A 288,358-nucleotide genomic window follows, 5' to 3' on the forward strand; every position below is an offset into this window, starting at 1 on the left:
CCTGGTACCTGAAGAGGTCAGAAAAGGGCACCGGATCCCCGGGAGCTGAAGTTACAGACGGTTGTGAGCTGCCATGGGGGTGCAGGGAATGGAACTAGTCCTCCAAAACAGCAGCAAGTACTCTTAACTAATGAGCCATCTCTCCAGCACGGCTCCCTCCTCTCCAAGTCTTTAAATCCCTACCACCCAGCAAGACTGCTGGTGCATTGTAAGGCAACTTAGTATATATGGTTTTTGAATGGGTGAAATAATTCTATCTGTAATTTTCTGTTATCGGGTTAATTTTAATTTTTTTTTTTTTAATGAAACAAGGTCTCCAGTTTCCCTGGTTGCCCTTGAATTGTCTACGTAGCCAAGGATGACCTGAACTTCTGAATTCCCCTCCCCCATCTCCCTTGGGCACCTGAGTCTCCTGTCTCTACCCTTCCAGGTGCTGGAATTAAAGGCATGCTCCGCGGCAACCAACTTTTTGGGTGCTGGGGCTTGATCCCATGGTTTCACACATGCTACAAAAGCCACAGAACCAACTGGACAATAAGCCCATTCCTGGCCAGTTTGCTTCTTAGGAAAGAAATCCCTAATACACTGACTTGCAGGTCTTACTGTTTGGCACTGTTGCAGACTTGCAGGCTCCACCCTTTCTGCCTAGGTTTTCTCTTGGATGGGTAGGTCAGATGCTCCTGACCCCTTCCACCTTGGGACTAACTAAAGAGTTCCGTGAACTCTTTACAAGATTCCTGAGTCTGCGAATCAACGATGTGACTAAATACATATTATCACATTTTGTTGGTTGACTTTGTAAGGACCAAGGCCTTTTTGTGAGCTGCAGACGAGTGCTCGGCGCGTGAGCTACAGCTCCCTGGCCCTTGTCAGTAGAGTTTAATAAACGAAAGTTTCTATGAGTAATAGGTATTTCTTGACAGTAAAAGAACTTTTTTCTCATGAACTCTTTCTTTGCTTTCTAGAATTAACTTTTTAAAAATCCCCTTTAAAAAGGGAAGCAGGGGCTAGAGAGATGGTTCGGTGGTTAAGAGCACCCGAGTTAAATTCCCAGCACCCATAAGGCAGCTCACAATGTCTGTAACTCCAGTTTCAGGGCATCTGATACCCTCTTCTGGCTTTTATAGATAGTGCATGCATATATACATACACGGCAGGCAAAACACTCATTCATGTAAAATGGAAATAAATAAATGTTTTTTAAAGGTTTATAAAGGATGGATTTGTTTTTCATTTTAATTTTATATATTATTTATTTATCGTGTGTGGGGTAGAGCAGCAGTGGGTAGAGCCACAGCCCACATATGAGGTCAGGGGATCTGAGGCACAGGCTCTCACCTTCCACCAGGAGGGTGTGACGATAGAACCCAGGCCTTCAAGCTGAGCAGCAAGCTCCCTTCTTTGCCTGCTGAACGATCTCACAGAAGCTGGTTGTTTTCTAAGGTGTCACTTTGTCATCTTTCCTTGCAAGCATTTTGGGAAGCAATCATGGGTTTGGTTTTCCCGTCTTTTGTTTTTTGCTTTGCTTTTCTTGTTGTTGTATTCTTGTGCTTTGAGCTGAGATCAAGGACTGTCCTCTGTGAACGGGAAGGGTGGTTTTATTTTTAGTTTATCTCAGTACTTATTTATTTATTTAGATTTATTTATTTTGGGGAGGTGTGACTGTAGGAGGACAACCTTGAGTTGGTTCTCTCCTTCCTCATGTAGGTTCCTGGGCTTTAACCAGGGCCATCTCACTGGCCAGGTCCTCAGTACTTTCAAGCCTCTCCTTCTTCTGAGGTAGCGACAGTCACACGACGGTTCTTCTCAAAAGACAGACTCACGAAATAAGAAATCAAATAGTCTCACGGGAGGGGACTATGAAGAAAGGCAATAAAAAGCAGACATTGGATATGAGTTTGGTCTGACTCAGTTCTGCAGAGGTGTAAGGTGATAAAAGGGGATATATTATTGGATAATAACTCCATTGAGGGGCTGAGGCATCAGGAAGAAAATTAAACTACTGATGATCACTGAGCTGACTCAAGGCTGTGGAGACTCAGTGATAGGAAAAGGCATGACTCCTACCTCCTACCAGGGAAGATACACAGACCTCACAGAAAGCATGCTCATAGAAAGGGCAGTTTAGGAAGATTTTTTTAAAAAATAAAAATTTTACCCATTAAAGGTGAGAAATTAGAGCAGTCAGCATTTTAATGGATGGAGCTCATCTGACTCTGGAAGGTCATATGAGCTATTATTTACCCTAATCAAAGCCTATCTCACTTTGTATATACATCACTAAGTTTTTTATTTGCTGCTTTCCCTAAACTATTTTTAAGATTCTAGATTACACAGGGAGTGGTGGTGCACACTTGACATCCCAGCACTCTGGAGGCCAGCCTAGTCAACACGGCAAGTTCCAGGCCAGCCAGGGCTATACCTTAAGATACCCATCTCAACAAACAAAAAGCAAAACAAACATAGATTCCAGATTACCATTTGAGTACTGTGAATGTTTCCTTTTTTTCTTCTTCTCTTCCCTCTCTCTACCTCCTCCATTCTGAAACCAGTGATTAAATCTAGACCATGGAAGCAAGTACTCTATAGTGAAGCACATCCTTTACCTGGGTTGTGATTTTAAAGATACATTAATGGATCTATTTTGCTTTTTGAGGTATGCCTTCTGCGAATGCATGTTGCAATATCAAAAGATCCAGAGCTAAAGAGAATCCCAGCACAGTACACAGCCAGCTCACAGACATCTCAGGAGTATGCAGTCTTTCGGATCCTGGACCAACTAACACTAGACCCATAAAGTTCCTGTGGTATTTAGGGGAGTTTGTAATGAGAGCAGAATAGAAAGTCAACAGCTCCTGATATTCTTGCTGTTTTACCAGTGACCACGGATGCTAATGTGGGACATTTCCTACTAGCTATTCATTGATTAAAAAAAAAAGTCATATTTTCCAGAGGCTGGGCAGGAGATAAGATGTCAAGAAGTAATAAGGAGTGAAGTGAAGGAGCAGAATACAAAGGAATCGAAAAGAGAAAACATTACAGTGATGGTATTCTTTTCCTCTTGTGTATGCAGATGGACAGGAAAATTATAGCAGTCATTGCGGTCTCTATTTCACCAGAGACTTACGGCCTTGGGGAATCGGGAGATTGGGGGAGGGGTATGATGAAAATGCATTCTCATTGGGAGCTTTGGCCAAGGGCATTCGTCCTTTCTGTACCTTAGTTTCCTTAAAGGATGGAAAAGGTCATTTGCTTCTTTTCAGTTCCGGGGAAGATGAATGAGATAATGCTTCACAAGCACCCAATACTGGTCAGAAAAAAAAAAAAAAGGTGCTGCGAGAACGCCAAGTTGTACTGTTATTGAACTGTGTCTCCTGTTGGGATGAGTCATTCGCTGCAAAGCCACAGAAACAATTCCAAGTGTGATGAAGGATCAGGGGCAGTAAGAAGCAAGGATAGTGCTCTTGACTGGTGCCAAGGGAGGTCTCACTTGCAGAGAACTCTTCCTTTGTTTAAAAAACAAGGGGAAGGGGATGAATGTCAAGGCATTAAAAAAAATACTATGCAGCAATGTATATTCCTATGAACGGATTCTTGCAAGCCTACAGGCAATTTGAATTCAGGCTTTACCATTTTCTACCATAACCCCAGGCGCAATAATCTTTGTTCCTTTACATCCCTACCCCCACCCCTGTGAAATGGGGACTGTCATAGTTCTAATAGAAATGTTGGGATTTAAGTGTCCACCATGCCAAGGACTCCTAAAGTAAGTTGCTACTGTAATAAATGAGAGATTGAGAGACTAGAAATTCACGTCGATAATCAAGTGCTTATTTTTAAGAAAGGAAGAGGAAAAGGCAAGTTTTTCTAAATTATTATATGACTCAGAAGCCTAGGAAGAAAAGGGAAAAACTAAGCCCCAAACTCAAGTCTGAGTCAATCCCATTTCGAAGGTCAGCGTCCACTCGTGGACCCTTGGATATATGGCACGCCACACACCAGAAAAACCTTTCCTGCAAGCAGATTTCCATTTTAGACCCCGGCGCCTCTCTGAGAAGCCCCGGGTTAGAGCAGGAGCTGTTACAAAACAACTGCTCGGGTTCGGAGCCGAGCCCTCGGGGCGCCGGCGGGACCCGACCCCGGAACCTTGGCGCTGGCGGGCGGGCGAGCGGGCGGGGCGCGGGGGAGGGCTCTGGCGGGGGCGCGGCGCCGCTTCGCCCAGCCTCCGAGCGAGCGAGTGAGCGAGCTGGTGTGCGAGCGCTGCGCGGGCCGGCGGGCGGGCGGCCGCGGAGGATGCCGAGGGGCGGCGACGCGGGCCGGACTCAGCCGGGGCGGCGGGGAGGGCGCCGCCCGAGGGGGTAGGGCGGCCGCGGGGGCGCGCTCGGGCCGAGCCGCGCGCCCTGCGCTCCGTTCGCTGGCTCGCTCTCTCCCTCGCTCGCTCGCGCCCTCCTTCCGCGGCGGCGGCAGCACAAGGCGGCGGCGGCGGCGGCGGCCGGGCAGCAGACATGGCGGCCGACCTGAACCTGGAGTGGATCTGCTCGCTGCCGCGCTCCTGGACGTACGGGATCACCAGGGGCGGCCGGGTCTTCTTCATCAAGTGAGCGGGCGGGCGGGGGAGGTGGCGCGGGGCGGCTGCGGGGCGGCGGGAGCGAGCGGGCCCGGGGACCCCGTGGGTCGCCCCTCATGCCGCTCAGCGCCTGTCCCTTCTTTCCCCTGCAGCGAGGAGGCCAAGAGCACCACCTGGCTGCACCCGGTCACCGGCGAGGCCGTGGTCACCGGGCACCGGCGGCAGAGCACAGGTAGGGCGAGCCGGGTCTGCGGCTCGGGGCCACCTGGCGGGGGTTGGAGGTGCTCCGGGCTCCGCGCGAGTGAGTCCCGGGGCGCCTTTCTTCTCCGGCTTTTCATCAGCACTTGGAGACTGCGCCCTCTTCCTGCGCCCCGGTCCCCATCCCTGCCCCGACGCCCTCCGAGGGCGGCCGACGCCCCTCTCGCCCGGATCGCCCCCGTCTTAGCCCCCAGAACCCTTTAGGGAGTCCTCACCCGCTCCCCCTCGTTGTTCCCGGTACCCCAGCACCCTCGCGGCGAGATGGTCCTGCATCCTCGCCCCGCTCCCCAGAGAGCTGCCTTCTGCCAAGCGGCTTCCTCCTCCACCACCTCCTACTTCTCTAGGTGGGACTTGTGGGTAGGTAACTGATGGAGGAGTTAGGGGTGCTGCGGTCCGTCCCCGCCCCCCTACACCCCCCGTGACCCAAGCGCCGGTGCGTCTTCTCCTGCCACCCGGGGAGCAGCTGCCGGAGTCAGGACGCTGGAGCGGGCGCTGCAGGCAGTGATCCGGGCTCCAAAGTCCCCGGCAGCCGCAGCTAGGCTCCACGTACCACCAGCAGGCGGTGGGCGAGTCAGGGCGGTCCCGCGTGGGGGCATTCGGGCCCCAGTTCCGCGGGGAAACGCATCACGGGTTGCTTTGATAGCTTTCTTGAATGCCAAGCGTGAGTTGAGCTGGAGGAGGGCTCGTGGTGTTTTAGTGCTGGTCTGGCTTTCTTTTGTCATTCTTTGTTTACATTCGCCCAACTTGTTTGCCTGAAACGTAAGAGTGTCCCCGCGCTGGCCCGCCTCTACTCCAGGCTCTTGCAAAGGCTTGAGAACCGTTTGGGTCGAAGGTGAGGCCGGTTCCAGCCGCCCTGTTAGTACTTTTCTCTCCAACTCCGCTGTTCTGAGAATCTCCTGTTAAAGTTGCCAGAAGGGTGAACAAACCTGCCTTTTCTGTTAAACGCTGGAGTTCGGTGAAGTGACTAATAAAGGTCCAAATTTGCAAAGACGTGGAGGAGGAAAGGGAAGGCTGCTGTAGCAAGCGTGATGAGGTTACATTTTTAGGGCATTTCTGACTAATGAACCGTCATGTTTCCTAACTCCCTGTGCAGTCTTTAGCTTCAGCCTGTTTTATACACATATTGAGACTTAGATGGCCTCATTGCTTTTCTGGCTATGGACACGTTTATTTCATGGAAGACAATATGGGATTAAAGTAACTTAACCCAATCGTTTTGTGGCATTATTTCATGCTTATTTTGGTCATTTGTGACACCAGTGTCTTCGAATTACCCTCACAGATTGTATAACAGTCACGTGCCAAAAGTAGTTTGTGCGTTTATCTATATATTCTACATATTTGTTTGGGTTTGCTTTCCTTTGCTTGGTTTTGTACACATGTGCTCCTGGTTGGGGTTTTTGCCAATCAGTGATTGGTGTTTCATCTGGGTTTCGAAGACTTTGATTTTGGGGTCCTTTTTCAACCCTGATCATTAAAGGGAATATCATGTCAGGTCACCTCTAATATTGCTGGGACTTTCCTGATGGTTTTAAATTTGAATTGTGATATTCTTTCAAATACTGTCATGTTGATTATTGATTTGACCAGTCTAGATTTTGGGTAGACACCTCCTTAAATGAGCATAGGTAATCATGAAGCTAGCTAAGATGGGCTTAAGCGTATTTTACAACCCCACTGAAGTAATACTAATTGAAATGTGTGTTTTTTAGATTTACCCACTGGCTGGGAAGAAGCATATACTTTTGAAGGTGCAAGATACTATATAAAGTGAGTGAATTTTGATTTCTTCCCTTGGTAATTCAAATGTCGAGATGAACCTGAACTTGGATACTTGTGAGTCTAGACACAATGATTATCTTAAAGTTTGCTTTATTATACAGTGTTAATTGTATCTTTTATATGGTTATAAGATTTTGAGAGGGAGGGTGGTGGCCCTCTTCATTATCTCATTCGCCTGGGTATTCCTGGATTCTTGGATTGCAAATTAGATTGCTTTGGGCCACATTCCTTTGCTTGGTGTTTCTGAAGGTTTCTGTGGTAGAACCTTGTAGCTGCTTTCTGACGTTAGCAGTGTGGTACTTACAGGTTGTGCTTCTTGATTATCGAAGCACACACACTGTCATGCACTGAGAAGTATCTGGGTACTGTTATGATTCTTAACTTTTGAGATGAGTTCTGCCTGGGTGTATTTTGGCTTGAGCGGTTACTAAGTAGCAAAAACTGATGTAAAGCTGGGGCACTGACAAAGTAAACAGTAAACCCGGGACACACTGGAGAATCCTTTGTAATTCCTGTTTGGTTTATTTAAAAATGGCCAAGAGATTCTGTGTCTTACTAATACTTGTGTTTGGGTAAAAGGCTTTGAAGAGAGCTTGAGGCGAAAGATGCTGACTAAGCAGTGAGAACCAGTTCTCCATAGCTGGTCGCCATGCACAGTGAAGTCAGTAGTACTCCCAAGTGCAGTGCTGGAGGTTGGCGTTGCAGTGGGAAGATTGCCTTCTCCCAAGGGGAGTCGTGATTGAAGTTAAAAACTATTTGCTGAAAGAGCTTTGCTTCTGGTCGTGTATAAATATTTTTAGTTAATTTTAAAGAACGGAGTCTTGAAAGAGAATAAACGCAAGATCTGGTAATGATTTTAATAGTTTATTAATAGTAACAGATTCCTAGGTAAAGAAAGGTACAGTGGGCCCAGCCAGTTATTTTTACCAAGTGGTATTTTTTTAAGATCATGCCATTACTTTGGTGGTTTTTTAAGATTCTGTAGAAGGATGCTTTCTGGAAAATGTCAAGGTATATTTATAGGTGCAGCCTCTTTTGAGTACAGCATCAAGAAAAGCAGAAGTAAGGTAGAAGAACTGAGGATCTTCACAAGTGTGGGTCTTCTAGATTAGTTGCTTAGTTTTGACTAAGTTTTTTGTTTGAAGATCAAGCCATAGTTTGTTAGATGTCCTAAAAGGAAAAAAAAAATGAAGGCTTTAGTAAAAGGAGACCAACAAGTGTTTTCCTAGCAATTATTTTCATTTCTGAATAATTTTTTTTTTAGATATAGTACTGATGGTGTAAATAGAGGCAAGACATTTTGTTTGTTTGCTTTTGCTTTTTTTTCTTTGAGACAGAGTATAACTATGTTCCTCTGCTTAGACTGGAACTCATAGAGATCTTCCTGCCTCTGCCTCCCAAGTACCAGGACTAAAGGTATATGCCATTGTACGTATCTGGCATAAAAACAGCTTTTTAAGTTTTTTCATTTATTCAACACACTTTAGATTACTGTACATTAAGCCTAACTGATCTGAGAATAGACTTTAATGTCAGAAATATTTTAATTTCAGTGAATGAGTATGTTCTTGGATGCTTGGAATTTTTTTGTAGTTCAAAGTATTGCATAGGTTCAATGTATATATCTTAATTCAGAACTAAACTATTAGACTTTGTCTTATTTTACTAGCTAGCCATTTTTGATGGTGTTTTCTTTCATTTTGAATTAGAATTTTATCTGAGTACTATGCCAAAGTCACTTTCTTAGGAAAATCAGGGCAATATTAGAAAGCTATAAATAAAAGCCATCCTAAATCTGGTGGACTTTAGTCGTGTGATATTGAAAGATAGCCGGTAATTGTGTCTAAAAGTAGAATTGTTCCTATGCTAAGAGCAGTTCATTCAAAACTGGGCTCGTCTTAGAAATCCATCACACACTGAACTTCTTCCAAGATGTTGGCCGTTCACACAGATGCTGTGCTGAATGTCAGTGTATGGCTTCATGTCTAGCTGTTCCAGAAGACCCGATTCCTTTATTTTTAGCTATGTCCCTACGATCAGCTATAACTTCTTAGAAACTTTTGACATACTAGATCGTCCCATATTGGGGATGCTTTCTCCTGATCGTGAAGACCAGATCTCACGTTAATGGTGGAAATAGCCAGAAGCATTGTTTCTCTTTGTTCCTAGCGTAAGAATGCCACGGGGGCAGTTCTGGATCTGGGCAGCTGAGGATCTTCTAAGGAATAAAATGTTCAATGTTCATGGATATCTTTTCATCTGTTGTTTCTTGAAGAAAGGGAATTATCGATCAAAGGAAAGGAGGAGGGGATAGGAGAATGAGCTGGTATGAAAACTCCTAGGGGAGATGACCCTGGCCTCTGACTCCTAATCCTGTTGTGGGAGGTGCCCTTTGACAGTGGGGGCCTGCAGTACCTGAATGCTCAGGGGGATGTGTGGAACAGGAAAGCCTTCCTCTTCTGAGGACAGCGCTGGTACCTGCTCACCATCACAGGGTCCTGGAAAGAACTTTCTCTTTGGGCGATTCTGGTATTGACAGGTGGAGTGGGCAAGTTTTAGAAGCTGGAGCATGAGTTTGGCCTTAAAAAAAAATTGGAGGTCAGTCTTCTGAACTTTAAATTAGACGAGCTGGAGAAAACAACCTCTAAAGCCCACCCAGTGGATACATTTCTTTAGATTTCATTCTACTTAGGAAATAATGCAAACCGACAGTGCCAGGGAGGAGGTGATGGCAGAGACTGGGAAAGCTGAGCTGTGGCCTCCGTGCTTAAGCTCTGTGTGGATAACTAGAGATAGTGGAATGCCTGGGTGTGCCGACTTTCTATTGCTTGGTCTGTGCTCCCGTTTCCTCCTAAAATGCTTGTGTATACATCTTCCCTGCATAGCTTCAAGGAGACAGCTTCAAGGATAAATAGTTGTCATGTCAATGAAGGAGTGGAGCAGAGTAAAAGTTATATGCATTTAAGCAGGGTCACCAGTTTACTTTGTATGCTTTAAAAATGGGCTCTTTAGCAGAAGTTTACAGTTTGGATAAAAAAAAAGTTCCTAATATAGAGAGTATATTTATTTTATATTCACTTGTTCAAAAATGATAATTTATGAAAATTCCGCAAGATAAATATTCGTTATATGTTTTGACGTTTCCGATCTTCAGTGTGCTCTAAGCCAGCCTTCAAATTACGTATCTGTATTTCTTTTTCTCTTTTACACACACATATATAAATATAGAGTTTGAATATTTTCCATATTGCTTTTTAAACCTTAATTAATAAATGATGTGATTTATCTTCAGGGAAAAGGCTAAAAATTATTGTAAGTGAATTTGTAGCTTAAAGTAGAGCTTATCTATTCCATATCCTTGCCCCAAATCAAACTTGAGTCCATAAAGTACAGACAATAATCTTAATACTTGAATGTTATTAGGCGTCCTGCTTAGGCCTTTCAGAGATTGCTTAATGACTCCTTAATGACAGGCCACTGTAGCTTAAAATGAGGTGTGTCATTGACTGTTCCTTTGTGCTCCAAAGCTTTGTGGTAGTTAAGTTCAAGTGCAGAGCGAATCCTGACGCAGTGCTGGGTGATGGCAGAGACGCTGCTGGCTCCTTCCAGGTCACCAGGCAGGGAGGAGCAGGCACATGCATCCTTGCACTATTTACACACTAGGCAGTACATGCAGATTCTGCAGGTAGCTTCTCATACTGCTTTTTTCCTTAAATAGAAATTTTGAAATTATTTTAGATATGCAAATAGAACAATGTATGATTTGGGATAATGAGGTTTCATTTCCATAACCTCAATAGACTCTAAAAATGTGGTGAGAATTCCCAAATACCTGCAGATATTCTCATAATATCTGGTATGAGATAGTCATTTAAACTGGCAAGGAAAGGGAAGAAAATAGGAAGGCAGGGAATGCACAACGGTACATAGCCATCATAAGAACATTAGAATTTATCAACTGTATTTGATATTTACAGTTGTTTTGTAGCTATAGTTAGGCACTATAGCTGTTTAAACCAGATTATAACCAAAATTTTGAAAAAGTGTCTCAGACTGTAGCACAGGCTAGCCTAGAATTCGCACTGCAGCCCAGGTTGGCCTGAAACTCAAGGTGATGCTCCTGCCTCAGCTTCCTGTGTGCTGGGATTACAAGAGTGGTTATGACCGACTGTGTGTCAGCAGAATGGTGGGTGCTTCTGCACAGTCAGTAGGTAGCGCTGTGCTTCCCAGAAGAGTTTGGACTGTGATGTGGAGCCCTGTCTGTATGTGGAACCCCTATTCCCATCCGTTAGGTGAGTTCGTATACAGTGAACATATGCCTTGCATTAAAACGGGGAAATATGTAGGGGAAACTTTTTAAATTTTTTTTTACTTTTTAAAATATATTTTTACATAGGTATATAAATACATTACAGAGTGAATGTATATATCAGCAATCTCTTTTAACTTTTTTTTTTTTTTTTTTAAATATTTATTTATTTATTTATTATGTATACAATGTTATATCTGTGTGTATCCCTGCAGGCCAGAAGAGGGCACCAGATCTCATTACAGATGGTTGTGAGCCACCATGTGGTTGCTGGGAATTGAACTCAGGACCTTTGGAAGAGCAGGCAATGCTCTTAACCGCTGAGCCATCTCTCCAGCCCCCTTTTTTTTTTTTTTTTTTGAGACAGGGTTTCTCTGTGGCTTTGGAGCCTGTCCTGGAACTCGCTCTGTAGACCAGGCTGGTCTCGAACTCACAGAGATCCGCCTGCCTCTGCCTCCCAAGTGCTGGGATTAAAGGCGTGCGCCACCATCGCCCGGCCTCTTTTAACTTTTTATTAGATTTATTTTTTACTATATGTGTATGACTGTTTTGCTTCCTTTTAAGTATGTGTTCCCTGTGCTGGGCCCTCTGGACGAACGACTGAGCAGCCAACCTTCTTGTTACCTTTTTTGTTATTTCTGTTTCTTTTGTTTGTTTTTTAAACTGACTCCCGAAGAGGCTATAAAGACCTCTTTTGTGTAGGCCATGAAGCTTCATTTTTAGTCACTAGTATTCAGATCAAGGTCTGTGGGCCAAAATGTCAAGACAGCGTGCAGGAGAGACGGCTCAGTATTTAAGAGTGCTGGCTGCTCTTCCAGAGAACCGAATCAGTTCCTAGTAACCACATGGCAGCTCACAGCCATCTGTAACTGCAGTCCCAGGAGATCTGATGCCTTCTTCTAGCCTGTGGGTGCACAGACTCATGTGTAGGCAAGATGTCTATACGCAAAAGGAACAAGGCAGCTGTAGGAGGCGCTACCTTGTGATTCTAAGTTGGTCACTTGGAACAAAAGGTAGTATTTCATTACTAGTATTGCGGTTAGGTTCTAACGCAGCCCTCAAAGACCTTGATGAACCTACAAAACCTGTTGACTGCTATTAACAGGGCCTTATGTCTGGTGCCTCCTGTTTGTTCACTTCGGGGTGCCTCACCATTCCATCCTCTCTTCAGGGGCCTGAGCCCATAAAGGGGGGCGTGGGGACCACCCGCCATCTCTGGATCTCAGGCGCAATGGGAGAAACAGACATTGAAAACAAAAGAACAGATAATGTAATTTTAAAACGGCATCTTCATGAAGGCAAAGTACAGTTTGCTGTGAAGGATTCGGAAAGTTTGCTCTAAATAACTTAGCTTTTGTAGCTCTGCTACCAGCATTTCCAGGTGCAGTTGAGCTTCTTGGTGGATTACGTGATTACAGTGCCCTTCTTTTTAGCCTCAGGCCCTCTACTCAAGACCAGGCCTGCTCTTTAGTCTCTTGATAAAGCTTAAGGCCTGGAGGCCAGTCAGCTTCTGAGAAAGTGGCACCCTTAATGCTCATGTCCAGTCTATAAGGATTTCTCTTCGCTGTTGCTTCATTTTGCTTATTATTACTTTCAATTGTCATTGTTATTGCGTGTGTATGTGCGCATGTGGAGTCAGCTCTCGCATTACCTCTCTGTGGGTTACAGGTATTAGACTCAGGTTGTCAAGCTTGCATCTTCTGGCTGAGCCGTCTTGCCTGCTTGCCCGTGAGGTCTAGATGTTTGAAGTGGTCCCCCCTCCCCCCCCTTAAGTTGGTGTTTGCTTGGGGTAGTGGGAGGGCGACACAGAGCTAACTAGAAGTGCTGGGAAGACTGGAGACGGGTCTGATGTAAACAGCCTAGTCAGGACTTCTGCACCGTGTCTGTCTGACACGTGTAAGTTGGGGTCAGGGGTGAAAGGTGTGCAAGTGTCAGTTGGAGTTTGTCGGTTGACAGCCACAGTCATCAGTTGGTGTCAGGAGAATTCTCAGGAGGAAGAGGTGCATTCGCTGGGCTGCTCTGGAGCTGTTAGGAGGTAAAAAGGCCAGAGCTGGGTAGACGTGCGGATGAGCTAGCATTCGGATGTGGCGGTGATCTAAATGACTGGCCCCAACCTGCCTGATGGATGACATGCTCTCCAGCTGGAGGACAGCGGGCTGAGTTAGTGCTGTGGGGAGATGCATCTGCTCTCAGGGTTGGCCAGTCAGGACTTTATTTTCCTAGGCTTCCTATTTCAGTTGTCTGTCACTCATACAGCTTTATTTCATTAAGCCAAAGTTTCTAGGGAGGCTTTCATTTAAGCAGCCTGGATTAGACAGGGCAAACCTGGAATCAGGGGCGAGACTGGTTTGCTGCTCTAATCTCGACGTTGATTGCTTGAACCAAGTCTCTGACAGAGGGAGTGGGAAGGAAGGAGGCCATTGATCAAAGATATTAAAGGGAAGTTGACGGGCCTTCAGAATCTTGCTGAGCAAGGCGGTTGACAGAAGAAGAGGTCAGAAACAAGTGGCCGCAAGAATGACGGTACCCTTGGAACAAGGGAATATTACGTGGGTGTGGGGAGGGGAGCCCTGGGTGGATACACTAATGATGGTTTGGTTTTTGAGTTGTTGGGAGAGCACAGTAGTATTTTAAGTGGCTGAAATCTGGCCTTTACAAAGGCCTTTCCCCTTTCCATCAGTTACAATCAGACGCAAGCTTTCTCACCCAAACCCCAGGCCCCAGGGTTTCTCTGTGTAACCGCCCTGCTGTCCTGAAACTCTATTGGTAAACCGGCTGCCCTTGAACTTGTTATTCAACAAATAGTGGGGTTTATACTTGTAATTCTAGCACCGGAAGCAGAGGGTCACCGCAGGTTCGAAGTCAGCCTGATCCTTAAAACCAAAAGTGCTTCCCTAATAAACACAGAGTTGGGAGGTGGAAGAACAGGACCTGGGGCAACGCTTTATACCCTCAAAGCTTGCCACCAGTGACCATTCCTGCAGGCAGGTTCCACGTCCTAAAAGTTCCAGTCCATCTCGAAACAGCGCCACCTCCTGGGGACTAGAGCCTCAACTGCATGCCCACTAGGGACCTGTCTCATTGAAACGGCCATATAGCTATATTAAATTACCATATTAAATAGCATTAATGTGGGGCTGGAGAGATGTGCTCAGCAGTCCAGGAGCACATATTGCTCTTCTGGAAGATGTGTGTTCGATTCCCAGCACCCATGTCAGGCAGCTCACGACAGCGTCTTCTCGCCCCAGAAGATACTTGAACACACACGTTCATGCACACGCACTCAAGCACACACGTGTGCATGTGCTCATACTCAGGTATACATATACAGATAAAAAGGTTTCATCTTTTTTAAAAAATTAGTATCTTTTAAAAGTATGTTAGACTGATAAAACCACATGTTTAATACTGTTTTTCTTTGCTCCAGACAAGGGGTAGTTATCATGGAAAGTCATCTCTCTCGCTGCTGTTTGCAGTCCCTTATCTTATCCGTTCTCACAGGATGCCATTAATATTGGTTGATGGCACGAATGACTGCTCATAGCGCTATATTTAATTATACGCTATTCATAAAACTTGTCATTTAGGGTTTTGTGAAATTTTAATATTCTATCCTTATGCTTACCCGAGTTTGGTTTGTGTGAATCTGCTCAGGCTGTGGGAAGGGGACGGGAACCTGTTCAGAGAGCTGACGTATAACCTACTCCCCAGAAAGCTCAGGCTGTGGGAAGGGGACGGGACCTGTTCAGAGAGCTGACGTATAACCTACTGCCCAGAAAGCCAACACCAGACACCAGAACTTGCCCGTGGCCATCCCGTTTCTGTTAAAAGTGCTCACAGTTGAAGTTGGAGCAGAACCACTGCGGTTTCAGGAAGTCAAGGCGCTGGTGGGGTCTGTACTGGTTGAGGCGATGGAATTTGGAGAGCAGTGGGCCCAGGAGAAACCTGAAGGACACAGAAAACGGTCCTCATGGGCTGTGGATGATGGACATTTCCAGGTCTCCTAGGAATAGCCTCTGGACATTTGAGACTTATGCTCTAAAGTGGCCAGTACAAACAGAAGCACCCGATCAAATCCGTGTGGTCTTAGCACTTTGTATGCAGACTTGGTCTCCGATTCTCACCTGTGATGGGCAGTTAGAGGTGTGGAATGAACTGAGAACAGATGGCAGGGAAAGCTTTTCATCCCCCAGAGTCATTTGCATGGTTTACTGTGCCTTCTCCATTACCTGGTCGGGGTACTTGTTGAACGTGTCAGTGACCAAAGCCGGATAAAAGCTGCGAGTAAAGAGACTTCACATCAATTTCAGGAGTGACTCGGAGGACCTAGGGTCCTCTTCACCTGCCTTTCTTGGCTGCTGGAGGCTTCTCTCAACCAAACCAGAGAGTGTTTGCCTGTTTTCCTGAACTACAGCCTTTTGTTTTCAGCCCTAAAGGTTAAGCTCCCTTTTTAGTCACAAAAAGAAAAGAAATCCATAACCTGGCCTCTGGGAGCCTCATGTTCATTCCTGGGCTGCATACTCGACCACCAGTCTCCATGGCCTCTTTATTCTTTCCTGTGGGTTTGTACCCATGAGTGCAAGTGCTTGCAGAGGCCAGCAGAGGGCGCTGGATCCCTTGGAGCTGGAGTTACAGGGTGTTGCTGGGATCTGAACTCAGGTCCTCTCCAAGAGTGGTACATGGTCTTAACCTGTGAGCCACCTCTCCATCACTCCCATTGCCTCCTCTTAGCTGGAGCTGAGATTCTCATGTTGGCAAGCTTTCTAGAAGTGCTGTTAGGAAGGAAGGCCTAATTCACCGTGAGGAGTTGGAGCTCAGAAGACTAAACAAAGTGTCAGAGGTCGCCCTCTCTTTCCAGGAGAGAGGATGGGGTGGAGAAAGTGGTGCCTTCAGAAGAAAGAGTAGAAGCTGATCCTAGACCAACAAGAAGTCTCCCTGTGCGTTTGTGGTGGACCGGGGTTTCCCCACGGCTTTTGAAGATACTCACTACTTAAAATGTAATTCCAAGGAGTGTGAATTCTTGAAAAGTTCTACCAGCTCTCACTTGCTGTTGACACTGTGTGTGTGTCGTGTGTAAGCCCTTCTGAATGGCTAAAATCAACATTATTCTTTGAATAGTCATGGTCCAGAGAAAGAGGGGTGTGTGTGTAAGAATTAATCTCTGAGATAAAAATATGGCTTTATTCTTTATTCAGTGAATTAATCCCAACAGCTTTTTTTGAAGTCCATTTAAGATGTTATATAATATGAATTTTACTAATTAAATATTGAGAATAAAGCTATTGAACCTAAAATTTAAAATGTAGTAAGAACAACAGTAGCATAAGATCTTGAAAAGAAAGAATTCCTTGCTGGGAATATAAATATAAATAAATGATATAAAGTACCATGTTACATTTAGATCAAATATTTTTCTCTTAAATATTCCTTACACAGTGCAAGTATATTCTAATAATGGTTTTTATTGTAGAAATTCGAGGTATATATCATCTTTTGATTGTATAGTGAGGTGGTTACTATAAATATGCAAATTATATATCATCTTGCAGATACTTGTGAGGAAAAACTGCACATCTTCCTCCCAGCGAATCTCTAGTAGATAATGCAATATCAATTGCAGCCTTTTAGCATCTGGACTTTGACAGAACGGCATTGCTGTTCTTTAACCCATATCGTCCCTGTCCACTTTGGTCTTGTGTATTTGACCTTTCCCGTTTCTTCTCTTTTCAAGCTTCCACATGTAAATGGAATCATGCACCATTTTTTCAGTGTATGACTTATTCCACTTAGCATCCTTGTGGAGGTTCGGAGGAGCAGAAGCCCATGTGTTTAAATACTTGGTCCCCAGTTGGTGAAACTGTTTGGGAAGAATTAGGAGGAGTGTCCGGGGGAACAGGCTATGGGGTTTCAGAAGACTTCCTGGTGTCTTTCTCCGTTTTGTGGTTGTGTCTCAAGATGCGAGCTCTCAGCTACTACTCCAGCACCATGCCTACCTGCCTACTGCCTGCCTACTGCCTGCCTGCCTGCATACTGCCTGCTGCCATGCTCTCCACCGTGATGGTTGTGGACTTGAAATTTGTGAACCCCAAATAAACTCTTCTGTAATAAAAGTAGCTAAGACTGTCCTCCAGCTTCATCCATTTGTTGCAAATGCATTGGCATAATTTTCAGTGTCTGCTTGAACCTCATCTGTGGCTTGCCTGCTCCATATGTATCTCTCGACTTCTTCATTGGTTGAATTTCAGTGGTTAATGTTATATATGTATTTGGATTTTTATGTGAAGGCTATTTGACTTGACTTAGTAGAGGTTCTCAAAGTATTTTGGTTTGTAAGTATTCTGTGAGTTTTCTGTTTGTACTCTTATTATATGTATATTTGTTATAAATTATATACATGTGTTTCTGTTAGTCTGTGTTTTCACGTGCTAGTTAAGGCTTATTTTTCTTACCTTGCTGAGATGTGAAAGTGTGTATTCATATTCACTCTCATGAGCACCCGAGGTCCAGCATGAGCTGAGTCCTTTCCCAGCCACTTCCATTTGCTAAGAGGCCGTCTGAGCCAGTGGACATTGGCCATTGCAGGGGAGTGTGAAGAAACTTGCATTAATACAGTTGAGGATGATGCACTGCACATTTAGTGGCATATATATTTGGTTTTTACAGTGTGGGTTTCTGTTTAAGAAAACCTATGATTTGGGGAAAAGACATCAGTTTAGTTAGTAAATGCCCAGATCATTAAACTAAGAATTTTATTTTATTTTGCTCCTTCAGGAGCAAAGTAGCCCTTATTTGTGTCAGAAGCTAGAGGGCGGCTGCTAGCTTGGATGTTCCCTGTGAGTGAAGAGCTAGAGGCACTGCAGGGTAGCAGTGTAGAACTATGTAGCACATGACAGAAGCAGGAGCAAACTGAAAGTGGTGTAGATGTACCCCAAAGTGCTAGGCAAGGCACCTTTGAATGATGGTGTCGCTGACATTTGAAAAAGATAGTTGTTTTTTAAATGAATTAGTTTAACAGAATAAATTACGAGTAGAGGAGCTCAGTAGGAGAGGCAGAATAAAGGGAATAAAATCTCTTATCATTCATAAAGTAAATAAAAGTTGGGATTGCAGCTATATAGATCTTTGGGCACGATGCAGTTAGATGTATTAACACAAGCCCTGTGAAGATGCTGGGAATCGTGCGCTTCGGGCACGATGCTGGTGGCACAGCAGAGCCCGTGACCAGTGACGCCTTGAGTGGGCTGGGACTTGAAAGCTGCGGGTCAGGGGCCACGTGGGGTCACATTCCTTCTGAACCTCCTCCTCTCTCCCTCTTGTTGTATTCACAGGACAGCCCCCCAGAGTGGGAAGCAGGTCAGGCCTGGTCATTCCAGGCCCTGAACCTCAGATGCTTTCCCAGATGAATTGGGAGGACGGTCGGGTCGGCAGGATGTGTACTACCCTTAGTGTCTGCTTTCAGTAAACCACTTAGCTCTTGGGAGTCGGTGCTTCAAGCAAGTGGAAAGCCTTTGTGAATTCGTAATAGTGCTGCCCAGAAAACACTCAGAAATATCTGAAAGGATGATTGTAAAGGGGCAGAGAACCTGGATATGTGTAGGAGCCCTGGTCCATCTGGCCTCACACGCCACCTGCTGACCTGGGCTTTACAGCATCAGGCCAGCCCTCCCTCCAGCTGCTGTCATGAGTGATGTTGAGATTTGTTACAGCAGATCCACAAAGACGTTCTGAGCTTGATGGAGAAGTAAAATCCAACAGGGTTCTAGGTCCTTTCTTAGTAGAATGGTTTCTGTCTGGCTTATTTCTGTAGTGTCATGGAAGGAGATTGGCTTTAGGTATTTCTGTTACTGATTTTAGTGTTAATGGGGAAAAGCAATAAGCTAGCAGGGGAGAATATACAGCAAGAGTTAGGACTTTGCCCCGAGCTATTGCTGTATCACAAACCAGGGAAAAACTCAGTAGCTGGGCACAGAGGTATGCAGATCTCTCTTGAGTTTGAGACCTGCCTGGTCTGTCTTCATAGCCAAGTCCAGACCAATTAAGGCTACATAGACTATGTTTCAGGAGGAAAAAACAAACAAAACATGACTACAGTGTATAGAGCTGCATACATCCTTGGGTGTGCAGCACATCCTTCTAGTCTCTCCTGGGCCTGCTCCTCTCTGCGATGAGGTCTCAGGTGGAAGGTACTGTGGTGTAGGTGATTCTAGACAGCCGTCATTAACCTCTTATTTGCAGATTTGTTTTCTGTGGTTTTATTTACATCTGTGGTCTACTGTATCATGAAAATATCAAATACAAAGTACCAAAAATACAGTTCCTACATTTTGAATGGTTTGGTGTTTTGAGTAGTGTGGTGACATCTGTGCTACCCTGTCCAGGACGCGAATCCTCTTTGCATACTAAATTCATGCTTTGTATGTTACTTTCTTTCTAGTCAATTGACAGTGTCTTCATTTGTAAGATTGCCTGCTGTGGTGACTAACTGTATTCAAGTAACTCCCTTTCCGCAGACTCAAACTAAATTGTGTGTACCTCTTTCTTTATTTCATGTCTTCAGTAAGGCATTGTACAACCTCATCATCAGAAGGGTAACTGAAGTAAGCCAAGATATTTTGGGGGAGTGAGACCATATTTCACATAGCTTTAATAAATATATTTTGATAAATTATCATAGGTGTGCACGTGTCCACACATGCACACATGAAAACACACAGTATGCACAGGGTTTGGTGATCCCACTGGGAGGTCTTAGACTATATGTCTTCTATGGAGAATAGGTCCTGCTGTATCCTGGACTTTGGGGATGACTTAGCTCGTTTTCAGGTAGTCTCTGACCTTCTAGCAGGCCACGCCAGCCTCTCTATAGCATAATGAGAGGCATAGGGGCTGGAGACATGGCTAATCGGTCAAGAGCATTGATTGCTCTTCTGGATGACCCAGGTTCAGTCCCTAGCAACCACATGGTGACTCACAACTGTAACTCCAGCCGAGGGTATCCGACATGCTCTTCTGGCCTCCATGGTACCAGGCATTCATATGATGCACCAAAACATACAGACAAAACACCTAGACACATAATTTTTTTTTAATTAAAAATGAGAAAAGGCATTTAAGTAAATGAGCACATGCACAGGACTCTTGAAGCCTAGGTTTGGTACTGGGGTAATGTGACCCCTGACCTCTGGCACTTCTTATCGGCCAGTGAACGTCTCATTATTCAGCTCAGCTCCTGTCGGCCAGCTCAGATTCAGGGTGTGGGCTGAGGTAGATTGCATCTTTTGGTGAGAGCAGACTCAGCACAAAACTAGAGGTTCAAAGAGAAAAAAAATGGAATACTTCAAATCCCAAAGCATGTACCGAAAAATACTGCTGCCCTGCCCCCACCTCAAATACGGGATTAAACTGGATAACGGACTCATTGCTGATCATGTGCTCCTGAGATCCAGAGTGGGCCTCGGTGGTTCTTCTGGGCCTGGAGGAACTGCTTGAGTTTTAGGGTATTTGGAGACTGTGTTCTGGATGAGCTCAGAGCTCTGCCCACGCCTCTAGGGCAGTGTGGGGTCCAGGCCCTTGTCGTGTTTGCCCCGTTTTATTTCCTGTAAGCATGATTTCTCAATTTAGTTTTGTTCACTCTTCCTTGCTTATTTGTCTGGTGACGTGAGCTTTCCAAGCGTGGAGCTATCCCTTGGTCCTGGTCACCACTAAATTCTCAAACCTTAGAATTGTACTTTTCTCCCCGATGGGATTTGTATTATATATATACCTTGGGATTAACATGAAAACAGCTTGTTAAAATACCACATGTAAACCCCATGTCTTTCGTACCTGTAGAAACTTATTTGGGTATTTATTGCTTATAGAGGAGATGGGGAGCTCAGAGAAAATGGATAGTTGAATCCACAAAAGTTACCACAAATAAAAGTGGGCCGTCTGAAGAATGTGGAAGACAGATTTGTCCACAGACTTCAGACTTCAAAGGTGGGGTGGGAGTGAAAAGAAATCTGATGGATTGGAGTGGAAATTCTCCCGAGAAGCCACACAGGAGTGGGTGTAGTTAAGGAAGCCTACTGCAGGGTGAGGTGGAGGTGTGATGTGGTGTGGTCACTGAGTTGTGGTTCTTAGGCACCAGTTATGGGTGTGACAGGGTCCTGAAGAAGGGGGCAGGCAGGGGTAGCAGGAGAAGAGGTGCAGGGGTAGCAGGGCTTGGGGGTGGAAACATCATGAACTCTTTAAGACGGTACAGTAGTCCTCAGAACAGCATGGAGAGCTCAGATGCTGAGGCCATGTCCTCACAGGCTGAGGAGACGGCCATGGAGCAGTGTGTTATGAGTGAAGCTGCTCCCTGACTGCTTTCCTTAGGCCAGGCTGGAGACTGGGTCAGAGGAAGGACAAAGCTCTGTCGGGCTAATGTAGGATCAAGGGGTGGATGGGAAAACAGTAGAGATGATGATGGGCATTGATTGATTTATGGATTCTTAGAGAAAGGATCCCCTGAGGCTAGAGTCTCATTTGCTGAACGGTGGTATCATCCTAGCGATCCCCACTCTTGTCTGCTCCTAGTGGGTGTTTAGGGAGATACATGTGAACTTACGTACTAAATACATGCAGCCTTCTACACTGTTCCAGTGGATCGCAAAGTCTGCACATGATTCAGTCCCTTTTAAACAGTGTGATGTTTACCTGCAACACACACCCACCCCTTTCTGTATACTTGAAATTATCTTTAGATTGCCTAAGTACCTAATGGTATGGAATCATGCATTAATAGTCCCCCATATTGATTAAGGGATAGTGACAAGAGAAACTGTATGTGTTCAGTACAGACGTAGCTAACGTACGCCTCATGGTGTAGTGTATGAATAAGACTTGAGGAATACCACTCAAACAAGTGCTGGCGAGGCCAAGCATCCGTGCGGTGATGTGTGTGTGGTGGGGTGTGTGTGTCTCATCTCTTCCCTTGGATGGACTCGGCTTCTTGGTCACTGTGGCAACCACACAGCATCTTTTTAGGTGCCGTGTCTTTTCCCATGATGCTTTCTGCCCACCGTCGTTCAACCTGTGGGTGTGAAATGCAAACATAGAGGACTGACAGTCAATTCATTTAAGATCTTTCATGTTTTCTCTGTGGGTTTTTTTTTTGTAATAACTTTTTTTAAACTAGAAATGGCATTTTCTAAATGAACTATTTAAAGATGTCCAACATTAATAATATGTACAAATACTGAAGGATAGTTTAATTTATAGAATGCTAGTTATTAAGTAAATTAAATCTAAAATCTAAGGATTAAGATTTCATGTTTTATATTTCCTGTTCTTTTGTTAGTTCCTTGCATCCGTGTTAACAGTGGACATCTTCAGTGTAAATATTGAAGCTCTTGTCCTGCTCTCCTTTCGAAAGTTCACAGCATGTGCTGAGCCAGAGCAGACTTTGGTATCCTCCCACCTCGGGGTTGGTGCATGCAACAGTGCAGGAATGACAGCAGCGGAAGGCTACAAGTTCCCAGAACCCCCTGGGAATCACTGTAGAAAAGCTTTTGACCGGGACTGTACGTGAAGAATAATTAACAGCAATTACTTTCTTCCCTCCACTCTTTGGTCAGGCTCGTTCCCATGAAAGAAGTAAGACTGGTTAATAATCCTGTGTAATTAAACTGCTTGCGCAATACAAGTCAGGCTTTATTTTTTATTTTTTAATTTGGTGCTGCAGAATCGAATTCAGGGCCTTGCCATGTTCAGCCTTACTGGGATGTCAGGGCAGGAGCTTGAAGCAGAAACACTGGAGGAACAGATGCTGGTTACAGGCTTGCTCCCATGCTCATGAGCAAACTACCTTTGTTAAACAGCCCAGGCACGTGCTCTGGATGGTGCTGCCCACTGTGGGCTGGGCCCTCCTACATCAGTTAGCAGCCAAGCAAATGAGCCCACAGACGTGTCCACAGGCCAGTCTGCCCACCTCGCCCCAATGACCCCAGATCTGTGTCAGGTCGACAGCTGAAGCGACTGTGACAGAATGAAAGTGGTTTTGGTTTTTGTTGGGATTTTAATTTTTTTTATGCTTATGTGTGTTTTGCCTTCATGTTTATATGTTTACCACATGTGAACCTGGTGCCTGCAGAGGTCAGAAGAGCAGAAGAGGATGTTGAATCCCTGGAACTGGTTATAAGCCACCGTGTGGGTGCTGGCACTGAGCCTCTTCCTCGGCAAGAGCAGCAAGTGCTGCCAAGCCACCTCTCCAGCCACCCAGTTCTTATTGTCGATCTTTTTAGTCCTCCTGCCTTTCCATTGAGCGTCTTTCTTTTTATTTTTTTAGGCAGGGTCTCACTGTGTAGACCAGGCTGTCCCGGAGCTCACTGTGTAGACCTGGCTGTCCCGGAGCTCACTGTGTAGACCTGGCTGTCCCGGAGCTCACTGTGTAGACCTGGCTGTCCTGGAGCTCACTGTACAGACCGGGCTGTTTCAAACTCAAAGAGATCATCCTGCCTTTTCTTCATGAGTGCTGGGATTAAAGTGGGTGCTACCTCACACAACTCCATTGGATGTCTTTGTGCCATGGGGCTGGCACCTCTGGTTCAGAACTGGGTGTTCCTGCTTTTGGTTTCCATCAGCAGATGTTTATTGAGGAGTAGGAAAAGATACTGTTTCTAGAGGAAGGGACCTCTCTGCTACTCCCAGTCTGGTGCGGATGGCTGTAATGAGTGAGTGGTGAATTTTATCCATATATTTGTTCTATATTCATCGAAGTGCTTTCCCTTTTTAATTTACTGCTTCAGTGAATTGCATAAATTTATCAATATCCTTGATAATCTTGAACGTCATGTTGATAAGAGAAACTGAATTGGCTTATGTTGTACCCTTTTAAAAATTAATAAACTTGGGGCTGGAGAAAGTAGTTATTGTAGAGGACCTGAATTCAGCTCCCAGCACTCACATCAGGTGTCTCCCAACCGCCTGGAACTCCAGCTTTAGGGAGCGGACACCTCTCTGACCTCCTTGGTCACACACACAGACTTGCATACATACGCACAAATAACAAAAATAAAAATCAGCAAACTATATGTTAGGGTTGGGTTTGCAAAGTTGGAAAGCAGGCGTAAGGAGTTCTGCACATGTACTCATGCACATCTGCCCTGCTGTTGTTGCCGTGCACATCAGAATTGGTGCACACGCCGTGTCTTTCCTTATTTCTCTGAATTTAGTGTGTTGAGGTTGGCTCTAGCTTAATGGATTATGATGACTGTGTAAGGGTGGTCTCCTCCATGGTGACACACAAGATAGTTTCAGTGCCCTGAGATCCCTCCGCATTGCTTTGCCGGGTTTGTCTAGCAGCTTGCTGCTGGTGATAGTAACCGAGTCATATAATGCCCTTCTTCTGTGCCCTCATTTTCTTGTGTAGGTTGTTGTGACCTCAGAGCAGGAGTTGGGAGGTTTCTGCTCTGCTCCTGAAGAGCTGGAGACTGGAGTTGGTTACTTGATAGTTTGACTGTTGTGCTGACTTTGTTTCCTCTGTACAACTCTGTCATATTTAGAAAATTTTTTAAAATGTGTTTGGCACATTTTAGTACAGAATTGTGCCAAGTGTGGAATACTCCCCAGAGTATACTCGGTGTTGCATCAGCGGGAGAGGGTCTCTACCTCCAGTAACGCACTGACCTTGGATTTGTGCTTTGTTAGAGGCGCAAGCCTGCAGGTGTGTCTGGGATCTGACGCAGAACTGCCCTTAGCGCACCTGGCTGCTTATTTCTAAGACCTAGAGCATGGCTTTCCCCAATAATGTTTCCACTATGGCTTTGTCATGCATTTCCTTGATATGCGCTCTTAGGGTGAAATGCATTGTTGGTAGGCTGTCTCTCTTTCTGTAGAACATGAAAACTGTGCATGTATTTATTCAGATATGAACCCTCGTGTATGTCAGTGCTCCCTGTGGGAGATATGGTAACAGCCTTACATGGTAGCCATCACCCTTTCAGATGTCAGAGAAACAAAATCTTCCTTCAGAGAATTTTCAGCTACAAAGAGAAAGTTTTTTAAAAGTTCAAATAAACTTTCTTTTTTACTGAAATTGGAAAAGATGAGATGAAATGAATATACCATGACAAATAACCTGCCAAGTACCAGGGCTGCAGAGATGAGCTACACCAAGTCTACAGATCCCTGGAGCCTCGTAATGCCTAGTGGATTTTGAACTATTTGCTTCGTTTGATGCACTTTGGGAAAAATATGTTGCATGCTAAGACTTCAGTACTTGCTGTGTTGTCCAGGATACCATCAAACTACAATTCTGCCTCAGATGGGGTTGTAGCAATCAAATCATACCTGACCCCCACTTTACCCTGTCTCCATATGGATACAAACCCATTGTAGTTGGAGATTTTGAGAGCAGAAACTCAGAAACAACTTTACTTTAAGTTTTGGTCCCTTTGATTTGTGTGGCTGCTAGGTGTTTTCTATGCATGATCTCCTCTATTGTCCGCCACTGTGACCTAGTCACCACTAACTGGGCATTTATTGAGCTGTTAATACATAAGCGGTTGACTTTCCAAATGAGGAGGTAGAATTGAGACTCATGCTTAGGGTGGTTTAGAATCATCTAAAAGATCTCAGTTGTGCTTTGTGGAAAAACTTCCATCTGAGCTAAAAAAAAAAAAACAGATCTCAGCTACAGAATCAATAAGGCTTCGGCTTCCAGGAGGCCACCCTGTGGATACAGCCCAGAATACCCGGTGGGTGCCTGAAACCGTGACTTTGTGTTTGTCCTTTACATATGTAACTCAGATACAGTTTAATTTTATAAATCAGGTAAAAAATTAAAACAGCAGCAAAGAAGAAAGTAGAAGCACAAATACTGCAGTTAAAAAGGCCAGCATCTGTTTTGTTCCTGGGACCTTTATTAATTGTGGCTTTGGTGGCCGAGACAGCTGAGTAACCACTGGATGGGTCTGAGTGGGGAGTCACTCAAGTAACCTCAGATCCAAGTTGTTTGGGGGAATAAATTGTATCTGTAGTAAACATGCAGACTGTCTCTTGTCATTCTGTAAACACTGAAGTATAACTGCTATTTACATCAAATTTATATTATGGTGAGTATCAGTAGAGGAACATTTTGTCCCACTCGGTTCCGCAGCCGTTCAGTCCGAAAGAAACACACAGAGGCCTCCGTTAATTATACACTTGGCCTATTAGTCAGGACAGAAACCTTCCATCTACAGGTATCTAAGTAACCAAGTGTACAGAGGTGGTACATAGATTATATGCAGATACTGAATATAACATGAAGATAATTTTTGTTTGTATTCTGAGACAGGATCTTTCTCTATGTAGTTGTGTAGTAGACTAAACTGGCTTCAAAATCACAGATCTGCCTGCCTCTGCCTCCTGAGCGCTGGGGTTAAAGGCCTACACTCTTACGCCAGGTTTAATATACAGGACTGAGCACGTGCAGACGCGGGTACTCATGGGAGTAGGCTTGTAACCATTTGGTTGCAGATACTGAATATGGACATGCTGGATTAAAAGGATGGTTTGTGTTCTGGGCAGGTGAAGTTTGCTCATGCTACCTGGAACAGTATACAACATAACACTTAGGAATTGCAGCCTTCTACCCCTTGACCCCTTGTTATTTTTCTAGCTGACTTCTTGCTCAGCCTTGGCAGAACGTTTCCCGCCCTGCCTCCCCAGTGCTGGGATTGTGAGCACACACTAGGTCACATTTTTGCGGCAAACATTTAACTTTCTGAGCTTCTCTCCAGCCTCCTATCTTGAATTTTTTATTAAATGCTTAGTAAGTTGTTTGTAGGTAATGAAAACCATAGAAAGCAAAACTGGCTAAAGGGAACTACTGAGTTAACCTGCCCAAGACAGCGGTACAGATCTGAACAGTGCTCAACTATGGAACCGGTTTGTATTATCTGTGTCATACTTATTATAAAAAGTCTTTTTGCAAGCTCCTACTGTTGATCCCACTGATCGGGAATAAGACCACTACCACAGTTTAAAGCCAAATTTGAAGCAAGCTTTAATTAAATACTGGCCAGGTGGTTGGGCTCTGGCCAAGTCCATACCCAGGTTCCTGGGAAATGGCTCATAATCAAGTATGGTAAGGCTGAAGAAGGAAACCCCATAATTCATTGCATTTTCCAGCAGGTCCAATCAGGGGCACCATGCACCTACCTTCAACATGTGATCAAGCACATCCTGTGCAGATAGGTCAGACAAACTGTTTAGGGGAGTGAAAACGCATCTGTTCTCTCCCATAAACAACAGCCTCCAGCATTTGAGGAACCATCTGTCTTTGGGCAAGGGGCTTGCAGATCAGAGGCATTTTTGTTTCATGGATCTCTAAGACAAAGTGATTAAAACTTAAAGTGTCTTGCACTACCATGCCATCTGATACAATCATGATCATAAACCTTGATCAAATTTATAATGAAGTTTGAAAAAAATTAAGTCCATAAAATTAGTTTTCCAGTTGATGTGTTTCCTACAGTACAGAAAAGGGGGGGGCCATACTATTCTGACGGCATGGGAAGTTGACTGACTGCATTCAGCAAATTGTATGGATGTTCCTACCTCATTTCTTTTTCAAGTTCTGGGCTTCTCACTTTATGGTTTCCTGTTTTATAAAAGGAGAAAGTAGCCTCACAGATAGTCACTATAAAGTGCCGCTCCCCTGGGTGATCTTGCCCCACCTCCCTCCAACCTTACCCCAGCCTCCCTGCTTCCTGGACAGTTTGTTGCAGTAATCCAGTGACATAGGCTGACCCTCAGATATCCCAGCTCGCTTTTTGATTGATGGCCCACTGCAGCAAAGTGGGTTGAGTTTTATTTAACTTGTTCATCCTCTGTGTGTTTATGTTTTAGTCCCATGTAAATAGACAACATTTCTGTCGTTGTCTCTGAACTCTCCTTACGAGCTGTTAAACTCCTCTCCTGTGCGATTCCACTGGTGTCAGTACAGTTTGGAGCAGCGTTCAGAGAAATGACTGGGTCTGGCCGGCATCGGAGACGGGCGAGTGTTTTCTAGAGCGCCTTTGACGTTTGCTGTGTGCAGATGGAAGTTCTCAGCCTCTGTTGTAGGAAAGCCTTGTCGTGGTTCTGTAGGACGACAGATTAAACACAGCTGGGAATGAGGCCACTCTTCCAGTCTCACAGACGCTCGCCGCCCTCTGCTTCTTTTCCTGTTTGTTTTCCTGGGAGCAAACAGCTGGGCGTCCATGTTTCCCTTTTTTAAAATGTGACTCTCGAAAGAAGCAAACTGGGCTTTCAGACTTAGGAAAACTTTCTGTTTCTTATTGACTTTCTCAGTTGAAATGCTGATTTGTTATTGAAGTACTTGTCATTGTATTAAGGGACTGCTTGGAGGTTGCCCTCTGTCTTTCCCTTCATATGCTAGCTGTGTGTGTGCTTCTGCTTTCTTCATCCTACGGCCGCCCTAATCTGACCCTGCATGCCTGGCGTCATTACAGTTCCTACCTCTGCACAGTCTTCCTCACTAAAAACGCTTCACTGAGAAATCTGTGTGAGCCACTTAGCCCTCAATAGTATCACCTTCAGCGATAATCAGTTGGAGAAAACTCCTACCTGGCACTCTCTGCAGAGGACTGGCTGACATCCTTTCTGTTTCCTTTGTGATAAGCCAAGAGCACCGAGGTCTGATCCTTGTAATGATAGCCTGATGCCCTTAACATTTCAGTTACACCCGTGACCCCTAGATTGGTGTCAGTGTTGTTAGAACTCGCCATGTGATGTAAGTCTAGTGGTGCCTCCCCCACCTTTGTGACCCCCTTCTTTTCCCAGACACTGGTGACAGTTGCCTATGTGCCTTGATAATCATTTGGGGTCAGTACATGTGGATTTTAGACCTCCTACCCCACTGCTTGCTTTTTGGCAGAGTCTTATTGTGTACCCTGGACCATTCTGGCCTGGAACTCGTAAGCAGAGACTGCTCATTCGTCTCCCGGCTGCCCAGACCCGAATAATCACACAGAAACTATTAATTACATCACGGCTTGACCAATGGCTTAGGCATATTCCTACCTAGCTGTTGTATCTTAAATTGACCTGTTTCTATTAATCTGTGTATCGCCATGAGACGGTGCTTTACCAGGTAAGGTTCCAGCATCTGTCTCTCTCTCTCTCTCTCTCTCTCTCTCTGTTCAGATTTCCTGCCTAACTTTACTCTGCTAAGCCATTGGCCAAAACAGTTTTATTGATTAACCAATAAAAGCAACACATATGCAGAAGGACATCCCATATGAGGAACTCATTGTCCTTCTGCTTCAGCCTCCTGAGAGCTGTGAATGCAGGTATATGTCATCACCACTGGCTTGAATTTTAAACTTCAAGTGACACTTCAAACGGAGATTGACAAATTAAAATGAAACTTTGATCTGTTGATGCACAAAGCTTCTCATCTCTTTATTTCTTGAATATTATTTTTACTGTGTGTCTGCAAGTTTTGCTTATATGTATGTCTGTGTGTCACATGTGTTCCTGGTGTCCTCAGAGCTAGAGGAGGCCATAGGGTCCCTTGGAGCTGAAGTTAAGGACAGTTGTGGGCCACCATGTGGTGTCAGGATGCTCTTACCCTCTGAGCTGTCACTCCAGCCCCTGTCCTCCAAACTTTTACCACAGTCTTAGTATTGCTCTAGGAAGCAGCTTTTCTCGCTTAAGGCTTTTAGAAGGGTTAGCACTGAAGTACAGTCAGCAATAGTAATAATACTGTAACAGCTTGGATTATAGGGAAACAGTAGGGAGGTTCTTTTTATTTAAATAAGATTTACTGTAGGAATATTAGCTATTTATTGAAACGTCCTACACTTGGATTTTCAGTTTGCTTTTTAAGATCCGGGTAGGTTTTTAGAAGTTCTGCTCCCGTCTTCATTTGTTTTTATTTTTTAAGTTAGATTCTCTACGTACCTGGCTGCCCTCGCTGTGATAGTGCAGACCAGCAGAAGCGCTCACACTGAAGGCTAGGAGTGATCAGACCCAAGGAGAAGGAGAGTGGGTGAAGTCCCCGAGGAAGGCGGAGGAAAGTCTACATATCCTCAGGGGCCTTTGCAGTGTGCGGCCACCAAGGTTGAGAAGCACAGTTTGAACTCCAGGATGGAGCAGAAGATTTGGCTCAAAGCAAACATGAAGCTGCTGTTTCTCAAGTCTGCTGGCCGCGCTCCAGGACTAGCGGTGTAGAGACAGCCGGGTGGTGTGAGCTCTAAGTCATTTCTAGGGCGTGCGTGCTTTTAGAATTAACTCGGGTTGAGTATACGTAGACTCCAACTTCCAGAGAGAACTGAGAATGTTCTCTTCTCAGGGAAGAACTGTGATCCTATTTAACTCAGATGTCCTTAAAGAATGGTGCGGTTGTGAGATGAGCGGGTAGGCTTGTGTTCCAGCAGTAGACTGGGACCCCAGTGACACAGGGGTACCCTGGTGGAGGGGGGCTGTTAAATTATTAGGATTAAACATGGAGTTGTTGCATGGTCACACAAGTTAGTAAGTTTCCCTTAGTGCTAGAATTCTGTGGTGGTTTGAATGTGAGGAGCAGGTCTCTTCCACCTTTCCTTTATTCCCTCTGGGTAGTTTAACTATTCAACACCAAATTCTTTCATCAGTATTCATCATGTGTCTGCTGTGTTCCTCATCTGCTGTGTACGAATGTTGTGTGGTACAAGTTTAGAATGCTTTCTAGGAAGGTAATTGGACAAAATAGGTAAAAATAGATGTTTGTTTTCTCAAAACTTTTACATTACTTATTTTACGTGTGTGTTTATGCCTGGCGTGCGTCTTCTGAGGCATGTGTGTGCAGGTCAGGGGACAACTTGCAGGACTTGGTTCTCCACATTAATAAAACCCAGGTCATCAGGTTTGGTGGCAAGTGCCTTCACCTGCGAACTGTCTCTCTTTCCCCCATGAGCTGCAGCTCAGATGCCTGAGAGTGAAGCAGATAAGAAGCGTGTATTTTAGGGTGCCTGCAGCAACTCTGATAGAACGTATTATAGTAATATATCCGGATTCTGTTAGTGACAGGTCAAAGGGGTACAACAGGAGATGCTGTAAATGGAGACTGTGCTTTTGTTTCCGGTTCACTCAGACCTGAATAATCACACAAAAGCTCTATTAATTGCAACACTGTTGGACCAACGGCTCAGGCATATTCCTAGCTAGTTCTTAAATTAACCCATTTCTGTTATTTTATATTTTACAAGACTCGTGGTTTGTTACCTCACATCTTGCTTCTTTGGCCGCTACGTGGCATCTGCCTAACTCTACCTTCTTTCTCCTTGCATTCAGTTTAGTTTTCCCACCTAGCTATATTCTGCCCTGCAATAGGCCAAAGCAACTTCTTTATTAACCAATGGTAATACAACATATTCATAGCATACATAGGGGAATCCCACATTAAGATGCCAAACTTCAGGTAGAAATAATTGAAGATAAAGAATGATGCCCTTTTTATGTAAATAAGGGTTTTCTTAGGAACCAGACTTGGTTTCACCTAATTCCATGGGGTATTATTATTTTTATGTGCATCTTTGTCTGAAACCATTTATTTCAATGTACAGCAGAAATAACATTGAAATGAAATCTCTTCCCTGATGAAGCAAATAAACATAGGATGCGCCTGACTTCCTTCTGTCGCTGGAGTAAAGCCCTGGCCAGAGGCAGCTTAGCGCAGAAAGGGGTTTGACCACACATCCAGCTGTAGTCCATCACTGAGGGAAGTCAGGGCGGGAACCATGGAAGAGAGCTGCTTACTGGCTTGTTCCCCCTGCCGGCTCAGTTTGCTTCTCACAGCACCCAGGACCATGTGCCCAGGGTTGGTGACACCACAGGGGACTGGACCATCCCACATCAGTCATTAATCAAGAATGTCAGCAGGCCAGTCTGATGGAGGCATTTTCTCAGTTGAGGGTCCATCTTCCCAGCTGACTCAAATTAGTGTCAAGTTGACAAACAGCAACCCGCAAAGAATGCAAGCAGAGACTTCTCTTTATGTTAAGCTTCTAAGAAAAGCTTTAGGGTTTATTCAAATGTATTGGGTGTTTTTGTGTGTTAGGCATGGATATAGCGGTATCTGATGTTAGATTTTTTTTTCTTCTTTGTGGATTATATTTTTCTTTATCCTTAACAGACACACACGGACAAGTGAAATGATGGCATAAGGGAAGCATGGTACAAGAAGGTTAGCCCGAAGCTCAGCTTTAAAAAAGCAGTTCCAGGACAGGGCAGCAGGTCACAAAGATAACCTAATAGGTGTTAATTGATCCTGGACAAGTCATTTAATCTCCTGGCTTCTGCATTTCCTCCTACTGTCAGGCGGTCCCCAGCCTATCTAGTACAGAGAGCCCTGTTATCAGGGCCAGTGAGGTCATGAGGGTCAAGTGCAAGGTTGGAGGTATACCAGTGTGTGTTGGGGGGGACGGAATGGGGAGGGGGCAGGGGGGGACAACACGGACGGGATGGGGGGACAACTAGCTGCTTTTAGTTGTGCTTACAGTGAAGGTCTGAGCAATTGTGTCTCAAGGAGCATGTAAGCTTTTTTTTATATTTTATGATATAATAGATTTGAGAAATGTACTTGAAATTTAATCAAATGCATCCAAAGTGATGCTGATTATGTTTGTTTACAATATGCTTTTTAAGTATTGATCTACACTGTCCTGGTAACTAGGAGGTAAATGTTACTTTTAGTATTTCTACATAAAGAAAAATGAGGCAAAAATAGACAAGAGTAACTTTGTAAGGTTCGCCAGTCCAGGTGGTAGAGCTGGGATATTCCTTTAATGTCCTTTATTCCCAGTAAATTACATGGGCGTTACAGAATAGTAATAGTTTGGGTTTTTGTTGTTGTTGTTGTTGTTGTTTTACTATTTTGTTTTGTTTTAGTTGTGTAGTAATAGTAAAATATAAAACGAAAAAGTTTCAAGAGTAACCTAAGTTTAACATTTTTTTTCTAATCCACATAATACCTCATTGAAACACGCCACTGTTAGATAAATCCCATTATGATTCTTATTGCCTGTTCCTATGTTTTGTGTCTGTGTGACTAGGCAGCTTTGTTGTCCTTGCTTGCTTGGCTCTTTTTCACTGGAGTCTCTGTTTCTGTGCTGCGGCTCTTTCCTGGGTACTCCACTTTTACATCCTATGATGGTCCAAGCCTCGGTGACCCGTCACATCCCAAGTTGGTCCTCTTATTCCTCCAGAATGCGAGGCTGTGAGCTTGAAAGAAAGTTCCAGGCTGTGATTTCTGTGGTCTGCAGCTCACTGCTCATACGCCACCTACAGCTGTGGTAATGTGGAGGCCCTTACTTGTCCCTCCCACACCTGTTTGTTCACCTTCCTCCCTTCTCTGGCTTCTTTCCCCTGCCAAGAAGTGCTAGTCACTAAAGCAACATGGACTTTCCCCCTAACTTGACCTGAGATTTGTCACTCTCTGTGACTCCTGTGTATTAATGTGCAGTTGTCCTTATATTTTGACTTATTAAATTTATCAAGTAAGCCAGTGTTTTAACAACTTGTATGTTTTCTTTCTACCATGAAAAAACAACAACAGAAATAGTTGTTAAGCGTATATTAATTCAAAGAAAGAAGTACTCCCTGTAGACAACAGTCTGTGATGAACTGACTCACCCATACACCTTCCCAGCAAGCTCACCCTGTTGTTGAGAATTCTTTCTTTCACCCAGTCTGTACCTTGTATATAGATCACCCATGAAAGCAGTCTCTGCAGTAACCTTCTTGTTGCAACAGCAATTTGATCCTGGCTGTTCTGGGGTTAAGGAGAGTACAGCCAGACAGTGAAACAGGACATTTTTCAGAAGGGTGAACTCCATACAGCCTCATTACAGGATAGAGAAACGTGTCGTCAGATGTAGTAGCTTCTTTGGTTCCGGTGTTGGTTGTTGCATAAGCCTTGATTTTTTTTTTTTTTTTTTTTTTTAATGTTGACATCGTGCCCGCCTAAGACTCTACAGGTCCTCTGAGGTGTCTCTTTCTCTCTCCTTGCAAAGGTGTGGGCAGGTTCAGACCTTGATGCTGAGATAATTTTATGTTAGTGAGTCTGAGCTGTGCTAATAACTCTGGGGTTTGGACGTCTGTGTTTTCCCTGTTGATGTGCGGGTGTTGGCCTGTTTATCATCTCCTTTCCCTCCATGGATTCTGTTCTTAGCTGACCCTAAGCGGTTATTTGGGCTGCAGTGTGCACTGGGTGGTATGCCGTTTACTGCTGTGATTCTTCATGCAATGTTTTCAGAGGGGAATCTAGTCACTACACCAGCCACACAAATAAACCTGAGGTTACAGCAGTGACCATTCAGGGATCTGCTGTGACTCTTCATGCAATGTTTTCAGAGGGGAATCTAGTCACTACACCAGCCACACAAATAAACCTGAGGTTACAGCAGTGACCATTCAGGGATCTGCTGTGATTCTTCATGCAATGTTTTCAGAGGGGAATCTAGTCACTACACCAGCCACACAAATAAACCTGAGGTTACAGCAGTGACCGTTCAGGGATCTGCTGTGATTCTTCATGCAATGTTTTCAGAGGGGAATCTAGTCACTACACCAGCCACACAAATAAACCTGAGGTTACAGCAGTGACCATTCAGGGATCTGCTGTGACTCTTCATGCAATGTTTTCAGAGGGGAATCTAGTCACTACACCAGCCACACAAATAAACCTGAGGTTACAGCACTGACCATTCAGGGATCTGCTGTGTCGGGTCCTTGGGGCTGAGAAATGGTTTGGCAAAAAAACCTGTTGATGCAGACAGTACAGTGGGTTTGAAGAACTCCGAGGAAAGTTTGTCTCTGGGATGCTGAGACTGAGAACTTGGAGAAACTGAGCGGAAGTGTGGCATGGTCCTAGGGAGGATTGGGAAGGTAGTGTAAAAACGGCTGTTTATCCTGAGCAGCAGGGTTGCTGGGATTACAGCTTTTGTTTATTCTGCCAGAATAAATGAGAGAGGAGCCTGAGGAAGACCAGGAGATGGGGGTTGCCAGGGTCCTTCCTTCTTCAGATATAAAACAGTGTCCAATTTGGTCATCTTTGTTATTTCTGTTTAGAATTTGCATTGTGGGGTTTATCTATCTCTTGTCAGACCTACTCTTCACACACACACACACACACACACAGAGACACACAGAGAGAGAAAAGTACCCAATAGAAATACATATCTATGTGTACCAAAAAGAACAGCAACAACAAAACATAAGGAAATTGTTTGTGATAGCTGTATTAGTAACAACCAGAAACTGAAAACTAATAGCGGGTAAGTAAATGCACATTCACACAGTGAGGTACAGCACAGCAATAATAGACAGCCTACAACTGCGTGTAATAGTGTGGTTAAATACCATAAACCTGTTGATGAATATGGTCCCAGCCCTTTAACTATAGATGTATTTATAATAAAACTGTTGACTGGGTGTGGTAGTACATGCTTTTAATCAAAGCACTCCCAGCTCTCTGGAGGCAGAGGGATCTCTGTTAATTCCAAACCAGAACAACTTAGGGAGACTGTCTTGAATTAATTAAAAAGTAAAACATTTATGTCCCACGTGTTAGGATAGACCAAGCCTTTGAATATATCCTGAAATACAATGGCACAAATACAGCATACGTTTCTTGCTGCTCACACAGAACTGTCTAGGGCATATGTTCCACGCTGGGGTCAGAGCAGGGCTGCTGCTGCTCCATGCAGTCCTTAAGGAATTGGACCAGCATCGTCTCTGCTGTGCCCAGAGTAGCTCATGCTCACTCTAGCCACGTGCCCATACCAAACTGTGTGGGGGATGCAGGCAGAGGGATGGAAATACAATATTTTTGTGTGTCCTGGGGTGGGGAGATGTGGATAGTCTTTGCCATGCAGGTTATTTTTATTGTCTCCTATCTTTTTCTTTGTCTTACATACCACTATATGGAGGTTATTTGTTCACATCAATGGAGATAATTCTCATCACTGTCTTTAATGTCAGTAGATATTCCATTGAACAGATAGTATGAATCAAAATTGAATGATCATGTAGATGATTTTTTTTGATTATTGCTAATACTGACAATTCTATAGCAAAAATCCTTGATAAGAAAATCATTTTGGCTGAGCGAGAGTGGCATTCACCTTTAATCCCAGCACTCGGGGAGGCAGAAGGAGGTGGATCTCTGTGAGTTCGAGGCCAGCCTGTTCTGCAGAGTGAGTTCCAGGAGAGTCAGCGATAACACAGAGAAATCCTGTCTCAACTCCCCCCACCCCCCAAAAAAAGGAAAAAGAAAATCACTTTGGTGTGGTCACTTGTAAGAAATAAAACTCAGGGCCCAAAGAGTTCACTCATTTTAAGACTGTGATTTATGTTCCTATGATCTCCAGACTGGCTTCAGCGTTCACTTTTGTTTTTTCAAACATTTACACTTTTAAATTTGTGTGCGTGTGTGTGTGTGTGTGTGTGTGTGTGTGTATGATTGCATGAGTGCTCAGCCACAGACATGCATGGTGGTCCGAGGACAGCTTCAAGAGTCAGTTTTCACCTTCCACCTTGTAGGGCCTGCGATGCTTTTACCCAGTGAGATGGCTCAGCAGTATCCATTTTTTTGTTATTTTATTTACTTTTAAATGTTTTTTTAAAAATTAAATTGTTGTATATTGATGTTCTATGATACAGATGTTAAGCATAGTTATTATAGTGAAGCAAACTTAATCAGTCAGTACAAATAGTAACTTTTAAATAACCAGGGCAACGAAAATCAGTGAACAATCTCTGTGTTTAAATTTGTTTGTTTGGTTGGTTGGTTGGTTGCTTGGTTTTTGGAAACAATGTTTCTCTGTGTAGCCCTGGCTGACCTGGAATTTGCTCTGTGCTCTGTAGACTGAGCTGACCACGAACTCAGAGATCCCGCTGTCTGTACCTCTTTATTGCTAGGATTAAAGGTGTGTGCCACCACCACCTGGTTGTGTTTAAAGTTTTTAATACAATTATGTTGACTATAGCCCTTCTGTTAAGTGATATTAAATAAGTTAGCCTTATTTTTCGTATTTGGACTGTTATTTCATTATTGCCACAAAGCTTTTGTTTTGATGTCTTTCAGTCTCACACTCTCTTCTCTTTTGGTTCTGCTCTTGGTGTCGTATTTGGCTTTATCCTTAAATTGTGGAAAGGTCTGTATTCCCTAATAGTTGTCTGTAGGCAGAGGCTGCTTGTTCAGTTTTCAGCTGCCCGGACCTGAAATAAGCACACAGAAACTATATTGATTGTAATACTGCTTGACCAGTATCTTAGGCTTTTTATTAAGTAACTCTTGCATCTTAAATTAACCCATTTTTATTCATCTGTGTATTGCCATATAGTTGTGGCCTACTAGTAATGTTTTGTCCAGCATCTGTTTCCTTTGGCAGCTTCATGGCATCTCCCTGACTCCGCCTTCTTTCCCTCCTCTATCTCTGCTTAGAATTCCCACCTTGCTTGCTTCTGCACTGTCATAGGCTCAAAACAGCTTCTTTATTAACCAATGGTAACAAAACATATTCACAGCATACAGAGGGGAATCCCATATCAGAGGTCGATACTTTTGTTCATGTATTTTTTTCTAAACCTAGTTCATCTAGAGATAATCTGATTTTATTTTTTGTTGAATGTTACTTAGCTATACCAGTAGAATTGGTTGTTTTTATTATTTTTTTAATATTTATTTATTTATTTTTTATTTATTTATTTATTATATTATGTGTATAGCATTCCTTCCACGTGTACCTGCAAGCCAGAAGGGGGCGCCAGGTCTCATTATAGATGGCTGTAAGCCACCATGTGGTTGCTGGGAATTGAACTCAGGACCTCTGGAAGAGCAGTCAGTGCTCTTAACCTCTGAGCCATCTCTCCAGCCCGGTTGTTTTTATTTTTAAAGGACTGTGTAAACCCTAAATAAAAGCATTCAGAAATTTTTTTTAAAGGTTTATGAAATTTTGGAAGTATTTTTTTTCTTTTTTTTTAATATTTATTTATTTACTTATTTATTTATTATGTATACAATATTCTGTCTGTATGCCTGAAGGCCAGAAGAGGGCGCCAGACCTCTTTACAGATGGTTGTGAGCCACCATGTGGTTGCTGGGAATTGAACTCAGGACCTTTGGAAGATCAGGCAATGCTCTTAACCACTGAGCCATCTCTCCAGCCCCCAGAAATGTTTTTAAGGTGTCTTGCTAACTAGTGATTTGGATGGAGTAAAACAGAAAGTTGTACTTCTGAGACATTTGAAGGAGAAAACCCTGTGTCACCACAACAAAACCATGATCACTGTAAGATGCAGGTGTGCCTAACATTTGGTGCATCTTCTCCATCTCCTTGCTGGTCCTCTCTTGAAGTCTGTCACTTCATTTGCTTTAGGGCCACATCTGACTGCTGCCTTTCATGTGTCCCTTTGTGCCACCCCTCCCTGAGACTCATACACCACTGCTCTGGTGCTCGTTGGAGCTAGAACAGAGTTGATTTGGTGAAAACTAGAGACTTTTCTTTGTGAGTAATTCATAACTTATTAATTTATTTAATGTTTGTGACTATGAAGGTTACAATTGAAAATAACCAAAGTCCTTAAACTTGGCTAGGTACTCTATTAGCATGATTTTCTTCTTCAGTTTACACCACATACTTTGAGCAAGTCTGTATCTGTGCAGCAATTACAAGGTCTGTGAAAGAAGAAACCTTACATGCTTATTAGGTTTCAGTCAGCAGTCATGCTCAGGTTGTGTGAGTAAGCCAAAGAAAAACTTAGTTGTTGGGTGAATAACCCAGGGGCCCACCCGACACCCTCTAGCCTCTGCCAACCTCCCAGGCTCTCTGTCTGCATTTGTTCAGGCTCCGTTGGTTACAGAGACAAATGCAGCAGTAGCGTTTGCCTGGAAAGTGAGCACTAGAGTCAGGAGTGTGAGTTCCTGGTCAGCTTTGACTACCTGAGGTCCTGTCTCAAAATACAAAGACATCAGTTTCTATATTATGCATCATCCTAGTAGTCGAGAGACTATTAAAAGCATCAAGAAGTGATGACCCTCTTTGGTTGATGGTCCCTGGTCCTTTGATTGCCCCCGTTTCCTCCCACCTTTCCATTTTGCTACACTCCCCATAAAACAAAGCCTCGGTCAACTTCCCTATCCAAGAACACTAAGAATCGCTGGGCAGAGTGACACTACCCTCAGACAGCCCTCTTCCGTTGCCATTGGCCAGCTGATGAGTTTCTAAGTCATCAGCTGTGTAAGGCATTTAGGGCTGGTCACTGAAGCACATTTCACTACAGGCTGTGACCCTGCAGTAATCAGTACAGTACCGGTTAACTTGGGGGCTGAGACTTAACACTGCATGGCAAGCTTCTGTTGGTTGACTCTGCTCTAGGACAAACTGATTACTTTCAAAATATATTTTGCAACTCATAAAGCTGTGGGTTTTATGTAGAAGCAACCTGACTGGCTGTAGATGTCAGTTTTCAGTTAGAAAGAACTGTTGCCCACCTGCCGTCTTGCTGCTTTCACTTAGAAGCATTTTTCTTCATTGGGTTAATGGTTTTTGAGGTTTACTTTTCATTGGTATTGTATATTTGGGCTAACCTTTTATATGTAAATAGGCTGTTCTAATCTAATACTAAATAAAGCTTTGGATTTGTACAACCAAACTGAGTTATATTTTATTTGTGCCACAGATGAGACAAATCAACTCTGGCAAGTCCATTTTGGAAACCACAGCACACTATGCTGTGTTATTGTAGCGATATACAGACAAGCAGTTCTCTCGCAATTTGTTTTGGGTGAGAGAAATGAAGTTTGACACTAGTATCTTTGCTGTTACAGTTGGATCTTGAATGTCAACCCATAAACCCATATGGTAAAGGCTTGGTCCCTATGTTGTGGCTGTTTAGAGTGGGGCATGAGGACGATGCTACGCTTCTGTGCCCTTAAGAGTGGATCCTAGCCCCTTCCTGCATCTTTGCTTTCCAACCACCAGGGGGTGATCAAGCTTCCTCCACCGTGGCTTCCTTCCAGTCTGATAGGCAGCCTCGCCACAAGCCACCAAACCACAAACTAAGACAGCCACTTCAAATAAGGCTTCCTGTCTTTGAGGTTGTTGGCCAGAAGTGTTTGTCTCAGTGATGGAAAGTTAACCATCCCATTTGTTTCTCTTTATGAAATTCTTAAAAATCTAATCTTTTATTTCCCCTTCTCCTTTGTGTATACCCGCAACACAGGGACACTGCCACAATGTTTTATTATTAATTATAGCAAAAAGAAAAAGTCCTTCAAATTCAAAAATAGTGATATTTACATAAATACTAGTTCTTGAGGTTTCTATTAAGAATGTTTTATATTTGGGTTGGCAAAATGACTCAGTTGGGTGAAAGGCCTTGACACCAAGTGGTAAAGTACTTGCTTAGCATGTGTGAGACCCTAGGTTTGGTTCCCAGTTTTGGCAAAAAAAAAAAAAAAATCTAATTAAAATTATAAAAATGTACTGTTGATCTCAATTTTAAAAGTTTGGGAGAAAATATATCAGATAATCTTTGATTTTAAAGTATGTAAAGAATTCGTAGAAATGATCTTAAAACTCTCCAGGAGACTGAGAGAAATGATGTTTCGGGAGGAGATGGAAGTGGACGTGGAAAGGAAGCTACTGAAAATGGGAGGAAGCAAGAGGGAGAAGGTGGAGGTGAGCTGGGGGGAAGAAATAGCAAATTTCGTGTGTAAAGGCCTATCATGAATAATACTTTATAAAACTGATGGAATGAGAAATGATACCCAAAGTTTAGTTCATAAATAGAAAAAAAAAATGGGTTGAGATTGTCAAAATTAGTGGTCTTTTACATTGTAAAAGACTAAGAGGGCTGGAGAGATGGCTCAGCAGTTAAGAGCACTGGCTGCTTTTCCAGAGGACCTGAGTTCAATTCCCAGGACCCAAATAGCTCATAACAGGCTATAACTGTAGACCAAGGGATCTGGTGTCTTCTTCTGGTGTGCAGATGGACATGCAGACAGAACACCCATAAAATAAACAAATCTTTAAAAAAAAGACTAAGAGAAAAAAAGACAAGCAGTGGGGAAAATATATGCAGATCATATATGTGGCAAATTACATCCAAATAACACAATGCAATGTTTTAAAAAAACCACCAGGCAAAAGATTCTAACAGTCGCTTTTAGAAGATGCGTGGGTTGGACATGTGTAGATGAAACGGGAAGGTCGCTCAGGCCTTGGAGCATAGTTTGGTAGCAGAGCACTTTGCCTAAGTGCGCACTAGGCCCCATTCCCCCTGCAACACCACAAAGTAAGACGTTCTCTGTCTATAGTTAGTGCAGATTAAACCCACAATTAGGAAGCAAAGTGTGACTACTTAGGACAAAAAAAGCAATAGTGACTCAGTAAGTGCTAATGTGTCAGGCCCAGTCCCCAGGGCTGTGCATCAGGAGCCCAGCTGACCCTAGTAGATCCCGAGCACCATCACTACCCATTCTCTCAGGTGATGTCCTTTGCTGGCATTCAGAGGGTGGCTTGGGCCGAATGCTTTGGGGTTGGTTAGTGCTGGCCATGCTCTGCCTGTGCCTCCCAGGGGCTCTGTACCTGGGCTCTAGAGGGAACCTTCCAGCCAGGGTTGCTGCTCATTGCCTTTGCTACTCGCGGCACTTTGATGCCTGTTCTTGAACACCACTGTTTTAAGCCACTCCCTCTTCCCCCAGGATTTCTAGCCCCTCTCCATCAGAAGAAGTCTTCACAGAGACGTAGGCTCCTTCCTTGGAGCCAGACATCACTAATGACAGAAGTAGAATTAATCCTGGCACCAGCCAGTATTGTTCCCTCTCCAAATGGGTGCTTTTTCTTAGCAGTAGAATTGGAGAAATGCACTCTCCGTAGGAAGCTGCCTTCTTCCCTAACTCTTGACTCTGAGGGACAAGAGACAGACGACTATGGCCTGGGATGTAGCCTAAAGTGTGATGTCTGACCTACAGTGATCGACCCTGTCATTTAAACAGGCACCACGCACTGCATCCTGAGGCCCAGTCGGACCCCATTCCTGATACTGGGTGAAAGGCCAGGGCCTGGGCCTTCCTGTGCTCTCAGCCATCACAACTCAGATATTTAATTTTCAAGTGTTCGCAATGCGGATTCTTCACCTTCCAGTCCCATAAACAGAATCTACGGTTGCTATAGCAGTGGTTTTTCCACCTACATGGAATTTGAGTTCGAGGCAATTATTTTCTCACAGATATATTCAAGCTGTAAAATGAAGAATACACATAGGCATTGTCGCCCAGAAATAACTCCTCAGATGAAAAGCGATTTGCTTGTACTGCTTAAGATGAGCGAAAGCATGGAAACTCAGCTACAAAGTCCAGCTTGATCGGCAGGCAGAGTTCAGTTAGCACAGGCGTTGGAAAGTACAAGCCGAGAAGGCACAGCGGTCTTATAGCAATGAGAAGAGAAGCAGCGGGCTCTCAGTAGGTGGTTATTTAGTTAGCCGGTTGGTTTCTGTTGAGTATCATCTCATGACCCAAGGGAGGAGCCATGTCCTTATCCCTAGGTGATGTCGCCATGGCCCCTCCCACAGTCAGGTGGAGCCTGGACTCTGCCGTCCTCCCTCCTTCCCCCCATGTCACATTTCCCATCTGCAGTTGAGAATAGTCAGACCTGTGCTAAATAGTGCCTATATGCTTTTATACACTATAACTTGTAGGCGCACCCGTAATTCAAAGAGTAATAATTGGTAACTTCTCTATTTAAAAAATGCGTAATTTGACTTTGTTGTGGTAGGAGTGTTTGTTCCCGTCGTTAATGCCTATAACTTCAGCAAAGATCATCAGCTTATGGGTGATTAATGACAGACCTTTGTGAGCCAGCTGTGGAGATGCAGGCTTTGAAAATAAGCCAATCATTGCTTCTAGCAGCTCCGGCTGTGACGTGTCATGGTTGGGTTTTAGATTGTGGACTGTGCCGGGAAAGTGGGGGAGGGCCACCAGCAGACCGTGCTTGTGAGGGCTGTGACACGGGAAATCTGTGCTACGCTTTGTTCCGAGTCCATTGCTTTCTGGGTCAGTGCAGCAGAAATGGCTGAAATAAGGGACTGGACTCTGCTTGAGTTACGTACAGGTATATTCAGGAATTATTGAGCTTGGGCCCGCCTATTCATAGGCAAGAAAGAAACTCAATACCTGGCAGACAGATGGGGAGTGGGGCCATTTTCCCAAGTGGGTAGTTCAGGTAGTTCATTTTGTTCAGAATTTTTATGAATGAAGTTAGAAAATCAGTAGTGAAACAAAACAGTCGGGTGTTACACAAAGGTCGAACAATAACAGGTGCTCTGGGGCTTTTGTGGTTGATCTAGGTCTGTCTGGTTGTGAAACGGAAGGGCTGAGGTTTTCCTCTGCCTTCCCCCCTTGCTGTGTCTTTGGTTTGTCTCATCCGGTATCGGTTTCCACACCTCATTGGGTAAACGTCAATGTATTGCTTTCTTTAAAAGAAAAACAAATGTAGTTACTTATTTGTAGGGAGTGGCATTAGACTTTCTCTGTGTTAGTTTCACTCAACTCTAGAAGCCCGTGAATATATTGGTTCACTATTTTGGGAAGAAGAAGCTAAATACTTAGAATAAATAAGGGGGAAATCGTACGTTTGTAATATTTTAATTGCGGGCCCAGTTGCCTCTCAGAAATCTTACTACTCGCATATGATTATGTTACGTTTTAAAGTAAGATGTTTAATTCCTCTGCACTGAGAAATCTCTTTCTCAAGTTAGCTCTTAAAACTGTGAAGGTGATTATTTTATACAGCTACAGTTACTCCCAGATTCTTCTTCTTCTTCTTCTTCTTTTTTTTTTCATGCATTAGTGATGGAGTCCCCATGTGGCTGTATCATTTATGTAGGAGAAGAGTGCGGCACAGTGGCGTCTCAGATGCATATGGCTAACGGCTATAAAGGATGAAGGGCTACTTAAAGTTAAATGTTTGCTGGCATTCTTTCCTCTGGCCCCTGGAGGAGAGGTGGGGTTATTGTTTCGGTAGTCACAGGCAAGTTAATGTCAAGGCAGTTGAAATCTAGCCTCTAATTTGTAAGAACTCAGAAGATAGGCAACTCACTTTCATGAAAATTAAGTATAGAAAAAATGTGGAATGGATAGAAACAGTGAGTTCATATGGAACTATGGCATTGGTTTCTTAAGACTCACACCACAAACAGGCGAGGTCATATGCTTTGCGCTTCCATCACAGTGAACTGAACAGTGGATCGATCTTAGAAATTTGAAACCTGTCTGATGCATGTGCTCTTGTATCTTCTAAGGTGATGGCTCACGTTGACCTTAAAGTCACTTATTTTTCCTTAGAAAAACATCTCAGTGAGATTCAAGTCAGGCTCTCCCAAGACCGACCGAGTCAGACCCTCTACAGACGACTGCCAAGCTCAGTTGGGACTCCGTTCTGAAGTCTGTGTGCTTCACCTGGGTAGGAAGATAGTTGGAAGGACATGTTGGGCCAACATTTCCCACTTGTCGTGTAATTATGCAACAAAGATTAATTTAAATTCTTTCAGTATTGTATAAAACTAGATTCAGAAGACCACTTCCTTCTCTAGTAAAATATCTGTATTTGAGCAGACCTGCACGAGCGCCAAGAAACAGAGTGATCTAGAATATTTGACAGAACTAGACAGTAATGGTATAAGCCATAATTAGACTTGACTGACTAATCGAGATGGTATTACTTAATGTAGTAGAACAATGCTGCTACGTTGTCTGAAGACGCCTGAGACGTCTGACCCAGTGAGGCACAATAGCATCCTAACAAAGATAAATGCTTAACACCACTGCCTCCTAACACAAGGTGATGCTGAAAATATCATGTGCACTGCTTGTGCTGTATGATTTGCATATTGCGCGTGCGATAGTTGTATAGATGTGTGTGTGCACTCGCGCGCTCGAGAGAGTAGACACGTGCTTCTCTGTGATTGTGTAATGGGCGTGCCCTGGCATTCATGTGGAGGTCAGAGGACAACACTGGATTTCCATCCTTGCCTTCTCCGTTGTTTGGAATGGGGTTTCTCACAGCTGCTGTCTACGCCAGACTTCGTATCCCATGAGTTCCTGGGGATTTTCCTGGGCCCAGTTTCTGCAGTAGGAGCCGCTGAAATTGCAAATATGCTCTACTGTGACCAAGTTTACAGAGATTCTGGGGATTCGAACTCAGGTCCTCATATCTGCACAAGAAGTGCATCCCCAACTGAACCATCACCCCCGTGGTGTTTTGATATTTTAAAAGTGTATGTGTATGTATGCACGCACGCACACACACACATATATGGTAAAGTCTGCACACACACACACACAGACAGAGTGTATGCGCAGAAGCACATGTTTGGTGGACAGAGGCTAACTTTCAGGAGTGACTGGATCCTTCAGACAGAATGCAGAATGTCAGGCCTGGTCACAAACCCTTTACTCCCCGAGCTGTGTTACCAGCTGGAAGTGATGGAGCTTTACTGTAATCCCAAGGCAAGGAGAATTGCTGCAAACTCTAGGCCATCCTGGTGTGCACAACAAATCATTCAGCCAGGGCTTGATAAGAAGCTATTTCCTTTTTTTTTAAAGGGAGGGGTGGCTCAGAAGGGCAAAGTACTTGTTGCAAAAATGTGAGAACCAAAGTTTGCATGCCCAGTACCCATCCATGTAGATGTCGCCTGGTATGGGGGCCACCTGTAGCCCAGCACTCAGGAGACAGAAGTGGGAAATCTGCAGGGAAGGATGGCCATCTAGGCTTGCGGAATCAGCAAGCTTTGGCAGGGAGAGAGAGAGCAATTAAGGAAGACACCAATGTCAATCTCTGGTCTCCATATATGTGTGTACATAGTTCTGTATAAATAGGAAATAAAATGTATACCAGTAGCGAGAATCACAGTGTTTGTAAAGGCATGTGTAGATGTCTCGCTGTGGCTTTTTGCTGTTCTCGTCCATTGGTGCAATAATAGGAAGACGGCTTTGCTGCAGAAGCCAGTAGAAAGGCTGACCTGTGTCCCAGACTGGTCCTGACACGGGGTAGCCAGCCAATTATAATTACATTGTGGTTAAAAGCTGGTGGTGGCAGCACTGCCACACGCCTTTAATCCTAGCACTCAGAAGGTGGAGCCAGGCAGATCTCTCAGTTCAAGACCAGCCTGGTCTACAAGAGATAGTTCTAGGACAGGCTCCAAAGCTACAGAGAAACCCTGTCTCGAAAAAAATCAGCAAAACAAACAAACAAAAAGTCTGATCTAGGAATATGGTGATGGGAAGGAAAGTTGATAGATAGATACTGATTTGGGGGAGTCTCGTATACACAGTAGCAGAGATTTGGAGTTGGGAGTCCATCTGCCGGAAGCAAGTGTACTTTAGCAGAGAATTGACAGTTGTGACCATCCACTAGACAGACACAGAGAAAGTAAGCCACTTCCTGAGAGAACTGTAATGCACCCGTGGGTGGATTGTGGTATGAAGTCTGTGCACGTGTGTGTGTGTGGAGAGCATGCAGGTGAGACAGTGGCGGAGTGGGGCTGGGGGAGGGGGACACTTTTGGATGGCTTTCTTAGTATGTCCAAGGCAGTGGTAGACGATATCAATGAGTCCAGATCCTGAAGCAAGAAGGTCACATATTTAGTAGTGTGGCTCTCCTGCTTCCTCAGAACACTGTGTGACTGAAGGGGGCGGCCGCTCCCCCTCAGCATGGCCTCCGTGCTGCAGAATGGTAGAAGGTAGGGCTGTTTGAACAGGGAAAGATGCGGTAACAGGTTTACACAGCAGGAGCCAGAAGATCCTGTTGAGACTAGGTGTAGGAGAAACTGAGCACTGGTGGGGCTGGAGATGGCCCAGCGGTCAAGCGCAATTGCTGTCATTTCTGAGGACCCAGGTTCGGTTCCCAGCACCCAAGTCATGGCAGCTCACAACCACCTGGACTTTTCATGGCTGGGTTTCTGCTTGCATGTGGCACACATTTGCATCTACAGCCACACATACAAGATAAAATGAATTTTTTAAAAACAAAGTCACTGGTACCATGTGCTGACTCAGACAGACCAGATGTTCTGTCTGAGGTTTAACTTGCTGTGTGCCCTTGACAAGTAAACGCGACAGACCTCTTGAGTGTCAGTTTAGGTAGAGAGCTTTGCTTAAGCGTGTTAGTGTTTGGCGGGTTTTGTTTTTCTGCTGTGGAGATTGCTGCAGTCTTTGTGGCTGCAGTAACTGGTCAGCTGTGGATCCATAAATCAGAAGCCCAGCTACTCGTTGATATAAAATGATGTTGGGCAGAAGACTGTGCGTGGTGGTGAATGTCTTTGTCCAGCATTCTAGAAGCTGAAGCAAGACAGTTAACCAGTTGAAGACCAGCCTGGGCTACATTAATGAGGCCTTGTCTCAAGAGTAAATGAAAACTAGCTGGAGAGGTGGCTCTGTTGGTACAGTACCTGCCACACAGTGAAGCTTTGAGTCCAGACCCCTAGCTCAGGTAAAAAGCCAGGAGTTTGTCAGGCCAGCAACAGGGGGGAAGCAGAGAGAGCAGACTCTCTAGAGTACAGAGCCTCATCACTCACTGAGCTCCAGCTCAGTGAGATCCGTGTCCCAAATAAGCTGGAGAAGCGATAGAGGAAGGTGCTGGATGTGGGCCTCCTGCCTCCGTGTGCAAGTGCGCCTGTCTATGTGTCCATATGAACATGTACATAACCACACTTAGAGGGGCGCACACATACAAACAGATTAAATAAGGAATTACGTGTGTGTTGACAGGACGGCTGAGAATCTTATTTCCTCACGTCTTTCGGCTTCTAGAGTTTGTCCTCCTTGGTTCCAGGCTCTATCTCCTCCTCACTCACTCTACTCGTGAGGCTCCTTGGGATAATCTGTGATCTCACACCCTCCCCGGGGGCCTTGCACCATGAGGTGGCGTAGCCGCAAGTTCTGGGGTTGGGATTTGAAGTCTGAACATGGGTCAGTGAATAATTATTCTCGCACAAGTCTGGCAAAAGCTAAGATCTTGACAATTCCTGACACCTGTGTTCTAAGTTGACCTGAGGCTTGTTGTCATGTGATGCTTACTTTAAGCGTCATGGCTGCTTGAGATGGGCTCTTGTTCTGAGCTTCACGAGGTCTGATGCGCAGTTACCGCACTGATAACAATTATGTTAGCAGTCGGGGCTTGGTCTGAAGTCACTCTGCAAGCCAAGGCTCCGTCTGCTTCTCCCATCTTTCTTGGCAAACAAAACTTCTCATGGCTTCACGTTTCAGGTCTTTAGGTTATGGGCACTCAGCTGGTAAACTAAATATTCCAAAATCTGGAATACTTTTGTCCCTGGGAATGAAGAGACCTTCAGTCTATGCATAATTTTTAAGAAACCTTTAAATAGGAAGAAAAAGTGCAGGCTTACATCTTAGCAATGAAGCCAGTTTTTCAGCTTATGTGACACGAGTCATAGTCTGTCTTGTTTTGGGGTGCACATTTCTCTTACATTAATTCTTGCTCTTATTTATTTGTGTATATATGTGTGTGGAATCATGGCACAGATATGTGTAACACCCGATTCTGTGTTAGCCCCTCGGTACAGTTCACACGCCACTGTACCGTACGCGAGCCAGGCAAGGGCCTGGAGATTGAAAGAACACACAAGAGACCTGGGTCATTCGAAAGGAGATCAGCCAAATGCCATTTATTCAACCTTGGGGAAATCCTTATATACCTCGCTGCTGCACAAGGAGCAGGTGGGAAATTACCACACCAAAGATGGAGTCGACAATGCCCTACAGCTAATCACCAGGCAGGGCAGAGGGAGCCCAGGAACAAACAGAATGTTTTAGTTAGCTGACCGGAAACTGTCCTCAAGATGAACCCCAGGAACAGCGGTAGACCCGGGCCCTACAGATATGGATGTCAGAGTCCAGCCTTGGAGAATAGGCCCTGCCCTCCACCGTGTGACTCTGAGACTGAACTCAAGCCATCAGGCTTGGGCAGATCCCCTCACCTGAGGAGCTGTGTTGCAGGCCCCCATAGAAGTTTCTCTAGGCTGTTTTACAATGATTGCAAACATGAGGACGATAGCATCTGAATAGTTGGGATTGTAGTAGCCAGAAGTCGAGCCTGTGGAGCCTTTCAGAAGGCAGCCGACAGATCTGTACTGGCCAGTTACCCTGCCCCCCTCCCTGCTTTTAGATTTACCACTAAAGTCCTGAAATTGACTCTCAGGACTGAGCAGGCACAGACGCGTCCAATGGTGAGTTCTTTGTTTGGCCAGATGAGGGCACCGGCTCTTCACACTTCTGGTGCTTGGACTGTGAAGCAGATTTGGTTTCCCTTACTCAATCTGTCACTTTCTTTTCTTACTGCCAGCAAGACAATTTTGAAGTTATTATTGATTTGATTGTGCTTTATTCTTATGGATTGATTTTTTTTTATCAAGAAAAACCTGTAGTTTTTGTATACAGTTTTTTTCATGTGGAAATTTTAAAGTAATTGACACAATTTAGAGGAATCTGGTAACTTGAAAAAAATGTACATTTACTTGTAAATTTGCTTATTAATAATGGGTGTTTGAATTTACTTAAAGGAGAAATAGACCATAGCTAGCTAACTCGTAGTGATGGCTGTCTACAGCAGTGCATACTGCACTCACCCACAGCAGTGCACACTGCACTCACCCGCAGCAGCGCATACTGCACTCACCCACAGAAGCGCATACCGCACTCACCCACAGCAGCGCATACCGCACTCACCCACAGCAGCGCATACCGCACTCACCCACAGCAGCGCATACTGCACTCACCTACAGCTGTGCATACTGCACTCACCCACAGCAGCGCATACTGCACTCACCTACAGCAGTGCATACTGCACTCACCTGCAGCAGTGCATACTGCACTCACCCACAGCAGCGCATACTGCACTCACCCACAGCAGCGCATACTGCACTCACCCACAGAAGCGCATACTGCACTCACCCACAGCAGTGCACACTGCACTCACCCACAGCAGTGCACACTGCACTCACCCGCAGCAGCGCATACTGCACTCATCTACAGCAGTGCATACTGCACTCACCTACAGCAGTGCATACTGCACTCATCTTGTTACACGTGAGTTTAAAAATCTAAAGTTTGTCTTGAATTCATCCTTCGTACTTGCCTGCTGATGTTTGTTTTACTGTTGGCTTTTCAACTTTTAATAAGCTCTTGTTTTATTGTCGTTCAGAACTCTGCTTTCCAAAAGCGCTGGGAACTTGTTTGATTGTCTGTGATGGAAGGGCAAGAGCTTTGTATATGAGCCTTTTAAAAACAAACAGAGGCCAGCCCTGGTGGCTCACACCTGTGTGTCAGCAGTTAGGCTGATACAGGAGGATCTAAGCTTGATACTAGTGAGAACTTATCTCAAAACCAAAGCCCAGCCAGCAAGCAGAACCTTCAGCATTGTGTCTTGTTTTCTTCTTAAGACTGTTCACACTGACGTCAAATAGTTGGCGTCTCCATCCTGATGCTGTGGGCTCTTGTGTTGCATCTGAAGCCTTAAAGATACTAGTCTTGCGGTCCTCAGGATAGTTTCCAGTCTGATATTAGCTGAGTCTGTGAGTCTCTGCACTCCTCATTTGGCCTCTGGACCCCATTCAAGCCTTTGCTTTACTTACACTAGTTTGAACTTGAATTTGATTGTCATTTGAAGCTACAAGAGTCCCACTCCAAAGAAGTATGTGTATATGTGTGTGTGTGCATACATACGTACATAAATACATTTTAAAGTATTCAGTGATTTGGGAATTGTATGATCAGGCCACCTATATGTAAATACCTCTGCTTTGTTTAATGTCATGCTGCACAAATGTAAATGTAGTGTTGTTATCATTGATTAATCACTTTATTTGGCTCAGTTTCCTTATTAGAATATAGCCTCTTATTGTAAGCAGGTGGGGTATTTTTATAGTAAAGCACCCTTCACACTGATATCGCTCTTGAGACACTGGGCCCCATTTTATTAGTCACTTGTCTGTAGAGACTTGTAAGTGGGTTCTGCCAGCCGCTAGATCTTAGCAGCTAGAATCAGACCAGAAACCATAGCAGCATGAGCTCCTGAAAGGCCCCCAAATGGACAGTTTTCCTGGTTTTAAGAAGTAACTTTTATTAATTTTGTCTCTTGGAGGGTCGAATTCAGTGTAAAGTGATGGATAATTTAAAGTATAATTCAACAACTATTTCCCGGGAGGTAGCATTGAGAATAACGGAGCAGGTGGGAGGTCTGTGATGGAATGAGACGCCGCGGGACATCTTGCCGCACGTGCCGTCGTTGTGGCCTCGCTTGGTTGGTTTGGTCTCAGAGGTTCTTACCGTCTAGTCCACGTCTGCTCCTGCCAGGTACACAGTAAAGCTGGCTAAGTAGAGCAGGAAAGCCACGCTATCTCTGTGTGCACAACTGACTCTGGCCTGAAGCTAGTTACCAAATGTATATCCAGACAGTTCATATCTAATTAGTGCATTTGAGAAAAGGATGCCAGCTCAGGACCTCCTTTTCTGTGGACTGGTCATATATATAACATGTTTCTTGGAATTGTTTTAAATTTCTCAACTTCTATCCTTTGCTTTATTTCTTTTTAAAAATACTGTTTGTGAATTTGCACCCATCCACTGGAATTCTACATTCTAAATCAGTTTTTACCTTACCAGAGACTTCTTGGAGAGTTGAAGTCAAAATTAATTTCATCTACTAAATAGTACATATTTTCATCATTAACCTTCAATTTGTACAAAACCTTAAAATATATTGTATAATAATTCAATATAAAAATATATTTAGTATTTATTGCATTTCTATTGAAATCTTTCATGGTTAAAGCCAGGTTAAAGAACAGTATGTCATTGATGCCCTCTAGTGGTTGAAATAGACATTGCTAGTACGTAATTATGACTAACTCCTTTTAGCATCATAATTTCTTTTATCCCTAGATGCATTTATTAGTTTGCTGATGTGTCAAACGTAATTATTTAGCATGAGTTTTTATCAAGACTTTAAAGCTACCCTTTCTATTATAGTTATATTCTTCCTTTCGTGTATGTGGGGTCTCACAGCTGCAGTTCCAAGGGCTCAGCAAGTAGAGGTGCTCACACAGAACTGATGACAAATTAGGTTTCTGGACTCTGTAAGGTGGCAGGAAAGAAATGGCTCCTGAGAGCTGTCCTCTGGCTGTGCACACACGGCCGGTGATTCTCAGTGATTCTCAATTCTGGTCTACCATCCACTAGAGCACCGCTGGTTTCACCTAAGTTGTGATGTAGCGGGGGGGGGGGGGGAGCAGGGGTGCTAGCCCATGGGGGAGAACACATTCTCTGTAAGCATGAAGACCTGAGTTTGAATCCCAGCCTAGCATGTAAGCTTAGCCCTGGGACATGAAGAGAGGAAGGTCCTCAGAGCCTGCTGGCCAGTCAGCCTGGCTGGACCTGCAACTCCTGGCTCAGTGAGGGAACCTGTCTCCAATGAGGCAGACGGTGACAGAGGAGGCCATAGGAACATCCCCTTTAAATATCCCCTTTCCATCCTATTTTAATACGCTTTTTATAAACCTATTTTCAGATTGCTATGTTCGTTTTGAAAATAAATCCATACTACTTTAATGTTTTGAAAGTAGGGGCAGGTACAGACATCGAATTATTAAAATTGTGTCAATCTGCCTCTTTATAGTCACTTTCATGTCATTTTCAAACCAACATCAACAATGTTGGTTTTTTTTTTATGGTTTATTTAATTTTATTTTATGTGCAACTGGATCTTCAGACAGTTGTGAGCTGCCATGTGGGTGCTGGGAATTGAACCCGGGTCCTCTGGAAGAGCAGTCAGTACTCTTAACCACTGAGCCATCTCTCCAGCCCCATCAACAGTGTTCTTGACTCTGAAATTTTATTAGTGCTTTCAGAGGTGGTGAGCCTGTACTGGCTGCCGTGGGTGTACTTCTAGGTCTGAATTGTCAGGGTTAGTTAGTACTGAGATCATTTCCTATAGAGCACTTCATTCCTCTGTGGGTTTAACTTGTTTTTATTTTATCTTGTTATCATGTATTTATATTTATGGTTTATATGTAAGGTTATTATTATATGTATTTTTAGCAAGTAGGATCAATTTAAGGAAAAAAAAATCTTTTAACTGAGCAATGTGTTTTGGATTTTTCTCATATCAAAGCATCTGGTAATTTCCAGGTAATAACGTAAGCTTGGCAGATGCATGGTTTACTAGGAAAACCCTTCCTGGCTGAAGAGATTGACGAGGCACAAAAGAACCCAGCATGCCCAACGCCTGACTAAAGGAAAAGGAGAAGAGGTGGTCACGAGGCTCCTGCCTCTGTACAAATGAGAAAAGGGGAGGTTGGGTGGTCAGGTGACCACACACCGTAGTAACGGGGTGCAGACAGGAGTAACTCCAGCGTTGTGATCTCTGTGGCACTGAAAGATGGAAGTTTATACATCAGTCAGGCAGAGGATGTGTGCGATGATTGTGGGAAAGCTGGGTGGAGGCTGAGGAAGGCAGTGATCTGCTACTCTGCGCTCAGAAATGAGTCAGGAAAATAAATATGGGGACATTAATATAGTAATTCAGCTTAAGCCAGCAAATGGCCTGTTCTCCGCTCTTACTTAGACAAGTGGTAGGTCTGACATTTTATTGACATGAATAACTGCATTATGAAAAATGAGTAAAAGTTGGGAGAGCTGCCTGAAAAAGGCTAGCCAGAATTCTCCTTCCGTGAGTGGCTTCTGTGGTTGAATGTCCTTCTCTGTGCTTGGTCTCGTCCGAGAGGACTTGGCTGCTTGCATTGTCCTTTCCCAAGGCGTGAGCTCATTGCCTTATTGATAGTTGAGATCTGCTCACAACATGTCCGTTCCCCGCTTCCTCACTCCCCACGTCACCTCATATATTTTTTAAATTTATTATTCAGCAAAAAAGTTATTATTCAGATAAATCTCAATCTCATATCATTTTTTTCATAGACTTCATTAACTTTTCCTGTTGCTTTTGATGGCAGTCCAAACCATGGCCTTTCGTGTTTTCTCTCTGATTTTGAAATAATCTTAATAATCTTTGAAATACTCCTACTTATTACTAGAAGTTTTTTAGGAAATACTTAGCTCTTTACTGTTTACTGGGTAGAAATTTTATTTTCAGTTGTAAAAATAGGATTTGAAGTCACAAGAGCTTTTCCGCTCAAACTTTGCGAATAATTAAATCAGCTGTATGAAGTTTCCTCCCTTCCCCCTCCTCCCCTTTCTTCTCTTTTCTTCTGACTCCCACATAGCTTTTTTTATTAGCTGCTCGTTTATCAACGTTGCTGTAAAACACTGTGCCAGCCATTGCAGAAGAGAGACTGGGCTGTGCTCCTGCATCCGTAAGAGCCGAGGCAGCCGTGTGCCGTTCTGCATGCGTGGTGACCGTCTGCACATACACCTGCTGCAAAGTCAGAGTGCAGACATCAGTCCCATCAGCTCAGTGTGTCTAATTATTTCTGGCGTGTTGCAGAAGTGAAGATGACTCACAGCCAGAACTTTCCATGATGTCAGAATCACTACACGTCCCTATATGATCCCCTCTTTGTGTTTGCCTTGTGAGACCACCACTGAGTGTGTTTTATATGAGATCCTCCCCCCCCCCCCAAGAAATGTACCTAGATGGACAGGGGTGAGGTTAAGGAAGCAGCAGCTGCGGGAGCCATTGCCAAGGCTTCGACAGTGTTGGTGTGAGAACAGTGAGCGGTGAAGAGGGAGCCAGCAAGAGAAGCTAGACAGGAACATGAGGCGCGTCAGAGCGCGGAGGATGTGCTGGCTGTTTCCTAGGATACCAGGAGATGTGGGGCAAGAGTTGACATGGGTTTGGGTCAAACTCACCAATTTCTGCACAAGAAAGAACCAAAAGATTAGAAACCAGCCTATAAAATAGAAGAAAAAGAAACCCTCGTTTCAGCTGTTTAGCTGACAGCAGATTATTATCTAGAATATACCAAAATTTAAACACCAAAGGGAGAAATAACCCAGTGAGCAAGTTGGCAAACAAACCGAATAATTACATTAAAATAATGCTCAATATCTTAAGTCATGAAGGAATGCAAATCAAAACCACACATTCCTTCTCACCCTCGTCAGATGGCTATCATGAAGAAAGCAGATCTCAACAGCAAACAAAAACAAGTGTCGGGCTAGGATGTGGAGGGAGAGGAACTCTTACATACTGTTATTGGGAATGTAAATTAGCACAGTCATTATGTAAATGAGTGTTGATATTCCTTCAAAAGCTAGAAATAGAACTACCGTATGATTTAGCCATAGCACCCCCGGGAAGGAATCCAAGTCAGCAGACAGCGAAACTCCTGGGCATCCGTGCCTGTTCCTCTTCTATTGGAAATAGCCAAGGAATGGGGTCAGTGCCCATCCACAGAGCGGGAAGAGGAAACGGGCGTGTATAGCCAGAGCATAATTCAGATGCTGAGAAGAATGGAGTCGGGTCATTTGCAGGAAAATGGATGAGATGAGATTATCACATTAGTCTGCAGTGGGTAGTGCGTGTTTTCTTTCCTGTGAACCCTAAGGAGAAAGACAAGAAAAGGACTGGGGAGCAGTGATGATAGGAAGACAAGGTAATAGGTGAATGTGATCAAAATGGGTTATGTACACATGTGAAAATGTCACTGTAAGGTCCATCATTTTATCCAGTAAGTATGAATTCATTTGTAAAAAGTGGTATTTTATATCCGTGATTTTTAAATATCTTGGCCAACTTTCACTATCAGCATACGACTTACAAAAACTCCAATTTAACCATGTATTCTTATCTTTCACCCTGCACAAAAGTCAAGTTGGTCTTGACTTAGTAACTGAAGCTGATGGTCTCTGTAGAGAGGCCCAGGCCAGCCACAGGCACGTAGTGAGACCCTATGTGCAGTGAGAGCAAATACCAAGAAAACAAAGCTGAGAACGGCTAATGAGATGAATAGACAGTTCTCAAAAGAAAGAACACCAGTGGCCAGTAACTGTTTTTAGAAGTGGTTAAATATCCGTAGACATCAGGGACAATCTAAAACTACTCTGAGGTTGCACATCATCCAGTCAGAATGGCCATGGCATTGGCGCTGGTCAGGATGTGGGGGAGAGGAACCTTTATTCCCTGCATCCTAATACAGCCATTACAGGTGTCGGCATGGAGGGTTCTCCAACGTATTAGAATTATTCTACAGTATGAGCAGGCTGTACGTGTGCTGGACATGTGCCCAGAAGGCTGCCTCCCCTGTCGTAGAGATGCCTGCACATCCACGCAAATGGGTGGAGCCCGATAGACAGGCGTCGACACTTAACTGATAGTGAGTGAGAATGTGGAGCTTAGCAGAACGGAGCTTTATTCAGCTGTAGAGGAAAATGAAGTCTTAAAGTTGGCAGGGAAGTGCCTTTGCTTTGAATTTTATGGGAGCTTGTCATTTGTAAGGAAGTGCAGTTATTTCTGCCGATAACAGTGAAGTCAAAGATATGAAAATAATAAATTTCAGAAAGTGGTATTTCTGAGGAAAGAAAATGTTTAAGTTCCGTTTGGTTGGTAAAGTACAAAATAAATAGAAATTAAGTACTCAGAAACTCAGTGGAGTTAGTAATGGATATCAGAAGTGAGTAACATGATCTTCTGTGATGTGGGAAATGACTTATGCTGTGAATATGTTTTATTGCCATTGGTTAATAAAGAAGCTGCTTTCGGCCAGTGGCTTAACAGAATATAGCCAGGCTGGAAAAGATACAGAGAGAGAAGGCTGGTTCAGTGAGAAGCCATGTAGCTGCCACCAGAGCCTCCACAAAGTTGTCAAAGCTTTGCCGGTAGGCCACGACCTCGTGGTAATGCAGAGATTAATGGAGATGGGTTAGTTTAGGATATAAGAGCTAGTTAGAAATAAGCTTAAACTATTGGCCAAACAGTATTGCAAAGAAAATAGTTTCTGAGTGATTATTTCAGGTCTAAGTGACTGGGAACGACCGAACAGCCTCCTCCAACCCTGCTGGATCAGTCTGAAGCAGATTGGGGCTGGCACCGTGCTGTGTAACTGGTCCTCTAGATTGGGGACCAAATCTAGCCCATCTTTATAAGTAAAATCTTGTTGGATCATAGCCCTGCTCGTTTGATGTATTGTCTATGACTGTTCTCTCATCATAGTGAGAAAGCTGATGGTTCATAAGGCCCAAAATATTTGCTCTCCCTGTGGGATGAGCCTCTTGGCTTCTGTTTTAGATTTAAAAATACATAGCTTTTTTTTTTTAAGATTTGTTTTATGAGTATTTTACCTGTATGCATATACGTGTACCACATATGTGCCTGGTGTCCTTGGAGGTCAGAAAAGGGCATTGGGTCTCCTGCAACTGGAGTTGCAGATGCTTGCGAGCTGCCCGTGTGGGTGCTGGGAATCAAACCAGGCCCTCTGCAAGAATAGCAAGTGCTCTTAACCACCGAGACACCTCACTTCCAAGTTCCATGGTCTGTTTGGGGCCATGGATACCATGTATGAGTCAAGGGTAGAAGGTCATAAACTGGAAGCATAAGTGGTACTGTTCACGTCTTTGATTGCATTTTTAAGGAGAAAATCCTGATTAGAAAGTGCCAGAATATAGAGGTTTGTGAGAGTGCTCTTCATTAAACTGGACTTTGTGGGGTGTTTTGTTTATTTGTTTGTTAGTTTTGGTTTTTTGTTTGTTTGATTGTTTGTTTTCAAGACAGGGTTTCTCTATGTAACCGCTCTACTGTCCTGGAACTTGCTCTGCAGACCAGGCTGGCCTCAAACTCACATAGATCCACCTGCCTCTGCCTTCTGAGTGATGGGATTAGAGGTATGTGTCACCACACCTGGTAGACCTTGTTTTTTGCGGTAATTCATAACCATTGTTCAAGAAGCCAGCATTTGGAAAGTAAATATGAGCATTATGTAGAAGCAGTTTAAAGTTTTAGCCTTCATTTCCAAATTGGGGGTTAGCTCTGAATGTTATTACTCACTTGGAAATCTGCTCTCCTTTATGCAGTGTTTGCCTTGTTGTAACTGTGCAATCCAAGAATGAACCTCTCGGATGTGTTGTCCCTCCGCTCCACTCCAGAGTGATGCCTGGCTGTCCGATGTGCTGTAGACAGATGAACTGGGAAGTTTCTGGGAGGCACAGGGTTGTGAACAGGGCCACGAGGCTAAGCATCCGCACAGCTGCACTCTCAGCTGACGTCTCCTTGCAATGATTGGCTCGCTGCTCGCTGTCTTCCCTTTGGCTTTCTGTCAGGCTGACCTGGAACTCACAGTCCTGGTGCAGTGTCCTGAGAGCCGTAAATGTGCTTCTCCTTGTACAGTTATGTGACACAGGAGAAACCAAAGACAATAATTTATTCTGAACATAGTTTATTTATTTATTTTTTAAATATTTATTTATTTATTTATTATGTATACAATATTCTGTCTGTGTGTATGTCTGCAGGCCAGAAGAGGGCACCAGACCTCATTCCAGATGGTTGTGAGCCACCATGTGGTTGCCGGGAATTGAACTCAGGACCTTAGGAAGAGCAGGCAATGCTCTTAACCACTGAGCCATCTCTCCAGCCCCGAACATAGTTTATTTTAAGGTTGAGGAATATAAAGGGTATTTGCAGTGACTAGGCATGGCGATGCATTTCTGTAATCTTAGCGCTGGAGAATTGGAGGCAGGAGGATCAGAGTCTGAGGCCAGCCTAGGCTATATATCAGCCCTGTCTTAAACACAAAACAAAAATGTAAATGTTTTAGAGGAGAATTGATTTTATCTTAGCATTTTAATTTCAAAACATAAAAATAGATACCATATGTCGGGCATATACACTATCCTAGATACTTTTCAACCCTGAATTCACTTATTGTTTTTAACCCCATGAAATAAGGAATAGTGTTCTTCCCAACCAACCCTTCGAGAGTCTTTTGCAAGCTAGTCTAGAACTTGCGTGTGAAGCCTCTCCGAAGCCTCTCCTCCTATGCATCTTCAAACACATTGCTGACCTGGGTGCCTTTTCTTTCTTTCTCACCCCTTTCTTCCTGTGTCCTTCCTTTTGTGTTCACTGCCAACTGCGTCCTAACCTGATGACATCATTTGGCACAAACGTGGCACGGGATGTAGAGTGGAAGGAGACTTAATTACACATGACATGTCTGTCCTGCTGCCCATCTTGTCCCTGCAGATAGCTTGTGTCTCTCCTGTTCTCCGCGGTCGTTTGTCCTCCACAGTGGTGTCCACAGTTCAGCCTTGGTCTCTTCAGTGGCCACGTGGTTTACTTTCAAGCTGTTGTAGATCCTTCCCTTGACTTCTGCACGCTGCCTATCTTGGTTGCTGCTTACATGATTTTGCTTGATGACAGTCTGGTGTTTGTCTTGCCTACACTAACTGAGATGACTGAAATTGTATCCATCTAGTTTTAGATTAAAAGGGCATTAGTTTTTGTTCTTCCTATGACCTTTAGTGATACTTTATTGCATCTGGATTTCTTCAGTTTCGTTTCAGTAAAATTCATTCATGGAATCTTTTTAAATTTGTCATTTCCAAGGCCCTTCACATGCCATATGCTAGCCACTCACCCAAACATCTACACCTCCGTCCCTTCCGTGAGCTCGTGTGCACTGACATACATGTCTCATGCAGTCAGTTAGAAAAGAACTTTGCAAGCTTTGCAAACATCCTTAATCTCTCTCTCAGTTAGCAACCCTGTACCTCCTGTTGGTAGGCCCTGTACCCCCTGTTGGTAGGCCCAGTTGACATTTTGTCCTTCTAACAGTACCCCAGCTTTGCCTCTTCCTGTGTTTATCATACCTCCATCTGTGCCCCACCATCTCTCAGCTTTCACCACCCCTGCTGTTGACCTTTTCCGGTCCGTTCCCCACCTAGTGGCCGAGCAGCACATCTTCTCCTTAAAGTGTAAAAGTCCCGGCTGGATCGGGATCTTCCTGGTCTTAGCAGCCTTCCCATCACATCCCATCCCTTGCCTGGCCTAAGAATCTAGCAATGGTCGATTCCTGTATTTCAGACTTGGGCTTCTGACCACCGTCTCTCACCCCGCTGTACTTGGCTATGCACGCCTTCTTTCTTTAGAATGCCAAGCTTAGAGTCTAAATTTAGTCTGCCCAATCTGGACCTCACCCCTCATTTTTGTGCCATGAAGTCTGCTTAGCCGCTGCTCCTTGGGGCCTCCTCCCATCACCCCCTCGCAATCACCACAGCACATGGTACTCTCTGCCTCGCTCCTCTGTGGTGTTCTCTGGCCCCTCCCTGGGAGCGTGTGAGCTCCCCAAGGCAGGCACGAGAGTGTTTGCCACAGACACATTTGTAGGCTGAATGAGGAAAGGGAACAAATTCCTTTTAGAAGTAGATTTCTGTAATACTTAGGTAAAATCTCGTCATCCAGCGAACAGTATTCTCAGCAGAAGAGAACAAAAACACAACTTCTGCCTGGAGGGAGAGGTACTAAGTAGTTATTATAGTGTCTCTCAGCAGAAAGTAATAATAGCCCTGTCCCGACCCTGGCTTTTCTTTTCACTTACATAATGCAATATTTAAAAAATATTTTTTCTCTTATACCTTTATTCTGAAGCAAGATTGTCTTATATGTTTTTTTATTTTTCTAGTGAAGCATGAGGGCTTTTTTTCCTAGCATAAGTATTGTCTATAGCAACAGACAACTTAAATGCCAAAATAATGTATAATTAGGCCTATTCATTATCTTGCCACATGCTAAGTAGATGGTAAGGGTTTATTGCTACAGTAAAAGTCAATGGTACATTTAAGTTTATTTTATGAAAATGTATTTTAAAAATTACAATTATTTTTGTCAGTAGTAAATTTATCATGTAGAATTCATACCTGTGCCAAAGACCCCTGTAAGTTTCTGTGCCCCCCAAAAAAGATCTTATTGCTGCTCTTTCCCATATAACAGCCCACAGGGCCTATTTTCTTTTATATAAAATGTTTTAAAAATTTAGATTTTTTTCATTTTATTGTGTGTGTGTGTGTGTGTGTATGTTTTGCCTGCATATGTGTCTGTGTACCGTGTGCATGCTTGGTGGTATCTCAGATCAGAAGAAGGAATCAGATCCCCTGAAATTGAAGTTAGAGATGATTGTGAGCCACCGTGTGGGTGCTGGGAACTGAACCCAGGTCCTCTCTGCAAGAACAAGTGCTCTTGACCGCCGAGTCACCTTTTCGTCCCCCAAAGAAACATGTTTAGTTTATTATTTTGAAGTTCGTGTGTGTGTGTGTGTGTGTGTGCGCGCGCGCGCGCGCACGTGTGCACTGCCCACAGAGGGCAGGTGAGGGCTGTGATCCCTTGTAACTGGAGTTGTAGGCAGTTGTAAGCTCCCCCCTGGGAACCCTGGGGCACCAGTTTGGGTCCTGGCAGAGCAGTATACATTCTTCACCACTGAGCCGTCTCTAGCACCTCGATTTCCTGATCAGTAGTTGAAAAGATCTAAGTTTTGATGGTTATCAAAAATGAATATTTTAAAAAATCAGATTATTTTTCTTTTTTTCTACCTACTGCCTTCTGAAGCCCTGGGAAAGCAGTAAGGCACAAAGAGGAATCTTTGCCAGCAGTGTGCATGGTCTCAGTGCTTTGTGCCTGGTGAGCGCTGGGACTGCCGTTGGCTTGTCTCGGAATGAGGCGGTGACAGGGATGGCAGCGGCTGTTCCTAACTAGTGGTTTTGCCTCTCATTCTCAAGATCCTTTTTCTAGCTTGTGGTTTTGCTTCTCATTTTTAAGAATTACCACTGTCCCCTTCCCTAGTTGGTTAGAACTTCTTCAGACTTTTTTCATAAATACATTGTCATATATTTATGTGTGATCTTGAGGGCTCCCAAGTAGTGGCTCAGCAGTCAACTGAAATTACTTGAAATCTCATACATTTATACCCCACCCTCCTCTGAATGCTAAATGCCAGTGAAAGACATCAGTAAGCCTGCTAGCCGCAAAAACCATTGGAAGAAGTACACTTAAATGTCCAACCCCAGTGAAAACCACCAGTGAGCCTGCCTGCCACAGCAACCACCGGAAGTGCATTCGAGACTGGAGTTGTGTGGAGAGACTACTTCCTTCTGTCCTAAGGTCTGCTTACAGACGTCTCAGACTGTGTGCACAAGTTTGAAATGAAAATCGTTTTAGCCTTTTCTCATAGTCTTCCTGGAAATGGAGAACTTAAAGTCCCTGGTTCTGAGTACAGACCTGGGAGTTTGTCACTTTGCAGAACCAGTGTGGGAGATGGCACGTCTGAGCTGATGGTGGCGTGTGAATGATTCCCCACCAGGGCGTGTCCAAAGCTTTGGTCCCTGTCCTCAGAGCCCCTGGGAGGGATGGCAAGCGATAACCTCTTTAGCCTTTCTCTACCTTTCCAACCCAGTTCTGTCCGCATCTTGCCTTGTTTTTCTTATCTTTCCTTACTTATTAATAACTTCTGCTCTCCATAACCAAGGGGAAATTTTTAGTGAAGATGCCAGAGGAATTTGGTGAAGAAAGGATACCCCCCCCCCCCCGCGGATGTCCTAGTAACTGGAAAGCCATATGTAAATCAGAACAAAACTCCGTAGGTCTGTATAATAATGACATTACAAATGGGTTGTTGACCTAAATTAATAAGAACAAAAATGATAAAGCTTACGTTTATAATTCTGAGCCTGATACAGTTTTATTACATGCTAAAAGTCATTGAAGAAAAATTGATTTTGTACTTGATCAAAGTTTCAGACTTTTGCTTTGTGTAATTAGACCCTGGAGAGAGCACCACACAAGCCACTGACAGGAGTGTTGTCACAGCTCTGCCAAAGAACTGATCCCAGCTGTAAGAGTGCTCAGAAATCGTCAGACAACGTTTAAGTAGACAAAGATGTCAAACATATTCCACACAGAAAGAACTTACACACATAGCTAGTAAACACTTGAAACATGTTTACGGTCTTCAGACATCAGGGAATTGCAAAGGAACGGCCCCAAGCCCACGGTCCAGGCTGTCAGTGCTGTGGGTAACCTGGAACACTCACGCGGTTATATAGCCAGGGGAGCTCTTACATTGGCGGCAGAAACGTGCAGCAATGGAACCGCTTGGACAGAAGTTGGCGGTTTCTTTAAGAATTACTTAGAAACTTGATTGAGTGATGCCTCTCCCATCCATTTACTCAGGACTGGACTACATCTGCACAAAGATTTGTGCTAAGATGCTGATAGTGTCGTTAGTCCTCCAAGCCTCAGAGTGGACACGGACGCCATCTTCTGCCCCATGCCATAGAGGGGTAACAAAGAGGCAGCATCCATGCAACAGAATAGTACCCAGGAATCAAAAGGAAGTACTGGCTGGTAGTATACTATGAAGAAACATTAAGACCATTATATTAACTAAAAGGAGATATCCATATATGTACTGCATACCATACGATTCTGTTGGAGATTTCCCATGAAATCAAAGTGTAGGGACAGAGCACAGATCAGTGGGTGTCAGGACTGGGTGTGGAAGGAGGGGCGACTATATTGGAGCTCTGAGGAAATAGACTGTGTTGATGGATATGCTGTTAAACCTGATAGTGTAAGTAGATCGTATGGGATGAAAGTTACACCTCGTCAAACTAAACAGAGACTGAGTTTGTTGTGTGCATAGCTTCTTGTTTACCACAGGTCCTCCCTTCACTGTTACTGACTTTTCTCCCCTGCCTTTCTGTATCACCTGACCTGTTGAACCCCTTGTAACAGCTCTGTATGAGCTTTCCGCCTTTGAAGCCTTCTTTAGAACACACATTTGGAGTTTGAGCCTGGTCTAAGATCCAGTTCCTCTCACACTGTGTGGCCCTGGATAGCCTCTGCATCCATGAGGCATGTAGAATAGTGAGTGAGAAGGCCTGGTGTGTGGGGGTGACAGAAACCTTAAATAAAACTATATATTTGAATCATTCAATAAATGCTTATTGCCTTTTTAAAGGGGGCATTAACAACAGAGCAACAATCCAGTGGGGAAAATGTCCCGGGGTTTTAGAATGCAACAGCTATACTCAAAGTGTGACATGTACCACAGCTCCTCTGCCTTCTGCCTGTGTAGCCCTGTGTGGCGTCAGTGAGTCATCAAGGCTCCACGTTTTTAACAGAACTGTCATTGGCACATGAGGTTGTTTACAAGTGTGAATGTTCATCTTCATAAAGGTTGAACACCGTGTCTGGCTGATACAAACACTCAGTGGGTAAGTGCCTCTCATCATGAAGTCCTTGGCCAGAGCTTAGGAGGCCTCAGCCCTCCCTGAGATGATTTAAACCGTAACTATACCTTCTTACCAAGGAATCCTTTTTTCTTTTCCAGCCCCCACTCTTCTGTCCATTCTGTCCCCAGCAGTGTCCACTTCTGAAGGAAGCCCCTCCCTTGAGTTTCTCAGTCTCACTCCCAGTGGGTAGCTGTGTTGCACTGATCTTCCTTCTGAGGGGCTTTGTCTAGCTTTTACTTTTTTGTACCCTTGAATGACTGATTTGATTTTTTTTTAGCCCCACATAAGTGTCTCCTGCCTATTATTAGATATCAGGTGGTAGTCAAGGTTCTAAACTCACTCACTGAACTCAGTCTCTCTTAAATGCCTGTCTTTACCACCTGAATTCTGCCTGAGTAGGCTTACCACACCCAACCACCCCAGCCAAGACCTTTGCTATAATTCAGGTTAGTGGTTAATCACATGGTATAATCAAACTTATAGTCACATTAGGTATGTTTTCAAGGCCAAACAAAGATATATTTTAGATAGACAGGTCATCTTCAAACACTTTAGAGATCTACAGAATATGGCATTTAAGATGTTTTAATAAAAAAGGCTCTTCTTTTACAACAATGAGACATGTCTATTCCTGGCAGCACCAATCTACTTCAGAGAAGATATTGGGCATTGAAGAAACTTCACATGGAGTTTACTTTCTTTGCAGCAAAAGTAAGCCACTGGGCTAGAAAATGCCCCTACCTTGACTGGTGACACTCTGCTGTCCTAATTAGACAAGCAGGGCACAAAAGGAAGTGACTGCCAAACATTGTCCAGACAAGAAGGGACAGCCCTTCAGAATATCCTGCTTCACAGAAAAGTGTATCCAATATGCTAGGCGTATAGACCAAAGCTAGATGCCCCAGTGTTGTAGAGGACTTTGGGTCCAGGCAGCCAGCAGTTTCTGTCATTTCTCACATTTTTTTGGAAGTCACTTGCTTACACTTTTTCATTACTCAGTTAATGTTATTGCTTTCCTGGGTCTCTGAGGGAGTTGAAGACTAGATAGTTATAGTTACAGTTTTCCTTGTTCACCTGATGCGGAAAGCAAGTTATGATAGAAAGTAAATTAGGTCAAGACTTTGAACTCACCAAGATAAGGTAGATATGGAGTGTTTTTTCTGAATTTGTCAAATGCAAATGGACTAGACATTGTTGATGTAGTTATTGCCTGTATATGTTGTATATAGTCATTGTACTTTCTGTATATGGTTTTCTTATATTAGTTATAGCTTTTTATTTTAGACAAAAAGGGGAAATGTAGTGATATTTCAGTGTATTTTAATAAATAAAACTTGCCTGAAGTTCAGAGAGTAAAACAGACCTTACAGACCAGACAGTGGTGGCACACACCTTTAATCCCAGTAACCACACTAGTTTGCCAAAGAAACTGGGCAGTAGTGGTGCACGCCTTTAATCCCAGTCCTAGAGAGGAATATAAGACGAGAGGAGACAACTCTCACACACAGTCTCATCCTGAGATTCCTGGAGGCAGGTTCGCCATTATGGACTGAGATAGAGGCAAGAGACAGTGGCTGACTGTTTTTCCTCTCTGACCTTCAGGTTGAACCCCAGTTTCTGTCTCCGGGTTTTTATTAATCGTGCTACAACATGTTCCATGGTTGAGCACCCTATCCTTTTGACTGCATGTGCGATCAAAAGATAGATGTGCTGTTTTTCTCTTGGTTTTCCTTATGGCACCGCTTTGCTTGTAAACCACATTGTGCTCATCTGTGCCACAGCCACCAGTCTTTCTCCTTTCCACCCTCTCTGAAAGTCACCACCAGTGTTATACTTAAAAACATGAGTGAAGTGTCGTTCCTGGTTAAAACAGCAAGTGCTTCTGAGGTGCAGGCAGGGGTCATTTGCTTCCTTAAGGAAGCACAGGATTGCTGTAGATCCTGCCCTGGCCTCTTGCATTGCTCCTGTCCCACTCCTGCCCCACGCCCCAAAGAGCCAACACATGCATGCACAGTGCCCACATGTCCCTTTGTTTTCTCCCATCGATTTGCTTGGCTTTTTTTGTATCTGAATATCTTAATTTTCCGTCAGGCTTACTGCAGGGATCCATGAGATGTGGCCTGCCCCGTTAAACTCTTTTTTTCCCCCGCAGAACTTCCTTCCCAGCTTTGCCGTATTGGATCCCAGCTGTTTATTTCTCTCTCTCTCCATCTGTGAACTAGCACACTGCCAGTGCAGTGACTGTTAACCAGAGAAACTAGGCGGCTTAACTGGAGTCTGTGGTCAGCTGGGTAGGGTCTGTGCCCCTGAGGGCCTGAGGCCTAAAGGCGACAAGGCTCTGAGGTCATCCAGAGTTCACCGAAGCTTGTGGTGGCTGAAAGGCATGAGCTGTTTTGAAAAGCCATAGCTGGGATAAGAGTTTTTCTTTAGCAGGAAGCAACCATGGGTGAACTAGAGCTTCTTCAAGGTATTGTGAGGTTTTCATATTCGCATGATGGTGGTACACTTAGTTATCTGGCTGGTAGCCCTTCACTCAAGACAGAAAAGGCTCTAGGGAGGGTCTAACGGCTGTCAGTCAGATCAAACTGCTGTAGGTCTTATCTTATTGGAAGGAAAAATTAGCATTATTGGTGATTTAACAGTCCTTCACAGTGTTCAGACAGTGCTTAACTCTTGAGGATTCCCTGGGAAGATGGGCTTTTCTGTCCTCTCTAGAACCTCCAAATTTAAGAAGTTTCTCCACAGCGTATGGCCGCACACAGAAAGACGGTAAAAGACTTCCGAAATGAGTGCGAGAGCATGAGAGCATGTGTGTGTTTTCTAATGTTCCTCGGCTATCCCAGATGGCTCGGCTGTACTCCTTTGGTAAACAGAATAACAACAAATTGTAGTATGAGACTCCCTCGATAGAACACGCAGCTCCAACTGTGAGCCCCAACATACTGTGGAGGGAGTAATGTCTCAGTGAGAGCCATGCCTGGGAGGAGGGGAGGAAGGATGTGAGATCTGCGTCTTCTGTTCAGTTTGACTACGAGCCTAATGCTGCTCTAAAAATACAATGGATTGCAGGCAGAACTCATGACGACTGGATATAGGGGTGCAAGCCTGTCATCTAACCCATAGAAATGTACAGGAGGCTTGCCTGGGTGGTATAGAAAGACCCTGTCTCAAAAGAACAGCAAAAAGTTGAGGTGTTATTCCCACCCTTGGTTAAGTGTCAAATAAAATATATATATATATATTTAAGTCTTGAGAGAAAGTTATTGTCAGAGAAATAGATGATATCTATTCTTTAAGCATCCATTCTTATTAGGGAATGTTTGTTTCCGATTTTGCTGGTAGAAATGGTGAACTAGTCTTAAAGATAAATTATGCAACATAGAGATTAGTAAAACAATAACAAAAGCATGGCAGTATGTACCTGTAATCCCACTATCAAAAGACTGAGCAGGCAGTCACAATGTCACAGCCTACTGGGCTACGTGGTGTAACCGTATTTCAAACAAAAACAGAAAAAGACCTCTAATTACTGTGAACGGTTAAGTTAAATGTATAAGAGAGGGACAAGTCATGCTGAAGGGAGTTAGTGTGGAGATGTTTAAAGGGGGAAATGAAAGAGAACAGGCTGGACACATGTGGAATGAGTTGCCTCTTTTTCACTTATCCTCTTTTGTGTGTGTGTGTGTGTGTGTGTCTGTGTGTGTGTGCGTGTGCGTGTGTGGTGTGTGTATGTGTGTGTATGGTGTGCGTGTAATTCTTTTTGCCCAGCCTCGTTCACTGCATTGCTCGGCATGTAGGATACTTGCTGTCTGCTTCCAGGGTCCTCCTCAGGATAATGAGCTTGTTTCCTCTCCCATCTTTGTTCATGCAACCAGCGTCCTTGCATAGGTTCCTGGGCCTCTGTCCAGTCGCAGCCTCACTCCTGGCTGTGTCCTTCGCCTTTCTCTCCACATCTTTAGCATTCATCCAGGCGGTTCCAATCCTTATCCTCAGAAAAGCGCAAGTCATCTCCCTCAGCAGAAGGCATTCTGCTTTTCCTCCAGACTTTGTCAGTTGCGTGACTCTTGGTACCCGCTTTTACCCTTCGTTCTGTTTCCTTCCTGGGATTTTTCTTCAAAGATAGAATGTTGTGTAGCTACCTCAGATCTAAAGCTCCAAAGCTCTTTGCCAGTGATGATGCTGAAGAGAAGGTTTTGTTGGTGGTTTGCTTTGAAATTAGCAGTTTCCTTGGGAAAGGGCTGAAATTAAATGTGGTTCCCCCGACTTTTCTCTGTCTGAGGATTCAGCCTTGCAGAAGCTAGCAAGCCCTCTATCCAAGTTACATATTTAGTCCTTGATTGTAAAACATTATATTAGATTATGTATATGTGTCTATGTCCGTGTTGATACTGCATTTGAGGGTGGGTGCCCACAGAGACCTGTACAGGTGCTGGGAACCAAGCTTCCAAGACTGGCTCAGTCTCACAATCTTCCTGCCTCTGCCTTCTTAGTTCTGGAATTACAGGGTAGTATTTCATTTTTTGTGACCAAGAAAAAAAGCTCTCATTAGCATATATGCCCATTTAATGCTAGAATTAGCTTTGCTGCATCGGAGGGAGGTGTGCTGCCTTCATCTGTGCATGCTGCGTGAACAGACACTTCCTACAAACACTTCTTCCTTCTGCTTGTCTGCCCAGGAGAAGTGAGAAGTGGCTATGGAGGGTTGTGTGCTTGGGTTTTGTTGGACTGTGTGCCAGGTCTCTTCATGAGGATCGAAAGGCGATAAATCTCCATCACCCCAAAGTTCATGGCTGCTGCTACAGCTTACCCAGAAAACCAAGGCAAATTATTTATGTTCTGATATAAACGTTTATTAATTTATGTATAAATTCATGGTTTCTTGCCATTTTTGTAAAACTTGTTCTTTAAAATAAGCAATTTTACCTCAGGCAATGGCACACATCTTTAATCTCAGTCCTGAGGGGGCAGAACTCTTTGCATTCCAGGTTGTTGAGGAGACACACAGACACACACACACAAGATTCAAGATTCTGTTCTCTACACTTAGCAATATTTGGGTCATACCTGCTGTTGGGTAACATCATCTATAATGTATTACATAATCTGTAGGTTGGAAAAAATCAACTTTAATTTGAGGGTAGCAAACATTGGCGCAAATATATAGCAGCTTTTCAGTCCACTGCTGTTTACAGAGGAGAAATTAAACACTTTTATTGAGAAAACTAAAGAAGCAGCCAAGCTGCATGCGCGCAGGATTGACCACAAAGCAGGAGCAGCAGTGAGGCCAGGCAGCAGCACCCAGTTCACAGATGACGGTGCATGGGGATAGATAGGCAGGACGAGAGGCAGGGTTCTAGTCCATAGGTTCTAGTTTCCTTGTTTTATCGGTGCCTATATTTACATTTGGGGTTCACGTCTTAGATGTCTTAAAATCGCAGTTTATTCCGGCCTGTTGGCATATTTGTGTTGACAGTTGAGTATTGACACCTGGGGCTGGAGATGGGCCCAGCCAATAAGCATTTCTGCACTTGCAGAGGACCCAGTTCAGCACACAGCTGCCTGTCGTGTCCGCTCCAGGGTGGTCTAAGCCTTTCTTCTTTGCCACCAGGACTCACATGCACAACACCCACAGAGACACATATTTAAGAAGAGCATAACTCTTTAGCAAGTATTGAAACGTAAGGGTGTGTCTAATAAAAATATAGAAGTTGCTCTAATTTGTCCCATCAAGTTAAATGATGCACCAAACCTCAGAGTTACAGGCCAGCCAGCTAACATTTGGCAGCTATGCGCAGGGATTGCATCTGATATCTTTGAGTGTGCAGCTCTCTTGAGTTTGTTTGGAAGTAGGTCATGGCATGCTGAGATACCAAGTCATTTAAGTAAGATACCGAGCATGCTCACAGGAAGGAGCTGCTCGGGGAGATTGCGGTGTGCTTCAGCTTCTGGTGGAAAGAGCAGGAGGAAGAGCCGGGTGCCGTTGGTCTGCAGAAAGCAGAAGCCCGGGGCGGAGAGCAGAACACAGCTTCGTTAGCAGGACACTGGCTGGTGAGTGAGCACTTTTCCTCTGTCTGTCGCTGTAGGCTGTGCCTTGCCCACAGCCTAGGTTCTGTGTTCTGTGCTGTGCTGACCTAGCTAGTGTGTGGCTGGTGCCTTAGCTGAGGTCTAGAGGAAATTGTCTGCCTTTGTAGGCATGGCAGTGGCGATCTGAGGTGGAGCGCTCACCCACAGCTGTGACAGTTCTTCCCCGTGCTCAGTAGTGCTGGCAGAGCTGTGTGCCAGGAGACGAGGAGCGTTCTTGCATTTCACACATTTGTCTTTCACTGTTGGTGCTTTATACTGAAATCATGATTTTTGCTGCATTTCTCTACTGAATTGCTAAAGTAATAGGTAAGACCTGTTAGTGTTAAGATCAGTTATTTAATGGAAACAAGAGGGTTTACAGTTATGTGTATTAACTAGGTGGCTCAGACATAGAAGTTTACTTTGCAATACAGCTGGTTATTTAAAATCACTTAAAGTAAATGAAAACAGCAGCAGCACATTGTAGAATGTGCTGGACTCCCATATCCGTGCTTGAAATCAGTTCTGTTTTTGGCTTTGCGTCTACTATGGAAGTGTTTGGATTAGTATCTTGCTGTTTTTAGTTCTTTAAACTCACTATGGTACTTGCTACTTAAGTCGTTTCTAATTTTTTTTTAATCCAAAATGTTTGTTTTAGAACTTAAAAGAGGGATGTGTCATATGCTTCTACGGGTTTCACTCTTGAGACAGCAGAAGTCTTTATAATCTTGTTCGGCTGTTTTTTTTAATGAACACTGCTTTACCGTCTGGAATGGATACAGTTGATGACCAAGTCTTCAGGGTATTCTGAAGGCTAAAATTCCACCTCTGAGCTTGGGGTGAGTGCTGCAGCTTTGGGAGATTTTGAGAGAAAGCATAAATTACCATATGTCTCACCTTAGGGAAAACCGTGTTGTACATCCGAATACCAGGTCGGGAATTTGAGGCTGAGAAGAAGGCACTTTGAAGAGCCCTAGAGAGAATGTTGGGGAGAATGCCGAACGCTTAGTGCTGCCACGTGCCGAGCAGTTCCATGATGCTTTCCTAAAATACCTCTGTTTTGTGAACTGCCTCCACTGTGCCATTTTCCAGGATTGGCACATGGGAAGGAGGTGGGTGTACATTTCAGCTTGGAAGTTCGTAACGAGGGGGTTAGACGTTAGACATGGGAATGGATGGGCGCTCAGGAAATCTGTCCTGTTTCTCAGCGCTGACTCCCCCTCGTGACCTTGGGCATCACAAGTATCATTTGTCTGCACTTTATTTTTAGTGGAAGACTTGGCTGTGCAAATAGCAAGTTCTTTAAGGTATCTAAAGTATTGATTGCCCGGACTGTGTGCGGAACCACAACACATGGCTGCTGTGAAACTCTAACCAACTCCACTTTCATGTATTTTGGTGACTTTTTTCTCTAAGTATTTTTAAAAAATGTGTAAACCCTGTTGATTTGTATATGTAAACCTTTAGAGCGTTTAATCACCATAGAGCATTGTATTACTTAGCATTATTATAGAGCATTCTGGCTCTTCGGTAGAAGAGAGATTTACTTTTTTTTTTTTTAAGCACATAGGAACAATGGGAAAGATGCAAGAACGGGAATATAGAAGGAAATTTGCTGATTACAAAGACTGCTGGTTCTAAGGGGCAGCATAGCTCTGTACTCAGGGATGCTCACGGAAGCTCGTGAGACTCACCAGCCTGGAGGCCCCGGAGTGGTGCTGGGTGGTGATGGGCCCCGGGGTCAGGTCAGTTTGCAAAAAGAAAGCAATCAAGGCTTTTTATACAGAACATAGCCTTTCCCATCCTGCTCAGGAGCTTAGTTTCTCCTAGAATAACTTTCTTTCTAAGCCATTAAACAATTGGCAGGTGTTCTGATAATGCAAACAGGAACTCTACTCAGTCTGGAGGTGTGAGGCCGCCTGACAGGGGAAGAGTTCCGAGGTGAAACCTTAGCCGACAGGGCCAGTCACTCTCTCTAAAACTGCTTTCTTCAAAGATGTGCACTGCCCAACCAGGGTGTGTGCACAATCACATGCTGCTCTGGAAGCCAGTGTTTATAATTCTTGCAATCACATGCTGCTCTGGAAGCCAGTGTTTATAATTCATTGCTCTTGGCCCTCCTCGTCAGGTGTAGTGAGCATGCCTGGAAACCAGTGCTCAGGAGGCAGAGTCACTGCAGGCCAGACCTGGCTCTTGAGGAAGAAAAGATCAGTTCTCATAGATTATTCCTGTGAAAAACAAGTTTTTGGAGGATAGCATTTGTAGAAGAAAGTAAGTAGCCTTTGTGATCTGGTAGACCTGGCCCTGATCCATGTCCTGCCATCCCTAATTTCATGTGCATGTCTTTAGTTCACTGCTCTCCTTTTTTCGCCGACCATGAACAGAAATGTGAATAATTTTTTAGTATGTGAAAATCAAATTTTATATTATACATTGTTACTAGTAACAAAAGGGTTGATTAAATGTCTTGTTAATTACCTTTCCAAACAATTATGTAATTAAAAATATTATTCAAGAAAAACGTTCTTACAAAACCATACTAATTTATTTATTTGTGTATTTAATATATGTGAGTGCTCTATCTGCATATACACCTTTATACCAGAAGAGGGCATTAGGTCCCATTAAAGATGGCTATGAACACCTTGTGGTTGCTGAGAATTGAACTCAGGAACTCTGGAAGAGCAGTCCATGCTCTTCTTTTTATTTTAAAGTCAGTTCTCAACTTTTTATTTTAACTCAGATGTTTTTGTATTACTATAAAAAACATGTTAGCTAAGATTATATTTAAGTGAACCAAGCAGACCTATGCGTGGTTGGCATTTGCTACATGTGGATTTGTTTGGTTTTATGTTGTTTGGAGCAAAGTTAGAAGCCAGTTCTCTGCATGTGTTGGAAAAACACTCTACCACTGATGTATATTGAATTAAATTTTTTGCTTTGTTTTTAATCCAGGTCAACAAGTAACATCATTTAAAAGCTTATACTTTTTCTCTTTTTGTGAAGATTGTTGTCCTTTTAAAACAGCAAATGTGGTACACACCTGTTTGTTTGTTCCTGGCTGCTCAGCCCCGAAATAATCACACAGAAACTATATTATATTATTTCTAATACTGTTTGGCCAATAACTTAAGCGTATTTCTAGCTATCTCTTACACCTAAAATTAACCCATCTCCATTAATCTGTGTATCACCATGAGGCTGTGGCTTACCTGGTAAACATGGCTTCTCCTTGACTCCGCCTCCTTTCTTCCAGCATTCAGTTTAGTTTTCCCCACCTAGGTCTACTCTACCCTATCACAGGCCCAAAACAGCTTCTTTATTAACCAATGGTATTTACAGCATACAGAGGGGAATCACACATCACACACCTTTAATTCCAGCACTCAGAGAGGCAGGGGCAAGTAGATCTCTGAATTTGAGGCCAGCCTAGTCTACGACAAGTCCCAGGACAGCCAGAGATATATATACAAAGAAACCCTGTCTCGAAAAAACAAAAACAAAAAGAGAAAAAACAGCAACGAAAGTTTTAAGACTCAAACTGGGATTAAATTAGATACTCTTATGTAATTTAGTTCTTTGTAATGATTGGTACACAGTAAACTCAGGTCTGTGAATGAGGCTCCCAGTATAACTCTTAAGCAGCAAGGTTGTTCAGCTGTCAGGTTGGCAAAGAATATGTCAGATAGTTTCTTCATACCCATATCCTGTACTGTGTCTTCTCTCTGGTCTATTTCTTCCAACAACTGCTTTTTGGTAAAGTTAAGGTAGTTCAGCTGACTCATTATATTTTAATGAGCTCTCAGAGGTGTAAATGACTTAAGATTAGCTGTCTTAGTGTTCTATTGCTGTGACAAGACACCATGACCAATGCAAACCTTATACTAGAAACCATTTAATTGGGGCTGGCTTACAGTTTCAGAGGTTTAGTCATTATTGTCATGCCAGGAAGCATATTGGTATGCGAGCAGACATGGTGCTGGAAAAGGCTTCATCCTCAGGCAACATGAAGGGGGAGACACCTGGCTTGGCTTGAGCTTTTGAAACCTCAAAGCCCGTCCCCAGTGACACATTTCCTCCAGCAAGGCCTCATATATTAATCCCTCCCAATAGTATCACTTCCTGATGACTGTCTTCCAAGATGTGAGCCAATAAGGGCCATTCTCATTCAAACCACCACCGTAGGATCATCAGAAGTGTGTGGTTCCTGAAGCTAACCTACAACAGATGGCTCCTTGCCACACCGAAAATGCATATGCAGCTTAACCTCAGTCTGGCGTGGTGCTTGTCAGCTTCTTTGGATTGCAGCTCGTTAGTGGTTTTCATCTGGACTCTTTTTGCATTATAGCTCTTTCATCATTTCTTTTTTTAAGGTCATTTTGGTGTTCTGCATATTTATAGCTCTTTACTTTTCTCATATGAATCCCTTAGTAAGCGGAAATCTATGGTTGTATGGGGTTCAAGTGTGTTCCCCACTCATGTGCTAGGTAAAATGTAGTCCACAGTGGAGGGGTGTTGAGGGTGAAGCTTTTAAAGGGGAGATGTAATGAATGTTTGATTAGACCATCCCTTTGCTGTTTGGTCATGTGATCTCCTCTGCATGTGTTGTAATACAAGCGGTGGGGCTGCGTCCCCAGCACCCGGCCGCCCGCATGGCTAGCTTATGCCCCGAAATAATTACACGGAAACTGTATTCTTTTAAACACCGCTTGGCCCATTATATCTAGCCTTTTCTCTGCTAACTCTCGCACCTGGACTAGCCCATTTCTTATAATCTGTGTAGCCCACGAGCTGGCTTACCAGGAATGATCTTAACCTGCGTCTGCCTGGAGTGGGAGAATCATGGCGACTCCTTGACTCAGCTTCTTTCTCCCAGCATTCTATTCTGTTTACTCCACCCACCTATGTTTTAACCTATTAGGGCCAAGCAGTTTCTTTATTGCTTAACCAATGAAATCAACAGATAGAAAGATGACCCTCCTCCATCATGCATGTGCTCCCATGATTGTAGTCTCATCTGCCAGGAGGTCTTATCAGTGACCTAAGTGGTGGGGTGCTTTGGACTTTCCGCTTCTAAAACACTAAACCAAACAATTCTCTTTTCCTTATGTATTACCGACCTTTGGTGTTTGTCACAGAAATAGAATACAGAATGTTCTCTGCATGTGTGAGTTTGTGTCTGCATAATCCCTTTCCAGAGTCTCAGTTGTGTGTAAGCTGTCTCCTGAGGAGTTCTCACCCTGAAAAACAGGCAAGGACTAGGGCTGGCAAGACGGCCAGTGGGTACGGAGCCTGATGTACAAGTCTGGCCTCGAGTTTGATCCTTGCAGTCCACAGAGAGGTAGAAGGGGAGAAAGGACCCAGAAAGTGGCCCTCTAACTCCGCAGTGCTCATGGCCGCATTTGAGCACTATAATCAATAGTAATAAAATAGTAAGAGAAAAAAAAGAGTAAGGTCTACCCAAAAATGGAGGCAGCACTAGTGACAGTGACCATCTTTGGTTTTTGAGACTATCTCAAGTTACCCAGTCTGCGCAGCCCAAGGTGACCTCAAGCGCCAGCGCTTCTTGCCTCCAGTAATTCTGGGTCTATAGGCATTCAGAACCTCTTCTTGCCAGACCAAAGTCCGATTTTCCTGGCTCTCTTCTGTTAGTCTCCGAGGTTGGAGTGTTTGCAGTGACTTTCGTTTAACCAGCTCTTCCTTCCACATCTGCCGCGAGTTCTCATCAGAGTCTGTCTTTCAGGACGATGTGATGGCACCTGGGAAAATGACTCAGAGGTTAAGAGCCCTGGCTACTCTTGCAGAGGACCCATATTTGATTCCCAGTGCCCACATGGTGCTTAGCTCCAGAGACCTCCAGGGATGCATGTGGAACACAGATGACCTTGCAGTATGTGCCATAATCCTCAGTAGTTCTTCAGCTAAAGGTGTGCACACCTCCCCTCACTCCAGTTTTGACTGCTTAGCCTTTTTTCTTTCTCATAATTTTTCTCTTCTTTCTTGATACCCCGAGTTCTGCTAGCCTTTATTCCCATGTTAACTAGAATATCAAACTTTCAACCTCATCTGTGAAGTATCTTGGCTACTCCGCTGTTCCACTCACTCACTTCAGAGACTTTGTGTTTTGTTTTTTGAGAAACTGATAATTTGATTTAGTTGTGGGTTAGCTTGTGTCCTAGCATCCGTGTTAAATTTGAAATCTAACTATTTAAGTCCCTTGCTTTCAGCCTACATATGTTCTCCTCTGAGAAGGGGGTATACAAAAATTCGTAGATCCGTGGCCATTGCCTTCTGTCCTTAACTGCTCAGGGGTGAAGGTGGGCTGGTTGCCGTACCCCAGTATGTGAGCACTGAGGTTACTTTTATTTGGTCAATATTTCACTACCTGAGAATGGAGATGGATCAGGTTTCTTGTTAAGTTTGGTTTCTTAATGGCTTATTAGCCATGTTTAACCAAAAGTAACATTAGACATTGGGCGTGCAATGTAACAAACATATAATAAAACAGATACATGCCCTAGCAAAATCTTCTTTAAAATATTCTGAGATTTCTAATATTTTCCAGATAATATATTGAAAATTTTGGGGGGTGGGCTGGGCGGATGTTTCCATAGGAAAGGTGCTGGCCATGCAAGCATGAGGTCCTGAATTCAAATGACCGGCATTCAAAAGCTAGATATGGTGGCATCTGCCTGTAACCCCAGCAACTCCTGACCGCCCAGCCTATCTGAAAGGGGCCAGGGAATGTAGTGAGAAACCCTATCTTAGGGCAAAAAGATGGCAAGCTTTATGTGGTGCCTGCTCAGGCAGTGCCCACACATGGATATACCACACACCAAATGAAACAATAACTGGATTAATTTTACTCTACAAAGATATAAAGTCACATCTTGAACATTGGGTTTCTGGGCAGAATATCAGTGGAATTCCCCCTACGTGTCATCTGGGACAGAAGGGCTTCCAAGGGAGAAAGTCAAGGTTAGTTTAAGAAGTTTGATGGTGATCATCTGCTTGGAGTGGAGTCATCTTGGTGTCTGTCTGGCACAAATCGGTAGACTTTTCCTTGCTTACATAAACTGTGGTGGTTTTCCTTTGTCTCTTAAAGAGTAGATACATCTTCGATGAAACTCTTTTCCTTGAGAAAATTATTCCTTGAAAATTTTGGGGGGTGGGCTGGGTGGATGTTTTCCTTTTCCTTGAGAAAAATCTCTGAAATGTATAGATCAGAGAGAAAGGATTTGCCTACTAAAGACAATTTATAAATTTATCAGAAGCTTTTGTTTTTAGGACAAGTTGCTGTGGGGGAAAGGAGAGGAGAAAAGGGGAGGGAGAGAGCAGTTATCATTTAGCCAGCTATGCATCCAGAAAATGGATGATTGGATCTTAGAAAATACATCAAAGCCTTCCCATGTAAACACATGTAAATCTTATGATAAAGAACGGGAATGGAGTGCCCAACGTCAGAAAGGTGGGTGAGCTCCCCATCTGGAGACTTGAAGGAAGTCACGTTCACACACTGCATCCAAGATCTGGGTTCCTGAGCAGATAGCGTGGAGGTCAGGGTAGTGATCGAGCAGGTGGCAAACTTTTAGACTAGCCGCTGAAGAGACTGAATACAGAGTGAAGGGGCCGCTTACAGTGCTGTTGAGCCCACCAGCGCCTCCCGGTAGACACTTGATCACGCGGGGTGCTGCCTTTCATTGGATACAGTTGTGTTTCTTTGCTGTTTTCCTCCAGAATGTGTTTCTTCTGCAGTATCTGGCCTCTCCTGTCACTTTACGCTTGTTAAAAGATTTTTTTTTTTACTGTGAAATATAAAGCATTTATGAGTTAAAAATAATACAGATGCTATAACTGTGCATAGACACCTAGTCACTGTTGGGTGTTTAGTGTAGCGAGAAGGTATGGCCTTCAGCATGTTGGCAGCCGAGATTTTGCTCCTGTGGGAATGGTGTGACTTGTGTAAGAGTCCTTTGGGTAACAGTACTCACACCCTCATCCCTACCAGAAACTTCAAGTTACATTTTTTTTTAGACTTTAAAACATTTTTATATTTGAAACTGTGTTAGTGGCCTCCTAAGAGTATGTCATTAAGTAAGCTATACAGAGGGCCCACTCCCACTTCCTTTCAAAAATTTTAGCAGTTGCGGGCTGTTGCGATAAGTCAGCAAGTAAAGGCACTTGCCCCGGAGCCTGGTGACCACAGTCAGTCTCGCAGGAGAAAACCAACTCCAGCATACATGTGTGTGCACGCATGCACATTGATGTCTTAAAAATAAAATAAAAATATAATCATTATAGGAAATCTCAATGCTACATAGGGAATCCCTGTCTCAAAAAGCAATAATTAATTAGCTAATTAAAGATATCTCATTTTTCAACAAGTTTTAAGAATCTATTCAAAATTACAACTATTGGATAGGTAATAATTGCTGGCATGTATCATATGGCACATGAGCTTTGGCTAAATGAGTCTTCAGAGGTAAGATGATCATTTAACATGAATTCTTCAACCCACAAATAAAATTTAACAGAAGCGTTAGTATAATGTTGGTCTGGGTACAGATCTTGTGTGTGTTTATAGAGTGTTTTGTTTTGTGACAAACACAGGGTTTTTATGTGTAGTGTGTGAAGAGCAGGGTGTGAGCCAGGCACACAGTGCTCAGTGAATTTTAATTATGCTTGATACTGTTGCTGTTATCAAAAGGTGGGAATTTAAATCAGAGCATATGTGTTTAAGGGGTATGGTTAAAAACATGTGCATTGGGGACTAGAGGGATGGCTCAGCACTTAAGAGGACCAGAGTTCAGTTCCGTATGTGAGCACATGGTAGCTCTCAACTGTCAGTAACTGTATCTCATGGGATCTGTTGCCCTCTTTTGGTGTACAGATGTACATGCAGACAAAACACCCTTATGCATAAAATACATAAACACATCTTTTAAAGTACATATAGTGCATGAAAAAAAATTAGGAAGCTTTCCAGAGACCCTTAGTCAGCACGAAAGCACACTTAGCAGAGTCCAAGAAGGTAAAAGATTTCCAGGTGTCAAAAGCTGTGTAGATCCCCAAAGCACTGAAAATCAGAGACTATTAATTGACCTTTAAGAAGGCAGTTTCAGTAGGGTGGTTGACATGAGCTCTAGAAGAGTTTGGCTGGAGAAAGATGGAGGAGCGCATTGTCTGTTACTATAAGGAACTATCCCAAAATGGACTTTCTGCGCCTCAGGAGCCTGCTGTAGGGCCAGCAAGGTCAGCTGGCTTTAGGACCATGGGGCAGAAAGGAAAAAACTGGTTCTGCAAGCCGTCTCTGACCACCACCATCACCACAATCACCTTGAGATTTGAGACTTGAAAAGCAACTGGGCTCTCTGGGGTTTGGAGTGAGAACCAGAGAGGGGCAGGCTTAGCTGTAATACTGAGCCACAGCAGACACTGCCCCAAATGAATTACCTTTGCCCGAACCCCAGCTCTTACAGCCTGTCCAATCAGAAAGTACGAGATGGCAGTGGTTTGGGTTGGTTGGTTTTTATTTAGTTTGAGGGTTGTTTTTTTGTTTGGTTTGGGTTGGTTTTGGGGTTTTTTGTTGTTTTGTTTTGTTTTGCGAAACAGGGTTTGTCTGTATAACTGCCCTAGCTATCCCGGCACTCGCTTTGTAGACCAAACTGGCCTTGAACTCGCAGACACCCGCCTGCCTCTGCCACCACAACCAGGCTAGCAGTGTTTTTTTATTAAGATATATTTTTGTTAGTTTTATTTTTGTTTGAGGGTGTCCGTGTGGGTGTCAGCCGAGGCCAGAGGAGAGTGTGGGACCCTTTATTGAGAGCAGCCTGGTGTAGGAGAAGGGTCTAAACTCAGGTCTTCTAGAACAACAAGCACTCTCCACCAGAACATTTTTAAACAAAATGCCAACTATTGAGTTAGTAAGAACAGTAATGGGGAGTACGAGACACCCACATAGACACGCTTTATTCCCATTTAGGAAATGGTCTTTAATTCCATCAGCTCCAGCAGGAGCAAGAAATAACATACTCTTCACTACTTAGAATTCATGTTCTCAGCAATCGCATCCAAAAATGTCTACAGTAGAAATAGCTCCACAAGGTGTACTATTTTTATTTTTTCTGAAAATGGGTTTCCAAATTGTCTGATTGATTTTTTTTTTTCCCTCAGTCAGAAGGAGGGAATTTTGGTAATGAGTCTACTCATCCCCAAATAGTGATTGAACCCAGGGCTTTATACATGCTGGGCAAATGCTCTACCTCAGAATGCATCCTCTGACTGACTGCTTCAGACTGCATCTCCAGACTACACTGAGCTCCTGTCTCCTCCCTCATATTCCTCTCTCCGCCCAGCCATATCACTCCTGTCTTCACCTCCCTAGTGCTGGGATTAAAGGCACAGGATCCCAAGTTCTGGGATTAAGGGTGTGAGCCGCCAGGGCCTGACCACTAGTGGCTTCACTCTGCACTCTGATCTGTAGACAAGCTTTATTTGTTAAAACACAAACATCACTACACCAGCTCTAGGAGAATCTGGGGTTTCTGGCTTACCAGCTCTGGAGATGAACACACACACATTTTTAAAAGCAGTATTGGAACGTTTGGTTTTACTGGGAGAGAGACGTTATAAAGGTGCTTTTCTGTTTGCTGTGTGAAGCCAATGATGCTTTTTTTTCTCTGAAAAAGATTTACATAAAAACAAAGTCAAATTTTTAATTGCCATTTTATCATCTCCTTGGTTGATGCATCTACATTGGCTGTTTGAATGAAGTTGTCATTTCTTTAAAAAAAAGGGGGGGGGGCACATTAACTTCTGTTAGCCACACGGCCAGGTGGTATAACTGCACCGTCTTGAGATAACTAGTTTATAGTATGCATCATTGGCCTTGATATGGTCTGTGGGAAAGGGAACCAGGTGGTGGTTCCTGCTGACCTCTGGAGTGAACCTGCTGTATTTCCTTCTCCGGTTCTCCCTGTCTTCCTTTCTTCCCACACTGCCCTCCAACTTTCTTCAGCTGGAAAGGGTTCCAATTTTATTCTGAGAATGTGAACAGAAGAGAAGTGTGTACAGATGAGAAGTGTGTACAGATGGGGAAAAGTGTGTACAGATGAGGAGTGTGAACAGATAAGAAGGAGTGTGAACATATGGGAAGAAGTGTGTACAGATGAGAAGGAGTGTGAACAGATGAGAAGGAGTGTGTACAGATGGGAAGAAGTGTGTACAGATGGGAAGGAGTGTGAACAGATGGGAAGAAGTGTGTACAGATGGGAAGAAGTGTGTACAGATAAGGAGTGTGTACAGATGGGAAGAAGTGTGTACAGATAAGAAGGAGTGTGAACAGATGAGAAGGAGTGTGTACAGATGGGAAGAAGTGTGTACAGATGGGAAGGAGTGTGAACAGATGAGAAGGAGTGTGAACAGATGGGAAGAAGTGTGTACAGATGAGAAGGAGTGTGAACAGATGAGAAGGAGTGTGTACAGATGGGAAGAAGTGTGTACAGATAAGAAGGAGTGTGAACAGATGGGAAGGAGTGTGTACAGATGAGGAGTGTGTACAGGTGAGGAGTGTGTACAGATGAGAAGGAGTGTGAACAGATGAGAAGGAGTGTGAACAGATGAGAAGGAGTGTGAACAGATGGGAAGAAGTGTGTACAGATGGGAAGAAGTGTGTACAGATGAGAAGGAGTGTGAACAGATGGGAAGAAGTGTGAACAGATGAGAAGGAGTGTGAACAGATGGGAAGAAGTGTGTACAGATGAGAAGGAGTGTGAACAGATGAGGAGTGTGTACAGATGGGAAGAAGTGTGTACAGATAAGAAGGAGTGTGAACAGATGAGAAGGAGTGTGTACAGATGGGAAGAAGTGTGTACAGATAAGAAGGAGTGTGAACAGATGAGAAGGAGTGTGTACAGATGGGAAGAAGTGTGTACAGATAAGAAGGAGTGTGAACAGATGAGAAGGAGTGTGTACAGGTGAGGAGTGTGTACAGGTGAGGAGTGTGTACAGATGAGAAGGAGTGTGAACAGATGAGAAGGAGTGTGAACAGATGAGGAGTGTGAACAGATGAGGAGTGTGAACAGATGGGAAGAAGTGTGTACAGATGAGAAGGAGTGTGTACAGATGGGAAGAAGTGTGAACAGATGAGAAGGAGTGTGAACAGATGGGAAGGAGTGTGTACAGATGAGAAGGAGTGTGAACAGATGAGGAGTGTGAACAGATGAGAAGGAGTGTGAACAGATGGGAAGGAGTGTGTACAGATGAGGAGTGTGTACAGGTGAGGAGTGTGTACAGATGAGAAGGAGTGTGTACAGATGAGAAGGAGTGTGAACAGATGAGAAGGAGTGTGAACAGATGAGAAGGAGTGTGAACAGATGGGAAGAAGTGTGTACAGATGGGAAGAAGTGTGTACAGATGAGGAGTGTGTACAGATGGGAAGAAGTGTGAACTGATGAGAAGGAGTGTGAACAGATGGGAAGGAGTGTGTACAGATGAGAAGGAGTGTGAACAGATGAGAAGGAGTGTGTACAGATGGGAAGAAGTGTGTACAGATAAGAAGGAGTGTGAACAGATGAGGAGTGTGTACAGGTGAGGAGTGTGTACAGATGAGAAGGAGTGTGAACAGATGAGGAGTGTGAACAGATGAGAAGGAGTGTGTACAGATTAGAAGGAGTGTGAACAGATGAGAAGGAGTGTGAACAGATGAGAAGGAGTGTGTACAGATGAGGAGTGTGTACAGATAAGAAGAGGGTGTATACAGATGAGAAGGAGTGTGAACAGATGAGGAGTGTGTACAGGTGAGGAGTGTGAACATATGGGTGTGTACAGATGAGAAGAACTGTGTACGGATGAAGAGTGTTAAGAGATGACGAGTGTATTCAAATGAGAACAAAAGATTTCATTTCAATTCCAGAAATGAGGCCAGAAGTAAAAGCTAAGGTGGGTTCCTTGTGTCCTAAGCAAGTAGATAGCAAAGAAGTGCATTATTTTTGTTTTCTTTTTTGAGAGAAAATGCTCATGTCCTAATAAAACTTGGTTTGAGATACCAAAGAGATAGATGAGAGAGAGAGAGAGAGAGAGGATAGATAGATAGATAGATAGATAGATAGATAGATAGATAGATAGATAGATAGATAGATAGAACCATGCTCCTCCTCTTCCAGAGGACTCAGGTTTGATTCCACTCCAGGCTAATGCCCTCTTCTGGTCTCTCTCTGGGCACTATTTGCATGAGGCATTATATACACACATGCACACACATAAATAAAATAAAATCTTTTTTATAAAAAAAAAAAACAGCGTGCTATCAGACTCCCCTGTTTGCACCTTTGGGTCAGCAGTAGAGCTGAAAGTGGCCCTTCCATCCCAAGGCTCTGTCTCAGCCACGAGTCTCCATCGGTAATCTGTCCTGCGTGTGTCTTCATTCTTCATTTTGCACATACTGCCATTAGAAATTTTCTAAATTTTTAATGCAGTGAAAATGTAGTTAAAGATTCACCACTGTCCATTTTTTCCCCCTATTAAGTAGGGGGAAAGTGTAAAAGGTTCCAGAACTGATACAGACACAACCACACATTTCTCCTCTAGTTCAGAAGTTGAGATGTCTGCTGACAGTGAGGATGCTGACCAGTTCTAATGCATCTCTGCTGCCTTTTATTTGTTTTGAGGCAGAGCCTCAGTATGTAACTGGCTGGGCTGGAGCTCACTGTCCAGACCAGCCTGGTCGCCAAGTCACAGAGCTCTGCTGCCTTTGCCTCCAGATTGTGTTTGTGTGTGTGTGGGGGGGGGGGGGGGGGGAATTAAAGGTGTGGCCACCATGGTCGACCTTTTGTTCTGCTTTGTTTGCTGCCATTGGGTCATACCTCTCACTTTGACTTGTATGTGATTTTGTAAGTGAGTTAGTTCGGTGTCCAGGAGTGCACTCTCCCTGTGCAGAAAAGTTTATTCTACCCCTTGGGCCAGCAAGCACTTGGAAATAGTGCTTGGGTCTTGCATTAATGCATCACAACCTAAGCGAGCAGCGTGCACGGGAGCTCTCTGAGAAGTTGGTCAGGTACTATATAAACTAATTGAATTAGTTGTGACTTATGCAAAAAGCAGAACTTAGAAAAGACTAGAAGACATAGAGAATTTTGAAGTCTTACATCATATTCTTACTCAGCTGGCCAGACGGTCAGGGTGCTCATTAATGGCCTAAGCACTAGATAGCTTTCTCACATGCAAAGGGTCTGAATCCTGTTGGTAAGCAAGTATGTTTTAATAACCACCACTCCCTAAGGAGGAAGAGTCTAATGGTATAAAAGGCTTTTTCTTTATAATTGGTTTCTTCCTAAGCAGGTGTTTATGGACTAATTGGATTCCTAAATCACTCATCTCTTCCAATTACTTGTTCCAGGCATTTGCTGTTTTGTGAGATTTTTATCTCTAAAGGAACACTAGCTTGAAACACAAATCATCTTTGAATATTTCGTGGATAGTAAATGGAACCCCTCCCCCTTCTTTCTTGATTCCTCCTGGGAGCTGGGACCGTGGGCACGTGCCACAGAGTTGCGCATTCTAGTGTTTTCCTCATCAGAAGGGTTTGGAGTAAATGACCTAGGAGATGGAAATCACTGACCAACCAGTATGACATCTTCCACTTCCTGTTTCCCAGTAGTGTTGGGTACTGGAAGAAAAGACTTGAGGGTGTCTTTCTTTCATCATTACAAGGACCTGTATTTGAACATTAGTTATGAACAAATTGACTCTACATGAAGAATGGAGTTGGGTTTCAGATTGAAGTCGCCAAACATAAGTCTGATTTGCAGAGTAATGTTGAGGCTCCTGATAGGTCGAGTAAGTCAAGGGCAACGATGGCATTTTCAAGATTAAATTCCACTGGGAAGTGAAATAATACATAAGGACTGAAAAATTACAGTATTGTGACTGGCCCTTGGGTCATCTCCCAGACATGGCTGAGGTGTGCTGAGATATCTGTGTTGGTACAGTGATGGCTGGACCCTCGGTCACCCCACAGATGTACTAGAGGTGTGCTGGACCATACTTCTGTGTTGGTGCAAAGTTCTTAGGAGAAGCTCACTGAACTTTCTCTCTCTTTCTTTCTATTATTTACTATGTATGTGTGTCTTGACTGTATGTATGTCTTACCATGTGTGTTCCTGGTACCCGCAGTGGCCAGAGAGATTGGCTGTACTGAAACTGGAGTTACAGATGGTTGTGAGTCACCATGTGGGTGCTAGGAATCCAACCCTGATCCTCTGTTAGGACAGCGAGTGCCAACTCTAACCCTTCTCGTTGCTTTTTAAAAATGCTTTGTTTTTACTGTGTATGGAGGAGGTGTGCATGCCCCTTCTAGGGACTTCATTCTCCTTCTAACATGGGCTTCAGAAATTAAATTCATGTCATCAGGCTTACATGGCAATAACTTTTGCCTGCTCGGCCACCGCACTGGTCCCCTCTGTTTTTATGAGGCATGGCTTCTGCCCTGTACTTTAGAGAAACATGAAAAGAATATTGAGATTAGTTGTGATTTAGGATTCCATACTGATTTGAACTTAATTAGCTCCAACAGTGTAGTGGGATGTCAGTCTTTTCTCCACTTTCTTCCCGAAAATGTTCTCAACGCAGGTATTTGAGATGAGCTGTACAGAACTGAACAAGGCACATGAGAATTGCCTTATTGTTAATAATATTTTTTTTAAATATTTATTTATTTATTATGTATACAATATTGTCAGTATTCTGTTTGCATGTGTGCCTGCAGGCCAGAAGAGGGCACCAGATCTCCTTACGGATGGTTGTGAGCCACCATGTGGTTGCTGGGAATTGAACTCAGGACCTTTGGAAGAGCAGTCAGTGCTCTTAACCTCTGAGCCATCTCTCCAGCCCTGTTAATAATATTTTTAAGTAAATAGTTTGTTTGCTATTGGGAAGCTTTTGCAGGTGGGGAGTTCAGGGTATGTATGTATGGATGGATGGATGGATGGATGGATGTATGTATGGATGTATGTATGTATGGATGTATGGATGTATGTATGTAAGGATGGATGGATGTATGTATGTATGGATGTATGTATGGATGGATGGATGTATGGATGGATGTATGGATGTATGTATGGATGGATGGATGGATGTATGGATGTATGTATGGATGTATGTGTGGATGGATGTATGGATGGATGGATGGATGGATGTATGTATGGATGTATGTATGTATTTAGGGCTGGCGTGTGCTGCCAGCGCAGCTACCCCTAGCAGATTTCATCTTGCAATCGTCAGGTCAGTGGTCACATTGTTAGTGGTTTCCACACATCATCCCCCCCCCCCCCGCTGTTTCCTCTTCTGGGCTCTGCAAATCAGATTATGTTTAATGATTTGTTTATAGTCTGCTTTCTCTTATTAAACTGTCAGTTTGTCCTGTTGTGACCTTGAGAAGAGGGACCTTGTCTTATTCTCCCAAGGCCCCACCACGGTTTTCCTGTGGTGAACTGTGAACAGTGAATAAACGGGGGAAGGGCCCAAAGAAACCATACAGGCATGGTAACTTCATAAACCAAGTGCTTGGTTGGCTTGTCACTCTTAATGTCCCTGGTAATTCACAGACTCCGAACAGATCTCTGTTGCTTCGTTTTATCCTTTTCCTCAGTCAGGGAGCGCTATGTAGAGCCACCATCCATCCCTCTGTGTGATTCTGCTAACACTGTGCTATGTTTTCATTTTTTTAAGTTCTGCCTTGATATGGATTATATCTAAATCAGATATGCTAGGATAATAGGAAACCTTCTTTTTAGTACATTATTTTGCTCATCTGGGTAGTTGGTATTTTTTTTTATTGTTTGTTTCCTTAAAACAGGATAGGTTGTCATGATTTTAATCTGAAATGTGCTCCAGTGTTCATATTGAACCCAGCTTCCTAAATGGTGGCACTAGTTGGGGAAGCTGTGGAACTTTTAGGAGGTGAACTTTGAAGACTGTACTCAGCCCCTCGCTCCTGTGTAGCGTTCTCTCGGTTTTTTGGTCTGCTGTGACGTGATCAGCCACTAACACCCAGCCCTTGGTGAGGAAGTGGCCACTTAGGCATGCCTTCCCAGCCGTGATGGGTGCACATAACTGAAAACAAGTGGACCCTCCCTGACGTTGCCTCTGTCAGAGATTCTGCCTGAACAGGGCAAAAATAACTGGTAGAAAAATTTGGGGAGTAGAACTGCTGTAACTAAACCTGATAATGTGGGCATTAGGTTTTGAGAAATGACATGTGAGAGGAATGTGCAGGAGTTTGGAAATGTAGGCTAGAGCACCCTAGAATGATGTAAGCCGAGCTGAGGACCATTCTGGTAGGAGTTTGGAAAACTAGAACCTATTGAAACATACAATAAAGACTGTTCTCTGAGGTTTAGAAGGGATCAATGGCTATTGGAAGTTGGACTGGAAACGGTCATGTTACATTGCAGCAAAGAATCTGTTGGTAGTTTATGTGTGTCCTGAAACCTTGAATGAATATAAACTGAAAAATGATGAGCTAATTAGCTGAAAAAAGAACCTTTCAAGACAGTGTAGCATTCAGGCTATGACATGTTTTGTGCCAGCTGCTTTTAACCAGTTCACAGTGAGCACCAGGAGCTTAGACGCAGGGGAGAAATGCATGGGGAGCCATGCAGTTTGGCCAAAAGTAGCTCATTTCTAATCAAGGTTTTGTAGAGGATCAAAACTAAAAAAAAAAAAAAAAAAAAAAAAAAAAAAAACTGTGGGGGCTGGAGCGATGGCTCAGAGGTTAAGAGCATTGCCTGCTCTTCCAAAGGTCCTGAGTTCAATTCCCAGCAACCACATGGTGGCTCACAACCATCTGTTATGGGTCTGGTGCCCTCTTCTGGCCTGCAGGCATACATGCAGACAGACTAGTGTATACATAATAAACAAACAAACAAACAAACTGTGAGAGAGACAGGCAGACAGAACAGTACAAAGGGATTTGTTTGAGTGGCTTTTGCATAATAGAAGGCGAGGAAGCTCGATAATGGCTACTTGCACACTGGACAGTCCTGGTTGCTGGGTCCACATAGAAAGGCTGGGAAGCTGAACTCTGATGTCCACAGATAATGTCAGCGGTGCTCACGTACTTTCGTGGGAAGAATAGAGCTTGCACGTGTGCCCTGGCCTCCTCCTCTTCTCAGTTAGATCCATAGAATCCCCACCCACATTCATGGTGAATCTTTCTCCCACCACCCCTCACTTTCCCATGTCAGTCCTTAGGAAATGCCCTCCAAAATTTACCAAGGGCTGTGCATCGCCAGGCCTAGACATCTCTCAGTGGAATCATTTTGATAAATTAAGTTCAGCAGTCGGTCTCACTGTAGCTACAGCTGGCCTCTACCTCACACTCCTCTCATCTGGGCTTTCCTAGATGCTCGCATATGAACATTATGTTTGGCTTAGTGAGCAAAGCTGGCCTCTACCTCACACTCCTCTCATCTGGGCTTTCCTAGATGCTCGCATATGAACATTGTGTTTGGCTTAGTGAGCTGGGAAGGCTTTGTTACAGAACTGTCCTGCTAAGGAACTCTTCATCAGGTAATAGAGTCTTAATTCCTGTGGGAGATAATAAGCCTTCTGTATTATAGCTCTCATTCTCTTTACCTGTTGATAATGATTTCTGCTGTTTAAAGGGACTCTTCCTTTGCATTTTGGATTGTGAAGTTAGTTTTATTGACTTCTTTATTTTCTAAGACTGGGATTGTTTTCTTTCTTAGTGTAAAAAGTCTTAAGTTGATTATAATTGAAATTAGCAAAATCTTAACCTAAAAAAGAAGGGGAGGATTATGAGCCATATGTACAACCTTCCGGTTTTAGCAAACTGTTGGCCTGCTTTCTTATATTTCAGACTATATAATTAAGCAATTTTGTCCTCTGGTTTTAATTTTTGTTACAGCAGTTTCAGAGAAAGGGGGTGCTTTAGACTGTGTGTTAAATTCGGTTTTAAGATAGCCCCAGTTAACATATTTTAAAAGTATTATACCATTAACATTCTAACAAGGTATTTGCAGTACATTTGGTAAAGTAGTTTGCCCTTCTCATATAAGTTACCATCTTGTGAAAAAGGCATGGACTGTAGAAGAAATGTGGTCAGCCATTAAATGAGTCGGCTTTTGACTAGGTGGCTTGATAGGGTTTTTGTCACTCTCACAGAAAACCCATGGGATTAGATTGTTTTCCTTACCAGAAAGCTGAGGCTAGGTGACCTGTCTGGCACCAGACTCCAGGGTGGTTGCCTTTGACCACTAATTATGGTGGACCGCTTCCTGCAGGACGCACATCGCGGACAGAACCGCACATCCGCAGACAGAACTGTGGAGTCGCCTGCAGGCCCGCACATCCGCGGGCAGAACCGTGGAGCGGCACGGCGCATTCTCTCTGTCAGGTCTGCGAAGAAGAAAAGTGGTCGTCAGTGTTCGGTCTGAGCCAGGATACAGGGAATGAAGAAATGGGGTGTGCTGGAGTGCATGTATAAGTTGTCGGCTCTTTAAAGAGGACAGTATAGACCTAAAGCTGTACACACTCTCTGATATTCTTTCCGCATTTAGGAATTATCCTTTGTAGCTAAACACACAAAAATGCCGGAAGATACACAGTGACACTTTTTTTAATTACTTATAGCTAGAAATTGAACATGGGTGTCTGTTAGTGCCCAGGGTTAACTAAGTAGCAGGAAGCCATCTAATGAAAGTTAGGGACATGGGACCTTTGTGAGAACGGTCTGCTGCGGTAACCTCCTGTGTACACAACCTTTGGTCTCAAGGTGTATTTCAGCAGACTGTATTTTGATCATTAACAAAATGCCTGGGCAGTGGGGACACTCACAGTTCCAGGTTTTATCAGCAGCATGACTCAGCCTCAGTTTCTTCGGTAAAACTAAGGTAAGAACAGAAGCCACTTGGACTGTGAGGTTAGGCCCGCGTGGGTCGGTGAGGTGCTAGACATAGTAGTGAATCGTCTCTGCAGGGCGGAAGACAGGAACTTCAGTTCTCTTTCTGTCTTTCATGTGTTGAATTTTGAAATAGTATAATGGGGGGGGGGGGTACTTTAATCCCAGCACTCAGGAGGCAGAGGCAGGTGGATCTCTTGAGTTTGAGGCCAGCCTAGTCTACAGAGTGAGTTCCAGGGCTACAGAGAGAAACCCTGTCTCGAAAAAAAGAAAAAAAAATCAAAAGAAGTCCTTTTAGTGTGCTTACAAGCAGAAAATGCCCAATTATTTAGAGCGTTTATTTTAAGTTTCTCACTAAGCATTCCCTTTGAAAGCTATCTGTGATCGTATACCTTGGTATTTCACCCCATTTTCTATTCCACGTTTAAGGAAATTGAAGTCATATTTTATTTTTTGGCTAGAAGGCAAGCTTAATCATAACACATTCTTCCTGGAGAAGCTGCTTTAATTTGCGGCTGCAATGACAGGCTAGAGTGTGACGTCAGTGTGGTGTCAGACTTCAGAGTGGCAGGCCAGCCTGAAAGCCACAGTGCGTTTCCTTGGTGTTTGGTCCTCACAGGACTCACTGAGAGCCGCTCAGAGACAAAGGAGCTGAGTCTGTTCCCATCCCCGGTCCCGGTGTCTTGAAGGAGGTGAGTGACTGTCTGTTCACCGTGCTGTCAGTGACTGGTCTCTAATGATCACTCTTGCACCCGGTCCCACGCAGGTACCCAGCGCAGAGGGTCTGCATATCCTAATACTTCTAAACTGTTAGAGTCATGTGCATATGTTTATCTGGTTTGCACATGATTTGGCCATTTTAAGAAATCAGTGTCAGAAATGTCTTCCTCTTTGTCTGTCCTTAACTTCCAGCTACGTTAATATATCATAGACATGATTTACTTTAAAGCCAAGATTTTTTTTTTTAAACAAATCAGTTTACCTTGCACTCAGATGAGAAGTTGGGTATACCCACCTCAGAATTAGATGAATAATTCTTCAAATATTCTTTTGGAAAATATGGACAATACTGATGAATAATGTTTAAAAATTTCAGTATAGCTTAAATTAACACTTAGCTTAAATTTCCTTTGTTTCTCTAATCTGGGGCTGTTTCTGTGATTCAAAGTAGGAATCCTTACTAACCTAAACTTTAAGAACAAAATGCTAGCAGAAAATTTTATATTAGAGACAGTGTTTTTTTCCTACTGGAAGAAGTTTTAGGAACATAAGTTGTTGAGGCCAACAAATGTGACTTTAAGAATTTACTCTTACTTGAAATACCAATTCAAATTTCTTTGAATTACAATATAAATGTATTTCATTGGAAAGCATGATATAAGAAAGTTATATTGTCTGAGCCTCCTTTTATTTTTGAAGGCTCTCTTATTACAATTTCTTTGCTTTGCTTTATGGATACATTGTTTATGTTGTGCATATTGGAGCTTTTAAGTCTTCCTAGTGACTTTTATGGCATTAAGCTTTTTATGAAGGTTCAGCGGCAGTTTTGATTCCAACTTAAGAATAGAAGATTTATATGAGGAAAGGGCAATAATTGCTAATAAGTATTTTTGTCTCAATTTTATATAACAAATAGGAATGATTTATTATACGTGTTTTTATATGAATAATTATTTTTGGCATTATGTAGGATTTCAAATTTAAGGGCTAGGTTGCCACCTTATGACTTGCAAGGTAGTATATTTTACTTACAGTTTTGGAAGCATAGAAATGGGGCTTCATGTTTGTTTTATTGAACTTGACAGCATTGAGATTCACAGTTTTTCCCTGAAGTTGCTGAGTTTTCAGCTTCTACCTAGGACTTAGCCCAAAGCTAGAAAATTTAAGAAGCGCTGTGTATGGAAAAGTCATGGGTATTTCTAGTCCCTTTAAAAATTTATCATGAATTCACTTAAAATATTTGAACGTGTTTTTAAGTCTGTGTTTTAAACCAAAGCAGTGTGTTGCCATGGTATGGTGCCTCGGAACAGATGAGGCACACACAGCTCAGACAAAGACGGTTTTGAGGCATTATGACATCAGAGGTCACTGGCTGCCACCAAAGCTCAAGTGAGAAGGGTCTGCTGTAACGTCTTTTTGAATGAACAGGAAATTAAATCTGACAGAAGGATGGTAAGCATCGCTGCAGGGAGATGACTCGCTGTGGACCTACAAGATTCCCTGGCTCTAAAGTAGTAGAAGGCAGTTCCTTGGGAAGACGCTGCTGTGGTAACTCAAATGGCTGTCTCAGCCCTTTTCAGGCTCCCACTCTGTATTTCGTTCTCTTGTGGTAAGCAGAACAAAACATTGGGCATATTAGATGCTTGAGCACATGTCAGCATGAATAACTAAAGTTAGGAAGCAAGTTAAGTGAGAGAAAAGAATCTCTGTATTCGAGAGATCCCATCTTACTGCAGAGTTCCAAGCCTGACCCGCAGACCCAACCAGCTGATAACATTCCACAGCAGCTTGTAGGAGTCAGTGTCTCAGGTGCAGGCCCACACTTCTGCCCTCGTGGGTAGTTGTCCCCTCTCTACTCATCTCCGAGAGGAAGTGGGCCTCACTCAGCTCTTGCCCTGGGCACCCTGCAGCAATTGGTTGGTGACTAAACTGGACCTTAAGTGCTGGGTAAACTTTACTCTGCTGCCCACATTTTGTCTACAGCTCTGTTACTTTTTGTCGTTATGGGCTTGCTTGCTTTTGAGGCTGTGTTGCAGGACTCACTTGAATGGATGAAAAGCAATAGATGAAAGGAAGTTGAACTTGTTTCACATGGGCGTTATTTGACTTATGCTCATGAGAAAATTGTTTCAACACAGCTCATGTAGTTTTTTAAAAATAAATAAACACTGTGGAGTGAACAATAAGTGAATTAAGACGCCGGAGAGTTGGCTCAGTGGTTGAGAGCACCTGCTGCTCGTCCCCCGACGCAGGTTCAGTTCTCCACATCTACATGGTACCTCACAGCCATCTATAACTCCAGTTCCAAGGTGCGCAACTCCCCTTTCTGGCCTCCTCGGGAACTGCATGTACATGGTACACTTAAATACTTGCAGACAAAAAACCATGCACATGAAATTTAAAAATAAAAAATTTTAAAAGACTAGTAAATTAAATCATTAACATTTTTCTATTTGAATTGTATGGTTTACTTGGCTCTCAAGTTTGATTCTTAAGAATGCTTCCTTCCCACCAAAGCAGTCAGAGTGCTTTAAACTGTGTGGTTAGTGTGTAGGGTAGAGGTGTGTTCCATGTCTAGATTAAACTGTGTGGTTAGTGTGTTGGGTAGAGGTGGGTTCCATGTCTAGATTAAACTGTGTGGTTAGTGTGTAGGGTAGAGGTGTGTTCTGTGTCTAGAGTGACAGCCTAAGAACTAAGGCTTGAACTTGTTTTTTTTCTAGTTTGCTGTTTGCTTCCTTCCCAGTGGTACAATAAATGTCTATTTAATCGATATTACTAAGGACTATTACTAATTAGCATTCATTAGGGAGTGGTAGAGTTGTCTGAATTCGTGAAGTTATAGGTTATATAATTTTAAATGCCACATTCTTGTTTTTATTTTTTTTTATTTATTTATTATGTATACAATATTCTGTCTGTATGCCTGAAGGCCAGAAGAGGGTGCCAGACCTCTTTACGGATGGTTGTGAGCCACCATGTGGTTGCTGGGAATTGAACTCAGGACCTTTGGAAGAGCAGAGAGATGGCTCTTAACCACTGAGCCATCTCTCCAGCCCATACATTCTTGTTTTTAAATGACAAAGGGAATATTGTTGAATGTTTCTAAGTTGAGGTTCTAAGTTTTGTGACAATATTTTTTGTACAAATTTCTTTGCCATTTTTTGAATAGTCCTTTAAACCACTGTAATATACCCCGTAATCATTTTTATTGTGCTGTGTGGCTTTGTATGAGCTTTTCCACTCTAGGTCAACAGTAACTTCTAAGCATAGGCCGTATTCCTTGTCCAGTAAACTGTAGTTGTCTGTGTCATTTTTCATATTAAAGATGATGCAGGTAGCCATAATCTTTTAAATCAAGGAAACATCCGGTTGTATTTGTCTTTAGCAACCAATTCTTCTAGCACATTCTAGTTCAACCACGATTTGGTAAGGCGTACTCATTAATATGGCTTGATGCTACCAAACACTCTATCCTTCCAATTATATGTTGTTATTTTTCTTTGGTGCACATTTTACATGAAGAAGTAGTTCCATCGATGTAGATTAAAGATCTTTCTAAAATGTCTTAGGATCAGAAAAACATGTGTTTGTAACAGGCACAGAGAAATGTATTTGGTAATTTGCAATGGAAACTTAAGAAGTAGATAGACCGCCCTGAATGTGGCACTCCAGTGGCCTTACCTCAGGGATAGAGCTGCTCTGTGTACGCGCAGCCCCCGCCCCCCCCCCACTTCAGCACCAGCACCGCCCACCTTCCCAGGATGCACAGCTGCAGTGCACCAGTGCCTGAGGTGGTGCAGGCTGTCTTCTCTCAGGGGATGAGTTCTACCCATTACCAGAAACGCCATGGCTTCAGTTTTTTATACTTGGCAGACAATCACCCTGTTTTGTTTTTGTTTTTGTTTTTTGGTTTGTTTGTTTGTTTGTTTTTGTTTTTGTTTTTTCTGGTTTTTCAAGGCAGAGTTTCTCTCTGTAGCTTTGGAGCCTGTCCTGGAACTAGCTCTTGTAGACCACGCTGGCCTCGAACTCACAGAGATCCGCCTACCTCTGCCTCCTGAGTGCCGGGATTAAAGGGTACGTCACTATAACCCAGCCATCCTAAATTTTTATATATATCTTAAATTCATATTTCTATCTTGACCGTACAATGCTAGCTATTGTTTTCATTAAGACAAGCATCCTAGCCAGGTAGTAATAACACACAGCTTTAATCCCAGCACTGGGGAGGCAGAAGCAGACAGATCTCTGAGTTCAAGGACAGCCAGGGCTACCAAGAGAAACCCTGTCTGGGGTGGAAGGGTAAACATCCTAAGTCGCACTCATAACCACTTGTCTGTGGGTAAAGGGGTGGGTTGGAATTATTTTAGTCTTTTTTTTTTTTTTTGCCTTTAATTTACCAAGTGGTCCAAGATATAGCCCTGTTGTGACGCTCAGGTGAATGTGACAGGAACATTTTGTCTTTAACTAGCGTAGTGCTAATTGAATTATTCTTGAGTTACCTCAGAATTATTTAAAATCTATTGCAAGTGTTTCTTTTTATAGGTATATGTAATGTAAATGCTATTTTTATTTTTAAGAGCTTTTTCGGGGGGCAGTTTATACTCTCCCTGGGGTGTGTGCTCTCGGGTTCTGCACTGCTGTTCTAGTCCTTAAGGAGACTTTCAGCCTTCTGCTTGGCTCTTTGCAGCCGGCTCACATTTTCCCACCCAGCTTTAAGCCCCTTTCCTGGGTTAGGCTGAACCAGATTTTCAGTTCCTGTTGGTGTGATGCATGCCTTGGTGGCATTTGTACTCTGTGGTACCTGTGATAGGAGAATGTGACATAACATTTCTAAATCTGCTGAGGTGATAATTTTCATCGGAACAGCTGACTAAGAGAACAAAACGGCTACAAAGCTTGAGAGCATAGCAAGACGGGAAGGCATTGAGTTTAAATTAGATGGGAATTGGAGGTTTCGTGATAGCTTCAGATGGACGTGCTGCTGTGGTGAGGCTGGCTGCGGGGCCTGGAGGAACCCTAGCAAAGCGGTGTCCTAGTCTGCACGCCCTGTCCCCGGGGGAAGGGACGGACTTCTGAGCAGATTGTGCTGCTGCCTGCCCTGGGGGCCATCGCAGCAGACGGTGAGGGCAGGACCACAGGGCAGGGGCAGCTGTAGAAAGGATGTGGCCATCTGAGGGAAGGCAGCCGTGGCCGGTGGGTCAGCCTATGCAGTGTAACTCATGACCCCACTTCAGAGGGACTCTGAGGACTGTCAAGCGCAGGTCCCCAGTACAGCAAGACAGCAGTGCTGTCACCGTGAGAACTGCCACCAGTGATCGCTGTGCCCTGCTGGGAAAGACCCCAGTGAGGTTCTCACACACTTGGTTTCCCTCCTCTCTCCCAAGATGTCAGAGGTGATCTGTTTCCTAAATGCGGGGAGAAGGGTGGGAAATAAAGGGTTAAGCCCCAAGGAGATCTGCATGGCAGGTAAATGAATCCCTGGGGCTAAGCGCATGTCTGGAAGCTTAGAGCTGAATTAAAGGCCTTTGGAACTGCTGTGGGGAGAGGAAATGAGGATTTGCTTCGTGTGTTTCTAAACAGTTACATACTTCGCATTGCTAACTGTGTGGTTGCTTTCCCACATAACCCAGGCCCAAGAATTGGATTTTTCAAGAAAGTCAGGGTGTTTCTTTTCTGTTCTGTTCCTAAAATTTTGAGTTTAATTGTAGGCCCAGTCTCTTATGCCAGCTTATTTTTAGTCAGTAAATAAGTTGGTAAAACCGTGATTGTGGTGGACAGATTTCAAAATAATATTTCCCTCCTGTTTGTTAATGAAAATAAATAGCTTGCTATATAAAGCATTAGTGAATTTTCCACTTAATAATATAAACATTGTCTTGAGCCAGTGTTGAATTCATGAATTTAATAACTAACTAGCGACTACAGGCATGGTTTTAAAGCTAATCACGTTTCATTGTCAATGATGGTGGTATGAATTCTACTGATAAACATCTCTAACTTCAGAGCAAGCCAGAGAATATAACAACTGCCTTGTGGTGTCTTGTATAACAGCCTTGAGCTGTCAACTAAACTTGAACAGCATATGAGCTCTGGTGCTCTTTCTGCCGCATAGACGTGTTACAAAATGGGCTGCACGCACACGTCTGAGCTGCTGGCTGCAGGCTTCTGCCCTACCTGGGAGGAGCACAGCGACTTCCACGGTTCCCCCAGGCCTCTGCCTCCTGCTCTCACAGTTGCAGGTATGTGGTGACCTGTGGGCCAGGCTCCCGGAGCAACGCAATGCCGGCTTTGCTAGTGGTTGCCAAACGAGTTAGCAGGCTGCAGCTGCCAAGCCTCACCGTGCAGTCCTGTTTTGCTTTCAGTAAATCAAATCCTTTCTCCCTTGAGATGATTCATAGGTCATGTGGACTCACGTCTTAGCTTAACGAGACCAACAAGATCTTTGGGGCAGTTTTCTAAAACATATACTTTTTTTTCCTTAATGGTTGTATTTCCAGCTTTGTTGCCAGTTACATTAAAACACCACCACCCAAAAAGCTTACAGTCTCTCATTACAAAGATCACATTAGCTGTTATTGGCAGCGCAGTAGCAGTGGTTTCCCTCTCTGCTGCAGTCACGGAGGTTAGCCACATGCTGTAGTTTGGATGCTGGGCATCCCTCAGAGGCCCATTTAGGCTTGGTCCCTCGAGTCCCTATTGGGAGGCAGTGGGAGGTAGGACCTTTCACGAGGTCCTTAGGTCACTGAGAGCAGGCTTCCACAAAGGGACCCTGCTGGGCCTTGCAGCCCGGGGAGTAGAGCTTGCTCAGCGGGGTTCTCAGCATGAATGTCCTGTCTGGAAGGCTCTAAGTATTGGAAGCAGTCAGTTAATTAGTTGAATCACCAAAGTTTTCTCTTAATTAACAACCTGAGATAGTTTGTTATAATCACAGAATCAGACTAGCACACTATGAAATAAATTGTTTTTCTTAAGACAACAAAAGCAAATGATTCTACAGGGAACTTATAGTACTAAGAATAGCCATAGCCAGAAGATAGTTATCGGCCAAAATATTAAAGCATTTTTGAGACCATGAGGCACAGCCTCAAGAAATCTTATGTTGTGATTAAATCATCTTCCTGACCTTCCCAAAACTTCCCAAAGGATGGAACTGGCCAGTTTGCTTTCTTTTCCCTTAGAGAGCGTGCGGTAATTATAGTCTGCTAGCAGGAGTCTTCTCTGTACCCCACACGGAAAGCTGCTGTGTCCACGAAAGCCTTGCACTTCGCTTCTCTATCCGAGATACCACCGTGTAGTCTCATTGATTTGATTTCCTCCGTATGGGTTACAGATTAGCCATTAGGCTTGATTGGACTGTGTGGGCTTATGACAGTGCCGTTATTTCTGCTGCTGCTGCTGCTGCTGCTGCTGCTGCTGCTGCTGCTGCTGCTGCTGCTGCTGAGTTAGGCATGGACTTTGCTCTGTTTGCCTGACAGAACTCTAGAGAAGAAAGGCTGTGGCGCATTGCCTAACCCAAAAAGTAAATGCCAAGAAAAACTGCACTCTGGACTGTTACAGTCTGTGTACATGGTACAGGGACACTGTGGTCAGTTTGAGCCTAATAGGGTACCCACGTAAAAAGGACAAGGTAAACAATAAGGATGAAGTCCTGGGGATTGAACCTCGGGACCTCATGCAGGTTACCTATCACTCAGACACCCCTCCTGTAAAATTCTGTCTTTTAATTTGGGAAATAGTCCTTACCCATACATACTTGATTCAAAGAAGTCATTATGTACTAACTTGTGTAGTGTTTATATCTGCTCCTCTTGGTTGGTTTCTACACTCTAAAGAACTGTGCTGTGTGGCCCTCACTTTGCTGACAGGCTTTAGAACAAGGTTTTTCATTTGTCAGTGGTCTGAAGGGTGAGAGTGTTCCTTCAGTAATTCTGGCTCATATCATTTTAGAAACTAGAAATTTGCTGGGCAGTGGTGGTGTACGCCTTTATTTCCAGCACTTGGGAAATAGAGGGAGGCAGATCTCTGAGTTCAAGGCCAGCCTGGTCTTCAGAGTGAGTTCTAGGACAGCTAGAATAGTTACACAAAGAAACCATGTTTTGAAAAACTGAAAGAGAGAAAGAAAAGGAAAAGTATATGATTTTTTTATAGGAATGTCCATGTCATTCTGTTGTGTTTGGAGAAATGCAGGATAGTGAAGAAATGCTTCCCACTTAGTGGAGCTCACTATCAAAGGCTGTGCTGTGCAAGGCAGGCTTCCCTCCCTAGGCACAGGGGCCTTTCAGGGCTGCTTTGATGTGGACCACTCTCCTGCACATGATAAAATGTTTAGCATACTGTAGACTCCACCTACACCCAGTAGATTCCAGTGACAGTTTCCAACATGCAGAAGATGTCTTCTATTAAATAGACACACACACACACACACACGCACGCACGCACGCTGCCACCCACCATGACCACCCTCCCACCCTTCCACCCCCATCTTGTTCTACAAATAGAGATGTTCTAGAGGGAAAGAGGAGAGTAGGAAGCACCTGCCATCATCGTCTTTAAGTGCGGCTTTCCAACCTTGCTGCAGTGGTTTCAAGACGAGGGAACTCATTAGTTCCATGGCTATAAGTGTGGTTTTTTTTTTCCAAGTCTTAATTTTTTTTTTTAACGTAATGCTTTTGCTGGTTGGTTGGTAATTTCACATAATGCACCCTGATCACACCCCACTCCCAGTCTTCCCAGGCCTTTCCCTCTCCCACTTTATGACTCCCCCCCCCAACAAAAGGGGGGGAGTCCAATTTGTGTTGCCCATATACTCAATGGAACATGGTCAAACTCCCAGTGGCCAGCCCCTTAAAGAATACTGAGTCCCTCATCAGAAACTATCAACTGTGGAAAGCTATACTTCAGCGTCTTTGTCAAAATTTCAGAGTTTCTGTCTAGGCTGTTACTTTTGGGAGGCGTGGGTAGAGTGAGGTGGAGCAGGGGTTGCCACAGAAGTGTTCTGTGTCCTTCTTTAGCAATTGTGAGTCAAGACCTGAGTTTTATCCCCTTTTGCAAGACTTCTCTTAGAAACACAAATTTACATTTTTTAAAAAAACAGAAAAATATATCTTTTCTACTTTCTCTTTTCATTCATGGAGAGTACCAGATCTCTTGACAAGTTTAGTTTTGTTTTTGAGTGCTACCTCCAGCTCAAGACGAAAGCCTGGAGCATGCTAAGCATATATTCCACTCCTGAGCTTCAGCAGCAGCCCAGAATCTAAATGTATGGAGCCTGAGGAAAAGGCTGGGTGCTGAGAGCATTTGTTCTGTGTGCATGAGGACCCGAGTTCCCATAGCATAGCACACACAAATGCTGGGTGTGGCATAGCATGCCAATAACCCCATCTTTGAGAAAGACAGATTCCAAGAGATTGCAGGGCAGCCAGCCCAGCCTAAGAGCAGGCTTCTGGTTCAGAGAGACTGTCTACGTAGTAAAGTCGAAAGCAATAGAGCAGGACGCTACAAGTCCTACATGCATACACATGGCCATGCACAGCATCACACGTATGTGTGTACGCGTACATGTACACACACACACATTCAGGCTGTGACAAGCCCAGAGTTTGTGGAGAAAATGGGTTAAAAGCAATAGTGATACAGGAATAAGGGTGAAATCTCATAGAGCTGACAATCCAGTCTTCTAAGTTAGGAAAGGCAGAGGCTGCTATAACAGTTTTGCCTTTGAAAGGGAATACAGTTTGCTTGAGGAAGTGGGCATTGTTGGGCGGGCTTCAGCATATGAGTTACTGGCAGGTGTTAGAGTGATTGTCTAGAACGGAACATGAAGTTGTATCATTAGGTATGGTGTGTTTCATAAATACCCCATGAACTAGGAGCAACTGGTGGGTATTGTGTGCGTGCAGATGTTTGTCTTATCAGTTTTGGTGGCTGTGTCTTCTAGATGCAGTTTTCTGCATTCGTAGGGGTTTTCCACAGATTAAAAAAGAATAGTGTTTTTCCACAGATTTAGAAACAAAATGTGTAAGCAAACACAAGATTTGTGCTGTGCTCAGTTCATTCTCTAACGTATGAAGCTCCTTGGACGACATTGCCGGACACATTACAGTAGAACCAAGGATATTCTTGGTCTGATTTTGAGCCTTTGGAAGTAAAATCAACCAAAGCAAACCTGGTGAGCTGTGGGAAAGAATGGCAAATACAGTGTGAACATGTGGTTTGCAGAGAAGCAGGAGACACTTTTGGTAGAACTGAGGAGAGGAATCTTTGTCTCTCTGCCTCTGCAATCTGGATCGGTTACCCCTGCTTTGTACCAAAGACAATGTTCAAGAGCCATAGCTGGATACCAACTACCTCTCACAAGGCCAAGTGGGCACCCATTAAAGAATTCTGCATACTAACACAAAAGAGGGGGTAAGCGAGGGTGGCACTGATGCATGTGACCAGAATGTAATATATACATATGTGAAGCTGTTAAAGAATATGTTGATTTAAACATTCGCTTTATTCTTAGCTTTATGAGAGCATAGTGTACTGATGCCCCTGCGGTGTTTCCTCTCTGAAATGCGCCAAACTTGGGCCTGAATTAAAGGAGCCTGTCAGATGCTCATTCTTTGTGTTTGTGGCTCATCTGAGAAATAGAAGATACGATGGTAGCTACCCTGGTCAGCAGCACTTTGTTTATGAAGTATTGAGATCTCAGACGTGGTGGTGCTGTGTCTGTGCTCCGCACTCACTGCAGCACACCGCAGGAAGCCGAGGAGAGCTGCGTTTGCTCAGTGACTTCAGTGTCAGAGTTTTAATGTAGATGCTTTACTGTAAACTATTAGAGAAATGTTTATGATTATAGAAGTATCCCACATAATTCATTTTTTTCTTTTATTCTTTCAGCCACAATGAAAGGAAAGTGACCTGCAAGCATCCAGTCACAGGACAGCCATCCCAGGATAACTGTATCTTTGTTGTGAACGATCAGTAAGTAAAGAGTGTCATGGCATGCTGTCTTTGAAGTCGGGTTCCGTGGGATTGCTGTGAACCGTGTATGACACACGTATGGCCCAGCGCAGTTAACAGCTTTCTTTATCTGGACATATGCAGTCAGATATATCAGTGTAAGCTGTTTACTATCGCAGAGAAACTTTTCCTGAGGAATGTAATTTTAGAAGCTCTTTCTTGAGAACTTAAATTCTGGCTCTCAGTTCTGGAGCTCAGGATACCAGGTAAAGAAATCTGCAAACTTGGTCTATTGGACTGAGTGGAGCTGTTTTCTCACCTACAGTCTAGGGTTGTAGTAATTAACCATTTTCTATCAACTTTTTTTTTTTGGACACATCTCTCCCACCATTTTTTACATTATATGCCATAAAACTGTTCAGCTATTAGTTATTTATAACATTAGAATAGTTAACATTGTAATTTGTGTGTGTGCACGTGCAGATGCATGGAATTGAGTCTATAGCCTTGTGCATGCCAATCACGTGGCTCAAACCCTTGCATTGATTTTTTTTTTTTTAATTTTTCAATTTGATGACCAAGACTATCTGCACTAATGCTTATGAGCTGCAAGTAGAAGTGTTGGTTTAAAGTGGTAATAGCATGAAGTATAACTTGACGGTAACTCCTGTTGAAAAGCAGGCCGCCTTTATAACTTGGGGAGGCCTTGCTGTGGCGCTCTTCACAGGGACAGCAGGCTGCAGCATGGGTGTCTTTGCAGGACTGTTGCGGCCATGACATCTGAAGAAAAGAAGGAGCGACCTATAAGTATGATAAATGAAGCTTCCAATTACACCATGGCTTCAGACTATGCTGTGCATCCCATGAGCCCTGTGGGCAGAGTAAGTGAATCTGCTTAGTGTTAATTTTTTAGAAGTATCCGTTTGGCCGGGCGGTGGTGGCGCACGCCTTTAATCCCAGCACTCGGGAGGCAGAGGCAGGCGGATCTCTGTGAGTTCAAGGCCAGCCTGGTCTACAAGAGCTAGTTCCAGGACAGGAACCAAAAGCTACGGAGAAACCCTGTCTCAAAAAATAAAAAAAAAAAAAAAAAAAAGAAAAAGTATCCGTTTGTAGCTATTGCTACTACTCATTGTAGACTTAAAATTGGAATTAGAGAATGATAATTACATTTTTATTATTGCATGGTACTAATTATAATAGTAGTAATGGCATAAAGAATAGCTTCAAATATAGATTAACAAAATTTTAGAGGCCTGCATATCTTGTAGCTACTGAGTGGAGATATTCAGTAATTTTGTAAACATTGTGGATGTTTGTATAAGGAAATAGGCTTTCTGTTCAATCGACTAAACTTTTATATATTCTTTATTTTTGTAAGTATAAATTTACCATTTGTATTTCAGATTTAACTTTTTTTGAAATTCATCTTTCTGTATAGTAAGAAGTATTTCAAATTATTAAATTTTGAATCAACTAAACTTTTAAGGGCAAAATTAATGTCGTAACCTAGAAATTACATTTCTTTGTGTACCGTTCTTATACTTGAAATAAGCCTGCAAAAGTAGAGTTATAATTTTTCCTCCAAATATCAGAGAAATCTGGAAGAAGATGAAAATGATAAAAGTAGAGAAAATCTTAAAGCTCCAACCCTTAATACTATATGTTCTGCCCTGCTTTCTCCTGTTTAGACGTCACGTGCCTCCAAAAAGGTTCATAATTTTGGAAAAAGGTCCAATTCAATTAAAAGGAATCCTAACGCCCCTGTGGTGAGGCGCGGCTGGCTGTATAAGCAGGTACTTATCTCCTCTCGGATAGGGTTAAAGCATGACTGTCTGGGAAGCTGGTGACTAAGGATTTTTATAAATGAGGGATTCGTTTTTACTGTTTTGAAGCTGTGTTTCCTGTGGGTTTCAGACAGTGACTACCAGTAACTGAGATGACACCCAGCATGCAATCTGTTACACCTGCCTTTCACTCTCTCTTATCCCAGGCAGTCATACCAGTTACCTGACCTGGTCATTGGCACATCTCATAGATGTTTAAATGTCTCGTTAGAGTACCCCAAACATGTGGGTACCCCCATGGCCACTGAATCTAAAAGCACTTTAAACGAGGCTCGTGGCCCATGCCTGTAATCCCAGTATTCGGGAGGCACCGGCAAGGCAAACAAGTTCAAGGCCACATTGGGCTCAATTCCAAACTCAAGGAAAAGTTTTTTTAATTACATCAGTGGCTTAGTGATCTTGCAGATCCATTTCTTTCTAGTCAGTGATTGACTTCTGGTGGCCCTAATAACGTTTACTCATTCAAACACATAGTACATTTGCTGTGCAGTACTCCTGAGATGCTGCTTCCCCGAGAACCATCCTGAAGTCCATGCTCAAGCATCTCTGCATATCGAGATTGTAAGAGGGTGTAAGAGGGACTCCGTGTTCATCTTACCTGCTCCCTATAACCCGCAGATATTTAAGTAGCTGACACCGTTAGACCCACTGGCGGCCAATGGCCACTCAGTAAAACAGCTGCAGATGTTGCTTCTCATTCCCACGGTTGGACCTTATGGCACAGTGTTACTGGTATGAATGTTTAGCAATGGATATGTGTCCTTAAAATTTTTGTGGCTCTCCTGTCTGATCCGAAGAAAGATCCGAAGGACAAGCATGTTCCCGTTGGGCTTCTGGTTCCTCCTCCATTTTAAAGATAAACATTTTACATTTAGGATGTTTTTTCTACCCGTATTTTATATCTATCATTTTAAGATCACTGTTAGATTAGCAAGAAATATATTATTAAGAGTGTGATCTCACAGAGAAACCCTGTCTCGAAAAACCAAAAAAAAAAAAAAAAAAAGAGTGTGATCTCATTTGAAGCTGATAGTTTTATGAAGTAGATCACTTAGCTTTAGCTAAAGGGAACGCAGTCTCTTGCAGGATGAGCGAAACCTAACCACAGATGGAAGAATATTTACTCACTAAATTTATCTACTAAGGTTTTTCATTCTTGTTCATTTTAATCATCTTACTCTTGAAATAATTTCAATGCACATGTTTTTGCTTCTTGTTGGTGATTAACATGTTTATTAAACGTGGTTAGCAGAGTGAGTCTGTACACCATTTCATGCCTCCTATTCTCTCCTCACAAGCTCACGTGTTGAGAAGAGGGAGTTTCAGGTGGCGTCGGCCTGCTCTTTATATGACAGCACCACTCTTCAGAGAACAGTCAGCTTACAACCATCTTAATTAACATAATACAAGTCCCTGAAAATTTTCCTTAGTCAGAATATAAAAATTTTATTTATTTATGAAGGACCATGTGACTTTCACACCCATAAGCATTGTGATCAAATCAAGGGCAGCATGTCTGCATTCTCAAATATCCATCCTTTCTCTATGGTAGAAATATTCTTTCTGGCCTTTTGAAACATGCTAGAGTTACCTGGCAATGCAAGTAACAGATCAGAACTTTTTGATAGGTCTTTTAATTAGGTTGTGTTACATGCATATCAAAATGTATATCAGAAATATCTTCAATCTGTTGTTTAATGCAGGACAGTACCGGCATGAAGCTGTGGAAGAAACGCTGGTTTGTGCTTTCTGACCTTTGCCTGTTTTATTACAGAGGTGAGTTCATCAGCTGCTGAGTATCTTAGTCCATAACTGCAGTATGTACTAAGCAGTAGCTGTGTCCTAAAAGACAGGAATACTGTTCTGTTTACAGATGATGTCGAGAAAACCTTTCTTCACCAAGCCAAGGCTCAGAGTCCCTAGAGTATGGCAGAAGGCAGAGCAGGGCTGTAAGCAGAGTGGAAACAGGGTCTCAGTGTGGCCCTGGCTGGAGCTCACAGTGCAGACCAGCCTAGCCTTGATCACAGAGCTCCACCTGCCTCTTCCTCTTGAGTGCTGCCATTACTGGTGTGTGTCACCACACCTGGCTTGAAGGCTGCTGTGATTTTGGTCTGCTTCCTGTATTCTGATTTTGTTTTGTGCAAAGAGCTTAAGAATAGTCTGCCACCCTGTCTTTGAATATGGCACCTAGAGATAAAGTCCTTGGTTGGGTACTTGGTTTTGGAGCTGGCATATGACACTGTACTGGAGCTAGCCTGGAACCAGTGAAGTTGCTTCAGCCTCCTAGCTTCTGGGATTATAGACATGACCATCACTGCCAGCTAAGACTTTTATATATGTTAATTTTGTGAGCTCTAGCTGTGGATTTATAGACTGCCCATAGCTGTGATTTTATCCAAGTGAGTGTAATGTCAGGAATTATTATAATTGGTTGGAAAATGAAAAAATATGCATTATTGATATAAATGTGTGTGTACATTTATGCATCTATTTGGGTTGCTTGTTTTTGTTCTTTTGAGACAGTCAAGTCTAGCTTAGTCCAGGCTACCCTTGAACTTGAACTTCCTTCCTCAGCCAGAGTGCTGAAAAATCAATGATCATTTTCTTCCAACATGGAAAAGATTATATGAAAGACACAAAGCAGACTCTTAGTATTGGCACTGAAAACCTCAGGGGTTACTGGGGAAATGCACCCCTTCTTTCTCCTTGATGGATATGAAAGATTCCTTCTGGTTTTTCTCATTAGGAAATTATTAAAACAAGCTCTCATAGTGTATTTTTTTTCTCACAGTGTTACCTCAAATCCAGCTCCACCTCCCAAATAGCTGGGATGTGGGCAGGCTCGTGCTGTTAGGAATATTTCTAAGAGTCTCTCTGCCAATGCAGAATATTTCAATTAGACCAGATTAGACCGAATCTGGTGTTCCCTTTCTGAATGGCAGCCTAAATAGCCTATGGGAGTGGTCCTGACCCTCCCTAGGGAGGGGTCAGTGCTTGGCAGGCTTTCCAGAGGGAGGAGGCTTCCCAGCCCGGTTTTACATTCCAGACTCTTTGTATATGGGTAACAGAGAGCTGAGGTGATGCTTAGGACCAACATTTTAAGCCTTTTTGGATAAAGGGCCATTGGCTCAAGTCCGGCTATTTTCTGTGGGCATGGGGCGACATGGGGGAGGGAGGAGCTGGGAGTTGGTGAGCTCATGTTCAGCGAGAGTTTTGGCTGGAGTGGCATCCAGTTTACTGTCATCCTGGAGTCCTCAGGCAGCTGCTTTTTGAGGGTGATGAGAAGACAGGTGGCTATGAGAAAAAATATTGTTATTATTGGCCCTATAAATGGGGCTAGCCATGGGAAGTCATTAACTGTCAGAAGTGCTCTGGTTGTATAGGTGAGGCTCAGGTGTATCAGATAAAACCAGATTTTAGTTGGCAGGTGTCCTTGATCCAGGAGAGTTGGTACCAATGATGAAGTCCTAGGAACTGGTGCAGGTATTGGCATTGCCTGGAGAGTATTTTGTCTTGGCCCAGACAGCAGAAGTGACCAGAAAATGTGCTTGAAACTGGTTGGGGTTAAAATAGGCTCTGAAGACTGTTAGTTTTTTGCCAGACCTGATTTTTGATGCAAAAATAGAACTTTTTTTCAGGAACCTGTAGGTATCTGTCATAGCAAAAGACTATTACTTTTAGGATACTCATGAAACCTGTTAAATCCTGGACTTTGAAGCCTGCTAAAGAGGCACACTTGTCTGTATTTTAGCAGGAAGCTTAACAAAGTAATGACCTGCCAGTACGTTTAGTTATCAAATGCCATTAGACAGATCTGGGAGGGATAAAGGAGCAGATATGAGGTAGCTTTTTAGCTATGCAGGCAATTTCTCCTAGTCCTTGGAGAACACCAGTCTTAGAAGCAGTGCTTGCCATTAGCTGTTGAGTATAAGAGGGTCCAAAGATTTTTCATGTGGGGGGAAGATTTAGTCTCCCTGTCTTGGCGGGATGAGAAGATGGATTCCCTGAGTGAAACATCTAGGAAGTTGAAGAGGTGGAAGGCCGCTTTTTGCTGTGGGTAGCTTTGCCAAACCCAAAGGCAAAGCCTGGAGGCGGAAGGTCTTTTGAAACCATGCATCTTCTTGGAGCAGCTATTGGGTGCTGTGAAAGCTGGTATGTCTCTGTGTTAGAAGCTCTTTTGTTAAATGCCATACTCTCAGATCTGTGGAGGCATTTGAGAGTTTGCTGCTTCTGAATCTGGCTGGCAACTCCTCCTCCTCCTTCCCAGCATTCCCTTAGTCTAATTCAGCTCCTAATGATATTCTGCCTAGCTATAGGCCAGTCAGCTTTCTTATCTTTGTGAGTATAAAGTTTTACACCTAATTTACCTTTTATTATAACTAAGGAAAACAATAAGTCTAATTATTTAGTCTTTAACTCAAAAAAAAAAAAAACCCAGAAGGGTGTAATGTTATGTAGCAATAGTGACATCTGGCTACCTGAACAGTCATCAAAACAGTTCTTTTGTTATGTTGGGGCATCTGTCTTTTGCCTACAGGCGTAGTATATCTGGCAGGGAATTTTGAAGGATTGTCCTACCTTGTCTTGGCAAAGTTTGGCAGCTACTTTAAAAAAAAATCTTCTGGTTCAGTTTGAACAGTAACTGTCAACAATCAAGGCAAGAACAGTTTCTTTGCCCAAATAATTAGCTTTTGCCATGAAGAAAGCAAACTCCATACAGAGGTTCTTCATGCCCATCATCATTTTTTGAAGCAGATTGGTGCTGTCAGGAGCAGACATGTCTCACTGTCATGAAAAACTTTAGGTTATTAAATACTTTAAATGCCATATTTTGTAGGTCTTTGAAGTGTTTGCAGACCATATATATCTATCTAAATATATATGTTTAGCCTTGAAAACATACCTAATATGCCTACAAGCTTGATTATATTGATAACTATAGATTTGATTACTGTAGATGACTAACCTGTTTTTAAATTATGCATTACACTTTTAAATGAGTTGCATAAACACAATACCCCAAACAAGAATAGAAACATACATATAATGTAGCAAAAATGACTTTAAATTTGTATTAATTAACCAGAATTCATACTAATGTAAAACATTTTGAGATTAGCAGTTTTTTAGATTAAAGTAGATTCAATAATCTATCCTTTTTAGATTTATTATAGATTATAAATGTTCGGCCAATGGCTGAGGCTTGTGTTTAGCTAGCTCTTATAACTTAAATTAATCCATATTTTTTATCTACACTCTGCCACAAGGCAATACCTTTTTTTTAAAAAAACAAGACAAGTTCGAGATAAGATGAAGAGTAGAATATTTTCTCTTATTTTGCCAAATACAAATGGACTGAATATTGTAACTAATTCTTACTTGATAACTGTCTTTGGTGTGTGTGTATATATAATTTTACTATGTTAAGGTTAAAACCTTCCCTTTTTAAGTAGACAAAAAGAGGGAAATGCTGTGGAACAATCTCTGTACACTGTAAATAGGTGTTGCTCTTATTGTTAATAAAATGCTGATTGGCCTATAACTAGATAGGATTTGGGGGCAGAGAGAATGATGGGAAGAAGAAGGGTGGAGTTGGAGAGGTTGTAAGGCAGACGCGGAAGAAGCAACCTGGGAAGTTCACAGATGAGGTAAATGAGCCTTGAGACGGCACATAGGTTAGTAGAAATGGGTTGATTTAAGTTGTATAGAGCTTGCTGGAGACAAGCCTAAGCTATCAGCTCATTATTTATAATTAATAAAAAGTCTCTGTGTGGTTGTTTGGGAAGCATCTGGTGTGACAGAAAAGTGCACCTACACATGAGTTTATCAGCTAAATGCATGGTTTCATGAACTTGTCTGGTGGATCCATAACAGTGACAGTGTATCAGGTTTCTCAGACATCTCCAAACAGCAAGCTCTTTGTGGGAGATGAATGTTCAGTCATTTTCCTCAGTGTGGTTTATGTGCTTGCTTTATAGATCTGCTGCTCAATACACCAGCTTCACTATGTGTCTTAGCTACTAGTAAAGTCAAACCTGAAGCTCCATAGCTTTTAATTTATGCAAGTTCTATCTCATATTGGAAATACTTTTTCATGTCAACATATCTTTTAACAAATCTTTGTACATGTTTCCACCTCTGAGTGCCAGTCCAGGGAGGATGGGAAACAACATGAACTACTAGAGCTGGGGGGGGGGGGGTCAGGGGGGGGATGTGTGAGGATACAGGGTGAGTGGCGAGATTTCCCAAAGAACAAAATTTCTAATGAAACACTTAACTTGTGTTTAGATGAGAAGGAAGAGGGGATTCTGGGAAGCATCCTGCTGCCTAGTTTTCAGATAGCCATGCTTACCTCTGAGGACCACATCAATCGCAAGTATGCATTTAAGGTAAGGAAAGGAGCATGGTGTGTTACCCTGTGAAACTAGCAAACAGTTGCTGGGGCTGGAGAGATGGCTCGGCTGTTAAAGGCTAGACTCATAACAAAAAGAAAGAAAGAAGGAAGGAAATAAATAAATTAAAAATAGGGAAAATTAAAACAGATGCTGAGCCATAAACTATTGTAAAGGAAGATCTTCCTGGTAGTAAGGTTTCCATTTAAATTTTATTGGTGGTGGCTTACAATTATCTGTAACTCCATTCCCAAGGGACTCAACACCCTTTTCTGGCATAGACAGACATACAGGCAAAATGCTTATGCACATAAAATAAAAAAAATTTTAAAAAGCTTATTGGTTAGTGATGGTACAGCCATGCCAGTGAATACTGTTATTGTAGGAAATGCATGCTAACATAGTCCAGGCCGTGTTTTCAAATGTTTCTCTACAGAACAAGCATGACAGAGCAAACACGATGGAGGACTGTGGCTAGATAGCCTAGTGGTTATTCTAGAGCAAACACGATGGAGGACTGGCTAGATAGCCTAGTGGTTATTCTAGAGCAAACACGATGGAGGACTGTGGCTAGATAGCCTAGTGGTTATTCTAGAGCAAACACGATGGAGGACTGGCTAGATAGACTGGTGGTTATTCTAGAGCAAACACGATGGAGGACTGGCTAGATAGCCTAGTGGTTATTCTAGAGCAAACACGATGGAGGACTGGCTAGATAGACTGGTGGTTATTCTAGAGCAAACACGATGGAGGACTGGCTAGATAGCCTAGTGGCCATTGTTCTCTCAGTTACTGTTTGAATTTCGTCAGATGGACTATATGGGAAGAGCATTGGAGAAGGGTCTCTTCATGACATATTTACAGATTTGTATATGAGTCTCAAAGACGATCTCAAGTGCATAATGCTCATCGCCCAACTTTAGTGGCCAGCCACCTGTCCCCGTGGAAGCCATCACTCACCCACTCATCTTGTGCTACTGCTGCCGTGAAAGCACACCTTAATGCTGACTCAGTGGCGACCTTCTGTTTTACAAAAAACGCATTCTTTGCTTTAAGGTTATGGTTAAAATAAATTTCAGAGGTGACCCATCTTGGGTTTGAGGTTTGTTTTATTTTTCCCTGGTTATATATACTTTTAATAATCGTGACAAATTTTAATGTGGAAATTTTGTTTTGAGAGTAAAGGTGCAGGGGCTAGACAGATTGCTCAGAGGTTAAGAGCATTGGCAACTGTTTTAGAGGTCCTGATTTCAATTCCCAGCAACTGCATGGTGGCCAAAACCATCTATAGTATGATCTGGTGCCCTCTTTTGGCGTGCAGGCACACATGCAGACAGAACACTGTATACATAATAAATAAGAAAATAAATCTTTTTTTAAAAAAGGAATAAAGCTACAAATGACAAAATACACTATCAATGAAAATGCTTGTGCCTTTCCAAAATGCATATAATTTTAAACTTCATTTAAAAGAATACTTAAGACTGCCCTGCTATGTAATTTTTGCTAATTCATATATTTCATTATTATTATTAACTGTGAAGCTAAAAGCAGAGGAAAGCTTAAGCAGGGTGAGAAGGTGATGCTAGAGCAAGGCCCAAGTGCAAGGGAGTAGCCTCAAGTGTGAGTCAACTAGCACAGCAAGCTGGTGTATAGAGCATGGTGGCATGAGGAGCAATTGAATAAAATTGGGACCTGGAAGTGTACCTCAGTGGCAGAGCATCTCCTGTGCATAAGGCCCTAGTTCGGTTTCCAGCATCTCAAAAGCACCGAATACAGTGACTTCAAATAAGACCTTTGTAAGTACATGTCTAGAACTGCGGTGCTCACACTGACTTGGCCATAAGCTTAAAATTTTTTATCTGCTAGTAAATTAAGCAAATGTTTATTGAAATTTTTCTCTTTGAGGGAAATTTTATCTGTACTCTTAAATTCCTTAAAAAAACAAAACAGAAACAAAACTGCAGTATGAAAAGAAAAGGCAGGCTAGAGAGGTGTCTCAGCTGTTAAAGGCGGGATCACAGCCACAAAGAAAAGCATTCTGCAGGGCTAGAGAAAAGGCTCCGCAGTTGAACGCACACAGGACTTGGGTGTGGTTCCCAGCACCCACATGGCAGATCACAAGATCTGTTTCTTCAGTGCAGGGGATCCAATGCCCTCTTCTGGCCTCTGAGGATACTGCTTGCATGTAACATACAGACATGGACACAAGCAAAACAGTACCACATAAGAACTTAAAAAGTAATAGTAATAAAAATCAGTTAAAGAATGTTTTTTAAAAATCTACAAAGTTAAAGTAGCACAGAAGTGGCTACAAGTTCTGTGGGTCTGGTATAGTTTCTCTATAACTATTAGTTTAGTTTTGGTTTTCTTTTGCCTGTAACAATAGTAATTATTCTTTTAACTTCTCTTTTGTGGTGTTTCCCCTAAATTTTGAGCTACTGTATGACCGCATTTGTTGACTTTGAGTCTGCTCTTATCAACATGGTAAGTAGGAACTCCCCGGTTTCTGAACTAGTGCATGGTGGGGTGGCTGTGTGCATGGTCTGGCTTCTGTTGTCTCAGGGTGGGGACAGGATCTTCCCACCACCGGCCCAGTTTCCTCCACTGATCACAGATATGGGCAGTGTTACCAAAACCCACTCCCGAGAGTCCAGTGACTGCTGATCGTTTCGGCACCAGAGCACTTGAACTGTGTCTTGGGCTACTTCAGCAGTTACCTCTGACCTCACCGTGGAGATCTGTTAGTTAGGACATTGCAGTGACCGCTGCTTATTGGCTATATGTGTATTGTAAGTATTCTAAAGATGTTAAGCTGGTTTGCTCTAGGGGAGAAAGTAGATACAAGACGTTGGCGGGCAGGGTGTGATTCTAGATGTAGAGGCCTAGTTTACTACTTAGCAATCAGCTGCTTAACCGACCTTTATTCATTCGACCAAGTCTTCAGGTGTCTAATGAGAAGTGACCAGAGGGTTTCTAAGTGGAACTTGCGACTGGATTTCCATTCTGTCCTAGAACTCACCATGTGACCAGGCTGGCCTAAGAGTCACGCCTCAGCCTCTCAAATGCCATGCCTGGCTAGAAATATCCTTGAATGGGAAGATATTGGCTGCACCGAATTAAAATGGTTGGAGTTGAGTGAGTGGGACAGACCCCACAGGTGTATTTTGAACATACTTCCTAGAACGTGTGTTTTGTAGCTTTGAGGATAATTAATGTAGCTGCTGGGGTCAGTATGTGTGTTCTTTCTTAAGTAGTGTCTGTGTCTTATGTAGAAGACAAGTCTACTTTCTCTGAAATTCCGTCGTAACGATAGAGAGCCGCTTTTCCCTCTCTTTTTCAGAATTGCGTGTCATGATCGAGTGCTGGTGTCGTTTCCACTCAGGCAGCCCATCCGAACATGCGGACCTATTATTTCTGCACTGACACAGGGAAGGAGATGGAGCTGTGGATGAAGGCCATGTTAGATGCTGCCCTGGTGCAGACAGAGCCTGTGAAAAGGTACAGCTTTGCAGGGAAGCTGCAGTGGCCCCGCCCCCATGAGAGTCCTTCCCTGCCAATGCCATTGTCACCATGCATGGATTTCCCTTGGCCTCTTTCACGGCCTTTGTCAGTGAAGACCCCACCTGCACTTTTATTTCGCCTTTTCTTACCTCATTTTCATCTGTTAGTGTGCATGGGTTACTCTAGAATCCTAACATTCAACCTGAATGTTCTTTCTTCTTACAGAATTACCTTTAATTTCCGGTGAGTACATCTTCTTATTACCTTAAAGCTATACAGATTTGTGCGCTTCATGGGAGAATTTTTTTTAAGAGCCTAAATCATAGACGTTAATTTCATGCAGTTAATTTTATTGTGTTCTTATATTGTATTGTTATTTGGGAAATAAATAACAATAAAAAAATTCTGGTAAGTTTTATTTTTTTACTATTTTCTGGCTAATTCTGATTATTTTATTAATAACTCCAGAAAATAGTTCATAGAACATTTAAATTATTTCTAAATATGTCTACTACTTGATGAGTTGAGCCTTTCTTTCCTTTAAAACTGTAGTGCTCAGATTCCTTGCTAAAACTGATCCTAGACTTGTTGCTTGAAGATAATGGGTCATATTAATGTTCCCCATTATACTGAGAATTGGCACGCACATGTATGTGCACATGCATGCACTACAGTGTTCTTGTGGAGGCAAGAGGACAGCTTCAGGAGTCGCTGCTCTTCCTTTCGGTGCATGGGTCCCAGTGACCACACTTAGCATCCACCCACTGAGTTGTCGCTGGCCCATGACACACACTTATAATCCAGGCATTCATAGGCGTAAGAGTCTCAAGCTCAAAGCCAGCCTGGGCTGCATCACAAAACCCTGTTTCAAAAAGAAACAGACCTAATCAAAGAAAATTTGTGTCTCAAACTGCAAAAAATAGAGGTTGAATGGATAGGCTTTTCTTTCTTTTTCCCCCGGAGATAGGGTTTCTCTTTGTAGTCCTAGCTGTTCTGGAACTTGATCTGTGAATCAGACTGGCCTTGAACTCACAGATCTACCTGCCTCTGCCTGCCAATTGTTGGGGAATACGCTCCTTAAAACTTGCTATTATTTTAAGGTTTATAGTTTAATTAAACTTTCCAGTCAATGATACTTAAGTTCGCATCTTATATAAGAAAACTGCTAGTGTGTACATTTAAAGGGATGTGTATGTGTATGCGTCTGTCTGTCTATCTGTCTTTCTGCCTCCCACTTAGAGACCCATGATGCATACTACTTCAGTGTGCATTTTAGTAGTCTTTTGGCATGTTGTCTGAAAGACTGAATTGAAGCTTTATTAGATATTTGTACTTCTTTTTTCCACGTAGCTCCTCAAGTCCTGGAATTCTTCATGCAGACCAAGCTGACCTCAAACTCAAAAAGATAAAGATTCCCCTGCCTCAATCTCCCAAGTATCAGCATAAAAGGCTTCTGCCACCAAACCCGACTCTTATTTGTCCTATTGTTTTTAAAACCCAAACCTTCACCCAGGTACCCAAGCATGGAAATGAACAGGTTCTGGGTTTGCTGGTGGTGGTGGCTGTGCTAAGGGCAAACCCAGAGCCTGTGCCTTGTGTATGCTAGGCCAGTGCTGTACCAAAGCCACAGTCCTAGTCCTTGGCATACCAGCACTGGGGTGGCGGAGGCAGGATGGTTCAGGGCCAGGACCAGTGAGTGTTCTGTGTGGGTAAAAGTGTTTGTTTCCAACGCCTGATGGCCTGAGTTCAGTCTTGAACCCACGGGCAAAGGAAATGACTCTACAGTATTGTCCTCTGCCCTCCATATGCACACCGTGAATGTATGCCCCCCACACACAAATAATAAATAGTGGGTTCATGGTGGAACATGCCTTTAATCCTAGCACTTTCAAGGCAGAGATGGGCAGATCTCGATTTTGAGGCCAGCCTGGTCTACAGAGTGACTTCCAGGACAGCCAGGGCTGCACAGAGAAACCCTGTCTCAAAAACAAATAAACAAAAAAAAAAAACACTAATCATAATTATAATAAATAGAATGAGAAGTCACCTTATCCATGTACAACATGCACACCCACTTACCGTACTACATTGAGAGAAAGAAACAGAGAATCAATTTTAATCTTGTTTCTCTCTTACCTTGTACTTAGAAAGAAAATTGAAAATATGCAAATTTATCTCTAAGTAAAGCTTCTAGGAATTTTTTTAAAATATAGAAATTAGAGTATTTTATTTTCAAGTAGTTTCTATACTCCATGTTATACTTTTTGCAGTTTCAACTTACTTCCATTTTCTTTTGTTGAATTTACTAGTCTAACAACTGGAGCCAAGTGTGGTGCTGCACCCCTGTAATCCCAGCCCTACAGGGGAGCCAAGCGTGGTGGTACACCCCTGTAATCCCAGCACCTACGGGGGAGCCAAGCGTAGTGGTGCACCCCTGTAATCCCAGCACCTACAGGGGAGCCAAGTGTGGTGCTGCACCCCTGTAATCCCAGCCCTAGAGGGGAGCCAAGCGTGGTGGTGCACCCCTGTAATCCCAGCACCTACAGGGGAGCCAAGCGTGGTGGTGCACCCCTGTAATCCCAGCACCTACAGGGGAGCCAAGTGTGGTGCTGCACCCCTGTAATCCCAGCCCTAGAGGGGAGCCAAGCGTGGTGGTGCACCCCTGTAATCCCAGCCCTAGAGGGGTTTGTTTATTTAAGAAAAATATGCCCACTGAGCATCAGCAACTTGACTGATGATGGCTCCTAACCCTTGCTGTCTGGGTATGGGGTGTGACACCTGTGATGCCAGCAGCCATGGCACTTGAGGATCACTTTAAGTTTGAGGCCAACCTGGGCTACTCAGTAACTTCTCTTCAGAAAATAAAGCCGCACACAGGTCCTCTTGTGTACAAATAAGAGTTAGTCATACAGTTCTGCTGTTTGATGGCATCAGACTATGATTTCCTGTTGCAACAGCTTCCACAACCAGACTCAAGGTTGTCTCATGATGAGCTGGCCTTCGTGACTGAGAGCCATTTGTTATTTCAATTGACCAACTTCCGTTAATGGTGAGAAATATTATTTGCTGTGCTTCCAGATGTTGGCAGGCAGAGGCACATGGCGCTTGTCTCAGTAGCTTTTGCCTGACGATTTTTTTCTTGCATTCAAGGAGTTACCCCTGCATGATCATGCCACCACTCTGAGATTCTGTGTCAGCTTACGCTCTCTGAGTCTGTTAGTTCCTTTGCTTATTCTCATGAAGGTTAAGTTTTCCTGGGCTGAGCCCGAGGTGTAACATAACCTGTTCCATCTATTTACTCCCCTTTTCTCCTCTGCTTTCAGAGTGGACAAGATTACAACTGAAAGTGCATCAACTAAAGAAACCAATAACATCCCCAACCACAGAGTTCTCATTAAACCAGAGGTCCAAAACAATCAGAAAAATAAGGAAATCAGCAAAATTGAGGAAAAAAGGGCCTTAGAAGCTGAGAAATACGGATTTCAGAAGGATGGCCAAGAGAGACCATTAACAAAAATTAACAGTGTGAAGTTGAACTCTCTGCCCTCGGAATATGACAGTGGGCAAGCCTGCCCACCTCAGAACGTGCACTATAGACCCATCAATGTGAACAGTTCAGATGGCAAAGCAGTGAACGTCAGCTTGGCAGATGTCCGGGGTGGGAGTCACCCAAATGCAGGACCCCTGGCCACAGAAGCTGATCGAGTCCTTCAGAGAACGAACTCAATGCAGCAGCTGGAGCAGTGGATTAAAGTCCAGAAAGGACGGAGTCTTGAAGAAGAGCCCCGAGGGTGCGTACCTTAGCGTGATGCTTTGGTGGGGCAAGTTGGCTTCAGTTACAGGACTGGTTTGAAGTATGTTTTCGACTTCCCACTGTCATTACTGGGTCAAATGTGAGGACTTTCTCGCTCAAGACAAAGGACAGGCTGAAGTTGAGGGGAGAGATGAGGGAGGTAAAGAGGGCCTCTGCCCTTTCACCTTCACCCTATTTCTCCCCTCCTAGAATTCTGAACTGTGGTGAGCCAATGGGAATTTGTCTCCAGCCCTAATCTTTAGTCTTCTGTTAGCAGCTTCTACAGCCTCGGGGTCTGAAAGATCTCCTTAGACAAGAAACCTGGGACCCAGATGTGGTAGCATACACCTATAATTCCAGTGTTTAGGAATAGAGGCAGGGGGATCTAGAGTTCAAGGCCAGCCAGAGCTACACAATGAAACTGTGTCTCTAAACAAAACCAAGAGATCTCTCTGGGACCAAAGTTTTGGATCAGTGTGCTTCCTGTGCATTAGGTTCAATTCCCAGCACTACAAAAAAGGGAAGGGAAGAAATATCTCTAGTCACTCGATTGTAACCTAATTGTTTAGAGAAAGTTCCTGTGTGAAGTGAGAGGAGAGTCTGGCCCTGTGTCGTTTTTTTTTTTCTTTCTTTCTTTCTTTTTTTTTTTTTTTTTTTTTTTTGTTGTTGTTGGTTTTTTGAGATAGGGTCTCTAGCTGGCCTTTTAGACCAAGCTGACCTCGAACCCACAATCTGCTTCCTCCCAGAATGCTGCGATTAAAGTCATGTGCCATCACTGCCTGGCTGTAACTTTTTTCTCAAAACACAATTTATTAGAGAAAGTATGTTTTATTTTAAGTGGGTTTTCCACGTTACCTTACGTGCTTTATGTTGATGATATGGTTTGTGCTGTATATATGTACAGTGATTTTCATGGAGATCACTCTGTGATGTTATTGTGACTTCTGAGTCATAGAAAACAAAAAGCGTGAGTCAGATGGTATTCTGGTTTACCGCTGAAACCTGTGAGGTGTGGGAGGACTTTCTAGTTCTGCTCAGTCACAGTGACCGGCCTGCACTATGGGAAGCTGTCTTCAGGAGCATGGCTCTAAAGCCTGGGTAGACTAGGCTTGTTAGCTCTCCCAAGGCTGCAAACACACACCCCCTGTGAGGTGTTGCTCACCGTCTTCACCGTCCTCAGCACTCATTTTAGGGTTTTCACAGGAGAGAGTAGTGGATGATAGTGACTTCCAGTCTGTAAGTTATAAACGTCTACTCTGTAACATAATGGCTGAGTCATAACAATGGATTATATACTGAAAATTGACAGGACAGATTTCTTTGTTAATTTTTTGAGACAGAATGTTGCTATGTACACCTCTGGCCCGAACCTTATACGATACCCCCTGCTTCTGCTTCTCCATTGCTAAGATTCAAGGTTGCACCCTGCCCCTGCCCTCCAAGACAGTGTCAGAATAATTGCAAGTTAAATGCAGTCATGCACACACTCAGTTTGATTTAGCATTGCCATGGTATGTGTGTGTTTTATGTATGTTTGTAACTGTTGCCAATATTTTTTTCCAAAGAACTATGACTAAATGTTCAGATTTAACCAGTTACCAGGAACTTACACATTAAATTTAACCAGTTACCAGGGAACTTACACATTAAAGAAACAATGAGATAATTGTTTCACTTCCATATTGGCCACAATCATATGTAAGCAAATTAATGCACGGATGAGAAAATAGAATTTAATTATTGGATGAGATTACAAAGACAAATCAAGTCTCATAGAATGTCCGTAGGAAAACAAATAAATAAAAGTTGATTAGACAGAAAAACAGGAAGTAGTTCTGAGGGTCAGAGTGTTCCGAGGCACTCCAGATCACATTCAGGAAATAATTTAGACTGGAACTTTGCCAAGTCGCTTCCTCTCAACTTAAATCTCACTTCAAAGGAAAATCATTCCCTGAAATGAAATATTCCTTCCTTGAGTCTGAAAGTGTAGCGAGGGTAGCAGGTTCCTACAGTTTATATTTTCATCTGTGAAGTCTTGGTGTTAGCCAGCCCAGGAGGGCTGCCCCCTCTTTAGGTTCCCCTGAGTGCTTGTGGTGTGGCACTCTTTTCAGATGACTCAAGGTCACTTTGCATCTCATCTGTGTTCCTAAATACACCTCGTCCCCAAAAAACACAAACTTACTGGTGAAAGGAAATATCATAATTCATGAAAGAATGTTTCCCATTACGAAAGGCTTTCTTTAATTGCTAAGACCCTGGTAGGAAGCAGAGAAGGTTTAATGTTTAGTTGGATGGTGGGTCCCTGCGCTGTGCCCAGCCCCCTTCCTCCAGCTCCCACTCCCTTCCCCAAGCTGCCTCTGAACAGAGCTGCTGAGTGTCTTTGTTAGTAGCAGAGCTGGTCATTGTCCCCCAGGGCGGATCACAGGCAGCTGCTACTGAATGGGCTCACAGCACGGGCTTCTTAAGCTTTTACTTCAGAGTAAATCACTCTTTGCCTTATTTGAATTTCTTTGGAACAAAATCACTGAAGTAAATCGTACTTGTGAAAATCAGGCTCCTAATGCTGGATAGCGTGTGAGACAGAAAATGAATTTGCTTGTTAATAACTTGTTTTTCTGCTAAGAGTCCCCTAAAGTTTCAAAGATGTCAGAAGACCATTTTAAACTTAACCAAGGCGATGGGAAACACTGCAGTCAGTAAAGACAGCAGCTCACATGACAGTGACTGCTTCAGCAGAACTGTAATCTGTGCTGTTAGTGCATAGGTCCTCACGGTGTGTTTTAAACTGGCGACGCCTGTCCCTTCTGTGTTGGCATGCTGTGTTAAAGTTGCAGTTAATGCTTCTGTAGTGTGTCTTATATTTCTTACTTAACTGTGTGAAATTTCTGAAGCAACCTGGGGTGGGTAAGTTGCCTCAGGGTTCGTGTCTCAGCTGGAACTGACCTGAGGTAGGACTGCTTAAGTGGGATCTTGGATGGGATCAACTTCCTCTGGCTGTAGCACTTCAGAATATATGACTGTGGGGCTCCCAGCTTTTCTCCCCTAATTTCTGCCTTTCGTGCTATCAGAGAGAAGTGGGGGGATAGAAAGCTGTGTTGGGGAAGGGGCCAGGCGTGCCACATGGCAGAACCACAAATAACTAAACTCTGTTCTGGTCACCTGGACTGTTTTCAGCTCCCAGAGCTGCCTGGGTTTGGTCGAAATGCAGGGGTTGTGGGCAGGGGCATTGTCTTGAGTTTTGCAGCCTCTGAATGTTGTAACAGGCCAATTATTGGTTCCCAGCTACTCAGCCCCAAAATAACCACACAGAAACTGTATTAATTAAATCACTGCTTGGCTTTTTATTGGCTAGCTTTTACATCTTAATTTAACCCATTTCCATTATTTTATATTTTACCATGAGTCTCATGACCTACTGACAAGGTTCCAGCATGTCTGTCTCTGGAGGTAGCTCCATGGCTTCTCTCTGACTCTGCCTTCTTTCTCCCAGCATTCAGTTCAGTTTTCCCCACCTACCTCTATTCCCTGCGCAGGCCCAAGACAGTTTCTTTATTAATCAATGGTATTCACAGCATACAGAGGGGAATGAATCCCACATCAGTTGAAAATAGAGAAGAGGAACTAAAATGACGAAGGAAATATTATTCAGGAGAGGTAACTGAAGGGATCAGAGATGTTTTCAGTATTAGTGAAGAATATGACCTTTGGAGTTCCAGACATCTTCATGATCCAATCTCCTGTAGGCAAGAAAGCACTGTCAGTAAAGGGTCCATGTGGCTGCTGGGCAATGGGAACACATGAAGGGGCCTAGCCTTCTGCGGCTGTGTGCTTCCTAAGCTTCTGCCTTCTTCATCTTCAGTTTTGTTTTAATTTTCATCTGTGGGTGTTGGGTGGGGGGTGGGGTGCCCGAGAGGCCAGAAGGTCAGACGTGGATGTGGATGTCAGAAGAGCACCAATCACTCAGCTGCGGAGCTGTCTCTCCAGCCCCTGGTGCCTTTAGTTTCAGTTAATTCATTACGATAGATGAGTAGTTGGAATATTTTTCATGTATAACATGCATGCCTTTAGCAGATTTTTTAAAAGAAGAGATAACTTTTTCTCATTTAACTATAAATATTTGGAAATTGCTGGTATAATGAGTGCGAAAAAGAGATGGCTGTGTTTTCATTCACAAACTCTATAATGTCAGACATTAAAGGAATATGGATGTGATAACCTGGCTGGCCTGGAATTTACCATACAGACTGCACTGGCCTTTATCCCCCAAGTGTGCCCTTCCCTCCAGCTGCTCCTACTCTGCCTTTCCCTCGACTGCAGTATTGTTCACAGCCACACAGAGAAGATATTCTATCTACCTAATGAGAATTTCTCATTGAATAACAGTATATAATTTTACACACCAGTAGAAACTAAGTATGTAGTTTGCCTCATAACCCAGTATATACCCAATCCAATGCACTAGGTCACAGTAAAATCTGTTCAGGGACTGTGTGTTTTGTGTTTGTTGTTGAAACAAGATCTCATTGCAACCCAAATGCAACCCGAACTGCTTCAGACCTATTGTATCCCTCCAGAGTGCAGAAATACGCCACCACACATGCTGAGTAGTGTCTATGCATTGCTGCCAGTAATCAGTCTGTGTCAGAGAGCTCTGGAAGAACCGGAGAGATGGCTCAATGGTAAAAATTACTTGCTGCTTTTCCAGAAGACCTGGTTCAGTTCCCAGCACCCATATTGGGTAGATCACAACTGCCTATAACTCCAGGGTATCTGACACTTTTATGGCCTCCATAGGCTCAGCACACACATGGCATGCACACACACTAAATTTTTTTAAATAAGTCTTTAACTTCCAGTTTATCAGCCAAGGATTCAGATTATTAAAAGTAAAGTAGGGGCTGGAGAGGTGGCTCGGTAATTAAGAGCACGTGGTAGCTCACAGCCATCTGTAACCGTAGTTCCAAGGGATCCCATGCCCTCTCCTTTTTTCACCTTCCCCAGTCTCAAAAATGGTGCACATATATATGCATATATGTATAGCACACTCATACATATAAAATAAATACAAACACATAAAATATTCTTAAGAACATAGTTAAGTAGATTGCACCTCAGTTTTCACCCCCAGTTGACATGGTCGCAGCATCTCCAAGCGGCTAACACTGGGAGGAGGCAGCAAAAGTAGGCGTGGTGTGCTGGAAACAGCTGGATTGTGCTCTGTGGGAAAGTACAGCCCCGAGAATTTAGTCTTACATACTCTTTTCGTTTGGTTGTTTGAGGTGTGGGGGTTTTTTGTTTGTTTGTTTGCTTGCTTTTTTGTTTTATGAGGGGATTGTTGTTTGGTTTTTTGTTCGGTTGTTTTAAGGCAGGGTCTTACTATCTTTTTTTTTATTATTATTATATATACAATATTCTGTCTGTGTGTGTCTGCAGACCAGAAGCGGGCAGCAGACCTCGTTACAGGTGATTGTGAGCCACCATGTGGTTGCCGGGAATTGAACTCATGACCTTTGGAAGAGCAGGCAATGCTCTTAACCGCTGAGCTATTTCTCCAGCCCGGGTCTTACTATCTTAACTAGTTGTGCAGACAAAAGGGAAGACTTGAGGTTAGTTAGTTCTTGAATATTCCCTTTTTAAATTTTACTTATTTGGGGGACTGGAGAAATGGCTCAGCAGTTAAGAGCACTGACTGCTCTTCCAGAGGTCCTGAGTTCAATTTCCAGCAACCACATGGTGGCTCACAACCACCTATAATGAGATCTGGTGCCCTCTTCTGGCCTACAGGCAGAACACTGTATAAATAAATAATTAAATCTTTAAAAAAAACTACTTATTTATATGTTAGGAGGTGGGTTTTGTTTTGTTTTATTTTGGGAACAGTTTAGGGGTGGGCAGAGAGTGTTTGTTTTTGTTTTGTTTTTAAAGTCAGGGTCTCACTGTATGGACCAGAACTCACAAAGATTCTCCTACCTCTCTACCCATCAAACTGTGGGATTAAAAGCTTTGATAGTCTCATTACCATCTGAAGTGGGGTAAATACTTTTTCTGCATCAAGCCAAATCCATTTTGTGGGACTTATCTTCACACATGATTGCCATAGATTCTGTTTATGGATCTACATTACCAGATGGAATTTCATTTAAAAGCTTTAGCTTTTGAGCAATTTATACCTCATATAGCATTTGGCCAATTGGTCTTCCCTCCCTTTCTTTTCTTCTTTCTCTTTGTCAGGTACTGTGATTCAAACCCAGGACTTTGCACCCACCAAGCAAGTGCGCTGCCCCTAAACTCTGTTCTTTTACAAAAGGCAGCTCGTACTTACTTGCCAGGGCAACTGGAAGTAGTGTCGCTTAAAACTGCAGAAACCGCTCTCTCTGTCTACTGCGTCTTTTTCATGTTTGCAACTTTTTTTTTTAAATTTTAGAGTAATTTCTTATCAAACATTGCCAAGAAATATGCCAAGCCACCGAGCCCAGATTGTGGCCCGCTACCCTGAAGGTTACCGAACACTCCCAAGAAACAACAAGATCAGGCCTGAGAGCATTTGCAGTGTGGCACCTTCTGGCCATGAGAAGGCTGGGCCCGGAACAGAAGAGAAGCGGCGGTCCATGAGGGATGACACCATGTGGCAGCTGTATGAGTGGCAGCAGCGCCAGTTTTACCACAAGCAGAGCACCCTCCCTCGGCACAGCTGCCTGAGCAGCCCCAAGGCCATGGGGAAGCCTCCCGACCCGATGATGCACTCCATCCCCACGTCACCTTCCCATGGGTCTGTAGCTGCTTACCCGGGATTCTCCCCGCCGCGAACATATAGGTCAGAAGTGTCCTCACCCATCCAGAGAGGAGATGTCACGGTAGACCGCAGGCACCGGGCGCATCACCCTAAGGTAAAAGACTAATTTTATGTTAACTCTAGGCTTAAGGATGTTGTATTTTCTTTCTAATACACTGTTTGAAATTAAGTTTGAGGAAAGAGAATGGGAAGTTAACAAGGCTGTTTTTGTCTTGAAAAAATTAAAATTCTGTCAAAATCCCATGTGTAGAATCCCATCCTAAGCTTTACATGTTTCTCTAATGTTTTTATTTTGAAACAGGATCTCTGCATTGCCCAAGCTGGGTTCACACTCCAGATGCTCCTGCCTCAGCTTTTTTAATAACTTGAACTATGGGTTTGGGCTTCGAGACAGGGTTTCTCTGTTGCTTTGGACCCTGTCCTGGAACTCACTCTGTAGATCAGGCTAGCCTTGAACTCAAAGATCCACCTGCCTCTGCCTCTGCCTCTGGGATTAAAGGTGTGTACCACCACCACCTGGTTTAGCTACTCTTCTATTGCTATGGTAAACCTGATGCCCAAGGCAGCTTATTGAAGGAAGAGGGGCTCAGGCTTACAGTTTAATAACAGTCCATCAGCATCACAGAGAGGAAATGGCAGCAGAAGCAGCAGAGAACTCACATCTTAAACTCCTAGCAGCGGGAGGAAGCAGCGTGAGAATGGCTGGTGGTTTTCGAAACCTCAAAGCCCATCCCTGGGGACATACTTCCTCCAGGAAGACCAGACCTCCTAAACCAATCCAAACAGGGCCCAAGCATTCAAATCCCCATGGCTATGGGGGACACTTCATTCAAGCCACCACAGGACACCACACCCAGCAGAGTGTTCTGCCCCCAGACTACATTCCAGTTCACACTGGGGTTGGGGGAAGAATATGTATACTTGTAGGTGTGCGTAGCCACGTGTGGAAACCAAGTTCAATGTTGAACATCACTGTCCACCTTATTCTTTGGGACAGGGTCTCTCACTGGACCTGCATTGGCTAACTGCCTGGCCAGCCACTGCCTCCCAGCACTGAGATGAGAGATGTTTGTGGTCACACATAGTTGTTTTTATGTGGCTGGTAAGCATCAGAACTCGGCTCTTCTTTCTGGTAAATACAGCCAGCACTTTACCAACTGAGCCAGCTCTCCAGACCACACTTGTTCATTTTTATTGTCTTTTTGTATGCTTGACAACTGTACCTTCCCACTGGCATGCCTGCAAGCTCGCTCTGTCTTTATTAAGGGCAAGAGTATTGACTTCACCTCTAACCAAATACTTCACCTCTAACCAGATAGCTGTCTGGCATTGAGATCTCTTACAGACTCAAATTCATTATTAGTATCTAGCAGTATTTAGCAATATACTTAAAATCAAAATGTTTAGAGACTGAGAAATGGATGGTTAAGAGCACATACTGCTCTTGGAGAAGGCTCTTTGGTTAACTCCAGCTCCAGGTGATCTGATACCCTCTTGTGGCCTCTGTGGGTACCACATGCAGACACACACACACACACAAATTAAATCTTTTTTAAAAAAAAAACATTTATTTATTTATTTATTATGTATACAATATTCTGTTTGCATGTATGCCTGCAGGCCAAAAGAGGGCATCAGATCTCTTTACAGATGGTTGTGAACCACCATGTGGTTGCCAGGAATTGAACTCAGGACCTTTGGAAGAGCAGGCAGTGCTCTTAACCTCTGAGCCATCTCTCCAGCCCCCACAAATTAAATCTTAAAGAAAAACAAAGAAGCTGTTAAGGGCCCTGATTTGTATGCTGAGAATCAAGCACGGGTCCCTGTACTTTGTAGGAAAGTGCTTTGTCATTGGGCTGTATTCCAGCTTCGTAAATCCATGTGGAATCTAAATGTTCATTTGTGGGCTGAAGAGATGGCTCAGAGGTTAAGTGCTCCGGTTGCTCTTCCAGAGGTTCTGAGTCTGTTTCCAGCAAGCACATGGTGACTCACAACCATCTTTAATGAGATCTGGTGCCCTCTTCTGGCATGAAGTCATACATGCAGGCAGAACACTGCATACATAATAAACAAACAAATAAATAAATCTTTAATAAATTTAAAAAAAGGTTAGTTTGCCTGCCAAAGAGAATGCTCAGTTTGAACCTTTGCTTCTCACTTTGATATGCACTAGGAATGTTCTGTGTGCATTCCCGTTTTATTACATGTGATAATAGAAAACATGTGTAACAAAAAGTTGATTCAGTAAAATTAAGCTGGGTGTGGTGGTACACACGTGCAGTCCTAGACCCAGGAGGCTGAGGCAGGAAGATCACACGGCTGAGGGTCAGTTGGGTTATATGTTGTGAATTCGTCTTTAAAAAAAAAGAGAGAGAGATTTAAAAGTGTCTCAAGGTGATTGTATGTGTGCAAGCCTTTTCAGACAGGATCTGTTACTGACCAGGAACTTTGCCAAGTAGGGTAGGTTAGTCCATGAGCCCCAGGGATCATCTGTCTTCCTTGTCCAGATGTTTTTCCTAAATGTAAGTTCTAGGGATCAAAGCCCTTGCCCTGTTTTTTAGAACAGGTTATGATATACTCCAGGGTGACTTCAAACTTGCCATATAATGGAGGGTGACCTGAGTTTCCTATCATCCTGCTCCCACCTGCCAAATTTTAGAATTACAGGCATGAGCCCTTTTCCCGAGCTGTATCCTTTGTTTTTCAGTTTTTAAGCAGGAAGTCTCATAATCAAGGAGGTTAAGTGAATCTGCTAATTAATTTGTTTTTGTTTTTAAAGACAGGGTCTCTCTGTGTAGCCCTGGCTGGCCTGCAACTTGCTCTGTAGACCAGGCTGGCCTTGAATTCATTAAGATCCACCTGCCTCCTGAGTGCCGTGATGAAAAGGCATGCACTACCACTGCCCAGCCAATATTCTTAATTGTGAATATATAAAATCAATTATTTCTCTAGGTATTATTTGCATTAATAGTGCAGAAACCCTAGGGATAAGAGTGATCTAAAAGCAGGTATGAGAAACCAGCCAAACAGTAAAATTTGCAAAGCTGTCCAGCTGTTTTGCTCCTGCCATTAGGTTTTCTCTAAAGAGTGTGAAGCAGGGTCAGTGAGATGGTTGAGCAGGTAAAGATGCTATATAAGCCTAGCGACCTGCATTCACATAAAGGTGAAAGGACAGAGCCAGTGCCACAGAGCTGTCCTCTGACCTCACGTATCTCACGTATGCACGACCCAGACAGCAAACACATACACAGTAACAATAATAATAAATATAAAATATGTGTCTATGGGCCCAGGCATAGTGGTTCACGCCCATATGGATAGCACTCGGGGAGGGGAAACTAGTAGGTTAGGAGATCAAGTGTGAGGCCAGCCTGAGGTCCATGAGGTCCTGTCTCAGAAAAAACAGCAGCAGCACGCACTCACACGCGCAGTCCTGAGAACAGGAGATAGAGTGCTGCTGAGCCAGTTTTCGTGGAATCGCTCTTTTTATTTGCATCTGTATTTTAGTCAAGTAAGGAGTGTTGGTATGCCTCTCATAAACACTAATGACCGTTGTAATTGGTATTTTGTAATTAAATTTAAGATCATTCATCAATAACATTGACTGTTCCCCACTGAGTTATATGTTGTCTCTGTTTCCTAGCATGCCTATGTACCTGACAGAAGGTCAATGCCAGCTGGCCTGGCCTTAGCGGCTGTTAGTCCCCAGAGCCTCCAAGGCAGAACGGTGAGTGTGATAAGTTTGCTTATCATTTGCCTACTTTATTTGCTACCCAGAAAGGCGTGAAGCTGACATGGCTTCTAAGTGTGAATTCTCAGACGTCACCTGCAGAAGAAAACAGCACTACCTTTGTGATACAGATTGTACAGCGAAGAATGTAGACCCATTTAGTCATGTCAACATCTTTTTTGCCTTCCCCTAAATGCCCAAATAAAGGAGAAAGTTCAAAGTTTACTATTTAACTCTGGGTTTTTGATTTATTGTCCCCTTTATCTTCAAAATAAAAGCCAGGCAGGCATGGTGGTATAGAGAAAAATGGCTGTCAGTTAAGGCCAGCCTTGGCTTCCCAGCATACAAGACTACTTAGTTGGAGTTTTGTTGTTGTTGTTTTGTTTTTGATGTTTTGTTTCTTAAAAACCCAAGTAGCTCAGTGGTGAGCGCTTGCACAAAATATACTAGACCTGGATTCAAGACCAGCCACCCCTATACCAGTGGTTCTCAACTTGTGGGTCTCGACCCCTTTGGGGTTGCATATCACATATTTACATTATAATGCATAACGGTAACAAAATTACAGTTACGAAGTAGCAACGAAAATATGGTTTAGGTTCCCCTCAAGCATTAGGAAGGTTGAGGACCACTCCTTACACACACACTGACTTTGGAGTGATAATTAGGAGAAGTCCAGCCAGCATCTGTCTGGCCACATAAACAGACCTTCTGATGTCTTTTCCCTGTGCTTTTGTTTTATTCTGAGACCAAGTCTTGATAGAACGTGCAGCCAGCCTGGTCTCAGTCGTTGTTCTTGCTTGGCCTCCTCAGTGTTGGGATTATATGAACATACTGCCTGCCTCACTTGGCTTTTCTGTGAAGTTTAATATAAATCAGCCACTTTAGAGCCAAAACTCCATTGACTTATGTATTTACACAAAGAAAGACTATACATGATGATGGTTCATGCCTTTAATCCCAGCATTCCAGAGGCTAAGGCAAGATTGAGAGTTGGAGGCCAGCCTGGGGTACAGGAGGGGAGAATCAGACAAAAAAACCTCAGCGAGTATATTTTCTATTATTTGAAGTGAGGATCTTTCATATCAGTTACTCAAATTTAAAAAAAAAAGTGGCTTTTCCTTTGCTTTGGCTTGTTTTTTGTTGTTTTGTTTTTAGGCAAGGTCTTGACCTAGCAGTCTTCCTGACGCAGCCTCTGGAATACTGAGATTACATCACCAACACTGCTGGAATGTTTTTTTGGGCTACTCTATTGTCAATAGATTAGTCCTGTTTGCTTGGGGATATGATTTTTAACACTCGTAGGATTGATGATGATGATGATTATCTAAAATTCTCTTCCTGCAGTAATCAAAACAAACTCATCTCCTTTTTTACATCATACACATTTAGATAATAGGGAAATAGTTCCTGGATTTAAAGTGATTGCCATGTGTTTACTACAGATGGTGAATATATTTTATTAAAAACCAAAAGCTAAGTTGTCGTGGTGGTACACACCTTAATCCCAGCACTTGGGAGACAGAGGCGGGCTGATCTCACAAAGAAATCCTGTCTCAAAACAAAACAAAATCAAAACAAAACAAAAAACCCAAGCACTGTTAAATGTTAGATTGTGGATCAATCAGGCAGAAGCAGGGCTGTCTTGGAGTAACTTCTGGCTGTCTGGTATTTTCTCTTCCACTCTGCTCCCTCTAGTGGCTGTTCAGGATCAGGTTTATTTACCATCACCCCTGCCCTTTTCCAGCCAATAATGCCTCTCTTTTTTTGGCCTCAAAATGTGACTGTGCAGCTACCTTATAGTCTTCTGTCCTTTTGAAAATGCTATCATTTTAGTCCGTACACAAACTAGTTTAGTTTGGATTTTCTGTCAGAAATCAACATGAAGTTTAGAATATTCCAATCTACCAGAGTATAACAGTCCCTTACTCTACCCTCAAGACCTCGAGAGCAGAACATGATGATCAGGGGATAAAGCCTCTCCCAGAGTCATGAAGTCACAAGGTGCCCTTCTGAGTTCAGAGCAAAAACAGATGGGCTTTTATTTTCCCCCCCACTTACTGCAGTTTGAAGTCACATGCCCTGAACACTGTCGACTATTAACAGGCCCGTTGCCTTCTTTCCGTATGTGGCCACCTTCCTCTGAGGGGCCAGTGGGAAGGTGTAGTTTACTTCAGTGACGCTGTGCCTGTCAGAAGGCAGTACTGAAACCATGCTGTGGATCTCCAAAAGACCTTCATGGTATAGAAAATGGGGCACAATAGCAAATGAGCTGGGCATGGGCAACGTGAGCTCAGCCACGCCCGGCCTGGGACGTTAGGGGAAGAGCCCCTTTCCCTACCCTCGTGCTCTGCAGATGTGAAGGGGTTCACCCACTGTTTGTTGAAAGCCTTCCTCTCGGGATTCATAGTAACCATAGGGGAACTAGAGTCTCCCGTTTCCAGAGGGGGTGTGCAGGCTGGGTGCTGGGGGACACTCAGAGCAGTATTTGCTTTCCTGTTTCCCCCCTAAAAAGTAGGACTGATATTTTAGTCGTAAGAATGCTGCAGAAGCTCTATTGGCGACATGACCCAAGGTGACTAGCCTCACACACCGAATCTTAGAGTTCGGAAATAACACCCAAGTTTTACATCTCTGAAATGCAATTTATTCACTTGTTCTTTGAGATGGTGTGGGATGGGCCAGCCTTGTTTTGTTGCTGGAAGTGTCTTAGGTGACACCTTCCTTGAGCAGCTTAACAGTTAGCAGTTCTCTGTGCAAAACGTGATGGTTGGGTTTGTGAAATACTCTGGAGAGTTCTGAGAAAATGCCTGCATCCCCTGTTGTTTTGCTGTAAAGTAACACTATTCCTTCTGTCTCTCTAGATGGCTATGCATTTATGTAGGACCTATCATAGTGCCTAGGCACTATGATGCCAACCGTAAGAGGAAACTTGCCAAGAAATCTTGGTTTAATGTCTGTCACTTAAGACAACAATTAATCTGTTTTCCACTGTTTGGATTCTTAAATTGTACTCCTTCAGCCAGAGGAGCTTACGCTGCTGCTCATAAAGCTGAGACGGCAGCAAGCGGAACTGAGTAGTATCCGGGAGCATACCTTAGCACAGCTCATGCAGCTGAAACTTGAGGCCCACAGCCCAAAGGTCAGCTATGGAGATGTGTGTCGGGCATCATCACTCATCAATGCATCCTGTGTCCTTGGTGTCAAGCATGAGCCTGTACCATCCTCGCAGGGACATGACAGTCTCCTATTGACCCTTTGAGAATTCAGCTCATTTTCATGGCTGTACAGTCGAGAAAACACAGCTGGTTGGGAGGAGGAAGGAGGGAGCTCAGTGAGGTCTCGAGACAGTGCCGCTGTTCAGTACATACTATGACTTCCACAGCTGATAGGACAGTAGGTACCGAAAGCCTGTGTTCACACAAAGCAGTAAGCTGAAAATTCATCATAAACCCTTGTTCTTATGGGGAAGAAATGAAGGCATAATATTTCTCAGCTCCCACACGTGGTTCCAGCACTCAGGATGTGGTGCAGGAGGATGGGGAAGTTGGAGGCTGGTCTGAAATCTCTCAAAGGGTTAATAGCTTCTTTGTGTGTGAGGAGGGAGGGAGTGTGAGGCTTCTCCCTGCTAAAGCCATTGCAAGCGTTTTCCTACTTAATAACTCAGTGTCTATAATTTTACACATTTGGTGATGTCATCTGTGCCCTGACAGCATGTTTGTGAAGGTTGTATGCTGTGATGCTACGCTGTTTTGCTCGTTACCAGCTGACCTTTTGATGATTTGCTCTTTGTCCCTCTTTCCTTGACCGATGGCTGCTAGAATGAAATTCTTTCACATCATCTTCAAAGGAACACCATATATTTGGATCATCAGGTGGGGTTTGTAGATTTTCTTACTATCACACCAAGTAGAACTTAATGATTATAGTACAATTTGTATGGCTACTTAAGGATCTCAACAATAATAATAATAATAGTGTGACTTCTACAAGTGACAGTCAAGAACACTGACCAAAAGCCAAAAGGCATTTGTGAGGGTCATTGGAGGATTCAGAGACCGAGTCACCTAAGATCACGAGCCTGTATGCTCTCTGTTTCTTTCCTTATATCTCATGACAATACTGACGAAGTGAGCTTTATCAGAGCTGGGAGCAGCCAGTGAAGGAGCACTGTGAAGGATGTCTTGCTGGCAGCTGGGGGGTGGAGGGAGCAGTGGTTCTGGATTCTGCATGGAGTTTGCTGGAGGCCGCCTTTAGTTGCCCGTGCTGCCTCCTCCCACCATCCAGTCTTTGCCCAGTGTGCAGAGCCTGTTTCACGATGGCCTATGGTTCTCCCCATTGCCTCAGTGGTGGGTGACCAAGGGGAGTGACTGCAAATGAAAGGCGTGGTGGCTCATGCCTGATTTCCTGAGCTGCAGACTGAGACCCTATCTCATGAAAAGTATCGGGAAACCAGGATTGTCCCAGGTTTTAGTGTCTTAGACACTAAGTGGGCCTTGATATCTTATCAGACATAATTTCTGCTAACAAATGAATTCTTTAATGCAGATCAAGCTAAGCCTTTCTTTGATTAGTCTTAAAATGTATAGAGTTGAGAGTTTTACCAAATAAGTTCCTACAGGAAATGTTATAAGGCAGGTGTTTACAAATTCAAAGAAAACGGTAAATGCAGCTCTATAAATTCAATATTAAAGAAGATTTTATGCCAGGACAGCCCTTTGTAGACACATTCAGTCATTTCATTTTAAAGAAGCACACTTTCTTAGTATGTAATTTACATACTTCCCACTAATTTTTCTATGATTTTGCCTATTGGAGTGCTTCAGAAACCAGCATTTTGCTACCCACGTTCAGATCTTCATTGCAGAGCCTGGGCTGATTTTGACAGCAGTATAATACAGATGCGTACCTCACATTCTAAAAAGCTTATGGGCCAACTTCCTCTGCACTGTAAACTAGCACGCGTGACAAGGTAGCCCACGGCCCTGGCACAGTAAACTAGCACGCATGACGAGGTAGCCTACGGCCCTGGCACAGCAGTTCAGAGGCAGGAAGATCAAAACTTCATGACTGACTGGCTGTCACAGAAAAGTTTACCCGACTAGTAAATGACCGAGCAAACCATAGATTATCTGAAAACCTGTGGGGTATTAGAAAAGTAGCGTAAGCATGAGTCAGGTTACCGAGAACCTTTGGGAATAAGCCCAGTGGTTTTCTGTGGCTTATTGGTAATCTCAGTAAAGTCCGTTGTGAAGTTACGGGGACAGAACTTTGGGGATTGCCTGACAGAGCAGTCTGCCACACCCACCACTGGTCCGGAGATGCCGTTCAGTCCTGTACCCGGTTCCCAGAATGGCGCAGAGTGTGCCATCATAGTCTCTAGGCCTGTGGTTATGCCATGCTGGTATCCCGTTGTAGTACAGTGGGATGTGGTCATCTGTGTCCCTGTCAGCAGAGCTGTCAAGGAATTTGCCCTTTCTTGCATTCTGAAACAGTTACATTAGTTCCACTTTTAAATTTTATAATAAGAATAATTATAAAAATGGATGTTTTGGGTGATACTTTGCCTGTAAGTCTAACTACTTCTGATAATAAACATGTGGCTATTTTTAGATACCAGAAACTCATCTATGTCTAAATGTGTATAACCTTCAGATCACCTTGGGGCTCAGCAGATGGCCCAGTTGGTAAAGTGCTTGTTGGCCATCCCCAGAGCCCAGCATGGGGAACACACTTGTAATCCCAACACTACCGTGGTAGAGACGGGTGGTCCCTGGAGCAGTCTAGCCAGCCAGCCTAGCCAAACCTGCAAGCCTCGGGTCCTTACAGGCTTCAAAAGGTGGATGGGGTCCCAAGATGGATAATCCTGAGAGAAAACAGTGTTCGCCCCCTAGTTCAGACGCATACACATTCACAAAGGGTTACCTAAAGAAAAAAAATACATTTAAAAATTGTTTCTAGTGATGTATTGAAATGAAAATTTTTGAACTGTATTATGCATTGGATATAACTATAGCTATACAATATGTAAAAATGATTATAATTTTAGTTTAGTAGAGTTTCTCATTCAGCTCAAACCTTTGCAGCTGTCTGTCTGGTTCCTGCCAGTAACTTGTTTGAGCTGACTAGGTATGTTATTTTTGCAGGCAGTTTTGGGTGTCTGGGATTTATAGATTGACTCATCGGTTTTATAGAACCGCAAATTAGCAGATCAGAGGAAGAGGCTCTGAGCAAACTGTAAAGTACACACGTCGAGGAGCGTGTTCTGGCTGATTCTCCCTCTCAGCTCCTGCTGGTCCCCACTCCCATTAAGTAGAAGCAATCAATACAGCCTTCCTCTGGCCTTCTGTAGGTGCCACAGCCACCCAAAGGAAAACTTGAATTCATTTAAATTCTATTAATTTCTAACATGATTTGTGAAAATAGAGCCAGAAGATATCCCCTGAGCTATTTCAGAGGTGAAAACAGGGAGACAGGCACGTTGAGCGCCCAGTCTGAAGAGCTTGCCTCCTGGTCTCAGTAGCTTGAGTGCTGGAACATGAGGACGAGTGGCTACTGAAATGGGTGTGGTGGTCCATACCCTTACTCCCAGGGCTCAGGAGCTGAAGTGCCAGGGTTGCTGGGAGATGCATATAGTAAGTTGTAGGCCTGCTGGACTACACCCTTAGACCCTGTCTCACAAAATTAAAACAATAGAGAACAAGAGCTGTCCAGTTCTGTGCTGGACTTCTCTCTCCTGCTTTCTGCTTTCCTCTGAAATGCACTATCACAGATTGTTAGACAGCACTGTAGTAAACTACTTGAGATCTGTATTTTTAGCGCTGTTGTTATCTACTCTCTGGGAATTCCGTATTTCACTCATCTCCACTCCCCCAGGCTCCCCACAACACATCTCCCTCCCAGCGCCATGTCCCCCTTTCCATAAACGATTGAGTCAGTGAGCTCGTCTCATTTGGTTCTTCCCCCCCCCCCCGCCCCCAATCTTCCTGCCCCCCGCCAACTTTCAGGGAAGACAGTACTAACAGAAGCTAACATATTGGGAATGGTGGTTCAGAGAAGACAGGGAGCAGCAACACAGGCGAGCGCCAGGCAGCAGGGGCTGACGTCAGGAACTAAAACCTTTTACAGTGTATCGTCTCAAACAGTATTAAATGCTTAGGAGGTGGCAAGAAAGTCAAAGTCACCTTTAATACTGCTTTCTTCTAAATTTTCTTTTAGATTTTTATTTTAATGTGTATGCTTCACCTGCATGTAGCTAGGCACAACACGTTTGTGTCTCCAGAAATCTCTTCTCTTCTTTCCTGCCTAGCTATTGGCCATTCAAGTCTTTATTAAACCAGTCAGAAGATGCCTTAGGCAGAGACAGGTCTTTACAGTGTACGTAAAGACTAACCCACAACAGGAAATGATACCAAGAAGAGAGCAGAGTGTGAACTGAAAACAAAAACTGGACTTCCTCCTGTTAAGCTTTGACAGATGAGCAGACTTCACTGGGTAATCATCCTGGTGAACCAGACAGGAGTTGGCCCCACCCTTCAGTGGCCTGGGTCTGTGTTTGCGTACATAAGCACTGGGTGGGTTAAGTACCAGTACTGCTGCAAAGATGAACTGATGAGATGTGGAGAGATGGCTAAGTGGTTAAGAGTACTGGTTGCTCTTCCAGAGGACCCCAGTTTGATTCCCAGGACCCAATGTGGCAGCTCACAACTGTCTATAACCCCAGTTCCAGGGGATCTGATGCCTTCTGGATTCTGCATGCACGTGCTGCACAGATATGCATGCATGCGAAACATCTACACACAGAAAACAAAATTAATTAAAAGATGTTCTCACTGAGCTCCGTAGCACAGGCCCAATATTCCCAAAAGTAAACGTCTTCGTCTGTGGCTAAAAGCAAAGAGTAAATAGGATCACAAGGAGAGTGTGAGTCATTCTGTCCAGGGGCTTTTTGGAACAGACTGCCCCATGGCTGAGTTCTTGTATCTGCAGAGATCCCCAGGTTGCACAGGCGAGTTTCCTGGGAATTGTGTCCATGGGCGAGGGCCCACTGCCCTAAGCAGGCTTTTGGCTCAGAAGTTTAGATTATCCTGTGCATTGCGATGTTTTATCATCTATCCTAATATAGAGTCATTAATTGGCTCCATTGATGGAGGAAAAATCCGGCTGCAGCACTGCACCAAGTGAGGCTTTTATGGCCTCTGTAGAACAGGATAGTCATGTGTGGTCATGTTGTGGCCTCTGTAGTACAGGATAGTCATGTGTGGCCATGTACTCTGCAAATGCTGTGGACGGTGCACTCCTAAACCCTGGGAGAATAATCACAAACACCTGCCTGCTTAGAAATGCTGAAAATTTTGTTAGCCATTTACTCTCCATTTTGGAATGCTTGTCTTTTGGATGCTTTGGCTAACTACAAAGCCCGCTGCATGAAACTGTACTTTTCTAGAAGGTAGAAATATAATTGGAAATGTCAGTCAGTGCTTTCAGCCTGCCCTGGTAGGAGCTCAGGAGTTAGTGAGTCCTTGCTGATTAAGTTTTATTTTAAATGTCCTTGAATGGGGGCCTGGGGAGATGGTCAGCAGTTAAGAGCACTGGCTGCTCTTTCTTGCCATCCTGAGTTCAATTCCCAGCAACCACATTATGACTCACAACCATCTGTAATGAGATCTGGTGCCCTCTTCTGGCATGCAGGGATACATGCAGGCAGAACACTATATACGTGATAATCTTAAGAAAAATTTTAAAGTCCTTAAATGATTCTACGCATATATGATTATAGTGTGAGAAAACCCGAGTGTAGAAAAATGCCTAGAGTGTATGAAAATGCCTATTAAGACTAATTTTAGTAAAATGTGTTATCTAAGTGATAAGAACGTTGGGTATTATAAAATTTTAATATCCTTAGAGAGCTAATTTTTTTCTGACTAGTCTTAAAAAGAACTGGCATTTGGTTTCAGTTTTATTAGTGAATAGAGTTAAATAGTATTGTTTTACTCCTTCTAAATCCACAGATTGTCGCCCTCTGGAAAGTTTCTTGTCTTTTTATATTTAATGCTTTACCATCTAACATATGTGGAAGTGGCTGTTAATTGGCTGTATTGATTAAAGTAGACATGATTTAGCACTGTCGTAGTTAGGCTTATTTTATAACCATTGGTGTATTTTATAGCTTTAGGTGCTTGCTTGAAATTATTGGTGTGGATTAAGTCTGTGCAACCATGGGGTGAAATGTAAGCAACCGCTGCTAGGAAGATACTAAAGTAGAGGATATATTTACAGTGTCGTCTTTCAAATCTACCTGTGCTGTAAACTGATGTTTGCTGTATGCTCCTCCTGATTTGAAATAGATGAAAGAAAATGAACCTATTATCACCATGGTTCACACAATGATTGAGAACTCGGCGCTAAGACCACAACTGTACCAACAAGTAAGGTCTTGGTCAGTGAATGACACTGCATTGTCACCTGCAAAACCCCTCAGTGACAGCCCTGTCTATCCTCAGACCTCCTCATAACATCGGTGTCTTCACATTTTGTTTCTGTCTGTCTGAGAAGCCACACTTCATCCATGGGCCCCGAGATGCTGTGGTACCCTGAGCATGGCTTTGCTGAACCCTTGCCGTCGACTATCCCATGTGTCATCTTCCTAAGGCTTTTGTTTACATCCTGTGGTCGATAGATACTTGGAGGTCTGCAGTACACTTAGCTGAAGTTACTAGGTGTCTGTGTGTTAACTCTGAAGGCATTGCAAATGCTTGGCAGGGAGAAAGATTTGAAAACCTGTTTCCTTTGAAGCCCAGCCCTGCAAACCTTTGCAAGTCCAGAGTTCGTTCATTCCACCTGTGTGGGAGGTGGTGATCTGGTTTCTATACTGATGGAGTGGAGCCTAGCCCACGGTTTTAACATAGGAGGGCTGTTGGTTCCCCTGTATTAGCATTCCTGTGCATCCATCCGGGCATTTACTCCCCTTCCTGCTCCTTTCTCGCACATCCCCAGTGTGTCGGGGAGTTGGCAGGCTTTGCCTTAGGAAGCTTGGTAACCTGCAGATCTGCAAAGGAAGTCGCGTTCCTATCCATTGCTTCCACTTATTATTTATCCATGGTCTAAATGTTCCTGGCTCTGTGTTCAACGGCATCAGCCCCCTCCAGTTCTTCAGTTCTCTGGGCAATGGCCTGGTAGAGTATTTTTAAACCATAACAAAGAGGAAAGAATTAACTCACATGAAAAATGAATATGGATCCTAATTCAAATGCGAGAAGCACCAGATAAAGGAAGCTTGTGAAAGGCCCAGGTGCCTCTGTCCTTGAAGTGTGCTTGTGGGCAGGGCACAGGACTGCTTGATGCTGAGAGGATAGGCCTCCTCTGGGCCCAGTTTTCAAAATGTTTAAATGGCTGAAAACATCTTTAATTTGCAAGAGATGACCAAAATACTAAATATTTAAAGTTAAGCAGCTTTACTTATAGAAAGCGGAAGGGACACCTTACCTTTTAGTGTATAACTGTACACGTGCGTGTGTGAGCATCAGAGGGCATCTCCAGGCTCCAGCTCAGTTCCCCAGCTCAGAGGCCATCTCTCCACCTCTATAGTTTTGTCCTGGGACTGCTTCCTCCTAAGTGCCGGGGTGATACTACCCAGGCCACCAAGCCTGGCTGAGACCACCTTAATTTGCATATTCTCTTAGGTGGCCTCCTGAAAACCCACCTGGACAGAGGGATGTCTCCAAATTGACCAAATAACAAAGATCTAAAGTCCAGTAGTAAACAAGTATCAAATTATTGTTTTGTTTTCTTATTTTATGTGTGTGGGTGGTTGGCTTGTGTCACATGTGTGCCTAGTGCCTGAGAGGCCAGAAGAGGGCATCAGAGCCCCTGGGACAGACAGGCTCTAACCCAGATCCTCTGGAAGAGTGCCCAGTAGTGCTGAGCTGAGTCTGCAACTCCTGGGTCAAGATTTTTAAAAATCTCCTGAATTCGTTGGTGGTTCAACACGTGACGCTTCCTGTGCTTTGGGCTTTATAAGATGGTGACTACTCGTGAGTTCTGAGGAGGCGGATGAGGCGAGCCAGCAAATGCCTGCGGTGCTGTCCGCATGTTGGCTGGTTGTTTTGGTGGCGGTGGTAATGTGTTTTTTGTTTTGTTTTGTTTTGCGGGACGGTTACTTTTTTGGTTTTTTTGATACAGGGTTTCTCTGAATAGTCCTGGTTGTCCTGGAACTCACTCTGTAGAGCAGGCTGACAGAGATCCTCCTGCCTCTGCCTCCCTGGTGCTGGGGTTAAAAGAATACGCCACTACCACCTGGCTACTTTTGATTTTTTTTTTCAATGTTTTTAAAATGTAATAGAAAACTCTTTTGGAGTGTGTGTGTGTGTGTATTTGGTTTTTGTTTTTATTGTAGTTTGGTTTTTTAGTTTTGGATTTTGTTTGTTGGCAGGGGTTGAGGTGGTTTTGCTTTTTTTGTTTGTTTTGGGTTTTGTTTTGATTTGGTTTGGTTTTTTGGACAAGGTCTCACCACATAGCTCTGACAGCTCACTATATATAGATCAGACTGGCCTCAAAGATCCACCTGCCTCTGCCTCCTGCGTGCTGGATTAAAGATATATACCTCACCTTGCCTAGCTCTAAAAGTTACATTTTAATTAATATGATTTATTTTAACTTAGCACCAAAGCCAGCGTTAGTGAAAGAGAGAAAAGCTAACAGTAGACTAAGGCTTAGTGATGAGAGTGTTTGCCAGCCTTGCTAGATTCTGGGTTCCATCCTCAGCACAACTAAGGAGGGGAAAAAAGAAAATGAAACCAAGGAGAACTGACAGAAGAGGCTCAGCTGCAGCTGCTAAAGGCAAGGCGGGCTGGCTAGATAGCTCGGTGAGCCCTCACCCCAGGCCTGACAGCCTGAGTCGGACCCCTGAGTCCTACATAGTAAAGGAAGAGTTATCTTGTAACCTCCGCGTGTGCGCTGTGATAGGGGTATATCCCCCCACACACACAGACCAAGAAAGGCTTGGTTTTGAATGGGAGTCTTTGTGTTTTAGGAAAGTACAGTGCTATTACTATTTAGTAGCATACTATTGTGATTCCAGCTCTTGGGAAATAGAGACAGGAAGATCATGAGTTCAGAGACATCCTTGCCTGTGTGTTTGTGGTGGTGGTAGGGTTTTTTTTTTTTTTTGGTTTTTGTTTTGTTTTTTGTTTGTTTGTTTTCGGGGGTTTTTTTTGTTGTTGTTGTTGTTGTTGTTTTGGGTTTTTTTGTTTTTTGTTTTTTTTTTTTGCCAGTCTGGTCTTCATGAGATCCTGTCTCAAAAAGGAGTTGAGGTGCTGGAGAGATTGCTCACTGATTAAGAGCACTAGGGACTCTTCCAGAGGATCCAAGTTCAATTCCTAGCATATATATATATATATATATATATATATATATATATATATATATATATATAGTGTGTGGCTTAAAACCAACTGTAAGTAACTCTAACTCCTAGGAATCCAACACCCTCTTCTGCCCTCCATGGCCACCTACACATATATAGCATGTGCACATAAATTAAAATAATTTAAAGACAGTGTCCGTTGATACAATAAGTATTCTGTGAATATGATATATTCAGCTGACTCTAAAGACATCACTCAAAAGCTAGAGCAGCTGGATGAGCTGACCCGTGCCCGCAGTCTCAGCGCTATGGAGGATGGGTATAATAAGTTCCAGGCCAGCGGGGCTCTATCCCAAGGCCCTATGAAAAGGTTGTGACTGTGCAGTAAACACTTCTGATGCTATGGCAGCTGATAGGAAAGTGAGCCTTAGGTGGCTCTCTTGAATAGAAACTGAAGTCCTAGACAGTCACCATCAACTCCTCTTAGTAGACTGGTTTTCTTTTCCTTGGTCCTTGGACACGGATGCAGTTTTCCTCTTAAGCTCCATTTAGCACTCTGCATACAAGTGTCATGGTCTAGTAAAGCTGCTTTGCATTTAACTTTAAATATGAAGCAAAATTACAGGGACATCTTAATAGCACAGGCCTCTCACCTTTAAGTTCTTCAGTGTGAAAACTAGTGTGGGCCTTCTCCAGTTGGTATCGTGGATAGAAACATTTTAAACCCCGCTTCTTGTCCCTTTTCCAGGGGACATTGTCAATGCTTCCTTGGGTCCAGGTGCTTTGGTCTAGACTTTTGTGGGGATGCTATTGGCTGACCTCTACCTGCAATAGCAAACAAACATTCTTTTACCGTCAGATTCATTTTTCATGGACTATTCCTTTCTATAAAACCTTGTGGCTTAATGATCATTCTGCACACCTGAAATAGTCACGATTCATTTGCATGAGGTATGTGAAGTAAAGTCGTAAAATGAAATGTGTAATTGAAGGATTTATTCATATGTTTGAAATGCTTGAATTTTTAACCTTTTGATCTCCACGTTTCTAGATTCATTTAGTGCTCTCCGCTGTTTGTTTTCAAATTATAACAGGCAAGCCCTATCTTTACAGAGGGGACATATAGCCAGACATTCTTATGGATTTGTACGTGTGTATGTAAAATGTAGCTCCCGTCTAGATTATGCTGGGGAGTGTTACTCCTGAACTGACAGTGAGTGAAATTGGACCATTTAATAACCATACGTCAAGGTTCAGCTCAATCTTGCCTAATGTTTCTTTGTTGCTGTCAATATCAAATGAAAGTAAGATGATGTGTGCAGGGGCTGTGGTGTGCTCTGGGTATGACAGACAGTTATAAGAACATTTAAATTTTTTCAATGTACGGCAGAATAATTCCTTACAAGGCTGTAAGTGTTGTGTGCTCCGTTGTGGAGTGCTTGATAATCATGAGTGAGGTGTTGAGTTCAGTTCCCAGTACTACAAAACTAATAATTACACTATCCTACAAATGCTGTCCGACGCAGATATAACCTCACCTCTTGTGCAGTCTGTTTATTCGTAAGTTACAGCATAGGCTTTCAGTTTTAGGAGGTTTCCGGTGATTTTCTTTTGCAATTAAACCCACCATTTTCCTCATTATCTTTTAGTTCTTAAGACAGAAGAACCAGATAAGTCTCTATTGTGTATGTGTGTTTTTATTGCATATACGTATACGGTGTGCTATGGTTCTGTTAGCACGGTTGTGCTAAGATGTGCTGATCTGAGGGCCCACACTGTCTGAGTGTGTGTGCACTGTGGCAGATGCTTTTTCCTGGATGTGCTGACGCAAACATTTGGTTCGGTGCAGCTGCTGTGGCTGTGTTTGTCCATTTTCCATCAAAGTAATGTTTAATGAAAAATAATAATTTAATGGAAAATGGAAGGTGCTATATTAATTTTGTTTGGCCAGCTTGTTGTTTGGCATATTCTTATGTATCTTGCCTATTGTATCAGTGCTAAGTGTTTCTCTACTTTTGTGATGGTTTGTGCTTGAATTAAATTTCTAGAAGTATAAAAATCATTAAAATCCTGCTTGTGATTTTGACAGTTTTAAAGTGTTCACTGTAGACTATATATTACTTAAATATGATTTTTAAAGTTGCTCTGTGGCATTTTTTCTTATAGCTGTCACAAGATGAATGTAGAGGCCCATTGTACAAATCCAGACCCGAAGAAGTAGATATTGATGTAAGTATCTCTGACCTCCAGACAGAACTCTCTGTTGACCAGACTGGTTTTGAGCTCAGAGAGATCCTCCTGCCTCTGTCCCTCAAGTACTAGGATTAAAGGTATACAGCATGAAGCCCAACTATTCAGGAACCACATTGGTCCATTCCTCCCACCCCAGCAAAGCTCGGGCAGGAGGAGTTGAGGAGGTTCCCAGCCAGCATCGATGAGGAGACCTTGTCTCAAATAACAAAGAGACAAATAGATAAATAACTGGTTTGTACTAGGGCTGTCGTTGGGCAGTAGAGCATGCGCTTATGATTCCTGAGACCCTGGGTTCCATCTCCAGAGCCAGAAGAGAAAGGAAAACATCAGTTATGGTAGCATGTGCCTCTGGTCTAAGACGCATCCGTGATTGGTAAGGGTGTTTGGAGATGTGTGAGCACCCTGTAACTGTCTATTGTTTATTTGATTGGAGACATCAGCCTGCCTCTGTCTCCAGAGATTAAAGGCATGCGCTGTGTTCCCTGCCACATTACTGTTGGTGGTTCTCATTGACATGAGAATGCCCTGAAGGGGGAAAGTGTAACCAGAGTATAGTGCATGAAAAAAATTTTTCAATTAAAAGAATTAATTTTTACAAAGTTCTACTAAATATTCCATGATTGTTATGATTGTTTTAAATGGCTCCCTTCCCTTTCTTACGGGAAAGACTTTAAATTGCTAACAACAGACGTCTTCTCTTCTAGGCCAAACTAAGCAGATTGTGTGAACAGGATAAAGTGGTCCGCGCCCTGGAGGAGAAGCTGCAGCAGCTCCACAAGGAGAAAGTAGGGCCATTCCCTTTACTATGTCCAGTCAGTGTTGCTGCCTGTGCCGGAGACAACGACACAGGTAGCCACAGTTACAGGAGTGTATCCTCTTTATCCCAACAGTACACACTCGAGCAGGCCTTGCTGTCTGCCAGCCAGGAGATAGAGATGAATGCAGACAACCCAGCCGCCATCCAGACCGTGGTGCTGCAGAGGGATGACCTGCAAAACGGACTGCTGAGCACATGTCGAGAACTCTCCCGAGCCACTGCTGTGAGTACTGCAGTTTTCCCAGAAGCCTGGAAGTCCTGGCTCTGGACCTGGTGTCAAAGCACTAGAAGACTGAGGCAGGATGCTCGCTGAGCTCAGGCTGAGGCAGGATGCTCGCGGAGTTCAAGAACTACCTGATAGTGGAGTCAGTTCAGAATTGGCATGTGCAACTTAGTGAGAACCTTTCTTTTTTAGGGGGCTTGGGGAATGGCGGGGGATTTCAAGGCATGGTTTCTTTGTGTAACTGCCCTGGCTGTTCTCAAACTTGCTGTACACACCTTTATTCCCAGCACTCAGAAGGCAGAGCGGGCAGATCTCTGTGAGTTCAAGGTCAGCCTGGTCTACAGAGCAAGTTTCAGGACAGGCTCCAAAGCTACACAGAGAAGCCTTGTCTTGAAAAAAACAAATAAATTAATAGAATAGGATAGGATAGAATTAGCAGATGATGCAACTGTACCACTGCACTCCTGGGGATCTACCCAGAAGACTTGTCAGCACACCACAGAGACATGCTCATCCAAGAGCTAAGAAATGGAACAAGCCTAGATATGCCTGGATATGCATAATCTAATAAATGCCATACATATACACCATATATACACCATGAACTTTTTTTTTTTTGCATCCATAAAGGTTAAATCATGACATTTGCAGAAAAAATAGATGGAACTGAATGAAGTCATTGCATTAAATAAAATAAACCAGACTCTGAAATAACACCACATGCTTTCTCTGAATGAACTGTGCCTTGAAAAAGAGGAAACCACAGAGGAGAGTGAGTTGTAGCAGTTTTGTTTGGGTGCTGGAGGTGTAACTCAATAAAACACTTGCTTACTATGTTCTTGGCTTCAGGCTCCAGCACTGCCAAAAGATATTTTTATTTTGCCCAAAATAAACCATAGTTTCCTGAAATCTTGGGATGATTTAAGTATACTGATAATGCCGTTAAAACTTGGGTCCCCTTGTAAAATAATGAATGCTTTGACTTTAGGAGCTGGAACGAGCCTGGAGAGAATACGACAAGTTAGAATATGATGTGACTGTCACCAGGAACCAGATGCAGGAGCAGCTTGATCGCCTTGGGGAAGTGCAGGTAGGACTGGCGGGCGTTCTGCTTACGGTGGACTGCTATAGCCTGAGCAGCTCAGTGACAGTCCGCTCCTCGTCTTTGCCTTTTACTGACCCCTGAGGAGCCCTAAGGTGCTTGTGCTTCTTGGTGTTGGACATGGTTCCCTCAGCATGGTGCTCCCTCGGCACTGTGGTCTCAGTACTGGGTTCAGTGCTCACAGCACTGTGGTCTCAGCGCTCAGCTTCTGTCAGGTTCAGTGCTCACAAGTCATCAGTGATGGCTGATACAGAATTGTTCGTTATATGCTTTGTTTTTTCCTCTGGTAAGTGTCGCCTTTGTGGCTCTTGCAGATGCTGACGTTATAAATGTGCCGCACCAGACCTATTTATCAAATACTGTTTATTTCTCAATGATATTTTTTCGAGGCTGGAATGACTGGCGGCTTAGCCCTTCAGAGCACTTGCTGCTCTTCCACAGACCCCCACATTGAATTGGGAAGGATTGGGAGGGGTGGCCTTGTTGGAGAAGGTGCACCCCAGCCCACACCAGGCTCAGTGTCTCTCTCTGCCTGTTGATCAGGGTATAAAGCTATCAGCTGCTGCTCCAGCACTATGCCTGTCTGCTTCCAGCCGTGATGATCAGGGACTAACCTGAGAGTGTAAGCGAGCCCACAGATAAATGCTTTCTTTATGGGAGAGTTTGCATTGGTCATGGTGTCTCCTCACAGCAACAGGACAGCTGCTGAGACAATGTGTATGTCACCTATGTGGGCACCCTCGAAGGCCAGAGGAGGACATTGGATCTCCTGGACTAAGTATTGGAGGTGTCTGTGTGCCTTCCAGTGTGGGGTCTCTGGAAGTGTTCTGAAGTGCTAAGCCGTCATTCCAGCCCCAAGACAATTACTATTTCCCTGCAAGGGTCATACAGTTGGAACAAAGTCTTGCAGCTCTGTGATTTTAGCCTAAAAGCATGATATGGGATATTAGAAGTAGAAAAGTGAATTACCAGAGCAGAGTCACAGTAGTGATTGGTGTTTGTATTGCAAACACGTTTATTTACTTCTGTCAATCCAGTGTTTCTTATGTTCTAGAATTTAGGAAGTAACACAGGAGCCCTTATCCTCAGAATAGGTCCCATGCCTTTCAGTGAATCATGAAACCACAAATAATATCGAGCCCTGTATAATAAGGGTTGGGAGGAGGTGATCCCCAGGGCATTGAGAAGTACTCAGCATCAGCCGGACCACTAAACTGCTCCTGTCCACACCAGCAGAAGAAGCAACACACTAGCGCCTGTGGCTGACCCAGCAGCGCAGAGTGGCTCCTCCTTCTGCAGTCCAGTGCTGGGGTAGTGAGGAGGGCTGTGCTGGTCCAGCACACTCCCCACCACCATTGGCTATGAATAGGGAACCAGTGAGAATGGACCCGTAGTGAGGGAGCCCACGGAGAACCGCCTGTGGCTTCCTCTCTGTCCTCAGGGACTTGCATCTATCTTGTTTTACCTTAGGAATGGTAAGTTCTTGTTTTCCCTTCTCAGAGTGTGCCTTTCTGGGACCATGAAGAAAGCACACTGCAGACGTGTACCTAGCACCCTTGTGTCAGAGAAACTTTTTCTCTTTTTATTTCATAGGTTCACATGTTTTATCCTCAATATCCTGGGTACTTTTAGTGGGAGTTGCGGGCCGCGTTCCTGCCGCCCCAGCTCCTGGCCTCCTGCTAGCTTATGCTCCGAAATAACAACACACAAATTATATTCTTTTAAACACTGCTTGGCCCATTTCTATCTAGCCTCTTCTAGGCTAATTCTCACGTATTAATTTAGCCCATTTCTAATAATCTGTGTAGCACCGCTAGGTGCGCTTACTGGGAAGATTCTAGCCTACGTCCATCCTGGGTCGGAGCTTCATTGCGTGTGCCTCAGAGGGCAGAGCTATCGCGTCTGCCCGGGAGAGGGGAACATGGCGTCTCTGAGCTCACTTCCTCTTCTTCCCAGCATTCTGTTCTGTTTACTCCACCCACCTATGTTCTAACCAATAAAATGGGCCAAGGCAGTTTCTTTATTTTTTAACCAATGACCTTTCTCCATCAGGTACTTATAACTAGTGAGACTTAGAACTTTGACTTTTTTTTCCCAATTTATTGTTGACTTAGTTATTTTCCTATTGCCGTGATAGAAAACCCTGTCAAAAAACATCTTAGGGGAGTCGGGCAATGGTGGCGCACGCCTTTAATCCCAGCACTCGGGAGGCAGAGGCAGGCAGATCTCTGTGAGTTCGAGACCAGCCTGGTCTACAGAGCTAGTTCCAGGACAGGCTCCAAAGCCACAGAGAAACCCTGTCTCGAAAAAACCAAAAACAAAAAACAAACAAACAAACAAAAAAAAAAAACATCTTAGGGGAAGAAGGGCTTATACTTGGCTCACTGTTCCGAGGGATAGAGCCATTATAGCCGGGAAGACGTGGCAGCAAGAGCCAGAGGCTGGCCTGCAGGCCTAAGGAGAGAGAGCGAGAATGGGAAGGGAACTCCACCTAGTGTGTGCTTCCTCTAGCAAGGCCCTGCCAGCTGAAACCAAGTGTTGAAATGCATGAGTCCCTGGATGACATTTCCAGCTCACGTACCACAGTGACCTGTCCGTCTTTACCAATAGAGCGAATCGGCAGGGATTCAACGGGCACAGATTCAAAAAGAACTTTGGAGAATTCAAGATGTCATGGAGGGCTTGAGCAAACATAAACAGCAAAGAGGCTCCTCGGAAACAGGTGGGTCCGCTTTGCATGTCTGTGTCCAGCTAGAAAAATCTGTCTTTTTAATGGGGCACAGAAGTTAATAAACTAGAATTAGAAGTTTGGCAGCCATGGCCGCATAAAGCCTTGCCCTGTGTGTATGATGCTGACCGTACTTCAGCGATTCATCTCTTCTGAATCTTCTCAGTGGGAAAAAAAAGATCTCACTCTGTAGACCAGGCTGGCCTCGAACTCACAGAGATCCGCCTGCCTCTGCCTCCTGGGTGCTGGGATTAAGGCATGTGCCACCACTGCCCAGCAAGGATGGTGATCATACCCAGGTTTTTCCTTTTAATAGTATTTATTTTTCTTTGAAAGTTTCATGCATATTGTGCACAATGTATCTTGACCATACCACCACAGCTTCCCTCGGAGCTGTCAACACCACCTTCCTGTATTTTCTTTCCCTTTTCTTGTTTCCAACCAATGTTTGTAGTTCCTGTTGCTGTTAGCCTGCTGACTGATGTGGTTGGCTTTCCCCTCCTGAGTGTATGTGATGCTAGCCGCCTGTGACACTGTATAGATTAACTACTTGATCCTTCTCTGTACTGTTGAACATGAGCGGTTTCTGGAGTCCTTCTTCCTTCTGTAGCAGGCACCATTAGGCATATAACAACATCCTTGCTAGTCCCCACTGGGTTCCACAGTAGGAAAATTAGTACCTCCTGCATTCTAAAGGATATGGCCAGACTGCTGTCATCAGAGAGCACTGTTTATACTTTATTATAGTATATAATAATGCTTGAGGAAACCTATTTTCACATATCCTTTCTTTTTCTATATTTAAGGTTATTTTTGAAATTTTTTTTATGTGTCCAGGTATTTTGTCTCCATGTTTGTCTGTGTAACGTGTGTCCATAGAGGCCAGACAAGGGCACCAGATCCCCTGGAACTGGAGGAACTGGACTTTTTCAGCCCATTGTAAGCCACCAGAAGAGCGCTGAGAATCCAGCCAGTGCTCTTAACCAGTGAGCCATCTCTCCAGCCCCACGACTATTTCTTAAATTTAGTATTTAAAGCAGGTATTGGCAGCACATACCTTTAATCCCAACACTCAGGGGGCAGAAGCAGGCAAATCTCTGAGTTTGAGGCTAGCCTGGTCTACAGAGAGAGTTCCAGAGAAACCCTGTGTTGGAAAACCAGAAAAGAAAAGACACTGAGGGCTAACCCATGTAACCCTAGCACTCAGGAGGCTGAGGCAGGGTACACTTAAGCTCCATAGCAAGCTCCTGGAAACACACACAGTGAAGGTGTGGGGACAGTGATGAAGGCTTCGTGTGGATGGGTGAGTAAGTGGGACCAGGTGGCCAGATGGCTCGCTGGGGAAGGACGCTGGCGGGCAGGACTGGAGACTGATTTTGATTTCTGAGGCCCACCAGGTGAAAGGACAGAACCCACTTCTGGACTGTCCTCTAACCTCTGTGTGTGCAGACCCTCACACACAAAGTAAATGCATTTAATTTAAATGCTTTGCTTTTGATTTTGATTTTCAAGACAGGGTTTCTTTGTGTAACAGCCCTAGCTGTCCTGGACAGCTGTAGACCAGGCTGGCCTCTTAACTCAGAGATCTATCTGCTTCTGTCTTCCAAATGCTGGGATTAAAAGCATGCGCCAACACTGCCCAGCTTAATTTAAAATTCTTAAGTAAAGTAAGCTAACTGAAATCATTCTTTCTGCGGGTTTAGGAAGGTTTTCTTAGTATAAATAGTTATGTTTTCTGATTTTCCCAGTAGGTCTGGCAGGATCAAAGCCTTTCTCAGCAGCTAAGTACAAAAGCGAGGTAAGTTTGGTTTGTTCTTGTAACTAACTTTAAATGTTAACGAGTGAAATTAAAAGTTAGTCTTCTCTATTCTTGAAATAAATAATTTTTAGCCTACCTGGAATGATCATGCATACCTGTAACCCCAGTACTCGGGAGGTTGAGGCAGGAGGATGGCAAATTTGCAGCCAGCCTGGGCTACATAGCATGACTCTTTCTCTGGAAAAAGAAAAAGAAAAAATAGAAATGTCTTTTAAATGTATTTAGATCATTTTAATCTTGAAATGTCACTGACTTGGTAATTTAGTGTCTTAGTAATTTCTAACATGATTTTTCTTCCTTAAATGTGAAAATCAAATTAGTACTACTTTTCATCTGCTAGAGCTTTAACATCATTGTGCTTTTTCTAAGTAATTTGAATATTTATCGTCGCTTCTTATCTTTGATAACATTTATAGGATGGTTGCTAGCTAAAATTGGCTTGGTCATGCATGCCATAGAGAATTTATAACAACAAAGAGATACTGTCAACCTAACTGAAAAAAAGTCTGTGGCCTTGAGTTTTGTTTAAAAGCCAAAAAATTCTTTTCCTTTTTCTCTCAAAATCATCAAAAATACATAATAATATTATTTTTTATTTTTTATTATTTTTTTAGTCCTCCTGGTTTTACAGTAATTTCCCATAGTAATCTATCTGGGTAGATAAAGCTACCCCGTAAGTGTAGGAGAAAACAGATATGACACTTAAAACCCCGTTGTTTACTCTCATGCGAAATTGTTTTGGTTTTTCAGTGTGAGACTTTTGGCTTGGCAGTGTCCCTTTAATGATATTAAAGTAACTTTAAGTTAATGTAGCAATGAAAACAGTTTAGAAATGCTTAACCCGATCTGCTTATCTAAATAAGGTGACTATTCTACAATCTTTAGGAAGAGGAAGTAGTCCCACCTCGGCCTCCACTTCCTCGGTCCTATGACTTTACCGAGCAGCCTCCCATAATCCCCCCTCTGCCCAGTGATAGCAGCTCCTTGCTCTGTTATAGCAGGGGCCCCGTGCATCTGCCTGAAGAAAAGAAGATTCATCAAGTTCAAGGATATCCAAGAAATGGATCTCACTGTGTAAGTGGCTGGAATAGCCACAGAATGATTTCATATGCCCACCCATTTTTGAAAATTAATTTATTTCATACTCCTGCTTATTTTTGCTATAACTCCATTTTTTAGCTAGTGCTTTTTTGTTTGCATATAACATTGCCCTTTGTTTTTCCAATTTACATTTTATCATTTTTTTAATATTCTCATTTTAATATTTCATTATTCATAAAGTGGTTACTTTACACATTCTGATCTAACCATATTTTAAATTCGCCACTTCAGAGTGTTAGAGGCGAATAGAATATTTAGCACAGAAAATAGCAAAATGAGTGGAAGGTGGGCAGTTTAGGAAAACCCTGAAAGGACACAGGGAGCAGGGATTGAAAATGAGGGCTTTAGTGAGCAGCAAGGAGACTATCATGTGCAAGAACAGTAAGGGACCTAGAATCAGGCAGATGGATTATGAGATCAAGGCCAGCAGACCCTGTCACCAAAAGCAAAACAAGAAAATGGACCTTAATATTTTGAGAAATACAAAGTATTCTCTGACAGAAATGTAGTTTGGGGTGAACGTTACTTACTCAGACTTACTTCTAGATGGAAATTTATTGCACTGTATGGTTATTTTTAAGCCTTAGTTTGATCGTGATAACAATGTAACTTTGAGCCCGGTATGATGGTGTCCACCTGTCACCAGCACTCAAGAGAGGCAGGTACAGGAGAGCTATGGCTCTAAACCAGTGTAGGCTGTGCAGCCTGGGGGTGGGGGGGAATGGGAATACATGCTTAGAGGTCAAAAGGATCAGGAGGTCAAGGCCAACTGTGCTCTAAGAGACCTCCCTCCAAAAGATGACTCTGGGAGATAAAGTACTTGCAGGCAGCTCGAGAGTTTCCTGACTCCACAGGAGCCCACATTTAGTTCTTTGTACCTACATAGCAAGGCACAGCTACCCGGAATGGCAACTCTAGGGAACCCAACACCCTTTTATGGTCCCTCTGGACACCAGACATACCTGTGTGGTACACTTAGAAACACGCAGCCAAAACACTGATGTACATAAAATAAATCTTTAGAGTGAGTGCAGGGCCTTTGGTTCAATCCATACACACAGAAAAAAAAAGGGGGGGGGGACTTTGTTTCTAGGAATATTCTTAATTTTAAAATAGTAAGTTTTACTAATTAAAATTAATTTTTATTCCTAAGAAAGGGGGAAAAACTTTGAATTAGTCTTTCTACTCAGTTGGCACGTGACATGTATCACGCCCTCTCAGAGTTGGGGTACTCAGTTGCCATGTGATATGTGTTGTGCCATGTCAGAGTTGGCACTTCCGGTTGGCATCTTTGAAGGTACCCTATTTTTCGGTTGAGCCCAGGACCCAAGCCTCCTGCCTAGTCGAGGTGCAGAGTAGACGATGACCGTGTCGTTTTTATTGTTGTTGTTGTTGTAATCAAGTGTCTTCCATTCAAGGGTCCAGATTATAGACTCTACAAGAGTGAGCCAGAGTTGACCACAGTAGCTGAAGTTGATGAATCTAACGGAGAAGAAAAGTCAGAACCGGTTTCTGAGGCGGAAGCTCCAGTTGTTAAAGGTCAGTGCTCACAGTATTTTATCTTCTCCTTTCATGGTTCACATTGTTTTCAGATATTTTGGTGTACACCCTCACCCAGCATAGACGTAAGTCCATAATCTCATATCTAAAATCTTTGGGATCTCTTTGAATTTCTCAAGACATTAAAAAATGTCTTGAGCTGGGCATAGTGCTGAATCTCTGTGAGTTCAAGGTCAGTCTGGTCCCTGTAGTGAAGACAGGACTATCTTCACTACAGGACAGCCAGGGCTATATAGTGAGACCTTGTCTTGGGGGAAAGAAAGGAATGCTTTAACCCAGACATGGTGACACAAACGTACAGGATTGCTGAGTTTGTGTCCAACTAGGGCTACTTAGCATGACTCTGCCTCCCAGAACATACATAAAGGGGGCAGAATTGGCTCAGTGATTAGGAGCACCTGGTGAGGACCTGGGTTCAATTCTCGATACCTGCATGGCAGCTCCCAGCATCTGTAACTCCAGTTGCACAGGATCCAAACTCTCTGACCTCTAAGGGCACCAGGCACACACAATGTGCACATACAAACATACACATCAAATAAATAAATCTTTAAAATGTGTTTTTTAGCCGGGCGGTGGTGGCGCACGCCTGTAATCCTAGCACTCGGGAGGCAGAGGCAGGTGGATCTCTGTGAGTTCGAGGCCAGCCTGGTCTACAAAGGGAGTTCCAGGACAGGCTCCAAAGCTACAAAGAAACCCTGTCTCGAAAAACCAAAAAAAAAAAAAAAAAAAAATGTGTTTTTTAAAGAAATTAAAATGAAATAAAAAGAACCAGAAATGTTTAGGCAGAAGAGTCACCATTAGGGGTGGTGTACCGGCTCAGTGATGAGGAGTGCTTGCTGTTCTTCCAGAGGACCTAGGTTCGGTACCCAGCGCCCACATCAAGCCACTCACAGGCACGTGTAATTCCAGCTCCAGGAGATTCCAACATCCTCTTCTGGCCTCCACGAGCACTGGCAAGTGCACGTGAATGTGCGTGTGTACGTGCACGCTCAAGCCACAGCCAGCAACTTTGCTGGAGAACTGTCTTGCCCAGCTGACTCCAGGCCATTAGGATTGTTTCCTATAGGGAGCGCAGTGGTGTGCTGTAATTCTTTATCGGAGAGCCTCCCACTACACAGTAGTCTGACAGGATTCAGACGGTTGTGTGTGGAAACTTTGTAGGCAGGATGTCATATCTCTGCCCGGACCCCATTCTCGGTCCGGTAACCATGGCCCTGCACTTGCAGTTTCTGCTTTTCCTTCCTACTGTTGGGAGGGAGACTCGTCTGCATCTAGAAACATCTCACATCCTTTTGCTTCCCTCCCCGCGCCCTCATCCCCACCCCCATCTCTGCCCTAGTGCTGGGGTGAAATGCTTCATCACCAACCTTAGGTCTCATCTGAAGTAGGCTGGTGGACTTTTGCATGAAGAAAATCCATCATATCAAATTGCATTATAACAAATCACTCTTTATTTCATTTGTCTTAGTGTTTTCCTGTATTTGTACATGTGTTCACACATGCCAGGACACATATGTAGAGGTCAGAGGACAACCTTAGAGGTTGGTCCTCACTTTAGAGGCAGTCTCTTGTTTTTTATTGTTTTTTTTTCTGCCGTGTGTGCTAGGCAGTTGGTCCATGACCTTCTGGGGATGCTACTGCATCATCCCCTCCACTCCCCACAGAGGTGCATCCAGTGTGTGCATGCCCTGTCACTCTCGTGGAGGTCAGGACAGTTCCGTAGAATCAGTTCATTCCTCCAGGTTTTATGTGGGTGCCAGGAGTTGAACTCACGTCTTCAGGCTTGCATGGTAAGCACTTTTATCCACTGAACTATCGGCCCTTGTACCCTTCCTTATTTTTTCAGATAGCGTTTCAGTCTAGCCCAGGTGGATGGGGGAGGGGCTCCTCTTTTTCTACTGCAGGCCTCTGTTTTGCAACAGGGAGACTAGACTCATGCTTTCTTCTGCACATCCCCAAACCATTGCAATGTTACCGCTGTGAAATGACTGACTGTTCGATACAGAAACGGTAAGCCGGATGGAGTTCTACAGAACTTCACTACAGACAGGCGCTGGAGAAATGCTTCTGGCGTCTGCCAATCTGCAATGGTGGAAACAGCGAGAGCAGCCACTCACAGCACAGGACATCTCTTACAGCTATAGACTACAGAGTGTGCCAGTTAGTGAAGTGCTGATGGGGTCTGATCACTGATAGAGGAAGGAGGTGCTAGAGATTAGGAGGCATGGCTGATGCTCGCTGGGCGGGCAGCAACTGTGGGCAGCCTATGCATGCTCTGCATGTGTTTCTCCCTCACGCTTCACACTTCCAGCGACAGAGAGGCTAGAGTTTGTCACTAAGGTGCTTCATTTTGGTCTTGAACACCCTCACTGTCTTACTGCCTTCTTGTCCTCAGCATCTCTTGCTCCGTGTTCCTATTCCTTGGGACTGTCTCACCTTTCTGGAATGGGCTCGGATTCACTGTGCACTGGAGTTTATGCCAAGCTGGTCTTCATGTTGCTTTTCAGATGTTAAAATGGATTATAGTTCAGTTTGTTTTGCTTTTCTTTGGATCTGGCAGTACTGGATATCGGACCTCACGTGTGCTAGGCAGGCACTTTACTGAGCTTATGCCTGTGTGTGATCCAGGCGCCCACAGAGCCCAGAGGATCAGATTCCTCTGGAGCTGGAGTTCTGGGTGGTTGTGAGCCGCCTGGTGTGGGTGCAGGGAACCGAACCCAGGTCCTCTAGAGCAGTATGAGCTCTAAACAACTGAGCTATATTGATACTAAATCATTCCACTTCCATTCCTAGAATAAACCCCAGTTACAGAGCTGTTGGCAGAAAATACAGCTGTCTTTCCCACATTAAGAGTGGGTTATGGGGCTGGAGAGATGGCTCACTGACTGCTCTTCCAGAGGTCCCGAGTTCAATTTCCAGCAACCACATGGTGGCTCACAACCATCTGTAATGAGATCTGGTGCCCTTTTCTGGCCTGCAGGCATACATGCAGACAGAACACTGTATACATAATAAATGTTTTTTTTTTTTTAATGAGATTTAAAAAGAGAGAGAGAGAGTAGTTTATTCCGAACCACATGTGTGTGTCCATGACCTGGGAGTACACCTTCAGGTTACTGCTCTGGCAAAGGACCTGAGTCTGGTTCCCAGCACCCATGCCAAGCATCTCACAATCACTAATAACTCTGGGGATCTGATGCCTCTGGCCTCTGTGAAACTCACCACGCACACACACAGAGAGTTAAAAATATAATGAATTGATGTGTTTAAGGTTTATTTTTCTTTATCCGTTTTATAGATGTATGTCTCGTGCGGGTGCCCTCGGAGATGAGACTAGGTAGTGGAGAGCCCTTGGAGCTGGAGTTGCAGGGGTCATGAGCTGCCTGACGTGGGTGCTGAGAGCTGAACTCCGGTCCTCTGTAACAATAGGAAACACTCTTAACTGCTGAGCCTTCTCTCCAGCCCCAGAACTTTGCAAGGGGGCACCAGAGCTGGTGTGGTCTCGTGGCAGGCCGAGCACTGGCCATGGATGAGACTGAGCCCCACCTGACAAGAAATCCCTAAACAGCAAAGCCTCCAGTACAGGACGTCACCAGGACACCGTGCTGTGACACAAACCTTCTGTGGAACTTACACTGCCTTAACTTTCAGGTTCCCACTTTCCAGTTGGAGTTCCTCTGAGAACGATGTCACCCCCACCGGAATCCTCGACAATAGCTTCCTATGTGACCTTGAGGAAGACGAAGAAGGTGGAGCTAAGAACGGTACAGACCAGGCCTCCGTGCTGCTGCTCAGAGCTTGCCCTTTGTAGAGTCTGATTAGAAACATCGCCGCCTCCCTTCACGTTTTCATCACAGTGGGGAAATCAGAACCTCAGAGGACAGCCGATCACAGTATCTTTTGCTCAGCGCCAACATCAGGCTTAGTCCACAGTTTGGCTACGCAGTGAAACCATGTCTTTAAGTTAAAAAAAAAAAAAAAAAAAGCAAGCAAGTCAAAAAAAAAAAAACATAATAATGGTGGCATGTGGGAATGTGCTTGTAATCCTAACTTCTCAGGAGGCCGCAGTGTACCCTTGAGTTTGAGGCCAACCTGGACTGCTTTAGACCCTATGTCAAAATTCCCCACCTCCAAAATAGAAATAATTGTGAGATGAAAGTAACAGCTATGTGTCAGTATTAATGTGGCGACCATGCTGCTCAAGTACAGCTGTTAGGAGACAATAATGTTTTATAGTTTTATTGCTAACCAAAAAATATTTTAGGGTGTTTTCTTGACTAGGCACTTAACGTGTGACTAAAAACATTCTCTTAAAATGAAAGAAATTCCTGTCATTTAAGTGTTCTGCCCTCTCTCTCCCCTCCCCCATTTCCCCTAATCTGAGTTTCATGCCATTTTCTGTTTCCAAGACATGGAGTAACATTATTCAGGGAAGACACACCATTTATTTAGTGTTTGTTTGGGGTTTTTTTTTTTAAGGACAAGGTTTCTCCTGGCTATTCTGGAACTCAACCTGTAGACAAGGCTGGCCTCAGACTCACAGAGATCTGCCTGCCTCTGCCTCCCGAGTACTGGGATTAAAGGTGTGTGCTGTAAGCACCCAGCCACATCATCTGTTTCTTTATACATTTATGTTTAGTGAGGCAGGACTCAACATGTAACCCTAGCTGGCCTCAAATGTAGAACACTCCTGCCCCTGCCTCTTAAGGCATGGCTGCACCAGGCCACTGTGCATGTGTGTGTGCGTATATGAAGGCCAGAGGGTCCGCACTGGCCATCTTCTTTGATCATACCCCACGGGGTGTGAGCTCCAGAAATCTGCCTGTCTCCCTCTGCCTTCCCTCACCCAAGCCCTGGAGGTTTCAACAGGAACAACTGTGTCTGGCTTTCTCGTGGTGCTGGGAATACAGGCTCAGGTCCTCACTCTTGCACAGCGGCACCAGCTCCCCAGCCCCAGCTCCATCTTTTAAAGTAGCATTGGCGTTTAATAAGATAGTTTTGTTTTGTTTTTTTTCAAGACAGGGTTTCTCTGTGTAGCCCTGACTGACCTGGAACTCACTCTGTAGACCAGTCTGGTCTTGAACTCACAGAGATCCACCTGCCTCAGTCTCCCGAGTGCTGGGATTTAAGACATGTGCCGCCGCCACCACCCAGCTTCAGTAGGGTTTAATAAAATGATTTAATATAGATTTGGGGCTTGAGGGTTAAGAGAAAGAGAGGCACTCAGAAGGAACGCCAGCAATGTCATGAGTGTAGGCTGAGACAGTTGCCCTTTGGCTGTTCCAGCTCTCAGTCTCCATACCCTCAGTGGGATGAGTTGATTCCTGTGGCGCTGAGGCTGGAGCCCAGGGCCTGTGCAGCTAGGTCAGCCCTCTGCCACAGGCTGTCTTCCTAATCCTGCTTTTTGCTGCTGCTGTTTTTCTTTGTAGTCCCCTATGTCTTATGTGGCTGAGTGAGACTGACCTCAAGCTTGTGAGCCTCCTGCCTCAGACTCCTGAGTGCTGGGTTATTTGCCTGAACTTTTTTTTTTTATGTGTATATTGTATTCTATGTGCATTGGTATAACAGTGTCAGAATCTCTGGAACTGGAGCCACAGACAGTTGTGAGACACCATGTGGGTGCTGGGACTGGAACCTGGGTCCTCTAGAAGAGCAATCAGTGCTCCCAACTGCAGAATCATCTCACCAATCCCCCTGAAGCAGTGCCCTCTCTGTGCCCTTCTTCTCTGTGCCTCTGCATTGGTAGCCCCCTTGCTGGTTCCCTCTGTCACTGCCCACTGCCATCAGGACCAGTTGAGGGTGAGGTCACTTTAGCTGCCGTCTGATGTTCCCTCACTGGCATTCAAATCTCCACTTGATTTTTGAAGGCAAAAATAAGTAACTACCTTATAAAATCTTTTATTCATGATATTTTTTAGAAGTATCTGTTTTTGACACAACATCTTATGTAATCCAGTCTTGCTTAAACTCTGTGTAGGTGAGGATGGCTCTCCTGCTTTGGAGTGCTGGACTGATAAACAAGCGTCTGGTTTAATTGGAGGTTTAATTGGAGCAGGGAATACAGTTCAGGGCCTAATACATGCTATGCAAGCGCTCTACCAACTGAACATCTCCAGCGAAGGGGGCGGGGGCAGTGCGTGCGTTTGTATTCATGGGCTTGTTTTTTTATCTTAAGGAAAGGCCGAGAAGCGCAGTGGAACAGCTGTGTCTGGCTGAGAGCGTTCGGCCTAGGATGACCGTGGAAGAGCAAATGGAGAGGATAAGGAGACACCAGCAGGCCTGCCTGCGGGAGAGGAAGAAGGGACTGAGTGTCATCAGTGCTTCCGACCAGTCGCCCTTACAGAGTCCCTCCCTTGTGCGGGACAATCCTTTCAGGGTCACTCAGGTATGTCGGCTTCAGAGGGAATTGCTTTTGGTTATTATGTATCAATCCTTTCTGTTCGTTTGTTAAGAAAACTGGCTTATTTAGCTGGCTACAAAGAAAGCAGCAGGCCTGGCACGGGAACCATTTTCCTGTTGCTCTGCGCTAGTTAATCAGTCACCACAAAACTACATCCCCAACCCTCAGTAAAAGTTTTTATTTTGAGACAAAAACCTCATAAATTGTTTGGGATCTCCTTGAACTCATTCTGTAGCCCAAGCAGGCCTTGAACCTATGGTTCTCTTGTCCTGTCTCCCATGTAGCCAAGATGATAAATTTGTATCACACGGCCAGGCTAAAGTCATAGGTAGAACTGATCTGCAGAAAGATTTTTCTTGGAGCGGCCAGCTCACAAAAAAACACACAGAGACTTATTATTAATTATAAAAGCTTGGCCTATAGCTTAGGCCTGTCCCACTAGTTCTTATAACTGAAATTAACCCATTCATATTAAGCTACATTTTGCCTTGTGGCTTTTTACCTCTCTTCCATCTTACACCTCCTGTGTAGAAGGAGCTGCAGGCAGGCCTGCTTTTTGTCCCACCTGGCTCCCACATGGTTAGCTTTTCCCTCGAAATAACAACACACAAATTGTATTCATTTAAACACTGCCTGGCCCATTAGTTCCAGCCTCTTCTTGGCTAACTCTCATATCTTGCTTTAACCCATATCTAATAATCTGTGTAGCACCACGAGGTAGTAGCTTACCAGGAAGATTCTAGTGTACGTCCATCTTGGGCTGGAGCTTCATCGCATCTGCCCTGGAGAGGAGAGGCATGGCGTCTGCCTCACTTCCTCCCAGCATTCTGTTCTGTCTACTCCACCCACCTAAGGGCTGGCCTATCAAATGGGCCAAGGCAGTTTCTTTATTAACCAATGACCTTCCTCCATCACTCCTGTTTTTTTTCCAAGTCCTCTGGCGTCTCTCCTGTGTCTAGATTCATCTCTCCTTCTGTCTCTTTCTCTCCCTCTCCCTCTCTCTGCCCAGAAGTCCCACCTAACCTCATTCTGTCTTAGCTATTGGCCATATAGCTCTTTTTATATATATATATATATATATATATATATATATATATATAGCTCTTTATTAAACCAGTAAGACGGCACTTTTGCAAAGATACATCCTCACAGTATACAAAAAGGTTATGCCATAACTGATCTTTATCTATTTATTGTGTGTATGTGTGTATTTGTGTGGCTGTGCATGCCACAGCACACACATGGAGGGATCACCTGTAGGAACTGGTTCTCTTCCTCCAGCTAGGCTCCAGGGGTTGAACTCAGGTTGTCAGGCGTGGCAGCAAGTGCCCTTGCCCACTGCACCGTCTCTGGCTAGTTTCTGTTTCGTCCCTGCTGTTTGCAGCAAGACTGAGATGTGTGACTGTGACGTCTTGGAACCTTACCCCTGGGCTGGATGCAGAGTTTGTCCGTCCTCCTCCCTCTGCTCCCACAGATGAGGACTACAGGCATAAGACACCCAGTTTCACCTTGTTTTAGTCAGGGGTGGGAGGACTAACACAGGTCTGTCCCTGAAAATGACCTTCAGCTCCTGATCTCTTGAATCTATTTCAAACTGTGCCAGCATCCACTCTTTTAGAAAGAGAGAAAGAAAGAAAGAAAGAAAGAAAGAAAGAAAGAAAGAGGGGCTGGAGAGATGGCTCAGTGGTTAAGAGCATTGCCTGCTCTTCCAAAGGTTCTGAGTTCAATTCCCAGCAACCACATGGTGGCTCACAACCATCTGTAAAGAGGTCTGGCGCCCTCTTCTGGCCTTCAGGCATACAGACAGAATATTGTATACATAAAAAATAAATAAATAAATAAATAAATAAATATTTTTAAAGAAAGAAAGAAAGAAAGAAAGAAAGAAAGAAAGAAAGAAAGAAAAGTATTTTCGGACAGAGTCTCACTAATTGTCCATGTGTCCTTGAGCTGACCTTGCAGTCAGATGGTCCTGTATTAGCCTGCAAAGGGGCTGGGTTATAAGCAGGCACCATCCAGGCTGCTTCAGCTGAGTTTTACACACATAGACATACGTGTTTGATGGGTTTTAATAGTTCTTCCATAGAGATAGCTGTTTTACATGATTTGATTGTTATAATAGTAAGCTATAGTAGCTTATTAAAATGAAAATAGCCCTGAGCTCAAGAGAGGATAGCTGCTGCCAGTAGTGGCTCACACCTTAATCCCGGCACTCAGGAGGCAGGGGCAGGAGGATCTCTGTGAGTTCGACACCAGCCTGGTCTACAGAGAGAGTTCCAGGACAGCCAGGGTTACACAGTGAAGACAGGAGAGGGGGGCAAAGCGGGGAGAGAGGAGCATGGGGAGAGAGAACCAACATAGTTAATGGACTCTTGTGCCCCCGTGGCTTCATTTTCCCAGCTGTAAGCTAAAGTTACAACATGGCTGTTTGCCTCAGAGAGCTTTGGACAGGCCCTGCCCTAGTTTACCTGGTAGTGTGATAAACACCAGGACCAAAAGCAACTTAGGAAGAAAAGGATTTGCTTGGCTTGCAAACCATCATTGATGGGAGCCAAGGCAGGAATTGAGGGCAGGAGCTTGAAGTAGAAACCGTGGGAAAGGGGCTGAAGAGATGGCTCAGAGGTTCTGAGTTCAGTTCCCAGCAATCACGTGTGGTGGCTCACAACCATCTTCAATCTGATGCCCTCCTCTGGTATATATATACCACTCAGGACTCCTATTCCTAGGGATGGTACTACCCACAGAACATGGTCCTCGGGCCAGGATGATGGAGGCAGTCTCTCAGTCGAGACTCCTTCAGATACCTCCAGGCTGTGTCAGGCTGATAACTGACGTGAACTTGGAAGTGTGTGCTGTGAGATGCTTACCTAGACTGTGCACAGCCCTGCATCTGTTCCCCTCAGCAGAGTAGTCAGCATCCGTTTGTCTCAGTGGTTCACTGCCCGTGTCCCCCTCTAGCTGAGGTCCACCAAGCATGCTGTGCCTGCTGCATCAGCGGGAAGGGCTTCCTTGCCCTGGTCCACCTCTCCTTCCCTCTAATAAGAGCAGACTTTGCTCGTGGCCAGTGGACTCAGAAAGTTGACCATGAAAAAAATAAATAAATAAATAAATAAATAAATAAATAAATAAATAAATAAAAGTTGAACATGGGGCTGGAGAGATGGCTCAGAGGTTAAGAGCACTGACTGTTCTTTCAGAGGTCCTGAGTTCAATTCCCAGCAACCACATGGTGGCTCACAACCATCTGTAATGAGGTCTGGTGCCCTCTTCATGTCCAGCAAGCATACAAACAGACAGAACACTATATACATGGCACATTTTACAAACTGTAAAATGGGTGACTTTAAAAGAAAGGGAAGGAGAAAAGTATATATTCCCTTCATTTTTGTTTAACCTCTGGTTTGTAAAACATGCGCAGGTGCACAGTACCAGTCTAAAGATGCTTTAGGAAGCAAACAGAAGGAAAGCTAGGTGTGGTGGTTCAAGCCTGTAGCCCCAGCATTTAGGAGACTGACTCGGGAGGAATGCCTTGGGTTCAAGTGCGTTCAAGGACAGCCTGGACTGCCTAGTGAGACAAACAAAACACAAAAGAAGAGCACTGAGCTGGGTGGTGGTAAGGCGTGCTTTAATCCTAGCACTGGGAGGCACAGGCAGGTGGGTCCCTGAGTTCGAGGACAGCAAGGACTATGCAGAGAAACCCTGTCTCTAAAAGAAAACAAAGCAGGGGCTAGAGAGATGGCTTAGCTGTTAAGAGGACTGACTGATTGCTCTTCCAGAGGTCCTGAGTTCGGTTCCTGGCACCCACGTGGTGGCTGACAACCATCTATAATAGAATCTGAGGCTCTCTCCTGGCCTGAAGACTACTCATACATAAAATATAAATAAATAAATAAACAAACAAACAAACAAATCTTTAAAACAAAACAATAGGAGTACAGTAGAGATTGCTCAGAGGTAAAGAGTGCTTGCTAGGTTCAGTACGCAGCACCCACATCAGACAGTTCACATCCACATGTAACCCCAGCTCCAAGGGATCTGAACACTCTTCTGGTTCCACAAGTACCCACATACACATAAGTAAATAAAATTAGAATAAATCTAACAACAAAATGCTTTAAGGCTAGGCAGTAGTAGCAAAAGTTCTAATTGCAGCATCCAGGAGGTGTTGGCGGAGGATTATACTTTCCCCACCAGGCTGGGCTACATAGCAAGACCCATCTATAATCCTACCAACTCATAAAGTCAGCCAAGGCGAAAGACTCACTACAGATTCATGGCCAGCCTGAGTTACACAGGGAGCTATGGGCCAGCCTGGAATGTGACCCTGGTTCAGAACAATAAAATAAAATGTAAGCACATGAATAGAATTGCTGTCTGTCTTTTGAGCAGACTCTGAGGAGGGAGGATACTGTTCAGGAGCTAGACACCATCCACAGAGAAAATGATGGAAAGCCAGATCACGAAACTCCGGCAGCAGAAACTGTTGTGCTAGAAGAAGCTGAACCGCGGAAGGTGAAACTCGGCAGAAAGGTAGAAGTGGCAGATACGGCAGGGTGGTGGGCTGCTTGGAAGACTAGGTCAGGGGAACTAAGGTGTGCTTAGTCAGAGAGCTCTAAATCTAAAGGAAATGATAACTCTCTTTAATTTGGTGGGTGTGTTCATCATAGAAATATTCCCCAATAGCTGCATCAGCAATGTGTGCCAGCTCTTTGTATAAACGACTTTATGCATTTCAGTAGTAAATACTGTGACTGTTGTTCATATTCTTTAATCTAGGCTTATTCACAAACATTTATGACAGCATATAATTTGGGGCATAATTTTTAATCGGTGTGATCATTTCAGCTTTACTAACGTTAAATGTGGCAGAAATGCTCTGAAAAGTGCTGTTTCGTCTTTTGTAGCTTCAAAGAACTGAAAGTGTTTTTTATGAAATGCTTTACACGCCTGAGCCAAATGGAATGAATTCTGAGGGGGTGACTGACAAAGAAAGGCATGAAGGTCAGGCACTTGAAGATGTTCCCTGCAGGTAAGAGCAAGAAGACAGGAACTGGCTGTTCAGGAAGCTGGGAGGCTCTTTTCTATGATGTATTTATTTTCATGTGTGTGAGTCTTCTCCCTGCATGTGTGTGTAGTGCCCACCGAGGTCAGCACTATTTAACAGATGATGAGCCACCATACGGACAGAACCCATGCTCTCTGCAAGAGCCCCTAATGCTCTAAACTGCTAAGCCACATCTCCAGCTCCGCTGTAAGATTCTTTAAAAATAGTGCTAGGTGTGGCAGTGCTCTAGAGGCAGAGGCAGGTGGATCTCCGAGGTTGAACCCAGACTGGTCACAAAGTGAGTTCCAGGACAGCCAAGGTTACGTAGAGAAACCTTCTCTCAAAAAAAAAAAACAAAAACAAAAAAAGCCTAGCGGTGGTGGTATGTGCCTTCAGTCCCAGCACACAGAGGCAGAGAGGCAGGTGGATCTCTCAGTTCGAGGCCAGCCTGGTCTGCAAAGCAAGTTCTAGGACAGCCAGAGCTACACAAAGAAACCATAACAATAAAACAAAAACAAACAAAATGAAACCAAGGCTAGTTGCTGGATTAGAAGTGGACTTTATGGGTCCAGAGAAATGAGTTAATTATTTGCCATACAAATGTGAAGACATCAGATCCCTGATACACACCCAAAAGCGTTTGTTCCAACCAATCTAACCATCTAACCATTCTGAAGTCCCAGGTACAAGAAGAGACCCTGACTCAGATAATATAAGGGGAGGAGCAGTAGAAGAAGAGACCCAATAACTCTGACCTCCACACACCTGCATACGTCCACAAGTGTGTACACGTTCATACACACACACACACACACACACACACACACACACATTAAGATGCTGTCTGGCAGTGCACCGAGTAGACCTTTTGGAATTTCAATCAGATAATCCTAACATGGCGTTGTAAGAGTATCAGGAAAGTTTTGAAGTACCGACTCAGTATCTAATGGTGTTAAAGTATTAAAAACACATGCTAGGGGCTGGAGAAATGGCTTCACAGTTAAGAGCACAGGCCGCTCTTTTGGAGAACTTGGGTTGGATTCCCAGACCATACATGGTGGTTCATGGCTGTTTGTAGCTCCACTTCCAGAGAATCTGATGCCTTCTTCTGGCCTCTGAGGGTACTGTGCATGCATATGGTATGCAGACATGTACAACGATAAAACACGCACATACATAAAATGAAAATTAAAAATACTGGTTTGGGGAGTCAGGGATTCATGTGAGCTTCAGCTGAAACACAAGTGGTAAAGGGGAGAATTGCTGGTGCTGAATAGGCAGCTTTCACAGATGCTTTGCTCTGGTCTTTCTTTGTATTTTATAAGAAAGAAAATAGCAGCTGGGTGGTGGTGGCGCATGCCTTTAATCCCAGCACTCAGGAGGCAGAGGCAGGCGGATCTCTGCGAGTTCGAGACCAGCCTGGTCTACCAGAGCTAGTTCCAGGACAGGCTCCGAAGCTACAGAGAAATCATGTCTCGAAAAAACAAAACAAACAAACAAACAAAAAGGCATTATTTACAAGAGAAACATTAAGTCATTAAATATGAGTGGATGGGGGTGTTTGTTAGGAGAGGGTCTCAGGTAGCCCAGGCTGGCCTAGCACTCCCTCCATAATCAGGATGGCTTTACATCCCGCCCTTGTGTGATGTGGTGCCACACAGCTGTAGTCTCCGCATTTGGGAAGCTGAGTCAGAGGATCAAATTCAAGAACAGTCTAGGCCATGTAGCCAGACCCCATATCAGAAGAACAAGAGAAACTGCATGGTGTCCTGCAGGCTTTAACATGCCAGTCTATTGTCACTAGCCCTCAAGAAGAGGCGGGGATGACAAACCACCAGGCAGAAGGCCACCCAGAAGTAGAGAGCCACCATGAAGAGGAGGAAACTCTTGCTTCTCTAGACCCACCTCCTGAGATTCCTAGAGAGAACCAAACCACAGGTACATGCACGCTCCACGCTCCCCTTGGTGGGTACTCTACGCAGTGAGTATACTGGGGTCTTCCTGCGGCGCCTTAGCTACATGGATGTGAGCCTCAGGTTTGTGATTGTGAGAGGAGGAAATAGCTGTCCCTGTTCTGCCACCCCCACCCAGGCTTGGGCTCAGAGGATTGATTTTTATTTTATTTTTAATCATGACACAGTGAACTATTTCTAAAAAGATCCTAGAAGAGCCAGGCAGGGGGACTTTCCTGCAGTTCCTATACTCCAGAGGCTGCGGCAGTTCAAGGCAGCTTGCACTATCTCGGAAATCATCAGTGCTTAAGACCACACACTGTTCTTAGGCAGTTTGGTGCCACATCCGATGCCTTGAGCACCAGAGATCATGTGCGTCCACTTCTACGCAGACATACACGTGTGTTTGTTCGTTGTTTTTGAGACAGGGTTTCTCTGTGTAAACAAGGTTGGCGTTGAACTCACTCACAGAGATCCGCCTGTCCCTGCCTCCCTAGTGCTGGAATTAAAAGAGTGTGCCCCCACACCCAGCTACATAATTTAAAACAAAGTCCTTTTTAAGCAAGACCTCCCTACATGGCAACTTTTCCTGCTCACAGGACTGGGTCCTGATGTCCTTGCTCCAGCCTGGCTGATACCAGTGGAATAGCACCCCGCTGTCCAAGGGGTCCACATTGGAGTGGACACTTGGGTACTTCTCTGCCAGTCTTCCTTGTGTGGTTTGTGTGAACGTGCTGGTGGAACCTTGGCCTTCACAGGTTCTTCACTTCTGGGCTCCAGCCACAGCTTTCTCGTGGTTTTAAAACCCTTTTTTTCTTCTTTCTTTTTGGGGGATGGGAATGGGGTTAGGTGTGCTTTTAACCTGTTAACTGTTTAAGCAGTTGCTGCTTAAACTTTAAGTAGGGGGGTGAGGGGGTCAAGACACAGTTTCTCTGTGTTGCCCTGGCTGTCCTGGAACTCACTCTATAGACCAGGGTGGCTTTGAACTCGGAGATCCACCTGTCTCTCCTTGCTGAGTGCTGAGACTAAAAGTGTATACCACTACACCTGGCCTCTTACATGTTTGCTTCTTATACTCTGTGAGCAAGACACGTTTCCAGAGGAGTTACAGAACAACCAAGTACACAGAGAAACCCTGTCTCAGAAAAACAAAGAAGGAAAAAGTCTCACTGCCTCCCTCCCAGCCCTGTGGGAGCACAGCCTCACCCCTCCCAGCCCTGTGGCACTGTAGAGATCCCGGCATCAGAAGCCACTCTTCATGGTGTCTTAAAGATGTCCTCCTCTGGCCTCTGGACTGGAGAAATGATTCTGAGTAAAGGCACTTGCCACCAAGCCTGACAGCCTGAGTTGGATTTCCAAGCTGTCTTCTGATCCCACAACATGCACAGATGAATGCACACACACGCACACACGCTAAATAGTAATTACCTATGTTCAAAGCAACATATGTATGTGTGTATATGTATGTATGTTTGTGTGTATATACTTATCTTCTATTTTCTTGGTGTATTTTAGTGAAAAGTCTGTCCCCGTCTCCTGAGTCCTCCACATCAACAGATCCGCCCTCTCCGCCAAAGCTCACAGAAGGATCGCATTTCATGTGTGTGTAGTCTCAGAAGTATGTCTTCTCCTTCTCTTTGGTTCCTTGTGTTAGGGGTGTTTTACTTGGATTGTATTCATTTGTTGGAACAGCAGTCCAGGCCAATTAACTCTGGGCAGAGTTCGGCCAGAGCAGCGTGTATCTGAAGGCCAGACGGTAGCTCAGATTTCTCACATCCGCCTGGAGAGATTCGCTCCATGACTTTTTTCTTAGTCTCTCAGCCGGTGCCAGTCCCTCTCACTCTGGCCTGATGCCCTGCCCGTGCTCAGGGCTGAAGATGCCTTTGCAGTCCTTTCATGCTCACACAACAGTGTTGGGCACTGAGTTTGGCACCTCTGCCTGACTTCGTGGGAATTAGCTGCTCTTACACAGCCCCTTAGGCTGCAGTTGTAGAATTGAGGATAACTTTTGAGTCACTGCTTCCTTTGCCTTTTGTTATTATTACTTTATGTGGTGTGTGTGTGTGTGTGTGTGTGTGTGTGTGTGTGTATGACAGGCATGAGTGTACCGCAGCGAGTGTGTGGAGACCAGGGGACAACTTGGTAGAATTGGCTCCGGGATTTGAACTTGGGTTGTTGAGTGCGGTGGCAACATTGCTGGGCTGTCTCACCGACCCCCAGGACCTGCTTGGGAACAAGGTAGACATTGTTTTACCTATAATTTTGTGCTCATAAGTAAAGAATTTTCTTTTCCTGAAGAACTAAAGTAGAGCCCGGCGATGGCAGTGCATTAATCCCAGCACCTGGGAGCCAGAAACAGTTCGAGGCCAGCCTTGTCTACAGAGTGAGTCCTAGGACAGGCTCCAAAGCTACAGAGAGAAACCCTGCCTCAAAAACAAATAACAACAAAAACCTACCGTAGAGTGAGAATGTGTATGCCTTTCCTCTGTTTTCTCAGCATCTGCCACCTCTTACCGTGCTGGGAGCTTATTTTAGGTTACCATAAATTCCCAGCAGGCGTAAGCGGTAATGCAAACACTCAGAAAGTCTTCCAGTTTCACCTGGCCATTGTCACAGCAGGGCCTGCTGTCTGGAACCTGTCTTCACCCTCACTTTTCTAGTAGCCGTTCTCTGTGCCCAGAAGCGTTTGTGTCTGAGAAGCTCTATCCGAGACTGTCTGTCAGCCTGCACTGGGTTGAGACACTTGCTACAGTTCGGAGTCACCTGTTTGTTACGACAGGTACCTCCGTATCCTGCCCGTTTCCAGGTGACACTGGAGGCAGAAGAACCCTAGACAAGGGGAAGTAAACACACCCCGTACTTTAGTGACATTGAGAGCCAGTCACAGGGCCAGGTGTGAGTGCATACCTGTGATCCCAGCACCTGAGAGGCAAACACCGGTGGATCTCTGTGAATTCCAGGGGCCAAGGCTGCATGGTGAGACCCTGTCTCCAAACAAAAAACTGTCTCCTGAATATGTAGTTCCGTTGGTAGAGCGCATACCTAACATACACAAAGTGTCTTGTCTAGATTCAGTTCCCAGCACCACAAAGAACCAGGCGTGGTGGTTGTCTTAGTGTTCCATTGCTGTGAAGAGACACCATGACCATGGCAACTCATAAAGGAAAACATTTAGTTGAGGTGGCTTACAGTTTCAGAGGTTTAGTCCATTGTCATCATGGCAGGGAACATGGCAGCGTGCAGGCAGACATGGTGCTTGAGAAGGAGCTGATACACATTGAACCACTAGCTTGAGCAGAGGAGACCTCAAATACCCCCATAGTAACATACTTCCTCCAACAAGGCCACACCTCCTAATAGGGCCATTTTCTTTAAAGCCATCACAATGGTGCACACCAGTAATCCCAACACTTGGGAGGCAAAAAACAAACAAACAAACAAACAAATTCAAGGTCATCCTTGATTAACCGTTGAGTTCCAGGCCAGCCTGAGCTTCCTGTGGCTCTATGTCAAAACAGAATGCCATCCATATGAATTTTTGGCTCAGTAAACAGGCACAACCTTTGGCACAATAACCGTTCTTCTAGCAAAGGAAGGTCAGAGCTGAAGGTTCGCCAGTGTGACAACTTGTTACTGAATTGTGTCTTTTGACTCTCTTTCCAAGTGCCATTGGTCATTGTCTCTAGGCACAGCTGTCAGCACACGTTTTCTTGTCGTCGCCTGTAGTGTGGCCACCACACAGCTGACCTGTCGCACAGACACAGCCATGCTTACATCTTACCATTGCATCTGTCCTGTTTTTCTGCTCTTGTCGTTTTGCTGGGATGTGAGAATCCTCACGAATGCCGCTCCTGCGGTGGGGGTGGCTCAGTCAGTTAGTTCATATGATAGTGAAGTCAGGCAAAGCTATGCCTACCTTATTGACTGTAAACCACTTTTGGGTGGGTTACTTAGTCTAGGGGTTGTAACCCACCCTGCAGTCAGTTATTTCAGAGTCCCGGAGAGGCATTATCTGTAAGATATGGGCTGAGAGAGAGGAAGAAGGCCATGCTAGGTTTGTCAGAGCCTCCGTTTATTAGAGATGGGGTACAGCTTATATAGGGAAAGGAGTTGGGGGGGTGGGCACAGGGGCCTGGACTCTTGCCGCATAGTTCACGTTGGTCACGTGGTTCTCGTTGGTCACGTAGGCCAGGAGGTTACCTTCGGTCAGGTCACGTAGGCCAGGAAGTCACAACTAAGAGTGAAAGACCCTCAGAGAGGACCTTTTCCTCCAATGAAGTCCCCAGAACCAGGACACTCTGAGTCCAGACCACTGGATGCAATTAGCAAGAGGTTTATTAAGTAAACACAGGTACCTGCGGGCGGCAAAGTCTTTTGGAGGACTTGCGCGCCTACAGACTGGGGGAAGGTCTTTTTATAGGAAAGAGGGCAGCAGAAGCAGATTACAGAAGCAAATGCGTGGTTAGTGGTCAGTTGGAGTGGGGCAAGGGACATAGGTGGTTTTTCCTTTCCCAGCACAGATGTATGGGAACAGATAACCTGTTCCTCTTTTGGTTTTTCCTTTCCCAGCACAGATGTATGGCAACAGATTTCCTGTTAATTGATGTCCTGTCCTATTCTATAGATATAGATATCCTGCTTTACAGCCAGGGACCCTGACCTCACTCTGCACTTAAATTTGTTCGTCAAAAGCCTTGTGAAATGACGATACAGCAGCTAAGCTGGGATCTTTCATAGGGGGAATTGTTTCTTTTGTGAATTGCTGATATTCTAAGTTGGGCACATGTGCTGACTATAGGCATCCTGTTTCCCTAAGCAAATGGGATGTTCTCATGAGAGCCGGCTAGCTGCAGGTCCTGAGAGGGTCCTGAGGGTCTCAAGCGAACAGGATGTTCTCATGGGAGCAGGCCAGCTGCGGGTTCGGGGGTGGGGGGTGTTCAGAGGGTCTTTCAGGAGTTGACACACCTAGTTCTCTAGATAGTTTGGAATGTGGGGCGGGTTCCGCTAACAGATAGCTCTCTATTAACAGCCAATTTGGGTGTGGGGTAGGCTCTGTCAATAGAACGATTCTTAACACAATTAGAGGTGTGGGGTTCTCTGCAGACTCCCCAGGGTGATGGTTCCTGTAATAATCCTAGGAGGAAACGGCTCCTGACAATTGACCTGCTCAGCAACACATTCGAGACATTTTTTCTGAATTGCTGTTTAATTGCATCGGGCTTCTCTGTGTTGTCAGTTGGACTTAAGGAAATGAAGAAAGTGCCTTGTGTGTGCTCTGTGTTAGGGTTTTCCAGGCCATGTTTGTTAGTCACTTCTGCTGTTCTGCCTTAGTTACTTTGGGACACTGCAATTCCTTAGCTTTGCCAATGTCAAAAGTCATTTCCTCTCTCTTGGTTTTCAGCTGCACTGACTCTTGAGAGCACACAGAGCTGAAGCTGTGGACCCTCAGCGATGGAAGAAGATGTTGTACAGTATACCTTAAATCTATGAAATTCATAGTTCTGATGCTTCTGACCTCAGAGCATCGTTTTATCACCTTTGGAAAATGTTTATTCCAAAATAGCTTTAATGGCCCATACATGTGCACTCCGTAGTCTCGAGGTCACCCTCCTCCACCAGTGCTGCTAGAAGTTCAGAGCATACCAGTCCAGGTGCTTTCTCCCTCGCGCTCCATCCAGAGCTTGCTTAGTTGCGCTTCCCAGATTCGGATGCTTAAGTCTAGGTGAATTTACGTTGCTTTGGCTTTTCTGCAAAGCTATACTTTCGTGTGAAGCTTGTTTTCTTTCCTTCTTTTTCTTCCCATTTTGGCTACTGCAGTACTTTGTTTGACACTTGATTTGTAAAAATTTTATATAAATATATTTAAAATGTGCCATTTTATTACTGCTAAGTGAAGTATGTCCTGTTTTCTGCTATAATTCTTCCTCGGTCAGATTGCACCGTCAGCGGTTACTGCCACACTCTGTCAGCTTCAACACAAATGCTACTGCTTAGCTTTTCTTTAAAAAGCAAAACAATTACAAGTGTAGGTATTTTGAAGTACTGGACTTTTACGTCATTGGAATAGATGTGTACAGCAATAAGCAGGCTTTTAGATCCAGTACTTGGTCTGTGTACAGATGTAATTATGTTCATTGTGTAGATGTTATACAATGAGCACATGTAATAAAGGCTGCTTACTATAGTTTAATGCAAATGTTCATATCTCATTTCTTTTTTATCATGTTAAATAAATGTTGATGTTCTTAAATCACTTGTGTTAGAATCTTTTTCCCTCCCTCCCTCCCTCCCTCCCTCCCACTCACCCCCTTTCTCTAGGGTTTCACTATGTAGCTCTGGCTCTGAAAGACAGCCTGCCTCTGCTTCCCAAGTGTTGGAATTAGAGGTGTACACCGCCACATCTGGCTACAATCATTTTTCTTTTCATCGAAAATGGAGAATCTGAGATCTGGAATGCAGCCCAGAGGTAGAGCACTTTTCCAGCATGTTTGAGGGAAGGGGGAGCGGATCAGAGACCCAAGTGACTTCTAAAAGAAAAAGTGGTGTGTTAATCCTGTCTCCCTGGGCAGCGCCATTAGGAGGTCTTATGTGCCCAGCCCTCCCGAGACAGAGTAGAGGAACCTGAGGCCAGAGAACAAAATGATGCCGACCACAGTCATACCCACTTCATGACACAGGGGAGCCCACCATATCATTGCCCCGACCTCCCGTAACTCTGTCAGCTCATCGCCAAACTTAGTTTTGTGAAGTCTCCTACCCCATTTCCGTGTCCCCAAGCTGCAGTCCCAGTGTGCTTAGTGAACATGGGGGAGGGCCGACAGGGCTGCCTCCCGGCCGTTGGGAACAGACAGTGTTTCTCACGAGTAGGGGCCCTCGGAGATGGTCTCTTTAGAATACATTCTTCACAGACGTTCACGCTCTTCAGACTGAATTACATTTCCTCCCTCTCGGACCTTTTGTTTGTGCTATATATTGTTCCCAGAGTTCAAGGAAATGCTAAGCCTTCTGGATTCCCGCACAGAGAGCAGCTCCAACCAGTTGGCACCAGCGAGTGAGCCCCCACCCCCCCACACACACCCCCACCCCATGATACACTAAAGAGGATTTAGACTTAATTCTAAATACAGGTGAATGAAAATGCATGCACTGCAAAAGGAAACAAACAAACAAAAACGTGCTTCTGGAGTCTGCAGGTCAGTGAGCACAGGTTAGCCCAGTGCTGCAAGCTCCGTATCGCTGTCAATCAAGTCCCAGACCACGCCCCCTCAGTCATATCATGATGGAAGGTGGCTTTGCCATGATGAGAGGTGGTTTTATTTTTCTCTGAGGATTCTTTGAGATTCTTTAGGGTTTGGGGTTGTGGGGGGAGGGAATCTTTTTTTTTTTAAGATTTGCTTATGATCTTTAAGTGTGTTTGTGTGTATTTGTACACACGAGTTCAGGATCCCACCAAAGCTACAGACATCAGAACCTCCAGATGGAGTTACAGGGAGTTGTGGGCTACTGTGAATCCCACCAGGCGAGAATAGGACCACCACCACAGTTTCGAGGCAAGTGGAAGCAAGCTTTAAGTTCTGGCCAGGTCCATTCTGGGATTCCCAGAAAACAGCCAACCCTTAAGGCTAAGTACTTCCTGCCTACATCCATCCTGGGACAAGCAAACATCCTGATGCATTTCCTGCCCCCATACCTCCTACCTGCCTGCAATCAAATCAAGCACACCTGTGCAATTGGGTCAAACAAACTTGTCTAGAAGGGTAAAAACGTGGCTTGTTATCTTACGTGGGTGGCCAGCAACCTCCAGCCTCTCAGGGAGTGCCTGCTCGGGGCGTGGGGCTTACAGCTTGGAGGCATTTTTGTTTTATGGAGCTCAGAGGTGCAGTAATTAAAACTTAAAGCACGACTTTGGCCCTTGCCCTGTCTGACATGGGTGCCGGTCACCAGGGTCCCCCGGAAGAGCAGTATATACCGACATCTCTCTGGGCCCTGCTTAGGTTATCTTACCTGTCGATTTCTAAGTATGCATGTGTACACCACGCATGCGCGTGAACAGGCTCAAGGCCAGAAGGGCTTCTGTTCACCTAAACTGCTTCCAAGGGACTGTGAACTGCCACGTGTGGGGGTTGGGAAACAAACCTGGGTCCACTAGAAGAGCAACAAGTGTTCTTAACCTGAGCCATGCCTCTAGCTCCTTCCCACAAGTCTTCCTAAGGAGAAGTAGTTGGTGACATTTCTGTAAATCAGCTTGAGTTATAGGAACTTCTGAAGCTTATCTAGCAGAATCCGTCGCTTCTGATTCTCTGTTTTCACTGCCCACGTGCTGGGATTGTGAGCCTGCACCACCATGACCCATTTTATGTGGTCCCAGGGATCAAACCCAGGGATTCCAGGATGCTAGGTGAGCGCTCTGCCAGCTGAGCTGCCTGCTGGCCCTAAATCTGTCACTAAATGCAGAAGCTTCTGTGTTATGCTAAAGTGCTTTGAGTGGGGGTTTCCCAAAATTCCTTGAATTCCTCATGTGCCGGTTAAATGTAAATCTGTAGTATGTGGTTTGGATTATTAAAGTTGGCACCGATTCTTTTTTTATTTGTTGATTTTGAAGTTTTTTTTTTTTTTTTTTTTTTTTTTTTTTTTTGGTTTTTCGAGACAGGGTTTCTCTGTGGTTTTGGAGCCTGTCCTGGAACTAGCTCTTGTAGACCAGGCTGGTCTCGAACTCACAGAGATCCGCCTGCCTCTGCCTCCCGAGTGCTGGGATTAAAGGCGTGCGCCACCACCGCCCGGCGATTTTGAAGTTTTTAAAAAGTCGATCAGAAACATGAAAGGGCCAAGAGTAGTAATACGGCTGGCAGAAATAAACCATGCCATGGGATTTGAGCCTGGAGCCACTCTCTTAAGCATAGGATAAAACCAATGTTCCCTTGTGCCCCTCGGGAATCCCTGGTCTCTGGGTACAGTTCCTGGCTCTGCTCTTCCCTAAGATGTTCCATCTGACAGGTTTTTGACATACCCTCAAGGAACACCTGCTGCAGGTGTTAGGTTGTTCAAGCAGCTGCAGAGACACAGATGGCAGAAAGAGGCTTGGTCTGACCACAGGTGGGGCCATGCTTTTTCACAGTGAGGGGTGGGGGACTTTCGTCACTCATGCAGAGGACCACAAGGCCTACAGAGAAGGATAAGGTGCAGCTCTTAGAGGGGCAGAAATGACTTACACAGTCCACAAGGGAAACTGGGAGGTGAGGTTTTTCTGTGGGAAACTCATTCCTACCTCAGAAACTATAAAAAGTGCAGGGCAAGGGTGTTCCAGCTGCTTTCTCCTGAGGAGGGTCTTTGTTGGAAGGGGTAGCTGTAGGTCCCTAAAGAGGGGGATCCTCCAGTAATGTAGCAGAGGGAAATTCTGGATTAGCTGTGATGGGTCAGGCGATTGTTGTCCTCTATTGCTGAGGAGACTTAGAAAATAATTGTCTCTCTGAGCAGATGACTCAGTGACAGAGTAGCACTGGGCGATTTTCTGGGAAGGATGAGGAATAGGGAGGAAAAGAGGTGGGAGAAACACAGTGGCCCCCGAGAGGAGGTAGGCATAGAGTTGACTCACGGTGGCAGTGACTGGTCCCATTGCCAGGAATAAATTGAAATGAGCTCGCAGAAGTGGTAGGCCGCTACAGAGCATCAAAAGAAGGGGAAACAGAAGACTATCGTAAAGAATTGTGTCTGACCTGGGGTGAAAGGTCTTTTTGCAGATGTCTTCGTTAGGGCTCTATTGCTCTCAAGAGACACCATGACCACCCACGGCATCTCTTATAAAGGAAAACATTTAATTGGGTCTGGTGTATAGTTCAGAGGTTTAGTTCATTATCATTGTGGCAGGAAGCACGCAGGCAGACATGGTGCTGGAAAAGGAGCAGAGAATACTACATCCAGATCGGCAGGCAGCAGGAATAGAGAATGATACTTGGGTCTGGGTTGATGTGAAATCTCAAAACCCCACCCCACCCCTGTTATACACTTCTTCCAACAACAAGCTCACACCTCCAATAATGCATTCAAACCGCCACAGATGTATCAGGAAAAAACAGAGCTATGAGAGGGTTACCTGGGACCCACTGACCACTGCTGCCACTTGGGGACCTGCAGCATTTTACCATAACAGAAAGCATCTAAGTGGTATTTCTTGCTTTCATGTATGATGGGCTTGGTATGTTTTTTTTAAGTATTTACCGTATCAGCTACTATTTAATGAACAAAAACAGCATCTCAAATAAAACAATTTTTGGTTAGAAACAATGTGATAGGGAAAAGCCTAAAACTTGGGACTGTTACCTTAAATGACCCTATTAGTATCTGCAAACATGGCAATACAGATTTTTGTTATAGTTGCTAGGTCATCATCCGAGATGGCGGCAACCCAGGCCCTTTTTAGTCCTGTTCCGAGGTGAACCCATCAGGTGCGCACCTCTTTTTACAAACAAACAAACAAAAACTACTTTCACAAGCAAGATCCAAGTTACATGCAGGCATTCTGTAGCAAAATAAGATTACCTGTGTAGATTTCCTTACAGTCAGCCCTTCTAACATAATTTTACAGATTTTTTAAAACCACATCCAATGAATTTACAAACCCTAAACTACAGAAAGTGCATAGAATAGTCTTACAAATCCTGAGATAAAACGTATCCTTTCGCAAAAGTTTTAGAGAGGGGCGTTGTTTAGGGAGTTAAACCAAACCAAGAAAAGGAATGTAAGATAAGCAGCCACAATCCCTCCTGGGAATGGTTTCCTTGTAGCTGTTTCTAAGCACATAGTATCTTTTTGTAGGCCGGTCAGTTTTTCTCTTCTTTTTCCTGTCAGAGTCTGGTGACCCACTGTGGGAGGCATGGAGATCTTTGTGCTCACAGATAAGCACTATGGGAACCTGGAATGTTAAAACACACAATTGTTCCTTCAAAGGAAGGGGTACATAACCTGTTATCCACCCAGAAGGCTAGTAAGATACTGTTTAATAGCCTGGTGACCTTTGTGCTTTCTGTGTGGTCTTAACCACACCAGATCCTCCCCAAGACCCTTATCATGAGCTTGCCAGTTTAAACCCATCTCTATGGAGGGGTCACATGTACTCTTTGTAGAGTCTTAGTGAAATCACGTCTGATCTATATTTAACTTACTTTGTGATTTATTGTGCACATAGGATTCAGTTAATTATTACCAGGAAAGTTTTCCCTAAATTGTGCTTTGCTTAAATAGGCCTACAACAAACTACTCAGGGTCAGACTCCTGAAGTTTTTTTTTTTTTAATATTTATTTATTTATTATGTATACAATATTCTGTCTGTGTGAATGTCTGCAGGCCGGAAGAGGGCACCAGACCTCTTTACAGATGGTTGTGAGCCACCATGTGGTTGCTGGGAATTGAACTCAGGACCTTTGGAAGGGCAGGCAATGCTCTTAACCACTGAGCCATCTCTCCAGCCCCATATTTATTTATTTATTTATTATGTATACAATGTTCTGTCTGTGTGTATGCCTGCAGGCCAGAAGAGGGCACCAGACCTCACTCACTACAGATGGTTGTGAGCTACCTTGTGGTTGCTGGGAATTGAACTCAGGACCTTTGGAAGAGCGGGCAATGCTCTTAACCACTGAGCCACCTCTCCAGCCCTGACTCCTGAAGTTTGAACCAACACTGGCTCCTTACTTGTGTTGAACCTCCCTGCCTTCCTGCTTTCCTCTGCTGGCCATAGTGGTTGCAGAGACCGCTCACAGCCCACCTCAAACAAACATACTTGGGTCTGGAGCAGGCAGGCTAGTTTCCAGCTCCAGAGCCAGCCTTTTTAATAGAGAACAATGCCATGAAACAATTTTTTAATATTATTCACACAAAAGATATTTGAATCTCTGTAAGACTGAACCCAAAGATCTCCACATCCATAATCGGTTTGTGTGCATGTCTGCACACAAATCTGAAATGCTTTTACCTCTTAGCTGTTAAAGATACAGGCGTGATTTTTTTTTCAGGCTTGCAAAGGCAGGAACACAGAGGGCCAAAAGCATAAGGTAAAAGAGACAAAGGGCAAAAAAGTTCGATGCTCTCAGGAATAGAGACAAGTCTGGAGGTCTTCCAGGTCTAGGTCGGGTTGCAAGCCAGAGCCATGAGAAATGATATGTGAGTTATGTGGGAGAGAGGCTCAGACCATGCTACCATTCCATCTTGTGGAGTTACCTAACTCCATTTAGATATTAGAAACAGAAAGTTCTGAATTTGGGCCAGCAGTGACCATTTGTCTAATGTGTATATTGAAGCCAGATTTGTTCTGAGATCTGAACAAGGGAATTCAAAATGAGGTCTCCGAAATGGAGCTTTTTAGATTAGCCTGCAGCCAGGCTGAGGAAGGGAGAATTTGGAATCTGTGGCAATGGCTGGGGATGAGGGTAAAAACAGGGGTAACTATCCAACCACTTAGAAAGCCCTCTTAAGCAGGGCAGTGGTGGTGCGTCCTTTAATCCCAGTACTTGGGCAGCAGAGGCAGGCCAATCTTTGTGAGTTCGAGGCCAGCCTGATCTACAAGAGCTAGTTCCAGGACAGCTAGGGCTGTTACACAATGAAACCCTGTCTCAGAAGAGAGAGAGAGAAACAAAGAGAGAGAGAGAGAGAGAGAGAGAGCGCGCCGGAGGGCAGGAGGACAGGTTACAAAGCTACAGAGAAACCCTATCTCAAAAACAAAAACAATCCTCTTAAATATTGCAATGACCAATCATGCCTGGAAAGTAAGAGGATGTCCCTAGCCTTGACAATAACAGGGTGTAGTAAATAGGGGTGGCGGGGCTGCGTCCCCGGCACCCGGCCGCCCCCACGGCTAGCTTTACCCAAAATAATTACACGGAAACTGTATTCTTTTAAGCACTGCTTGGCCCTTTAGCTCTAGCCCTTACAGGCTAATTCTCACATCCCGATCAACCCATCTCTAATAATCTGTGAGCACCGGTCTTACCGGGAAAGGTTCAGCATGTCTAACCTGGCGGCTTGCTTCATCGCGTGCGTCTGCCCGGGAGAGCGGAGCATGGCATCTCTCTGAGGCGTCTGCTCCCGAGAGGAGAGCTGTGGAGTCTAAGCTCACTTCCTCTTCCTCCCAACGTTTTGTTCTGTTTACTCCTCCCACCTATCTTCTAACCAATGAGGGCCAAGCAGTTTCTTTTTATTTAACCAATGACCTTCCTCCATCAACAGGGTCAAGAAACTACCAGGCCAGTGGAAGCTTCTCTGGTCTTTCTGCTGATTGAGTCGTAGGCCAGTGGAGAATCCCAGAATTAGAATTCTCAACCCAACTTCCTCGTAGCTGTAATGGTCTGTATTGTCCCTTTAAGAGCTAAGCCACGCCCCCACCCCCCACCCCCACCCCGCCAGCTTCCAGCTTGAGAGTGAGTCCTTCCCTTTTCCTCTCTCTCAAAGAGGCAGCTTCTGTCTCTCCCTTCTCCCCACTTTTCCCCTTCCTCCTCTCTGTCTCTCTGTTCCTCTCTGTCTCTGTCTCTCTCTCTCTCTTTCTCTCTGTTTCTCTCTCTCTGCTCTTCTCCCTTCTCCCCTTCCCTTCCATAACCCATGAAATAAATATCCAACCTCACTCTGTATGGTGTGCCTATCCATCTGTCTCTGGCCTGCCCTGTGGCTCCCTGCCTGGAATTCATGGTCTGCTGTAGCCACTCAGGGAACTGTGCCATCCCTTCCTGGTACTGGTTGCTCTCAGGTCCCACTGCCTGCTGCCCCTCTGGGGGACCTGTAGCATTTCACTTTTACTACAACAGTAGCCAAACAGGTCAAATCACAGCAAGGGGGCACTTTTTCCATGTGTGTGAATGGCCAAAATGCCTACAGAAAATAGAATGCAGCTCCATGTAGGGGGCAGAAATGTCTTCCATAGTCCACAAAGGAACCTGGGAAGTGTAGTTTTTTTCAGCAGGAAACTATCAAAAGTATCTGCAGGTTTTGTTTTGTTTTTTTTTTAGACAGAATCTTACTATGTAGCCCTGACCTGAGACTCAACATATAAACCAGGCTGGCACCGGGCAGTTGTAGTGTACACCTTTAACCCCAGCACTTGGGAGGCAGAGGCAGGAGGATCTCTGTGAGTCTGAAGCCATCCTGGTCTAAAAAGTGAGTTCTAGGACAGCAAGGGCTGTTAACACAAAGAAATCTTGTGTCTGTGGGGGGGTGGGGGTGGGGATAACAAAACAAAACAAAAGCTCCAGGCTAGCCTCATCTCACAGAAAGCCTTCTTCCTCTGCCTTCCAAGTGCTCGGAAGCATCACCACTCCCTGCCTTTTGTAAAAATTTTCTTTTTTTATATGGTTTTGTGCTTGGGAGATAACAGGGTGCAGTCATGGGTTGGTTGGTTTTCTCCTTCCATCCCACATTTCTAGGAATGGTGGCAGGTGCCTTAGCAGACCAAGTTATCTTGATGGCATTTGGGGGTTGGGGGGGGGGATGCATGAATGGAGAGATCAAAGGGCAATCCGTAGGTTCCCAGGGATGGAATTCCAGTCACCCATCTTGGTGACAGAGTGCTTTTACCCCCACAGGGTCATTTAACAGGCCCTTGTGTTTCTTTTTTAATGTTAATCCTTCCTTTCCATTGCAACTGTGCTGCCAAGGCGGGCTGCTTAATAAAAGGGAGATTAGATGCCTGAGGAAAGAATGCTAGCTGCTACCAAACCTTGGCGGCTGTAAGTTGTTCCTTAACGTATTTCAGGTAGACAGAGGGTAATGGTCTGGCTGCTTCTTCTGCAGAGAGGCTGGCCAATGCCACTTTCTCTAACAAACTCTGTCCCCCTCAGAGGGGCTTGCCCAGCCTGAGATGCTCCACCCGTGCTGGCTCTTTTTGCTGCCTGCTGAATCTTGCCCACAAAGACGACAAATTACCCGTGAGTGAAGCCTGGCCATGCTGACAGGCCGGACAGAAAACCTTTCAGCAGGAGAAATTGCTCTGGGGTGGTGCATGGTAGCACGTGCCCATAATCCCCAAAATCAGAAGTAGAAATAGGAAGGCCACGAGCTAGCCTAGACTCCAGGAGCCTGAGCCTGTCTAGCGTGAGCGCACACACACGCACATCCCCATAAACACACATACATGCACGCGCACATACACCAGGGAGAGGAGACTACCAGGAATTAGCCAGCAGAGCTTCGGGGTTACACCTTGACTCTGAAACTCCAAACCCCTCTCAGTTCCTGAACCCATCTAACAAGGACTCAGACTTATTTATTAACCTGGAGATGGGCTCAGAACCATGGAGACGACAGCTTCTGCCCTGCCCTCAAAGTCCTAGTATTTCATTCAAAACATTTATTTATGTGTATATATCCCACATGCGTGCAGAACACACACACATATATACACACATACATACACACATGTATGTATACATATTCCATGTGTGTATACACATATATATCACATATATATGTACATATATTTATATACATATTCCATACACATACATATATGTATATATAGGAGGTCATGACATGCTTAACAGGGGTGCTAGGATCCAAACTCCAGCCCCCTGAAAGAGCAACAAGTGCTTTTAAAATCTCTGAGCCGCCTGGTCTACAGAGCTAGTTCCAGGACAGGCTCCAAAGCCACAGAGAAACCCTGTCTCGGAAAATAAAATAAAATAAAATAAAATAAAATAAAATAAAATCTCTGAGCCACCTACCCAGCTCCTCCTTTAAGCATTTAGCTTTGAATGATGGCTCACTCCTGTAGTCCTAGAACCCAGAAAGTCATAGCAAAAGGTGTTAGCTTCCACCAAAGTTGTAAGTTACATCATGACCTGTCACCAGGTGCCTTTCTCCATCAGTCATGTGACATATGCACCCCTTAAAAGTGCCCGCCAGGTCCCGCTCTTGCATCTTGCTCCTTTTGCCTGTTCTCTGTCTGTCTGTCTGTCTGTCTGTCTTTCCACTGATGGAGCAGTAGACACTGCCTTTATCTTCAAGGTCATACCCCAACGCTACTGATGAGTCTAACAGACTTTCTTTAACCAAAACTGCTGGTTTTCCCCTCAGAGGTCCAGTCTGAACAATGGGTCCCCCTGAACTTGTCAGGGCTTCTGATCCCCGACTACCTGTGAGGCCTCAGGTCTCTTTCCCAGCCAGCCTCATCCATAATGCAGTAGTGTCTGCTTTAACGAAAGCCTGATTGACTCCCTCTCTTTCAACGCAATCATGAGGATGAAGCAATTACGCCTAATGACACAGAAAAGAAAACCACTCTGTTTGTCTCTCCGCTGTACCTCAAGAAGATCATGTGGCCTTTGCAGTATCTCCAGGAATTTTGTTACAATAGTTCCATAGACCTTTTGTGTCCTAATTGAATCAACCTGCCCTAACAGCTCACAGTTTCTGAAGCCAGAGTGTTCTTAACTCTGGAGGTTTCATAGAAGGACGTTAAAGTGTCTGCCAGTGAACATGGACAGGGCTGTGATGGAACTTAACCATGGGTTCATCTTACCAGAAGGCACAACAGGGCCAGCAAGATGGCTCAGAGATAAAGGAGCTTGAAAGCTTGCTGCCAAGCCTGACTACCTGCATTTGATCCTTGGGATCCACATGCTAGGAGAGGAATGACTCCCACAAGATTGTCCTCTGGCCTCCTGTAGGCATGCTGCACACACACACACGCACAAAATGTAATTTAGAAAAATCAAACAGGGGCCAGAGAGATGACTCAGCAGTGAAGAGCACTTGCTGCTTTTGCAGAGGAGCCAAGTGAAGTTCCCAGCACCCACATGGCAGCTCAGAGCAGCTTGTAACTCCAGGTCCAGGGGATCTGACACTCTTCTGGCTTCTTCATACATTGTATGCACATGGTAGCTAACAGGTACATACACATAACTTTAAAATTTTAAAATTAGACCAGGAGAGTGGCACACACCTTTGATCCCAGCACTCAGGAGGCAGAGACAGATGGATCTCTGAGTGTGAGGCCAGCCTGATCTTTAAGATGAGTTCCAGGACAGCCGGGGTCACACAGAAATACCTTGTCTTGAAAAAATTATATAGATAAAAATCAAATATGCAAAGCATCGATGGCATCCTGGATATTTTCTATTCTTTTTTAAGTACTAAGGATTAAACCTAGAACCTTGCACATGTTATACAGGCCCTAGACCACAACCATTGAACTATAGCTCCATCCTTTTTCTCAGTTTTTATTTTATTTTTTTCGAGACAGGGGTTCATTGTGTAACAGCCTGGCTGTCCTGGAACTTACTTGGTAGACCAAGCAGGCCTCAAACTCAGAGAGATCCACCCGCCTCTGCCTCCCGAATGCTGGGATTAAAAGCGAAGCCTGTGCTACCTACCAAACAGTTCGGTCTTTGATTTCTGAGACAGGGTCTAGCTAAGTTGCCCCAGATGGGCTTGATCTGAGATCTTATGCCTCAGCCCCCAGAATGACTCACCTGTGATATCACTTGTCTACACCTGAAGCTAACCTTGGCATTCTGATTCCCTGCCTCCAACTCCTAGGAGCTGGATTACAGGGCTGTGCCCCCACACACAGTTATCAGGGGCTAAGGGTTGAAAAATTCAGATCCTCACACAGTGAAGCAAGCACTCTGCCCGCTGAGTAATACCCGCTCTTCAAGGCATTGTGTTATTTACTTTAATCATCCTGGATTAATGAAATTAATGAAAATTGACCTTAATTTTTTGTTTGAGACAGAGTCTTTCTACATAGCCATGGTTGTCCTGGAACTCACTATGTAGAACACTAGGTTGGCCTGGAACTCACAAAGATCCTCCTTCCTCTGCCTCTTGGTTGCTGGGTTCAAAGGCATACAACTACCACACCCGGCTGACCTGAGTTTTCTTAACTAACTTCATTGTTGAAATAAGGGCAGCGGGGGGGCTGGAGAGATGGCTCAGTGGTTAAGAGCACTGCCTGCCCTTCCAAAGGTCCTGAGTTCAATTCCAGGCAACCACATGGTGGCTCACAACCATCTGTAGTGAGGTCTGGTGACCTCTTCTGGCCTGTAGACATACACACAGACAGAATATTGTATACATAATAAATAAATAAATAAATAAATAAATAAATAAATATTTAAAAAAAAAAAGAAAGAAAGAAATAAGGACAGCGGGCTGTGTCCCCGGCACCCAGCCGCCCGCACAGCTAGCTTTACCCGAAATAATTACACCGAAACTGTATTCTTTTAAACACCGCTTGGCCCATTATATCTAGCCTTTTCTCGGCTAACTCTCGCACCTGGACTAGCCCATTTCTTATAATCTGTGTAGCCCACGAGCTGGCTTACCAGGAATGATCTTAACCTGCGTCTGCCTGGAGTGGGAGAATCATGGCGACTCCCTGACTCAGCTTCTTCCTCCCAGCATTCTGTTCTGTTTACTCCTCCCACCTATGTTTTAACCTAGCAGGGCCAAGCAGTTTCTTTATTGCTTAACCAATGAAATCAACAGATTGATATGACACTCCCACATCACTTCATGATTTAGAACTCCTTAACCCAGAACTCCAGAGGGTGATGATCACAGGCATGTACCACCATACCCAGCCGAAGTGCGAGAATTTATGTGTTTACACCATGGATAGGCCCTCCTGCTTGACGGGCAAGCGCTGTACAGCATAACTTCTTCAGTCCTCATAGCTCTATCAGATTAACCTTTATTAAACCCATTTTACATAGGAGGAAAATGAAGTAATGTGTCCAAAGTCACACAATAGTTCTAAGGTACTGGTTTGTTTTCTCTTGGTAACAGGGGTTCCATCCCAAGCTAGCTTTGAACTCACTGTGTAGCTCAGGGTGGCGTTGAACTGATTCTTCCGTCTGTCCCTCTGAAGTACTGGGATTACAGACGTAAATCACCACACCCAGTTTTACCCTGTGCTAAATGAACCCAGAGCTATTTTCCTTTTTTTTTTTTTTTTTTTTTTTTGCTTTTTTGAGACAGGGTTTGGGAGCCCGGAACTAGCTCTTGTAGACCAGTCTGGTCTCGAACTCACAGAGATCCGCCTGCCTCTGCCTCCCAAGTGCTGGGATTAAGGGCGTACACCACCACCGCCCGGCGTTAGAGCTATTTTCTAGGCAAGCACAGAACTCACTGAGCTATCTCCTGATCCCACATTAACAGTGTTAAGTCAAGCTACCCATTGTATCGGTACAAAACACCTTAATTTAACAAAGAGTGTATGTACCTGTTCAGGTGGTAGCTCTACGTCAGCCTCACCTCTCTCTTCAGACCCTGACTTTAAAAAGCCTTCTAAGCAGCAGCTCCTCCCCTTGAGATGCTTGGAACACCACCTACAGGGTACTTAGACCTAGACCGCTCCTCCCCTTGAGATGCTTGGAGCCACACCTACGGGGTACTTAGACCTAGACCTGCCGTGTGATTATTTTTCTCTTACTTCTCCCAAGTTGCTTTGCTATGTTTATTAAACCTGGTCCTATTAATTTGCCTGGATTTAGCTTATTGCATCAGCAGAGAAAGCCATAACTGGGGTTTTTCAAAATACTTATCAGCACCTGCTTAAATCCCATAGAATGTCTCAGACAGAATTGTACTTCCTCAACAAAAACAAAACAAACTTAAAGTGTGAGTTGCTTTGAAAAGAGAAGCCAGGAAGTTAAGGATGAGAGAAAGGAGGTTTCGTGTATGGCTTTTCTCAATTTAGATTAATGTGACTAAATTGTCAAGTGGGGAAAGATAGGGAACTGTAACATTTTTTTAAATAAAAATTCAAAACATCAAAAGTTGGGAGTACATGAAGTATATGTCCTCAACATATTTTTAAACCACTGTAGGCAGCTATGTATATATGTGATTTTTCTTTTTCTTTTTTTTTAATATTTATTTATTTATTATGTATACAATATTCTGTTTGTGTGTATGCCAGCAGACCAGAAGAGGGCACCAGACCCCATTATAGATGGTTGTGAGCCACCATGTGGTTGCTGGGAATTGAACTCAGGACCTTTGGAAGAGCAGGCAATGCTCTTAACCTCTGAGCCATCTCTCCAGCCCCATATGTGATTTTTCTAACTGGAATAGAAGAGATATTGTGTAGATGGAAGTTTCTGTACTGCCCAGTCCTGCAACCATTCAGTCCCAAAGAAACACAAGGGAGCTTATATTAACTATAAACTGTTTGACCTATTAGGTCACACTTAATATTAACTAGCTCTTACAACTTAAATTAACCCATAATTCTTATCTCTGTTTAGTCCTATGGCTTGGTACCTTTTCTCAGTGAGGCATTCTCATCTTGCTTCCTCTGTGTCTGCCTGCTGACTGACTCTCTGCCTTTCCACTTCCCAGAATTCTCCTAGTCTGGATGCTCCACCTATACTTCCTGCCTGGCTCCTGGCCAATCAGCATTTTATTAAATCAATATGAGTGACAAATCTTATTATTATCCCACAGCAATATTGTCTAAGAAAAGGTTAAACACTGTTACAGGTAGCCCATCATGGATGACCCCTCAGATACAGTTTATATCCAATTGGAAGTCTTTATTCCAGCTGGCTGGGACTACACCCAAAAATTCAGGGACCTAGGTGTAGACCTAAGTGTCCAGAACACAGGGATTTTGAGGCAGAAACCACATCCTGGGGTGTGGAGGAGCTTCATGCAAGCCAGCAATTTAACAGAAGCTAAACCAAGCAGTTAGCTGGAGGGGAGTCTGCATAAATGAGCAGTTTAACAGAAGTTGGGAAAAGTTACCTAGGACAGCCTGACCTTGGGCTCCGAGAATAGAGATGGCAATTTTCCCCGGCATTTCCCATCAGGGATATCAAATTCTAGTTAAATCTGAAATGGCCTCAGCAAGAATGCAAGACCGAGGAAACTGCACCATCTTGTGTGTCTCAACACCCCCAAAAGATTCTAACTAGATGCAGCATGAAGGCCAAAACAAAATTGCCCTGTATTATTTAATCCACCTGCTTTAGTATGTCCCTGGCAGGTATCTGAGAAATCATGTTAGTTCAATTACTGAACTTCAGACTGTATTAGGCATAGCTGTTTCCCTTGAGTCCCAATTAGATAAGGCTGAACCAGCTTTCTGCCAGCAGCATTTGTGTGGAAAAAAAAAAAAAAAGCCACTGATACATTATACTACACACTCTTAGAAAATAGAGACTATACCTTTTATTTTAGCTTAGATTTTGTTTTGTTTTGTTTTTCAAGATAAAGTTTCTCTGCGTAGCTTTGGAGCTTGTTCTGGAACTCGCTCTGTAGACCAGACGGGCCTTGAATTCACAGAGATCCACCTGTGTCTGCCTCCCAAGTGCTGGGATTAAAGGCGTGCACCACCATTGCCTGGCCTTATTTTAGTTTTTACTTTATGTGTATGTATTTTGCCTGCATGTATATTTATGCACTACGTATGTGCCTGACACTTGCAGAGGTCAGAAGAGGGCATCAGATCCCCTGAAGGCAGAGTTAAAGGAGGTGAACCACCATGTAGATGTGAACCACCATGTAGATGCATGGGAACCAAACCTGGGTTCTCTGCAAGAGCTACAGATGCACTTAGTCACTGACCCATCTCTCTATCCCCATAAAGACTTTATTTTATTATCGATGTGTATGTATGCATGTCTGAGTGTGTGCTGCGTGGATACAGGAGCCTGTGGAGGCCAGAAAAGGGCCTTGAATTCCCTGGAGCTGGAGTTGGAGATATACAGACCATTATGAGCCCCTGGCTGGCACGGAAGCCGGGCAATGAACTGGTTCTCCGTGAGAGCAGTCCATACTGCTGATCCATTCTCTCTTGAGCCCAAATAGCTTCTCTCTTAGAAGGTCAAAATCTCAGAAACACACCTTTTTTCTTTACTCCTTGGAAAATAGTTCCTGAATTGCAAAGGGAGAGGAAGGAAACTATGAAATCATTTTGAGTGAATTTGTTCAGCTGGGGAAGGGCTGGCTCGTTTTCCACGTGAGCTGCCAACTCCACCAGCCATGTGTGGGTGGGGGGACTTGCTCTTATTTTCTTACTTCATGTGCTATTCTTAAACTCCAGTCTTAGGGAAATGAAAAATTCCATTTGGAGATCAGATTCTTCAGATGGATTTAATTTATATCCCATTTGACCAAGTCAATCAGATTGGGCTTAGTGGGACAGGTTTTTTTGAAATCCTGTGGCGCTGTATAAGGAATGCTCTTTTCTAAGTTTAAGAGAGTCATCTTAGTAAGGGATGCATTTCCTGTGAGTTCTGTACCTAATTACCTTTGGGATAACGCTTGGGGAGCAATACTTGTGTGTCTCCTAAAGAACAAAATCTCGGCCAGGCGATGGTGGCGTACGCCTTTAATCCCAGCACTCGGGAGACAGAGGCAGGCGGATCTCTGTGAGTTCGAGACCAGCCTGGTCTACAGAGCTAGTTCCAGGACAGGCTCCAAAGCCACAGAGAAACCCTGTCTCGAAAAACAAAACAAAACAAAACAAAAAAAGAAAAAAAAAGAACAAAATCTCCAAACCTTTGTCTGATGTTAAGCTTCTAAAATCTAGAGTTTCCTCAGATTCACTGCGGAAAATGCCTAGGGACCAATCGGCAGACACTAGCCTTCGTGTCCTGCCTTCATAAATGTGCAAGAATCGGGATGAGCAGGGTCAGGAGCAGGAAAAGCAGCGCTCTCTAGAGATTACGGCTTCTCTCACTCTAAAATAGATTCATTGCTCAGCCTCCTTTTCCTCGCCCCACACTACTTCCTGGGCAGTGTTAAGTGAAAGTGTCTATTGGCATCCAAAGCTGAAGCCTGTCAGGTTTAACAGACTACTGCACACTGGTAGCCGGTGCTCACTGGCGTGCCCAGGCAAAGTCAGGACTGTATTCTCAATGTTCAAGGGAAGCTAGAGTGAGCATACCTCGGTCCACTTCATTATGTCAGAAGTTTGTTTGTCCCGTTAGTAAATCCACACAGACAGTGCTGGGACTCCCTGGCTGCCAAGTGGCATAAAAGGAAGAGGTTCAACTGTTAAAGACAGACTCACATCGTGTGTTTTCTTTTATACAGTTTGTTCTGGCAGATGGAGCTGATCTAAGTGCCTGCTACCCCAAAGCCTGGGATAGCCCATATCCTGGGCCTCTGGACTACTGCTTGCCCCCACCCCTCCAGCTTATTGGCTCAATCAATTCCTTTCCAGCCCTAGCCAAAGCTTTCTGGGCTCTTCACCACATCTTTGCACAGATAAGGTGTTTAGTTTTATTGATTTATTGATTGATTAACTCATTCATTTTTAGACACTGTCTCACTATGTCACCCTGGCTAGGCTGGACCTTGCAATGTAAACTAGGCTGGCTCGGAACTCACAGAGATCCTCCTGCCTCTACCTTGGAAGTCCTGGAATCAAGGGTGTATACCACCATGCCCAGCTATTTTGTTAGATTTGTTCATGTGTATGAATATGTATGATGTGCACCCACATGCAAGCCTGTGCCCAAGAATGTCTAAAGAAGAAGCTATTGGATATCCTAGAGCTGGAGTTACAGAGACTTCTGAGACACCCTGCATGGGTACTAGGAACTGATCTCTGGTTCCCTTTAAGAGTAGTAAGTGCTGGCTGGGTGGTGGTAGTACACGCCTTTGATGCAGTTCAAGGCAAGACAGCCAGAGCTGTTACACAGAGAAACCCTGTCTCGAACCCACCCGTCAAAAAAAAAAAAAAAAAAAAAAAAAGAAATCATTCAGGGACGGCCTAAAAATGTAGAAATCTGCTTTGGAAGCCAGCAGCAAGTCTTGTTCTTGTTTTATTTACAAGTGTTAAAATTGAGAATTTGCTTGGAGTAAACTAACTTTTGTTAGTTAAGTTACACTTCATTTCATGAGTTGATGATTAAGCTCGTAAATAGCCCTGAAACACCATCCATTTAGGAAGGGATGAACCTTTGGACAGGAAGAGCTATTAGGAAGCTCTGAGAGGTCAGTCGGTGGACCCATGGGTGGTGCGTAGGCCCATAATCCCGTCACTGGGGAAGCAGAAGCAGAATCGCAGAATCGTCAGTTCAAGACCAGTCTGAGCATCATACAGAGTTCCACAGGTTGTGTCTGTCAGTCTTTCTGGGGAGATGTTTTTTTACTCTAGACTGAACACGAATTACAACCCAATACGCGGTCTTGTTGAAGCCTTGCTTGGTGAACCTATGAGTTTGTTGTGGTTGCTTACAGGAACATGTGTGACTCAGACAGCTGCTTTACTGGAAAATCCACATCAGCATGTGGGTGAGAACTCATGAAAGCTGCCGCCCTGGAGATTCCTACTCATCTTGCAGTGAGCCCCACAGGAGAGTCTCCTCCTAAGCTTACTGTAACCTTGGGGAGGAGTTTTGGGAGGCTTTGATGTTTCTGAGCTTGGGGGAATCTTGCAAGGTAGAGGGACTTCTCCCCTTCCTCCAGCAGTGGATGTTTAAATTAGAAGATGATCACACAATTGATACACAGAAAATTCAACTTCAAGTTCAAGTTTAGCCAGCCTGGACTACACAGGACCCTGTTCCAAAGCAATAACAACTAAGCATGAAGACACAACTCCTTGGCAGGCAGCAGGTACCCAGATTGTTGCCCTGTAAGAGGTCCAATAGCTTCATGGATAGAAGTGTTGAAGTGTCGCCGGGCGGTGGTGGCGCACGCCTTTAATCCCAGCACTTGGGAGGCAGAGGCAGGTGGATCTCTGTGAGTTCGAGACCAGCCTGGTCTACAAGAGCTAGCTCCAGGACAGGCTCCAAAGCTACAGAGAAACCCTGTCTTGAAAAAACCAAAAAAAAAAAAAAGAAGTGTTGAAGTGTTGAGACAACTTCCTCTTCAGATTTTAGCTTCCCCTGCCTCTGTGTGTATGTGGAGGGGGGTGTATGTGGAGACAGGGTTTCTTTGTGTAGCCCTGGCTGCTCTGGAATTCACTCTGTAGACCAGGCTGCCCGCAAACTCATCAAAGACATCCGCCTGCCTCTGCCTCCCAAGAGCTGGGATTAGTGTGCCACCGCAGCCCTGAGATTTTAGTTCTTACCCTGTATTGAGCCAAAGGACCTCTTGAACTCTCTAGCTGGAGTCTTTCTGCATCTCAAAATGGATGTTCTAGTAATCCTTACCCCATAGAGTTCAGAAACTTACACCAGCTAATTCAGGCAAAGACCTTAGAGGAGCCCCTGGCACAAACGGAGAGTTTAGCAAGTGAGTTTGTCAGTGCTGCCATTTCTCTATCGTCTTAGGCCTTGGCTGCTCAGGGGCTCCCAACACTACTGCCCTCTTCTCCAGAAGAAAATGGAGTCATTAGTGAAGGTCTGCACATAATGAGCACCAACTCTACTTCAAGAGGAGAGAGTGCTAACTCATTTCCTCCTCATAAAAGCTCGAAAATGATGGCCTACATTTTACAGGTGGGGACACTGGATCACATGAAGCAGTTCGGGTAAAGCCCAGGGTTCTTTGGCAGATGATTGTCTTGGGCTGCAAAAGGCGTATGTCTCATTCTCATTCTGATCTTTATTTCAGATCACCGACATAAAAGGTATGAATCATAAGGCCTGAGTCCATGGGGCTTCTGTAGACTGTTCTCTACACAGAGAGCTCTACCTTTAGCAGAAAAACTGGGCTTTTTTTTTCTTTTTTGACTTAAGAGCAAGACTTATACATAAGCCTTAGTATAATGTTAGTGTTACCGGCCAACTTGAGAGACTCTAGAATCTAGGCGATGGGTCTCCAGGCATTCTTGTTGGGGGTTCTTATTATCTTGATTGGTTCGACTGAAATGGGAAAACCTGTCTAAGATAGGTGGTACCATCCCCAAGTAGGGGATCCTGGACTGTGTAAGAGTGGACAATCAGGGGGCTGGAGAGATGGCTCAGTGGTTAAGAGCATTGCCTGCTCTTCCAAAGGTCCTGAGTTCGGTTCCCAGCAACCACATGGTGGCTCACAACCATCTGTGGTGAGGTCTGGTGCCCTCTTCTGGCCTGCAGGCATGCACACAGATAGAATACTGTATACATAATAAATAAATAAATATTTAAAAAAAAAAAGAGTGGACAATCAGAGCTAAGCAATAACATGCATGCATTGATTTCTCTCTTTGGAGGATCATGAAATGCCACCAGCTGCTTCACGCTCCTGATTTTGGGACATCCCTGCTTGGTGAGGTGTAACCTGGACTTCTGAGTTAAAGATAAACCCTTTCCTCCTTAAATTGACTTTTTAAACTTTATTTATTAGTGTGGGGGAAGTAAAGTGTACCATGACACGTACATGGAGGTCAAAGGTCAACTTTGTTGAGTTTGTTTTCTGCTTCCGCCTTTCTGTGGGTTTGAGGGATTGGACTCGGGTTTTCGGGTTTACAGAGCAAGCGCTTTTTTTTTTTTTTTTTGGCAGGGGCTGGAGGGGAGATTTCGAGATAGGGTTTTTCTGTTTAGCCCTAGCTGTCCTGGAACTCACTCTGGCTGGCCTCGAACTCACAGAGCTCCACCTGTCTCTAACTCCAGAGTGCTGGGATTAAAGGTGTGTGCCACCACCACCTGGCTTAAAAATTGTTTTTATTGAGCTACATTTTTTTTCCAGTTTCCTCCCTTTCACTTCCCTCCCCTTCAACCTTCTCCCTTGAACCCCATGCTCCCAATTTACTTAGGAGATCTTGTCTTTTTCTACTTCTCATGTAGATTAAATGCATGTATGTCTCTCTAACGGTCCACATTGTTGTCTAGATTCTATGGGGTTGTGGACTGTAGGCTGGTTTTCTTTGTTTTATGTCTAGAAGTCACTTATGAGTGAGTACATACTATGTTTGTCTTTCTGGGTCTGGGTTACTTCACTCAATATAATGTTTTCTAGATCCATCCATTTGCCTGCAAATTTCAATATGTCATTATTTTTTTCTGCTGTGTAGTACTCCACTATATAAATGTACCACATTTTCCTTATCCATTCTTTGGTTGAGGAGCATTTAGGTTGTTTCCAGGTTCTGTCTATAACAAATAATGCTGCTATGAACACAGTTGAACACATGTCCTTGTGATATGATTGAATATCTTTGGGTATATACCCAAAAGTGGTATTGCTGGGTATTGAGGTAGGTTGTTTCCTAATTTTCTGAAAAATCACCATACTGATATTCAAAGCAGCTATACCAGTTTGCACTCCCATCAGCAATGTAGGAGAGTTCCCTTTACCCCATATTCTTTCCAGCATAAGTTGTCATCAGTGTTTTTGATCTTGGCCATTTTTTTTTTTAGATTTATTTACTTATTATATATACAGTGTTCTGTCTGCATGTATGCCTGCAGGCCAGAAGAGGGCACCAGATCTCATTACAGATGATTGTGAGCCACCATATGGTTGCTGGAAATTGAACTCAGGACCTCTGGAAGAAGAGTCAGTGCTCTTAGCCTTGAGCCATCTCTCCAACCCTAATCTTGGCCATTCTTACAGGTGTAAGAGGGGGTCTCAGAGTTGTTTTGATTTGCATTTCTCTGATGACTAAGGATGTTGAGCATTTTCTTAAGTGTCTTTCAGTCATTTTAGATTTCTCTGTTGAGAGTTCTCTGTTTAGGTCTGTACTTCTTTTTTTTTTTTAATTGAATTATTTGTTCTTTTGATGACCAATTTCTCGAGTTCTTAGTATATTTTGGAGATCAGCCCTCTGATTTAGGGTTGGGGAAGATCTTTTCCCTTTCTGTAGGCTGCTGTTTTGTCTTGTTGATCGTGTCCTTTGCTTTATAGAACCTTCTCAGTTTCACGAGGTCCCATTTATTAATTGTTTCAGTGTCTGTGCTACTGACAACAAACACCTTAAGTAGGCAGGATGTCCTTGAATTCCTGAACTTCCTGTTTCCACCTCCTAAGTGCTAGAATTACAAACGGTACAAATGGATGTGCCTCGCGTAGCCAGCCACGGGTGGTGTGCCTCATGTAGGACTCTATCTGTCCTGGGACAGAACCTTCTGGAAGTCACAAAAAACGCTGTTGGTGGCTTCTCAAAAATTCAGGAATCTGAATTCCTAAATCCCAGCATTTAGGAGGGAAAGGCTGGAGGAGCTTTGATCAATACAATGAGACCTTATCTAAAAAGGACAAAGCTGGGGGCTGCTGAGAGGGCTCACTGGGTAAAGATACTTGCCACTTAGTCTGATGGCTGAAGTTCAACCTTGGAAACCACATGATGAAAGGAGAGAATAGACACCAGAAATGATTCTCTGACTTGAACACACATGCACACACACACACCTTAAATAAAATAAATCTAAAACAAATAAAATCATGGTGGTGGTGGTCCATACCTTTTTCTTTTTTGGGGGGGGATTTTTTTTGGGGGGGGGCAAGGTTTCTCTATGTAACAGTCCTGGCTGTCTTGGAACTCGCTCTGTAGACCAGGCTGGCCTCAAACTCACAGCAATCTACTTGCCTCTGCCTCCCAGAATGCTGGGATTAAAGGTGTGCACCACCACCGTGAATTTGAGGCCAGTCTTGTCTACAGAGTGAGTTCCAAGACAGCTGCCAAAGTTACAGAGAGAAACCCTGTCTCACAAAAACAAAACGAAACAAATTGAAACTTGCTTTATAAACCAGGCTGGCCTGAAACTCACAGAAATCCACCTGCCTCTGCATCCCAAGTGCTGGCATTAAAGGCATGTGCCACCATGCTAAACAGTAGTAACTGTTTTTTGTTTGTTTGTTTGGTTTGGTTTTTTGAGACAGGGTTTCTCTGTGTAAAAGTCCTAACTGTCAAAAAAAAAACAAAAAAACAAAAAAAAAAAAACCCCAAAAAACAAAAAGTCCAAACTGTCTTGGAACTTGCTCTGTGGACCAGGCTGGCCTTGAACTCATAGAGATCCTCCTGCCTCTGCCTCCTGAGTGCTGGGATTAAAGGCATGGGATCACCAGTGCCTGGCTGATCTGTTTTATTTTTTAAAGATTTATTTATTATGTATACATATATTTATTATATGTGTTTATATATGTTCTGTATGCATGTATGCCTGCAGGCCAGAAGAGGGCACCAGATCTCATTACAGATGGTTGTGAACCACCATGTGATTGCTGGGAATTGAACTCAGGACCTCTGGAAGAACAGTCAGTGCTCTTAACCTCTGAACCATCTTTCCAGCCCCCTCTGTTTTATTTGCAATTACATGTCTCGTGGGTGTGGTGGGCATGTGAGTGCAGGAGCTGGAGTTGCAGGGAGTTGTGAGCTGCCATGTGAATGCTGTGGGCAGAACTCAAGTCATCTGTGAGAGCAATGCATGCTCTAACCACTGGGCGATCTCACCAGCCCCCTGAAATAGAGGTTTGGATTTACAAAGTTACAAGAGGGTATTTCAGGGTTGGGAGTACTTACTAAGAAAGTTTGTAAGTTCAAGGCTCTAGATTGAATCCCTAGAACTGAAAACCAAGCAAGGAAATAAATAAAACACTGGGGGCTGGAGAGATGGCTCAGCTGGGGGCTGGAGAGATGGCTCAGCGGTTAAGAACATTGCCTGCTCTTCCAAAGGTCCTGAGTTCAATTCCCAGCAACCACATGGTGGCTCACAACCATCTGTAATGAGGTCTGGTGCCCTCTTCTGGCCTTCAGGCATACACGCAGAAAGAATATTGTATACATAATAAATAAATAAATTTAAATAAATAAATAAAACACTAAACCTTTTTTTAAATTTTTTAAAAAAATTAAAGTTTTTTTTTATTTTTTAAATTTATTTATTTATTAAGGATTTCTGCCTCGTCCCCACAACCGCTTCCCATTTCCCTCCCCCTCCCCCGATCAAGTCCCCCCCCCTCATCTGCTCGAAGAGCAATCAGGGTTCCCTGACCTGTGGGAAGCCCAAGGACTGCCCACCTCTATCCAGGTCTCGTAAGGTGAGCATTCAAACTGCCTAGGCTCCCACAAAGCCAGTACGTGCAGTAGGATCAAAAACCCACTGCAATTGTTCTTGAATTCTCAGTATTCCTCATTGTCCGCTATGTTCAGCTAGTCCGGATTTATCCCATGCTTTTTCAGACCTAGGCCAGCTGGCCCTGGTGAGATCCCAATAGAACATCCCCATTGTCTTAGTGTGTGGGTGCACCCCTCGTGGTCCTGAGTTCCTTGCTCATGCTCCGTCTCCTTCTGCTCCTGATTTGGACCCTTTTTTTTTTTTTTTTTTTTTTCCTTTTTCTTACTTTAATGAAAAATTTTGGGGCAGGGCATTTTTTGTTTGTTTGTGAGATTGAAAAAAAAAATTATGTTTCTTTCTTATTTTGTGTTTGTGTGTGGGCATGAGCACCACGGCACATGTGCAGAGGTCAGAGGATGATTCTGACGGAGCCCTCATGCTTCTTCTCTCCTTCCACCATCTAGGATCAGACTCTGGTGTTTGAGCTTGGTAGAGAGCACCCTTACCCTTTGAGCCATCTTGCTGGCCTTGGTTTTGGATTTTGTTTTCTTCTTCTGGAGTCTTGTCATGAGTTTGAAGTAAGGATAGACACAGTGAGTTCCAGGATGTAGGGCCCAGCCGTGACAAGCTCAATAGAGGCCTGAGTCTCAGTAGTTTTCCCTAAGGCAGTACCTGGTGGCAAGAAAGACCACAAACTGAGTCACCCAGGCGCCACCCAGGAACAGACCATCCAAAGGAAATTCCTAACATTCCAACCATTGTGGACAGGATCACCTGCTAGCACATACCCCTGCTTTTCACCAGGACATCCCTAGACAAATGTCTCTCTTGACTGAGGCATTCCACCCGCAGCTGCTTGCCTACCACGGCTGAGGTCCTGGGTTTAGTATCTGGTCTCCAGAGTTGGTTTTGGGGGGACTCTGTGATCTGGGCATAACACAGGACAGACTGGGTTCTTGAACAAGACACTTTCTAAAAACAAAAACAAAAGAAACAGGCCCAATATCAAAGCACTAAAAGGCAGTGACGGGAATAGATACAATTTGGTTCTTTTTTTTTTTTTGTAGTTTTTCCAGACAGGGTTTCTCTGTGGTTTTGGAGCCTGTCCTGGAACTAGCTCTTGTAGACCAGGCTGGTCTCGAACTCACAGAGATCCGCCTGCCTCTGCCTCCCGAGTGCTGGGATTAAAGGCGTGCGCCACCACCGCCCGGCTACAGTTCGGTTCTTTAGAGAGTTTGGCTAGGGTATACAGAAGGCCTGGGTTTAATCCCTAGCTCTTTATATGTGGATGTGGTAGAGTATAGCCAGGCACAGAGCAGGCAGAGGCATGTGGATCGGGAATTCAAAGTCATCTTGAAGAACATAACGTGTTCAAGGCCACCCTGGGATACAAGAGAACTTTTCTTAAAGAAAAAAGAATAAAATAAAAAGTGGTTTGTAACCCTTGAGCCAGGGAAACCACATATCCCGCCCTGGCGTCGGGTTCCTGGACTATAATTTACTTTCAAATACTTCCTTACAAACAGTGTAATGTATTTATGTGTAAATTACCTTTAATCTACTCTCTAGGGGAGGTGAGTTACCATTAGAGTTCTATTAGGAACTCACGCTCCGGGGGAGGATAGTTAGAGTCTGAAGTGCCCTAATCAGGAATCCATACTCCCCAGGTGGCTACTTAAGCATTTCAAGAATCCTTATTGAAATGTACACCACAAGGTTCATTAATTGGCAGAAATGTCAGAAGAATATTTTCACTGGTGAAATGGTGTCCCAGATCTCCTGAGGGTGGCTTCACCACTCTGACACTCTTTCATGAACTTCATGTGTGAACACGTGACCAAAGTGGAAGTTTCATGAGAGCAGGCATGTTTATTGGCTTTCTTCTCAGACTTTTGACAGTGTAGAGAAGTCCTGGCTGTCCTGGCACTTGCTTTGTAGACCAGGCTGGCCGAACTCACTGAGACCTGCCTGCTTCTGCCTCCCCGAGTGCTGGAATTAAAGGCCTGTGCCACTACCACCCAGTGTAGGGCCCAGCCATGATAAGCTCAATAGAGGCCTGAGTCTCAGTAGTTTACCCTAAGGCAATATCTGGTTCCAAGAAAGACTTAAACTGAGACCACCTAGGCACCATCCAGGAACAGACCATCCAAAGGAAATTCCTAATGTTCCCACCACTGTAGATAGGATCACTTGCCGGCACACACCCATCGCGTTTCACCAGGACACCCCTAGACAAATGTGAGGCAATTAGGGGTCCTGAACCTTAGAAATCCTGAAAGACCCCCAGTGCTGGGGAGACTCTCACTCAAGTCTTGGGATAACATGACCCCCCCAGTAACTCACGAGAGACCGTCCTTGCTGCAATCCCACGAGCACTGGGGCCGAGACTCATAACCCATGCAGGGGAAGAGTTCGACCCCGAGTGACCTGGAGAAGGGGTTTTTAAGGGAAGAAGCCACAGCCCAGTAATCCAAAAGGGTCATAGGAAATTCTGAAAATCCAGTGCTGGTCACAAGGGGGCACCTCCCCTGCCCCTCAGGACCACTCCCAAGGTCATAATCAGCTAGTTCCTAAAACACAGTACAATGAGAATCACAAGGGGGAAACTCCCTGTTTCTCAAGATTATTCTCAAGATTACAATCTAACTTTATCTTCAACTAGTTTCTGAAACACAGTCACTGAACCGGCTAATCCTAGATTCCTGATTCTTCTCTTTCTGCATAGATTTTTGGCTATTTTCTTCCTGCTTGGGGAGGGGGGGGTGTCTGGATTTATCCAGGTCTTTCAATCCCTCACCCCCATCTTTTGCTATTATAAAAATCTAACTCTAACTGAGCTCAGGGCTCTCCCATCACTCCAATACGATGGAAACACGGAGAGTCCGAGTTTGCAAACTTGTGTAAGAATAAAGGTTCTTTGCTTTTACACACAGGACTCAAGTCTCCTAGTTGGTTCTGGGGGGGGGGGACGGGGGGGGGGGGACTCCGTGATCTTGGCATAACCCCAGCAAATAAATAAAACCTTTACAATAAGAATTCATGGTCATTCTCAGCTACACATCAAATTAAAGGTCATTTCGGGTCACATAAACCTTTATCTCAGAAAACAAAAACTAAGCAGGGATGGAGAAACGAACGGCTCAGCAGTTAAGAGCATTGACTGTTCTTCCAGACAATTCAGCTTTGATTCCCTGCATCCACATGATTGCTGACAACTGTAACGCTGGTTCCAGGGAATCTGATAGCTTCTTCTGGTCTCTGTGGGTATAATATACAAATGTGATGCATAGATAGACATGCAGGCAAAATACCAGGACACATAAAATAAAACAAAAGACAACAAAAAGTAAGCAACCCCAGGCATGTAACATACATCTTTAATGGAGGTCAGCCTGTTCTACATGTCAAGTTTCAGGCTAGCCTGCCAGTGCTACAAAGAGACCCTGTTTTTTTGTTTTTTTTTTTTTGTTTTTGTTTTTTGGTTTTTCGAGACAGGGTTTCTCTGTGGCTTTGTAGCCTGTCCTGGAACTAGCTCTGTAGACCAGGCTGGCCCCCGAACTCACAGAGATCCGCCTGCCTCTGCCTCCCTAGTGCTGGGACTAAAGGCGTGCCCCATCACCGCCCGGCAAGAGACCCTGTTTTTAAAAAAAGAAAAGGAAAACTAAATGAGAGATAGAGTCAGGTAGACACACAGAAAAGCGGAGGACACTAGATGAGGGAAACGGAGAAACCGAAGGCTAGCTTCAGCATACAAATTCTACTGGTACAAATAACCTGTTCTTATGCCCTCTCTTTTTGTTTGCTTTGTTTTGAGACAGGGTTTCTCTGTGTAACAGTCCTGGTTGTGCTGGAACTTGATTTGTAGACCAGGCAATTTACCAACACAGCTCGGCTTAGTACACCCTCATAATGGGGGTCCAGTGGATGCAGTCTCAAAGTGGCCAGGTTATGGTGATGGCCTTCGACTCCAAAACTATAATCCTGCGAAAGATGGCATGGGATTCTCGTCATTGTTTGTAGCTTTAACATCTGGAAGATACTGTCTCTCTTCATGCATATTTCTGTCCAGTGCCAAGTTGCTCAGGGGATGAGGTCATCCTGGTACTATTGATCTTGCTCACTGGGGCAGTATCCACACACAGAAACTAAATAAAGGGACATAAAACCTAGGTGCAAAATGTAACCCAGCTGCCAATTGTAGAGAAATTTTAGAAACATCTAATTTGCAGTGTGGCAGGAATCCAAGTTCCTAGTTCTCTAGCTGAAGTGGATCTGTCGTTCTGTGCTCAAGCACGCCTGGGCATGTCCGGTGACCTGCTGAGGCAAGACAGGCAACCGGGCTGCTATGGTGCTGTGGCAGCAGATTCTGCTGCTTCAGCCCGGGGTGGAGGTTGCTTCCTAGCACAGGACTCATTTTGGTTAAGGGAGAATGAGAGAAGCGGTGTAAGAAAGACGTAGGCCCTCGTTGGAGAGTCATAAATGCAGCTTGGGGTGGCGGTGACTCAAATCTGTCGCAAGTCTAGGCCCACGAAAACCTCTCTGGGTCTCTAAAGGAAACAAAACTCAGAGTAAAACCATAAAGAACTGTTTCACAGAGAGTCTGGAACACTGAGCACAGCAGTCCACTCCTGGTTCCCCTACCAGTGCTGCTCCACTCAGTGATCCCAATCTCTCCAGAGTATAAGCTGGCGCTGCCTGTTTGGTTTGCCTTTCGGATCCTGGTAGGCATGGTTGGTGCCTCCAACAGCGGTCAAGGGTGTGAAGGCAATGGGCTGCTAGGGGACCTTTCAGACCCCAAGGGTCCCACAGTGTATTAACTTAGGTGCAGGGGCAGAAGAATCAGTGATATTAACTGGACCCCATTTGTACTGTGCTTGGCGTGTTTGATTGTAGTTCCTTATCCAATATATCTTATGAAGTGGCAATTGATAATTATGCATGATAGAAACTTGGGGTCACAAAGAAAGAGACCATAGCTGATGAAAGACCCCCAATGCTGGGAAGACTCTCACTCAAATCTCGGGATAACACGACCCCCCCCCCCCCAGTAACTCAAGGGTCATAGGAAATTCCGAAAATCCAGTGCTGGTCACAAGGGGGCAACTCCCCTGCCCCTCAGGACCACTCCCAAGGTCATAATCAGCTAGTTCCTAAAACACAGAACAATGAGAATCACAAGGGGGAAACTCCCTGTTTCTCAAGATTATTCTCAAGATTACAATCTAACTTTATCTTCAGCTAGTTCCTGGAACACAGTCACTGAACCGGCTAATCCTAGATTTTTGATTCTTCTCTTCCTGCTGGGGTGGGAGAGGTCTGGATTTATCCAGGTCTTTCACTGCTACTGAAGGGTCTGCAACTCTTGACCAAGAAGGTGTGCTCACGAGTTCGAACACAGAGACGGGAGTGCGTTTGGTTTTTATTCTAACTCAGGTGGTGGTGGTACCTTTTCCTCCTTGGCTGGGGGTCTGACCGACCTCACAATTTTATTCAATTGGGTAGTCTGAAAAGAATAATGAGGAAATCGAGGAAGACAGCCACTGCTCTGAGGAGAAAAGGGTCATGGCTCCAGGCCATCAAATTCCTAGAATTGAGTTTACAAATGCGGGTCGTCCCCCCCCCCCCCCAACTTAATCTGTAGACCAGGCTGGCCTGGAACTCACAGAGATCCAGTGCCTCTGCTTCCTGAGTGCGCGGGATTAAAGGCGTGTGCTACCACACCTGGCTCTAACACAGGCTTTATTGGGTGAGGAGAATTAAAATATTCGCATAAGGTTCTTAGAAGGTGGGGGAGAGGAGATTTGAATTTCCTGTCAGTCACAATGAGTGAGTCCTGATCTCCAGGGTGAGACAGACTAGTGCACACTCTGCATGCATTTCAGTACAGTTCTGGTAATTCTTGGCGTACAATCCAAGAGGACTTGGAGGTCTAGTGTTTAAGGTCAGTTCCTTGCACTGTAGAAGCAATTTTTTTTTTTTTTTTTTTTTTTTTTTTTTTAGTTTTTCGAGACAGGGTTTCTCTGTAGTTTTGGAGCCTGTCCCGGCACTAGTAGACCAGGCTGGCCTCGAACTCACAGAGATCCGCCTGCCTCTGCCTCCCGAGTGCTGGGATTAAAGGCGTGAGCCACCACAGCCCGGCTGAAGAAGCTATTGTAAACCACAGGATCCCCTATTGTTATTTATTTTTTGCTTTCCCTTGAGTAACATTTTTGAGGACGTCTTCTTCCACCGGGGGAACACTTTTCGCATTAACACATTACATACACTGGTATTTCCAAAGGTTAGGGCTGCGGCCATAGTACTGGAGTATTGGCAGCGATACTTTGTGGCCCACACTAGCTGGCCTCAACATCTCAGTAATCCCTCTGATTCACTCTTGATTTTGATTCCTGCGAATACCTTGGGAGCTATGTGTCGCTTTTTTTTTTTTTTTTTTTTTTTTTTAATTAGCACAGTGAATTTTAGAAAACTGAAAGAGCTCTACCTGGGAGTTCGGGGTGGGGTAGGAGCTAGGACTGTCTAAGAGGAAGCTCAGTCTTTGAGAATGCCTGCCTGACCCAGAGCCTCAGGAGATGTGCCCTGGAGTCAGGGTGTGTTTTGACCTTTTACCAGCCTTCCTTGCAATCTCCTGGTTTTACAAAACAAAGGCCCCACTTTTCCTTACTGAAAATTTCGTCCCGAAGAAAAGGGACTCTGGCTCCAAGATGGGGGGAAGGAACTCTTTCACTAGTTCCAGGCTTTTTTTTTTACTTCACATCCCCCCCCCCCCCCCCCCCCCCCCCGCTTTCTCTTTTTTTGAGACAGGGTTTCCTGTATATCACTGGCCAGCCTAGGACTCTCTTTGTAGACCAGGCTGATAACGAAATCTCAAGGACCCTCCCTCCTAGCCTCTCCCGTGCTAGGCCGGGATAAAAGGCTCGGCCCACAGGTCAGTCTGTGCCCCACCCACGTGACTGGTGACCGCTGAGGCCAGGAGAGGGCGACAGATTTTCGACAGTGGAGACAGTTGTGAGCTGCCTTGGTGGGTGCTGGGAACCGACTGCCGGGTCCTCTGGCGGAGTGGCCACTGCTCTTAACGGCTGAACCGTCATCACTCCATCAGCAAGCAGTCACAGCATGCGTACAGCTTCTTCCACAATTTTCATTAGCGGCTCCTGAACTAAAAACTCCGGGGGTCTGGAGCCAAATGGCTGCCTGCTTCGTCTGAGCTGCCCTACGTGGAACGTTGGGACATTGGGACAGGTAAGCAGGCCCGGCTGAGAGTGAGGCCCGTGGCACCCTGTTGTGTGCGCGGGTTCGATCCCTCAAAAAACAGACTACAAAAAAGAAAACCGATTTATTTTTTACTTTCTAAAAGCACATTTTCGTGAGCTGTCTTTGAGTACAGCAAGCGCTCAGAAGGCCAGATACTTGCTCCACTTATGGCTCCCTTCTTCAGGACACCCTCCCCAGACTCTCTGAGCGGATGCTTTTCTCTAGAGAAGTACAGGGCTATGAAAACCCCCTCTGACTTCGGGTTTCCGTGGCTCGTCCCGCCGCCACCGGACACGGCAGGGCGTGGGAAGGCCGCAAGAAACTCGGAGAGGCCCGGGCTGCAGGCAGGGGGGCGTGGCCGCCGCGGGCCGGCCGCCGCGCAAGCGCGCAGCCTCCTCCGCGTGAGTGCGCGCGTTCCGGCGCGTGTCCCCGCGCGGGCTCCGTAGCGCGTGTGCCGCATGACGCAGCCCCGCGGGCCCTCCTCCCGCTCTGCGGCGGCCGCGGCCGAGAGGAGTTCGGGGCGGGCCGGCGGGCGGGCGCACGGGCGGGAGGGGGGGGCGAGGCGGCGCGCCGCGAGAGGAGGCGGCGGCGAGAGGAGGCGGAGGAGCAGTAGGCACCGCCATGGCCGCGGTGCTCACCGACATGGCCGACCTGGAGGAGCTCTCCCGCCTCAGCCCGCTGCCCCCCGGCAGCCCCGGGTCCGCGGCGCGCGGCCGGGCCGATCCTCCGGAGGAAGAGGAGGAGGACGACGACGATGAGGCGGAGGCGGAGGTGGTGGCCGCGCTGCTGCTGAACGGCGGAGCGGGCGGCGGCGCGGGGGGCGGCGAGGCGGAGACCATGTCGGAGCCGAGCCCCGAGAGCGCCAGCCAGGCGGGAGGGGACGAGGACGACGAAGAGGAGGACGACGAGGACGAGGGCAGCAGCAGCGGCGGCGCCGAGGAGGAGAGCAGCGCCGAGAGCCTGGTGGGCAGCAGCAGCGGCGGCTGCAGCGGCGACGAGACGCGCTCGCTGAGCCCGGGCGCGGCGAGCAGCAGCAGCGGCGATGGGGACGGGAAGGAGGGCCTGGAGGAGCCCAAGGGACCGAGGGGCGGCCCGGGCGGCCCGGGCAGTGGCGGCGGTAGTAGCAGCAGTAGCGTGGTGTCGAGCGGCGGCGACGAGGGCTACGGCACCGGGGGAGGCGGGAGCAGCGCGACCTCCGGGGGCCGGAGGGGCAGCCTGGAGATGTCGTCCGACGGGGAGCCACTGAGCCGCATGGACTCAGAGGACAGGTCAGTGCGCCGCCGAGGGGACTCTTACGGGACCCCGTCGTGGGGACTCGGGGAACTCCTTCCTGAATCTCTATCTCTCTCTCGGGGACTCTGCGTGCATCCCATCTAGGGGACTCCTCCCGGACCCCACCGAGGGTGCCCAGGGGACTCCTCTTGGACCCCATTGGGGCGGCCCCTTTGCCCTGGCCCAGCCAGCGGGCCCTTCTTGCAGCGATCCCCTCGCTGTAGCTAGACTCCCCGGCTCTGCTAAGGGGTCCGAGGGGACTTTCTCGCCGCGGTCCTTTCCGTTTCTTGCCCCTCCTTTCCGACCCCGCCCGCTCGCTAGCCCTGGGAACGGTTTCATCGAGATCTCCCCTTGCCTCCGACTTTGGGACCCCAGACCCGGAATACTTTCCCTCCGCGATCTCCCGCCCCCTGAATTTTCGGCCCCTCCCCCGATCTCAACTCGGAAATCCCTGGCGGCCGCCGCGCCCCTCTCTCGCCACCGAGCGGCTTCCAACTCCTCACCATCCCCCTCAACTCTCCTTTCCCCACCCTCCTTCCCTCGGCGCGGCTCTCCCTTTGGACCGAAGAACGACTCTGTCCCGGAGACAGCCCCCCAAAGTGGCCCAGACGCTCCAGCCGAGCTCCAAAGGCCCTTGGTGTACACCTCGGTACACAAGGTTAGCTTCGTGCATCGGTGTTCCGGAACACTTGTCAGAACTGTAATTGACAAGTGTTTTCCAATATGGCTGATCTCCTGGATCTCACAGAACTAACTTGTGCAGGGAGGAGACCCCAACCCTGGCTTTTCTTTACTTTTGAAAAGACTGTTGGTTTGTTAAATGTAATCGCTGCTCCTCAAATCCCTCATGTAAGTCAGTTGTATCATCTCTTAGGGGATTTGAATCTTGGTCATCAAATCTGGGCGAAAGTTTAAAGCAGACCATTGTGGAAAGGAACAGTGTGAACTGATGTCCTTTACAGTAACTTTGCCGAATCGGAAAGAATTGAAGTCACAAGATGCAGCCTCGAAGGTTTAAAAAAATTAGGATATGGCTTTAAAAACGGCACTATAGTGATACTTTGATGTGGGAGTCACCTCCCCCTTGGTGATTTTTTTTTAAAGTCACGTATGGGGGAGGTGTCTGGAGGAATTAGCTCTTTTCTAGAGCTTGTTCGAAGTAACAATGCACTACCATTTTGCTAGATAGAACATTTAAGAAATGTAGCATGCTTCGGTTGCTGCCCTAATTTCTGATTGCTTTGTAGGATTTCATAATCGAAGTGGTCGATTTTTAATGTACTTTTAAAGGAATCTCGTGTTCATTATGCTCCTAAAGTGCATTAGCATTTACTTTTGGCCATCTGCTAGTGTTTTGATGAGGAATTTATAAGCCAATAGTGATTTTTCTCCTTGGATTGTATTTTTTGGTGGTGTTGGGGATATCTGGGTAATCACATTAACCTAGTTGCTGTCACTTGACAATTCAATCTTATCTACTTTAGCCTCTGAACACTGTGTTCACACCCACCAGCATGCTTGGATTTTGATTTGATTTTAAGTTTAAGCATTCTGAAATCTTCAGGAATTCTGGTTGCTAACTAATAAAGATGACCATGTTATATAGTTAATGATATAGGAATTCTCTTTGACTCTTTAAAACCTAGACAAGTGAGTACTTGTTCCCACTCCTCCACCATTCTTTACAACAGGGTTTCTCTCTGTAGCCGAGGCTAGTCTGGGATTCACAGAAATCCTCAGCCTCCCAAATGCACGAGTCACCATATATGGAACTCACGAAATGAATCTTGAATGGGTGTAAAACAGACTGCTCCTTATAAAAACGTAGAAAAATTGTGCTGAACTGGGTGGATTGTAGTTGGAGATAGTATCTTTAAAAAGAATTAAAAGTTCATGTGGGACAGCTTATTTGGGGGTTGCTCTTTGCTGCAGGAAGCTGTTACTCAGTAAAAACCTGTCCTCAAGAAACACTAGTTGATTTCAAACTACACAATGAAGCATGTGCTATTATTCACGAAGTGCAGCTCTTCTGTTTGCTCTTAGCGCACACATGTGCACATTCATGTTTGCCATGTCTCCATTTCATCCTCACATTTATGATGCATGAAAGGGGTTATTTTAACTTCCATTTAGCAGATAGGGAAGCAAATTGAGTGTCTCACTGAGAATAGTGCTTGTGGAGGAGCAGCTGGATGTGAAACAAAGTTTGCGATTCTCCTGCTTCTTCCTCACAAGAGCTGGAATAGTTCACTTTTTTTTAATTTTTAAGGAAGAAAGGGTTTATTATTTTGGCTTACAGTTCTGGGGGGTGGTAACACCCATCATGGCAGGAAATACATGGCAGCATGCAGGCAGGGGGGCATTAGGACAGGAGAGGAAGCTGGCTGGTCATACAGTATGTCCACACTACGAGATGGGATATGTGGTTTGTTTTTAGATATGATCTCTGTGTAGTCCTGGCTGTCTTGGAACTCTTGTAGACCAGGCTGGCCTCAAACTCAGAGATCCTCCTGCCTCTTTCCATTGGACAACACATGGCTGAGAGAAGAAGCTTGGACTGGGTCACACCTGCACCTAGACACCCTAGGGTGCTGTCTGGAGCACGGTTTGTGGGAGGGAGGAATAAAGTCCCTCATGGCAGGGGAAACAAGCGGTGTGTGCCTTCGAGATGTCGCTGCCCCTCCCCCATTGCTTCCTTTCAAGAGACATTGAGTTTCTGTTCGAGCAAGAGTTCACTAATTTGGTTTTGTTTGGTATTAAATGTCTTAATTTTGATGGAACTTAGTGAAGAATAACATTGTCGTCAAAATTTCAGGTAAGGTTAAAACAATCAACATGCTTCCTTTTTCCTTTAATTTTTAAACATTTTATGTATTGGTAGGCGTGCACGTATACCATGGTGCACTTGTGGAGTTCAAGGAGGACTTGCTAGTTCTCTCTTTACATCTTGTATGGTCTGTGGGAATCAAACTCACGTCAGCTGGCTTTGCAGCAAATGCATTTACCTCCTGAACCACCTCATTGGCCCATTCTTACTTGCATAATGCTTTTAAACACTGAAGAAAAAGACAGTCGTGATCATTTCAAGGCAGTAACATTATCACCTGTGTGAAGAACCGTTACTAGTGAACTTGGATTGTAGCCTTGATGGTTTTGAAATACCGCCTGTTGGCTTTGAGTTTTATATGTCAGAGTTGGTTTAAGTTGGGAAAAGATCCAGTTTTTTTTGTTTGTTTGTTTTGTTTTTTTCTGATGTAGAATGGCCTGATGCTCACTATGTAACCCAAGCTAGTCTCAAACTCATGGCAGTCTTCCTGCTTCGACCTTAGTCTTCTGAATGTTGGGATTACAGGTGAGCTGTCATGCTGCCTAGTATCAAATTCTTGATTTCCTCTTTAGATTGCACCAATCTGTAGATTCATAGTTGATTTCCTGGAAGGGACTTGTAAGTTTTGTAATGAATGGAAAGATATAATAGACTAAAAGTCCTTTTAAAACGTTGAGACTTCTGTGAGAGCAAGTCCTACCACACCTAGCTCAGCAAACTTGATTAATCAAAAATGAAAAATGTCAGGTTTTATTCTTTGCCAGTCGTATTTGTTATTTGTTGAAGTTGCAGTGGAGAATTTAGTTATAGTGCAGTGGACCGTAAATGCCACTTCAGTACAGACCACTTATGCAGTCTGGCAGGAGCTTAAGTAAGTTCAGTGCCTCAACACTTGCATAAGGCAGTTTGCAGTGTCAATATGGACTAGGTGGTTTTACCTAGCGTGGACTGGGAAGGAGCAAAGGGAAGCCACAGAGCTCTTTGAGCCAGATTAGACCCCTGATAAGTGTTTTATTTAGTTTGTGTGTGGGTGTTTTGTCTGTACCACGTGTGTGCTTGATGCCATTGGATGCCCTGGGACTGGAGTTATGTATGATTCTGAGCCACCATGTGGTTTTGGGAATTGAACCCAGGTTCTATGGAAGAGTAGCTAGTGTTCTTACCAACCCAGTGATCTGCATGCAGCTCCTCTAAGCCTTTTCTGTTTATTTTTTATTTAGTCTCTGATACTTAATTGCTTGTTCACTTGTAAGTGAAGCAAGCTTTTAAACCCTCAAAACTCGCAGTTTCCCTGGGGAGAGTGGCGCCCTCCTGTAATCTCATCACTGATAGGCAGAGGCAGGGAGATCATGCAGCTAGTATGAGGTTGGATTAGCCAGGGCTTCTATCCAGATCCTGTCTCAACAGCTCCCCCAACCCCATCCTCCCCAAATGCAACCAAATGCAAACAACACAACTTACTGCTTCTCTGGCCACTTTAGGGTGGCCTGGGACTTTTTAGCTCAGGCTAGCCTTGAATCCATGTTGATTCTCCTGCCTTGGCCTCCCTTGTGCTAGAATTGCAGGCATGAGCCACCATTCCCTTAAATCTTTTTCCACTACATTTATTTGCTTGTTTATTTTGGAGTGCATGTGTATATTCTGGTACTGGAAGCAGAGAACAACTTGTGGGAGTTGGGTTTTTCCTTGTATCATGTTGGTACTTGGCTGAAACTGAAGTTAGAGACAGTTAGTTGCAAGACACCATGTGGGTGATGGGAATCGAACCTGCATCATCTTCACTGCTGAGCCATCTCTCTAGTCCTCCCTCTCTTAAAAAAAATCTAGTCTAAGCTAATCCTGAAACTCACTTTGTAAACCAGACTGGCCTCAAACAAATTGTGTGCTGGGATTATAGACAGGGTCACCTATACCCGATGGCAGTTTTTAAAGATTTTTTTTTTTTTGTTTTTACTTTCTTATATGGAGATGAGATGGGGAGTCAGTTCTCTCCGTTTATTTTCATGTGGATTTTGGGGATTGAATTCAGGTACCCAGACTTTGGCAGTAATTGCCTTTACCCACCCGAACCACCTCACTGGCCTGGCAGATTTTGGTTTTTCGAGACAGGGTTTCTCTGTACCCTAGCTGTCCTGGAACTCGATTTGTAGATCAGGCTGACCTCGAATTCACAGAGATTCACCTCACATTTTTTTAATGCCTATTTTTGATTACGTTACTTTTTCTGCAATTTATAAAAATACTTTGTTTTTGTTTGTGTGTTTGTGTCTGTGTTGGGTATGTCAGAGATGAGATCCCTTGGAGTTGCCGCTCAGAGTGGGTGACTGAGAACAGAACTTGGGTCCTATGCATGCAAGAGCTGTCTTCAGCCCCCTGGAAATGTTTTTTAACAAAGTGAAAGGTCACACTTTAGAATTGTATTAAAGTCAGGTGTTTCCACTCTTAGTCTGAACATGGTTATGATTGCTCTGTCTCTGACGAGATGAGAACTGAGGATGGAGTCATGCTGAAGGGCTGTGTGCTTCAGAAACACTCTGAAGTGGGGAGTGAGTGGCCAGAGAGTAAAGCAGCTTGCTTGTTTTCCACAGACTGCATTTCATCATTGTTGCATAAAGTCCCATTTGACCAATTTAGTGAATGCTGCTGGGTCTTGGGGAGAAAAATCCTTTGTCTTTCTCGAGAGAAGTCATTGTGAGGATAGACAGTAATCTTTTTATTTTGATTAGAAAAACCCATTTTGGCTGTTTGGTTTACAATGATAATGGGTTGTAATTAGAGTAATAATAGTAATGCTATCTTGGTTTTGGTTAATGATTTTTAATGTGCTTCTAATTTTTTTATGATTAGCTCAGTGTGACAGCCGTATATTTTACTTACCTTAAGTGGTCTCTAGCCTCTCACCCTGAGTTTTTATTCATTTATTTTTTTGAGACGGTGTCTTACTTTGTAACTCTGGCTGACTTGGAACTTAAAAGGATCTACCTGCCTGTGTCTCCCAAAGGGCTGACATTAAAGGCTTGCCCCACCATGCCTATCTAGAGCAATCTTTCTATTCTAGTAAGTGGCAGGCAGTATTATAGGTGAAAACAGAACCGCCTATTGCCAAAATTGTGTTTTCCTTGTTAACAGTTAAATTCAGGATCTTTTGTATGATCTTGAGGCGATCTACAATTCGCTTAGTCGTAGTGCTCTTCCTCACTCAGGAAGCTGCAGGTTTTCTAGATGTGGCTCTTGCTTTATGACCTCAAAGCCAGCCTGGGCTACATAGCAAGACCATGAGTTAAAAACAACCCAACCCAACAAAGAAACCTAAGGTTATATTGTTCACTATGATCCTATTAAATTCGCTTAGACCTAAAATTTTCTCTTCCATTTTAAACAAATTTTATTCCATATATGTATGGTTGTCTGTTTATTTCCCTTCTCCCTTCTTGAGACACAGGGTCTCATTGTTCAGACTAATGTGGAATTGACTGTTGATCAAGCTGATTGTCCCCAATTAAGATTTCCGTCAGGTAACTTGAGGTTGTATCCAGTAGACCACGGAAGCTAAGTAGGAGAGACTACCCTTGAACTTTATGCAATCTTCCTGCTGCCCTCTGAAATGCAGGTTTCCAGGTGTGAGTCACGCACCTGGCCTCTTGAGGCTGACCTCCTCCCCTGCTAGAGGGTTACAGACATGTCACACTAAGTGGCTAGCCAGCCCATGGTCTGTCCTAAAAATGGGATTTTTGGAATACTTGTTTTATAGGCTATAGATGTGGTTCTGTCCCTCACTCCCTACAGCCACTAGGAGTTTGTGATAACTAGGTGAATTGGAAGGTTCCTAAAGATCGTGATTTTTGTTAATAGGGGAAAAAAAGCTTGATCTGTTAGAGATTAGGGAAATTCTTACTGGAAGCCTCAAGTCAGAACTCATGTCTTGAAGGGTTTGGAGTGTGCATTCTCTTAAGTTCATGGTACCTTAATCCTTTCCGGTCAGGCTAAGAGCTCAGGTTTCCAGCCCTTTAATATAAAAGTGCTGTTATCACAGTAGTAGACATTTTGATGAGAAAATAGAATTTAAAAACAATTTACAGGGCACAGTGCCGCAGTTAGAATAAATTCTAGTGTTCTCTACTGCCCAGCAGGGCAATTGTTGTAAATAACAGAATAGCTGGGAGAGAGTTTTGGGTGTACTACAAAAGATGATAAGTGTTCAAGGTTATGGGATGTTTATTAGCCTAGTTTGCTTATCGTCCTTTGTACAGTTATTGAAACATCTCTTTACCCTATAAATATATACAGCTATGTATCAATCAAAATTTTAAAAATTAAGAATTTCGGGGGAAGAGGCAGAAATTTTTTCAATAAATATATCAAAAAAAATTGAATTTCCAGTAATGGTTGAATTTTTTTTCCTCAAATGAAAATTTGTATGGAACCCCAGTACATAAAAGTTAAAATGATATTTAATTACAATTGATCGGGGAGGCATATCTTTAACATTGTTATTTATGTTGCATTTTAATTTACTTCATGTGCATGTGTAAAGACATACATGCTGAAGCATAGGTGTGGCGGTCAGAACAGCTTTGCAGGAGTCTGTTCGCTCCCTCATGTTAGGTCTTGAGAATGTTGTACAAGTGCTAGTCACTGAGCTGTATCCCCTCAGCTCTATCGATGTTACTTTGTTTTGTTTTGAGACAGTCTCAGATTGTAATCCAGGCTGGCCATGGTGATCCTCTCCTCAGCCCCTTAGTGTGGAGATTACAGGTGTGAACTCCCATTCCCAGCTTCAAAGTGAGTGTTGCTTTTTAATTTGTTTGTAGCTGAGGGGGATCTTGCATTTCATATTCTATCTTCACCTACTAAGTAGTAGAATTATAGCCTGGTTTATGTGGTGTTAGAGATTGAACCCAGGAGGTCCATGCATTCTAGGTAAGCCATCTGAGCTATGCCCCTAGCTCATTTTTTTCTCCCCCCTTCTTGTGTTTTTTCTTTTCTTTTTCATTCTCATTCTGTGGTGCGTGTGTGTCTGTTTGTGTGTTTGTGTGTGTGTAATGGTTTGACTTGTAGGGTCTAGCTTATGCTAAGAAATGTTCTCCCATTGCCTACATGTCTGGACACTATTCACTCCTTTAAGATTTATTCACAGTGGATCTTATTCTTACTTTCTCCCAAGCTGTTCAAATTCTTGTAATCCTGCCTCAACCTCCCAAGTACTAGGATTATAGTCAGTACCCACTGCACCCAGCTTTATTTAGCTTTTGAGGCCCTTATACTTCATTGCCAGCTAATTTCAAAGTGTTGCATTTGAATGGAGAATTTTGGTTACTGTGTTATTTGTATAGAGCAGAATGTTATGTAATGTTGGTAAATTTCTAGGAGTAACAACCTTTTTCTTCTCTTGTAGCATAAGCAGTACTCTAATGGACGTAGACAGCACAATTTCCAGTGGGCGTTCAACTCCAGCAATGATGAATGGACAAGGGAGCACTACTTCTTCAAGCAAACACATTGCCTATAATTGTTGTTGGGACCAGTGCCAGGCGTGCTTCAACTCTAGCCCAGACCTGGCAGACCACATCCGTTCCATACACGTAGATGGTCAGCGCGGAGGGGTTGGTTTTACCATTTTGTTTTTCATTCTGTTTTGATTATATTCACTTACTGCTAATAGAATTTTATTTTTCTCTTAATAAAGGAATTGGGAATTTCCCCTCATTTTCTGTTACTTGCTAGGATTATATGAAAGTAGGATATGTAATTTTTTGGGTTTTGGTTTGCTCCTGCATAATGTTTTGAAGAAATGAGCCCTTTAAAGTTGTAGTTCTTAGAAATGCATAAAAGGATGCAGTGAGTTCCCAGGTTCAGATACTGAAGGGAAAGCATCTGGAAATGAGCACCACTCTGGCGACTCTTGGGAGAACCTCAGTCAGCACATGGAGCTCATACTGCAGAGGGAGCTTCTCATTTGTGATCAGTGCCTGGACATCCCTCCTAGGTCAGGGGTTCATGAAAGAGGAGGTTCTGATTAGTCAGCTAACCTGTACCTTCTGGAGTATATTTAATTTTGTCATCTAATATCATGGGATGGGCAGTGGATATAGAGCCAATCAAGTTCAAAGTACATTAACTTTTTTGTTTTATTTTCATGTAGGGTCTTACTCTGTACTCTAGGATAGCCTTGCCTGAGTAATTATTCTCAACTATGTCTAGTTGGCCATAGTTAGTACATTTTTCAGAAACTGATATTACCTTGTAAATACAGATAATACTAGGCCATGTATCTTATTAGTCTGCCTTTTCTGTTTTTGTTTGAGATAGGGTTCCATTCACTATGTAGTCCTGGCTGGCCTAGATCTCACTGTTGTCTTCTTCACTGAGGTAGACTGATGCTAATATGGTTTAAATTGTTGTAGTTCAAGCGAGTGACTCTCTGGAGCCAGATCGATACTTAAAATATTGGGGTGGAGTATAACTCCGAGAATGCTTAGGTGGCACACTTGGGACACTGCTGAGTCACTGGGACTAGACTAGGCTAACATTTTGTCATCAGTGTGGTTGCCTTTCAAGCTGGGTGCTGTGGCACAGCACTTGGGAGACAGGAAGACTGATCTGAGTTGAGGCCAGCCTGGTCTACATAGTGTTCTAGGACAGCCAAAAGAAAAGTCAAAAACACCAACCAAAATTTCTTTTAAAAAATAATCATCCTTCTTATAATGAGGAACCCGAGGAGTAAATATGGTTGTCTAAGTTTCATGTCTGAGTGACCCTCAAGTGGCGTACTTCCACTTGGTCTACTGGTGAACTCTGTTCACCTTACCTATTTGACTGGAGTGAAATCCAGTTCCCCACCTGGTCCAGCAAATATTAGTATCTTACCACATCTTAACCACTTTGGTTTCCTGTTACAGATAATGCCCTCTTTTTATTTATTTATTTATTTTTTTCAGTTTTTCTAGACAGGGTTTCTCTGTAGCTTTGGCACCTTTCCTGGAACTAGCTCTTGTAGACCAGGCTGATCTGCCTGCCTCTGCCTCCCAAGTGCTGGGATTAAAGGAGTGCGTCATCACCGCCCAGCTAGATAACATCCTCTTACAGATGCAATCTCATTGTGTAGCCCACACTGTCTGGCATTCACAGTCCTACCTTAGCTTTATGTCCTAATTGCAGCCGGTTACCACCATACTGCTTTCGTGAGCACATGCCTGTTTGATATTTGTTACTTCCTACTGTGGCATAAGCGGTTTTGGCGCTTGATTTATCTACTATATATAGACTTAGGATCACTATTTACATAGAGATCACTTGGCATTTCCTGGTAGGTTTGAGAGAATTGAATCTTGAATCCTATGAATTAAATTAGCACACAGCCTTTGTGAAGGCTATTTGAATCTCGTCAAAAAAATAAAGTGAGACTAAGCTTCCTTTTTGTGAAACAAAGTTAAAGTTTATTATTAAAAAATGTGTGCTGGTGAAATGGCTCAGTGGTAAAGGGGTTTGCTCAAAGTTGTCCGTATCCTCCACATGAATGTTGTCACGAAAGCCTGCAGACTACGCCATAATTTACATAGTGCTAAAGAGATGTTTCAGTGGTTAATACTGGCTGCTCTTGGGAAGGACTTGGATTCAGTTCCCGGCACCCACATGGTGGCCCAGAGTTATGCATAATGCCTTCTTCTGACCTCTGAGGGTACCAGGCATGCACATGGTGCACATACAAATATGAAGGTAAAACATGGAAGCACATAAAAGGAAATAAAATCTAAAAAAATGAATAATAGTAATAATTTAAAGAGTTTTGGGGCTGAACAGTTGGCATAGTAGTGTTTGTTGCTCTTGGAATGAACCTTAGTTTACATTCATGCTCATCGGTAACTCCAGTGTCAGTCAGGTGGTGGTAGCACATGCCTTTAATCCCAGTACTCAGGAGGCAGAGACAGGAGGATCTCTTTTTTTTTTTTTTAAATTTATTTATTTATTTATTATGTATACAATATTCTTTCTGCATGTATGCCTGAAGGCCAGAAGAGGGCACCAGACCTCATTTCAGATGGTTGTGAGCCACCATGTGGTTGCTGGGAATTGAACTCAGGACCTTTGGAAGAGCAGGCAATGCTCTTAACCGCTGAGCCATCTCTCCAGCCCCCAGGAGGATCTCTTGAGTTTGAGGCCAACCTGGTCTACAAGAGCTAGTTCTAGGATAGACTCAAGCTACAGAGAAGCCTGTCTTGAAAAACCAAAAAAAAAGAAAAAAAAAAAAACCTCCAGGAACCAACTGGACATGCATTGAGGAGAGGTAGTGGTCAATCCTGAGCCTGACTACCTGTGCTATCTGAAGATTTTAGGCAAAGGTCGAAGGGCTGATGCCACAGAATTATTCTCCTTGCATGAGCTGTGATACACGTCAAACACACACAGAAGCAGAGAGTTAAACCAGAAATAGAGGTGGAAAGGGATGGACAGTATATACTACTTGGGTGTGGGCTTCCCGAAAAGGAGGGGGGTGGGGTAAAGAGATATGGGAGAATGCCTGAGTTTTAGCAATAGTCATATATATAATTTTAGTGGTTCAAGATATTTCATTTGTTTGAGGCAGGGTTTCTCTGTGTAGCATTGGCTGTCCTGGAACTTGCTCTGTATATGAGGGTGAACTTGAATTTATAGAGATGCACCTGCCTCTGCCTCCTAAGTACTAGGATTAAAAGCCAGTGCCACTGTTTCATGTCTGAGTGACCAGTCAAGTGGCATACTTCCACTTGGTCTACTGGTGAACTCTGTTCACCTTACCTCTTTCACCACTGCCTGGCTCCCCCCCCCCCCCCCTTCGAGATAAGGTTTCTCTGTGTAACAGTCCTGGCTGTCCTGGAATTAGCTCTTGTAGACCAGGCTGTCCTCGAACTTGTCTCTGGCTTTTTTTAAGATTTATGTATGTATGAGTATTTTGCCTGAGTGTATGTGTATGTACTGTGTGTTGTGCACAGAATTCAGGTCTTTTGTAGGAGCAGAAAAATACTCTTAACCTCTTGAGCCATTTCTTTTAATATTTATTTATATATTATGTATGCAATATTCTTTCTGTGTGTATGCCTGAAGGCCAGAAGAGGGCACCAGACCTCATTACAGATGGTTGTGAGCCACCGTGTGGTAGCTGGGAATTGAACTCAGGACCTTTGGAAGAGCAGGCAATGCTCTTAACCACTGAGCCATCTCTCCAGCCCTTGAGCCATTTCTGTAGCCCTCTCATTAGATGAAACTTTCTAAAAGTTCTGTCACTTGATATGACATTTGATGACTGTTAGTACAGGTGTCTTAGTGGTATTACAGGCCACAAAGCCTCAGAATTTCTATAATTTTGTTTGTTTGTTTTTCCAGGCAGGGTTTCTCTGTGTTACACTGGTTGTCCTGGAACTCACTCTGTAGTCCAGGCTGGCCTCAAACTCACAGATCTGCCTGCCTCTGCCTCCTAAGTACTAAGATTAAAGATGTGGACAATAACTGCCTTTTCCCAGTTTTCTCAATTAGGGAGGCACCCCTCCAGCCTCAAGAAACTGTTTTAATTGTTTTTAAGTGTGTAATTCAGTGGCACTGTGTAAGTTTATACCATTGTGTAGTTTTGATTATCTATTTTTAAGGCTTTTCCATTATCATCTTGATGAAATCTGGACCACTTAAGCTCATCCCCTTAAGTGGATAGATGTTTTGGTGACCACTTTCTGTCTCAGTGTTGTCTACATATCATCTACGAGGACTTGTATTTTTTCCCAGTGCTGGAACTAGAACCTAGGTTCTCGAGCATGCTTGACAAGCAACTTAACACTGAGCCCAAGGCACAGCCTCTTTGTACCTCATGAGTAGGGAATATCTGACTTTGATTGCCTAGTGAATTTTTAGATTTCTTTTAGAGGTTAAAGTGCCATCATGAAACAGCAGAAAAAGATGAGTTTTACTGGAACAGTAAGTGAGTACGATTTGAATATTATATTCTCTTCTGCTGTTTTCCTCTTCCTCTGTTGATCTTTACCCTAGGAGACATAAGAGCTCACCACCAGCTCCAAGTTGTCTGTGTTGCCATGTCCATGTGAGCTTTAATTTTTGTTGGCTACTGAAGTGTACTGAACAGTAGCTTTTTATTAAGTTTTCATTAAATTTTTTTTTTTTTAAGCTGGGCAGTGGTGACACTTGCCTTTGCCAGCATTTGGGAGGCAGAGACAGGCTTGAGTTCAAGGGCAGTCTTTGTCTACAGAGAGAGTTCCAGGACAGCCTATCTTGTTAATAATAATAATAATAATAATAATAATAACAATAATAATAATAATAAATTTAGACATTTGTGTGGATGTTTTGCTTATATATCTATGTATATTTTGTGCTTGCCTGTGGATGGTTGTGAGCTACCTTGTGGGTGCTGGGAACTAAAACCAGGTCCTCTGCAAGAATAGCAAGTGTTCTTAACTGCTGAACCATCTTTCCAACCCCCTTAAAGTTTTTGTTCATTTTTATGTGTGGGGTTGTTTTGGTTGCATTCATGTCTCTGCTCTCTGTGCATGCCCGGTGCCTACAGACTGGGGGTGTAGACAGCTGTGAGCTGCCATTTGCTTGTGGGGAATTGAACTCAGGTCCTCTGGAAGAGAAGCCAGTGCTCTTAACTGCTGAGCCGTCTGTTCAGTAGCCCTTTTGACTTTTTATATGTAAGTGTGGATGGGCATATGAGAGATTAAATTACTTAAGCAATAGATTATGAATATACTTCAGGGAGTTATGAGACAGCCTGGGTGTTATATAATCCTAGCACTCAGACTGAGGTAGGAATATCTAGGCTACACTGGATTAGTATCAAAGAATAACAAACAATAATAAAAAACATGAGAATGTTTTGTATAATTAAGAAAGGGGTAAAAACGAAGCTTTTGTGTCACGTATAATAAATTGTATCTGTACTTTGGATACTCCCATAGTGGCGTGGGTGTGATTTGAGATTCTGGCCTGGAACTTTTTGGGTTTATCTTGTTGGCCTTGACTTTGGGGCACTTTTTGTCTTCTGAGTTCTGGGATATAGGCATGTACCACACTGGTTAATGTGTTACTGTTTTGCCCAGTATTCCCCAATAATACACAAGATTCTCCATATCACAAGAGAATGGACTGTGGATTTATTAAAATAGCTAAACCTTAATTGATTTATAGGGCCTACTGCTGAGTATGGTGAGGCAAACCTTTAATTCCCTTCACTGGGAGGAGTTTGAGGTCAGCCTTATCTACATAGCAAATTCCAGTCAAGACTACATAGTGAAACCTTGCCTCAGAACAACAATAACAACAGCAACAGAAAAATAAAATCATTTTATATTAGAAGTATTTCTAAAAATCAAGTATAAAAGTACTTTTCAAGGCTGAGGCAGAATGATGCCTAGTTAGAGAGGTTCTGAGGTTACATGTGAGAATCTATCTCAAAACCAAATAACTGGGGCTGCTCTTCTGGGAGGACTCAGGTTCCGTCTTAGCATTTAATTTGGTGGCTAACTTCTGCCTGTCACTCCAGGTCTTAGGGCATCTGGTCTACCCTTCTGCCCTCCAAAGGCAATATATGGGTGTGGTGCACAGAGTGGATTCAGGGAAAACATACATTTTGAAAAAGAGTAAAAAAATACCATAAAGCAAACCATAGCCACGCATGAACAACTACACTTGTGCATCTATAGCCTTAGGTTCTGCCTTCCTCTTCTGTATCTGGTCCTTTTCTCTTCCCTTCCCCTCTCCTCTGTTGATTCCTTGCTTTGAGAGACAGGGTCCCTTTTTAATTAAGAGTAGTCACTTGAAATTTTAGATTAATAGAGCAGATCTGTTAAATCCTTGGCAGGAGAGGTTCAGTCAGGAGGATCATAGAGGACAGCCTGGGCTACATTGAGGGTACCTATCTCAAAAAACCAAGCCATCCAATTTTGAGACAGAGTTTCACTATGTAGACCAGTCTGGCATTAAATTCACAGATCTACCTGCTTTTGCCACCTCAGTGATAGGTTTAAAGGCGTGTCGCTCACTATACCCAGTAGATTTCTTTAAGTAAACTCTTAAATAATCTGTTTGTTACATTTATCCACTGTTTGAGTGTGTGAGTGTGAGAAGAGGCGGAGCGGGCAGAGATCAGAATGAAGTTTGCCAGAATTGGCTCTTCCACCATGTGGTTGTAGGGATTGAACTCAGGGCAGTAAATGCCTTTGTCTACTGAGCCACCTCACTGGTCTAACAGTAACCTTGGAGATGTTTTTCTGGTGGGTCTATTGACCATGAGTCCTCTCTGATTAACTCTTTGAACTTCGCTTATAGCCCAAGCAGGCTTTGCACTCATCTTCCTGCTTCATCCTGTTAAGCAGCTGCAATTATAGGCCTGCTCTGCCAGGCTTGTTTAAAGGAACTTTTAAAACTTGAACTGTGAAACATAAGATGAATATAGGAGGGCCAGAAATCGGTGAGAGGAGGAAGAGGAAGTGTTTTGAAATGCACTGACTGCTTAACTGACATTTCTGTGTAGTACCATGGGATCAGTCATTTAGGAGGGCAACAGTGATGCTGCCTTGTCAGAATAAGTTCTTAGATGAGTCTCATGTAGTCCAGGCTGGCCTCAGATTTGCTGTGTAGCTAAAGATTGACTTTGAATTTTGGATCCCCTTGCCTTCACCTCCCAGTTGCTAGGCAAGTACTTTACCAACTGCTGGGTCATACAGAAGTCCCAGATCTTGTAGTAGCTGCTAAGGAACTGGGGTCAGGCCTGTGTCACCAGGTCCAGCTTGTGTTAGAATGGCACAGAGCTCTCTCTACCGGAGAAAACCAAAAGCCAGAGTAGATCAGAATCTACCTGACTTCTGTTATTAGTTCATAGACTGAGATGCTTGCTGCACCTGGATGTGCAAATGTGTGCCTGATTCTCAAGGAAGGAGACCAGAAGAAAATGTCAGATTTCCTGGGACTGGAGATAGATTGATGTGACCCACCAAGTGGGTGCTGTGAATTTAACGCAGGTCTCTGCAAGAGTGGTTAGTGCTCTCCAGCCCCGTGTTTTATGTTTTTAGTTTATTTTCTTGTTGCTTCCTGGGATTCAACCTCAGGGTCTGTGCATGGTAGGCAAGCACTCTACTGCAGAGCTGCATTCTCAGCCCTTAAAATATTTTTTTCTGCAGTCTGTTTTTCGGTGTGTTATATGTAGTACTCTGTAGTGAGTACTGAAATGATTCTGTTTGTAATTATTCGTAGGAAGACGATTCTCAAAAGTAGCTTTTTTGTTTTTTGTTTTGAGGCAGGGTCTCACTCTGTGCCAGTTCTTTCAGAGACTGCAGTGTATGGGACAGTTGCCAGTGTTTGGAATCCTTCGGAAATCTCAGAAGGGAAGACTAGGCTACTTACTAGTGCTGGAATTTTCCAGACCTGGTCAGATTTGGTTTCCTGAGGCTGAGAAGGTAGTTCTTCACTGTGAAAGATCAGTCTTTGTTCCCTAGCTTTGTATATTTTCTACAGAATTAAGATAGCTAAAAATACTTTTTTTTTTTTTTTTTGGTTTTTCGAGACAGGGTTTCTCTGTGGCTTTGGAGCGTGTCCTGGAACTAACTCTTGTAGACCAGGCTGGTCTCGAACTCACAGAAAGATCCTCCTGCCTCTGCCTCCTGAGATTAAAGGCGTGCGCCACCACCGCCTGTTGCGGGAGGTCCTCCCGCCTATCCTCTAACCAATAAAATGGGCCAGGGCAGTGCCTTTATTAGCCAATGACCTTCCTCCACCCTATCCTCTAACCAATAAAATGGGCCAGGGCAGTGCCTTTATTAGCCAATGACCTTCCTCCATCAACCGCCCAGCTAAAAATACTTAATGGGAAGAACAGTACAGGAATGTAGAATGTTAGTCATGTCAGAATAGGAATTCATGAGTAGAAAAGCTTGACAGCAAAATTTTTATTTCTTTTAAAATTTGAATGTGACTTATGCAAATTGTATTTTTTTTGACTCATTTCTTTGTTAAAAGCTTATCTACTAGTTAATGTTTACCTTTAGTTTTTATATTTTCCTAGTATTGAGAAGTAGCAAATCCTTCATAAAAACAGAAGTAAGCTTGTCTTAGTGTGTGGAAGTTGTCATCTTTTATGTACCCTCATCCTGAGGGGTCTGCTAGTTTCTTACTGAGGGAAAAGGACCTAGCATTGAGAGTGGGGCAAAACTGCTCCCTATTGGGAAACTAGAGTTAAATGTATTTTGATTGAGTGCAATTAGTAGTGGCTTTTTATCAGCTGAAGATTTTCATCATTTGAAATTTTGAGTGATCAGAGTCTTTATTGAGATAAGTGACAGCCATTGTTTTCCTTACAGGTGTTTGTTTGCTTGTGGAAAGGTTGTAAGGTGTATAACACCCCGTCCACCAGTCAGAGTTGGTTGCAGCGGCACATGCTGACGCACAGTGGAGACAAACCTTTCAAGGTACGTATTTGCGGCCTTCCTAAAGTCGCTTCCTGAGCTCATCTCCTCCTTCTTAAAGTTAGCTCTCACTCTATTCTTAGCTCATGTGATGCTGAACTCCTAAGCCAAGCTGGCTTCAAAGTTGATAGCCATGCTGCCGTGGCCTCCAGTTTTTTGGGTTACAGGCTGAGCCACCATGCCTGGCTAACCTGTGTAACGAGCATGCTTTGACCCTTCTAAACATTTCTTTTCAGTGCTGAGATGCAAACGTAGGATTTTGAAGCATTTTCCCACAGACTTGTTCCCAGTGCCTTCTAAAAAAATAAAAAAACTCCTTTGTTTAAACATTTTTACTGGTGCTTAGATTTCAAAAGTAGTTGGAGATAAAGATTTAAAATTGAGTTTGAAGAATAGCAAATTCACTTTTAGGTCAGAGTCCCTTCCCTCCTTCCCCCCTCTTCTTTTTGTGAGCGGGTCTTGCTGTATAGCCCATTGACTGGAAACTCCCAGTATAGTCCAGGCTGCTCCCAACGCCTCCCTCAGCCTGAGTGTCAAAAACAGGCGCGCACTCCTGTGCCTTGCCCTTATTCAAGATCGAGTATGAGCTTTGTTTTGTTTCTTCTGCTGAAGTATTTTATTTTTTTTATTTTTTATTTTTTGGTGCTGAACTATTTTAAATAGTGTTCTAATTTATGCTTCAACAATCTTATCTTATTAATATCCTATATTATGTGAATGTATGCCCCTTTTGATTGGGAAACATTTACTTATGAGTTGAATTTTTTCAGTGTTCTCACTGTGTAACTGGATGGCTTGAAACTTGCTAAGTAGACCAAGCTGACCTTGAACTCAACAGATCTGATAGCCTCTACCTCCTAAGAGCTGGAATTATAGGTATTCACCACCATGCCCAGCTCCCACTGGACACAGGCAAGGCAGTATTTCTTTTTTTTTTTCCATTACAATATTTATTTATTTATTATGTATACAATGTTCTGTCTGTGTGTATTCCTAAAGGCCAGAAGAGGGCACACACCAGAAGAAGGCACCAGATCTCATTACAGATGGACCAGATCTCATTACAGATGGTTGTGAGCCACCATGTGGTTGCTGGGAACCGAACTCAGGACCTCTGGAAGAGCAGGCAATGCTCTTAACCACTGAGCCATCTCTCCAGCCCCCACAAGGCTGTATTTCTAAAGGTGTTAGGAGTGTGTTTAGAGTATTACAGAAACGCATATTTTCGCTGTTATAATTCTCTCTGGTTGGGTTCAGCTTGATAATTAAACACATGTATATAGCGTGTACTCATCAAATCAAGCTCTCTTTCCTTGGTTGCTCCATAGGAATCATATAAATGAGTAAAACAGTGCTGTCTAGATAGTGCATATACCAGGCACTAAAGAAAGGTGATTACGGAAAAATAGATTTTCCCCTTCAGGAAATTGGCCTTTAAAAATTTATTATTATTATTATTATTATTATTATTTTTATTATTATAGTGTTATGAGATAGTTTCCATGTAGAGCAAGCTGACCTCCTAATTCAGAGATCTTGTTGCCTTTGCCTCCTGAGTGCTGGGATTAAAGGCATATCCTACTATATAACCCCACCCCACCCTCCTAACATACATGATTCTTTGAGTGTCTGTGTCTCGATTTAGTGCATATGAAAGCAGTAGCCCTTGGAGACCAATGTCTCCAAGAAGGAGTTGGATTTCCCCAGGAGCTGTTAGCTACAAGCTGTACAGGTGTTGAGAACCAAATTCCATTCTTTTAACCAGCTTGTCTCTTGTCCTAGGTCACTCCTATACTGCTATCTGCTATCTTGCTTTAGTTGAATAAACCTCTGCTCTGCTTTTTCTTTCATTCAGTAAGTTATTGGTAAAATAAATCAAAATTGTATGAAGCAGCATTTTTTCCTTTCTATGAAATACCTGTGTTAGGTTCCACAGAAGCGTTAAACTACAGTGTTGTAATATGAGCGGCAGGGCTGCATCCCCAGCACCCCGGCCGCCTGGCTAGCTTTATACCCGAAATAATTACACCGGCACTGTATTCTTTTAAACACTGCTTGGCCCATTAGCTCTAGCCCTTACTGGCTAATTCTGATCCCGATCAACCCATCTCTAGTAAAACTGTGTAGCACCAGTCTTACCCGGAAAGATTCAGCCTACGTCCATCTTGGGTAGGAGCTCCTGTGCTTGAGAGAGCAGAGCTCTCGCGTCCGCCCAGGAGAGGAGAGGGGCCTCTGCCCAGGAGAGGAGAGGGGCCTCTGCCCAGGAGAGGAGAGGGGCCTCTGCCCAGGAGAGGAGAGGGGCCTCTGCCCAGGAGAGGAGAGGGGCCTCTGCCCAGGAGAGGAGAGGGGCCTCTGCCCAGGAGAGGAGAAGGGAGCGTGGCGTCTCTCTGAGCTCACTTCCTCTTCCTCCCAGCATTCTGTTCTGTTTACTCCTCCCATCTATGTTTTAACCTAGCAGGGCCAAGCAGTTTCTTTATTGCTTAACCAATGAAATCAACAAATTGATATATGACACTCCCACATCACTACAGTGTTCCTGTCAGTTCCTTGTTTCTCACTGGCTATGGATTGCTTCTGATCTTTGCCTGCTATGCATTAAGCTGCCTATGAACATCTTCCACCCACCTCTAGATTATACACACATATTTGGTTTTCTTTGTTACACAATGTCTTTATTACCAGCATTTCTGATTTTGGCTAAGAAGTTTGAATAATGTTTCCTCATTATAGCTTTAAATTTTGATCTTTCCAGAGATATGACCCCATGGCTTGTTGACTTGTACATTCCAGGGTAGGAGCATGAGGATTAGAATTAGTAAGAAAAAGGAATAGAGATATAAGAGAAAAAAGAGACAGGAACACAGAACGTCATCAGGAGGGACATTAAGTTAATACTGATTTTGCCTTGTTTATTTTTCACATGCTTATATATTTCACTCCAAAAGGGGAGGGGGATGCAACAGACTTCATTAGCATGATATAAGGAATAGACTTGAATTCTCCGACCTTTGGTCCAGGTGGAGCAGATTCACCTCTATATCCAAAATACTACTTAACCACACCTAGGTCAGAATGTCTTGTTTGTAGCAACCTTTTGTCAACAGCTTTGAGAGAGCAAAAATAAGCTCAAACTCTGACCTCCAGTTAAGATAGAACAGGTTCCCACAATGGCCTTTGCACATTAGGTAAGCACTCTTCTTCAAAGTTCTGTCTGGCCTTTAATCCCAGCACTCCGGAGGCAGAGGCAAGCGGATCTCTGAGTTCGAGACCAGCCTGGTCTACAAGAGCTAGTTCCAGGACATGCTCCAAAACCACAAAGAAACCCTGTCTCGAAAAACCAAAAAAAAAACAAACAAACAAACAAACAAAAAAAAGCTCTGTCTGGCTGTTTCCACTTCCATGTTTCCCATGAGTGAGGCTGATTATTTTTTAATAACCATTAAATTATTATTAAATATTATTGATATTTATTGAGCTCTACATTTTTCTCTGCTCCCCTTCCTGCCTCTCCCCTCTCCCCTTCAACCCTCCCCCAAGGTCCCCATGCTCCCAATTTAATCAGGAGATCTTGTCTTTTTCTACTTTCTACTTCCCATGTAGATTAGATCTATGTAAGTCTCTCTTAGTGTCCACATTGTTGTCTAAGTTCTGTGGAATTAGGGTTTGTAGGATGGCTTTCTTTATGTTTAAAAACCACCTATGAGTGAGTACATGTGATAATTGTCTTTCTGGGTCTGGGTTACCTCACTCAAAATAATGTTTTCTAGCTCCATCCGTTTTCCTGCAAAATTCAAGCTGTTATTTTTTTTCTGCTGTACTGTAGTACTCCACTATGTAAATGTACCACATTTTCCTTATCCATTCTTTGGTCAAGGGGCATTTAGGTTGTTTCCAGGTTTTGCCTATGACAAACAATGCTGCTGTGAACATAGTTGAGTACGTATCCTTGCAGCACGATTAAGCATCCTTTGAATATATACCCCAAAGTACTATTACTGGGTCTTGAGGGAGGTTGTTTCCTAATTTTCTGAGAAATCCTCACACTGACATCCAAAGGGGTTGTACCAGTTTGCATACCCACCAGCAATGCGGAAATGTTCCCCTTTCCCCACAACCTCTCCAGCATAAGTTGTCATCAGTGTTTTTGATCTTGGCCATTCTTTCAGGTGTAAGATGGAATATCAGCGTTGTTTTGGTTTGCATTTCTCTGACTAAAGATTTTGAACATTTCCTTAAGTGTTTTTCAGCCATTTTAAATTTCTCTGTTGAGAGTTCTCTGTTTAGGTGTTTACTCCATTTTTTATTGGATTATGTGTTCTGTTGGTGTCCAATTTCCTAAGTTGTTTGTATATTTTGGAGATCAGACCTATCTGATGTGGGGTTAGTGAAGATCTTTTCCTATTCTGTAGGCTGTTGTTTTGTCTTATTGACAGTATGCTTTGCTTTACAGAAGCTTTTCAGTTTCAGGAGGTCCCATTTATTGTTTCTCTTAGTGTATGTGCTGCTGGAGTCATATTTTGCATTCAAGTGTGCTTCCCACTTTCTCTTCTATAAGGTTCAGTGTGCCTGGCTTCATGTCTTATCTGCCAAGCCATATCCAGCTCCAGGCTATCTTTTCTCTTTATATGTTGCTGACACCTTTGAAAATTGAAATTTACTGATTACATTTAACACAAAATTATTTGATAGTCCCTTGTATAGATTAGGCTGACCTTGAACTCACAAAAATTTGCCTGCTTGTGCCTAAGTGCTTGGATTAAAGGCATGTGCCACCATCACTCAGTTTAATTTTGGTTTTTCAAGACAGTATTTCTCTGTATAACATTCCTAACTGTCCTGGAACTCGCCCTAACTGTACTAGAACAGCTGTGTAGACCAGGCTGACCTTGAACTCAGATCTGCCTGCCCCTGCCTCCTGAGTGTGCCACTGCCAGGCTTGTTTTTCTTTCTGAAGTCTTGAAGACAGAACTCAAGGCTTTTGTGCTTGGACCTATCACTGACCTACAGACACAGCCCAATACATGAGTTTAGCTCTACTGCTGTTGCAGTTATTATTTTTTCTGTGTCTTGCTGAATTTGTAGATACCCTTCTGGGCAGGAAGTTTGTTTTGTTCATTCCTGTTCTTGTACCTTGTACACTAGTCTATTGGGAAGTGTTTGCACTGATAGCTCACTCCAGTCATTCATCCTTCTCATTCACTGAGCTCCCATAAAGTGAGTGTAGAGTCTTGTTTGTTTTTATTGAGCTATACATTTTTCTCCGCTCTCCTTTCCTCCCATCTCTCTTTCTACCCTCTCCTGTGACTCCCATAGTCTTAATTTACTTAGGAGATTTTGTCTTTTTCTCCTTCCTATGCAGATCCATGTATGTCTCTCTTAGGGTCCTCTTTGTTGTCTAGGTACTCTGGAGTTGTGGAATATAGGCTGTTTTTCTTTTCTTCTTTTTTTGCTTTATGTCTAAAAGCCATTTATGATATGTACATATTTATCTTTCTGGGTATGGGTTACCTCACTCTATGTTTTTTTCTAGATCAAATCCATTTGCCTGCAAATTTCAAGATGTCATTATTTTTTACCACTGTGTAGTGCTCCGTTGTGTAAATGTACCACATTTTTTAAATCCATTCTTCTGTTGAGGGACATCTAGGTTCTTTCCAGGTTCTGGCTATGACAAATAATGCTGCTATGAATAAGATTTTCAAAGAAGAAATAGTACCAGCACTACTTAACACGAATGTAGAGTCTTAATAAAAACACTAGGTACCATTTTTATTAGCACTATATAATAAGTAGCTTGTTGAATGTTTGGGCTGTCGTTAATTTTAGAAGACTCTGTAAGCACACAGCTGTTGATTTCCACTACTATACAAAAACATGTCTGATTCACAAGGTGTTCTGGGCTTAAAATATGCATAAGGATGTTCATATTTCCAAAATCCATTGAGAGTGTGCATTGGGGTTTGTATACTCAGTGAATGTGTAATGGCAGACCCAGGTGAGGACACAGCTTGGTACTCACTGATAGCATAATGTGCTGATTTTTTCTCTGAAGTTAGGATTGGTAGTGTCTTGGATAGAAGAGCCGGGAAGTGTGGAGAATGATATTGTGGACGTTTTAGTGTTGAACTTTACTAATTACATATTTGTACTTTATTTTCTAAGTCAGAAACTGAGTAAATTGGATCTGTGAGAATGTCCTGTAACATAACATTAGATCTAGAAGTCTAACAAATACATAAAGCTTTTCAAACTCTTCAGATTTCTTTCCTACTTGTTAAACAGCATAGAAAAAACAAGGAGGCATCTGAAAGGTTTTGTGGATACACACCACATGCTCACACTCAGAGGTCACTTCTCCTGCCTTCCAAGTGTTGGGGTTAAAGGCATGTACCATCGCCGCCCAGCTGGTTATGCTGCATGGCTTTAATCCTAGCACTCTGGTAGAAGAGGCAGGAGGATCTCCGAATTGGATGCCAATGTGGTCTAGAAGTAAGTTTCAGGCTAGATAGGGCTTTTAGGGAGATTTTTTTTTTTTATTTTTTAATAAAAATCAACAGTATCTAGGAATTGGAGTAACCATTGGGGAGTAACCTTCCTATCCTGGTTATAAATACGGTTTATTCAAAATCATCTCATCTAGGAAGCTGATTCTGTAGGTGTTGGACGTGGGGAGAGCAGTGAGATCAGGTTTGGAAATAGCCGTGCCACTGCTAAGTGGTGTGCTGTTGGAGAACTGTTTTCAAAGTCAGCTTGTAAAAAACGTGCTTCATGCATAACCTTGACAGCCCCTTTCTTTCTTCTTTTTAGTGTGTAGTTGGTGGCTGCAATGCCAGCTTTGCTTCTCAGGGAGGGCTCGCTCGCCATGTACCCACACACTTCAGTCAACAGAATTCCTCAAAAGTTTCTAGCCAGCCAAAGGCCAAAGAAGAATCTCCTTCTAAAGCTGGAATGAACAAGAGAAGGAAACTAAAGAACAAAAGACGACGCTCATTACGTAAGTGTTCACTTAGAAAGCCTCTGTGTAGGAAAAAGGCTTTATGTGAGTCCAGTTTTACTGGTACTGAGTTTGGCTTGTTGCTATCCATGGGAAGTAATACACGGTACCTGCCTGTCAACATGAGAACTAGTGAGAAATGTTTGTAGAAGCTAAGCTAAAAGAGTGTTAAGTGTATGTGATCTTAGAATATAAACTATATATATTTAGAGAATCAGATATCAGGAGTAATTTAATTTATTATAAATTAGAAAATTTTAAACATGACAGTGCTTGTTTCCAGAATACTTTAGAAAAATACCGAGTGTGTCAGAAGTAAAAATTACATAAAAGTTAAGTAAACCAAAATGTAGAATGTATGTTTGCAATATGAACATATGAAGATTTTGTTCTTAATTAGTGGGTTATAAAATACTCCTTTGATACTTAAGGGTCAAATAATTAGATAATCAGAGATCCCCAGTGCTGGGATTATAGCTGTGTGCCACTAATCTAGACCCCCTTTTTTGTTTCTTTTCCAGGCACTCTCAGCCTAGCCCAGGCTGGCCTCCAACTCTTTATCCCCTGATCCCACTTCTGCCTGTTGAGCATTCTTAGAAAGTGAAAGTGGGCAGGCATAGTTCAGTACCCAGTCATGCTTAGGCCTGGCATATGTGTTGCTTGAGGAGATGGTGCTCTGACCTGCAGTTTCTGTTAAGGCCACCTGCTAAGGTGGGCCGAGTGCTAGTGACAGGTGTGGATGGAAGCACTTTTTACTGTTAGGGGTTTTGTTTGTTTGGGGAGAATGAATGGATGTTGCTCTCAACTTTAAAACATGCAGAGCCTTTCAGTTTTGGGGACCACTGTTCAGACAGACAGTGCTGTGGTTTGAATTCCATTTTTCCTCTAAAACACATAGTCATGATGGATTCAGAGAGTTAGTTTGTCAGCATTTTACCCAGGGAATTCATTGCAGTCATTTTACTTCATCCATCATAGGTCTTCAGTAGAACTAAAGCATTACTTCTTTCCTGTCTCCTCTCCGGTAAAAGCTGGATTAGAATCAGGATTATCAGTACTTTAACTCTTTGGAGATTACCTTTTCTGAGTGTCTGAGAATGGATCTTGGTACAGGCCCTGAACTCCTGACCCTGCACTCATTCTTCCCAAGAGTTTAGAGTGAGCTGCTGAACCTGGCTTAATTGTGGTTTTATTTCTGATATACTAAAACATGAGATTGCTGTGAGTTTGAGGCCAGCCTTGGCTATCTGTATAAGGCATTTCAGACCAGCCTGGGTTAAATAATGAAATCAAAGATTTTAAAGACAAAACAACAATCTATGAATGAGGGTTAAGATTAAACCATGTGCACAGTTACACAGTTGAGAACTGGTTGAGACTTAGAAATGTATTGATGGGGTAGAGTGCCTGTCTTACATGTTGGAGCCCCTGGCCTCAGTCCCGAGGATTTAGTTACATATTTGGCCGAGTGCAGTGGCTTGTGTCTGGCTAAAGTGAAAGGATTATTTGAGCTCTCTAGTGTTCCAAGGCTTGATTGGCAACATAGGTGCCATCTCAGATTTTTATGTGCAATTTTTCTTAAATTTTTTTACTTGGGACATTTATTTATCAAGAAAATACTGGTTGAAAGCTTAGAACTAATATTGCCTCATTGTCACAAATTTGGAAAGATTTTTGATAGCATAAAATGAGTTCATGAAATTACAAGGTAAGTTTGAAACCTCCTTGTTGTACTAGTGATGGTGAAATGGTACAAATTTGGTTTTGAGGATTTTTATGAAAAAGTAAAGCTGCTGGAGTGTGGAATGGTGGAGTGTGAGGGTAAGAAGCTGGGGAATAAAGGAGTTGCTGTGTTCATTGATGATTGGAATTCTGCCTGTCCTCAATTTATCAGAGCTCTACCCTGAACACAAAGACACATGTAACTAGGCCATGGGCAGGACTTGCTTTTGCTAATCCCTCCAGTTAAAGCAGCGCTCTCCTGGGTTTGGTAAATACCTGAGCATTTAGCAGATTGTTGAAATTTTCTAAACTGTCTTTAACTTTTTTTTGTGTGTTGACTTTCAGCACGACCACATGATTTCTTCGATGCACAAACACTGGATGCCATAAGACATCGAGCCATATGCTTTAACCTCTCGGCTCATATAGAAAGTTTAGGGAAGGGACACAGTGTTGTTTTTCATAGTACTGTAAGTATTCTGTTTCTTTCAAATTATATGAATTTGGGGGCAGGGAAAGCATGTGTTTCTCACGATTATATTTCTAAATTGCTCAATTTAGGAAATTTTGTTAACAGTCAAAGTATGTTGGATGTGGTGGTACATGCCTACGATCCCAGTACTGTGCAGGCTGAAGCAGGAGAATCTTATGTTAAAGACCCGCTTGGACTACAGAATAAGTATCAGGCCAATCCAGGCAGCAGAGTTACTCAAAATGAAGAATAGGGATGTAGTTCAGAGATAGAACAGTTTCTAGCATACATATATGTTCAATCCCCTGTCCCTAGTACCAAAAACCAAAGCCAGGCAGGGCTGGGGGTGGAGGTGTAATTGAGGTCATCAAATCACAAGGCAGGAAGAGATATTTAGATGTGCTTTGTTTCATAGGTATAACCCTGTTTCTTAGATTTGTGGCTGGCCAGCACACTGTGAAGAGTCACTATTTCTAGGGGCTAGGCCTTCAACTCAGAAGAAGAAGAATGCCATTTTGAAAAAGCAAAGCTGTAAGATCAGTTTAGTCTTTGGTTAGCTAGGAATTAATTTTATTGTCCATTCAAAAAAATTAATCTTATGTGCGTGTATATGTGCCTGGATGTACATCTGTGTACCATGTGTTTTTGGTGTCTGAGAAGATCGAATATTGTGAAACTGGATTCACAAACATTTGTACGCTGCTGCCTGGTTGCTGGTTCTCTTCAAGGGCAGCCAAAGAGACCTTTGTCTCTGCAGTCAATGGATGTAGTTTTGCAAAGGTTTTTAGACTTCTGGCATTTCGAATTCTTGGAAAAATGAATGTGTAATTTTGTCTTTTAAAATTGTTACTGGTACTGTGGAAAGATGGCTCAGTAGTTAAGAGTGCTTGCTGCTCTTGCGGAGGACCTGGCACCGTGTCAGGTGGCTCATAGCCATCTGTAACTCAACTCCATGCGAACCAACACCCTCTTGTGGTTTGTGGGCATTCTCTGGTAGAAATCTTGATTGTGCAGAGTTGTGGTGTGTGTACGAGTGCACATACTGTGGTGCATGTGAGGAGGGCAGAGTTCTTTCCTTCACCCTTAGTTCCTAAGGATGACATTCAGATCTCCAGGCTTATGCAGCAATTTCCATTTCTCTAGTTTAGTTTCCATTTTGAAACACAAGCTAGAATTGGGCAACTCTTGCTTTCTATTTCAGCAAAATGGAGATTTGAAGTATTAATTGTTGGAGTAGATCATAGATTGGCATCTCACTTTATCTCCTATTGACATTTCTTGTACTCAGGTTTTTGAGGGTGAATGTCATAGCTCCAGAGGTTAAGGAAAAACACTTTTGAGTTGTTGGTAGTATTTCAAGTTTGACTATGCTTGAAAAACAAGGTAGTGAGTATAAATGGAAGTCAGATACGTGAAAGATGTGGGAAAATGAGTGGAGCAATTCACCTGTGCTTCTGTGCCCATCCTATGGAACCTACTGGTTTTGTATTATTTTTTTTTCTAGACAGGGTTTCTTTGTGTAGCCCTGGCTGTCCTGGGACTCTTGCTCTGTAGACCAGGCTGGCCTCACAGAGATCCACCTGCCTCCGTCTCTGCCTTCCTTGTGAGCTGCCACTGCCCCACTTAAATTTTTTCTGATGTATAGATCCTAGATTCTGGTTTGATAACAAGCTGATTGAAGTTTAATCTTGTTAAGCATGAGAGGAAAGGTGGGTCTAAGGCCTGAGTGAGACAAGCAGGATTCCTGGAGCTCATTGAGCAGCCAGTCTGCCAGTCAGTGAGTTCCAGGCTAAGTGAGAATCCCTATCTCAAAAAACATCGCGCATACAACCCAGCAACAAAACTAAGAAGTGGAAAGCTGGCAGGACAGCCTAGTGGTGAGAGCTCTGCTGCTGAGCTGAACGGCCTGAGTTTAATCCTGGGGACCCATATGTTAGAAGAGAACAAAGTACACTAAATTGTGGCCTGCATGTGCACACATGGCAAAGAGAGAAGGGAAGGAAGATAGTTGCTGGTGCACACCTTTAATTCCTGCACTTGGGAGGCAGAAACAGGAGGAACTCTTGAGTTTCTTGAGACCCAGCCTGGTCTACAGATCGAGTTCCAGGATAGCCAGGGCTACAAAGAGAAATCCAGTCTTGAAAAACAAAACAACAAGAATTAACAAGATACTGTTGAGACAGTTTTCCATTATGTAGACCTGGCTGGTTTAGAACTCAAGAGTTCTTTGCCTTTACCTCCCTAGTGTTGAGATTAAATTTGTGATTCACTCACTCGGGAGGCAGAGGCAGGTGGATATCTGTGAGCTCAAGACCAGCCTGGTCTGCCAAGTGAGTTCCAAGACAGTCAGGACTGATAACACAGAGAAACCCTGTTTTAAAAACAGGCAACAATAACAAAAAGCGTGCTTCATCAAACTGACCTTAAAAAACTATTTAAGATAAAGTAATGTGATAAACAATTGAGGAAGACACCTTATTGAGTGAATGAGTGTGTGTGTGTGGGGGGGGGTTGTTGAACACATGCATGCCCCATAATTTTTTTTTGATTGGTTGATTGTTTTCTTCTATGTATTGTGTGTGTAAATAACCCCGATTAAATTAAATATCCCTATCATTTTGATCACACTTAGGCTCACTAGGAGAAAATAGGGATCCTCCTCCAAAAGAAAAGAAAAAAGTTAAGAATGACGGGAAATTAAATTATAGTGTCTCTTGTATGCTTAGTAATTGAGCAGCGAGTGATGCAAACCTGTAAGTGCATGAGCATAAGGGCCTAGCCTGAGAAGAGAATGGACAAAGTATAAACTGATGAACCTTGCCTGGGAAAGCCAAGTGAAGGGCTGGGCATCCTTGTGAGTTACTTCAGTGGATACCAGTGTATGTTAAGTATAAGCCACCTTTAAATAAGAAAAGATTTGGAACATAGTCTACACATGCTGGCTTCAAACTTCAGACTTCACCTTCCTGATAAAACACACACTGCACACACACATCTGCACACACCTTCACTGCACGTGCACCCCTTGCCCTTGTAAGTTTTAATGAAGCACATATTTAATCACAGTCTACACAGGCTGGCTTCAAACTTGAGAGTCTTCAACTTCCTGCTAAAACACGCACTCACGCACATACACAAACCCTCACTGCATATGCGCGTCCCTCCCATGTCAGGTTTAGTGAATCACTTATTTAATCAGTCTATACAGACTTTGGCTTCCTGCTCAAACACAGAGACAGACTCACCAGGAAGCAACGCATTTAATCTGATCAGACAAATGAATCTTTTTTTTTTGTTTTTCGAGACAGGGTTTCTCTGGTTTTGGAGCCTGTCCTGGAACTAGCTCTTGTAGACCAGGCTGGTCTCGAACTCTCAGAGATCCGCCTGCCTCTGCCTCCTGAGTGCTGGGATTAAAGGCGTGCGCCACCACCGCCCGGCTCAAATGAATCTTTTGAGTTCTAGGTCAGCCAGGTCTACATAAGGAGATACTATCTCAAAACATCTTAAACATCTACTTTAAGTGGAAATGCTTAATACAAACTGCACATGTAAATTTCCCTGTTACTGTCATAGGACATAACTTTAGTGGTCATGAAGCAGTTTAGACTGCTTTCGTGTGCTAATGATGTCTTAATTGAAGTTTTCTCCAGAAGAGGTCAGCAGAACCCTCGTTTCCAGTTCAGTTACTGTGCTTACTTGGTTTCTGTTCTGTCATTTGTAGGGTTCTGCTTTAGTACTTCCAAATCTACTTTTGAGCTCTATCATTAGTTGCCAAGTCTAAAATTAGGGATTTATTCAACCACCAGTTTTTATATAATGGAGGAAGTAACTTTTATTTAAAGTTCTTTTCAGTTTCTGTATGTTTTCAGAATAACATTGTAGTATAGGGTATTTGTAACTTGAATTCGGTAAATGGTATTTTGTACATTGTAACAGGACATGCTAAAGCACCAATGTCAGAGTGTGTTCACTTTCTTCCATGTAGATCAAGGGTCAAACTCGGCTTTTGTAGAAAGTGCTTTTAACTGCTGATCCATCTTGACAGCCATTAGTTGCTTTAATGTTTTTGTAGTTTTAAAAATTCATTTACTTATATTAAAATCATGAGCATATGTTTTGGTGTTTTCATATTAGTGCAGGCCCTGTGGCGATTTCAGTGTTGTGGGAAGAGGTTGGAGTGTACAAAGCAGCAATGACAAGAATTTTGTGGTGGCAGTGCCTTTGCTCCTGCATGGCCACTTCAAGTTCTTCCTAATTGTGTAGAAAAATGGTGTCTCATAGTTTTTGTCCTTTCTTTCTTTTTGTAATGTTACTAGGTAATAGCTAAGAGAAAGGAAGAATCTGGAAAGATAAAGCTCTTGCTTCATTGGACGCCTGAAGACATGTAAGTGTTTGCACTGTGTGTAAAAAATTTCATTTTGCCAGATGGAGGTGACACACACCTTTAATCCCAGCACTTGAGAGGCAGACACAGGGAGGTCTCTGAGTTTGAGACCAGCCTGGTCTACAACTTAAGTTCCAGGACAACACAGAGAAACCTGTATCAAAAATTTTGAATGTAAAAATTATTTAACTTATTAAAATAGAAGTCTTAAGAGAAATTGAATTGTACTGTGCTTTGAGGTTGTCAAGTTGGCAATTGAATGTTCTAGGATCTTTTTATACTTTTTTTAGTTCACTGCACCCACTTCATAAGGAAGCTTCTGATGAGGGCTAAGAGGAGCACTAGTCAGTGTGTATAGAACTTCAGGGCAGCTTGATAGTGTCCCCCCAGTAAAGGTTAGCAGCAGGTTCTCCCTGGGGCTTCTGACCCCTTCTGCCATGGCTGCATGGCCAGGTTAGGAGGCCAGCACTAACCATCTTTGTCAAGTGGGTCTTACATTCATTCAGAAAGCTGCTACATGGGTAACATCCATGCAACCATCGAAAGTTTTCCTTTAGATAAGGTCTTTTCATATAACCCACTACCAGTGAACTCATGAACTTCCTGCCTCTGCCTTCTTAAATTATGGGATTATAGATGTGAGCTACTATGTCTTGTACTGATTGTTTTTCCTTCTTTTTTTTTGGGGGGGGGGGAGGGATTTTGAGACAAGGTTGTATGGAACCTAGGCAGTTTTTGAGTTCTTGCCTCTTCTGTTTTCTATTTCAAGGCTTGTACTACCATGCCTTCCTCATTTGATACTAATGTATTTTTAGATTTATTCTTTGTTGATGATGATCTTTGAGGAGCCTTTTGATACCCAACACCCACATGGCTCCTCACACTTTTCATAACTCCAGACACCCTCTTGTGACGCCAGGGCACCAGGCACACACATAGTACACAGATATACACATAAATAGAACACTCATACATATAAAATAAAAACATCTTTAAAAACATGTCAAATTTAAATGCCTTTATAATCCTATTATTGTGGAAATTGAACAGTATAGATATTAAAGTACTAAATTAAAAGTATTAAATTTTATAAATATCTTCAAATTCAGAATTTTGTTACATATACATTTTATTTTCTTTCATATGGGCTCAGTCTCGAGGGGGCCTCTCTGTCCTTGGTACTTTTGGTATTTGCTGTACTGCTGAGCTCATGGATGGATTGATGGAGTTTTCCTTTGTTAGTGAAGAAATAGTTAGATTTTCACTAACTTCTCAGTTAGAAGCCACATTATACAAATTCCTGGTCCACCCTACTGTGTGCCGTGGTCTGTGTCTGGCTCCTGAGTATAGATGGCCTGAACATCTGTCTTTGCAGAAGTACATAGGTGTCCCCCTTAAAGAAAGGGACAGGAAAGGCTAGAGAGTATGAAGACCAAGGGACAATTAATCTGGGACAATTGCAAATTATTGACTTTTCTTTAATTCATAGTCTGCCAGATGTGTGGGTGAATGAAAGTGAACGACATCAGTTAAAAACTAAAGTAGTTCATTTATCAAAGCTGCCCAAAGATACTGCCTTGCTGTTGGACCCAAACATTTACAGGTAATTGACTTCATGACAATATGCTTTCCATTTTGAATTGCTATCTTGAAGTTTTCTAAATTTTGCATAAGTTGGGGTTGATTTTTCAGTTCATATTGAGTACCCTTTATCCAAAATGCTGAGCTTTTGTTTTCATTTTACCTAGACATGGCTAATTTAGCATCCTTCATCAGAATGCTCAAAATCATGTTGATGATTCTGCCTTTAGAATCTACTTCCGGAGGGTAGATTTTTGGACTTGAAATGATCAACTTGTTCTTGGTTTCTCTGTCCAATAGACTTTGTAGTATTTTTTTTATTTACTTTTTTGAGGGGTGCAGGGTTTGTGGGGATCAGGGTCTTATATAGCTCAGGCTACCCAGACTTGCTATGTAGTCAGTGCTGCTTACCACTAGGTTGGGGCATTTATAAGCACATTGACATTCTGTGCTTTTTAAAAGCGTGGGTGTGATATTACAAAGAACTAAGAGTTTTAGAATCCAGAAGCAGTATTTTAATAAAGTTCATATGCATGTTCAATTCTAAATTTATTTTGAATGGCTTAGATTATGATATACAAATATTTTGAGATTATTTTGAAAATGTGATATTGAGGCTGGGAAAATGGCTGCTTTGGCAGAGGACCGCAGGTTAGTTTTAAGCACCCACATTAGCTCTGGCTCTAGGGGAATCTCACACCTCTGGCCCCATGGACACCAGTGCACATACGATAGTCACTCACTCAGATATGCACACATACATGTTAATCAATGTAAACCTTAATTTAAACAGATGTGGTTATCTGTATTTAAGTCAGAATTTTGTGGGCCAGAGAATAAAATGAATGTGTCCTAAATGCCATGTATTTCATTTCCTTTCTCCACAAACTTTTCCAAAGAGCAGTTTAAGTAGCAGTGTGTTTCTAAGTATTTCAGGGGCTCCTGTTTCTAAGCGTGGTTGACCTGGCTATTCTAATAGATAGTGGCGCTAGGAAGAGAGGTGGCCAGGAGTGTTTCTTAGGTGAGAAGTCACTTTTGTAAGTGCTTAGTACTCACCACAGCAGCCTGTCTGGTGTCAGTGTCTCCGCATTTAGATTGGAAATGAAGTCCAAGGTCACACATGAATGCTGTATCCAAATAACTACTCAGGTGTTTAAACCAGTGATTAAAAAGGCACTTGACTTCATATTTTTAGAACGAAGACACATTTATGTTTTTCTCATGAGAATGGGTTGGCCAGAAGTCAGATGATACTGATAATTTCCGAATGTTTTCCTGTCCTGTAGATCAGGCTGGCCTTCAAATTCAGAGATCCACCTGCCGTCTCCTCTCTGAGAGTAAAGGTGTGTGCCGCCACCACCTGGCATATTTTTTAACTGTCATAAATGAGCTGTTTTGGAGTAGTATAGGTTAAAGTAGTGGGGATTAAACTGCGGGACCCAGCATCCTACCAGCTGGTTTATAGCCCCCATCCCTAAGACAGTAATCAAAAATACCTTCAGAGGCTCTGCCCCTCCTGTGACTCCTGGTTGTGATGCTGTTCAGTGTGTCAGGAAAAAATAAGATGATTGGGAGTTTATTTGCTGTTACATAACTTAGATTCGATTCTGCTGACTGGGGAGATAATTGAAACTGGCACCCTAGGAGAGCAGTGTTCTGGGAGAGCTCGTCTTTTAGAACTGGCTCTAAACACCCTCAGAGTTGACAAGTTGGGATGTGTCTTCGTGCTTCTAATCTGTGTTCTCTTCTTTTTTCATACATCAACTTATTTTTGTGCTATTGTGTTTTGTACAGTACAAAGCAGTTGAGATGTCTTAGTGAAGATGATTTAAAATATTCTCCATGCTTGGAATTTATGTTCCAAAAGTAGCTGATAGAAGCGAGGTTGGCTGGTTCAAGATATTTGATTCTTCTGTTTTTTGAAAGGTTTCTTGGGAAATGAGGACTTTCTTGACATTAGGTGCTTTTGTGTAGCCCAAACTATCTTGGAATTCCACATTCTCTTGCCTCAGTCTTCCAAGTAACTTGGTTTATAGGCATGCCTCATTACACCTGGCTTGTATGTTAGCTGTGAAAACAACCAGCCAAAATGAACCTCCTCCCCCTCAAACCTTAGCACTGAATTTTGTCTTTGGTGCTTCTTCTCTTCTGGAAGTTGGAACAGAGAGGGTACTTTAGTGTAGTACAGTCATAAAGGATTGGGTGTTTCTTGGTGTGATTAGGGTTTGAGGGTCTGGAATTTGATTGGAAAACAATTATTTCAGCTTTTTGAGCAATGATATCTTGCTAATATACATCTCAAAATGAAAGTATTACTGTTCCACTAAAGATACACACTTTATTTGCAATGAAACTATAAGAGCATTTCTTTGAAATTTAAATATACATTTAAAATAGTAGTTAAAATTGCATGTTAGATGTGGAACTCTTGATAAAAAGAAACATCAGATTATAGAGATTTTTATTAAAACCACGTAAACTTATATTCATTATATCTGTACATTTTAGAAATTGCTTTTGTTTTCAATATATGTTTGTTTCTTGGGATAGGGTTTTTCTATGCTGCCTCAGATATCCTTGAAATCCTGGGCTCAAGCACTCCCCTGCCTCAGTCTTGAGTAGATGGGACTGAAGGCTTGTAGCAGCACTTGAAAATACCTGTCATCATCACTGCGTTCAGATCTACAAGGATTTTTAATGTTTCTGTAGTAGTACTCAGTGTTTTTTGATTCAATTGAATAAAGAATATCTTTCTTTTTCTTTTTCTAGAACAATGCCACAGAAGAGGTTGAAGAGGTAAAACATACATAAATACATAAAAGCAAACAAGCGGGGCCACCTGCAGTCTTAGTCACTGACAATGGGCTTAGGGAAAGTTGCACATTAGAGTCAACCCCTTCCTCTTTTATTTTTATGTCCAGTATTTAGAGTAATATTTATGCTTAGTGTGGACATTCTGTGAATGAAGTAGGTCTTCTGTGGAATATATTAATATATTACTGTAGTCCACATGTCATGGAATGACGCTGTGGGAGACTGCACAGACACTCTCTGGCAACTCAGTTGAACAGCTTCTGAAAGGCTTTGCATGCTCGCTGCTTAAGCTGCTTTTTTTTCTTCCCCTTAGTGATGACAGTTTTATTGGAAAGACAAACAATTGACCTTAAAAATACCAAAAGCACTGTAAGATACTCACCTTGACAGTGTGTATCGATTTGAAGTCCTAATAGAAAATATTTAGACAGTGGAAATTATCGAGAGATAATTAACCTTTCAGCTATGATAAATAGATGTGATTGGTTGCCATTTGTGTTCTTTTGCAGAACTCTGATAAGAAAAATGTTCAATTTGTATTTAAGCAAACAGTGAACGACATTTGCAATCAACTAAAAATTCGTCTATTGAATTAGGTCTGAGAATTACTGTTAAGAGTGTTGCCGTATGTCTGTTGGCTCCCTTTTCAGGACTAGGGTCTTCATGGGGTACAGTGTGTTATATTTACCTACATAACTATTCTTGTTAATGGTTTTTGAAAAAAACCGCAATTTCAAATTATTTGAATAATCTTCATATTTTCATTTAACCAGTGACTCTAACTTTTTTTTCCTGAGGAAAGTGTTGGTTTGAGTTTTTTTTCTTAATGTAAAAAAAAAAAAAAATATTTTTTTTAAAGTATCTTCAAACCGAACCTTTTATGCACCAAAGTTGGTTTTGAAAAGGAAAATAAAATCACTTTCTTGCTTGGCAAGCAAGAAGCCATATGGAATTTTTTTAACTTTACAGAAATGGAAAATATGTGTAACTTGTCAGTACTGTATCAAACAAATGTCACATAGAGATAATAGAGTGTTGCTTGTAAATAATCGAGCAGATTTGTAATATATTTTTCTATTATGAAATGTACTGTAGATGTTTTCTAGAGGCATGAAAGTCAATGTATATATTATGGTAGAAATAATATTGAAGGAAATTGTAACTCACTAGTGCTGCCAGAGGGATTGCTAACAAAGCACCTTTAACAAGAGATGTCTTTGCAGACTGAAGGGACTGTGTACTACTGTTAATGTCTAAGAACAAAGCATTGGACGTCCTTCCAGACCCTCTCCTCGAGGGTCGTGGCCCTCCCCTGACAGTGACTGAGTGGTTGTTCCGACTGTGGGAGCACATCCTGTAAAGCTGTGCTGTGCAGTTAGACTGCAGAAGCGCTCCTCCTCAGGAGTTCCCACTCCTGCACTGACAGGAAAACCAGCAGTTTTTACGCTCAGTTTTTTAAAAGAAAGTAGACAACAATATAAAATTAAACCTTTGGTTCCAAAATGGGAAGGGTTCCATGATCATTTCTCATTTGCTTTTAAAAGCAAAACCAGACACAAAAGGTACTAAAAGTATTGGAGGCTTGAACAGGACAGGGGTAAGAGGTAGACGTGGAGAGAGTCATCGCTGCTGAGGGACCCACGGGAAAGCACTGCCAATGAGGACACTCTGGAACGGCCGTCTAATGTGCTCTGTAGCAAACGGGAGTCTATTTTCAAAAGAAGAAAAGCAGTGTGTTCTTACTATTTTTTTTTTCTTTTGCTTAAGCACTTCATCATTTGTTTTATTCTATCTGCGAAATACTCTGCAATCTTCTTTGTTCCTTTTAAATTTTGGTTTGTTATAACATTGCCAAATAGAAGTGTTTTGGACATAGAGTTTGTACCTGTATTTTTATTTTACTGTCTCATGTTCTTGTAAGTCATTCTTAATTGACCGATGATTGTAGACTTTGCTTGAGTATTTTTTCTAATAAAACAAAGCAAATCACATTTAGCTTCAAATTGTAACAATTCAATTTAATTTTCAGATGATATCTGGAAATACACATCCAACATTCTTTAGTGTATATAAAACAGATTAGTTACTGTCATTGTATAGAAAAATTTAGATGTCAAAACCATATTGCTGGTTATTGATTAGCCTCTGAGTACTCGGTTATTCATGGTCCCTGGTGATGTGATGTGGGTTTGACATTTACTAGCACACCAAGAAGTCTATGAAGTAAGCAAGCTAAGCTAGTTGTATAACTTGTACGTATACATACTTACACACACATTCAAGTCTGATTGGAAAGTGTGGACATTTTAGTCTGTAATGTTCATTAATGTTTCTTCTTCCTCAGCTCTGTGTGCGCTTCCTGTGCCCACATGACACTTTGTGGTGGGCCTCGGATTATGTTTCTGTTTACAAATCCATGTCTAGTCCATCCAGCATTGGACAGTTTGTAGCCCACAGGCACATTTATTTATTTTCATGTATGTTACCTGATTTTCCCCCTACATTTTGGAGTAGTGAGACCTCAGGGGCCTGCAAGCCTGAGGTATTTAGTGTCTTCATCATAAAAAGATGTTTGTTCTTCCCTTGTATAGCTGATAAAAATTTTGGAGCAGTAAACATAGACCATACAGTTTATTTGTACTTAATATGGCAGTGTTGTGACGTTGGTATTGTGCACAATGCTAAGTTTTTGAGAAGGCCATCTCATACATACACTTTGCAGGAGGCACTCCCATGGGCACTGGAAACACATGGTGTTTGGGTGGAGCTTCCATGTTGGATTTCTTAATATTGTTGAGAACCCACCATTTTACCAACTGTTTTGTATTACAGGGATTAAGTGAGAATCTGTAAATCAGATTCTGTGTTTCAACCAGAAGTAACATTGGTTTTATCTAAAAGAATCTTGAAATAAGAAATATTGTAAAATTTTAAAGTTCTTTATTTTTCTATTAAACCTTTTCATACACTAATGTAGTTACGCATTAATTCTGAATTTCAGATGAAAGGAAAATAAAGTGGAAAATAATTAACCTTCAAGTATTTTCAAATGTGTCTAACTCATTGACAGTAGAAAGCTGGGTGCACTGACTAAGCCTGCAATTGGGAGGACAAAGCATGAGGATTACCAAGAGTTTGAGGCCAGAGTGCGACCTTGAGTCAGAAGAAACAAAAAATGTTGATAGCTATAGTTTTTTTCCCCCCTCTGTCTTACATATTAATAAAGTAGGGGCCATCGAAGTGGCTCAACAGTAAAGGTGCTTGGTGACAGGCCCAGCGGCCCGAGTTCCATCCTGGGATCCACATGGCACGGGGAGAGAACTCTGAAACTGTCCTGTCTGCCCCACCCCCAAGTAAAGAGACATCAGTAAAACTTTAAACATGAAGATGGTGGAATTTGCCATAGTTTAAATGTGTTGTTTGCTTTTTGAGTTATTTTTCTTGATTCACGGTTAACAATAGATATGAGATATTTAATACTGAGTGGATATCAGAATGGGTAAATGTGGTTGAGCTAGTTTAAATACTTTGAGTGGCTGTGTAGTCACAGCTTTAATTTTTTATGTTTATAATCCTCATAAGTTCTAAAGGTAAACCAAATGTTAGCCTATTTAGATTTGTAATACAAAGCCTGACATGTTGATGTGTCTAAGGAGGCCTCAGGTTGCAGATATACATATTAATATATATAGAGAGGTTATTTATAAAGGATAATTAAAACCATATATTATTTGGAGGTTTTTTTAGAGGAATGGCACTTTGTGAGGTTTTAATTTAAGATATTTTTCTATTCCATTTCATAAAATAATAAAAAATTGGAAAAATCTTTGCATAAGTATTTTTCCTTAATTGTTGAATCTTGTGACCTGGTGTAGGGCATTTTGCAATCCTAACATTGCAACTTTAACATAAATACCATTTGCAGAGTTTTTATTTGTAATAAAAAAGGTGAGAATATTTTGTAATTTCTAATGTTTTCTTTTGAGCCTCAATAGCCTTAAAATATAGGCATGAAATGCTGTATTCTGATTTTTCTAAATTGTTAAAATTTACAAACAAAACTTACCTAGTGTGATCTCTTTCCCAAGTCAAGTTTGTACAGTGCCACACGTGGCTTTGTTACTCTGGAAAAGGCTGTAAGCAGTTTAGTGCAGGAGTTACTTTCTAGGTCAGACCCTGCTGTACCAGATGGCTTTTCAGAGCGAGCAAGATGATGACAAATGTGTCTTCAGTGTTTGACCCGCACAGTCTGTGCCAGGATTATATTCAACAGAAAACAAAGTGTGTCACATGGTTGGCTGTAAAGAGGAATGCGTGTTGTAGTAAGGTGCAGTGAAGAACTACAGGCAGAAGACACTGTAGGGCTGATGGTAGGGGCTGATGTCTGCCTTTACATACAGACTTAACAAAGGGACCTGTGCTTGGAAACCTAAACATCCTCAATGTGACGGATTACTGATGTTACATTTCATGAACTCAGTTGTAATGTAATTATTTTGATTTATTTAATCTCATTAAAAATACTTGTTTTTGGCAGAACCCTTTAAGAGTAGTAAGACCTTGATGAAAATTGCTGTGAATGGCGTTTCCAGTAACCCTGTCCTGAGGACCTTCCTGGCCTGTGGTTTCTCTGATTTTTGTGGTTGCAGAGCCTTGCTCTCCTCTGTTGCAATGTTCCTTTTCTTTATTGTTTACGCTCTTTGGACTGAAGAAAACTTGTTTTTGAAATCTTACAACTTTATAATGACTTATGTTTCTTGTAAAGAAAAATTTCACAAATTTATATTTGGATGCCTGTGGTTCTTGATTACATTGGGGGAGTCTTGAATCATGGTTGGGGAATTTATGTAGCTAGGGAATACTAATAGGGTAGAACACATGAGGGCTTGTGCTCTTGGCGCATGTGCACTTGGAGCTTCTGCATGACTAGGTCAGCCATCTCCCAGTTAGTTCCCTCCAGCCTGCATCTTCAAGTAGTTATCTGGGACCACCTCTGATGTGCAGGAAAGTTTTAAGGTCCTCTATTTTCTTCAAATAACAGGAAAACACTGACCACTGGTGCAAGCATGGTGGCTGCCAGCTTGGAGATAGTCGCATGTCTCGGTTGTCTCTGTCTCACAATATATGCCCTCTCCTAGGTCATCTTGGTGATCTGACTTCTGAACAAAAGGATATGGTTGGAATTGTAATTAACGTGGATACACACACACTTAATGACACGTGGATCTAAACTGAGTAAAACAGTGAACATGCAGTCAGAAATAGATAAGTATCAAATCATAAGTGAAAATACAGAGAGGGCTGGACAGTGGTTAAGTGTGTAATATGCCAGTTGTGTATGCTAGCAGGATTTGCTGAAGTAGGTGGAGATAGGAGGGTCACGAGTTTGAGGCTAGCCTGGGCTACACATTTAGGGAAAATGTATTGCTTTTGCAGAAGACCTTACTTAGTGCCTATGATGGCTGCTCATAGGCATCTGTGACTACAACCATACATAAGATCCAGCACTCCATGGGCTTGCACTTAACCAACACAAACACATGCATTTTAAAAACAGAATTTGCTGTTGCTCATCATTAATGAAAACTTATAACCCATGTGTATGCTACAGTTAGAACCGACAGAATGCTATCAGAAATCAACCTTGTCGTTTTAGGAAAAGAATGTCTTGGTTAATACACAGAGGAGGGTTTGATGGTGACATTTGTTCATGTACATCATACTCCATTTGCTCTGCTTTCATGACAGGTCTCATTTTCAAATTCTGGATGGGAGCTCTTTAAAGTTTATCAGTATTTTTGTCACTCAAGTGTAATGACTAAATTAAGAAAAGTTGACAATAGAGAAAACTGGATTTTCCACTTTTCCCTTGTAGCCAATTGTAGTTGAAGTAGGTACCAGTCCAGTTAGGTACAATAGTTTTCTATGTGGGGACCCACGGGCCCTAACACAGAAGAGATAAGAATTTGCTGACTTGGTTTGGATTGCTGGGACCAGGGGCACTGTGCCTTTAGGCTACTGCTACCACTGTCCAAACCCCTGCCTCTGGCTGTAGCACCACTCTGCCTTGTCAGATTTTAGACAATGTGATTTGGGATGGATTTCCCTACACTCCAACATGGGATCTACTGGGGCAAGTAGGGCGGTGGTGGCGCACGCCTTTAATCCCAGCACTCGGGAGGCAGAGGCAGGCGGATCTCTGTGAGTTCAAGGCCAGCCTGGTCTACAAGAGCTAGTTCCAGGACAGGCTCCAAAACCACAGAGAAACCCTGTCTCGAAAAACCAAAAAAAGAAAAAAAAAAAAGAAACAATCTTGTTGCCCTATCAATGCTACGAGACATTATATATAATGTCTCTATAGAATCCACAGAAGTAAAACAGTCCATTTTGTACGTTTTAGAAATAGATTTCAGCTGGGTGGTGGAGGCAGAGGTAGGCGGATCTCGGAGTTCCAGGCCAACCTGGTCTACAGAGCTAGTTCCAGGACAGCCATGGCTGTTACATAGAGGAAACCCTGTCTTAAAGGAGGGAAACCCCTCCTCGAAAAACCTTTCAGTTGTGGGTTTAGCAGTGAATTCCTACCCCTTATCCCTCTAGTAGTGGGAATTGAATTTGGGCCAAGAACTCCACTGAGCTGTGTTCCCAGTATGCCCCCAACACTCAGGCTGTCCTTGAAGGTAGGTTTTTTTGCCTTAGCCTCCTGAGTCCTGGGATAAAAGATAAACATTGCCACTTTTTATGGCTCCAATAACTTCTTGGGAATTGACAGACAGTATTCAAGTGAGTGAGATATGGCGTCGGGATGCAAATGCTATAAAGAAATGGGGCTAAGTGAATTTGTGGTGTAGTTTTTTTTTAAATATTATGTATACAATATTCTGTCTGTATGCCTGAAGGCCAGATGAGGGTGCCAGACGTCTTTACAGTTGTGAGCCACCATGTGGTTGCTGGGAATTGAACTCAGGACCTTTGGAAGAGCAGGCAATGCTCTTAACCACTGAGCCATCTCTCCAGCCCCCTGTGGTGTAGTTTTTAAACAGGTAGATTTAAGTGTCAGAAGCCATTTTCCCTCAAAATTGGCAGAGCCTATCCCACACCCAATTATCTGTTAATAGAGAGCTATCTGTTAGCAGAACCCGTCCCACATTCTAACTAGAGAACTAGGTTTGAGAGTTTATCATTTTCCCTCTCTGTAGAAGTCTGGGTGAATCTGGGCTTAAGCAGGACTTAGTAAGAACCTTGGACACCTAAACAACCCAGGAGCAGGTGGGATGCAACTTTGTTTTGAGGCAAAGTCTTGTATCGTCAGCTAGCTTTGGACTCAGACTCTGCCTGCCTCTGCCTCCCTAGTGCTAGGATTAAAGAAAGATGTGTGCCACCACACCCAGCTTCTTAACTTCTCCCTCCTACCCCCCATAAACTGGTACACTTACCAGCTGCCACATGATGAAAGAACAAACCAATCTATAGTTCAAGTCACACATCAATACTGCCTTGCTGTCCTGTGTATCCATACTGAAGTCAGCATCCTGAATCCTGTGGAATAATGGGGATTAACATTGTTGTGTGGAAATAGGGAGTAGATACCAAAAACCAAGTGCCAGGCAGTTCTGTGACCCTCTGAGGCCAGGGCTCTGCCCTCCGCTTTGCAAGGTGTAAAGAGTGAGCTCTGACATCACATTTGGGAACACTACCTGCAAGGTTCTGACCTCTGTCTCTGGCAGGGTTACATCGCTTCTCTTCCTGCCTGCCTTCTCCCAGCATTCCGTTTAGTTTTCCCCACCTACCTAATTTCTGCCCTATCAACAGTCCAAGCCAGTTTCTTTATTCATTAATGGTAATCACAGCATACAGAGGGAAATTCCACATCATTACAACAGTCTAATTTTTGAACTTCTTTTTTTAAACCTAAGAGCTTTAAAGCTTAAATGCATGGTTGTTTTGTTAGTCAGATGGCAAAGGTACTTTCAATTTTTTTTTAAAAAAAGATCTTGTGTATAAATGTTTTTGCCTGCATGTATGTAAGCAGCACTTGTGTACAGGGGGCCTCAGGAGGGCAAATGATGGTGGAGACATTGAACGCTTAAAAGAAATCCCACACATAGATGGATGGTGGTGGCGCATGCCTTTAATCCCAGCACCGGGAGGCAGAGGCAGATGTATCTCTGTGAGTTCGAGGCCAGCCTGGTCTACAAGAGCTAGTTCCAGGACAGCCAGGGCTGTTACAGAGAAACCCTGTCTCAAAAAATCAAAAAATAAATAAGAGAGAGAGAGAGAGAGAGAGAGAGAGAGAGAGAGAGAGAGAGAGAGAGAGAAGAAAGAAAATCCTACACTAGCAAATAGCCAGAAAATCTTGCTCTGGATTCTTCTCTGTGAAGCTGGAACAAAATGACCCTTTATTACCAATCTTAAGTCAGCTTCGTTCAGGTGGGCTGATTGCTGCCTGAGATCCTGTCTGTATTCCTTATTTGCCTGGAAAAGCTGCCATTTTCAGGAAACCATACAAAGAATTGTTTTGGATTTCTACTCGAGATTTATCAGGGCTCGAATGCTTCCTGCACAGAACACACAGCTATCCCAGTTTCCAAGGATGCAATAAAGACCATTTGCGACTTTAGCATTAAACATTTATAGAAGTGGGGCTGGAGAGACGGCTCAGCAGTTAAGCACACTGGTTGCTCTTCCAGAGGACCGGGGTTCAATTCCCAGCACCCACATGGCAGCTCACAACTGTTACTCCGGTTCCAGGGATCAGACGCCTTCACACAGACACACACACAGGCAAAACTCCAATGCATACGAAATAGAAAAAAGTTTTAAAAAATTCACAAAGATTGTTTCCTCCTGAGAGAGCAGCAAAGAAGCTTCTGCTTTTAGTACTGTCCCGTTGAGGAAAAGCAGCAAAGATGTCTGAGGAAACTCCAGCTAAAGCGAGACGACGAGGACACCCTAAGGGAGCTAAGTGCTGTTTGCTTGCTTGTGAGAGGGAATTCTGCCTTTAGAGAGAGATGGGGTGCTGACTCACACATAATATGCGAGGAACAGTTTTTTGTTTTGTTTTGTTTTGGTTTTGGTTTTTTCGAGACAGGGTTTCTCTGTGGCTTTGGAGCCTGTCCTTGAACTAGCTCTGTAGACCAGGCTGGTCTCGAACTCACAGAGATCCGCCTGCCTCTGCCTCCCAAGTGCTGGGATTAAAGGCGTGCGGCGCGAGGAACAGTTTTATTGTTTTGCCACGGAATCCTTTTAAAGCAACCTGCTGGCGAGAGGCATTAGTTCTCTTTCTGTTCCTGTGACAAATGACCCGAGACTCGGTAGCATAAATAAAAGCTCAAGAGCGCGGTAGTGGCGTCAGCATGGCATCTGTCCAGGGTGTCTCTGTCACGAAAGCATGGCAGAGGGCCTCACAGGAAGAGAAAGCAGGCTGGACAGGGTGCCTCCTGAAGCCTCTATTGTCATTGTGCCCCTTTGTCCTCATCCAGTTACACCTCCCCAAAGCCTCACCTCCAAATTCTTGGACAACACAAATTAGAAAATCAAGTTTTCAACACAGGCACTTTGAGAGCACAAATTTAAACCACCGCATTTTCTAAATCTCCGTCAAGAACGGAAGTGTGTTCTTGGGGCCTCAGCCTTTCCCTCGGTGCTTGTTGAGCTCTGTCCCCCACACTCCCATTTAAAAACTGCTATGCCACTGGGATGGCTTCCGGGTGACAATGAAGAGTTAGAGGTTTACGCCCAGTTGCAGATCTGAGACTCAGCTCGTTTGAAAATCTGAGCTGCGAGCCAGTGCCTGCCACGGTAGTGGTGGGCAGTGGTGGTGGGCGGTGTTGGAAGGGAACAAGCCCCACTGGTGGCTTTGTGTGTTTGCTCTTAACTGCATTCGTTTTGTTGCTGTGACAAAAATGCTTGAAAACAAACAAACAAAAAAAAAAAACTAGGAGGAGGGAGGGAGGGAGGGAGGGATTATATTAGCCGACAGTTGAAGATACAGTCCATCATTGTGCGGAAGGCAGGGTGGAAGGGTCATGAGGCAGCTGAACACATTGAGACCACAGTCAGGAAACAGAGATGAATGCTGCTGCTCAACCCATTCCCCCTTTAATTAATTAATTAATTAAAAATATGGGGGTGGAAGAGATGGCTCAGTGGTTAGGAGTCCTTGGTGCTCCAGAGGACAGGGGTTCAATTTCCAGTACCCACATGGGAGCCAATGACTAGCTCCAACCCCCTCTTCTGGCCACTGTAGGCACTTCCCGTGCATGGTGCACAGGCATACACAAAGGTAAAACACCTATATACATAAAATTTTAAAAATCTAAATTATTTTAAAAATATTTTGTGTATGTGTGTGTGTGCTCGGGTGCATGTATGTACACTATGTTCACTAGGAAAGTGCAGAGGTCAGATACCCTGGAACTGGAGTTCCAAGTCTCTGTGTGCTGGGAACCAAACAAGCCTGCTGCAAGAGCCTCCAATACAGCTGAGTTAAACCCCCAGCCCCCAGCTCTTTTTCCTTTTCATGCATTCCAGGACTGCAGCCAATGGCTTGACGTTACTTATACAGGATTTCCCTCCTCTGAGTTCTCTGGAACTCCTCACATGAGTGTAAGGTATGTCTCTTAGGTGATTCTCAGTCCAGGTCAAATTAACAATGAAGATTAACCTTCACAATAACCAAGTACACCCACACCAGAAAGCAAACCAGAACTCACCGACAAAGGCAAGCCCGCAGAGATCATATCAGCCCTTTCTTCAACAGCCCTAGCAGCTGGGGCTGCCCTGAGTGATCCATTTCAAGGGCTGAGAGAAAGGACTGCCAGAGAAGATGACCCCTGCAAAACTATCCTTTGACTCATGGAGAGAGAAGGATGCTTCAAGACTCAGAATCCCAGCACATGGTAGGCAGAGGCAGGAGGATCTCTGTGAACTGGAGGTCAGCTGGGACCACATGGCGAGACCTGCTTTAAAAACAAGAACACCAATGAAGGCAGCTTGTGACCAGTCAGCAAGAATTGCAGAAGATACTAAAAGGAACACTTCATACTAAGGAGAAAGACAGCCTCAATCACAGGCACAGGAAAAGGTTAATTTTGTAGGAGGAAAGATGAATGAAGGAGGTCCACCATAGCCAGGAAATCTCTAATACTACAGGAGAGAAAGAAAGGAATAAACAATAACCAAATCCGCTGACTAAAACTACAGGAATTAGTGAAACATATAAAATTTCTCAGTCACTGGAATGCCCTTCCGATACGTTCTATGGTTTCTGTCTTATTATTTTTATGCATCTTCATATTCTTTACTTATATTTCTTCAATTCCCACACTCCTATCCTGCTAAGTATTTTTGCCAAGGCCAGTCCTCAACACATAGCTCCAGTTCCAGGGCATCCGATGCTGCCTTCTGACCTCCACAGGCACCAGGCACACTGGCAGTCACCATTCCCTGGGCAGAGGGCTCCTGGACCTGTGAGACGGAAGAAAGTGAGCCGAGGGTTTCCATGCAAACATCCATCTCTGCTCTCTGGGTCTTGACTGTGGATGCAGTGTGACCAGCTGTGTTGAGCTCCTGCTGCTGCGACCTTTCCCACGAGGAACTATAACCTGGTACTGGAAGCCAGTATAACCCCCTTTCACCCTAAGTTGCTTTGGTCAAGATGTTTTATCACAGCAAAAGAGAAGCTAAGGCTCCAGTGAACGGCCACCAAGTGACTGACACTCTGTTTGCGCCTTTGAAACTCCTTTCTTCTCCTGAGAGCTGTAGTGATATTTTTTTGTTGGGACCACCAGCCTGCAAATAACCAAACAGAGGCTTATTATTAATTATGAAATCTTAGACTTTTTTCTAACTAGCTCTTGTAACTAATTGTTTCTTCAATTTGTTCCTTTTCTTCCTTTCTTTGCTTTTTTTTTTTTTTCTTTTTCGAGACAGGGTTTCTCAGTGTAGTCTTGGCTCCCCTGGAACTCTCTGTAGACCAGGCTGGCACCAAACTAAGAGCTGCCTGCCTTTGCGCATGCGCTGCCATCACCACCACACGCCTGTTTCTATGTTCTATCATGTGGCTTGGTTACTTTTCCTCTGTCCTGTGTGTTCAACTTGTTCCGCTTCCCATTCTCCTTGCACCTACATTTCTTCTCCTCTTGGTTTCTCTCCCCAGAAATCCCTATCAGCCTCTGGAGTGTTGGGATCACAGGTGTCCATCACACTGAGGTCAGGTCCTTTGTGGAACCTTGAGCTCACTGATTGGCTGAGCTGGCTGAACTTGGGATCCACCTGTTTCTGCCTTTCCAGTGCTGGGGTTACAGGTGTGTGCTGCCACCCTAGTTTTTCCTTTACATGGGTGCTGGGGATTCCATCCTAGGTAACAAGCATGTTACCAACTTCGCCATCTGGTGTGTATACACATGTACATATTTTAATCTAGGTTCTCGGGGCTGGAGAGACAGCTCAGAGGTTAAGAGCACTTGTTCTTGTAGAAGACCCAAATTCAATTCCCATCATCTACTTGGTGGCTCACAGCTGTCTGTAGTTCCAGATTTAGGGAATCTGACATCCTCTCTTGGTCTCTGTGGGCCCTGAATGAATACAGTGCACAGGCACCCAGGCAAGCAAAACATCAATCCACATAAAATTTGAATCTAGATTCTGCATATGAGAAAACATGATAGTCTGTTTCCTTTCTTTTTTTAAAAAAATATTTATTATATTATGTGTACAGCATTCCTTCCACGTGTGCCTGCAAGCCAGAAGGGGGCGCCAGGTCTCATTATAGATGGCTGTAAGCCACCATGAGGTTGCTGGGAATTGAACTCAGGACCTCTGGAAGAGCAGTCAGTGCTCTTAACCTCTGAGCCATCTCTCCAGCCCCCAGTCTGTTTCCTTTCTTTTTCCAACCAGGACACACACACACAGACACACACACACAGACACACACACACACACACACACACACGTTAGGAGATGGGGGCTGCAGAAATCAAGGCAGAAGTCATACCTTGAGAAAGAATGAGTGTTCTTCCATCTGCTGCCTTGGAGAGACTAGGGCAGGTGTCTAAGATAGGGAGGTTGGAGTTCTACCTCAGAAGCTCAGGTTTAGGGGGTGCTTGGTCCTCCTCTGGGGGAGAGAGGGCAAGCCTTGAGTCAATACTAGGTAGGATCCTGGTGAATTTCCCAGAGGCTGCTGAGTCTGTATAAGGGAAAGTAAAGCTAACGCTCTGAGACCACTCCGAACCTCTCAGGGCCCCAGCCATGCGCAGTGGGTCTGACAAGCCCACGCACTAAGATGCCCAAGCGCTTGCAAGGCTCATCTGCTTCTCTGCAGGAGAATCTTAGGATTCGGATCTTGTTTTACCCTGAAGGGAGCAGTATTCTCAAACGCTGCCATTGTTCGTTCTTTCTCCATTACATGATGGGAATGTCCCGTTTCCAAATCCAGGTGAATCCAATTGCGGTAGCTCAGCATGTAGGATGAAAGAGCCCTCACCTTCCCCCAGCTTTCGTTGAAAGATGAAGATTATGAATGTAGAAGGAAGAGAGGGAGCTCCGGGCCACACCCACACCTTCCTGCTGGCAGGACCACGCTGGAGCCAGCGTCTCTCAGTTGAGCCTCATCTGTTTTGCGTGTCCGGCAGATTGGGCATATGAGAATTGATCAGTGTGAGAGAAGAGTGTGGAGTCTGGGAAAGTGAGATCTTAGGTACTCTAGTCCATCAAAACAATCAGCTGGGAAAGCAAGAACGTATTCGGCGACTTACATAGACTTTTCTGGGGTATTCCAAGAATGCTGTGTGTTAAACAGGATTTTACAAACTCTACTGATTGTTCCTGTGGGAAAGTGTGTTCTGACTTTCAACTCTGGATGTCTGGAAGATATCTCCACCTGTCACGATTCCAGAAGGATTCCCAGGAATTTTGCTGTTTGATGTCAATGAGGGAGCAGTACCCTCTTTTCCCGGAGGCTCCACAGAGTAAGAACACATGGTGGGTGTGAGCATTGGTTTTTATCCCCACAGAGAAGGGGAATTTTCTAGTAATAAGATCAGTGTTTCTAGTGCCAGAGTTCTAGCAATACACATCTTATGGAAAGACAAGAAGCTTGGAAGCTGCTGGAACGGAGCCCAGAGCTCAGGACTTGAGGAAACAGCCAGAGTTCTCTTGCCTGTACGTGAGGCTTGGCTTCTTCCCATGCTAGCCAGGACTATGTATGACCGACAACATCCCCGGATCTTGGCCTCTCTTCAAAGCCTGTCTGGCACCGAGTGTGAAGTTGATGCAGTGCCTCATTTCCCTTTTCACTCTGGGGACAAATGAAATTGGCTCCACGCCTGGGCATGCCTCGTGAACTCATGGAAGGGGGTAAGACTCAGTGTGGCCAGCACCTGGCAGCCTCTGTCTGTGCTTTGAAGAAAACGTTATTTCTCAACGGCTTCATTGGTTAGAACTAGAAACAAAATATTTAATCTATCTTGCCCAGATTTGGTTTACAGAAAAATCTGAATAAAAATCTGAAATAGTGGCTGAAGTTTTCTTGAGACCACTTTCTGTGCATGGTGATTCACACACAGAGCTTGTGTTATATGTTCCGTAAGTATGTCTTACCGTGACACAGGGATGAAGTTGCCTAACGATGCCTTTGTCAGCAAGCACCACAGTGGCCAAGTGATTGGTGACTCTGTATTCACATGCACACTGAAATAGTAGTGTCAGGGTTCCAGAAAAGTGAGTGGTCAGCCCCCGTGACTTGCATTTTCTCTTTAGAAATTTAATTTCCTAGGGGCTGGGCTCAAAGTTCGAGCACCGACTAACAGGTGTGAAGCCTTGCATCCAATCCATAGGACTGCTTAAGGCAAAACCAAAAGCACCACCTCCCAAATTCTCTCATCCTCTCAAAAAACAATAAATAAAGGGCAAAAAGTTAAGGGCTAAAATGAATTGAATAGATCAGATATGTCTTTAAATGACTGTAAACTCGGTGGAGAGCTTCCCTGAATGGGCTGCCATGTTGAAAGTACCTGTCTCATGGCCTGCACTGTTGATTTTACATTCAGAGGTCTGGGCACGAGGGAGCCATCTGCGGAAAACATCTCCGGTGACGACTTACAGTCGATAAAATACAGAAACCAAGGGTAAGAGGTCTTTCTCTCTGACTGCACATGCTTTTCCTTTATTACCGTGGTCTCAGGCACTCATCGGCAACAGAAAAGGAAGTTATGACATTAGATGAAGGGGTAAATATTCATTCCATCTCAGGGAGTGTGTAGCAAAATTTTTTTTTTTTAATGGGCATGATGGCATCTAGCTGGAGTTGAGAATGTGGCTCAACACCAGACCACTTTCTTTTTTAAATTTATTTTTATTTTATGTGCATTGGTGTTTTGCCATGAGTGTCGGGTCCCCTGGCACTGGAATTGCAGACAGTCGTGAGCTGCCATGTGGATGCTGGGAATTGAACCCAGGTACTCTGGAAGACAGTCAGTGCTTTTAAACACTGAGCTATCTCCCCAGCCTGATTTTTCTTTCTTTCTTTTTTTTTTTTTAATGAATTAGAATAGATATCACTTTTCCGGATCTCGGGAGATGGGAGCAGGAGGGTATGAAGTTTAACTGTGTAGTTAATTACTCTTGTTAAGTTCAAGGCCAGCTTGGCCTATATGAGAAACTGTCTCAAGAGGAGGAAAGGAAAAGATTTACAGAAATAAGTATATTTGCAGTGATTGTTTATGACTGAATTTTGGTGAGAAACGATCAAGACAGTTTTGTCTCCTTCCCCTTCCTGGGTCTCACTATATAGACCAGACTGGCCTTAAACTCACGGAGACCCACCTAGCCTCTGTCTCCCAAATGCTGTGATTAAAGGTATGGGCCACCAGTCTAATTTTGCCCCTTTGCTCTAAGAATTAATAATGGGCAGGAGGTGGTAGGGCACTCCATGAAACCTAGCACTTAGGAGGCAGAGGCAGAAGCAGGTGGATCGATGTGAGTTCAAGGCCAGTCTGGGCTACTCAGACCCTGACTCCAAAAAAATCAAAGGATTGTGAGTGTCACGGAGGATAGGCTCTCCGAATACTCCCTGCCGGCACTATGTAGCAGGAGACTACAGCGTCTCTCTTCATTTTAATCTCTTTTGCCTTTTTATAAAATTTATTTCTTCTGAGACAAGGTAGATCTGGCTGGCCTGGTACTCATTTGTGAGGCCTCTCTCCCCCATGCCGTTGGCCTTGAGTTTGTAACAGTCTTCCTGAGGGCTGGGATTCTGCCTGCCTCCTAATTTTTCTCTCTCTGCATCCCCTCTTCCCCTCAGTTCACCCTACTTCCTGAAGCTATGGCTGAGGAGTCTCTGAAAATGTGAAGATTTTAAAAAATTGATTTCAATTTGTGTGTGCGCACACATGCATGCTCATAAATATAGGTGCCTACAGAGACCAAAAAGGACATCAGATCCCCTGGAACTGGAGCTACTGGTGATTGTGAGCTGCCTGATGTGGGTATTGGGAACTGAACTTAGGTCCTCTGCAAGAAGTGAATAGGGTCTTAATCACTGGTCCATCTCTCCAGCTCCCAGCCATGAAAAGAACCACATGTTTCCAAAAAAGAACCACATGGTTGTAATCTGTTAGCTAACACCAACTTCCATATATATATATATATATATATATATATATATATATATATGTATATATGTATAATTTTAGCCCCATACCAAGTCACTCCCTCACCCTAAAACAAAACAAAACAAAACGTGGTTAAGCATTGAGGAATTTGACAGAAAAACCTGTATATTCTGCTGCTCTGGGAACAATAGCTTTCTGTTTTTTCATGAGAACAACTGGCTCTATTTGGAAGCACATGACTGTCCAGGTTCCCACAGCATCTGGACACGCCCCACCCCTCCTTTACATGCTTTCATTTTGCGAATATTTATGCGACCCAATCGTTGTTTACAGGTGGTGTAGAATGCTGTCCTCCCAGTGGCGTCAGAACAGTTGTGGCTAGTCAAGAGACTCTGGAGATGGCGTCTGCGGACTGTTGATGCTCCTTCACAGTCGCAGGGGCGGGTCACTGAAGCCCTACCTGAGAGTCCAGCCACTGCCTCCTGCATCTCCCGGCCAGTTGTGCGCATCCTTGCCTTAACTGCATGTGGCTCGCGGGAGGTGTTGGGGGGCGGGGAGCAGAAAGTTAACGGAAGGGACGGGGGAAGTCATCAACCATGTAGGACTGAGACTGTCCTGTGCTGTGGCTGCTTCGCTGTCTCCGTGCTCTGTAAGAAGCCCTTCATCTCTAAGTAAGCCCAGTAAGCTCCTTGGTTCCCCAAGTAGGATTTTGTGGAACTGAACTTTGGTTTGTCATTGGTTCCTATAAGGTGGGCACAGATGTTTGCTTATATCAAACCCTACCCCAGAGGGAAAGAATTCTGGAGACAACGCGCATTTAAAATTCCATCTTTTGGACTATGGGCTGGAGGCTAGTTCCTTCCCTTCATATCTAAAGACTGTTTTCTTACTAATATTTTGGGGTTGTTTCTCTCATTTTCTCCTTTTGAAGCTTATGTCTGGAAAGTAGTTTCTCCCAAGATCCTCCCTGTGTCACGCCCAGGACTTTGGATACACTGGCAACCCATCCCCGTTCACCAGTTCTTCCTTCTGGAGTGTGCGCCTTGATATTTGCAGCTTTGGCTGAAGAAAAGCCTCTGGGATTAATAAGGCTCATTTTAGGCGTGCCTGTGAGGGCTTGACCCACTGTGGGTGGCACCATTTCAAGGACTGGAGGCCTAGGATAAGCCAAAAGGAAAACAGTAGAAAGAAAGTGGGGTGCTGAACCCCTTTCCTTTCCCGACCCACTCAGATGTTTTGTCAGGAAGCATCCTCACATACCAGTGACCACGCCTTTCTCTCTCCATTGACCTTATCCCTTCCATCAAAGTGACCAATGCAGGCATCTTCCAAAAGGGAATCCATCTTGTTTCTGGGTTGTCCTCTTTGTTGTTGTTTTAATAACCGCCCCCCCCCCGGTGTGTGTGTTTGTGCGTGGGTGTGTGTGCACACATGTGAGTGCATACAGTGAGTTGTATGTTGTATGCCACAGTCAGGTCTCTCCTTCTACTGCATGTGCCCTGGGGACCAAACTCAGTAAACTCAGGTTTTCAGGCTTGGCAACAAGTTCTGTTAAGCTGCAGAACCATCTCAGCCCCCACCCCCCCTGCTGCCACCCCATCTTCAGGCACCATAGCCCAACAGCCCAACTTTGAACTATTTTCTCCAACTTGTTTGACCTCAGTTCTAATCATAGAGTCTTATCAGTTTATTGCTCAGGATCTCAGGGTCTCCGGGTGCTTGTAGCAGAGCCCGGGTCCTCTGCAGTGGCAGTAAGTGCTATTGACTACCGAGCCATCTCTTCGGTCCCAGCTAGTGCCATCTCTTCTCCTAACCTGCCTTTTGCTCTTCCCTCCATCAGACCTGACTGTGTTTTCTGCAGGCATTGCCATGACCCCCTAGTTATCTCCCGCTCTCATTCCATCTTTCTGCTGATCAGTAGGACAGTTTTTAAAATTCCGTGAAGCTGGTCGGCTCACGTGTCAATGTTCATCCTCGAGTGGACAGAGATTGTGTAAGTCTGTAGGAGCTGTCTCAAAAGGAGATGGGGAAGCTTTGTCCAGCCCAGATCAGTGATTGACAGAAGGTAAATCAGAGGCTGACTGGGCCTGTGCATATGTTTGAAGTTGTTGCATTCCCAGTGTGTGCAAGGGTTAAAGGATGACCTGGGGGACTGTGGGGGTTGCAGGGGGTGCAGGGAGATTGATCTTGATCCTCAGGATGGAGAAAGATAGAAAAAGTGGGATGAAAGGAACATACGGTAAAGATTGGAGTGAGAAAAGAGAGAGCAAAATTAGGATCATAACTTTTGTTTCTAATGAGTTGGCAAGCAAGGGGGCTTTTTTTTTTTTTACTAATGCAAAGGAAATGATTTTTTTATAAATCCCAGCAGTGTCTGTAACCATCCACCAAAAAGATGTGGAGAAAAGGACCCTCGCAGATATGGCAAGGGAGGAGGGCAATCTAAAACAGGGCGTAGGCTTATGCTTCCTTTTGAAACTGGGGAGAAGAGGACAGAAACCTACAAAATGTGTGATCATTCATATATATTCTCTCTCTCTCTCTCTCTCTCTCTCTCTCTCTCTCTCTCTCTGTATCTCTAAGCAAGAAGTACTACAATTTTCACAAACTTGGGATGGTGATTTCTCACATCTGCACAATTATTTCAAGGTAAGTGTGTCAAGTGTCAGAGCAGACCTGGGCTGGGCTGGCGAGTGGTTCAGCCAGAGCCTGAGGTACTGTGTTTGATGACTGGGCCCCCCACGGTGTAGCAAGAGAAACAACTTCTGCAAGTCATCTTCTGACCTTGGCACCTGCATGTGCATACGTGCACACAGACACACACACAGTAATTTTATTTTCTTTTTTAGAAAAGGTGTAGACCTGACTGGAGGCACAGTATGTGGACTGTGGGTCACTTTGCTTCCTTAATAGTTAAATCTGCTTGTTCTGTATTAAAAGCCAAGAGAATTAAAAGTACAGGGTGGAGGCTGACAACAGACAAAAGGCGGAGGTGTCCTATCTCACTCTATTAGGCACAAAGACAGGTGAACTCGTTAAGAACCAAATCCAGCAAGAGACAATGTCCCATTTCCTGAGCTGGGAAGTGTACCTGCTAGGGAGGTGGAGGATTTATGGGAAAGAGGCTGTGCCTCTATTAAAACACATCTGGCTCCATCTGAAATTTAAGCATCTGAAGTTGAAGGCGACAGAAGTACGAGAAAATGACTTTCATGAAATAGTGATTTCATTGCGATGTGGCTAAAAATACCGCCATCCAAAGCCTACTCAGCAGTGCCTTGGAGTTACATATACTATAAAAAGCAAAAACCAGGAAAGGCATTTTATAGTAAATATGTATTAGAGTTGGAAAAGGAAGCTCAGGAAAGCGAGATGGAAAGGAACATGAACCCCGTTTCCACATGGACTGTGGAAAGCTCTGGTCGTGTGCATGGACTACGGTGAGGTGCATTTTCATGCAGCATCGCCTGAGCTAGCTAGCAGGAAGGGCTTTGTCTAATTTGTTTCCTTAGAGCAAAGAACTTTTTGACAGTAATCTCCCTAAGAAGGGCAATGTTTTCCTAAGCCCTTAAAAGCCTCGCAGGAATGTGGTGGCATAACAACAGGCCATGTTGGATCCTTAGATTGCTGTGTAGGGTTTAGTCCTGGGTCAAATTCTACACTCTTCTCTTGCCCCTCCTCCCACCATTTCTGTCCCTCGCCCCCCAATCTTCTTGTTTTCTTTTTGGTTTTCTGACACAAGATCTTACTATGTCGTCTAGGCTTCGAACTACAATAGCCTATCAGTCTCAGCCTCCTGAGTGTTGGGATTCAGTGTGCATGACACCAACATACCCGGCTCATAAACTGTCATAGAAAAGTAATCTGTCTCATTTCACAGTCATTTCTGTGACTATGAAATATGTCAACTCTTGGGAGCGTGGTCGATAAATCTCAGACACGTCCCATCTTCATCCCATCAGCACATTTGAGCACGAACTGTGTGCCACGTTTTGTTGTTGTTTTATTTTATATTTTATTTTATTTTTTTAGCTCTGCAGATTCAACTTGAGACACAGGCCTTTCTCTTGAAGAGATGACAAAACATAGGGATGGCAGATAGACCCACGAGCTACAGGCATTGTATATATTGTGTAAAAGAGTATCTCGACTGGGAGAGGCCCCATGAATCTCCCTCCTCTCCAGGGCTTGGGCATATGGCAGAGTTTGCCCAGCAAGTCTAAGACTCTGATTGGATCCCCAGGACTGCAAACATAAAGATCATATCATGTAATGACATAGACCCATCATAGTTTCTGTGAATTTTAGCTATTATACATAAAATAGTAAGGTGGTTGTATAATGATGCCCTTCCATTAAGTGGTACACTATTGTCCTTAGGAAATGACAGCAGAAATGTGCACAATTAAGTGGTTTCAGATGCATAATAGTGTATGTGTACATGTATGTATACATGTGCATGTGTGTGTGTGATGTAGCAGGTATTAAGCCCTTCTGGCACTAAGGAGTTTTTGTGCACTGTCGAAGGAGATATTTTAAAATTATTCATTAAAACGTTTAGATTTATATTTGACCATATGTATATGAATGTTTTGCCTGCATACACGTATGGTCATTGTGTGTGCCTGTTGGATCCCTGGAACTGGAGTTCTGGATGGTTGTAAGCCACAATGTGGGTGCTGGGAATCCAACCTGAGTTCTCTCTGCCTGCGCACTAAGTGTTATTTAATTGCTAAGCCATATCTTCAGCCTCACAAACAGATTTCTTTTTAAATTAATTTCCAGATGTTACATCCTTCAGAGACCAATCAGACAAAATTATCCTTTTGGGCAAATGCATTCGGACCTGGGTCAAGAGACAACCATAGGATCAGACCGGAATCATCTCAAAAAACAGGGGTCCACTATATCAGGTGCTGCCTGATAAATAAGCATGGTGGACTGGCAGTGTGGTTGTGTGAGTATCTGTACGCAAAGATAGCATTAAAAAAAAAACCACGGTTGAATACAGCATAGGCCACGTGTGTACATGTGCATTATGGCGGAATACAGCATAGGACACATGTGTACATGTAGATTACTGCTGAATACAGCATAGGACACGTGTACATGCAGATTACTGCTGAATACAGCATAGGACACGTGTACATGTAGATTACTGCTGAATACAGCATAGGCCACATGTGTACATGCAGATTACTGCTGAATACAGCATAGGCCACGTGTGTACATGTAGATTACAGCTGAATACAGCATAAGCCATGTGTGTATGCGCAGGTTATGTTGAATACAGCATAGGACACGTGTACATGCAGGTTACTGCTAAATACAGCATAGGTTGTGTGTGTTCATGTACATTACAGTTGAGTACAGCACAGGCTGCGTGTGTACGTGTAGTTTAGGCGAAGGGTGTAGTCTTGTGACCTCTCAGGGCACAGTTTGCAGAAGCTGAAGAAGACACATCTGCCTTGCCACCTCAGCACGAACAGATGCATAGAGCTGGTTCACCACCAACTGGGAGCACAGAAATCAAGTTTCATGCACGTGTTGGACCTTCTTGTGGGAAGCCACAGGAGATGGTGAGCCAAACCCCACTCTGGCTGTGACTGCAGCCAGTGTTATTGGCGCCCTGAGGTCAGGGTCGCTCTAAGGAGATGGAGCTCTTGCCAGCCTGGGGGTGTGAACTGGTGCCTTAGCAGGACAGCAATGGTTGGAGATGTTGAAGGTGACCTGAGAGGGGACATCCACTAGGCTCCATCCTTTATTCTTCAACTCCCTTCATTTACGGACCATCTGGTCCCTGATCCACCAACTCCAGGAGTCGTGGAATGTAGAGTGCAGGTGGTATCTGAGCCAGAAATTCCTGACTGCTTCAGTAAGAGGAGAAAAACGCTCTTCGCAACCAAGAGCAGCACGAAATTCTTTGCTATTTTATTTTTCAGTTTGATGTTGGAGACAAGGTTTCTATGTGGCCCAGATTGACCTTAAACATACTACATAGTCACTCATGGCTTTGTGCTTCTTATGTTCCTGCCTCTGTCCCCAAGGGCTGGGATTATAGGCATGAACAGCTTCTTTAAAAATTTTGGGGGTGGGGTGGGGTGCCGGAGCTTGGTAGACCGTGCTTTCCATTTTAGTACTTGGAAGGCAGAGGCAGGCAGATCTGTGTGAACTCAAGGCCAACCTGTTCATGTAGTGAATTTTAGGCCAGCCAGGAGTACACAGAGAGATTTTGTCTCAAAAAAAAATCTTAAAGCATTTTACCTATTTAGTGTACACACACACACACACACACACACACACACACATATATATATATATATATATTTATATATACAGACATGAGGTTGCCAGAGTGCATAGAAGTCAGAGAACAACTTCTCAGAGTTGGTTCTCCGTGTGGGGTCCTGAGGTGAACTGAAATCATCAGGCCATCATGTGGTTTACCAGCTGGGTCATCTCAACCCATGAATAGCATTTTTAATTAATTAATTAATTAATTTTGGTTTTTTTTGAGACATAATTTCTCCTTGGAGCCTGTCCTGGAACTCTGTAGACCAGGCTGCCCTTGAACTCACAGAGATCCACCTGCTTTTGTCTCCTGAGTGCTGGGATTAAAGGCCTATGCTATTGAAGTTTATTTTGGGGTTAAGCCCATTAAACCTTTCAGGATCCAGAAAGATTCACTATGGCAGGTGAAAACCTGGCTAACTGGATCTGAGGGTAAATCAACTCATATACATTACCGCTACATGTTCTTTGTTTCTTGGAATGAAGAAGCAGCGAGAAGAAAAAGCATAAGGAGCAATCTCCACAAAGCTTTCAGTTTATATAGGCATACAGACAAGTTAGCAATCCTATAGGCTGTAACAATAGTATCAAGCATGCATTTTCACAGAGTCACAAAAAAACCGGGGATCCTTATGTCTCAGAGGGAGTGTGGCTGTGAAGTTCCCCTGTGGCTGGGAACACAGCCTTGGTAGCTATACTGACGCATGGGCTGGATTTGCATTAGCATCTAGTTGGTTGGATTAAAAAAAATCTCTTCGGGGGGTCGGGGGGGTGGACCTTGCTTTTGACTCCAGCAGGGTACCCAAGTGAGAATTTTTCTCTCTGAAGCTAGCTTTAGTGACTCAGGCCTTTTTTATTGTTTAAACAGTTAATTTCCTGGGCTATGATCTTATGTTAACTGAAACCAAGGTGGTAACACAGAATATTAGTAGCCCGTTAAGTCAGAGCAAAGATTGGTAGATTACACCTTCCCGAGTCTGCTGTTAGAGTAGACAACCACCTTCTGTATGAGGCTACTTTCTTTTTTTTTTTTTTAAAGATTTATTTATTTATTATGTATACAATGTTTTACCTGCATGTGTCCCTGCAGGCCAGAAATTGGCACCAGATTTTATTACAGGTGGTTGTGAGCCACCATGTGGTTGCTGGGAATTGAACTCAGGACCTCTGGAAGAACAATCAGTGTCTTAACCGCTGAGCCATCTCTCCAGCCCCGAGGCTACTTTCTTATCAGAGAGTATTGTCAATAAAGTTGTGGGGGAGTAGATTTTGGCCGTGAGAACAAAGGTTTGACTGAGTGAATGCCTTCACACAGGGCTTCATGGTGTGTGTGTGGGGTATTCGGTTGCCCTTATGGGAAAAGTCTGGTTTGTATACTGCTGGGATAATATAGAAGGGGGAAATGTTGTGATTTCACATGATTTCTACAGAACTGAAAGTGACCAAAGGACAGGTGTTCCCGTAGCTCTGCAAAAACGGGTTACTGCAAGTGGAGTGTTCACATACACTTCCTGTGGATAGTTCAAGAGAGCTGTCTGTCAGCCGTGAATTTACTGTATAATACGTGTGGGCTCACCACAGTGTGCCACCGCTGACCAGCTCCTTTCCTTTCCTTTCCTTTCCTTTCCTTTCCTTTCCTTTCCTTTCCTTTCCTTTCCTTAACTTTCCTTCCCTTCCCTTCCCTTCCCTTCCCTTCCCTTCCCTTCCCTTTCTTTTCCTAGACCATAGGCCCAGTGGCCACATGCAGTTACAGCAGCCATACTTGTAATGGGGGAAAAAGGCCAGTCCGGGCTACATGGTAAGATTCTGTCTTACCATGGAGAGAGAGAGAGAGAGAGAGAGAGAGAGAGAGAGAGAGAGAGAGAGAGAGGCAGAGAGACAGAGAGATGGACAGAGAGAAACAGAGTACATGAATGTAAGCAATGAAATTGAATCGTTCCAGCAGAAAATTGACGCTGTGTGGAGTTAGCATGCAGTACACAGAGTACTGTATTACAGCAGAAACTGAGCGAATGCTGCAGCATTTACCATTGAAGAAAGATTTTCAAGACACTAAATGGGGAAGTGACCTTGTATATACACACATTATTATGCAAAAGAATGTGTAAGGCTAAGAGCCTGGATCTAGGGAGACCCAGCGACTCTGTAACAGTAGAGGAGGGAGAAGGGCCAGGCTAGTCAGAGGACATCATTGCCGCTGGGGGCAAAGGGGGTGGGGTGAAGATCGGGGCCCCTGGATGTCATGGTAACAGCCATGCTCCTTTTGTCAACCTGTGTCAGTAGCTGGAAGCATAGAAATTGCACAATGTGACATCATTTCTATGAAGTCCAAAGGCACGCAGCGATGTGTGCTGTTCCAAGACTCCTACTGGAAGTCTCCCATCGCTGCATGCCAAGTTCAGGGTTGTGGGGAATTTGAGATGGAGCAAACAGCAGATGGTGCAGAGTTCATGGGGCTCCCACTGACGCAGCCGTTCTCGTTCCTGAGGCTGCACGGACGCTGACATCTTTTTGTATGCTGAAACACTTCACCAAAATCAGAAAAAGCCAAAGCATTCTGTCCCAAGAATGGGCAACTCAGATTCTAAGAGCAGATGAACCAGCAAGGGGCCTCAGGAAGCAAGGTGAATGCCAAGTCAACCTCCAGGTACCTCCCACCGGGAGCTAAAGACAGAAGGCTGTGGAAAACCTGTGTGTGGAGCAGAGACAGCAAAGGGGAAGTGAGCCTGCTGGCTTCCAGTGAGTAATGGGAGCAGATGGCTGAGCAAGAGCAAGTCCTGGGGCCACATTCCTACATTCTTTGGACAGCTTCTTCTCATCTGTTTCTATGGGAAAGGTTGTGTTCGGCCCATCTCCTATCGTATCTCTTCTTCAGCAAGCAGGAGACTAAACTGGAGGAGATTGAAAACAGCCCCAAATTACTGGGTAAAGTAGGCCAGAGGTAGCGAAGAGAGCGCTCAGTGCCGGTGCCACTGGAAGCAACTGGGAGACCAAGGCAGGGGGATCAGGAGGTTGAGGGCAGCCTGGGTGACATAGAAAGGCCGAGTTTACAAAACTAGTTCTATGTGCATGAAAGAGCTACAGAGACACACACAAAGACGCATGAGGAGGGGGTGAGGGAGACGGGGAGACCACTTAGCATCTTTCAAACATGTTTGTTTTCCTATTTTGGGAACACAGCTTAGGACAGAAGTTTAAAGAGTACAGGTCTGGAAGAAGACTGCTTGGTCTCAAATCTCATTTATGGGCTGAAGATGAGGCTCAGCTGGTAGCGTGCCTGGCCAGCCTGGGTTCAGTCTGTAGCACCACAGAAAACTGGGTGTGGTAGTGTCACACACCTCAAATCCAAGCACTTGGGAGGTGGAGGCAGGAGAATCAGGGGTGCAAGGTCTTGGTTACACACAACTTTTCCTCAAAAAGCTAAACCCAGAGGGGCTGCAGAGATGGCTCATCCGACAAGGCATTTTTTGCTTTTGCAGAGGACCCTGGCTTGGTTCCCAGCACCCAAATGGTGGTTCCCAGTCACCTCTGTAGCTCCAGTTCCGGGGGATGGATTCTGTCTTCTGACCTGTGTGGGGCACCAGGCACATCGCTCACATACATGCAGACAAACACACAACAGAAATCTTTATAAGATGAAAACCTATAGGACGTCTCAGTAGGTGAAGGCACTTGCAGTCTGCCTGATGATCTGAGTTTGACCCCTGGCGCCCTCCTGGTAGTGGAAGGAAAAATGGATTACTCCATGATGTCCTCTGGCATCCACACGTGTGCCATGGCACACATCTCCTAAACAAATATGTAAATGAAATAAAAACAAAACGAAGTCTTCCTTGAATCTCCAGCTTTGCGTACCTGAGCAGCTGCACGTGTCTTTGCCTCACTTCTGCCGTCTAGAGAACTTGACACGTGGCATTGTGAGAACTAAGTGAGTTAGTCTAGGCTTGGAGAGGTGGCTTAGCATTAAGAGCACTTCCTGCTCTTCCAGAGGACCTGAGTTCGATTCCTACCACCCATGTCGGGTGGCTCCTAGGTGCTGGTGCGATGGCTCAGGGCATAAGCTGCCAAGCCTACAACCTGAGTTTGATCCCTGGGACCCACATGGGGGAAGGAAGAGAACAGGCTCCTGTAAATTATCCTGTGACTCTCACACATGTGATATAGCACATACACACACATGTGTGCACACACATACATAAGTAAATATAATTTTAAAGAATTAAAAAAGATTTGGCTGTAGTGGGTTCAGTGGTTAAGAACACTTGCTGCTCTTTCAGGCTGGAGTTTATTTCTGAGTAAAAACTTCTTGCTGTGTTCCCCATGAGGCATTTTACCCACTGCTCCTGAATTCGCTCCTTTTAGAACCACGTTGCTTTGCAGTTCCATCTCCCTCGTGTATTTTTGCAGTGATTTGGATGATAGAGATTCATATGAATGGAGGATGACAAATGGGCTGGCACTCTGCGGTGACAGTATTTGCTGCATGAGCTTCATGGCCTCAATGTGACCCATGGAATCCACAAGGGAAAGCTGGGTACACTGGTGCAAGTCTGCAATCTTAGCATCCCTGTCGCATGAGTTGGGAGACAGACTCAGGCGCCCAAGAGCCTGCTAGGCTGGATGTCCCAGGAGTGGGAGCGACAAGAGAGACCCTGGATTAACGAGGTGGGAGGAGAGACTCTGTTCAAGGAAGGATGCTAGTTTGTTTCCTGGCCGTTTAGCCCCAAAATAATCACACAGAAATTATATTATTTAAAGCACTGCTTGGCTCGTTTGCTCTAGCTTCTTATTGGCTAACTCTTACATCTTAATTTAACCCATCTCCATTAATCTGTGCATCACCACCAGGTCGTGGCCTACCAGCAAAGTTTCAGCACATCTGTCCTTGGCGGAGCTCCATGGCTTCTCCTAACTCCACCCTTTTTTCTCCCAGCATTCTGTTTAGTTTTCCCCACCTAGCTGTTCCCCTATAGCTCTGCTATAGGCCCAAAGCAGTTCATTTATTCATTAGTGGTAATTATGGCATACAGAGGGGAACCCCACAAGACTCTGAAAGCTGTTCTTTTACCTTCGTACATGTACTGTGGCTTGCTCCTGTTCCCTGTTCCTGCCCCCCTCCATAATAGAACAATAATAACAAAGCAATGGAAGTTATTAGCAGCCCACATGGGATCAAATGGTACACTTCACAGATGGCATGGGAAGTTGGCTTTGAGAAAGAAAGAACATAAATCCCGTCATGGATCCAGCATGTCTCCTAATAAAACATATTGAGAACAGGTTATCATTTAGTTCTCTGTTTCATTTACTGATAACGAGACCCAGAAGGCATATAGTTTATTGATTTGCATTTTTTGGGTTCATTTACATGACTAAACTTAATGAAAATAGTGTTTTTGTGTTTGAGGCAGGGTTTCATGTAGCCTAAGACCCCTGTGTACCTGAGGATGACTTTCCTGCTTCCAAATATCAGAATTGCAAAAGCACATCCCCACACTGGGTTTGCATTGTTGTGGGGATCAAACCCAGGACTTAATGAATGCTAGACAAAGAAGCATGTGTCCCCAGCTCTGAAAATAAGCTTTTAGAGCATTTCCATATTGCATTTCTTACATCTGGCATTTTATTTATTTATTTATTTATTTATTTATCATCTGGTATATTTTAATACCATTGAAATATTTTAAATTGTAGGTGCCTATCTGACAGTGCTATTGGTTTCTCAGAGCAATGTAAGCTAGTGTCTGGGGTTGACTTTGCCAGGTACCACCAGTGCTGGGGGCCTGCCTGTCACTAATGTTCTAGAACATCATGGTTGTCTCTAGTCCTCATTCTATGACTTGCAAATTAAATTTCCAAGGGAATCCAAGACCTTGGACTTCTTTTCTCACACTGGAGACACTTTCCACCCGAGTCATCCAGCTTTATCAAATGCCTAATTTGTGTCAATTACCTTGATTCTGAAGGCACAGAATCTCATGATGGAATTTTTGGGATAACGCTTCATCAGTTTCTGATTTTGCTGGTTTGCTCCGTCACTATGTTCGTTAACATAAGCATGTTTGTTATATTGATTGATTGCTTAGACTACACGTTTTCACCATCATTGACAATCTGAAGGATTTTCTCCTAGGAAATATCACCCCATCTGGGGAGTGTTTATCAGCTCGATGGTGGTGGTAGGGCCATGTGAAATGCTCCCCCTAAAGGCTCATGTATCTGATCTCTAGAAGGTGGTGCTGTTTAGAAAGGTTGTGGAACCTTTAGGAGGCAGAGCCTTGCTAGAGGAAGTGGGCCATTGGGGGTGGGCCTTGGTGTTTGATATCCTGGGTCTGCTTGCTATTTGCTCTTGTGGATATAATGTAAGAAGCTGCCACAGGCTCCCGCTGCCATGCCTTATCCACCATGATAGAGTGTAGCCCTCAAATCGTAAGGCAGAATGAAACCTTTAACCTTTCTCTCTGAGGCTGCTTCTTGTCTGTTCACAGCAAGGAGAATAGTGGATGAGAGCTGCTTAGAAATTGCAACCAACCTTTATGAATATTGGAGACAGCATTTCACTACCTGGTGTTGATGTAGCTTTTAACTGTGGGTTAAAATGAATCACAAGCTGCACAAGGAATCTCCCACCACCACAGCCGTTTCTAATTCATCTTTTGGCTGTTAAACCCCACAGGTCAGTCCACAGGTGTTGCAAGGGAGTCTGCTTGTTTGTTTCCTGGTTGCCCAGACTCCAGAAATAATCACACAGAAACTGTATTAATTAAATCACTGCTTGACCCATTAGCTCTAGCTTCTTATTGGCTAACTCTTACATATTAATTTAACCCATTTCTAGTAATCTGTGTATTGCTACATGGCTGTGGCTTACCGGGAAAAGTTCCATCTCACTCTGGCAGGGCTACATAGCTTCTCTTTGACTCTGCCTCCTTTCTCCCAGCATTCAGTTTAGTTTTTTCCAACTACCTAAATTCTGTCCTATCAACAGGCCAAGGCAGTTTCTTTAATCACCAATGGTATTCACAGCATATAGAGGGGAATCCCACATCACACAGGAGCAATCAAAAGTGAGTGGAAGAGGCCCGATGGAAGAAGTCATACTTTTTGTGCTTCTGATCAACAAACTCCAAGTTTCACAGATGACTAGGGAAACATTTAAGTATTACATTTCTCTATATGATGGTTATGACAAACATCCCAGGCTGGTGAGATAGCTCACCAGTTATCACTGGCCACCAAGTATGACAACCTGAATTCAATCCCTGAGTCTGCAGGCTAGAAGAGAACGGATTGCCACAACCTGTCCTCTGACCTCCATATGTGCACCTTCCCAACCCAGTAAACAGATACACTTAAAAAGTTATAAACACAACATCATTAAATTAAGTGAGTCCACAGCAGGTAATACCTCATTTTTTAGCAGTTCCCTTGCCATTTTTGTTAATAAGACAGGGTCTTAGGTAGTACAGGCTTGCCTTAAATTCAATGCATAGCAGAAGATGACCTTCAATGCCTTGATTTTAAGTTGTTCATAAATTCTTTTGTTGGTTTAGGCTTAAGCTTAATTTGAATGGAGATTATTTAGTGAGGGTTCAGATTCCATTGCATTTCCACATAGAAATATATCTAAAATTATTATACCGCAGGACTCAGGAGTTTGCATGGCACACATGAGAAATACCTAGGCTCTGCTGCCTCCATTACTGCTCTAGGCAACTCTCTGGTGTGCATAAGTGGAAACACCAACCAATCTGTGTGATTTCTTCATAATCTGCGGGTATATTGGGACACAATATCTTCACCATTCACATCACCCTTCCTATGTGAGCCAGTGGAGAAGGCTCGGGCTGGTGCAGTTCTGTGGGGCTGGTAGGTCTGGTGCCAGAGTTCAGATGGGTGACGATAAGGTCTTGAGAACAGAGGTCCAGGAGATCTCCACGTTTCAGCTCTGGGCTCCTTGCCCACTGCAGGAGCAGGCCCAGTGGATCACAGTGAGGCAGGAACTACATCCAGTAGGTCTGGGAGAATTTGGCTGCTGCCTCTCAGAAATGTTGTGAGCCTGAGTCTCAGAAAATAAGGGGCCTAGGCAGAGAACTCGCTGCTCAGTGACAGAGCTGCCTGCATCCTTGGGTCCAACTCTGCTGGACATGTTTATAGAATATGCCTCCCCCCAAACAATGACAAAATCAACAAAATCTTAAGGATATATATATATATATATATATATATTCTTTTTTTCCTATTTCCCTAGTAATGTAACTGGTAAAGGGACTTATTTATTTAAAAAATATTTCAGGAAACTAATTCTCAGTTTTGCATATTTTTGTTATATTTTCTGATAGAACTTAAAATTTTATCTTTAATAATCCCTCTATTTTTTGTCTTATTTTTAAACGGAATTTAAACTTTAACTTTTAATTTTTATCTGTGTATATGTATGTGTGTGTGTGTGTGTGTGTGTATGTGTGCGTGCACATGAGTGCAGTGTCTGCAGAGGCTATGATCCCCCAGAAATGGAGTTACAAGCAGTTCTGAGCTGTTTAATGCTGATGCTGCAACCCAAACTTGGATCTTCTGGAAGAGCAGTACATGCTCTTAACCATTGTGCTATGTCTCTCTCTCTCTCTCTCTCTCTCTCTCTCTCTCTCTCTCTCGGCAGACTCTCATTATTCAGCAAACTCAGAGAGTTCTGCCTGCCCTGCCTCGCTGGTACCGAGATTAAAGGTGTGCACCACTGCATCTGGCCCATGCTATAGTCTTAATTTCATAATCTAGTACTTAGCATCAGTGCTGAGGAATACCCAGGCACTCTCTGATATGATTTTGTTAACTTCTCTGTCTACTTATTGCTTTTGGACTGTGGCATACACTCTCTCTTATTTTCGAGACAGTTTCCAGTCGTGGAATTGAGCTGAACAGTGTCTTTCTGGGTAGCCATTTCGGATTCGAGGAGTTTCTTATGGAGTACTTGTGTGATTCCCACTTCATTCTCTACTCTTGAATCAGACAGTTCTCTTTGAAACATTTTTAAGGTTACTGGTAATCATGATAATTTAAAGAATATTAAGAAGAACTCTTAATCAGTTTTCTGCGTTAGTGAACCTAACCGTCAACTCGAAACAGAACTTAGTTTAGGGAGACAATCATTTGTGTGACCTCCCTCCCATGACCAGGACTCTTGGCTTCATCATGTTGACTTCATAATTCTGAACTCAGAGTTGTTTTCATTTTCATCCCACAAGATTTTCCCCCCAGTGTTGGATCAAGTTTAGGGACTCTTGCATGAGAAGTAAATACTCAGTCAGAACTGTACCCTAACCAACTAACTGTTCAGATGGTATTGACCTTGTAAATATGAATTTACATATTTTAGTAAGACTAAAGCAGACTCTGATGAAGTTTTATTAAGAAGCTGTGGAGTAAATCCATTAAACAAGTTAAATTCTTGTCCGCTGAGGGCTTGCTGCCTGTGGTGAGTGGGTCAGTCCTGTCTGATTGACACTTCGGCCTCTTTGACTTTGGGATGACAACCACAACTGCTGCTGCTTCTCCTTTTCCCTCTCCTCCTTGTCCATCATCCTCCTTCTCCTTATTTCAGGGCTGGCTTTCAGATAGCCCAGGCTAGACATAGATCTGCACAATAAGCACAGTTAGCCTTGAACTCCTTATCCTCTATCCCTGTCTTTCTAAGTGCTGGGATGCACCACCACACCTCACTTGACAAGGGGCTCCAGAATTCTTATGCCATGATGTGAATTGGGACTGAATGGGTGGGCCAGCACTTAAGAGTGCTCACTCCTCTTGCAGAGGACCTGGATTCAGTTCCAGCACCTATATGGTGGTTCACAACAGTCTGTAACTCAAGGTCCAGCTTATGTATGTTCTTCCATGCATGCAGTCTACATGCAAGCAAACATACAGACACATTTTTAAGAAGCCTTTAGAAAAAGAAAATGGGCTAGCAAGATGGCTTAGTGATTAAAAACACTTGTCAACACTTGTCGCTTTTGCAGAGGACCCAGTGTTGATACCCGGTCCCTATATGGTGTCTCATACAATCACACATTACTACAATCCAGAGGCTCCAACAACATCTTCTGACATCTGTAGTTACCAGGCATGCATGTGACACACACACACACACACACACACACACACACACACACACACACACGGATAAATCTAATAAAAATAAAAGAAGAAAAAATGATACAATTTTAATCTAGCTTCCTCATATTCCATTTTGTTCATTTCTCCAGATTTCTGATGTTATGAATTAATCACTTCTGGCAACTTTTCTTTTTATATATTCTATGGGTTGACTTTGTAGTTTGCTGCTACATGGTGTGGTGGCAAAGTTTCTAGTTCTAGGTAAAGAAGAAAAAAGAATGGGACATGAGAGACTTGTTCCTGCACTGGGAAAAGCAGAGGCAGGGGGATTCCTGGAGCTCATTGGCCAGCCTCCCTGGTTGAACTGGTAATCTTCAGCTTTAGAGAGAGACTCTGCCACAAAACGCAAGATAAAGAGCAATTAGGGGAAACATCTGATATGAATCTAACCTCCACATGAAGTGACATACATGTACAGTTAAGGGAAGCATCTAACGTGGACCTCCAGCCTCCACATGAAGTGACATATTTGTATACACCCTCATAAACATATGTATATATCCTTCACCCTCATAAACATATACACATGTATATATCCTTCACCATACACCAACTTAATGAAAAAGGGGACTCTTAAACCCTCCAAGGAGGGGGGCTGGAGATGGCTCAGAGGTTAAAAACACTGACTGCTTTTCGAGAGGCCCTGAGTTCAATTCTCAGCAACTACATGGTGGCTCACAACCATCTACAATGAGATCTGGTACCCTTTTCTGATGCAGACATACATGCAGTCAGAACACTGTAATAAATAAATAAATCTTTTTTAAAAAATCTGGCAAGAGGGGCTGGAGAGATGGCTCAGCAGTTAAGAGCATTACCTGCTCTTCCAAAGGTCCTGAGTTCAATTCCCAGCAACCACATGGTGGCTCACAACCATCTGGAATGAGGTCTGGTGCCCTCTTCTGGCCTTCAGGTATACATGTAGAAAGAATATTGTATACATAATAAATAAATAAATAAATAAAAAAATCTGGCAAGGAAGGCCTGTTGGTTTATAGGGCATGAGAACCAATAGGCTCTCCGCTGTATGTCTCAGGGCCCTGTTCTTGGTCAGCCAGTGCCCTTTACCACTCTTAGCAGACAGGCTGTGAAACCAGCCCACATTTTAGTTGTGAAAAATCCAAGGGCCACAGTATCTGGTGCTCTGGGAGGCAACTACAAGATGTGAAAGGCTTCTGAAGACTCATCATAACAACGCTTTACTCTGTGATTGGGTCTTGTCCCAAATATTTTAAATACTGAACTTGGTGTCATTTTCCTGTAAACTTTCCTATGTGGAGTCCAGGTTATTTGTTCTTGCCAGTAGTACGTGTTTGATTCCATGGTCCCAAGGTCATTCGTGCACAAAACTCCTGCTCCTTGGAAATGAAATGCTCATAGAGTCTCCCTTGCTTTCAGACCTGAGAGAGGAAGCCTCTCAAACTTTTCGATTTCTTTGAAGGTCTGCTGACTGCAAACCCTTTAGACCTTTACCCTGAGACCCAGCAGTCTGCTTGAACCTCTCTGATCTGGTTTGGATAGAGAGTGCTTTGGTAAAGGATATTGGGGAGCTCATAGAACTTCTGCCATGGCCACATAATCAGACTTTGGCACTGCAAATGCAAACACGTTCCAACTTGGACCTGATTATATGGAGAGGCAATGCATCCAATCCCTCGTTCAAGCCCTAATACCACTTCCTTTTACCCCCGAAGATACTTTCCAGTGAGCTAGCTCTGCAGGGATGCGTAGCCGGTGGTTTCCTTAATCCCTTTGGCTCATATCGCTGGTATCTGAGAGTCAGGCAAAGTTATTAAAACTGAAGGGTAAATCCTACACTCGCTCTTAATTGGCAAGAAAACACTGCATTAAATGTTTTATAAACACTCTTCTGTAAGCAGGCCAGCAAAGCATGGGCAATTCACTGATTTTACCTTTGGGTGAACTCACGCTTTTGATAGTAAGCAAACAAAATTTCCCGCCCCCTGAGATTTAAGGCTGAGTGTTTTTCCTTTTGAAAAATTTCTTAAGGAAAATAATTACCCTAGTACCTGTTGGTTCTCTGACTGTGTTAGCTGTCTGTAGTAAGGTAGAAACCCAAGCCCTGTTTCATTAAAGGCCAGGTTCTCTAGCAAATGGACAAGAACCAGTGTACCATATCCTTCAAAATGCCCTTAGGGTCCCATGCAGAAAGTTTTAAGGGATTTTTAAAAATATTATAGCAATTGATGATTTAGGTTAAGTGAGCAGAGCCCTAGCATTCGGATCTTTTAGGCAAACCCCCTCTGCATGTACCACGAAAGCTCCTACTCAGATACACTAGGAAGCAGAAATGAATGGTTGGCCTGGCTATGCTGTCTCTTCTGGGTGTGTGGGTCAGATCATTGCTCAAACCTTTGTAACTTCTGTGCTTGCTGATCCAGAAGTTCTGGTTGTTATTCTCTTAGGAACAAACTACTGTTTTAGAAAATGCAGACAACTTACAACCAGGCAATTTATCTAAATCTTTTCCTTAGTCTGCTGTGAGTTTTATGTTCTCGGACGTTCCCTCTCCATCCAGTATCGGCTTTCATGCAATGAGTTTTGAGCAACCATCTCCATGCGCTTTGGCGACCCTAATTAAGCATTCCTGGCGTTCGGCTCCCAAGGACCCCTGGAGTAGCGCGAGGCTTGAACGCGATAAAGTGAGAGGAGGCTGGAGCTGTGGAGGTCTGGGCATGCTCAGTGTGGGTGGCAACGCATTAAAGTTCAAGCCTGGTTACAATGTGTATAAATGAGGAATACCTTAAGGTTTTCTGGTAAGGGAGAGAGCTGGGACTGGGCTGAAAGCGTCCCGAGACGGCAATGTCTACTGCAGCGCAGGGAGACCCACTTCCAGCTTGGGGCTCAGCCCTGTGCTTCCTAAATGGGTCTTCTAGAAGGAGTGCTTACCATGCACGAGGGAACATTGCTTTTCCTGTGTGTTTCTATACTGCATTAAAAGACACTGCTTCCTAGGTCTGTTAAAAACAGTGTTTTTGTTTCAGACATGCACGCAGGGTTTATCCCAAGTCAGGCAATCAGAGCAAGGGTTCCAATGGCTTCCCTGGCCTTAGAGACGACTGCAGGGCTGATTTGATGTCAGGGTTTGGAAGTAAAGAGCTCTGTATCCTTTTAGAACAAGGAAGTTGGTGAGTGATGAACAACTGGGAAGTGGCGTGTGTATTTCTATCTCTAAATCTAACCCTCAGGGGAAGCAGCATGAACTCATCACCTGGCTGGTGAAAGGTGGGGACTCAGAGAGAGAGGTGAGGAGTTGACTGATACCTCAACCTGGTATTTCCGGCTCTTGTGATGAGCAGAGAAAAGATTCAGAGACCAAATAAAGATTTGGGGAGTTTTATTAAAGACCTTAAGTGTGTACTCAAGAGAGTTACAGTGGAGCTGAAGTGGAAGAACAGATGGGGCACTAGGAACAGGTTAGAATTTTCTGGAATAGGGGTTTGTTCTCTTCTCTGGGGTTTTTGTGATGTGGGATGATATCAAGTGCACGATGGGAACACTTTTATAGGGCTGATGCGGAGATGCTATTGCTGTGATATAGAGGGCAGTCAGCAGCCGGCCGTCTTGCTTGGCCGTGTTGGTCCCAGCTCCATCTGTGGTTGCCTCAGCCTCCAGCTGTCTCTACGGGGCCTCCATTTTCCCCATGGCACTCTGAGGCAGGGTAGAAAGGCAGAGAAGATTAAGGAGACATAAATGGGCATGCTCAGTTTGGAGTCTCATTGGCTTAGAGAATTCTGATGAGAAAGCTGGGAAAGAGAATCCCGTCCTCACTGCTGGTGGGAATGTGAACCAGTGCAGCCTTTGCGGAGATCACTGAGGTTTCTAAAACATTAGAGCTAGAACGACCGTGGGACCCAGTTATACCCTTAGTACATGATGGAAATGAAGCCTTCATTTCCACTTTGGATTTCCCCAGCTCTAATTTATCTCACAGTCTCTGTCCTTCGTGTGGGTGGCATCATGTCAGGAAGGTGGACAGACTGCTCTTGTCTCATTTAGTCTCTTGATGGCACACTGTTCATTGAGTGAAGTCACAGCAAGAGAAACCTGTGCTGGCCGTGACATTGGGATCGACGGCTTGAGTTTGCCGTTAATAACATGTCCGACTTTCATGACCATCAAGACTGAATTATTAATTGGTCTTTTGTTTTATTTGGAGCCAGTTCACTTTTGCAAATACGTTTGTTCTCCCAAGGAAAGCAATAACTTAACCCCACATGGATTCTGTTGCAGTGTTGAGCAGGGATGCCCGGCTGGTCCCCTTTGCACGTGTGCTGTGTTCCTTTGCTTCTCTTGAGTGTGGTGCCAGGCTTGTTCGTTCACTGTTAAGGTGGAAGTGCGCACACACCCCTGTTTTTCCTTGCACCTCTGCCTGCCTTCATCCACTCTTCTCTTTCCCCTTTCTCCACCCTACAGAGTCCTGAAGCCGAGACTGGAGTCACACTGCTTAATGCCTTTCTGTAAATGGATCCCTGAGTACGTTCTGCAGTGAAAGCAGATCCTAGCGCTCTGAAGGTTTGTTTAATCTTTAGCTGCTCTTGGCTCCTACTATCAAAACGAGCATTTTAAAAATTGGTCCAGTAGATGATGTGAGTAAAAGATTGCCACCCAACTGAGGCTCAGCCAGCCTGAAAAAATATCTCCCTTGCAAAAATAGTTTCCTTCTGAGGAACAGAAAGCACCAGGAGCTCTAGGTCACACGTTCATTCTGCACGAAAAGATGGTTCTTCACACCCCATGATTTTATTGAGGCTCAGATTAATTCCATCTCCATGAGAGTGACGTAGATTTCAGGAGAATTTGCATGCCTTTTCTGTTTTCCTGCTTTTTATGGATCTATGTGAAAATCACTGTGGTTTAAATGTTTGATTCCTGGAGAACTGGAGTGATGGAGAGCTGGGGCTGCTTTACGACCAACCATCTGTTTGCTCTGCTGTTCGTCTTCTGTGACGAGCCCCTGAGCCCAAACTTCCTACCTAGCCTCTTTGGACTCTGATTTAGTGCACAGCAGAAAGAAATGAACCACGTGGTTTACCCAGTAAGCTCACTTGCTGTTCTATTATTTAACCTATTAGTTAAATTTTAGGTTTATTATTATTGTTGGTTTTTTTTTTTTGAGACAGTGTTTCTCTATAGTTTTGGAGCCTGTCCTGGAACTAACTCTTGTAGACCAGGCTGGCCTCGAACTCACAGGGATTTGCCTGCCTCTGCCTCCCTAGTGCTAGGATTAAAGGCATGCGACACCACTGCCCGGCTTAATTTTACCATACTTAATTATGTGTCTGTGTGTCAGTATGTGCTTGTGAGTGCAGGTGCCTGTGGAGGCCAAAGGCATCTGATCACCCGGGACTGGAGGTGCAGGAAGCTGTGAAGCACCCATTGTCGTTGATGGGAACCGAACTCAGGTCCTCTGTAAGAGCAACAGGCGCTCTTCACCATGGGGCCATCTCTCCAGCCCCATAGAGTTAATTTCATTTGTGAGTATGTGTGTTGTGCATATGTGTGTGTGCACATGCATGCTCTCGGAGGCCAGACAGACTAGATCTCCTTGTAGCTGGGGTTACAAATGTCTGTGAGCTGCCTGGCCTAGTTCCTCTCAAAGAGCAGGAAATGCTCTTAAGCACCGAGCAGTCTCTCCAGTCTTACTCTTTGGTTTCTGAAACAGGGTCTTGTTTTATAGCTCAAGCTAGCCCCAAATTCATGTTCTTTCTGCCCTTGCCTTCTGAGTGCTGAGGTTATGGTGTGTGCCACATGCTGGGCACCAATGGTATGAAATGTGTGTTGTGCTGCATGTGTGTATGGTATAGTGTAGGTACACGTGTGTGTGCCTTCATGTGTACATACAGTGACTAGAGCTAGAAGTTGGGTGTCTTCCTCTATTGGTTCCTGTCTTATTGCCTTGAGACTTGGCCTCTCACAAAGCCATGGGCTTGCCATTTGACTGGGTTGGCTGGACAGCAAGCTCGCAGGATCTGCCTGTCTTTGTCCCCCAGTGCTTGGATTACAAGCACATACAGCCATTCCTGGCTTTTTACATGGGTGCTGGGGACTTGAATTCAGGTCCTTATGTTTGCATAGGAAGTGCTCTGATTCACTGAGCCAGGTCCTCAGCCCTCAGTACCATTTTTGAAACGATACCTGTCTACTGAGTTTAGATTATTTTGAGGGCGGTTTCCTACTCTTTGTGTAAACCACGAGATAAATTGTTTGTGAGTAGTGGGAAGGTGAAATGAAGCTCTCTGTTCCACAGATAGAAGACCAAAATGGGCTTGGACTCCTTCACGTTGGTTCCTGTCTTTAGAAGACATTTAAAACTGGGCATGGTGGCACACACCTTTAATCCCAGCACTTCAGAGGCAGAGGCAGGTGGGACTCTGTGAGCTTGAGGCCAGCCTGGTCTCCATCGAGAGACCAGGATTACAAAGAGAGATCTTGTCTCAAAACAACAGCAGCAACAACAAGATATGTTCACAAAATCTAAGAATTACATTTTATTTATTTATCACACTCACACTATGGCATCCGTGTGGAGCTCAGTGGGTAACTTTCGAAGGTTAGCTCTCTCCTTCCACCCATGTGCATCCCGAGTGTCCTAAGCTGCAGAGCCATCTCTCTGGCTCTTAAGAATATGCTAGAAGTGAAACAGGGGAAGCTGGAGAGAATCTGGTTTCTGTGCCTCTTCCTTCACTCGGGCACATGGCAGACCGTGGGTTCTCACTCCAGGCATGCGAACACTGAGGGAAGACAGCTGCTCGATGCTGTAAAAGAGATGGCTCATCCATCTGGCTTGCAGTATGGTTGCGGGTTGCTGCAGATCTGAATCGGATGCCAAACTCCTGTAAGTTTTCAAATACAACCGTCTTTTTAGTCCAAAAACACAAACTGCTGCCCGACACACCAGGGAATTGAGCTCGTATACAACAGTCGCAAGAGTGGAACAGACAGAAGCAATATCCTTTCCTCTATTTCATTTCTGAAGATGATTTTTTGTTGTTGTTGTTGTTGTCAGTGTTGTTTAGCAACCTCAAGAACCTGGCGACAACAGAAAAGACCTGAGGACTGGTTCAAGTTTAGGGTGACATTGAAAAGAAACCTATTAGTGCCTAACGGAAACTGGCCCAGTAAAGAAGGCTGAATGTTTTAACCCTAGCGTTCCATGGTTGAGAAAATTATCATCTTTAAATAAGACAATCCCGAGTTTTGAGATTTATAGTATGTAGCAATTCCTATAATTCTGTATCAGGTCTTATGAAATCTTATATATGTCACATGTCATAGAAATTTACTTTCCACGTCCAGATGAAAGCCATGATGTGTTGATTCATTAAAAAAAAAATCATATACGGAGGGACTCTCTAGGTAGATGACATAAGGCTGTACATCCAAATCGAGATTTCTCCACAATCTCCAAAACCAGCAAAGACTAGCAACGAAGGAAAAGCCACGTACACGTCATTTCCTGAGAGGAGCTTCTTGTTTCAGATAAGCAAGTAGCTGAAAATGAGCACACAGCTTGGGCAGAACTTTCTCTGAAGATCCTTTAAGGACTGGTTTAGAGCTGAGCACAAGGAAGAGCCCATAGCACTTCATGGGGGATGTTAGACCAGAGAGATAAAACCATCCCGGAGGAGATGGCCCAGCAGATGAAGTGGCTTGCTGAGCGAGCCTGCTAGAGAAAACTGGCTCTTCACGTTGTCCCTTGACCACACACTTGCTGTGGCAAGTATATCCACATACCCTTCTCCCTCTCTTCCACCTTTCTTAATCTGTCTGTCTGTCTGCCACATTCACATAAACACATACTAAAATTTTATTTTGTTTTTTTGAGACAGGGTTTTTCTGTGTAGCCTTGACTGTCCTGGAACTCACTCTGTAGACCAACCTGGACACAAACTCACAGAGATCTACCTGCCTCTGCCTCCCGAGTGCTAGAATTAAAGGCATATGCCACTACCACCTGGCTAAAGTTTTTTTTTTTAAATCACTAATAGAAACAGAAATGTCACCTAAGTGAAACAAAACAAGAAGCTTGAAAGAACATGAAAACCATCAATGGTGAAAGCAAAAATGGAAGTAAATGTCTCCTAGACTTGCATTTCAGGCTATTAAACAGCACCTTGAGGGCTTGGCGAGATGCTCAGCAGTGAAGAGGTACATACTCTGCTTGCAGAGGACTCGAGTTTGGTTGCCAGTGCCCACATCAGGGACTCCAGGAACCCAAAGCCCTCTTAGAGCCTTTATGGCCTCTGTCCTTACAGACACACAATTAAAAACAAAACCTTAAGAAGAGTGAAATAATATGGACTGGTTTTCTAGCACCGCAGGAGGAAATTAAGAAGCTCAGAGCGTGGGCTGGGAAGATGGCTGAGAGAACAAAGGGCTTGCTGCGCATGACTGGTGAGCTGACCTCCATCCCAGGAACTGTGTGGGAAGTTGGATATGGCAGTGGCCATGTGAACCGGCTCTGTGTGGTAAGGAGGGAGGGAGAGTCAGGAGAAATAGATAGAAACTCTCAAGAGCCGTGCTGTGGTGGACACAAGAGAGACCTTGCCTTAAAATATAAAATAGTATGGGTAAACTGAGTCCCGCAAAATTTTCCTCTGAACTCTGCATGCATGCTATGACACACACACACACACACATACACACACACACACACACACACTGTGACATACACACACTAATGAAATCTTAAACTCTCTAGATCATAGGGCTCAGGAGATAGCTGTCAATAAAGTGCTTGTTAAACAGTGTTGGGACCTGAATTTGATCACTGGCACTGACATCAAGGAGTGTGGTGACCCATGCTTGTGGTTCCAACTGGGGGGCAGCAGAGCCAGCCTGGCCTCAGTGGTGATCTGGTCCAGGTCCTAGTGAGATGCCCTGTCTCATAAAGCAAGGTAAGCAGCTGCTGAGGAATAATGCCCCAGGTTAACCTCTGGCATACACACCTGCATAGATAGGAATAATTCCAGAGGCTAACTTCTGGCATATGTTACCTGCACAGTCAGGAGTGATGCCTGAGGCTAACCTCTGACACACACTCCTGCAGAGATAGGAATAATTCCAGAGGCTAACTTCTGGTGCGTGTTACCTGCACAGACAGGAGAGATGCCCGTGGCTAACCTCTGACGCACACTCCTGTAGAGATAGGAACAATGCCCAAGGCTAGCCTCTGGCATATGCACCTACAGCTGACGTGAACACGGACACAAAGGAATTCAGAGCAGAGTTAAGACTGGGACTCCGTGGTGTTGGATTGGAATTGGAGATCAGTTTTAAGTCATTTAAAAAATATTCAAGAGGCACCAAACAGTGGTGGCACATGCCTTTAATCCCAGCACTTGGGAGGCAGGCCAACTTGGCCTAGAGAGTGAGTTCCAGGACAGCCAAGGCTACACAGAAAAACCTGTCAAAAAAAAAAAAAACAACAAAAAACCAAAAAACCAAAAACAAACAAAACCAAGAAATTAAAATCAATCAATCAATCAATCATAGAGGCCTGTGTACACATTGCTGTTTGCCTGTGTTTGCACACACATGACTTAACTTAGTGCACTGACGTGTATAACATGCTTGTACAGGTCCCGGGTACTGAGTACTAGCGAGTCTCCACTAAACAGAATTCAGGCCCCTGGGAAAAGGTTAGAGCAGGAAAGGGTAAGATGAGGTGAGAATGTCTTCCTGAGTCAGAAAGTAAGAAGCGAGGATGGAAATGAAGTATAGGACCCACATAGGGCAGCTCCCGTTACTACCACCAGGGAGTCGAAAGATAGATACATTAATTTCAGGTAGATCCTCATCCAACGCAGTAAGACTGAGATGTGCCAGCACAAACACTTGAGTGGGGAAGAAGGGTAAGGCTCTCCCTATGGCCTGTTGCTAAGTGGTCGATGATGACGGATGGCAGTTATCATGGCAGAAACTTGTCCAGCAGGAACTGTCTACGCACTATAGGTCTTTATGGGTCTCCCCTTACAGATCTCAAGTGTATTCTTTTAAAGTTTTTATTTATGTGTATATATGTCTCAGTGTGTGTGCCACATGTATGTGGGCTCACAGAGGCCAGAAGAGGGTGCTGACCCTGGAACTGGAGTTACATATGGTTGTGGACCACCTGACATGGTTGCTGGAAACTGATTTTAGTCCCTTGCAGGAAAGCAAGCATTTTTAACCACTGAGCCATTTCCCCATGCCCATCATAGCATATCCCCCCCCCTTTTCTTTCTTTTTTCCTTTGGTGGGATGGGGTTGGTTTCTTGCTGTGTAGCCCTGACTGTCCTAGAGTTTACTCTGTAGACCAGGCTGGCCTCAAACTCAGAGATCCTCCTGCCACTGCCTCCCAAGTGCTGGGATTAGAGGTGTGCACCACCGTGCCTAGCTAAAGCGTACTTTTAAAAGCTCTTTGTTCAGGGCTGAGGAGGTGGCTCAGCTCTTTTGGTGCAAGAATGAGGACAAGAGTCTGAATGCCAGACCCCACGTGAAAAGTCAGGCAGGTTTGGCAGTTGCTTGTGGGGGTAGCACTCCAGAGGTAGAGAGGACGGGACTAGGAATGTTGAGACTAACAAAACCAGTACATCTGGACCTCCACACAGACACACACTTGTTGCACATGCATGCACCCACACGCATGTGAACATACATACACATGCTATAAATGTTGCTAAGAACAAAGGGCAAAGTAGTGTTCTTAAGGTGGGAAGGTCTGGAAACATCACATCAGTCAATCAGCTTCATCAGCATGGGATGAACTGCATCTTGTCATCCCTGATGTGGATGGTGTTTTGATGAACTTCCTGGCTTTGGTGTCATAGAGAAATGAACATCACTCCCTGCCATATCACCAAATCTGTAGGTGGAATATAGATTGAAGAAATATTGTTCACTGTGTGGCTGTGATGGATGCTTTCCCGACCATCTTGACCTAGCCTGGAATCACCCGGGAAGACAACCTCAAGTGAAGGATTCCCTCTATCGCCTTGGTCCATGGCGTGTCTGGGGGGGATTGTTTTGTAGAAGACCCAGCCCACTGCTGGCAGCACCATTCCTTAAGCAGCACGTTCTGAACAGGCCAAGCGAGGAGAGGGCTAGCTGAGAGCAAGCACACAGGATGTTTTTATTGTCTTTGCTCTCGACTGTGGGAGCAATGTGGCTGGCTGCTTGAGTTCCTACCTTGACTTGGAATTCTGATCCAAATAAACCCTTTCCTGTCCTAGGTTGTTTTTGGTCAGGGTATTTTTTTTTTTTTTTAATCGCAGCAACAGAAATGAAACAAGGAAAGCGACACACTGTGGGCACTCACCTCTCACCGACTAAACCCCCTTCCTCGGACTCCTGACCTCAGTATCCCCAGCAGCACCAAATTTCTGTCCATGGTGCCCCCGACTGTCCCAGGGGAGCAGCCAGACTTCACCTCACACGAAATGGATAGAGCTAGCTAGCTAGAACATGAGACGTGTCATGTCCAGGAGATAGGAACTCCTGAGCCTACTGCACAAATAATTCCCCCCTACGGCACAATCGTCTTAGCGCTTATTGCTTTTGCTCTTAACGACAAAAGGAGAATAAAAACCACGTGAGCAGCAGTGTCGAGCTCGTCTGGTAGGAGTTGGCGCATCGCGAGTGAACTTTTCACAGTCAACCCTTTCTAGCTTGTCGCCTGCCATGTGCAGTCTGGAAAGCAATGTGCGCATCACCTGTTTCCTTACCTCAGCCGCTCTGGAATGCTCTGACGCTGCCTCTGTGGGTTGAATCTTGTGAAGTTTCCCCACAGAGGTTTTAAGGCCAAAGATGAGAATACTCTGAAGAGAGATGAAAGCGCAGTGTGTGGGGACCCGCCTCAGTAGAGAGGAACGTCTGTGTTTGAAGAGCAAGCTTCCCTGGGCCAGGCCCTGCTGGGGAAGGTGCGGCTCCCGCAGGGGGAGGCAAGCCAGCTCAGTTTGTCCCTTCTAGTAACCGCCTCGGTCCCTCACAGTTAACAACAGGCAACGCAGTCTCTTGATTTTGTAGTCCAGGCTGATTTGGAACTCACTTTGTAGCCTTGTTTTGTTTTTGAGCTCATGGCCTACCTCCTGCCTCAGCCTCCGACATGCTGGGATCTGTGTAGCTCAGCGCTTTGAGTGGACACTGTTCACTGATTGCTGCCTGTCTTCTAAAATACCTTCCTTATGGGAGATGTTGTGTTCCAGCCAGAAGTCAACAGTCCAGGGGCTGGGCTTGGAAAGAGTTGGCATGGATCAAACGCAAAGCTTTAAGTATGAAACCTTGGGTGGGAAGAGAATGGGAATGGAGCTGAGGAGGCGACTCTGTTGGCAGGGTGCCACATACAAAGACGTGGGCTCAATCCTCAGCGCTTCATTGGCTAGGTGTGGCGGAGCACACCGGTAATCCTAGGCGTCGGGAGACGAAGGCAAGAGCATCAGGATTTCAAAGTCATGCTTGGCTATGTAAGTGGGGTTGAGGTCAGCCTGAGTATCACGAGATGCTGAACAAAAAGAAAGGAATGAGGATGAAGCCGCCTCTCTTCCTTGGGGGCTTTGTGAAAGCCAAGGTTCTTTATCACATGACAGTTCAGCCGCAGTGGGGGAAGCCCCCTCTGGCGATGGATAATGTATGTTTTTCTGTACAAAGTCTGGCTTTGCCCCATTCCTCAGAGACACTCTCTGGGAATCCCTGCCCTCCTACATGGTCTTCTTGACTAATAAACAAGTAGCTAACCACGTGTCCTCTCTGACCCCTGGCCTCCAGTGGTCTCTGGGAGATGCTCACACAGCCTCCCTCTGACATACCCTGTGCCCGCTCATTTTGGCTCACCATAATTGCTTCTGTCTTGTTGCCACAGTCAGCTTGATCGTCCGGAGACATGGGTAGAGGACATGTGTTTGGTGGCTTATAGGCTATCTCCTCCGTCCAAATGATCCATTAGAAGTCCTCAGCTGTCCATTTCCTAACTCCAGGGCTTGAGATAAGACATAGTGGCATGGTTGTACATAAATATTCCCACAAACTTTGCATTCTCACCCAGCCCTTTTCCCATGTGCTGTATTGGCTGTGGCTAAGAGCCAGGCATCGTGGCAAACACTTGCCATGGATTCTCTCCTCCTTTGACCCTTTTGGTTTCTCCCTGAGGTATGTGCGGTTACAATTTGTATTTAGCAGTGGAGAAGCTGAACCCTGGAAGTGGTGAAATGAGGACAGCTGGGGTTCCAACCCAGGCGGGGTCAGCTCCTAGGGTTTGCAATGAACGGCAGCAATGAAGGTTTCCTCAGCAAGGGGGCAGACGTGTGGATGGGTCCAGACCACTGAGATTCAAGTCATGGCACTTCACCGACTAGACAAGGTGAGGTTTAGCGTCTGCCCGGAGAGCCGCTCCACTCTGGAGAGTTTCTGCTCTCTGCCTTGCTCACCCTCGTCCATAGTCAATGACAGTAACTGCACTAATGTCCAGACCCCATGACGATAAAGTGGTCAATACAGGGAGAACAGTTGGGAGAAGCGGGCACACAGGGCAGGTGCTGTCCTTCTCAGCGTTCCTGTTATTTTAGCACAAGAGAGCAGGAAAAGTGGGTGCAGCTCCTAGTCCACCAGGGAGCAACAGGGTGCAGACTCAGCCCACTAGGCTCACGCTTTCCTTCTGTGTCCTAGCGACTGACACCTTCTGCATGGAAATTAGGGGACTTCTGGTCAAGTGGGCAATACTTACTAGCTTCCTTTTGTGTTTGCTTCTTTAAAATCTCCTATCTAAAATTCCTATCTGAATTTGTTTTTAAGCAATTTTGAAAGAAGCTAAAGCTTCAACGTGGTGAACTGGACATAAATTTCTGTCTGAAGAACCTTCCTCACAGTGGGAAAGGGTAAACCGGGACAGCTGGCTGCCTTACCTGATCCAAAGCTTGACTGAGGGAAGGACGGTGCTTATGGCCACATGTCATCTCACTGTTCTACCAGGAGCATGTCTGTTCCTATCTGAATCACGTCTGTTCTTTGACATGTAAGGACTCATTGGTTTAGAAATAGATTGTCAAGGGCCAGAGGATGACTTGAAGGGTCAAGGAGATTGCCATGCAATCCGGGCAACCTGACAATTCCCAGAACCTGTATAAAGGTGGAAAGAGAGAATCAGCTGCACAAGCTTGTTCTCTGACACACACACACGAGCGCATACACACACACACACACACACACACACACACACACACACGATGGTATGTGCTACACCCTCTATAGTCACAGAACAAGTAAAAGAAGTGATGGAGTGCTTTTAACATTTTTTGTTTGTTTTTTTGAGACAGGGTTTCTCTGTGGTTTTGGAGCCTGTCCTGGAACTAGCTCTTGTAGACCAGGCTGGTCTCGAACTCACAGAGATCTGCCTGCCTCTGCCTCCCAAGTGCTGGGATTAAAGGCGTGTGCTACCACCGCTCGGCCTTGCTTTAACATTTTTTTTTTAAATTTTTTTAATTAATTTATTTATTTATTAAAGATTTCTGTCTCTTCCCTACCACCGCCTCCCATTTCCCTCGCCCTCCCTCAGCCAAGTCCTCCTCCCTCGTCAGCCCAAAGATAAATCAGAGTCCCTGCCCTGTGGGAAGTCCAAGGACCATCCACCTCCATCCAGGTCTAGTAAGGTGAGCATCCAAACTGCCTAGGCTCCCACAAAGCCAGTACATGCAGTAGAATCAAAAACCCATTGCCGCCGGGCGGTGGTGACGCACGCCTTTAATCCCAGCACTCGGGAGGCAGAGGCAGGCGGATCTCTGTGAGTTCGAGACCAGCCTGGTCTACAAGAGCTAGTTCCAGGACAGGCTCCAAAACCACAGAGAAACCCTGTCTCGAAAAAACAACAACAACAACAACAAAATCCATTGCCATTGTTCTGGAGTTCTCAGTAGTCCTCATTGTCCGCTATGTTCAGCCAGTCCAGTTTTATCCCATGCTTTTTCAGACCCAGGCCAGCTGGCCTTGGTGAGTTCCCGATAGAACATCCCCATTGTCTCAGTGTGTGGGTGCACCCCTCGCGGTCCTGAGTTCCTTGCTCGAGCTCTCTCTCCTTCTGCTCCTGATTTGGACCTTGAGATTTCTATCCGGTGCTCCAATGTGGGTCTCTGTCTCTGTCTCCTTTCATCGCCTGATGAAGGTTAATATTCAGGAGGATGCCTATATGTTTTTCTTTGGTTTCTCTTTCTTATTTAGCTTCTCCAGGATCTCTAATTATAGGCTCAATGTCCTTTATTTATGGCTAGAAACCAAATATGAGTGAGAACATCCCATTTTCCTCTTTTTGGGTCTGGCTTACCTCACTCACTATAGTGTTTTCTATTTCCATCCATTTGCATGCAAAATTCAAGAAGTCCTTGTTTTTTACTGCTGAGTAATACTCTAATATGTATATATTCCATACTTTCTTCATCCATTCTTCCATTGAAGGGCATCTAGGTTGTTTCCAGATTCTGGCTATTACAAACAATGCTGCTATGAACATAGTTGAGCATATACTTTTGTTGTATGATAGGGCCTCTCTTGCGTATATTCCCAAGAGTGGTATTGCTGGGTCCAGGGGTGGGTTGATCCCGAATTTCCTGAGAAACCGCCACACTGCTTTCCAGAGTGGTTGCACAAGTTTGCATTCCCACCAGCAATGGATGAGTGTACCCCTTTCTCCACAACCTCTCCAGCAAAGGCTATCACTGGTGTTTTTTATTTTAGCCATTCTGACAGGTGTAAGATGGTATCTTAAAGTTGTCTTGATTTGCATTTCCCTGATCGCTAAGGAAGTTGAGCATGACCTTAAGTGTCTTTTGGCCATTTGAACTTCTTCTATTGAGAATTCTCTGTTCAGCTCAGTGCCCCATTTTATAATTGGGTTGATTAGCCTTTTACGGTCTAGTTTCTTGAGTTCTTAATATATTTTGGAGATCAGACCTTTGTCAGTTGCGGGGTTGGTGAAGATCTTCTCCCAGTTAGTGGGTTGCCTTTTTGTCTTCATGACAGTGTCCTTTGCTTTACAGAAGCTTCTCAGTCTCAGGAGGTCCCATTTATTCAATGTTGCCCTTAATGTCTGTGCTGCTGGGGTTATACGTAGGAAGTTGTCTCCTGTGCCTATGTGTTGTTGTAGAGTACTTCCCACTTTCTCTTCTATCAGGTTCAGTGTGTTCGGACTGATATTAAGGTCTTTAATCCATTTGGACTTGAGTTTTGTGCATGGTGATAGATATGGATCTATTTTCATTCTTCTACAGATTGACATCCAGTTTTGCCAGCACAATTTGTTGAAGATGCTCTCTTTTTTCCTTTGTATACTTTTAGCTCTTTTATTGAAAATCAGGTGTTCATAGGTTTGTGAGTTAAAGTCAGGGCCTTCTATTCGATTCCATTGGTCAACTTCTCTGTTTTTATGCCAATACAAAGCT

General features: G+C 44.0%; 2 protein-coding genes across 29 annotated transcripts; both read left to right on the forward strand.

The window, feature by feature from the left end:
* Nucleotides 1–4,177: 4,177 nt before the first annotated feature.
* Nucleotides 4,178–171,484, forward strand: Plekha5 (pleckstrin homology domain containing A5). Of its 27 annotated transcripts, none has more exons than XM_041678866.1 (32): nt 4,185–4,597; nt 4,720–4,799; nt 6,538–6,595; nt 101,750–101,833; nt 102,573–102,693; nt 103,501–103,605; nt 105,360–105,432; nt 109,945–110,045; nt 113,434–113,549; nt 113,778–113,795; nt 116,876–117,343; nt 123,770–124,232; nt 127,782–127,865; nt 130,891–131,010; nt 131,690–131,743; nt 137,216–137,296; nt 141,882–141,917; nt 142,399–142,461; nt 143,190–143,270; nt 143,376–143,525; nt 144,514–144,615; nt 147,238–147,349; nt 149,104–149,153; nt 150,060–150,248; nt 151,694–151,814; nt 155,490–155,602; nt 158,014–158,223; nt 162,628–162,768; nt 163,143–163,267; nt 165,087–165,220; nt 166,750–166,852; nt 170,636–171,484. In XM_041678866.1, the coding sequence occupies exons 1-31, from the start codon at nt 4,506–4,508 to the stop codon at nt 166,842–166,844; spliced, it is 3,840 nt and encodes a 1,279-aa protein (XP_041534800.1). In that variant the 5' UTR covers nt 4,185–4,505; the 3' UTR covers nt 166,845–166,852; nt 170,636–171,484. The 27 variants fall into 27 exon arrangements, 26 of the variants coding, with proteins under 26 accessions (XP_041534800.1, XP_041534809.1, XP_041534898.1 ...); XM_041678875.1 differs by having other exon boundaries at nt 149,107–149,153; XM_041678964.1 differs by lacking the exon at nt 150,060–150,248.
* A 31,430-nt stretch (nt 171,485–202,914) lies between these two features.
* Aebp2 (AE binding protein 2) lies at nt 202,915–243,637 on the forward strand. Of its 2 annotated transcripts, none has more exons than XM_041633515.1 (9): nt 202,915–203,618; nt 211,845–212,052; nt 220,789–220,896; nt 227,701–227,887; nt 229,955–230,079; nt 234,398–234,465; nt 235,955–236,068; nt 238,816–238,842; nt 243,398–243,637. In XM_041633515.1, the coding sequence occupies exons 1-9, from the start codon at nt 202,972–202,974 to the stop codon at nt 243,405–243,407; spliced, it is 1,494 nt and encodes a 497-aa protein (XP_041489449.1). In that variant the 5' UTR covers nt 202,915–202,971; the 3' UTR covers nt 243,408–243,637. The 2 variants fall into 2 exon arrangements, with proteins under 2 accessions (XP_041489449.1, XP_041489448.1); XM_041633514.1 differs by lacking the exon at nt 243,398–243,637 and adding an exon at nt 239,370–240,851.
* The last annotated feature ends 44,721 nt before the right edge of the window (nt 243,638–288,358 follow it).

This window comes from Microtus oregoni, unplaced genomic scaffold, assembly GCF_018167655.1.
Source record: "Microtus oregoni isolate MIOR12 unplaced genomic scaffold, Mior012 000002F_ref0000024, whole genome shotgun sequence".
NCBI lineage: Eukaryota > Metazoa > Chordata > Mammalia > Rodentia > Cricetidae > Microtus > Microtus oregoni.

Excerpts from the sequence above, each read along its gene's own strand:
- Plekha5 (XM_041678866.1), top strand. The coding sequence starts at position 4,506 with ATGGCGGCCGACCTGAACCTGGAGTGGATCTGCTCGCTGCCGCGCTCC. Across the intron at positions 131,011-131,689 it reads TTGAGGCCCACAGCCCAAAG|AATGAAATTCTTTCACATCA; the intron begins GTCAGCTATGGA and ends GATGGCTGCTAG. Across the intron at positions 149,154-150,059 it reads CAGCTAAGTACAAAAGCGAG|GAAGAGGAAGTAGTCCCACC; the intron begins GTAAGTTTGGTT and ends TACAATCTTTAG.
- Aebp2 (XM_041633514.1), top strand. The coding sequence starts at position 202,972 with ATGGCCGCGGTGCTCACCGACATGGCCGACCTGGAGGAGCTCTCCCGC. Across the intron at positions 230,080-234,397 it reads GTGTTGTTTTTCATAGTACT|GTAATAGCTAAGAGAAAGGA; the intron begins GTAAGTATTCTG and ends TAATGTTACTAG. Across the intron at positions 236,069-238,815 it reads TTGGACCCAAACATTTACAG|AACAATGCCACAGAAGAGGT; the intron begins GTAATTGACTTC and ends TTCTTTTTCTAG.